This window comes from Sceloporus occidentalis, unplaced genomic scaffold (assembly GCF_023333645.1).
Source record: "Sceloporus occidentalis isolate IW3139 unplaced genomic scaffold, rSceOcc1.0.p SCAF_3, whole genome shotgun sequence".
Classification (NCBI taxonomy): domain Eukaryota; kingdom Metazoa; phylum Chordata; class Lepidosauria; order Squamata; family Phrynosomatidae; genus Sceloporus; species Sceloporus occidentalis.
Window position 1 is genome coordinate 157,891,967 of NW_028316983.1, and position 288,358 is coordinate 158,180,324.

Consider the following 288,358-nt stretch of genomic DNA (forward strand, 5'->3'; position numbering starts at 1 on the left):
AGCAGTAACAGAGAGTTGGGCAAGAGAAGAAAGGGAGAGATCAGGGACAGAACAACAAAGCTGTAAATCCTGAGTGTAAAGGTGATACTGGAACCAAACCAGTGGATAACAGAGACAAGAGGCATAAAACAAAAGATAAAGAGAAACTTTATACAGGACCTTGCAGATATTTTCACACATCCCCTCTGACTTTTCCACATTTTGTTGTGTTGCTACCTGGAACTGAAACAGTCAGCATTGTTATCACTTGGTAATAATGGTGGCAGGAAGGAGGTCAGGTATTGGAGAAATAGATTCTTCAGAGTGGGCAGATTTTAGCAGCAAACCTGTATGGCTCAGCATAGCATAGTAGGTCCCCCAACTTACTGAAAACCTCTGAAGTTCCCTGAACACTATTCGGTGCTTCATGATAAGAAGGGAGGATCAGAGAGGCATTTGGCTACCTCCTCATAGGCCAGTATTTCTCAGCCTCTGGTTCTCCAGATGTTTTTGACTTAATCTCCCAGATTCCCTCATCACTGACCATGCTGGCAAAGGCTTCTGGGTGCTGAAATCCAAAACAGCTGGAGGATCAAAGGTTTGAGAACCTCTGTCATAGGCAGACACAAAATGACTGTAACAGCACTGAGACGTCCAGGGGACCCAGGCAGATCGCAGCACTAAGCCATCATTTTGCATCTGGCTACAGGAACATTGCTAGACACCTGTGATCCTGCCTGCACCAAACAGCCATGTGTGTGTGGAGGGGTTTCAGAAGGTTTCAGCAAGTCTGGGGGAGGTGGCTTTGGGCACTGTGAAGGTAGGGAGGGAATACCAATCCCCACCGCACCCAAAAAAGGTCAACTGAACACATATGTGTGGATGTCCCCAAGAGATGCCAGCCACTGTTTGTCTTCCCTCCCAACAGCTGCATGGCCCTGCAAATAGCATAAAGCATCAGCAGGAATCCAACTCTTGTAGATCTCTATCAGCTTAGCAGCTAACCATCTCCTTGCTCAGCTGTCCACCCCAGAAATTTTACATATTCACCCTGAGACCAAGATCATTGTCTCAGCATAGCATAAATATCTGCAAGTGGAGTTATGGCTAGCCCTTGTTTCCTGCTTATGGTAACCGTAAGGTGAACCTTTCATGGGTGTTCTAGAGCTAAGAGTGTGTCACTCACTCAGGGTCACCCAGCAAAATTCCATAGCTGAGCAGAGAATTGAACCCAGGACTCAAGGGTCGTACTCCAACGTTCAAACCACCACACCACACTGGCTTTACCTAGCACTACACAATCCCTCTATTGAGTACCACCAGAATACAATATGTGAGAGATGGTAAATGTGCATACGTGCCACCTCCTTGTGTGATACTTTGCGCACAGAGGTGGCACACAATATGCAATGTGCATCGACACACTATCCAAAATAGTACATCTATAATGGTTCTGCATGTGAAATTCATCTCCCATCACCATGAACTGGATATATCCATTCCATGTTGTCCCCAAAAAATTATTTTGCATGCATAGCACAATATATGCTTGCATATATCACCCTCAGGATTTTGCCCTGTGGAATTTTTTTTCATAGTGGCCACAAAGATAACAAGGAATGCAGAGCCAGGGAATGAAGGCTAATTTTATGAAGTTACAAAGTGATAGTGCAGTAAATAATGCTGGGTGGGAAGTACTGAAGGCTCTCTCAGCAAAATGTCCTTCTTGGGCCCCCACTATCTATCCATCTGTCTCTCTGTCTTACATCTGTCTTTTGTTGTTGTTGTAGTTATACACCTTCAAGTCGAATCTGATATATGGCAACCCTATTCTAGAGTTTCTTGACAAGATTTATTCAGCACATATTTGACACTGCCTTCTTCTGAGGTTGAGAGAGTGTGACTTGCTGAAGGTCACCCAGTGGGTTTCAGTGGCTAAGTAGGGATTTGAACTGCAGTCTCCTGGTGTCCAACACTAAACCACTCCGCCACATTCACTTCCCCGTCTTTCATCAAAATATTTATATCCTGCTATTTGTTGTATGTCACTCAGGTGCAGACACAGCCCAAATATAATAATAATAATAATAATAATAATAATAATAATAATAATAATAAAGCTTTATTTGTCTACCGCTTTTCCGGTGATCAAAGCGGTTTACATCTTACATTACAAATATAGATCTACTTGGGACCTACAAGATGGTCAGAATCCTGTATCACAGTTATGAATGTGCAACTTGGGAGATTACCGCACTAGGGTAAAAGCGTTCCCCAATGCGTTCTCACGGGTGCGAGCCTGGAACGTGATGAGGGCCAGAATGCTAGTTTACCACACAGCGGAATGCCGCCGTTGCCGCCAGGCGTTCCAAATGTGTTCCCTATGTGTTCCAGGGAGGCCATTTCTGGGAACGGTTTTGAAACCTTTCCCAGAAATGGCCTCCCTGGAACACATTGGGAACACATTTGGAATGCCTGGCGGCGACGGCGGTGTTCCACTGTGTGGTAAACTAGCGTTCTGGCCCTCATCACGTTCCAGGCTCGCGCCCGTGAGAACGCATTGGGGAACGCTTTTACCCTAGTGTGGTAATCTCCTTGGAGTTATGCAGTCAGAAACTATGGAGGGTATCAGTCTAATTTCTCTGGGAAGGGAGTTCCAGGGGCAGGAGGCAGCTACTGAAAAGGCCCTCTCCCATGTTCCCACCAAGTCTAACTATGAGACAGAGAGAAGGGCCTTCCCAGCAGATCTCAAAGCATGGCTGGTTTATAAAAGATAATATGGTCCTTCAAATAACTTGGGCCTGAGCCATGTAGGGCTTGAAAGGTCATAACCAAGCACTTTGAATTGTGTCTGGAAACAGGCTGGGAGCCAGTGGAGCTGTTGCAACGAGGGAGCCGTGTAGCCAGCAGCCATTAATAATCTTTTGACCAGTGATAGTTTCCTAACACTCTTCAAAGGCAGCCCCACATAGACCACATTAACAGGAACCCAACCAAGATGTAACTAAGGCATGGGATACCATGGCCAGAACTGACATCTCAAGGAAAGGGTGTAACTGGAACACAAACTTTTACTGGGCAAATGCACTTTTAGCTACCACTGAAAACTGGGCTTCTGGGCTAACTAATCTGAAACATGGGCTTCCAGGCTGACCCTACTTAGCTTCCAAGAACAGATAGGATCTGGCTGAGACACTGTGGGAAATTGAAAATGATGGTCCAAGGTCACCAGCTAGTTTCCTGGTTCAGTAGTTCTCCAATTTCCCTGTCCAACAGTATAACCACTGGATCATATGGGTTGTCTCTTGAACACAGGACACTGTCATATACCAAGTCAGACTAATGCATATCTAAAGCAGAATTGTCTATTCTGAGTGTCTGCAGTTCTCTGGGGTGTCATCACCTGCCTCTTGAGCCTTTTCTGGGGAAACCTCAGGTATTAGTCTTGGAACCTGCCACATACAATGCATAGGAATAAGCTGATCAATGGTTTCTCTCTCAATGGAAAACAATATGCTAAGAACTGATGTGAGATCCTCATAGCCTTTCATCTGGGACCACAAAACAAAGAACTTTACTTCATGTGTGGAGAACTACCCACCAAAACTCTGAACACAGAAAGTTTACATTTTAGTTTCCCGACCAGAGTGTGCTGTCTAATTTTACTGTGCAGATGGTATCTTCTAAGGCATTGTCTGGAAGGGATTGCTGGCTGACTGAGCATCCTTCCATTTGCAGTTATGCAAAAATAGGACTGGCGGACAACCAAAGTGGTCTCTTTCTCTGTGTCTCTTTCTTACTGTCTCTCTCATGTGGCTGTAAATTAATGTTATGGATGGAAACTGACAGGAAACTCCTGCAAACCAGGGTTTTTGCTCAACATCTGGAGTCTAAACTTTGAATTCCCTCAACATGTATGGATAAAGCAGGTGAGGCATTCTCTCCCTTCTTAACATCCTCTCCTCATTACTGACTTCCTCCTGTCCAAGTTTTTGGATTTTACAAGAGAGATTTTCTTTACCCGTCAATTCTTCTGCGTTCATGAAAACAGCTGTTATTTCTCCAAAGGAACATTCAAGGGTTCTTCCCCCCCTTCTCCCCAAAAACCATCAGGCACTTTCCATTGTATAATTTGGTTGTTAACAAAATGCAAATGCTTCTTGCACATGCTTCTCTAGCAAAGGCTTTTAGACCTTAAACATTTAAACATGGCTTGATGTGAGAGAGGTGTAGATTTGACATAATTTTGCTAGAAAACATCTGAGACATCAGAGTAATGAAACTTGCTATCCAGCCTTGAACCTGCAAATTTACTAACCCTATTCGGGCATTCAATAATCCAGTTAAAATAATTGTGTGAGGAGGAGGAGAGAACATTTATCTTGCCCTCCTCTGTCAGCACTGTCCTCATACTGTGAGCATGACCATCTGAAGAGGAGAATGAAAGTACTGCACTTGCTCAGGAACTCTGGAAAATCAGTGCTCTGGTTTGTCTCAAGAGCCCCCTTGCAGAGGTGGGACTCACAGACTCTTCTGTGAAACGGGTATTATCTTTCCCCTATATAATCCTATATTATCATCACTTTTTAGACCCAGCTGTACTGCATGTGGCAATGGTAATCTCCAGCTGTTATGTCTGAACCCTGTCTGAGGGCTGCATCAGATGGCACTTCCCCTAAACAGGTCTCCATCCCTTACGTGTGGTGGAAAATACAATCCAACCACTAATGTTGAAGTAAGGTTCAATTGGCTGTCCACACAGCTTTTCACCAAAATTCTGCATGGCTGCAAAGTAATATAAATAACCACCAGTAGAATGACCTTTGGCTTGCTTCATACAGTTCAGAACACCAATGTAGTGCAATGTATCTAGGAGAAAGATCAGTGTGCATGAAAGCAATGTGCGATGCTCAAAGGCTCTAAAATGAAGGCGCAATGGTCCGATATGCAGAGTTCTGTTTCCACACTGTCAACCACTGTGGACCATACACAAAAGTCACATCACAAATGTAATGCAGTTTGACCTGTTTATGTCACTAACAGAATGCTGACCTCTGAATGGAGAATAAATACATATGTGCCATGATTTTCTTTGCCTCAGAAAGGAGAATGCCCCAATCTGCTTTTAATGTCTGTGGATTAGTAGAGACATGAAGGCCCAGTGGAATGGGGAGCAGGGAGAAAAAGGGAAAGGAATTGGAAAACAACTTTTCCCATCCTTCTTCCCTATGCCTCACCCCCCCACCCAAATAATTGGGAGGGTGGATGCAATATGGGATAATTTCTTACAGAATGATGAATAAAATATGCAAGGCAATATTTTCATATTTGTTGACCCAAATAGTTTCTAAAAGCTATTTTAGATGGAAAAAATATGTAAGACTATGTACAGTATCAGATCAATACAGTTCTTTGTCTTGGTTTCCTTTTCTCAGTTCATTTTATGGAAAGATCTGCTAGACATTACGGAAAACAAGAGACAAAATTTGGAGACAAAATAGTATTCACTGTTATACTGTACTAAAGTTGCTGTTTTATTCTGTTTTTATTTGTTTTGTGTGTCTGTGCATTTTGTCTGCATCTGAAACTGGAAAAAATAAAGAGGTTCCTTATAGTGTAGGTATTCCTTACAATTCAGGAACTTGTAGTTCCAATTGTAGCATAAATTACTTTATAAAAAAAAAAGTAAGTTCAGCTTGTAATTATATTCTGAATAAACTGTACAGAATTTTATGCTTGTAAAGTAATGACTTTGAGTCTGTAAGGGGGAGTTTTATTGCTCCCCCATTTTATGAATATATCTATCACCACCACCCCCCATAAATTTCCCAAAATAAAACATTTTCCCCCAGGGCTTGAACTTTTCCAGAAAGTTTATTTTCCTAACCTTTAGACAGACTGATAAAATCTTAAACCATCATAGGGTAAATATTGGCACTTTGAATTACCATAGCCTTAAAAAGAATCACTCTTTTGTTTGTTGTGACACTCTTTTAGGCCATTCCAATATTGGCCAGTGTTTCAGGGCATGTGATACAGTTAACACCATTCAGGTTGGGCAGATCTCAGAGTTAGTGGAGGTCACTTAAGATCCCCAAGTAGACTTCTTAGGTCTTTCCATCTTCATGGAAGATGAATTGGATTTCTTTATGCAGAAATAAAACTGGATGGCAGATCTTTCTTTGGTATGAAAAAGAAGCTATATAATCCCACTGTGTAATTGTACTTGTATTGTGCAACTCCCCCCCGAAGTGAAATGAGGCACAGTCCCATTCCATGGAAGATTGTAATTGCACAACTCCAATTGCAGTCGCACAACTCCGACACTCATTTATAGGAACATAGGGAACTGTCTTATAATGAGTCTACTAACATGGCATTGTTGACACTACCTGGAAGCAGCTGTCTAGGGATCTGGAAGACTAGAAGTTGTCCAATGTTTAAAACATGTCACTGGAGGACAGTGCTGAACATTAAGGTGCTTGCAAGAGCCCTACAGCTTCTCTTTCTCCTACCCTTCCATGTCTTGTACCAAAATACAGAAAGTGAGGCAAATCTGTAGCATTTCCCATCCCACCTCCACTGGGGAGGATTTGCAATGTGATGATGTTGTGTTGGTAATGAATTCATAGTATTTGTGCTTCACTTTTTGACTTTGCTGGATCTTGAAATGATCAACATGGGCATTTCCATGTTGTCAGAGTGGTGGGATGATCATTTATGTGTCCAGCTGCTTTCTTGTAGCAGTATATGTCGCAAGGATGTCATCTGCAGAGAGCTCTCAAGGATCTCTGGAGGTCTTTGCAGATGCGTTTTGCAGTGTGTCCAGCTACAGTAAAATAGCTGGATCATCTATATCAGCAATGTCCAAACTGTGGCCCTCCAGTTGTTTTGGACTTCAGCTCCCCAGAAACCTCAGCCACCTTGGTCAATGGTTTGGGATTCTGGGAGCTGAAGTCCAAAACACCTGGAGGGCCAGAGTTTGGACATCACTGATCTACATGGTCTCTAATAACATGGAAATCCCCAGGGAGTGGGGCAGATGGTTGCTTACAAATGAGGCCCAGATTCTAATCTAGATCAACTAATTTAAATATAAACATGGGGAAGGAGTACTGCACTACTTACAGAGTGAAGCAGGCTGGTGAGTTGTGATGATATAAGTCTGACTTATGTCTAATCTGAACTGCAGAAATTGTCATGGCTCAATGCTACGGAATGCAGGATCTCAGCTCAGGGTATTGCTGTCATAACAACTGCTGCGGCTATTGGGTACTATTGATACTATGCAAAAATAGTGTTATTTGGTTTGAAAGGTGGTTACACCAAAGCATGGATGGGGTGGGCTGACGTTCTTCCAAGTGCTCTCCTCACTACACCATTGACTTTGCCTCTTGGTCTAACTGGGTGACATCTGTGGTTTTTCCAAGCTGTTAAGGCCTTGGCTGTGTTGGTGGCATCAGGGAATGGCTTTGGATAACAAGCAATGACTGGAGCCGTTAGCATGCATATGTAAGTCATGCTACGCATGTGGGATGATCTATCCACCTTGGCACAGCAGATATATTCTGCTTGCAGTGGTGGAAGCAGAGTTGCACATGCAGCAGTATTGTGCACTGTGGTTTCACTTTGTGAATTGTGGATGTCAACTGCAGGTTGCAGTTGCACATTGTACAACGGCACCCAGTCACTGACATGTGTTGTACAATGTTTTTATTTTTCATTGGGGCTGCATACTGCTGGCATAGTATAGCTCTATATGCAGACATTTATGCTACATGGAGGGGATGATGGATTTCAGCCAATCTATGCTGTTGTTCCTAGGTCCTCCTTTTACAGTCACCAGCTCTGCAGCAGAAGCCAAAGGGAAGAACTCCTCTCACACACCCTTTGGGAGGACTCTGGCAAACCTCTTTGCAGATGTCATCATTTTATATCTGGTGAGGGGGACACAGCCACTCTACTATTATCCTGACAGCTCCCCAAGAGACATGATATGTCTGTGTAAGGGGCCTCACAGTAAGTACAGTAAGTTTTTTGGGGGGGTGGACTTTAGGTATTGAGGAGAAAGGGACTACCAAACTATATACAGGTAAGGGGAAATGTATGAGTGCCTATATTCCTAACAGGATGCCATCCATATAGTGTGTGATATTATTATTATTATTATTATTATTATTATTATTATTATTATTAACCTTTATTTATAAAGCACTGTAAATTTACACATATGTAAATATGTAACATACAATTTATTTTCCACACGTTCTCAGAAACCACAATGTTAATAATGTGACCAAGTTGAAATTGATTTCTGAGGCTTATTCTACAGACAGCCCTCTATGCCTATGGGTTTCACCATCCACAGCTTGAAGATATTAAAAAAAATACACACATTTCAAAAATCAAACTTTGATTTTGCCATTTTATATAAGGGATGCCATTTTAATACTTCACTGTATTTAATGGGACTTGAGCATCCATGCATTTGGTGTTCATTGAGGGTCCTGCCACCAAACCTCAGAAGATACCAGGGGCCACTGTACTTATTAGGCAGTGATCCAAGTTAATCTGACTCACTAGTACTCAGACTCAAACTGGCAAGATTCTGGATAAGCAAGAATAAACCAAAATCCCAATTTTTCATAGTGTGCTTTATTTTATTTTTCTCACAAAATTATCTGGAATGCTTAGTGGCAGCATGATTTATGACAATTTCAAAACAAAACAATGTACTTATTTTAATAAATGATAGTAAACAGGCAAACTATTTTTTAAAAATTACACACAGCATCCAAAACACTGAAATAAGACTCAGACCTGCGTATTACAATGCTGCTGTGTTAAATAAAATTCGAACAGAATAAAAAGAAGGCTGCAATCCATTCTATAGGTACAGTGTCCCCCTCCTACTGGGAATGGCAGCTTACGGCCTTCTCTATATTGGGCTGCAACTGCCATCAGCCTGAACCAGCAAAGCTAATAGTGCAGTTCAATGTGGAATGACCATACATGCTGTCCATTCCTGGGTCACTCATGGGGAATGGGAACTTCTTTGTGTGTGGCTTCCCTCTCTTTCCTTAGCCTTTTTCTCTGCACTAAGTAGCATTTATCCACAAAGCACAGGGAGGAAAGGTCAAATGGGAGTAGGGGAGACACATACAGAATGCCCATCTCCCCATGATGTTGCATTATGCATGCTCATGCATGGATGGCAAGGCAGGTGCACACAGGTTGTGCTCTGGTGGGGATGATGGCATTGCATATGAATCATGAATGGGGTCATGTCTATTACATTTCAGTTTTAAAAAACACCAGTAGACAGGTTTCCAGGGCTAAAAGAATGTGGCTGAAAGAGGTACATGAATGAAACTGCTTTAACTTCCATCAGATAAACAGATACTTTAAATTCAGTAAGTTAGCCAATGCTGGTCCCTGTATATCAGGAGTGTGGAAAGCCCAGCCTGCAGGCCACATGTAGGCCTCAGGGCCATTTTTGTGGCTCCCAAGGCCTGATGAACCACACTGCCTCATTTTCTACCTATGTGATGAATCCGTTATGTGGACTTGGAAAAGTTGCCATCAAGACAATGCTAAGCACTGCACAACTTGGACATGCCAATGAATACAGTGGCATCCAGGTAAGTGCATATAGCAAGAACAGGGAACATGAGTTGATGAACTTCTGCTTCCATGATTCCACTCACTGTTGGCAAGGCTAATAGGAACAGAAGTTGAAAAACATCTAGAGTTTCATAGGACCTGGTGTAAAGGGGTTGCTGCTTGAGCCTTTATTTCCAGCTACAAAAGATTGGCTTATTTCATAAGGAAGCTGTCAGGGGAATAATGATGGAAATTGTAAAGAACAATGCAGGATGAAAGTGCTGAACAGATGATTTGGAATAGTAAAGTTTGTGTTTTCCAAGTCCTTCTTTTTTCATCCTAAACCACATTTGTTGACCTGGGGGAGGGGGAGGAGAAAACACTGTCAAGTCATGGTGAAAAAGCTAAGGAGGAGAGCAGCTTCAAGCTTTTATATACATTCATGCCTTCTAAATATGTTTTCTATGGATATTAGCAATATCAACTGTCCTTATAGTGAGTGCAGTCACAATACTGTACAATTCTGCAGCAAAGAAGAAAGTGGAGGACAGACCATCACTGATGGGTCTCTTTAAAACTCAAACTATCAAAAGCCATCTGGATCTCTGGCATACAGTTGTTTAAGACACTGAGAAACCCAGTAGACACAACCCAAGAAAGCATCCATTGGCAGCATCTCCCTAACTGCCTATATTATGAGTACTTCAAATGACGTTCAAAGCAGCTTTGAAAAATATTGGAATTGAGTGGTAACAACAAAATAAACTTTGTTCAAATAATCTTGGTTGTGTAGCAGCACAGGCATTTTACAATTCTTTTTATTATTTTTTTTAAAGTTTCACTGTAAACCTTTTGTTAAAAATGTACAATTCTTTAGTGAGATTATCTGAGGTCCACAATCCACGATAGACAATTTGCAATTTATCATTTGGAAATTGAAGACAGTGTGAAATGTAGGGCTTGAACCCACTTCCATGTTTTCTTATGACTCTATTATTCTTTATCCAAAAGTTGAATCTCGCAACCTTCTGTGCTGAGATGGGGGCAGAAAAGAAAACAGTGTCACACAGAGGAGGGAGAAGAAGACAGCAACATCATATTGCTCTTCTCCTTATGTGTTAGAGCTACTTTACTTTGTTTCTGCCATTCTATTTGAAACAGCTCCTACAATCAGGTTGCCTGTTTTGTTTGTTAGTTCAAAATCTGAGTTGTGCAAGGAAAAAGGCCTTTCCTGGACTACAGCTCCCAAAATCTCCCAGCCAGCATGTGAATTGGCCATGGACCTAGAGAGGCATTTCAAAGAGTAACATTTCTAAGCATTGTTCAAAAGAACCAAGTCTGTCGTTGGCTTTTATTTCATTTATTTCCAAGATTTATATCCTGCCTTTCTCCCGCAGTGGGCTTCCCCATGTGGCTCATATCAGTCTTATCCCAGATACTAGAGCTACCTGAAGGAATACAGCAGTTCAGGGTAAAAATAGAGAAGAGTGAGCTTGTCCCTGCAGCTCACATCCCTGTCTCACCTATGCCCTGCCGTGACACTTTTGAACAGATGTAGTACATGGTACAGTACTGAATATTGCCAAATCATTCTTGTCCATTCTCTTGGAACTCCAGGACAGCATCCTAGGATACGTTTGCATGAGAGACTGAATTAAACAAGATGCCTGGTGATTTCTTGCTGACCATCATGACTTGTGTGTATGTATCATATTACCCAAATGCCAACCTAAAGAGAGAAATTTAAAGACAAGATGGTTTACAATTAGATTGCCTGCTTGGTTATATGCATTTGGGGAGTCTGAAGCCCACTGAGTTCAGAGTATGGAAAGTTTTCTTTTTTTAAACACATCTCAGAGAATCCCTTGGCTAACATGGCCAGTGGATATGTGCCTGTGGGAGGTGTAGCCCAAAAGGCAATTTCCCAAGCTTTAATTAAGTTATGCTGAACTCAGCACCAAACCAGGCTGAGTGTCATTAAGTAATGAGTAACTAAATGACGATGAGAAATTAAATGACAAGCAGAGATGTGAATCATAGCTTGATAAGGCCATTGGCACTCAACAAAGATGCCAATCACTGAGAGCTGGAGCTTCTGTGATGTACAGAAGGTTCTTTGTGCAATGCAAAAGTACACCCTTTAAGGCATTACCTGTACAAGCCTTCTTAATTGAACCCATAGTAGAGAGTTGGAAAAGTAACACATTGGCTGAGATCCTCCATCAGGAGACGTCCATATATCACACAACTGAATATCAGTAGGCATGTCTCCCAATGCTAGCCTCCCTCCCAAAGCTCACCGCCATTTCCTTGTTACATGAGAGCAGTTGATGAGCTGGACAAAGAGCAACAGGCGTCTGCAAAAATTGTGGGAGGACGCTGCTGTTCCTCTGGGTACAGAAAAATAGTTGAATTCCTTCTCATGCATCCCACCACTCTCTGAAAACACAGAAATTGCTCTTCTGTAGGGGCCACACTGCTTATAAGATGTGTTTTTTTAGGGGTGGTGTGGGGTGGTCATTTTACAATGACCAAAAAATTAAGCTGTGATGCTATAAATCTGACTTACACCATCATAATTCACCAATAGAATGTCAGCTATTGTTACTACACATATTCATTCTCCAGACAATTCAGTAGATGTTAGGCTTATTTAAATGCAGCTGACTCTTGTAGGAGTTGGGATGTGCCTAGATTTTTGAGCTTGCTCTGTGCATAGCTGTATAATTTTCAGATGTGAAAAGAAACTTTTTAGCTTTAGGAAAGCTAAATATTAAACTCATTGACATTGAAACAGACATTGCTTAGCATCTAGAAACCTCAGTTAAAATAGGGAGTGAATATATATTTCTTTCTGGTGTGAAATGTTAAGAGCTTCACTTCATGGACATTCCTGAAATGTTGGACCCAAGTGTTATAACTGTAAAGTGGCTACAGCAATTCTTGAGATGCATAAAACACAATGAACATAATCCACTGGCAAATTCTCCTGCATATGTGCCAATGAAACACACGCTGAACAAGAGCAGCCTCCTGATGGATTCTGCCTATATCTATCTATATATCTATTTTTATATATCCAGCTTTGAAAACATGATATAAACCACAGCCTTAGCTATGAATATATTACATTCCCTGGGGCCTTTCTTTGCATATAATGTCACAAAATAAGATATTCCACTTAAGAGCTGTTGAACCCACATTTCTGCAGGGTTTTTTTTTTTGCTACATCATCTTAAGTACATGTCTGTTATAACTTCAGTCCAGACTTTTGACGTTTAATCACTAAATCAATATTATTCCATAAATTCTATTTCTTTACAGTTTTATAAACAAAGTAATGAAAACTCATTTGAGAGAAAACACTTTTACAAAGAATAAGAAGGATATTCATAGATGTTAAGCACATCTACTGCATCTAAATCAGACCTTTGTTTCTTCTGGACTTGTATCCCTTCCATAAATTTACAAAGCTGCTGCTTTAATCACATTGCTCCTAAACTCACTGGCTGGGAGCCATAGAAGAGAGTGTGAGTTGGCATTTTTCATCTGCTGAGATTTTTTCTGGATCCCCCTCCCCCCCCTCACTGCAGCTTCTATCCCAAAAATTCCCAAAAACTAGTAATTGAGGCTGGAGCTAGCGGAGAGTGTCCAGTGCACAGTCCTATTTAATGTCAAAGGGCAAATGCTAGAAGCAAAATGTGGAAAAGCTCTCAGCATGTGCAAAAGTACCAGCTGTCCACATGGGCTTCTTTCAGCACATATATGCTCTACTGAATCAATGGGCCACTATGGTTGTTATTAACTGGGCTAATGGGCCATTGGACTCAACCTCACAATAATCTTCACAGAAGTGATGGTCATCTTTGAATACATGATTGGAAGAAATAACCCATTTTTTGCTTTAGGAGCTAAATCTCCCTCAAGTGGTTTAAATGAATGCATAGCTAACTTGAATGTTAGCAATGAAAAAAATCCACTGCATCCTAAGGGATGAACATTTGCAGATAGGGGATACTTTTGAGCAATGTGACCTTATGCCTCCAGGTGGGGCTCCATCCCTGCCACTGTCACTGCTGCCCCACTTGTTTGTCCTCACCCTTTGAGCCCAGTTTTTACCATAGCCCAGAAGGTTAGGACAAGGGAAATGACGCTGATATAATTTCTCCTTATTGTTTCTTACATAGTTGGGAGGGCAGGTGAACGTGCAATAACAGCAAGGAGGAACAGCAGGGCTAGGGGGCAAGAGTGGAAGTTCCCAGTGGGCCTCCACAGGGATGTGAACCTTGGCAGGTGCCCAACAGTGGAGATATTGGGTACAGGTTCTGCCCTTAAGCAACCTCTCCTCCTATTCCAGATTAGGATCACATAACAACAATATGTATTATCAGAACAGCTGTCTTAAGTATGTTGTGTTTATCTTATTGAGAGTGATTTCTGAGTAAGAACACCCTACTCCCCTGCCATTCCAAGGTTTCCATGCAAATGACAATATGCACCTCAGCGAGCCAGGTGTTTGTGAGTCTCCCCAGACTGAGGCACTGGATGGCTTCTTTATCTTCTTTCCTTTTGAAGATGCCCTTATGCAAGAACCAGGATGAAGTATTTCTGAGGACTATAAAGCTCCAATTGTGTGTATTATGTGTCCTCAAGTCAACAGTCGGCTTATGGTGAATTTTATAGGGTTTTCTTAGGCAAGGTATACTCAGAAGTGGTTTTGCCAGTTTCTTCTTCTGAAATATTCAAGTAGGGTGGGAGAATTTAAAGTTGGCATTTATTCCGATGCAGAGGGAAAGTCATAGCTAATCTCTCTCAGCTGATCAGTCTTTTCTTGCCAAATGAATCTCAAATCTTTCTTTTGACTCCGAGACATTATTAAGAAAGCAAAGCAAATTGCTTTCAAGGCTCCCCGAGAAATATCCAGCATCTAAAGCTGGGATCAGTGGTGGATAAAATTATGCTGGGGCTCCTAGGTGGCAGATCTTGCGAGGCAGGCACAGGCACTTATGGTTTCCTGATGGTTGTTGTTACCATACAAAGTTATGGTAGAAGAATACATTGTAGCAGCCATGTCTTGCAATGCCTAGTTACTTCATGCCAGGCATTTAGTTTGAGGATACACAAAATGGCTCCCTCCCAATGAGGACCTAGTCTGGTGTATGATGGCACACCATAGCTTAAAACAAGATGATTCACAGGTTGTAGAAACCCTTATTTCCGGCTGTGGTCCTGTTGGGGAGCCTTCTAAAATACAGTTATTGGCATGGTGGGGAGAGGGGATGGGCACTTGCTATATAGACTATTACTGGCCTGATGTCCCATCAGCTTCTCATATAGGTTAGGTACCATGTTGAATCATAATATCCTAAAGGTTGCAGTTGCTTGAATTTCATGCTTGCTGCGTTTCAGGTTACCCCTTCCACGGGCAGAGTTAATAAACAATCTGGAAAATCCACATTGGGGTTAGCAGCTCATTAATTGTCTTTTGTAAGAATAAGATGCATATGTTTGGGTGCGGCCCGTTCTGAAATCTACTGTGATAAAATAAGTTTGTTGAATATAATATTTGCCAGGATGCTGAAGATCTTTGGAGTCTCCTCAAAAGTTCATTACAATAATGTTACTATGGATGTACAGTTTGCAGAATTTCAGGAAAATAGCAGGTTAAATGTAAAATATCTTTAATAAATAATTCTTCTGCATTGTAAAAAATAAATGAATATTCCCTTTGGCAGTAATAGCTGATTTAATATTTAAAGAGAAAGATACTTGGCTCATAAAATAATAAAATAATAGCATTATGCTACAAGGGCGGCGGAGGGGGGGGGGGAGATTACCAGATATTATTTTCCTCTCCCAGCTCCCCATTTTTCAGTTCCTTAAAAAAAGAGAGAGACTTAGAGACTTTTTCGCCAGTTCATCACAAGCTGGTAGAAGTCACTTATGCCCCAGATAAGCTCCAAGAGTGATGCATGCACCCACAACCGCCAGGCTCAGGATCGTCTTCAGAGGCAGCCATGAAAAATCGAACAAAGGCCTCATGTTGTCGCTGTAGAGCTCCACAAAGGCATCCTGAGGTGGGAAAAGAAAAAGTCAGAGAGAAGATCAGAAACAGAGAACAGACCATGTTAAAAGCATTAACCATACTGCGTCATCCCACAGTATCTCTACTGGATGCCTTGCCAATGGACTTGCCAACCCTCAAAATCACAATACTATTCTTCCCAATCCATTGGAATCATCTTCAGGCAAAATTCCAGACTACTAGACCAGGATGATTCTAATAGGTTGTGAGGGATAGTATTGTGATCTCCCTAAATCAAAGATGTGGAACTTTTGGTCTTCAAAATGGTCTGGATGGCAACTCCCTTCATCTCTTATCAATGGCTATACTGGCTGAGGCTTCTGGGAACTGAAGGCTAAAATATTTGAAGGAGCAACGTTTCCTCACTCCTAGTAGTACCCCCCTCTCCTCATTTGCTTCCTGGACTTTCAATCATCGCATGTGAAAGCTCTCTATGGAATATATTACACCCCTAATGATGGCCTTTGCCAGTCCTTCACTTTCCCAAATTACTCTTTTTCCTGGTGTTATCCTGGGCTGCCAAAGTTGTCTGGACTGCCTTACCAGTCACGTTTTCTCCCAGAAGAACCATTCTGTTTTTGTTGTAATTACTGAGATGCCAAGACCTGAATTATCTCCACTCAGTGCTTGTCAAAGGTGAAGTTCACGTCAAAAGACTGAAGTCAGTAACTGTGGCTGCAGCTGCACTGCAGAAATAATGCAGTTTGACATGGCTTTATCAGCCGTGGCTCAGTGCTATGGACTCCTGGGATTTGTAGTTTGTTGTGGCACCAAAGCTCCCTGACAAAGAAGGCTAAACAAATCTACAAATGCCAGGATTCCATAGTACCGAGTCATGGCAGTTAAAGCGATGTCAAACTGCATTATTTCTGCAGTGAAGGTTAGGGCTCCACCTGCCAACAGTTTAGCTTCCTATAAACCCAAGAGCCTTGCAAATAACTGTTGCAAGAGTTTGGAGCCTCAGTGGCAAGGTAATCAACATGAAGGATGACAGTGGTTAGGGGAAAATTTTCATCTTTATTTTGACTAGTGGTTCTTGTCACTAGTCACAACAAACACTTGAAGCTTCTAGAAAAACCCCAACCACCCTGTCAAACTACTCTCTCTATCTAGTAATATCATACGTAGAAAATTAATACACAGCAGACATCAATTGACTGATTCTTAATGCAGTCATTATTCCTATTGGCATGTTTAACAACTGACACAAGATGGCGCATCATGCTTCTTACACTATGGAGTTCAAATCTTGTAGAGCTAGACACTTCCACCGAGAAGCAGGACAAACTCCACAAAAAAAAAAACCCCAAAGCTAAGTTGTCTGGTTTATATCCTGCTGCTTGAATTTCTATCTTTTTCACACAAACAAGGAACGAAATGTCCTTGTCCTAAAGATGGCTTTTAAAACAAAATGCACACATTAATCAGAATCCTATCAGCTTAAACCCTGGTAATCAGAACTAGGTGCACCTTGAAAAAACGTAACCTTTTGCTTAATTGGGACATCTATTCTAACCTAATTCATTAATGTTTCCATTAATAATGCTCTAAACTCAAATGCACAAATCAGGGATTGGTGTGTATTAACTGGAAAAGAGAGTAAGAACAGGTAAATTCTCAGAGAACAGGTGAACGTCCACACCATGAAACAGAACAGGTAATCTAAAAGTCAATTAATTAGTTACAGCAACATGAATAAAATGAAAATTTAAAAGATTATATAAAAAAGATAAAACATAAAAAATTTATGAAGGGCAAACACATTTTTAAAATATCTCTTCCTCTCTCCTAGTGTTACTCTGGAGACGGCCCCTGTGTTGCATTGGGTTTATCACGCAGAGCTTGGAACGTTTACTTTTGTGTAATGACGCTATTCCTCAGCCAGCATCACTTTTGGTCACCGGGATTCTGAAAGTTGTAGTTCAAAAGATGTTGCCTTTCTAGGTTCTTTTGTTGTGGTAGGTACAAAGATTTGTATAGCACAAATGTAGTGTACAAGATATATCTTGTAGAACTCCATTACCTTTGCTACAGGCTTTCTTTTTCCCTTGATATTTTCAGTTAGTGCTTTGCTCTGGGTGGGAAGTGGAAAAGCTTAATTAAAAAAGGGAAAGCAGAATAGCTAATGGCAAAGCCAAAGGAAAATAATACTGCACTGCTAATAACAGCAAATTAAAAACACAGAGGAAATGGAAGTGGCGGCTGATGTACACAGATGCCTACAACCACACAAGTCAGTGAGCCAGTGCCATTTTAGCCAGCTTTTAGCCAGCCCCAACCATATTAATTTCACAGGTAGCTGGTTGGTCATGCCGAGCATGAAGGTGTGCAGGGCTGAAGATGGACTGAAGTTACCATGATGACAATATTAAACGTCTAAGTTATAGCAAAGGATAAGAAACATCAGCAGAAAATGCACAGCAGGAAATCCCTCTTCTTATTGACAACAATAACATCAATGTCTACCTTATGGCTGCTGCCCCATACATTCTAAGTAACTATTTTATGGGTCCCTTCTTTCCTCTTTGGTGCTTTCTCAAACATCCTGATTAGACTTATTTCCGAAGCTTGTTTGAACAGCCTGTCACTATTTGTTTAAGTTTGAAACCCGATTTAAACAAACACCCAGACCTATTTCATGTAATAAACCAACAGAGAGCTGGAAGAGAGGAGGGGAAGGTGCAAAAAACCCAAGACATGAACTCCAATGCGGAGAGCTTGGAAAAGTTAATTTTTTGGGCTATAACTTCCAGTCACCCCCCTCCAGCAAGCAAAGCCTTTGGAAAGGTAGGGTTGAAGATCAGCCATATCCAAGTTTTTGGCCTAAAGTTTCTTGGTACCCACAATGAACCAAAACCTAAGGTCCTTGGCCTTCAGTAGGGAAAAAAATGAGAAATCTAGCGAAAGTTCTGGGAAATGGGTATTCAATTGAAGCATAAACTGGATGCAAATGAGGGGTTTTGTATTTTGGAGCTCAGATCCCACTTCTGCTTTGAAATCAGTTTCTTGGACAAGTTTTTAAACTCTTAGCCTTAGCAATTTGACTTCTATGAAATGCGTGTTTTTGTGACTGTTCATGTCCCTCACAGCAGTCAGGGCAGCCATTTTTGGAGCACGCATAACATTCTTCCAGAATTTCAAATGTCTTCTCGGTTGGTGACCCCTAGAAAATATTTAACAGTAATGGGCCCAGATCCTATATGTTTGACTCTAGAGTAAGAGTTTCACATGCTGTACTATGCTTTGGTTCTTGTCTCACCACCCTGAGGACTCGCTGTTGCTCTATGACAGCCTCTCTATGTCTATATTGTTGTTAGAGTGGGGGGGGGGGGGAACCAGAGAAGGGTCTAGCTGTGGGGATATTGTCTGCCAAGATCTACAGGGATCCTCTGGAAGTATCAGCAGATAATATTGTTGGTCTGCTTCTCCAATCCGCCTCCACTGTCTTCTACCACTGTGCAACGGCTACCACAGCGCAATGGTGAATCCTGGCAGCAGGCATTTGGGCATTACAGAGGGAGGAAGAGAATACCAACATCCCCAATGACATAACAACAACAACAATAACATAAGCATAAAATGGACTTAGCTTGAATTTGTCACTAGCAGGATGCTTGTTCATACTCTACATAAATTTTCACAAGTAGTTGTGAATCTCCCTTTACAACCTTACTGAATTTCTCAAGTTCAAAACAATACAATTTCTTCAACTGATTTTACAGTTTTCAGCATGGTTCATAACACAGTAGCATAGCTGTCACAGGTAATTGACCAAGTGGCCTGTCTTCACTGAGAAGTACGAAACACAAGTTCAATTGCATGCTTGGCTACCACCAGGCTGCTGAAAATGATTGAATTGCCAGACTCTGAAGGTGACACTCTTTTGAAGCCATGCAAACTCTCATACAGAATTCTCAAAAGTAAAGTACTTACAAACACAACCATGCTCCATATGTGTGAAATAAAAAATAAAACTCATCTTTAGACAAGCAGTGATGCACTGTTTTGCAAGAACAATATTTGATACTTTTGTTAGTAAGAGATAACATTGCCTGACTCCAGGTGACAGTCAGGACCAGTCCTGGTCATACCAAAAAGGAAAGGTGAGGAAATAAACAGGCACAAACTATTGTCAATTACCTGTTCCAATCATATAAGAATATACGAACGTGCTTTATATAACGTGAGATCATCCATCTGTTTATCTCCTGATGTTGCATTAACTAAAACATATCTGACACAAGTGTGCCATATCAAATTAAGTCTGGTCCATAAAAGAGATGAGCACCACATTTTCCTATGAAGAGCTACCCAGAAGGTCTACTTCTGAGAAAAGCTTACAGCCTTAGATATTTTGTACAGGATTTATAAGTCTCCTTATAAATTACTGTGTAATTATTACTTCCAGTAGAAGTGAGCTTTGACAGCCAAAGTGGATTGTCAGATGTACATGGCAATCAGCCAACTCAGCTGTGATGAAAATGGCAGTCCACTCTGTCTATTGGTTTTATACACCCTGTAAGTTAATCATGCTCCAAACACCACTACCACTGTGCTCACAACTGTTGTGTGCCTTTAAGTTCTTTCTGAATTATGGTGACCCTAAGATGACCCTATCACAGTGGCTGGCAATATTTGTTCAGAGAGGTTTTACCATCACCTTTCTCTGAGAGTAAGAAAGTGTGACTTGTGGGTTTCCATGGCTGAGTGGGGATTGAATATTGGTCTCCTGGAGCCCTAGTTCAACACTAAGAGTGGATCTCTAAATATACAGTGGGCCCTTGGTATCCACTGTGGTTTGATTCCAGGACTCCCAGTGGATTCCAAAATCCATGGATGCTCAAGTCACATTAAACACAATGGAAGGAAAATGGTGTCTCTTATATAAAACTGCAAAATCAAGATTTGCTTTTTGGAATATATATATATATATATATTTATTTATTTATTTATTTATTTATTTATTTGAAAACTTTCAAGCTGTAGTTGCATTTAAAAAAAAAGAATCCATGGATATGGAGGGCTGTACCTACCAGGCATTACTAGGCATCCCTGTAAATGGGATGCTTACCACAATTGCTGTTCCTGGATTGCTTCCATGTGTGTGCATTTTAGGGTTCCAAACAGTCTTGGATGAACATGGGAAGAAACATATGAGGTGAAGGTTCTACACTGAAAGGGTGGGGGCAGGGGGGAGGATTTTGCACACAAGATCCTAATTCTCAGTGATTTCAGTATGGTTTAGTTTGAAATAAGTGTGCCCTGGATCGAGGTGTTATGCAGGTAGGGGACATCTATTTGGAACCAATTCAAATGTGGTATCTCTAGCCAAAAAGAGATTGTGGCCTGGAAGGTGGCGGTTCATTGGGATAGAACTGCAGTGGCTTTTATGATTTGCTCCATCCTCATTGTCATTGGTGGTGGGCATGATCCTCTTCCTTCTCACTTTATCCTCAGAGGCAGTCCAGGCTGAGAGAGGGACTGGCCCAAGGTCATTCACTGAGGCTTCATGACTAAGTGTAGAGTAGAACCTAGATCTCCCAAGTCCATGAGCATAGCTCCTAGTTTGTGAAGACCAAACAGTCTTTACTGGGTGCAGTTAAATGGCATGCTATGGATCTGTGCTGCCTATGAAACATGCGCTGGAGGAGCTTGGCAGGGAGTCAATTTCCTCGGTGCTCCACTTTGCATTTATGAGTTGAGTGGGTGGTGGTCAGGGTGTACACCCAGAGGAAGTTGACTTCCTTTTTTTCTATTTCTTTTTTTCTTCTACCTAAATCAAACAGCTGGTGAGGAAGTGATTTTATTTCCCTCATTATCATTGGTCCAACAGGATATCCTCTTTAGTTGCACTGTGCTGAATGAAAAACTGGCAAGGCTTCCAAAGTTTGGCAGAGCACAAGTGCTTGCCTTGCAGCTCCCTTCTTGCTTGCCCTGTCTATGACTCACAAGTAAATAATGCTAACGCCAGCTTTGGGAAGAAGCTATAAAACACAAACTCACATGTCTCACATGGGTGACATGTTTCAGCACACATTAATCAGACAGGACTAGTGATTATGACATCATGTGCATTTTGTGTGACATCATGCATGTTCTGTGCAATATCATATGCTTAGCCTATGATTGAAAAGCAAGACAATCCCCCTCAAGCTCTTATAATGAATCCATGCAAAAGCCTGGTTCTTGGCTGTTTTTATTGTGGTCCTTTAAATGTAGCTGTATGTTTTATGCCGACTGTGTTATTGCTTTTTCATTGTTTTATTATTCAGAGTGGTATTTTTAAATGGCTTGTAAACCACCATTAAGAACCCTGAGGGCTGGAGACTGGTGCACAGAAAGTATCACTAGGAAAGTGCCTTCCACCTGATTCATCATTCCAACACAATGTTCAGAGTTTGAGACAATAACTTTTCTGGATTACAGTTTTGAGCATCTCCCAGTCAATATGGACATCGGCCACATTGGCTGAGGTATATGGAGAGCTGTAGTCCCCAAAACATCACTTTCCCAAACTACCCCACTTTGGCTATGAGTGGTTCCCCTAGGACTTCAGAAGAGGTCTTTCTCAGCACAGCTATGGTACTCTGTAAACCTTTTAACTGACGATGCAGGGAGTAAACATGCAGAACATGTGCTCAGTCATTCAGCTAGAGTTGCTACATTCTGGAAGTCAAAATAAATAACATGAACAAATTTCTTCATGTGCCTCCTTCCAACTATAACTGGGTTCCAAACTCAATTTTGCATGCAGTTGCAGAGAGAAAACTAGTCCACTTGGTTGTTCCTTTGAAATCCTATTAAAATGTCATCCTGAAAATGTCATGCATGTATTGTGAATCCAACAAGTTGCTTAACAACAAGGAAAATAACTTACAACATGTGATATACATATATATTGAATGCAAATTTCTGCCTTGGTCTTTATATAAATTAGGAAAGTGTATGACCAACACTGTATGAGGCAAGCACACAAAGATGTCTTAGGATTCTAACATTTAAGAAGAAACACCTGGGCTAGATCTTCATTAAAAGGAATGTGGAAACTTTGAAGAATATGTGATGTCTATGTATTTCTCTAAATATGCAACATCTACCATTTAATTGCAGAAAACAGCCTTTATGGTTACCTATCTGCCTATGGATATGTGCCTCTCCTCTTTAAAGGTTTTTTTTTTTAAGTTACAGCTCCACAGAATGTAACAGATCTCCCTTTTCTCAGCATGTGCTTTATAGCCCAGATGTTGAACTGGTAACCCTACTGTTCATACACATTACTGTGATATAGATCAGAGAACAAGGCCTCTGTTTTTGTTCTATAACATATTGCCAAAACATCAAAGCAAGAAGCATTTCTAGTTTCTGTTTTCTACAGCATTTGGACACAACTTATCTTTTTAATGTAATATTTGTCCTTAGGTTTGAAAAACCTTAAAATTTTTGTTTATTTGTTTTATCTACACATTCAGAATGCAAAACATGGCACATGCCTCCTGGACTGCACAACTGGGTTGCATATAGTAGAAGGCATGTTGTTCTGAGTCCATAGGACAGTGGTTCTCAACCTGTGGGTTGCACCACCTTTGGGGGCCAAACAACCCTTTCACAGGGGTTGCCTAAGACTATTGGAAAACACATGGTTTCTGATAGTCTTAGGAACCAAGACACCACATTTTTATGGTTGGGGGTCACCACAACATGAGGAACTGTATTAAAGGGTCGCAGCATTAGGAAGGTTGAGAACCACTGTCATAGGAGTTGGCAAGTGGAACGTGGAAACTCCCCCCCCCCCCCTTCAATAAGCCATTCTTGAGCTTTTCAACCCATTACTGCTTCTGAGTGTCCATCACTGGGGTCCAAAAAAGCCAACCACCTGACAGTCATTTTTCTACAGCTGCATCTACAATGCAGAATTAATTAAGTTTGACACCACTTTAACTACCATGGCTCAGTGCTCTAGAATTATCAGATTTGTCGTTTTGTGATATATTTAGCCTCTTCTGTCAAAGAGCTCTGGTGCCACAACAAACTACAAATCCTAGGATTCCATAGGATGAAGCCATGACGGTTAAAGCAGTGTCAAATTGTGATGTGGCAGCAGCCTCAGTTTCCCTTGTCTGCAAGATGGATCATAACACCAGACTAGTACTTTCTAGTTAAGTTACAAGTATGACTCAGAGCTTGGAAAAGTCGTTTGTTTTTACTACAATTCCTAGAATCCTGTAGCCAGCATGACAAAATTTCCAAGTTCAGAGACAGATGTGTTCCAAGTTTGGAAACACATTTTAAAAAGCTATATAAATGCTAAATACTGCTTCAGGGTTTTTTTCCTTCTTCTGTCCACTTACCTCAAGGGTGTAGCCAGAATTATAGCAGTTTGACACCACTTTAACTGTCATGACAGAATCTGGGGATTTGTAATTTGGTGAGGTATTTATTCTAATCTGACAGAGTGCTCTGGTGCCTTGTTTGTTGTTGTTAACTGATTGCGATTCCTGGTGACACGGTGGATAAGACATCTCCAAGACCTCCTGTCCTTCGTTGCTCTACTCAGACCTGTGATCTCCCTAAATTGAGTCTATCCATCTAGCATGTGGTCTTCCTCTCTTTCTACTTCCCTCCACCTTTTCTAGCATTATCATCTTTTCTAGTGAGTCACATCTTCTCACAATATGTCCAAAGTACAACAGCCTCTGTTTGATCATCTTGGCTTCCAGGGAGATTTCTGGCTTGACCTGTTCAAGGATCCATTTGTTTGTCTTTTTGGCTGTCCACAGCAACCTCAGCACTCTTCTCCAGCACCACATCTCAAATTAATTGATTTTCTTCCTACCTGCCTTCTTCACTGTCCAGCTCTTGCATCCATACATGCTAATGGGGAATACAATGGCTAGGACAATGCTGACTTTAAAGCTCACTTGTATATCTTTATTCTTTAGGATCTTTGGCTGCAGTCTCCTTCCTGATCAAGGTTTGATCCAACCAAACTACAAACCCCAGAATTCTACAGGATAGAGTCATGGCAGTTAAAGCAGTGTCAAACTGCTTTAATCCTGTACTCTGGATACATCCCTGGTCTTTATGAGTCCACCATCTGAGATATCTATGAGGAAGAACCTGGTGAGATAGAGAAACACCCCTGTCCTTAGGCTGTGCTTCAAGAGGGAACTCCTGCTGCCCCTGTTCCTTAGAAGGCATGCTAGATCAATTCTACTGTAGTTAGATGAGACTGGAAAGAAACTTCTTTCAATGAGTGAAGAGACTGAGAGTCTTCCCTCTGATTAAGAGAGCGGTTTTTCATTGTATGACAGTCTGAGAATCTCTCCTCCAGTCTGATGCTTGCTAAGCTAGGCCTGCCTGGGAAACGTTACAGCAATTAGTCTTGGCGTCTCTGACTTAATTCACTTACACACTGTTTTGCAATATCCAAAAGACAGCTCCTGTGAGAGTTGCTGTTTTTTTTTCCTTCCATTCTTAGAAAAGCCACCTCTCAAAATAAATAAATAAATGAGATTATACAAGTGACACCAGAGTAGCAGCTGCAGTGGGATTATGAAATCAGCAGTTAATTATGGTTGTTTGAGGATGAAAATCCATTTTGGTGGGATCACTGCTAAGGTTTAGAAACAACAACAGCAAAGCAATACACACAACCACACACACAGAATGAAGGCCACATCATTACAGCTCTTAATCTTGCAAGTGGATCACAGAAAGATAATAACTTCCAGCAGCAATTCCACTTGTTTCCAGGTGTGAAATGGCAGGTCCAATGTGAGAATCTTGCTTGCACTGTGCTGAGCAAACATGAACCAATTGCACCCCTTACATGTCACAGCTGCTGGTGCCTATTATTTTTAAGCTATCATAAAAAGAGTCAATTCTCAAAGCAATTTGAGAAATAGGAACTGAAAGTAGCTATTAAGTCAAATGTCCCAAAAGCAGATTGGGTTGGTTGTGGCTACCAGCAGGTTGCTATTAAAGAAGAGGGATATATTCATTAAACAAATTATGAGTTGGTTGGAGATCAATGGCTGCAACTGCAGATCCATTAATAATTGAGAGGAAAAGAGAGAGAAAATGCAAGTCACTTCCACAGGGACAAGGAGCATGCAATACTTTCTGAAATATACTATTCAAAACAAGATACAAGTATACCTCAGTGAATGAGGTTGATATGTTCCTGGGTATTACTTCAGTCATAGCTTTTCCTGTGTCCTAAGTCCTTGAGCAAAGAAAAGAGGACTAGCTAACAAGAGCTGTCTGCTCCTATCTACTTGCTCCTCAGCACTGCCTTCTCCACCTTTCCTAATGGAAGACAGAGATATGAGTAACCCAAAGTAAAACGATTTTTCCCTTTCCTTCCCCACAGAAGAAAGGAATCTGTGTGCGTACTGAGTAGACAAAAGCACTCTGAGGCTGAATAGAGAGTTCAGAAAGTTTCACTCTATGTAATCAGGATTAAATCAGGTTTCTGGGGGCTTGCCTACACTGGCTGCTTAATCTGGGGATCTCTGGATCAACCGGAGTGGCAGCTATATGCACTGGGCCAAATCTGGTGTGATGGCATGTCGTTGTCCACAGATGCCAGCCAGGCTGACATTACATTAGTTCCACTGGCTCATCCCGTGTTTCTAGAGCCACTGTTCTCACTTTGCAAACAGGATCTCCATGGTAAACCTGTCTGGTGTACTGTCGCTTCTGCTGAGGTCAGAATGGGATGTGTGTGATGAATGAAGGGGGGGGGGGTAGAGATTACATGGCTGTAATCTCCAGAAGGTGTCCAGCCAGGGATCTCACCGCCACCATCCCTGTCTGTGACATCTCTAGGAGGCATCCAACCATGCAATCTTGCTCTGTAATCCTCCTGGAAATGTCACAGCCAGTGATCTAGGAGAGCGGGTTCATGCCAACCCCTCCCCATTGATCACACAGGCACCCATTTTGACCTCAGCAGAAGCATGGTGCCCCAGTCAGGGAGCTGCTTGGCTAGTGAGGAAGTGGGGTTGATGGCTTTGAAGGTGATCCATTCCCTTCCTGTGCTCCTCAGTGCTGGTTAAGGGGAATGGTGTGGCTCCTGGCATATAGACAACTCGATCATCCAAATTGGACCAGATCCAACTGTTCACACAGGCAAAAGAATTGGAGGCACTCCAGGGTTTCCTGGAAAACCCAAGGTTTTCCCTGCCTTTGCTTACTTTGGATAAAAGTTGGGTTAAGGGCTGAAAAGCATGGATCCTGTCTGGAAGTAGATGCACATCCTGAAGATTACTGGCACTTTGGGGTAAGTGTGGCTTCGGGATAAGTGTGGCATTTTTCATGGTGTAGACAACCCCTGGCTATGATATCTTGGAGCATTCTTCTCCAGGCATATCTTAGAGAATTGAAAAGTTATAGAAGCAGATTACATTTTTTAAAAAACCCTTAGAACCAACAATCAGCTAGGGAAACATAACAAAAATCCTTGATGTCCCCTAACTAAAAGAGTCCCTTGCCACTTGCAAAAAAGTAGACCTTTTGTTCTCAGATTTTGCCATGGTTAAAGAAGGGGGAATCTGACCCTTTGGAGACCAGTCTCCACCAAGCTTCCTCATGAGGATAGTTAGCATCTCAATTGGAGAGCATGAAAGAACAAACTGATAGCCCAGTGAGAACAAAGGCAGTAAAACTTTTATATCCCTGATATGAAGTTCCCTGATATAAAGTTCCAGATGTTTTAGTATTTTTCTACCCATACAGAGTTTGATTGGCAAAGGATAGCTCCCCTAAACTTATGTAACTCTATACCATCTTAAGTGGTAAATTAACCCCTTGTTAGCTGAATTTAGCTTGGTTCTTAGCCACTAGATACTGTATGAGTGTATTATCACAAAGAAAATTTGGTATCAGAGGTAGAAATAACACGGAAAGGACAGTGATAGATTCCTACACCACAAAAAAGAAGAGCAGCAACTCAACATTCAGGTCAAGTAAGCCTTCCATAAGTAAACACACATTTTGAAACTTCTAGAGACCACATTCAAAAATGTGTCTTCCATATGATTTTCATTTTAGTGGCCAAACATCTAGATCTATGCTTATTTAAAATGCTGACAGCAGCTGATGAAGCTGGCTTATCTGCTTCCCACTTCTCTGTTCTGCTGACCACATGCTCAGTAAGGGATTCTAGAGGCAGCTGCTGTTTGCCTTTCCAGTTGTAGAGAGGAACACAAAGCTACAAAAGGATCAGATGGAATAAAATCCTAATCTTTCTCAGCTCAGGTTTTTGTATTGCACTGTTTACTGTAGACACATTCCTGCAATTTGACACTGGAAGTCTGTTTCTCTAGCCCTCCTTCACCAATTTTCCAATGCTCATGTTGCTAAAAAAATTTCAGCTATACAGAGAACGAAGAGGAAAGTGTACTGGGCAGGTGGGAAAAGACTTTGTAAAAAGGAGTTTCTTTATCATAGGCTTTGTTAAACAAAGTATGCCTGTATAGATTGTTTAAAAAAAAACATTTTTCAATGAGAACATCACACTCTTCAAATACTTGACCTTTTGCACTTACATAAACTGGTTGAGGTTATAAGATAATGTTTCCAAGTACCTCTAGCAGTGAAGCAGATGATACCAAATTAGGAGGGGTAGCTAATACCCTAGAGGGCAGGTTCAGAATTCAAAATGACCTTAACAGATTAGAAAGCTGGCCCCAAACTAACAAAATGAATTTCAACAAGGAGAAATGTAAGGAATTATACATAGGCTGGAAAAAAAATGAAATGCACAGATATAGGATGAGTGACAGCTGGCTTGGCAACAGTAGATATAAAAGAGATCTAAGAGTCTTAGTAGACCACAAACAGAACATGAGTTAACAGTGTGATGCAGCAGCTAAAAAAAGCCATTGAGATTCTAGGCTGCATCAATGGGAGTATAGTGTCTAGGGAAGTAACAATACCACTCTATTCTGCTTTGGTCAAACTTCACTTAGAATACTGTGCCCAATTTTGGGCAACACAGTTCAAGAAGGATATTGACAATTTGGAACATATCTAGAGGAGTGCGACAAAAATGGTAAAAGGTCTGGAAACCATGTCCTATGAATAGCGGCTTAGGGAGCTGGGTATGTTTAGCCTGGAGAAGAGAGGGTCAAGAGGTGAAATGATGGCCATGTTTAAATATTTGAAGGCAGATCACATGGAAGAAGAAGCAAGTTTATTTTCTGCTGCCCCGGAGACTAGGCCATGGAACAATGGATTCAAACTACAGGGAAAAAATTCCAGCTGAATATTAGGAAGACCTTCTTGATGGTAAGAGCTGTTTGACATTGGAACATGCTGCCTCTGAGTGTGGTGGAGTCTCTTTCTTTGGAGGTTTTTAAACAGAGGCTGGATGGCCATCTGTCAGGAGTGCTTTGATAGTGTCTTCCTGCATGGCAGGGAATTGGATTGGATGGCCCCTCTGAGCTCTTCCAACTCTATGATTCTATGATTCTATGCAGTAATTATTGGCTAATATCAATAATTTGATATTTGCATTAAAAATATAAGTGTCATCCCTATAAAATTAATTGAGAATTTTTGACTGATGGAAACACAATGACATTTTGAAGAGACAACAATGAAAAGGGGTAATAGATGATTTTGAATCTATAGCAGGAACATTAGATTCCTAATGGGAACTTGCTGAAATTGGTCTCCGAGGAAGCAGTAATAATACTGAGAGAATGGACTGGAACAAGTCTGAGCAGGCTGTCCTATCAGCTGAGCAGCATGAAACCTCAGTCATGCATTCCCTGCCTCTAGCTTTTCAACACTGCTCCAACAAAATAATTCTCCCTTTCCTTTAATACCTAGATTCAGAGTTGTCCTGTGGCACAAGTGCCATCAGCCCACCCTCACATCCTTGAGCAGTAAACTAGCTTTATGACTAGCCTTGAATTCATTTCCACATCTGGTCCAGGACATCCTGTATCTTCTCTATTGTCATCCCCTCAATTTATGCCTCCTCCTCAAAAACCTCCCATCCAACATAAGTACATATGAAAACACAGATAGGCAATGCAAACCTAAATCAAAGATGTCTTGACTGTAGGGGGTTAGCATTAGGTAGAACCTTTGAACTTATGTCAGATGAATTGTCTTTATGCCAGCATAACCCCCTTCTGTTGTTGATCTCAGAGGTCAGCTGGCAGAGGGATGAGCCAACACAAATGTTCTGCTGCTGGCTGAGATTAGCTGGCAGAAGAGCCAAAAAAGGGGCAGAACACAGGAAATGCAAAGTATCTCTCTCTTAGCCAAGGGATACAGCCACTATGTTGGCATAAAATTAGTCAGGGCAAGGACAGTCCAAAGTAATTTCAAATATTCCTGGCCCACACAGAGTTTGGCTTCAACACCATTTTAATTGAATCTGGCTGCATCCACAGGAACTGGAATACTGTGAGAGAAGCCCAGAATATTCTGACTCTGAAATTGCCCCCAATTCTCCCCATTACTTGGGTTCCCTGGAGCAATGCTGGATGGCTGTTCAAAGGGAAAGTCCCGTTGTGCCACCTGCTGATGCAGGCTGCTTCCTCCAAGGCTGAAAATGAGGTGCTCAGCTTCAATCACATGGCTGGCCACCTTGTTCTGACCTCAGAGGGAGAGACTCATGCCAGCACCAGGCAGCACAATGTGACACACGTGTGAACGGCCACCCAGCATCACTTTGGAGGGCTCTGGAATTTCCAGGAAGATCTGGAGCAAAAGGCAAGGTTTAAAAATCCATTTTAAGGGTGGTATAATGCAGCTTCAATCCTGAACTGGCTGTACATAGTCAGGACACTTAGCACCAGAATCAGGGATTGGGCCCTGCATTGTTTAGATTGAATGCTGTTAGGATGGGGAGAGGACATGTTATTTGGTTCATGCAGACATGGCCCTAGCATCAGCCCAGCTGCCCCCTCCCATTTTGGTGCATTAAGTCCTCTTGATTCTCAGATCAAGGATAATTTCACAAGCTCCATTCCCCTCCTCCCCACATAGACTCCTCTGATACATTAACAGACAAGATGCTTGTGATAAAAGTATATAAGGATTCCATTTTCCTTGAACAAATTATCATTTCCCTACATCTACAGAGTACAAAATGACAAAAAATGGTGCCTCAGTGATGCACCTCATGTGCTAGGAACAAGATGCACACATGCATTGATTTGAGGAAAGAAGCTGAACCATGGAGAGAAATACAAATCTACCAGTGCAAAATATTGTGTTTTCTTTAATGAGCCATCTCCAAAGAGGTGGGTGGGTGGGTGGGGGACAAGATACAGTGATTTTTACCAGAATATAGGGATTACTTTATGGCTGCAATAAATGACACATAAACTGCTGCAATTCTTTTTCACTGGAAAGTCCATAGGAATTCCCAAATGGCTCCCAGGGAGAATTGCTAGGATGAGAAACAAAAAGTTCAACTAATGAAGAAATCTGATGGCCAGATGTAGACAGAACAGCCATGGAGATTCTGTAGTTCCACACCCACCTGCAAAAGGAACATGTCTCGGCTTTGGGTTCTACTATGGGAATACACCAAGATGAAATTAGTCCTTGTCCATTTTTGTCTGTCCGCTTTTGTCCCACAGTTGGTTTGGTAAATCAGCCAGAATTGCCATGTGATATTTAATCTTCTAAGATCTGTGGTTTATTAAAATTGTTGATACTTTTGATAGCACACGAGCTACTTTTTTGTTCTAGGCTGATCAGGACAGGAGCAAGCACAGCCTGAAATGCCTAAAAAAGCAAGAAGTACAAAAAAGGAAGGAAGGAAGGAAGGAAATTAGGAAGGAAAGAAAATCGGAAGTGGATGGATATCTACTTCTGTTTAAAAAAGAAAGCTATTGCCTTCCAGTCAAATAGAGCAGGTGTGTGTGTGTATGTGTGATATTCCTGGCATCTTCCAGGAGACGATTCACTCACTTCCCTGCCCCTGAAAAGGTGGATCTTGAGCAGTCCGGACAGACTGTAGGCCACAAAAACAAGGCTGGTGGTACACACAGAGCTCAGGTCCACCCCTTGCCTAGTTTAAACTCTGGTTACTGCTTTCAGATCCTAGCTTGTTCTGAAATATCACCAGGGTCTAATGTTATGTCTGAGCCAGAGCAACGTATGGAAATGTTACATCAGACCCAAACATATTCTAGACCAGGCAGCATATGATGAACAGAAACATTGCTGATTTCTTAGCTATTTCTTTAAATGTTTTATATCCTAGGGCTTGTCTCCATGATTTAAATACTCCTCATTCTATTAAAACAGACTGTGATCCAACCACATCTGATATGGAGGAATTCAGGCTTTGTTGGGGTGGGGGCAAAAAACTCCATAAATTCAGCTGAAAAAGGACTTGAGGTTTTCACCAAAGTATCCGTAAGGATGTGTATTATCAAACATGTGGTTGTCTGTTCACTTTGCATGGATTTGCAGGGCTGTGCATTTTTGACAGAGGAAGGGCAAATAGATGTAAATTTGTCAGGAAAGTGAAGATAATTAAGCGTTGATGTGAATGTGGTAAAATCCATAGCAATTCATGCTTACTAACATGTAGACTAGCCCCTAGTTTTAGCGTCTTTGCCTCCTTCCTTACTTCAGAACTGTTCTAGTGAAACAGCTATGAGCAAGTATTTGGAAATCCCTGATTAATGCCTCACCTTAGCAATTATGAAGAATGTGTCAGGTAGTCTTTAAATATCCATTATCATCTCGTTTCAGCATTCTTTGCCTTCTGCACTGTGGGATAAGACCACTGACCTACTTCAGAGGGCTGTTGTAAGGACTGTGCAAAATGTGTGTGGACTGCTCTTAGCACTCTACAGAGCTATATACATGCTCATTATTAATATATTCCCCCTCTTTCCATAGCTCCTTCCTGCTACACTGGGAGAATAAGTTCTAATGCTTAATTATTTAACATCTGGCCTATATCTCAGTTCTATCAGCTTTAAGAGGCCAAATACATTTTTAATCTTTCACCCTTAATAACATCCCTACCAAGGAAGGTTATTGATGCAACTTCAGCTGAAAGCAAACCTTTTCATTCACTACATTTCCCAACAGTGTGGGCACTGACAGAGCCCTTGAGTGAAGAAGCCTGAATAGTTAGAATACCAAATTAGTATCCCATTTGTACACCAAAGTGTCCAATTAATTCTGTTTAGATTAATGCATGCACAACCTTGTGGAGGATGGCTTCTTGTATCTGCTATATCCACAGAGGTCTTTTCTGTGAAAGACACTTCTGTTATTTAATTCATTGACTAATTTTAAAGTGGCAAGTTCTGCTACCGAAGTATGGCCCTTCTCCTAAGGAACCATGAAAGAACAACTACTCAGTCTGCAGCTTGTATTCATACTAGGATATTAGTTGTATTGTTAAATGCTTTTTATTTTCATGTGCCTTTATTTATTCCTTTATTTTGCCTTCAATATACCAGATGCAACATAGAGCCTGACATTTGTGGAGCAGGAGTCATTTGCCTTGCCCCTGGGAAGCCTCTAGATGTCACGATTCATGATTAACCAGAAATGAGTAATGGATGTTGATTGCACAGAGAGAAAGAGGGAAAGGAAGAGAGGGAAATCTTTCCTGACCTATTTTGCTGTTCTGGATTATGATTTCCTAGCTCCAGGAAAGGGCATAAACAGGGAGAGAAGACTCTGACTCACTAATATAGATGCAAAAGAATAGCAAGACAGGTGTGTTTAATTATTAAACCCAAACCAATGGACCTAAAAGCATTTGTGGAAAATATGTGCTAGAACAGAGGAGCAAATTCTGCCCTTTCATACAGGCTACACTAGGCTCATCCTTGCCTTTCCTTCTGCTTTACCCACTATTAAAATTTATATTGTAAGCTCCTCGAAGCATGGCACTGACTCTCCCTCTCCCCTAACAGCATTCATAAAATGCAGTATTATGCCCACTATGTAAATTTGGGCCAGTCGTTCTCTCTCAGCCTGTCCTTCCTCGCAGTCTACTTCTGAAGATAAAAATGGGGAAAAGGGCAGTGATATGAATCCCTTTCAGCTCACTGGAGGAAAAGCAGGACATAAATGCTTAATTAGGTATCATCTCCCAAACTGACTGTTCAACTATATCTTAATAGCCAGCAGTCACATGAGATGACAGAGGTCTGCTTTGCTGGCAACTGTGGTGCAGCAAGATTATATTTTCAGCCCCCTCCCACCAGCAATCTGTAGTGTGACAATCAGAAGTAGGATCAATGTCATCATTTCTCATCATACTGCAGATCACTAGTGGCTGGAAATGTTATCCTGGTGCACCTTGACTGCCAGCACAACAGACATCCATTGCTTGGTGTGACCTCTGGCTGTTAAGGTAGGTTGGAGGTGCATTGGTGATTATAACAATAGTACCATGATCATAGACATGAACAGTGATGTAATCCAAGTCTCTAACCCTGTCTTCAAGTCTCAAGTCGAGTAGCAAGTCTCTGCGAGGTACTTTCACATCAAGTCTCAAATCAAATCTCAAGTCTGGGAGCCAACTTTTAATAGAAAAAGGAAGTTGGGGTGGAGATGGATTTCAATAACTAGAAAATCAAGAAGACATGCTCAATGTTTTGGGGGGAATTCTCAGAGGGGAACAGCAAATGTGCTAGAGGTGGAACGATCCTTCTAAAGCTTCAGAAATCTCCAATGTACAGTGCGGCAGGCTACAGAGTAGACCTCAAACCCCATCTCAAGCCCATTGACTAACACATTTGCTGTTTCTGAATGCAGTTAGACCAGCAAGTCAGTAGCTAAAAAATAAAATAAAAGTTTCATATAAAAATATACTGTACAAGTCACAGTCAAGTCAAGTCAGTGCATCATTTATTTTCAAGTTCAGTCCAAGTCAAGTCTGAGTCAACTGATACAAGTCTACATTACTGGACATTAATATCAAATAGTTAAGAATGCATAAGTCTAGTTCAACAGGATGCCACATATATATATATATATATATATATATATATGTGTGTGTGTGTGTGTGTGTGTGTGTGTGTGTGTGTGTGTGTGTATATATATATATATATATATATATATATATAGTTAATAAATATAAACATGTGCAATAACAAAAGAAATACTCTGAGACCACTTCTATCCCATAAGAAAATAGTAAAATCGCAGGATAAACACAGAAAACAAGAAGTTTCAATTTGTTATTCAAATACTCCCCTCTCTTTTATTTGCATCTGAATTTGTAGTCCATTGGTTATGATAGTTACACTTATTCAGATGGATGCTTTCAAAGATGAGTAAGACTGATTTGCAATTCTGAGCTATGAGGCTCAGGAACAATAGACACTGTTCCTCTATTTGCTCACTTGTCTTTTGTACAATAAAGTCTTCAGAACTATTTTTCTTTTGACCAGTACTCTAACAATCCAGTTGCAGAGATCGGAAAGCACATTTCTGACTGTGTTTGGACTAGAACTACTTTTCCCAGCTGCAAGAATCCCCCAACCAGCATGGCCATCTACTTAGGTTTTCAACTAACTGTAGTTTGTTGTTTTATCTGAACTAGAACAAACTGTGGGTAATTTTTACTATTGTTTGTCTAAACAAGTCAGCTTCAAGGTTTAGCTTCTGACCTTGGCTTAGTTAAATAAATTACAATTAAAACTAAGCACAGATTCCAGTTTATAGAAAACAGCTACACTTCAGCTTCACAGGTATGAAAAAAAAAGACACTTGGGATTAGTTTAATATACATAACCTAATCATGAAACCTTAACAAGATCTGAACCAAGCTATTGTGGATTGCTTGCTGGACACATTCAAGTATGTATCAGAATGTGCATCTGATTGCCAATGCAACTACCTATACTTCTTCCAATGGAGCAGAAATTAGATCATTTGTGCACTTTAATCAAGAGAAGCTTTATAGTCCAAGGAATGTTAAAGAGGAGCATTGAACAAAATATTTGCTGACCATACAATCGGTAGGACCTCCCTTTTGCGACTTTGAACTACAGGTTGAAAATTGCATATTTATAATTCTCTCTGTAGGATGGCAGGGCAAAGGGATATGGCCTTGCATTGTCCCTAGCATGATTGTTTTTGGCATGAGTGGAGTTTGTTGACGGTTTCCTTTTAAAAAAGGGGGAACCATCCATATGTGTAATCCTACACCTGCCATTTTCAGTACAAGAAATCCATTATGTTGATATCTGACTGTGTTTTAGTTCTTAGTGGTTACCTGCTTCAGATAGTTCCCAAGCACTTTTTTCAGGCATAAGGTGATCTTTCCCTCCAATCATTCCCTGATCAGATCATCATGAGTATGAAACTGGTTTCATAAACAGGAAAGAGTATCCAGTCTTCTAATCACCACTTGATGCATAGCTTGAGGGAGCCAAATGTTGCAAATGACCCATAGAAATGACCTAAGACTAATGTACAGAATGAGCTATTGAACAGATTTTACATGTTTTGGGATGCTGTAAAATTTTTCATATGTGCCAAAATATAGCTTTAAATATTCGTTTTGCCCCAAAATATACATCTAACTTTGTATTTAAACAGCACTAAAATACATTTGGAGATAATCTATTTAAAATCACACATTAATGGAGAAACATAAGAGAATTATGAGAAAAACTAAGAGCTTGGAAATGTTACTTTTTTGGTCTGTCAGAATTTTTCAGCCAGCATGGCCAGGGTGAAATTTGGCTGATGAATTCTGAGAGTTATAGCCAAAGAAGTTACTCTTCCAATCTCTGGTGAAAATATATGAAAATGACAAAATAGATTTTCCCCATCTTTACTAGGGAAGTAAGCGTTCCCCACTGCACTGCAGGTTGGACTGGAACTGAGCACAGATAAGAAGAGTTAGGAGCATGTTCTATGCATGGATGAATCCCATCAGAGGACAGAGACCTAGGGAGCCAAAGCTATTTTTGCCAGTTAAGGGGTTCTGGCTGATTGCCATCCTTACAAAGCTGCAACACCAATTACTATCTTGAAGTTTGGGTAGGCTGGGTCTGCATATAGCAAGACAGGAGCTTAAGTGTGCACAATACTGACAAATCAGGTTAGACTAACAAATGAGCCTATATATAATATTATTTAAACCTGTCACTGTGATCTTGCAGCTGATTTTGATTGTCTCGGCAAAAGAACATGTTATAATTCACCTCATTTGTCTACCTTCTACTGTGACTAGAAGATTAATACTAGATAGCAGATCAAAAAGAGGGCAAGACATGTAAAACATGAATAGCATATAAACTACCTGCTTCAGATAGAAATAGATATATAGCAGTGCATATCAACACAGTGTCAGACATGGTTTCGGCACTACATGAACAAACACAACTTTATAATTTAAAGCTATGCATCAAGATTATTTCATGCACTAAGAGTTCAGTCCTCACTGATGGTGCCTTCTGCATGTTTACTTAGAAGCAAGTCCTACTGTATTCAATAAGGCTTGCAACCTAAGTGCTTCAAAGTCTACCCAGGTAATTCTTTTATATTTTAATACCTAACAAATTTTCACATCTGACAAACCTTGTTCTTCACTGTATAAATAATGTGCATGTATAATTTATGAAGGTGACTAATCCACTGCACCTAAATGCCACTAATGTCTATTATACACTATATGCCATTTAAACACAAATCCAAAAGCAATTATACAAAAGCAAGAGCAGCCTGATGGATGAATGGACACAGATGTAGATCCCAAATTGATATTGTGTCCCATCCAGAAATAAAGAGGTGAGACACAAGTGATGGGGTAAACCAGGCCCACATTTATTTGATGCTTCCTCATAAACCTAAAGGTTGGCCTCCTTGGTGTGGAATTCATCTCTGGCACGATCTCGCCTCCCCAACTGAATGGGGTGAGCACTCAGGCCCTGTTGTCAATCTGTAAAGGTATGATGTGGCCTTGGCCAGCTGATCATTTGCTAGCCAAGATCCTCCTGGACCAGTCTCTTCCAAAATCTCATGATTTAGAATGGGGACTGTTCCAGGCCTATCCCAAAGGTTATTCCTTTTCAGTACATTTGATTAATGGTTGCCATAAGACAGAAACAACTTGAAGTCACACAACAACAACAACAACCACCCCAACCCCTACCCAACTCTAGATGCAAGTCAAACTCCTCCTTTTCAACTAAGGTAAGAGAGCCAGTATGCAAAATGGTTTGAGTGTTGGACTACGACTCTAGAGACCAGAGTTCAATTCCCCACTTGGCCATGAAACCCATTGAGTGACCTTGGGCAAGTCACATGCTCTCAGCCTCAGGGGATGGCAAACCTCCTCTGAACAAACCTTCGCTGAACAAATCTTGCCAAAATAACCCCAGGATAAGTTCACCTTAGGGTCACCATAAGTAGCAAACCCAATGGATGCCTACTGCACACAACCTCACTCCCCAACTTCTGCATTACCCAACCAATGTGACCAAATCACCCCAGCCATACTTCTCAGGGCCCCATGGTCTGTAATGCACGGTAGGCAAAATTTTTCCTGCCACCTTTTCAAAAACATTCCAATAATAATAATAACAACAACAACAACAACAACTAGTAATTATTATTTTGTTTTTTGCCAGCCTCTCCCCACTGATCAAGGTGGGGCACAAAAATTAAAAGACAAACAATATCAAAAAGACATCAGTTAAAACGCACATCAATTTAAAAGGACAAACAAGATGTACACATATGAAAACAATCCACATTTAAAATTCATCATTTAAAATTCAAAGTTTTAAAATCATCTGGAAAAGCCTGCTGGGAGAGACTGGTCTTTACTGCTCTTTTAAATTTGGACAGTGTATTCAGTTGTCGAATCTCATTCCACAGTTTAGGGGTGGCTGAAGCAAAAAGTCCTTAGACTGACAGTTACCAACCTAGTCCTGGCTGACTGGAGTAATCGTACATGGTGGATTATATGGAAGGAGGCAGCCCTGTAGGTAACCTGAATGATGTGGGCCAAAGATGATGTGAGCTAAAATCTCCTACCTGGCACAGCATCTTAGAGTAAGAAAGTGGCTCAAGGATGAATAGCAAAGGCAGAATGTACTTTTTTGCCCTTTTAGCTCTGTCCTCAGTGTCTGCAGTATTATGATGCTAAGCTTTGCCACACTTTCCTCCTCCTGTGGGGAGTGCATATCTGCTTGACTGCCACAGATCATGTCAGTGTTAGAATAATTAGTGCACTGAGTCAACTCAGAGGTCACAAAAATGTGAAAGGTTTGAGACTTCCAGACATTTTTGTTAAAAGAATTTTTAAAATCACACAAGATTTTACAAAATACAGATTAGGTATGTGTGTGTAGAAAGGGATGGGCAGAATCTCCCATGTCACATCTGCATTGGCCTTCAAAAAACGGTATCCACTGAGGTTTGGTTCTGGGACCTCCTATGGATACCAAAATCCATAGATGCTCAAGCCCCATTAAATACTATGTCGTAGTAAAATGGTGTTATATAAAATTATAAAATCAAGGTTTGCTTTTTGGAATTTATATTTTTAAAAAATATATTTTCATACTGTGGATGGTTGAATTTGTGGCTAAAGAATCTGTGGACAGGGAGAGCCAACTGTATTCCACATTTTAATATAACACTGGTCACCACTGGAAAGAGAATTTGGGGCGACGATGATGATGTCTGTTATATATTTATTTAATTTATATCCATTTCCCTCAGCATAGGAAACAGCTTACACTGCAGGTTAAAACAAAATATATAGCACAGAAAGAAAGAAAAAAAACCTGTCAAATAAATAGTCCTACAAAAAAAAAAACCCAAAACCATATAAAAAAGGTTTTAATAAATTAAAACATAGTAATTAAGACAGAAGTATAGCACCCTCATGAAAAGAACCTTCTGCAACAACCAGTTAACAGTCCAAAGCCTATCTAAATAAAAAGTATTTGTCTGCCAGTGGAAATAGAAGAGAGAGGAGCCAAACCTACATCTTACAGCCTGGGAGCAAGCACTGAGAAGGCCCTCTTCCATGTCCTCATCAAACACGCCTGTGACAGTGGTGGGATCCAGAGAAAGCCCTCCCCTGAGGATCTTAAAACTTGGACAAGCTCATGTAGGGAGATAGCATCTTTCAGATAGTCTGGACTCAAGCTATGCAGACTTAATTTGATCCAGCAAAGCAATTCTAACATTTCCTATGCTCATTGTAAATGACATTGTACAATGCCAAGTTTGCTCTTTGCAGTCAGATACCAACATTCCATTCAATTAACTAATGTGATTCACATTTCAGAAGGACAGAAAACTATTTATGACCTCAGATGGACAGCAATACAATGGAAGCACTTCAGAATGCTAATTAGACAAGGAATAACAGAGAATACCTTAAAAGGAAAAAGAAAAACGATCTGCCTTGCAGCATTGTTCTATACAATTTACAACAAAAGATGCACTTGTTCTGCCAAGACTTTCTCTTTGTTCAGCATTAATCATGACAGCAAAATGCAAAACATTACTTTCATTCTTTGGAGCTAATTAACCATTCCTAAAGAGAATTATATTACTGTCTGCAATACATGCACCTGTAGATGCAGAAAACAAAAATCCATGGGCAATAAATTCAAATTAAATTATGGAGACTAGAGGATGATGCCACCCCTTAAAAGGTAACTGTTTCCGAAATATTCTCTATAAAAACTACAGGGAAGCAAAAAAATCATCATGGTTTCCTAAAGCACAACTGGATAATATTAGGAAAGACACTTTATTAGTTTTAATCTGGTGCCTACAAAATATTATGTTAGTTTGTCCAGTGCCACAGAGATGAGTCTCCTGATATTTTGAAGTGTAACCCCCATTCCATAAATTATGCATGCAGAAGCTGGCAAGGCTTGTCATCCACAGTATTTGGACGGATTCCGCTTTAGAGCATAGCTGTACCACAGACCCAGACTCGTTTAGCAAGCATTTTCTTTCCATATCTGGGAATTTCACAAATTCTGGGAACTGTTCTGTCTGTAGTTAGAGAAACATAGTTCTCAGGATCCCTTCTTGCCTTCATTTGTATATGTGTTTAATTCTTTTGTTTGTGAACCAAAAATATATTGCAAAATTCAGAGACACAGGAGAGGATAACTGTGTTCCAATCTGTAGCAGTCTGGGAGGCACGAATTGTGTTGGTTTGCTTCAAAATGTAGATTGAACAAAATCCTCATGTATCCCTACTGGCAATGAAATTTTAAAAGGAGCTGGGCAAGGTAAAAAAGCACCAACAATACTGGCTCCTGCCACCTTCATTTCCTAGACTTTGGTCTAATCTGCATTGCAGAAATAATGTGGTTTGACACCGCTTTAACTACCATGGCTTCATGTTATGCAGTCCTAGGATTTGTAGTTTGCTTACTTGACAGAGAAGACTGGATATCTCACAAGACTACAAATCCCAGAATTCCATAGCATGGAGCCATGGGCAATAAAGCTGTGTCAAACTGCTCCATTCCATGTATCATTGGGATTTGTAGTTTGCTATGACACCAGAACTCTCTGACAAAGGCTAAATAGCTTGCAATATTATTCCATAGCATTGAGTCATGACAGTTAAAATAGTGTTAAACTGCATTATTTTTGCAGTGCAGATTACTGTTTGTACTCATCTATACATCAAAAAATGTAAGCCCCAAAATGGGTTCCAAAATCCTAGGTAAATATGGGGTCAATACGGTAATACTTCTCCGTGGTCCTTATTGTATCCCTATTGCTTGAGACTTTTCTTTTCCAGCAAACTTTTTGAAATTGATTTTAACAAAAATGGCTTTTAAGTGCTGTACTGTTTTTAGTCTTTTTTATAGTAAGCTTTTAAATTACTTTTGTTTCCATTGTTATTTAATACTGTTTTAATCTTGATTTTGTATATTTCTAACTCTATGCGTTTTATTATTCTGGCTTTTTGTAAGCTGCCTTGAGTATCAGCTTGGGGGAAAGGTGGGATATAAATAAAGTGATGGGTAGATGATGAATTGCAGTGCAATTTTAAGAGGAGCTCAGGAAAGTAAATCACCAGTAGGATCACCACAGATGAACACAAAGAAAACCCAAGACAGATGGGCCACATTTCAATGGTAGGACAAATGCTATACAGATATAATGCCCCAGATGAAATCATCAGTATCTCCAGTTAATAGAACCAAGTAACAGATGTTGGGGAAGATCCTCCACCAGTCAGAATAGGCAATACTAGAATAGATGGGCATGTAGCCTGCCCTGCAATAAGGCAGCTTCTTAGGTCCAAAGAGCTATTTAACCATTTCTTCTACAGCACTGTGAGCACCTAGACAAGCCCTGGCAGAGGTCTTTTTAAAAAGTACATAAATGCTCACGATAATTTGCTCTGTATCTTGACTTATACAAAGGAGCAAGAGCCAAAGGAGAGTGAGGCAAGAGCTCTGAGAGCATCTACTGTCAGGTTAAGTTCTGTTGGTTTACATAGACAGCTGTAACCCCTGGTTATACTTTGGATGGGTTTTCTTTTAAAATGTTGTAGATGGAAGTAACCTATACCACCTTGTGTGATGCCTCCCACCTGGTGCATTCCAAGATGCAGCTTTCCTTTCAGCTATCAAAATGGTTACAGCATGCATTTGTGCATGTCTTGCCTGTTCTTGTACATTGGGGGAAGATGTAGTAGTAACCTGATGCTGAGGGCAGAAGCTTCCCTGAGATCACAAAGAAAACATCTCTACAATGGATCAACTGCTGAGGAGATGAAGCTGCTTCTATGACTCCTTCAGCTGTAGTTGCACACCTGGGGAGAAAGTGAGGAAAAAGAAGTAGCTTCTGTTCCTTGGGGTGTAAGTATGCTGGCAGAGACTTGTTCTCCTTCAGCATGCTCATCGAATTTTGGTCATTGGCTGATGGGCTTACTGGGTGAGGAATGGGCTGGGTTTTGAACCTTGAATCCTTGGCTATGCCATGGACCAGATAGGAAGACATGCTGTGGGTATAGGTCATTTATGGCTCCAGTGGCCTACCTCTGAGGTAAGCTATGTGTCAGGAAGCCCCCATTTCAAGTTTCACATCAATCCAAAGACTTTCAAAGTGGCATTAGGTCAAACTCAGAAAAGCTACTTTTTTGTACTACAATTTCAACAATACTCCAGCCAGTACCATGTTGAGTGAGTTAAGATTCTGGGGTTTGTAGTCTAAAAGCTAGTTTCTCTAAGGTGGAGCCTCAAATACACATTGTTGCTCTTTGCTCTCAAGTCTACTTCAACTTATGGAGACCCTATGAATGAGAGACTTCCAAGAGCCCCTGTTATCAGCTGCCTTGCTCAAGTCTTGCAAACTCAAGGTCATGGCCTCCTTGTTTGAATGAATCTACCTTGATTGAGCATAACAGACAATTGTTAAATGAACTACTACTCTCAGTCTGAAAAACTACTTGCCCCATGGGGACAATAATAAGATGAAGCAAAATAGCAGTGGAACTCATAGAACTGTTGTCAGGATTACAGAGATAATACTTGTGAAGTGCTTTGATTCCTCAAAAATGCCATACTAATGCTTAATATCTCTTTAGCCTCTATAAAACCAGTGTGTGTTGGGGGGTGGGTGGGTTCATTTAGCAAATAAGTTGCTCTTTAGCACCAAGATGATGCAGTATTTTGGTTCATAGGAGAAAGAGATGCAAGATGTATCTGTTTAACCTGGATTTATGATTTGGGTCAGGAACTAGGGCAAGTGTTTTTTGAGTAAACAGGGGGTGGTAACCGGCAGCAACTGGCTGACAAGAAGCATGGGTTGTTCTTGTTTTGTTTTGATACACATGTCCAGATGGATGTGTTCTTAATTTAGTAAAACACCATTTCCAATATGAGAAGACAATGTATTTTAAACCTGACCAGTTTCATGGGGTTCTTTTTACTGAAACTGTCCGCCCGTTATTCAAAATAAAAATAAATTAAACTCATATCATAAAGGATATGATCCAGCCAAAGTTAAGTACTAAGTTAAATACAAAGCATTAAGTTCTACTGATCTAAAAAAGTAGGCATAAATGCTGGCACACCTCCTGTGGCAAACAAAAAGATCTGATAGAGGTTAACATTGGCTGGCTCATGCTTGTACTGTTTTCAACAGATGTATTAATCTCCAAAATTGAAGGTGATGTGCTCATGAAAATATATCTCAGGAATGGAACCTAATGCAGCAGTGCTTCTGTTCAGGGTTTGATTAGCAGATAATAATGCTTATCACAAGGATGTCTAAAAATTTAATAAATCCCCAAACCAACCTTCATTTGCTGCTAAAAGAACAGGTTTGTCAGTGGGTGGGTTTTGTTCTTGAGACCTCTCCCTAACTTGAGTTTCAGCTTGAAATCTAGGACCTTCCTGTTACCTCAAAAAATCAATCTTTTTAATGCATCTTATTATTTGGAGGTTTTTTTGGGGGGGATACTGTTTGGTAGTACAGCCAGAGCAAGATAGTAAACTCGAGTCTTTGAAAAAGGGAATTTCCAGTCACTGATATTAGCAGCTACCCCTTCATTACCTTCCTTTCTAGTTTCAAGATGAGTTTATTTTAAAAGGCTGATTTGTCATTAAAAAAAACAAAACAGCATTGAACTAATTTGCAAATGGCCACAATCTGGCCTAGGGGATTCCCATGTCTGCACACAAGGATATTTTTATGAAAAAAATGCACACCCAACTTTGCCACAAGAAACCATTTTAGCTCTCAATTCTTGGTGCTTCCTTGCTCACTCACTCTTTCAGTATATTCAGCATGTTTGAACTGATCTACATTACCTGACCCATATTAACTCAGTGGGGGGGGGGGGGAGTATGAATCAAGGCATGGTTCAACAAGGCCTCTGAGTATTGAAGGGGGATGATTCAGTGGAGAGAAAAACAGCTGGGTTTTTTTGGGCAAAGGCAGAGAGGTTTTATTATTTTAGAATTTACTGCTGCTGGACAGTGAGTCATATTCTCGCACTGATGCAAAATGTCTGAGACAGTGATCTGCCAGGAAAGTTACAATAACATGCTTCAGAGCTGCCTTGATAGTCATCCTGGTATTATTAAGCAATTATGAGTTTTGTTCTTTTACACTGCAGCTTTACTGAAGTCACAGGGAGATTGACACTTCTGGAATTGTTCTTAAAGGCTATTTTTGCCAGAGAGGAAGAAGGATCTGGGTGCTATTTTGGTCACTTCCGTGAAATTTTTGGCTTGCATTACACTGGCAACCTGCATCAGACTATAGTGTTTTATGAAGACATTACAGTTGTGGAGACACTGCAGGCACATTGCCATTTGGGTGAATGAAATAATGACAACAACAACATCATCCCACCTTTCCCCCCAAATTGGGACTCAAAACAGCTTTGAAGTTCTAACATTCTCAGGAACTATACATTAAAGCTCTAGTGGGTGGGTTTATACCCATCTCAAGTCCTGGGGCAGCAAGTGAATCACTTGCTGTTAACAGCAGAGGTTTTACAATAGTTCCTCCCCCAAGAGCCATCCATATGCTGGACTATATTCCCAGTTCAGCACCAGGAGAGCTCCTGTACAAGCTGGAACAGTCAATGGAGGAGCAGTCATAAAACTGAGGTTGGTCCCACAACAACAGATCTACCAGCTGCCCCTGTTGGTGTATATCACTGTTTATGGCAGCAAATGTATACCAGTATGAATGACAAAATTACTTCACTAAACACCACTAGACATGCCCCTATGAGCCCTGATGGATATCCAAGCACCTGCATAGAGACATGTAAGGTTGTATAAGAGATATCCACATTTTTATGCCTTGTGAAAAATTCTATTGCAATATATGTACGTGTGGCAAATGTGAATGTTGTAGAAAACGGAAAAGAGGGTTTACCATTTTAATGTAAACACAACTTTATACCCTCCCAATTGATTGAAAATCCTCTCCTTAAGCTTTCCTGTTAATAGAAAAGAAGGCAAAGTATGTCTAAGGAGAAACATGATAGAGCTTTCTAAAATTATGAATGGCACAGGAAAAACTGAAAGAATGAGATGTTTTTCTGTCTCCCTCTTTCGTAACACAAGAACTCAGGGCACACCCTGAAATTGATTGACACTAGATTTAAAGAGTCACCATGATATAGTGGTTTGACTGCTGGACTAGGTTTTGGGAGACAAGAGTTGAAATCCATACTTGGCCATAGAGTGAGCCCCCTTGGCATTCTCTCAGCCTCAGAGGAAGGCAATGGTAAACCTTGTCTGAACAAATCTTGCCAAAAAAACACCAGTGAGAGGGTTGCCTTGTTGTTAATTGCTGTCAAGTTAACTTCAACATATGGTGACTCCATGAATGAGAGACCTCCAAGTCACTCTATCATCAACAGCCCTGCTCAGGTCTTGCAAACTCAGGGCTGTGGCTTCTTTGGCTCAGCCTATCCATCTGTACATGGTCTTCCTTTTTTCCTACTTCCTTCTGCTTTACCAACCATCATTGCTTTTTTCTTCCCAACACTCTGCTATTTATCTGTGTAATGACAGCATGGCCAGTAGTTATGAATTGTGGGGAATCTTGTTCAAAACATATTCAATCCAACACATTTGCAAAATGGGGGTGGGGGCTTAGGACTAGGGACTGCTGTAGAGTCTTCTTTGTGGTTGCTCCCATCAAACAGATGCTACCACCTGGGACCTTCTTCGCAGGGAAGGCTAGGTTGAACCCCATTCTTCTTTGCCATCTACCAATATGAGTCAGGTAATGTAGATCAGTTACCGGCAGGCAAAGCCTTCTATACTCAAGTAGGCTTTGGGGAAATAAGTGACTGCTAAGAACAGGGAAATTCACAAGAGGAAATGGAGGCATGTCCCAAGATATTGAAAAGATGGTCTTCTATTAGCTAAAAGCTTGGGCTTTTTAAGTAATGAAAGGCCATCTTTTCCTTTTGTGGATAATCATATTGCAAGATGCCTAAAGTGCCAGTTTGGGGAGAAGGGCAGAGTATAAATCAAATGAATGGATAGTGAGATAGAGATAGCAAGAGGAATAGCTAGAGAGAAAAAGAGAGATAATGCAGAACAAGATAGACTAATGATTCGACTTGACATAAGATACCTTTCCGTGCTCCTATGAGATAGGTTCCAATGATGCAGCAACAGTGATGATTTTATACTAAGCAGACTGACGTAAGGGCAAGAATCTGATGAACTTTAGAGAAAAGTTTCAGCCATAAACCTAAGCAAGGCCATGTCCTTGGGAACCTTTGTTTGCACTTCTTCACCCTATTCTGTGAGAAGAGGCCCCTTTGGAACTTCTGATCCCCATAACAAAGTGGTTTTTAATGTGTTGTTCTGAAAGTTCAGCTCTATCATCATCCCCTCCACCCCAGAACACTGAAAGCATAAAAGATACATTGAATCATACACATTGTTCTTTGTCTCATTTGCATTGGGTGAAAACCCTGCATGAGCCCAGTTTAGTAAGTGAGTACCACACTGATATTTCCCCAGGCAATACATGCTTTCTAAATGTGGCTTCTGTGCTTCTCTAAAGCAAAAACATGTCCCCTCCTGTCCTGCTAAATCATCCATGGTTTGATTTTTTTGCTTTTATAAACATATGGGCTCACACACATAAGAAGGAAGGAAGGAAGGAAGGAAGGAAGGAAGGAAGGAAGGAAGGAAGGAAGGGAGGGGGGATGAGGAGTGTGTATTTGTGTGTGTGTGTGGGTGGCAGGGGGGGGGGAAGAGCTTGAAAAAACTACTTTTTTGGACCACAACTCCCAAAAGACCCACAACCAGGGGAAGCATTCTGGGAGTTGTCATACAAAAACATAATATTAATAAGGGCTGAGAAAAGCTGATTGTCTTTCCCACATTTTTTCTTTCTTTCACCAGCAGAAAATATCATAAGATAACAAGCGATGAAAGCATTAATCTAACATTAATGTGCATGAGGGAACAGCTGTTGTATCCTTTTAACATATTTTTGCAGACTATCTTCAACATATTGCTGATGCATCCAATGACCTTTCCATCTGTACAACTACGGGTCAAGACAAACCACCAGTTCCCATGAGATAATAATCTCATGGGATAATAATCTGCATATAGCTACCTGTTAAACAATATGACTGAACCTGTTCAGGCAATTTTACCCAACATATGCACCCTCCTGTGAGGGGACAGAATCCTTTCTGGCACTTGGCAGGATGATGCACAACAGGCACCCACAATGGTGTCTTGCATTTCCGACTTATGGTGAACCTAAAACAAACCCACCATTTAGGTGTTTTGCTGGCAATTTATCTATCTACACACACACACACACACACACACACACACACACACTCTTCTTCTCCTAGTTTTCATTTCTATGGCCAATCTAGCTGCTGGGATGGCAAAGAAGAAGGACCCCATCAACACTACATTTGAGCCTGTGACTAGCAGTTGAAGGAGCAGAATCTTAGTTGAGGGTCTTTCACATGACACAGTTATAGTGCTATGATTTCATTTTAATTGTTATGGCAACATCCTATGGAGTCCTGGGAAGGGACTAAAGCTCTTTGGCTTAAAATTCTACATACTCTTCCCTAAATGACAAATCCCAGAATTTCATAGGGTGGAACCCTGGCAGTTGAAGTGGGATTGTTGTGTTATAATTGTGTGGAGTGAAGGGGAATCTTGTGGTTCATTAACACCCAGAAATACACAGAGCCTGGAAAAGTGACTTTTTTGACAACAGCTGCATGAATTAGTCATGTTGGCTGGGGGATTCTGGGAGCTGCAATCCACAAAAGGAATATTTTCCATATACTAAAATGCCATTCACAGCTGCTCTCTTAGAATCTGTCACTGTTTTTTCAGGGACAGCACCTAACTCTGGGGATCTCTGAAGCACACAATCGTATGATCACTGTGGAAGAAGCAGAGGCATACTCAGAAGTGTTAAAGGCACGTCTGTGACCAGTACACATTTCACTCATCCACTGCAGTCAGCCAGGATTATTTTTTCCTTTCAGAAGAACAGGCATGAGGCTGTTTTGCGGTTCATTTTTCTCATAAACCCAGAACATAATGAGTGCTAGGGGAAAACAAAGAAATGAAACCCTCATGCTTTGTATATACATGCCATTCAGAATAGATCCTAAAGCCAAAGGGATTTTAGTGCAGGAGAAGGTGGCCAGCCACATGTACTGTACACTTTCAAACACGAGTATTTTTGGATTGCTGAAGACTGGCTTTGCTTGCTTTGGGAAGTGTTAATAGGCAGAATTCAGACAGAGCAAAGCAGTTTTCAGCCAACATGATGCTATGTACCAAAGGGAAAGGAAACAGCAGTCAGGCACAACTCCATTATGCCTAGATATGATGCCAGCTGAAAGGCCTACATCCCCAGGTACCAGCTGCCACTGGTGAGGCTACTGGGAAGAGAGGAAGCAGTATCTTCATCATTCTGCTTTGGCTCAACTATATTACCTGCTGAATTACTGCTTGTTATGCAAATCTGAAAAGCTTTGGAGAACAGAAACTCCAGACTTTTTAAACTAGGGGTAGGCAACACAACATATGGTCATGGCAAGTAGCTGTCAGGAGCTGCATCCTGCATCTTGCCTGCCAGGGATTTAGTGCAAATAGAGACCTGTGAGTTGCAGTCAGAGTTAATGTATCTTGGTATACTGAAGTGATGGGATGAGATATGAAGTGAGGTGTTTATCACAAGGGCTTGTTGATCACATTCCTTTGTGTTGAAATAACAGAGAGAAGGGAGTTCTGCATGGCTGGAGACTACCAAGGTCATTTCTCAGGAAAGAAATGAGGATGGGGGTGGTATGGGAATGTGAGGGGAACAAGGTTGTTTTGCTTTTATAACGAATGAGAAAACAGCCCATAAATTATTTGAAATTGTGTGTGGTTTATTTAGGCTTTGTTAACACTTGCTGTTTAGGTCTGACAAGAAACATCTCTGGTGTAGGCCTATAGTTACTGAATAAAGATTTTCTGAGTTTTACTGTTGAAGCCTGGAATTTCTGAACTAATGGAGTCACTGGACTTGACAGTGGCTTTTCTGTCCTTTTTTTTTGGGGGGGGGGGAAGGGGGGAGCAAGGAATTGGTCCTATGGTGCCAATATCCAAATGGGGATGGCTTTTCTGTTAAAGGACTCTCTGTGCCACCAGACGTCCCTTGTACAATTTTATTGTAAGTAAGGTGGATAGGAAGCATGCACATTGTTTTAAGTGCAAAACAAGTGAGGGGGCTCACTACCCAACATAATGGCTAATTTGATGGTGGTTTAAAAAATCCAGTGATTTCAGGAGATACTATGACCTCTGGAAATTGCGCACCCCAAATCTGAATCACATCTAAAAGTCAGTACCATTCAGATTCCAGATTTTTTCCAACATGACAGCATTTCAGTAGCAATACTATGGTGAACAATGTAAGAGGAGAGACATGGCAGAAAGGATCAGCACTACACAAATAAATAGCAGTGTTGGGAAGTTATTTTTAAAAAGCAATTTGTTATATATTTGTTATATAACAATTTGTTAGATATAGCTCATTGATTCCAACAGAAGATTACTGTTGACCTAGACTGGAAACATTGCAAATGGATTGTATGTTAAATAATTTGGAATAGAGATGGGTAATTGCAAACAAAGTCAGATTCAAAGTCTAAGTCCTCCTGTGGGCTGCAGTTTCTCAAAACGGATTGAAACTTAGCCATAAATCTGATGTGGAAGTGACCGGAAGTCATTTCCACTATATTTTTCCAGGCCTTTCCACACCATACTGTCATCTCGGCCTCAGAGGGAGCGATCAGGCAGACCCAGCAAGATCAGGGTCTGCCTGAAGGAAGAGGCCCCTCCCTCCTTAACTGTCATCTTGGCCTCAGAGGGAGCGATCAGGCAGACCCAGCAACATCAGGGACTGCCTGAAGGACGAGACTTCTCCCTCCTTTAAGTGTCACCTTACAATTTTTACTGTACACCGCTATGATCATTGCGGAATAGCGGTCTATAAATAAAACTTATTATTATTATTATTATTATTATTATTATTATTATTATTATTATTCAGTTATAGCACTATGGGGATTATCATATGGGAGGCTTACTGTGCTTAAATTGTTGGCAAAATGCTCCAGAAATGCAAAGGTGTGATAGCTGGTCACAATTCTGAAGCATCACTGAAGTGTCCCCTCGACTCTCCCATTGACAAAATGTTCGTGGAGCAGCCATTTCTTCAATAATGGAACTTCCATTATGAAGAAATGGCTGCTCCATGAATGCTTTGTCGATGGGAGAGTTGAGGGGACGCTTCAGTGATGCTTCAGAATTGTGACCAGCTATCACACTTTCACACTTCTGGAGCGTTTTGCCGGTGATTTAAGCACGGTAAACCTCCATGTGATAATCCTCTATGATTCCATGTTAATTGCCACGGTTGCACTCTATGGAATCTTGGAGTTTGTAGTTTTTTCAGTACTAGAGGAGCTCTCTGGCTGACAGTTCTAAACATCTCTCCCTAAAATCACAGTACTCCACAGGATGGAGCCGTGCCAGTTAAAGTGGAATCATAGCACTACAACTGTGTGTTTGGGAGGCCTTCAGCAACACCAACGGATTTCTTAAGGCAAAGTCTTTTGCTCTTCCACTCAAAATGGATGCAAGGTTCAGGAAAAGAGATTCCACCTCAACATTAGGAGGAACTTCCTGACAGTAAGGGCTGTTCGACAGTGGAACACGCTGCCTTGGAGTGTAGTGGAGTCTCCTTCCTTGGAGGTCTTTAAACAGAGGCTGGATGCTTTGATTGAGAGTTCCTGCATGACAGGGGGTTGGACTGGATGGCCCTTGTGGTCTCTTGCAACTCTATTATTCTATGATTCTATAATTCTAAGGCTCCACACCTCACAAAAAATTGTGCATGGAGGCTTTTTTACAATGTTTGGGGAACCCCCCACCTTTGGCTCTTTTACTCCTAGGAGAGTAGGAAGCAAATGAACTGGTTCACCTAAAGTTTCAAGAAAAGGCTTTTCCTAGGCATAAAGGTCATAAACATGGTGAATGTCCCCTTCCATACATGCCTCAAGGAGCACGGAGGGCATTTTAGTTAACATTTTGAAATATAAAATTCTGAGAGAGACAGGAGGAGTTTGGCAGATCTCCAAGGTTTTATAGGGGGACAGTGGAGGCCCCTGACCCTTGTGGTCAGCGATCCATGTTTTATAGAAAAGCCATATGAAGGGGATAGCCACTCAAGCTACACCATTAGCTGTCTATTTATTATTAACACACTCTGAAATAGGCTGCATCTGCACTGTAGAATTAATGCAGTCTGACACTGCTTTAACTGCCATGGCTCAGTGCTATGGAACTGTGCCATTTGAAGTTTTCTGTGATATTTAGCCTCCTCTGTCAGAGAACTCTAGTGCAACAACAAACTACAAATATGAGTATTCCACAGGATGGAACCATGATAGTTAAAGAGATGACAAACCGCAATCATTCTGAAATGTGGCAGCAGCTTTAGACATCACTTTACTCTCAGACCAGTAGTAACTCTCTTTGTTTTATTGGCTCAGAATTGACAGCCTGGAAGGAGTGGCCAGAGGCCACTCTGGCTGTGATTGGGCTGGGACTGGGGCAACCACATGCCCCACTCGCAAAGTAAACCACTCGCATTGTTCCAGACTGGAGCCAACAGGAGTCAGATTTAATCCGCTCCTTTTTGATAGCACCAGAGCAGCTTCTGGCTGCTTTGGGGTCATGTGTCGTTTGAACATCACACCCCCAAAATAGCTGGAAGCTGCCTTATTTGGCCCATACATTTTGGGCCATTCTAATTCTTCTTGTTGTGTACCTTCCAGTTTTTTCTAACTTACAGCAGCACTAAGGCAACCCTATAATGGGGTTTTCTCGGCAAGATTTATTTAGAGGAGTTTTGTCATTCCCTTCCTCTGAGGCTGAGAGATTGTGATTTGCCCATGGCCACCCAACTGAGTTGGGATTCAAACCCTGCTCTCCAGTGTCACAGTCCAATGTTCAAACTACTATACAACACCACACTAGGTGTAATTATAAGGGACCAAGACTGAATACAGTTTATCTTCTGACAGGTTTGGAAGTGGAATGGGAGGTATTCTCCCATCTCCTGTATGTGTCTTGCAAATTTGCTCCAGAGAGCTGGGAAACCATATGACATATGTAGGGTTGCGAAGTGGAAGGGAAGGCGGTGGGGTGGGGTGGGTGCCATTAGTAGTTAGCTATTGGTGTGACACTGGATTTAGGCAATGATGTTTCAAACTGTAGTGCAGCTTCATGTTAATTTTTAGTCATCTTGGATATTGGGTATCAGGCAGAAGAGCTGCATATAAATATTTTAAACAAAGCAAAAGCAAACAAAAATTCTTACATTTCTTGTTTTCTATGATATAAAATACCTAGCATTTATGCAACACATTTTCTACACATGGATGAATCAACTATCTTCATAGTAGGCCACAATATTATAATATTACTGATATGGTGAATGGGAAGCATTGCCTAAGGGCACACCATAGCTGCCATGACACTTTACATTTGAGGTTTTAAAAAAAGATTAAACCAAAACCAAACACAAGTTAACCTTCAGTAGTAAGTATGGATTTGTATCCTACAAGCTACCTACAAAGTTTGTAGGAATGAGAAGCAAAGACAATTGTGAGTATATATAGTATATTGTTTTGTAGAAGGGGAAATCCATTCCCACAAGAATGGGAATGAGACAACATTTTATTGGACCCACATGTGGGTTAGCTACTTAAAATGCTACATTATGTCGGAGGGAGGAAGTGCCATTGTTAACAATATTCGATCCAGTCAGCTGGACTCAATAAAAGAAATTAAAGCAAAACCTCAACCTAAGCAATGTTTTTTAATTGAATCAAATCCTTAAACATGAAAAGAATTCTTTCCAAGTAGTTCATAATGCAGACAAAGTATTCTGAAGACATCCCATTAATCCAGTAAAGCTAGGACTTAGCTACCCACTATGAAGCTAACAAGCACACAACTCTTTCTTGACTAATATTTTACTCCCTGCAATGATTAGCTATGATAAATATAGATGCGGTACAAATGACTATGGATTCCTAGTGCAGTATGACAATGTGCATATGAAACCTAACACAGGTGGGCTGTATCATTCACTTCAACCCAAGAATGTATTTTTTGTCCAAAGGGGAATGGAGACGGAGCTGCCTCATCACCGAAATGAATGGGGAAGCCTTTGCAGAGGGGTAGAGCTCCATATGCGCATCTTAATCATTGCTCTAAACAAACTGAGACTCTTTGACTGTGACCACTGATGCTGGGAACCATCCCCCCCATGTGTCAGCAGTCACTACCATATTTGTGTCCCTTGGGTACAACTCTTTCTTTCTGGAAACTGGAAACATATTGTGGACCAGCAGCTGATGGCTAACAGATTTACACTGCTTCATAGACCAATACTGAGCAGCACTGACTTAGAGTAGAAGTAGCTTTGTTTCTAATTCAAAAAATGAGTATTGGAGAGGGATCTATTTGTTCTTATTAAAATCCAAACAGCTTGTTGATAGACCTGTACTAAACCATAGGTACCGAGGAAGCTATCCTATATACAGGCTCAAAATATTGTCCATCAAACCCAGCATTTATCTACCTTCACTGTCAGTAGTTCTCAGTCATAGCTTCCACATCTCTTGGTACTTTTGACAACTATAACTAGAGAGGCCAGGGATTGATCCTGGAGGCCTTCATCAGAAAAGGACCCAGCACTCCTTGTTGAAAATTTACAGTTTTTAAGATAGAAGCAGGTGATGGGATCATGACAGCCTGGAAAATTAAAGAAGATGAGCACATCCAAAGATAGATGATACTAGAAACCTTGGAGAACCACTGTCGTGACTCCCTGGGCATGAAAACAAATGACCCTGGGCCAATAGTACTTTGTGCTATTGTCCTCTGCATCCTGGATTACATGAAGACAGTGGTGAAAAAGGTGTATACCCACCTGGTTTGGTCTATATTTACAGACTAAATTTTCCTAGAGTCAGTGTGATGTACTGGTTTGAGTGTTGGATTACAACTCTGGAGACCAGAGTTCAAGTTCCCACTTGGCCATGGAAACTCACTAGGGAGATTATCAGACGGGGGGAAAAGCCAGGAGTAAATAGCATACTCCCAGAAAAGTTGTGCGATTCCGCTGAGGAAATTCAGACACATCACACTTATCTCTGACTTAACCCATGAAGGTTCAGGAATGCTCCAGCAACAAACCATTCATGGGGAAGTCTTGGGAATGGTTTGTTGCGGAAGCATTCCTGGATCTTCATGGAGTCCTGGATGAGCACAATGTCATCTGAAAATCTTCAGCACAATCACATGACTTTGCTAGGAGTATGCCTTTTTCTTCCCTGATGCCCCCCCCCCCCCCGATAATTTCCAATGTGACCTTGGACAAGTCATACATTTTGCCAACCTCAGAGGAAGGCAAAGGCCACCCCGCTCTAAGCAAATCTTGCCAAGAAAATCCCATGGCAGGTTCACTTTAGGGTTGTCATAAGTCAGAAATGAAGTTAAGGCACCCAACCATATTTGTCACATTGTAATCATCTCACTGACATAATGGAAAAGGGTTTCTCTTGGCAAGCAAAACAGATTTGAGTCCTCTAACAGAAATGAAAGAGAATTCAATCAAGGTGGCAGGAGGTTGAAATACCTTGCTGACATTTTTACCATACTGTAGGATCCATTCACTTCCTGTATGCTTGTGGTGTGAATGAAAGAGATTCACTGCTGAATAAACAGATAAAGTTGAGATTGCAGGAACCGATCAATAAATTTACACAGGGAGTAATATGAATACCTAGCAACCTCTGCCTATGTCAGTGTCAGAGAGATGAATGAATTAGGAAGGGAGAGGGAGATAAATGTTTGTATTTTAAAATGGCAGGTTAACTTCCTGCTTTAATATAGTTCCTAGTATAGCAGAGTGTTAAGGAGAATAAACTGTGAGCCAGGAAGTCTGTGGGGTTTTAAAATCTGAACTCAGCTGTGAATTCACTTGATGGCTTTAAGGAAATAACTATAGCATTTTTCATACACTGGCAAAAATACTGTGAATGAGTATCTGTGGGTATAGGGAATGCAATGGAAACTCTTCTCTCAGTCTACATGACTGTTGTGGTCCATGTTCAAACTGTGTACATATATCATACTTGCCTGCATTTCACAGATGAAAACCAGGATGTAGCTAAGCAGCGTCACGGAATGGCCAAGATTACTAAAGTTATAAATAAGGAAGAACACACATACAAAGAGAGGCAGCAGCAGTTTGCTTTTGTCTGAGGCTACTGGGATGAACAAGATTCCTCCTCTCCGATCCCCTCTGTTGAGTGAGTGCAAACTACTTTTGCATTTTTGAAGGTAAGATGAAGACAAAGCAGCTGTGCAGTTGGGAGCTCTGGTAACCGCACAACATGGCCCTGATCTGTCCTTTCCATGGTGCAAAAAAGAGCCGCAGAAAGTGTCTCCTTTTTGTGCCAGAGGTGCGCTGTGACAGCATGCACTGTGTTGTGGATCATGTGTCATTATGCTGCCATGGGGGCAGAGTCGGGGTGTGTGCCGTGTGGATGCCATGCCCCAACTTCACCCCCAGCCCGCCTTAATGGCCAGTCTGCACAGGCCCAAAGTGGGAAAAGAAGAGAGAAAGTGGGATGTTTTAAAAACAACTAAAAAGTAGGGTGACAAATGATTAAGGGGGACTATTCTACCAAATTTGAATAGTTGGAGAGTATATATATATATGCTCTGTTCCATGGCTTTTGCAAGCTCTTCTCTCAGCCTACAGGCATTCACATGACATCTATGGTGCTGGTCTAAGGGAAAACGGTTTGTCTACACACTGACATGTGCTTTCTCTCTCTAATAACCCAGAAATCACCTACATTGGATCAGTTAGAGTGATATAATTTAAAGATAGCCCCCTACAGCAGGGCTGTCCAAGGGAAGATAAAAGAGAGCGACACAAATTGGCCATGTTCTCTACTCAGAGAAAAGATTAAAGAGAATGGCCACCTATTATCAATAACAGTAATCATGAATATGGCCCTCTTTTGATCAACCAACCAATGTGCCCTCCCCATTAAACAGAGTCACACTAACAATGAATGGGATCTTTATACCTGTCAGCAGAGGGGAAACTAGGACACCATTTGGTTATAAACCAACCTTTGAGGAAAGAGCTAGTTATGTTACCAGGCCTGTGTTGAATTGCCTTCTCTGTTTTATTTCAAATAGCAGCTGAACAGTTTAAAATAATAGAAGAAGGCCTGCTTTTAGCAGAAACTGGAAATTAGACTCTACCTGAACGTTCTGTATCCTTTGCTTGGCTTCATTTGTCTGTTTTTCTTAGCAAATCTAAACAAGCTTTTCCTGTTCCTCTTGTTTGTGTATAGAAAACAGAAAATCTTTTTTAAAAAACCATGGGTCATGGAAGAAAATACCTATGAGTTAAGTCTTTTAAAATTTTGAACACATGAAAGAAGGCAAAACAGATACATATCTGTGCCTTTTAAGAAAAAGGCTTTCTGTATTCATTATATGGTTATCTATACTGAAGTGCAATATAGTTGTGCTGGTTGCAAAGAAACACTCTGCAATGATTGGCTTAAGTACTATAATTACAGGATTGTGCAGCAGGCCAACAAAGGATCCTTTGGGTATATCCACACTGCAGAAATAGAGTAGTTTGATACCACTTTAACTGCCTTGACTCTATTCTACAGAATCTTGGGATTTGTAGTTTGGTGAGGACCAGAGCTCTCTGACAGACTGGGCTGACTACCTCACCAAATTACAAATCCCAGGATTCCACAGGATAGAGCCATGACATTTAAAAGCGGTATCAAACTGCTTTATTTCTGCAGTGTGGAAAAACATATGACGGTTGTCACTCACTGAGTTCCTCATATCTTGAAGAAGGCCAGCACAAAAAAAGACTATGTAAGGGAAGAAGGGCTTCTTGGAAAGGAGCAGGGAGGTGCCTTACAAAACAAAGGATTGATGCTTGCAAAGTTTGGGTATGTGTGATAAAGGCCTAGAAAGGAAGCCTGGAACTTGGAGCAAGAGGAGAAGGTTAGCTGGAGGAGCCAGAGATGCATACCCCTCAACTCTCCAGACTTGGCAGTCACAGTCCAAATTCATCCTCTGTTGTCCAATTTTTAATTTGCTTTAAAAATATCCCACTTTCTCTGTCCTCTCCCCACTTTTTATCCTCAGCTTACCTTAGTCACTCCAAACTGAGTTCAAAGTAAAAAAGAGGTTTGCACTCAATGTAGCAGAGATGAGAGGTGAAAACCTCCTAGTACACTTGGGCAAAAGCAAACTGCTGCAGTCACTCCTAGCTTGTGTGTTGCTCCTCGTTCATCACTTTTGCCATCTTGACCACACTTTCTTATGTTGCTTGGCTATATGTGTCCTAGGTTTGATCTATTAAATGTTGGAGGGTATGGAGCTGGGAAAGCAAAGTGTGAGGCAGACAGGCAGGAAAATGAGGAGGAATATGACATGGAACTGCAGGAAAACTAAAATTCATATATCAATCAGAAATAATAAGGCAATTTTTTTGTTAACAGGTCTCTAGTCTGTCTTAAATTATGGCTTGACTCGAGAATGGCATTACATTTGGACACATTTACATAGGGCACTCATATACCTTGGACGTATTTACTTTTTCACTCAACTGGAGAGGTAGAAGATAGCCAGAGGCTACCATGTCCTACTTTTGTGCAGCATATCCTTTATATCCAAATACTAATTGCAGCAAATCTACCTGATTGCAGTATACCAGAGAAAAAGTGTAATGATCTACAAGGAGCACTATTTAGGAAAAGGGTATCTAGAAGGTTTGTTATAAGAAACCAGAGTAGAAGCTAGGAGTCCTTGTAGTGGGAGAAAGGTGGGATATACATGAATAAAACAACAAAAACAACAAGATGGAGGACACTGATACAGTTCTACAAAAATTACTGTTTTCTTCCTTATAAGGAAGGTACAACTCCAACAAGACACTACATAGTTAAGCAATGGGATGGATCCAGATTAAGGCTGCAATTCTATACTGTACATCTTTTCTGATAGATTGCACTACATATTAGTTGCCCGTAGGTTCCTTTGATGCTAACTCAAAATGTTGCAGGTTGCATCTTCCTTATATAGAATTTTGAAATTTGAAATATTCCAAAAACCAAAGCTTTTTTCGTGGGTAGCTTGCATAGTGACACCTTTGCTTTCTGATGGTTATATGTACACAAACTTCATTTTATAAGCAGAATTATTAAAAATATTCTACAGTTGGCCCTCCATATTCACAGATTCTTTATCCATGGATTCAACCAGCCATGGCTTAAAAATATATATAAAGTTCAAAAAGCAAACCTTGATTCTGCCATTTTATATACATTTATACAAAATTTTACTATGCCATTGTATTTAATGAGACTTGAACATCCTCAAATTTTGGTATCCATCTTAGGTTCTGGAATCAAGCCCCAGTGGATACCAAGGGCCCAATGTATAAAATTAGTTCCAGGCTATGTGTATAGGAAGTATATGAAACATGAATAAATTTTATGTTTAGACTTGAGTCTCAACTCCAAAATATGTCATTATGTACATATATGCAAATATAGGTATTCCAAAATCCAAAATAAATAAATAATTCAAAATCCAAAACACTTCTGGTCAAAAGAATTTCGGATAAGGAGAACTCAGCCTGTATTGTTCTTTGTAGAAAAACTGTGTACTGCTTTTGTACTTTGTTGTTTTATGCCTTCAAGTCATTTCCAACCTATGATGACGCTAAGGTGACCCTATCATAGGATTTTCTGAGGCTCAGAGTGTGTGACTTGTCCAAAGTCAACCAGTAGGTTCCCATGGCTGAGTGGTTATTTGAATCATGGACTGTACTTTATACTTAAAATTTCTTAACAAAAAATATTTGTCATCACTAACTTATGTACCACTCATTTCAATGGCAACTGACAGCAGCACAATCCTATACACATTTGCATAGAGTTTAATACAAGTAGGAATAAACAAATCTGCCTGGTTTGCTTTCTATAGCATCTGCGTTTTATAACCCTGTGTGTGTGTCATCCTTTTTTTATGTCAGTTTGTATTTTTTAAAGTTCACACAAAAATTATGCATTTTCACATTTATTATTCTCTCCATTAAAATGTATACATGTTTTGTATACAATTTCTCCTAATATACACATTTTGCAGACACTTTTCCTGAATATATACTGTACTTATTTTTAATGTCCCCTAATCTATGCATATCTGTTTGTATTGTATCCTTATATACACATTTTTGTGTATCGTGATTGGAGAAAGGTACTGCAAAATTTTGAGAAGTGTAAAAGCTTAAGAGTAATATTGTTTCAATTCAAATATTGGTCCAAGAAGTATAAATTAATTCAGGAAGTGTAAATTCATCAAGTTATAAACCAGACAAATTTCATCCCACAAAATTCAATGTACTCTCAAGTAAGTATGTTTAACCTTTGTCTGATCCCTCCCAAATTATACAGTGCGCCCTTGCCTTATATGGGGGATCTATTCCAGACACCCCCCCCCCACATAAGGCAAATTCCGCATATGTTTGATCCCCATTGAAAACAATGGGACTTGTGCACGCGGCATGGCACACCATTTCCTCTTCCGTCTCGTGGTTTTCAGCATAAACTGAAAGCTGTGTATGATGCGGGTGCACTATAATTCCAAGATAATAGTTACCCTTATACTTCTGGTTGTATCATAAACAGAAAACTCTATTTTGGTATCACTAGCATCCAAATATTCAAAACCCAAGAGTAAATTTCTATTCTCCTAATCAGCTTTTATATATCTGTTATACAAAATGTTTCCTTTATTTGTCTTCTGATTTTAACATTTTAGCTTACACTTGGGCCATGTTTTCAAATCTTTTCTTGGCAAACATAAGGTAAAGGTACTTTAAAAAAGAGAGAAATTTGATAGTCTCACTCAATTACATAACTCCAGGAATTGAGGCTTAAGGAACAGCATTAAGCACCATGGGACTCAGGTTAAAATGCACACTCTGGCAAACACTCCTTTTTGTTGGCAAATTACTTCAAAGGATTTCAGCTCTACCTGTGGCTACCATGAGACTGCCTTTGAACAACTGTACTGCCAAGTTTCATAACAACACCATTCACAGAAAAACTCAGGACTAAACTGAAAAGGAGTATGATGGAACCTCAGTGACCTCGTGCAGAGCAGAAAATGGACTGTCAACACAGGTTAGGATACAACCATATGAGATCCCAGGCTTGTGACTTTTAGTAAACAGGTGTCATAGCAACCCAGTCAGAAGGTTTTAACTGTTTCATATGGCAATAATACATCTGTTTTATTTGAGAGTGACCACTTGTTCTGAGATTTGCTTAACTACCTATTTGTCATTCAGGGAACTAGAACTGTGAGTCTCTTAAAATATTCCTGTTATTACACTGCATCACTAGTAAGTGACTCGGTAAATATCACTTTATGAAACATAAATGCTTATCACGAAAGGAGGGTTAAATATTTTTTGACAAACATGAGGTCTTTTTTGACATGTGTTGAACTGCGTAACCTCCGCCCCATGTAAGCCTAGAAGTTCTAAACCCTGACCAAGTATACTCTCCAATATTTTATCAATTAAAATCAGGATATGTGAGGTCAAACAACATCAGATGGCAAAATACTTAGCCAACAACATGATACTCAGGTGTACTGAAATGCACACCCAAATTGGAGGAAAAAAAAGACTTAGGTGGTCTAATAGACACATTCAAATATCTGAAGAACTTTCACCTGGCAGATGAAGCTTGTTTTTCACTGTTACAGAAGATACAACTTGAATTCAGAGGTGTCACTAGGTGGGTTTGGGAATGTGGATCACACCAAATGTCACCCCAGAGGAGGGTGCCACCCAGTGAGGTGGTACACACAGAGGAACTGGCACGGTTCCTGGGTGAGTGAGAAAGGGCATTGTCTCCCTTTCCTGCTCACCCAGCAGCTGCAGTGGCCCCTAAATGGATCCTCTGGTAGCTGCAGCACTGATGCCCTCATTAGTGGTGGCTACTGGGGTATGTGTGCCTTCACAGTCCAATGCAGCTGCTTGACTCTGAAGGTCTTGGGGGGGGGGGGATGCATTCAGGGTCTGGCATGGTTGCTCAGAGAATAGCCACACCAGACCATGAATGGGTGCTCTCAGCAGTGGTCTGGGCGGATAGACAGCCCGGGGGGGGGGGGGGACGGACGACAATGAGGCAGTCCACACCAAACACACCAGGTGACACCAACCTCAGCATCTGAATTACAACAAACATTCCAACTAAATATCAGGACCAAGTTCCAGATGGTAAGAGCTATTCAGCAGTGGAACAGACTACCTAAAAGTGTGGTAAGCTCTCCTAAGTTGGTCATTTTAAAGAGGTTTGATGGCCATTTGGCAGGGATACTTAGCTATGGATTCCTGCATTCTCTCAGGTAAGATGGCTCTTTGGGGACTCTTCCAACTCTACAATTCCAAGATTTTATTATTCATGATCTGTATACATTTAGTACACGAGTCAAGTATTGGAAGGCATTCAGGAGGATTTAAAGTGGCTTTTAGTGAGGTCTTCTGTATCTCTGCTCAATATTTTGTACACATTTAGACCACCTTCCTCTGTTCCTTTATCTGTCTCAGTTTCTGTGTCAGTACATATTTGAAAAATACCTTTGTAATAGACTTTTTGCCAAAATTCTTTGTTTATCTCAGAAGTAGATTATGAAAACTGTTTCCTCTCAAGACTATGAAGGGGTGTTGGGAAATATAAAATATTGAATATAAAATATAAAATTCTGAAACAGAGACAACACAGAGGCCTGAAAGGTAGCAATATAAAGAAGCTATTAAAAGGCAATTGCAACAGAAAAGATTAAAAATATCTGTCATTTGTTTTAAATGGGGAAGACCAATATTAATCATAATAGCAAATCTTGGAATCAGTTAAGCATTCTGATTTTATATATTTGCCAAAAGCATTTGGCTAAGATTACAGTTGACTATCTCCACAATAAATAACAATGCTGTTATTGAATTAGGATTGTGATTTTATATATACATTATATGTTATTTTTATTACTTATAGTTCTGACTTATAGTCTTGATAATAAACTTGATAGCTTCTCATTTCAAAACTTTGGTTGTTTCAAATTATGTGTGTATCTTTCTAAGTGTGTGTTTTATGGTTTATACAATGCCTTGGGTTCCTGGTGATATGGACAGGTGGTTTATATTTGTTATTGAAACAAATAAAACACACTAATTTAATGAGTGAGAGGGGAGAAAGATGGCTAAACAGACAGGCCAATCACTAATACACTGGGCCACCCAATGCCTACTCAGAGTTCACGCTGGGTTATGTTTGGGTATTATTATCTAGCATATTCTGAACACCACTCCCAGTACATAACAAACATCATGGGAAGTATCTTCATCATGTGCTTTCTGAAAAGCTGCCTAAGTCAGGGCTGTTCTAATAGACTAAAGATTTTCATACTGCATACTGAAGATTTTCCAGGTTGTATAGGATAACCTGCAGGATAGCAGAGCTCAGGGGAAATTTCATGCACAGAGATGTATGTGGAAACTATTTCCTGTCTTCGTTGCCTACATGAAAACATAAATGGTGGGATCTGAGAAAACTTGTACGTTGTCTTGGGGTGTTGCTGCAGGTTTGACTTTAAAGCTGTTTTCTACAGCTAGCCTCAGGCTTGGTTCCATAGCTGTTTTCATACAAATAATGAACAAACACAGGTCATATTTGCAACGTATATTTGAAAAAAGATGTATGGACAGAATAAAACAATTGTACTGTACTGAACTTGTCATTTGTCTTCTTGGAGTATGAAGGTTTAAATGATGGGTGTTGTGTTGCCATTTACAGGAAGTTCTGTATTTCAACCAATGGATTATGTTGCTATTCTGATCAGAGGATAATTTCATTCAATGCTACACTTCAATTCAACCTTTAATAAAAATATTTTAGTACTTAGCTGAAAGCAAAGGATGATGTGTGAAGGCATCTTTTGTTCAAGAGACCGGGCTAATGCAATTATATATTTCCAACAGTTTCCCAATGTGGTTCACCAGAACTTGGAATGTGTATTTAAATGGTCCCAAAGGAAAGAGTGAAATTTTCATGGTACATTAATTCCACTTTGGGAGGGAGAGGGTGCTGAAATATCTGAAGGGGAAGAAGTGAACTGGTGTTTGTGTATGGGGCAAGATAATTTTTTTCAAAGAAAAAACCCCCTACATGTGTATTTGTATGGAATATTAATAATTCAAAATTTAAAAAACCGCAGTGTGAAGTAGAACAGTCCAGAAGCAGCTTTATCTCATGTTTGGTTATTAGGCTAGGCCCCTGACAGAGAAATCTAATGTAGAAAGTAAGGTTTTGCAAAGGTTGTGGTATCCTAATGTACCATCTGACCTATTAGGTGCTGGACCTCTAGGTAAAGATAATCATAAGCGAGCAGCCAAATCCCACAAAAACACATCTTATTATTTTTCTGTGGAAATCACACCTGGATCTTATAGGTCTGTTTTCAGAAATATAGACATGACACTTTATAAAATTAACCATATGCCAAGGTTGACCTTTCTGCCTATGCATATGTGACAAATGACAAACAGGGCAGAAAAACAAAAGTGAGAGGCAAAGAAAACTTTACAAAGAAAAAAGAAAACATAGCTGAAAGCTCAATGTGGAAACATTCTTTTACATACATTTCTGAGAAATGTATGTTTTACTGTTTTCTTTTCCTTACAATAAAAAGGCACAGATGGATATACACTGTACAGATTTTAATTTTGCTTGAGCCTTAGTAAAATGTTGGGGCTCTGTTAATTTTTTTCTTTTCTTTGTATGATATTACTGGGTTCTTTTACCTTGAAACAAGAGAATTATATATTCCATTTTGATTAGTTTCCCTAGACCATTAACTTAGACAGGCTTAATATAGTGAAATCAAAGTTCTCCAGTACCTAATTAGATACAGGTGAAAACATGGTGCATTACAGGAACGTAGAGGAAACCATTTTGGGGTGGCCTACAAAGAGAAGGCACATGTATACACTTGCATAAAGAGGTGTTTACATTAGAAGTTCCAAGACCAGTAAAAATATTAGAGCTAACTTAATTTGGAGCTGAAGGAGTCAAACTCTGAACTTGCAGACCAAGACCTTTAAAGTTAGATTGGCAAGATGGTTTCCATAAGCAAATTTGTCACTCCATTCCAAATGATCTTCATTATGGCCTGTACATAATGATTTTATTGCATTAAGCATCAGACTAAGCAACTAGAAGATAAATAGGTAAGAGTTCTGAATACAGTTCTCCAGGACCATGATCAAGCCACCACAGAAAACTTTCTACAGCTACAGTGATATCCATATTACAAATACAGTGCACCCTCCCTTTACGCAGGGATCCGCTCCGGATCCCTCCACGTAAGGGGAAATCAGCATATGCCGAAGCCCCATAGGAACTAATGGGGCTCGCACCCGTGGTGCGTGGTGGTGCAGCGCCATGCACGCACCATGGTTCTTCCAGGGCACCCCATTAGTTCTTCCAGGGCGCATGGCGGGCTCTTCTGATGAGGCTTTCAGTGCATGCTGAAAGCTGCGTATGGCGCGCCCACATAAAACACGGGCGCGCTATATAAACAGGCACTTAACTCTCCTACTGAAGTCAGAGAGACTTGACATCTGGCTAGTTCATGACTGTACTGTAACCCTCTTTACATGTTAGTCATCTTGTGCAAGTGGGATCACACTCCTGACCTAGTGTAGAGATGATTACATGTTATATGGCCACCTACTACAAGGAAGAAAACTACAAATGAGCAGCTGCTCATGCAAAAGTTTATTATCGGCTGACAAATGCACAAATGTGAACATTTTTTTAGGCATTGCCAGGCAGCGTATCTCTCCCAGCAGTTTCATGTAGATGTTAAACAGCACAGGGAACAGCACAGGACCCTATGGGAACTGATAGGGTCAGGGTGTCTAACTGGAGTCCTCCAGCACCATCTTCTGAGTTCCCCCCGCCAAGAAAAACCAGAACCACTGCATAACAGTGCCCCTGAGTCCCATTCCTGAGATGAGGCCCAGAAGAATACCATGGTTAATGGTACAAAAGCTGCCAAGAAGTGCAGTAGAACCAATAGGGCCACACTCCCCACTGTCCAGGTCCCTGTGAAGGTCATCCACCAAGGTGATCAAAGCTGTCTCCATCCCATAACTAGAGTTGAGGGCATATGGATAATCTATCTCATCCAGAAACCCCTGGTGCTGGGAGGCCACCACACACTCTAGAAGCTTACCCAAGAATGGAATATTAGAGAGTGGCTGATAATTATTCAGACTGGTGGGATCCAAGGGGGGCTTTTTAGTAATGGTCTCAACACAGCCTCCTTTCAGCAAGATGATAACCTCCCTGGTTGCAGTAAGGCATTCACCAATCCCCTTACCTGATGGGCCAGTCCCCCTCCAGCAGGGCAAGGGTCCAGCACACATGTGGTGGCTTTCATCTCTCCAAGGATCCTGTCCACATCCTCAGGTTACACAAATGGAGACGTATCGAATAATACAGAACAAGCAGGCATCAGGATTACATCCATACATTCATGCCTTATGGCCTTTCATCTTTACTACTATTTACAAGTTTGACAGTATATATTTTTCTTATATCAACATGCATTTAACATGTTTAGATCTTTTTAATATTTGTGTCTTTAAAAAAGTTTGATCACATATCCCTTTCTTTTGTTGTATTTTTGGTGCTCAGAAAGACCAAGGTTTTTTTTTTTTTTTTGGGGGGGGGGGAAGGTGACACAACACCATCACTATAATGGTAGACATTCCCATTTCCTGAAGGGAGAGAATGTCTTTGTGCCCTAAAGCCTTTCAGCATGTACAGAGTGTATTTTCTTCAACTTGTTGTTAAACTCTAGCAATTCTCAGAACATCTTGGATTAATGGGGGAAAGGTTTCCACCACTTCAGCATTTTGCAGTTACAGACAGACAAACCTGAGCTCAAACCTCATTCCTGCTCTACTCTCAACTTAAACACGCATTTGTTAAGTGTTGCAGTGAGTCTGGGTAGGCATGAAATAGCTGCCGTAGCAAATTCATATCCAGCCTGTAACTGTAAGTAGCTCCTAAAGCCCTTCCGTTGCTAGATTGTTAGAATACAGAAACAATGCCACTGTTGAGACATATGTTATCAGTTTCTGCCTCAGACGTTTTCCTTTTCTGTTTCTTTCTTTCTTTTTCTTTTAAGAGCAGGAAGCCTCAATAGATGTGGCTGGATGATTTACTTCTTAGAACATAAATATACACCACTTGATTTAATTCTTCGAATGTTGATACGCACCACTACCGGTGTTCTCGGAGTTCAGAGTATTTCACTGAACAAATAATAATAATATAACACAAGACACATTTTCCTTGGAAATGCTTGAGTTTATAGTCATTAGTGCATTTTCCTTAGGAAATGCATCTAACAGAGATCAAGAGACAGTCAGATATACATACATTTACTGATCTGGGCTGCACACAATATACCCCAGAGCACTCTAATTTATTTTAATACGATAGAACTCCTCTAAAGTAAATAGGTTGTGGTTTGCATTTTAGGGCACAGAACCATGAAGAACAGAGGGGAAGGACACCAACATGTTTCTAAAACTCCTAACCCACTCCCTAGTCCTTGGTAGGGGATTTTCAAGCGACCCTCGAACTTACAAAAACATGAGCAGAGCAGCCAATACTTTTTTAAAAAAACACTTCAATGGATCAGCTTGTGAAACCATTTAGCCTCCAACTATTTTATATGGAACAGCTGTAAAAGAACCCAACCTCCCACTATTTTGGAGGAGTCTAAAAGTGGATTCCAAATGGTCAAAGGAAGTGTGCATGTTAAAGGATCCAGGACACTAGATTAAGATGAAAAAATAAAGTTGGATTTATGAAAAGAAACCTATTTAGAATTCAATGGAAAGAGAACAACTCTAATTGTATCATGGGGGCTGGAGATAAAAACAGAAAGCACCCAATTTATTAAGTATTACTACTGTTGATGGAAGTTTTAAGTCCTCCAGATGTTAATGTGCCATCTTCTTTGGGTGTCAAGGTGTCCCTGATCACCTCCTTCTATTTAAATAATGTTTACTAGGCTAGTTGTAAGAGTCATAGACATGCTTCAAGAAGGAAGGTCTGCCTTCCAAGCAAAGAGCCCTGTAGACACAATCCTCTCTGTCTAGTTAGCAGAAGCTGATCTACTTCACTGTAGCCAAACCTGATTGGTTAATGTCAAATGAGGGCTTGGCCACCTTTTCTGCTTATGAGAATACTCCTGTTGAGGTCAACCCCGGGAATTTCAAAGAGACTGTCTTCACTTAGAGAGGTTCTAATCTAACTGGATATGAAGTAATCACTGGCTGAGTGCCATGCCTCTCCTTGACTCTTTATTCTGTGAGAACAGTAGTTGACTCCAGAAAGAAAGAAAGGATGGACAAAGGATAATATTCTGCTGTAATGAAAGTTTGAGATCTTCTTGACCAAATAACATCTTTGGTAAGGTAAGGTGGAAAGCTTGTGCATTTTGCCATTCATGCCATTATCCAACATTTTCTTCCTCCTTTAAAAAACTTGTAATACTCTGTAAAATCCCGCTGTCTAGAAATTTCCATGTTCTTGGGAGTTCTCTCCCCCCCCCCATATTCTATTCTCCAATAATACTTTTTTAGATGCTGCCAAGGTCCCACCCCATTCAGTATTGGTGCTCTTCATTATTCTAAGATGAATTGATGCAGGTGCCACTGGAACTGGGAAAATATTGAATGGTAGGAATTAAAAAGTTTGCATAGGTTTGGGGCTTTAGAAAAGCCAAAAAATAAAATAAAATAAAATAAAAATTTGGCTACTATACATGCTCACACATACTTTGAGGTGTAAAATTTAATGTTTTTTTAAAAGTTGAAACAACTTTAAACTCTTTTGCTTATTTGCAAAAAAGTACTCCTGTAAGAAAAAAAAAGCTGCATGTAATCTATTTCAGAGAGCATTGTAAGCAAACATTCCAAAAACATGTTTAACCACAGGAACTGAATGGGGAAAGGAGCCATTTTTAATGGACAAATTAAAAGAAAACTAATAATACAAGGATATCAGTTTTCTCTAATGATATGTTTTTGTGGGGGAGAGAATAATAATGCTGGTGCTCTAAACTGGAACCTGAGACCGTATATCCCATGCCATTATGTCATATGAGCAAATGTCATGGTGGAAGCCAAAAGCCAGCACCATGAAATTTCAGATGACTATGAGTGCCTGCCATTGGGCTGGAGACAAACGGGAAACCTATGTAAAATATAATTAATGGTTGTTGGTTGTTGTTTTTAATAGAGAGAGACTGTGTGCTACTTGCATTACAATTTCCTTATACCAGGCCTACACAATGCGTGTCCTCCCATGCCTAATGTAGTCTATTATTCATATGTTGTCTGTCAACTGATTGCCAACACTTTAGTTTTGTAATTCCAAATCCCCCCTAAAAGAGCAAGCGGGGAAAAGATATTAAGCTTCTGCAGAGCCACCATGAGAACCAATGTGGTGCAGTGGTTTGAGCATTTGACTATGACTCTGGAGACCAGGGTTCGAATCCCCACTTGGCCATAGAAACCCAGTGTGTGACCATAGGGGAGTCATACACTCTCTGCCTCAGAGAATGGCAGTGGCAAACCCCTATGAAGAAATTTGCCAAGAAAACCTCATGTTAGGTTCACCATAGAGTTGCCATTAAGTTGGAAATGACTTGAAGGTACACAAAAACAACAACACAGTACCATGTGGTACTGTGGATCACAAGTGGTACAGGCTCATCCTACTCAGAAAACAGGAGAGGGACTGGTTGAGTAGTGAACATGTCAGGCAAACATGAATGGCAGAGTGGCATTTTGAAGAAGCAAACAGCTGCATTGAGAGTAAAACAGTTATAATGAACAGAGAAATGGATTTGAGATTGTGAGCCCTGAGATGGCTTAATGTCTATTACTGGCCAAAGGTAAAGCTGCTATTTTTATTGGGTAAGACAGAGAGATCTTTCTTGAGAGATTACGGCAGGTTACAAACCGCCACTAACAACGCACTCAGTGCGTGTTAGGGTTAGGAAGAGTTGCCCCTTCCTAACCTGCCCTGGCCCCAACACACGCAGAGCGCGTCGTAAATGGCGGCGCCCATCCACATGTGCGCCGCCATTTTGATGTCTTGGATGCTGTGCGTCCAGACGTGTCGTGGCGGAAGTGACGCCGCGAGGGCGCGCTCTGCCCCTCGCAGCGCCACTTCCGCGTTTCGAAAAGGAGCGCCATTTTGGCGCTCCTTTTTCACTGCGCGGGGAAGCCTCGCGGTCTGGCCGCTGGGGCTTCCCTACGCAGCGAATGGCGGCGGCGGGAAAACGGCCCCTTGTGCTGCTTTTCAGTTTTCCCTCTGCAAACAGTAGGAACAAGTGGAGAACCATGCAAATATAGTTTCATCCCCAAATGATAAACGAAGCTCAAAAATAATGAAGAACCTAAATAAATCATTCCTGACAATTCACTGTCTGCATTCATTGTAACGCCTCCCTTGCACACAAACTCAAATGGTGAATGAACCTATTACAGACTACTGACCTTTTAAATATTCTTACAATTTAAGGTTTGGCAGTCCTACATCCAAACATCTTTCAGCTTAAGGTTAAATTTGTCAGATCTGAATCTACTCTTTGTAATTCTGTACTGCTGCCATGGGACTAATGCATCACACTATGGCAATTCATCCATATACATGCACATTAGATAAAGAATTTTCCTCACTAGAAACAAACAAAAATATTCTGGCACTACAGATCTGTTTCTTTTAAATGTCAAAACATGTAAGCATAACAACATACACACCCTTTTCTTTCCTAACTTCTTACCTAGACTTTAACTTCCAAAAGAGTCATTTAATTTTAGCAACAACTGATTTGGTAGCATAAAACAAAGTCTACTGATTTCTGTCTTAGTAAAATGACATATATTTGTGAAGATGAATAAGGGATTTTTAAAAAAAAGTATTTCACTTGCTCTGTGGATTTAAATCAGTCAGTTTATTTTTCCAAGCAAATGGTGTATGAGCACAAGTAAAATTCTTGTGTAATATCCCTGCAAAGCACAATGTGATGTGCAGCTCATTTCTGCTATGAACAGACAACTAAATGACCCACTTACTGGAAATAGAACAAGGCAATAGCAGGTATACAGATTTTTGCTGACTTAATAAATGAAGGGGATTTATTATATTTTATTTTGCACCATAAACACATGGCGTTCATGCTCCCAAGCGAAAAGCTTGTCTGAGGGCCCCATTTACAGACCCAGAAAGACAAGTTAATCCCTTATCCTTGCTGCCAGTTTTAGCCACGCTTGCGTTTTTCTTGGCATGTGCTCAAATGTAGTGTTGGTGTCATGTGCTTAAATGTTGCTTCAGTCAATATAATTTCTGTCCAGGTCACCTGCAGTGTGAATTGAGGGACTGTTTGGCCTTATTACCACCAAACAGTTATTTTAAACCGAAATCCTCACAGCTGACAAGCTGGCAGAAAAAAGGCCTTTGGCTTAGATATACAGCAGGAAGAGAACATATTCTTAGAAAAGCATCCTTTTCTGTAACTGATAAACCACAACAGTTCCTGCATTCAGATTACTGTGCACATTAAACCAAAAGAATTGGGTTTGTATATTGTGAAGGGTCTGAAATCACACTCCCCCATCTTCTCTTCCAGTCTCAGTCTCCAAAAGGACATTAAGAAGACTTATGTCCAGAATTAAACTCTTAAGCCCCCATCCTCTTCCTGAGGCATTAATTATTCCAATAATGTGCAATTTAAGTCCTTTAAAGCCTCTGTCATTTGTCATCACAATCATTATGGTTTGCTTAACAGAAATACTATGAAGCTCAACTGCAGCACCAAAGGGAGAGATATTCTCTGTGCAGAATGATCTACAGCAAGATTTAGATGCCTGCTGGCACTCCAGGGGAGCAACAGGAATATCATGCAAACACAGGATTTCTCTCATTTGTTGCAAAGCTAGGGCTTCATGGGGATATATGCACCCATCTGGCACTACAGTGAAAGAAATGGCACTAAATTACATAGATGTGTGCTGTGTTAAGGGCTTGTGTGTGTATATATGTGCCTATGTGTACCTAATTGTGTAATTTAAAGTTCAAGACTTCACTATAGCCCTTATTTTAACAGTAATGGCTGAAAATTGGCTCAGTTTTGATGCTATAGATAAGTTATTTTGATGTTCTATATCCAGTAGTCATTTCAATATTTCTTTGGCTTTGTTCATAGCTAATTTTAATAGCTGTCGAAGTGAAAAACTAATTATATTTAACCTCTGATTAACAGTTTTCAGCCAAGTTTAGTGAGTGAAGTAAGCAGTGGGTTCTCAGATAGACCTGCATTGGGACCTTAATTTATGTATATATTATCTGAAGTTAGGGATATAGTAGCTAGCTCTGCAGAAGATGTAAAATGATGGTGAACAGCTAAGTAGTCCGCAAAGTATGTGAAAACCATCTCTTCAAAATGGATGAATAAGCAGTTACAGGCAAGTAACTCCAATCTATATGCAAACTGTGGTTAAAAGAATCTATGTGGGAAATATCAGGTTTAGTTCCTGGCATTTCCTCTTAAAATGGATCAATAATATCTGATGTGAGAAACTATGTCTCCCTGAGACAAGAGAGCTGTTGTCAGCTCCTCTTCATCTTGGAGAGAAGTGACCAGTGGGGTGCCACAGGGTTCTGTCCTCGGCCCAGTCCTATTCAACCTCTTTATAAATCACTTGGATGATGGAATAGAGGGCATGCTTATAAAATCTGCAGGTGACACCAAATTAGAGGTAGTAGCTAATATCCCTGAGGACAGGATCAAAATTCAAAACGATCTTAATAGATTAGAAAGCTTGGCAAAAATTAAACAAAATGAATTGTAACATGGAGAAATGTAAGGTACTACACTTAGGGAGAAAAATATAATGCACAAATATAGGATGGGGGACGCCTAGCTTGACAATAGTACATATGAAAGGGATCTAGGAGTCTTGGTAGATCACAGGTTGAACATGAATCAACAATGTGGTGCTGCAGTTAAAAAGGGCAATGCAATTCTAGGCTTCATCAATAGGAGTGTAGTGTCTAGATCAAGGGAAGTAATAGTACCACTGTAATCTGCTTTGGTCAGACTTTACCTGGAATATTGTGAACAACAGTTCAAGAAGAATGTGGACAAGCTGAAGCGTGTCTAGAGGAGGGTGACCAAAATGATGAAGGGTCTAGAAACCCTATGAGGAGTGATTTAGGGAGCTGAGTATGTTTAGTCTGGAGAAGTTTAACATGTGATATGATAGCCCTGTTTAAATAATTGAATGGGATATCATATTGAGGAGGGAGCTAGCTTGTTTTCTACTTCCCCAGAGATTAGGACAAAGAACAGTGGATGCAAACTACAGGAAAAGAGATTCCACCTCAACATTAAGAAGAATGTCCTCCTGACAGTAAGAGCTTTTGAATAGTGGAACACACTCCCTCAGAGTGTTGTGGTGTCTCCTTCTTTGGAGGTTTTTAAACAGAGACTGGATTTCCATCTGTTGGGGTGTGTGTGCTTTGATTGTATATTCCTGCATGGCAGGGGTTGGACTGGGTGACCTTTGGGCTATCTTCCAGCTCTATGATTCTATGATCCTAACCTGTTTGATGAGAAGCACCACTATAGATTGCTAGGCAATCCATTCAGTCTTGCAAGCTCCAAATTGTGCAGCTTGTTCTCAGCAATTTGTTCTCTTCAGTTTATTTTAGTTTTGATCAATGTATACACAGCTTTTCCCAAAAACTCTGAGACAACTTTTGCAAACCAAGTAAAGCTCATAATGCTTCCTGTAAAGCAGCTCAATAGTCACTGAAAGGGCTCCAGCCAAAGCATGCACTGAAGATTTGATATGAAACTTCCCATAGATTTGATCTTTTTGAGACGAAGCCTGTTTGAGATACTAGCTTTCAAACTGCCAGGGGGAGGAAGCTGGAAAAGAGGAGTAATTTCACCTCCATCCCAGTAATTTCGTTGAAGATGAACCTTTAGACAGATATAATATAGCAAATAAATAAATAGAGATGTGACTTGGATCAGGGCTGCTGGATGTTGAAAGAAACATTCCAGCTTCTTGCAATCATTATTCATAGTCTCTTATTTGGATTAGTACTCCCCCCCCCTTTTTAAAAACTGTTCCACTTTGCACTGGAAGAATACATGCTTTAGAACTGTTCATGATGGATTCACCCCCCCTTTTTTTTTTCTGGCTTAAACAGTGAATGGCTGAGCTCCGAGTCTGAATAAACAGTGTGGGAGGTGACTGTTCTGTGAGGCCCATGTAAAGGATGCAATCATTCTTCTTACTTAGTCTGTTCAGTATTAAATCATGTGAAACTAGCCCAATTACTACATGCAACATTCATTCCACCAATGGAGGGCTAACATACCATTGCTTCCAAAACGAACAGGGAAAATACATATTCGGTAACAAATTCCCCCGGCTGCTGGTGTTTAATTGTGTATAAAGTTCATTGACTTGCTGGTTGCTGTCAGATGATCTTGCTAAAGCCTGCGAGAAACATCCCAGGAATGCAGTGATGTGGGCAGAAACAAAGTGAGTTCATGCCACAGACTGCTTTAAATGAAACAAAAATCACCAAGCCACCCAGAGGAGGGGACTCACCAAAGAGAGAGACCTGGGATAAGCACTAGCTTAACCTCACCTCAGTGCTCCAGAAGCCATTATTATAAATCAAATTCTTTTTTTTTAAACAAACAAACACCCAAGTAGCCTTTTAGGGAATCTACAGAAAGAAATTTGGCTTGTATGTGAGCTCCAATTAAAAAGAGAGAGAGGGACCAGAAGAAAGAAGGAAAAAGGAGGCTACAAAGACTCTTTGCTCACTGGGTAACTTAGCTAGGAAGTCTCTGTTACAAATCTAATCTCAGCTATGAATTCAGCTCAATGGCCTTAAGCAAGCCAGCATTCTCTAACAATCCTTCCTCCATCTGTAATACAGGGATCTTGTCCAATAACTTCCTGTACCTCTGCCAATCTGTCTGCCACCATTTCTTACTGGCTTTTGCTGCTGGTAGGTATAGCTGCGATCCAGACACGTTCCAAGAAGCCTGCACTTTGGTCACTATGGAAGTGTGTATGGTGTAAAGAGGAATTCTTCCCCCACCTTAGGCCTTCATTACCATTTTAACTGTTTCTTGGAATTTCTTTTCAGGAATGTCCTGAAACCTTGCTGGTAAGAGGACTTGCTTTGCAAGCAAGAAGTTCAATGTCCAGTTCCTAGTATTTCCAGTTTAAAAAAAAACAGTCATGTTGCAGTTGTGATGAGAAGGACTTCTACCTGAGAGGTGTACAGAGCTGGTGCTGTAAGAATACTGTGTTTCCCCAAAAATAAGACACTGTCTTATATTTATTTTTCTTCAAGAAGACACAATATGGCTTATTTTCAGGGGATGTCTTATTTTTATTAAGTATGGTAAAACAATCTACATTTATTCAAATATAGTAAAGTCTTCTTCTTCTGAACATCGTCATAACTCTCCAAACCCGGATTTCCATCCTGAATTTCTTGCGACTCCATTTCCTTTAGAACCATTGGTCCCAATCTTTCCACCCCTTTCCCACCTCCTTCCATTTTGCGACGGGCCTATCACCATGTTTTATTTTCAGGATATTGTGCAAATATATAAATATATACGCCCAAAATAGATGGCGTGGAAGCACCATCCTTGGGCCAAAGCTAAGGCTGGGGAGCACGCATCAACCGCACACTCTCCAGCCCCAGTTCGTATGCACAGCGCCATTTTGAAGGCGCGCCATCCATACAAAGCGTGGGATGATGATGTTATGCACACACCACCTCCACACAGACCGGCACGTGTGTGATGCCACTACAATGCTGCAGGGCACTTGGGGCGTCCTTTCAGTGTCGTGGGAAGGAGCTCCAAAACGGAGCTCATTTTGCGCAGGCGCAGCCTCTACATGGCTGTGCCAGTGATGCAAAGGAGAAAGGGGCCAGGTGGCCCCTTTCTCCTCTTTGCCGCACCTGTTGGGGTTTCCAGGGACATGAAGCCCCGTGGACACCTCGTTCCAGGCCATGGAGAAGCAGCATTTTGCCACTTCTCCATAGCCTGGGAAAGTGCCGGGTTGGGGCCTCTGGGCTTGCCTTGCTGCGGACCGCGCCTTTTCTGTGGTCTGTACTGCGTCATAGTGCGCAAATGCTTAGAAGTCCTGCTAAGGCTTATTTGATGGGTATGTCTTATTTTCGGGGAAAGAGGGTAGTTTCTGGAGTGCGCCTTTTAACTGACAGGAAAAACTTGTAAATGCCTCCCAGTCACATTGCTTTTCTACTACTGATTCAGGTGTGACAAATTCCTCCTGCTGTAGTTCATATGCATGGGCATGATCCTGCTCCCTGCCCCCTCTCCTCCTTGCTATTCCCAAGGAGGCTACTTTTCTATTTCCCTCAATTTTTCTTTTTTAAAAAAACTTAATAAATTGAAATTGAAAATAAATAAATAAATAAATAAATAAATAAATAAATAAATAACAGTCCGAAAAGCATGCTGGGAAGCACATAGAGCAGCAAGGTGAGGTTATAAAGGCCAGTGTGCAGAGTAAAGGCCAGAGTAGCGTGAATACTGTAGAATTAGTATATGTAGATTGTAAAGATTTAGATAGTATAAGAATTAGAATATAGAATGTATAAAATTTGGAATGTATGTATGCTAGTGAATGCATATATATTTAGCAAACTTAATAAAAATAAAATAAAATAAAGGCCAGGGTGCAAAAGACAAAGCCCAGGACTATAGTAGGACCATGGCACTTCTGTAGAGCGGTATGAAAATGACTGTCCCAAAACCAGTATGTTTGCATTTCCTACACTAACATGATTGTGGAGCCTTATGGGTCATTCACGCTCAGTTTTTTTGTAGCAGAACAATGTGAATAACCTCACTCACACTTTCTGGGTTATTCACACTATGGAACGTCATTGATTCACATATCTCCAAGTTTGGAGAAGGAGCCGGCAGCTGAGATGGTGTGGCGGTACCCGCACTGTTGGACCTGGGCTTGTCTTCTGTGGTCTGGGGAGGGGGAGACACCGTTTTTCTCCTGGGAAGCCCCCAGAAGCCAGCCTGGAGCAATAGAGCCAGAGTTGACAATGTGAATGTATTCAAAACCTGTTCAAGGTATGCAGAGTTTAATCTGGGTCTATATGCATTGTTTATTCACTCTGTCAGCAATGCAAATCTTTTTTAAAAACTTGGGGAAACATCCCATATTGATTATCCTGGATTAAGTGGGGTCTCCCCAAACTTAATTGGGTGCATTTGGGATGTGTGTAAACAACAGATTTAACCCGGATTCATCCTGGATTATTTTCACAGTGTGAATAACTCCTTAGCAGCCTGGTGTGATAAAATCCTCAGAGTCTCCCACCGGACAGTGAAAATTTGGGGAGGTGTCATCCAAAGAAATGATATTTCAAAGCTGTGCTCTAACACACAGCACAAATCTAGGAATAAGACCAATACATGACCAATTTTTTTTTTTGGGGGGGGGTGTCTTCATTATTTAGCCATTTTACTTACATCAGGCTACCTCACCAGTGGAGGTGCTCTTTAATCAGTTCTTTTTTAAAGAAAGAAAAAAGTAGCAAAACACAGCAAGGTTAAACTATTTGGTCCCCTCTGCTGTTCTCTTTTCCAGCACAGAAATGTATATTAAAGGAACAAAACAGTAACAGAGCACCTTCCTATCAGGAAGGCCACTGGTTCACCCATTATGCTCAGAATGGACATCGTGCTGCTATTTTTTAGTCTGGCTTTCAGGACTATCTGACAAAGACTAACACACAATCTGAGTGATCATCTGGATAAAGACACAAGTGAGTCCCTTTGCTGCTCATTTTGATAGTTCATTTTGGTGATCAGAGTAGACTTGGATTATAACTTCAACCATCTGGAATATAATCTTCTTCACAGACAGATAAAACCTGATCATTGCCATATTAAATTCTAAATTCTGGTATATCTCAGTATTAAATTATAAAACCTTGTCTCAAAAGAATATCCGTTTTTTAAAAACCTAGAATATTAAACAGTATCAGGGAAAATGTGCTCTAGTTTCTTTTCTTTTTTTTAAAAAAACTGATCTACTTAGGGCAGACTACAACCATGTCCTTAATCCTCTTTCTGCAATAATTTTTAGCATATTACATTGTCCAAACACTGCTGAAAATTCATTTTGCTTTATATTTCCCCATGCTACAACTATTGGGCTTGTAATGGACATATGGAACAAGAAAGACTGAAAATAAAGTCTGTAAACTGCTCTTTCTCTTCTTCTCCCACCCCTCAGTTCAACAGCCCTAAAAAATCAATCAGTTCCAAAGCCCTTCCACAGCTGGATTCACACTAGAAAACTATGTACGGAGTTCCAAAAGCTTGCAAAGCTTGCAAAACCCAACAAGTAAACAGTTATCTTAAAATAAAAAAGTTGCCAGATAGAAGACTTCTTACCAGTATACTTTTTGATATGCAAAATTAAAACATGGAAATATTTATGCAACATAAACCTCAATTTTAAACACAGCAAGAAGTTACCATTGTAATAATTATATGGAAATATGTACCATTGATGTAAGTGAAACATATTTTCCACATGTGTCTGATGAAGAAGGCAGTTGCATACGAGTGCTTTAACAATAATAAACCAACAAGGTCATAATACAAAGTTAGACATACTGAAATCGATGGACTTTGGCATTATGTCTGTCTTTATGGAACCATGAATTCAATCACAGACTTTTTTTTTTTACTTCATTTCTACATGGAATTTTAGAATTGTATTACTTAAACTAACATTTCTACATGTATTCTAAGTCTCTAGTTTACTCTTTTTTAGTAATTATATGTTCCCATTCCCCACCCTAACAATAATTTTTCATTCTTTTTACAGTCTCACAGTCTTCTATAAGCATGCACAGTTTGAGGGAACATGGATTTCCCAGAAATAGCTGTTCATTGGACTACTATGGAAAATCTTTTTAAATGGCTGTGTTATTCACATGACTTCCTAGCCAATGTCTGCAGTCAGGCCAGATTAACAGGAAATCATAATATGGGTGAAATAATGTTCTGGAAATTCACACTTAAGACAAAAAAAAAAGGGGGGGGGGGCTACCTGAAAAAATGTCACCATAGATGTATGTAACACAATGGAACAAGTTAAAGCAATATAAATTAACGAAGTAGATGTATGTCTGGGCATTACACTCGTCCCTTCACATTTGCTGGGGTTAGGGGCACAGGGCCACCGTGAATGTGAAAAAACTGCAAATGTGTCACAAAAACCCTATGGGGCAAAGGGGAGGCTTTGCCAAAGGGGAGGCTTGAAGCCAACCTTGAGAGAGCTGGGTTGGGGGCACAGCAACCGCAAGCTGTGGCCCCAATTTGTCTTTTTTCTGAGCCAGCAAAAAACAGCTTTTCCCTCCCTGCTGCAGCTTTATGGTGTGCATGTAGCATGTAAATGCTGCGCTGCTGGAGTACCATGAAGCCTCCCCATGTGTAGGCAGCCCAGTGGCTTTTGGGCACCTTTGAGATGTATGCCACACCCACAAGCCACCGGGAAGCCAGGGTTTTGAGCCAGTCTGTTTCAGCTCTATGTTTTTACCTGAGAACACCTCTCTAGGAATCTCTAGGTCCTCCAGTGCAACTCTGTGGTCAACATCTGCCAGACATTGACCATCAAATTGTGCTGTAGGAGATACAAATGTCTAGTGGAGTGGTCTCTCTAAGAATCTCTAGGTCCTTCAGTGCGATGTTTGGTTAAAGCTGACCACAGAGTTGTGCTGCAGGACCTAGATATTCCTAGAGAGAACATATTAATAAAATCCGTGAATAATCAAATCTGCAAAAGTCAAAGCCGCAAATGTGGAGGGTAAGAGTACTTCTTTTAACATAAAATTTGGTACCAGAGGCAGAAACAACATGGAAAGAATAAGGATAGGTTTTGTTGTTGTTTGTTGTGTGCCTTCCAAGTAATTTCTGATTTATGGCACACTTACAGGCCCAACTCAGTTAAAAAAGCCTCTGACAGTGAAGTCACATTTCTAGTCCGGATGTGTTCCAATAAAAAAACCATAATATAAATTAAATATAGTTTATCCTAGCCAGATATAATGACAAACCATAGTCATGGTATACTAATGGGCCCATATAAAAAGACAGTTATATCTCCCTCTGCTATGTGTTTGGTAAGGTTCAGTTCAATCTGGCATGGCTCTGGTTTTGTTGATTCTCTTTGTGTAGATTGCAGCATGTGGTAGTCTGCATAAGCTGTTGTGCTCTGCTTTGCTCGTATGCTTTCATTTGTTGTTTTTATTATTATTATTATTAATAATAATAATAACTTTATTACGGCCATTTGGCCAGCACATTTTATTAATAATGAAAAATTTTGTTTTGTTTAGATCTACAGCTCATCCAGAATAGGAATTATATACAAGACTTTCACTAACACCAAGGGAAATGGATATGTCTAACACTTTACAAATGAATCTTCAAAGCTACCTTCATTGTGTAGACATGCAAGACGCACAGATACACACACATAAACAGGCCACATCCACATGGAGGAAAAGAAACGTTCTTACACTGTTCAGTATGTGCAATCAATTTGTTCACCTGTTTAGATGATGCACTGGACCAAAATGGGCAAAACACAGGTCTAATCTGTACTCTGGGATTACTCTCTGGAATAAAAAGAGTCCACATTTGCTCCAAATCAGGACAGATATGCCAGAGAATCCTCTGAGTGTGTGGTTTGCACACCAATGCGGGGACCGGGGGGGGGGGGGGAAGAGTGTCAGAGGGTAGGCAGAACAGGTCAAGAAGGCGTGCCCTAGTCCAGATGAGCCATTAACCTCTTCTCACCAGAAAACTTCAACTCCCACCACAGCACTTTCACTATTAAGTTTGTGTTCCTCCAGCACCATTCCTTTTGCAAACAAACAAATTGATTGTACAAGTGCACATTAGCACAACAAAATGATCAGTACAGCCCAGTGATGCTCAATAGGATGGCAATTGCCCCCACAAGCTTTGGGATAAGAGGAAAAGGGCTCAAGAGCATGCGGACAGTGCTGCTGGTTGTGCGGACAGGTTGTCTTTCTCATGGATTCAGAAGCCCTGATGGTAAGCCAGGTTTTCCCATCAGTGCGGACGCAGCCAGAGTTACCTTTTTTTACTTTTGCAATATTTTACTAGCAGCAATCCAAGCCTTAAAGTAGTCTGGGACTGTAGTTTTAAAATATTAAATTAACTACCTTCTTATCCTGAACGAAGGATGATGGACAATTAATTCTTTCTCTCTCTCTCTCTCTCTCTCTCTCTCTCTCTCTCTCTCTCTCTCTGTGTGTGTGTATTTTAAAAAACAACCTATTGTTAATGTTGTGGAAACACTGTATACATTCAGAGTACATGATCCAAAGTAGTGCCATTCCCTTCAAGGACCATATTCATAAAAACCGAGGATCTGATGGATAAATAAAAAATAAGGATGCTTGACAAAACTTAATGTTTGTCCCCAAACACAAGCCACAATTAATATGTGGAAAATGGCAACTATATTTAAGAGGGTGAGGATTAAAGAATGTATAGCTCATTGGATAAGATTTGTCTGGCTTTTTAATCCATTTTCCAATTCGGCATAAAACGAATGTGATTAACCCTACATAATCCTTAAACATGAAACGTTCCTTTCCATTTTAAAGCAATACATTTTCTCTAGCTTGCATTACACATACATACACCTCTCAGGATCGGTGACAAATATAAAATTACAGCTTCCAAAGGGAAAAGAAACAATTAGATATTTGGAGTCATAAAGGGAGTTAAAGGAGACAGCAGGGCCAGAAGACAGAATGATTAAACTGAAAGCTTTCCTCTGTATATTTGCACCAAAGATTAAAAGTGCTTAATCTTTCTGTACTGGTGCAGTGGAAAGAATGATAAGGGAGGCCTAGACAAGACTGGAAAATCTTAGTGATTTTTTTCCTTCTCAAAGAAACTGGTCAAAAAAGTAGTACTGTATTACACTTGTTACTTTCTGATATAAACACTAGGGCCAGGGATCCACAAATGCTTGCTTGGCTTATGAGTGGGTCATTATTTGTTCTCTCTACTGGCCCTCTCCTCTCTTTTGAATCCGATGGCATTTTCAGGACAGGGAGAGAGGGACTTGGGAGAAAAGCCATTGGAATCGCTTTTCTGCAGCCCAGAAGGGACTTCTGCTGCTTGAAAGATACATTGGGAGTGGGAGCACTCAGGTAATGTTGGTGACAGGTGTGTTTGCCAAAAGGTTGAATATACTCATGTCTAGCTAGCTGGTAAGTGGATCTGTGATACTTGATTAGGACTTAAATATGGAAATGCTTTCTTCTAAAGTCATTCTTTACTTTGGGGTACATAGCTCTATTTTCTCCCTGTACCCTTAGGGGGAGAAAACCATACAATATTTCAAAGAACTGTTTAAAGCCAGCTAAATCGCTTCCAGCTGACCAGAAGATCTTTTTTTCCTTCCACCTGAACAGCATGCCCTGCTAAACTTCTACTATATGTCACAAGCTTTTTGAAACTCCCTGATGTATTATACTCTTGTTATGAGCTGCCTTAAGTCATTGTTGTGGCAAGAAGAGGGAATTCAAATCAAATAAATAATATCATACATAAAAAATATGTGATATCTCTATAAGCAATACAGGTGGCCCTCTTTATCCACTGATTTTTTGTACATGGATTCAAGCATCCACTGCTTGAAAATATTTTTAAAAAGTATAAATTTCAAGTATCAAACCTTGATTTTTCCATACTATTTTGCTATGCTATTGTATTTAACGAGACTTGAGCATACACATATTTTGTTATTCATGGGGGTTCCTGGAACCAAACCCCAGCAGGATAACAAGGGTCCACTGTACAAACAAGTACCACATAGTGTAGGCATCCAACAGATAACTAGCAAGAATTTGAACTGCTAGAATTTGAGGGGTTGGGGAAGGAGCACTGGGGAGCAGACCAGCTGTTGACCTCTTCCCACTGGGAACTTCCAACTCACACAGCACTTTCACTTTCCAGTTTGTGAGGTTACTCTAGTGCCATTCCTTTCACACATATGCAGACTGATTGCACAAACACACATTAGCACAATGATGCCATCAGTAGAGTGTACTGAACCAAATTGATTGCAGAAGTACATATCTGCAAGACAATGCACGTGGACAGTGCTGTCCTTATCAGCCCATTGTGGATGCCAATTGTGTGGATTGTTCGTCTTTCCCCACGGATATCCCGCGGATTCCAACAATAAACCAGCTTTTTTTCATCCATGCAGACACTGCCAAAGTGAATCACTGCTAAAGCAAATCACCACAACAGGGTAGTAAATGGGGGAAAAACAATAAAGTGTTTATTTCTATGTATCTTGAGTTTCTCCAACTCTCCCAAATAGTATCAGCTTTTATAGTTTTTCTATCCCATCTTTTTTTCTTTTCACACAAGAATGATTCAGATGGAAAAGATAGAAAAGCTGCATAGTACATTTTGATTGGTAATGCTAGGAAGTGTCGACTTGGAAGTACATCTCAGAGGTTATAGTTTGGATCCAAAGCTGCCATGAATGGCATTCCCAGTTGGGGTTTATGTCTGTGTGACAAGTATCAAGTATCCTGCTTACGCTTATCCCACCCCAAAAAATATCTGTTTGGGAAGACTTTAGCATTGAGGAGATGGGTGTTGCAGGGAGAATCTTATTTCCCACTACTTATGAGATTCTTCATTGGATGCTTTCAAACTAGTAGTCATAGTAGTCTCTTGCAGCCTAAGAAGGAGGAAGGGAGGGAGTGGAGGAGGAAGGGAAAAGAATGCAGTAGCATCTTTAAGACTAATTGGTTTTTATTTTAACATGAGCTTTTGTGGCTATAAACCCACTTCTTCAGATGCAGTACCGAGTGAATGCCTGTCCCTTCTATGAATGGACGGGGTTCTTCCATGCATGGAACAGAAACTCTAGATCCAAAGCAGTACATAAGAAAGCTGAATAGCATGCTACCACTACATTATTTCATATACAGTCCATTTGTTATTGCAGGTTTTCAAAACACAGAGATACAAAAAAATATTCTTACTGCACTGTGCATAGGAATGAAATAGCACACATATTTGTGGTTAACCAAAAAAAAAATTTGTCTGGACTTATATAATATTGTCTGGACTTTAAAATGTGTAGCTATTGAAACATTACTTCTTTTATGCATTTCAGTAGTTTCTTACTTCTTTGTTCCTGGGTGTTCAGATATAGTCATTTATGTAAACATTTACCCACCACCCAGCATTCAAATATACTACACTGTCTAATAAATTTAATCTAAGTTGCAACATGTATTTGACCGTTTAGATTTCAACAGCCTAACCTTCCTTTTCTGTCTCACAAGAATATTCCCTTCCTTCCTCTATACCATATATAGAACAAGAAAGACTGACTTCTGCTTGGATGTATTTGAGCATCTCCACCAAGTTTTGCTCAGTAAAACACTTAAAAACATTTTCTAATGGTTAAATCCAGAAATTGGAAAATCTTTGGAATGCAAGCAACAGTTACATGACTATCATAACCAAGTGTGTGTATGTATCCATTACCTTCCCAGCATCACCACACCAATGTGCGATTGCAATTTATACATTCTTTTCTTCCCACTTGGAGAGTACTCTGCAGCCAAATACACACACACACACACACTACACTTTTCTTCTAGGAAGTCTAAAAGCCATGGCCAAAGTGTAGAAGGTCACTGAGAGACAGTGAAGTTGCCCAAGACAACTACTGAACTTCATAACTGAAAATGGTTACCCATGTCCTGGAACATCAATCAATGGCTCAGGTCCTCTTTCCTCATGTTCACAGAATGAGGTTTTATTACCTTCCCCTAACCCCCTGAATGCTCTCAGCAACTTGTTCCTGGTGACTGGAAGACCCTTGAGAATGGTATGAGATATGATGCAGGCAGCTGCATATGGAAGGACCAGTCAATGGAAATTCCCCTCATCTCCTGCTTTGAATGCAGGAACAACATAGAAGCTATTCCGTACAAATAAACACTCAGAAAGAGGAGACAGAGCTGGTAAGAACATGGAAGGTTGTGTTTGGTGCCTTCTACTTTTCATTCTCTTTCATACAGTTGTTCTCCGTGGTGCCTGTGCAACCACTATCCATCTGAACTCAAAACCTCCCTGATTATAGTGCAGTGAGAAAGAAGGCTGAGTTTCACTTCTTCTATTATCTCCAAGACCTGCAGTGGGAAAGTTAATGGACCAATGAGACCTGTGCTGTGCACAAGAAACTACAAAAGCCTTACTCTTTCCAGCACTGGAATTATTCAGATACATCGGACAGAATCCCCATCATTCCAATAAAGTATGCGGGTGATGGTACTTGTAGTCAATGCTTCTGGACGGTGTCAAGTAAAGGAAGGCTGAAGAAGGGATATATAACAGCCTAAAGCAAGATTTAAGTTCAAACTCCATGGATGCAAGAGAACTCAGTCAGATTTGATCTGCACACCTTCAAATGTCATCTTCAAATAGGGACAATATCTTTGAGTAAGAATAGCCTTGGGTTGGCACTAGTGAACCCTTGTTATCTGCTGGGGTTTATTCCAGGACACCCCCCTCCAGTGGATACTAAAATCTGTGGATACTCAAGTCCCATTGAATACAATGGCATAGTTAAATAGTGTCATGATATAAAATTGCAAAATCAAGGTTTGATTTTTGGAATGTATATCTCTATCCCATTTGAAATATAATGTGTATTTAAGATGGTTTGAGGCAGAAACAGACAATAAAAGAGAGCACAGATCAAACTTTGTAATTAGGATGCTGCCTGCAAATATCTGTGGTTTCCCATTTTCACTGTGAAAAATCTCACAGTCATTCTAGCAGATAGGTATTCTAATTGGACAGCAGAGTTGAGCATCTTATCATTGAATCTGTGGGAAAAAAGAGAAGCATAAAAACTACAGCACAATTAAGCTAGCTGCCAATAAGTGTACCCATGCCCAGTACAATAGATATTGAGATCCAGTTTGTATTGCTTAAAGAAACATGCTTTTGAATATGTAATTAGTTCACCTGAGGGTAATAACTATGTAGTAATGATCTGAATTATAAAAATTCAATGTTTGCTCATGCAGACAAATGCTAAACATTTTATAACAATATGGCAGAAATAAAGGAACACTTCTACAAACTTGCTCCAGAAGTGGAAGTAATTCATTAAAAAATGTTTACAGTATTTTAATAAATTGCTACTATTAAATTGGATAACTCAAGACAAAATTCAGTTCATTCAATACTGCTTGATCTTGAGAATTTCTTAAAACTATGGATTAATTCCCAAGCTTGTGAATCACTGAGAAAATACAACTGAAGAGTATCACATTTCTTAGTTAATTATAATGGGCTGATAGCAGATCCACCAGCGTTGCCCACATTCTTCTATTTAATACACAACCCTGCTTCTCTTTCTTTGTACAGCTTTATTTCTTTGTGCCATTCCATGGCTCTCATCTTGTTAACATTCTCAAAGTGCATCTGTAATACAGGCCCAAACCACTTTTAAACTCCTTAAACAGTCTTAACCTCCCCTAAGAAACTCTGGGAATTGCAGCTTTGTGTAGCTGCTGTGAGTTCTCAACATTATCATAGGGCTGTAATTCCCAGGTTCTTCAGGTGGTGTTGGTGGGAAAATCACAACTGTTTTAAAGTCGTTTAAGTTTGTAGTGTAGAATTTCCTCAGTCCCAGTGCAGCTAAGTGTTTGTATTAATCAAGAACATGTGGGGACATTTTATTTAAACTCGAGTTCTCGTAAAAGAGGTTTAAGCGGACTATATAGCCCGAATTTGAGAACTACTGGCTGTGTCACAGAATTTCATCACTAACCATAGATTCAACTGAATTTTATTCTATGAGATTATAGCTACACTTAAGTTATCAGTATGCAAGGAAGAAAGTAACAGGGGCCAACTGTTTTAAGAACTACAATGTTATTTCCATATTCCACAACTGCTTGAAGATCATGTTAAGCTTAATTTGAAAAGGACACTCACAAATTGTTAAGACAGAGACACTTTCACAATTAATCAGTGAAATTAATTGAGATCCCTAAAGACTGTTTATAAACACCCCAAATGTCCCCTACTACACACAATTTATGATCAAAATCTTTTTGTTGGCCACTAAATTGACATATTTTGTAATGGCTGGTTTATTTCAAGTGCTTTTGAAAGTAGTTCTGAGTTAATTTCATTCTCAAACTCCCAAATCTTTGAGAATACAGCATAGTACCAGTGACAAGTCTAGTCTATGGGAACTGATTTAGGGGTCAGGCTATGGAATTGTTAGCATCCTTTTCTATCTCCTTCTGTCTCTTCAAATCTGGCTTTATCATTTCACAGCATTATCAACGATCAGGATTAAAATGGAAAAAGGTGTGTTCATATAGACTTCCTTTGTGATCCCAGTGTTTTCAGTGTGTAAGCAACTCCATACTTTGCATGACAATTGTACTAGCTGTGGAGTTGTTGTTGTGTGCCTTCAGGTTGTTTTTGACTTATGGCGACCAAGCATAAGACAATATTGTGGGATCTTGGTAACTGCTGGGGTTTTGTTTCAGGATCCAGTCCCCACCAGATACCAAAATCCATGGGTGATCAAGTCACATTATATACAATGGTGTAGTAAAATGGTATCCTCTATAGAAAATGACAAAATTAAGGTTTGCTTTTTGGATTTTTTTTTTTTTGGGGGGGGGGGGATATTTTCAAGCCATGGATGATGGAATCTATGGATGCAGTATCCGTGGACATGGAGGACCAACTGTCATTATTAAAGAGACTTCTATAGTTCAGGGAAGTATAGTTCATTAAGTTATGAATGTTTCCCTGAAATTTGTATAGGGCTGTTGTTCATTTTTCTTTTTTATTTGTTTCTTTTATTACTATTTTATTGGTTTGTTTTCATGTTTGCATTATAATTCTGTATTTTATTATTCCTGGCCAGCTTAAGCACTATTATTAGTGAACAACCAGATGATAATTCTATTAAATCTCAGACATCTGGGAAACCGGACCTTTACAGCATTTACAGCATTGTGAACATGCCATCAGCAGCTCTGAATGGCAGATATTTAAGAATTCTTATGGCACAGAGAGCAAGTCAACTGAAGATGTGCTTCATTATCTTCTGTTTTGCCCATTGCAATTCCTCTGAGACAAACAAGGCAGAAAGTTCAGCATACAGCATTATGATATTTTTTATGAGGGATGATTATAAAAGTGTTTCATACAACATAGCCCTTTTTGCTACTGCAAAAATTAAGAGTGGGAAGAGCTTTCTAAAAGACCTCTGACATCCTTGGGCTTGTCTAAACTCTGTTGTGCTGGAAAGGCTGGATTTTAAAACCAAGTTTGTGCTAGAAAGGCTGGATTGTATACATAAAGTGGCATCACTTTAAAGTGTTGAAGCTTCATCCTATGAAATCTTGGGATTTGGTACTTTAACAAGGTCTTAAGCCTTCTCTTCCAAAGACTTCTGGTGCCTCACCAAACTACAAATCTCAGGATTTTGTAGAATGGAGTGATGGTAGTTAGTTAGTGGTATCAAACTACATATTATTTCTACAGTGTGGATACGCTCATAGATGAAAATTATGCACATATATTTATATTTGTATTATGATTGAATCCAAATATAATTATATTAATCTATTTATATTATATTTAAATTACAGAACGAACTTCACACCAGTGGTTTTCCCGCACCGTCTGACACCCAATGTGAGAGAGCGGGACTTCCAGGGGGTGGGACCTCTGGTGCCAAGACTTCCAGCATGGTTTCTGGAGTGGGGTGTCACCAGTACAGACCACATTCCCCCAATGATGCTACTGCTTCACACCTCTATTGTAAGAGAACCTAGCTGCTCTGTGGTCAATTGGTTCCATTGTTAGACAGTGTGGGGGTGAAAGCTACTCTCTTCTTCAAAAAGGCTGGACAGCCTCCAAAGAAAATGCTCTGAATTTCCTGCATTGAGCAGTGCCCACTAATTCTATGATGCTATTGAGAAATCACGGTCACAGATTTCAATGTCAGTAAATAAATAAATAAACAAATAAATAAGTCTGATAACCGACTGAAGTATCAGTTGCATTACTATGTCAACTAATATAGTGCCATAGCAGATGACATTGCAGATGACACTTAATTAGGATGGTTAAATTCAAAATCACCTTAACAAATTAGAATAGTGGGCCAACAAAATGAATTTCAACAAGGAGAAATCTAGGATACTACACCTGGGCAATAAAAATGAAAAGCACAAATGTAGGATGGGTGACATCTGCCTTGAAGGCAGTAAATGCAAAATGGATCTAGGAATCTTAGTGGACCACAGGCTGAACATGAATCAGCAATGTGATACAGCAACTAAGAAAGCCAATGTGATTCTAGGAGTCTATAGTGTTTAGATCAAATGACATAGTCAGACTTTATGTGGAATAATGTGTCCAGATCTGTGCACCTCGATTCAAGAAAAATGTGGACAAACTGGAACATGTCTAGAGGAGGGTGATCAAAATGGTGAAGGGTCTTGAAACTATGCCCTATGAGGAGTGCCTTAGGGAGCTAGAGAATAGAAAGTTAAGAGGTGACATGATAGTTTAAATATTTGCAAGGATGTCACATAGCAGCAAGCTTGTTTTCAGCTGTTCCAGAGACTAAGCCACAGAACAATGGATGTAAGATACATGAAAAGAAATTGCATCTAAAGATTAAGAAAAACTTCCTTATGATAACAGCCATTTGACAATGGAATACACTGCCTTGGAGAGTGGTGGAGTCTCCTTCTTTACTGGTTTTTAAACAGAGGCTGGATGGCCATCTGTCAGGAATGCTTTGTGTCTTCCTGCATGGCAGGGATTGGACTGGATGGCCCTTGCGGTCTCTTCCAACTCTAGGATTCTATATTTCTGAGATAAATAAACAACAACAAAAGTCATTTTGGAGTTTCAGGAAACATATGATTTATACATAAATGATCACAGGGTTCTAACTTGATCTAAATAAGCCAAAAGACTGCATCCTATGAATCTATAAAAACAACAGATTTATGGAATACATTTCCTCCTCCACATTTGCTAGGGTTAGGGGCACAAGGGCCCCTGTGAAAGTGAAAAAACTGCAAATAAATAGACAGTACTTTTTTAACCTGAGAGAACACCTCTCTAGGTCTCCAGCAGAAATCTGTGGTCAACATCTGCCAGAATTTGACCATAGAATCATGTTGCAGGACCAACAAATGCCTAGAGAAGTGTTTTCTCAAGGAATCTTTAGGTCCTCCAGTGCAACTCTATGGTCAACTTCCAGCAGAATTTCTCTGGGGGACCTAGAGATTCCTGGGGAGAGAGCATATTAATCATATCCACAAGTAATGAAATCTGCAAAGTCAAAGCTGCAAATGTGGAGGGATGAGTGTACTTTGTTTTTAAAAATGTCTTCATTGAATACTGGGGGGAGGAATTATGAAAGCTCTAACAGATGTTCTTTTTAATTTTATATTTGGCTGTTGTATTTTTTAATAGTAAATAACTTTTATGCTCTTTAATTGATTTCAATGGAAGGGGTCATGAGGATACACTTACAACTCTCCTATTTAAATCGATGGTCTTTTGTACTCAAGGTTTAAAATTAAATTCTATTTTTCTTCATTGCTCTCCCCTCAAACAATATGCTGGCACAAGTAGGGCATTTTTGCCACTGCAACAACTGAAAACTAGACTGCTCCAAGTGTTTTTGCTATTTCATATTGCAGGCTTTCAAAGACCTTTTGCCTTTTAGTACCCTCAAATCTGTTATGTGTAAAAAAAAATATAAAACTATTTCTCCCACACTATAATTTTGTATGGTGCTAAAGTCAAGCCACATGAAAGCCCCAAGAAATCCTACATATGTGAATCCAAGTTTAACCAAAGCAGGGGAAAGAGCTCATATTTTTATGATGTGAACTTTATTGGAACATTCCCTTCATGTCCCTACATTCAGAAGACAGTCTGGATTCAGTTACAGCTGTGCTGACTACCCACACATCTGCTTTCTTATTGTTAGAATTACCTTTATCTACTACATACCTTTTAAAATATAAATGTATATATTAAAAATCACCTTTAGATACATGATGCTAGAGATCAAATGCCTGAGCTTCAGATTTTCAAGCAAAGATACATGATGAGATGTGTCAGTTATGCTTTGAAGCTGTTTTAGGGTTTCTCCTCATCTGATTTAGTTTGAAAACTAACAGCATCATGCAATTACTCCCCACCCTACCCTCATCTTCCACATAGGGCAGTATGCAAGGATTTATATTAGTCCTTGGCATAATCATAATCTATATATGAAGTGTTGCTGGGGACAATATTTAATACGTTGTACCCTGCAAAAAATTATATTCCTATATTGCTATGTGGTTGGCTGTCCATCTACACAGATATACAAATATGCCTATATGTCTGCAAGTCATTTTCTACTTAAACATAGCAAGGCACAGTATAAGTTCCCTAGCAACATTGTTACAAACATCCAAATAAAACTCCATTCTGCAAGGTTCAAATTTACTGCATAAGCTGTTTTGCAGGCTACACAATGGAAAGCAGCAGATACCCAAACCTAAAAGGCACTGAACTGCTTACAGTGCAGAGCTAGCACCTAAAGCTTTAAAGGATGACACTGACAATGTTGACAATACCTAGGCTTTCTGCACACAAACTGATAATGTCAGTGTGGTATAATTGCTAGAGGATGGGGCCTAAAAGAAGCTGAGTAGATATATTTGAATTTAACAATGGGAGAATACCACCAATTTTTATGAAAGCAATGGTCAGACATAGGATATTTCCATCACAGTTATAGATCTATCCAGAGGAAGGAGTGGCAGACAGATAGGTAGTGGTTTGCTGGGGAATTTTTGGCCAGAGAGTTGTCAAGATGCTCCGGTTTTTCTCCTCCCCCAATCCATATACCCTCAGTTTCAAATGGGGAGATACTTCACCTATGTCATCTTCAGGCTAACATACAATGGACTCAATCCTGGGGCTTTTCTGTGGGGGCAAATGGCTTTGGATCCTGTGGCACATTATTTGTGTTGGAATAATTTCACAAACCCCATGTTGCTAGGAAGCTGTCTTATGCTGAGTCAGAACAGTACTCTATCTAGCTCAGTGTAACCTACTCTAAGCAGAAGGAGCTCAAGAAGTTGGTATGTAGTTGTAGACTTAAGGAGCACTGGTGGCACAGTGGTTAAATGCTAGTACTATAGCCACAACATTGTGAGTGCAAACCCAGGGCTCCAAGGTTGACTCAACCTTCCATCCTTTTGTACCCAGTTTGTTGGGGGCAATTGTCTTACAGACTGTAAACTGCTAAGAGAATGCTGAGGCAGCATTCACACTGGAGAAATAACCCAATTTGGCACTGCTTTAACTCTATCTGGCTCAAGGCTATGGAATTCTGGGAGATGGAGTTTGTTGTGGGGTCCAGATAGAGTTAAAGCAGTGCCAAACTGGTTTATTTCTCCAGTGTGGATGCAGCCTGAGCTCACTATGAACCGGTATAGAAATGTAAATGCTATTGCTATTGCCAGTGAGACCTTCTGTAGTCACAGCCTAGAATCCACCATGTTATGAACAGTGAAGGGTACAATATGAACAAACGTAAGCACATTTAAGATCCATTAGTGTCAACAGAAAAATTAAGCACACACCTAGGTTCAGTGGAGTTACTGAAGCATCCTGTTGTATGTGCCTCAGACTAAAAAGGATTGCAGTGTTCTTTGTAAACCTGCCATAAAATCTGTTTTTACCAGTCACCTTTCCTGATTTGTCTGTAAATAACTGGTGAATTAGATTTAGCATTTGTCCTTATTTTACTCATTATAAAAAATGCAACCAGCTCTGTACCAGATGCAGAACGTACATTTTTATGTGTTGCTATAGTGCTTGGATCTGATTCCCTCTCTTTTATTCTAAATCATCATATTTCCATGGAAAGATACTATGATCCAGTGTTATGGAATTCCTCCCACACTTCCTTCCTTCAGCCAGCAGTAGCAAGAGGGAACAAGTTGTACGCAACTGTAAACCACTTCTTCAATATGATTTGTTTCAGCTTTCAGTTTTGGCCTCCCTGCCCTCCTTTTGCCTCTCTGCCTTTTAAGATGATGTTCTTTCTGCCTGGAACTCAAATTTGTCTCAATCTCAGTGTGGTATGTCACTTCCATTTCCTCTTTTAAGCCTCTCTCAAGCCTTGTTTATTTAGCAAAATCTTTTTTCTAAATCTTGCTATCCTAAAATCACTTGCAACTTCACTGTCCCAGAAATCTCCCTTGCCTCATGCAAAGTTAACTTTGTGGATTGCTGTTTACTTGGCCACTATTAACTCCCCTGTCCCACCAGATGTCCATATAACATTAATGTCAGCACTTTCAGGAAGGACTCTTGTCATCTCTATGTTCTGTGCTGTTCTATTATCAATAAAAGCTGCACACAGCAAAAAGCAGCACTGCATAGGCAAAATAGGAAGATTTGCTCTGAAGTCTGATTACACCAGATTTTAAAAACGTTCTTCAAAATTCACAAAATACAAATTTAAACTATCAAAAAAATTAAGACCAGTTAAAAACATAAACCATAAAAAACAACCACACATAGAAACTGGAGCGTGTCCAAAGGAGGGTGACTCAACTGGTGAAAGGTCTTGAAACCATGAGGAACACCTTAGGGAGCTGGGGATGTTTAGCTTGGAGAAGAGAAGGTTAAGAGGTGATATGATAGCCCTGTTTAAATATTTGAAGAGATGTCATGTTGAGGAGGGAGCAAGCTTGTTTTCTGCTGCTCCAGAGAACACGACCCGGAATGATGCATGCAAGCTACAGGAAAAGAGATTCCACCTCAACATTAGGCTGTTTGACAGTGGAACACACTTCCTTGGAGTGTAGTGGAGTCTCCTTCCTTGGAGGTCTTTAAACAGAGGCTGGATGGGCATCTGTCAGGTATGCTTTGACTGAGAGTTCCTGCATGGCAGGGGGCTGGACTGGATGGCCCTTGTGGTCTCTTCCAACTCTTATGATTCTAAAGCTCAGCACATTACAGAAGACCCTTCCCACCTAAACAATCAGTTCTCAAAGGCCTGTTGAAACAAAAAGGTTTTCATCTGTAGGCAGAAAGACAATGGGCTGAACACCAGTCTAACCTCTCTAGGAAAGGAGGTCCAGGGTCTAGGGGAAGCCTCTGAGAAGGCCCTCTCCTAAGTTTCCACCTGTGGGGTTATGGTATGACAAAGAGAATGGCCTCCCTGATAGATTCCAAAATACAGGCAGAAACGGAGCCGAATAAGGCTTTATAGATAAAAAACAGCACTTTGAATTGTGCCTTGAAACAGGTTGGCTGCTAGTGGAGCTGTTATAACAAGGGGGTTATTTGCTCCCTGTAGCCGCCCCAGTTAGCAGTCTGGCTGCAGTTCTATTATACCACCACTCTTTGTTGGTAATTTAGAAAGGACAACTTGTGCACAGTGGTACCACTGAGGTTGGTGTCACCCAATGCAGGGCAGACAGTTGTCTTGCCTTCCCCCTGGTCTCCTGCCCACCCAGATCATTGGATGAGGGCAAACATGAAGCTTCAGCCAGACAAGACAGAGGTGCTCCTGGTCAACTGAAAGACAGATCCATGCAATCTAAATGGGGCTGTCTTTGAAAAGTGCTCAGAAACTTCAGTTGGCCCAAAGAGCTGCAGCTAGGTTGTTAACTGGAGCTGGCTACAGAGAGGATACAACTACCTTGCTGCAACAGCTTCACTGGTTGCTGGTCTATTTCCGGGCACAATTCAGAGTGTTGGTTCTGACCTATAAAGCCCTATATAACTTTGGTCCAGGTTATTTGAATGAACATATCTCCTCTTATGAGCCCACTAGAACACTGAGATCATCTGGGGAGGCCCTCCTCTCTGTCCCACCACCTTCCCCTTGGTACAGCTGCTCCCAAGCTCTGGAACTTCCTCCCTAGAGAGGCCAGGCTGGCTCTATCCCTGCTTTCTTTTTGGCAGCAAATAAAAAAAATGCCACCAGGCTTTTGCACACTGACATGGGTGCTGTATATGGTTATATATGATTTTTTTTAAAAAAAAATAATGTAATGTTTTTAATTTTTTTAATTTTTTAATTGTTTTTTTAAACTTTGTACTTTTCATGTTTCATACTGTTTTAATTTAGACTGTTTTAAATTTTGTAGCTGCCTTGTGTCCCTATACTGGGAGGAAGGTGGGATATAAATAAATACGATGATGATGATGATGATGATGATGATGATGATGATGATGATGATGATGATGATGATGATATTTGGCACTACCAATAGAATTTGCCCATCTGGAAAGATGTCTGAGAAGCACTCCCACTTAGTCATGTCAGGCTTCTCCATAAAGCTGATGGTGGACAGACAACCTTCTCAGATGCACAGCTGAAGCTCCCCTCAGAAAAATCAAGTGCAGTGCAGGTGATTGGATGGATGGATGTTGCCAGGGCAGGAAAACTGAAGCTACACAGTGTGATATATATTAACAATAATTCTTCTGCACTAGGCAGGACAATAGCATTACAGTTCTGAGAACAAATGAGAGATAAAACTAACTAATGCAATGGCTTAGTATAAGAATGATCAGCACTCTCCAGACTTTAAATGAATGACAACACGGAGCGCAAAATGACTAGGAAGAAAGCACCCTAAAAATTAGTACAGCTGCTGTTGTAAAATTACTTTGCACACTGCATTTAGTCCACAAGATACCAGTTTGCCATCCCCATGCTTGGTAATATGTTTTCAAAGGATAAATCAATGACAAAACCCTAGGCAGCTCCAAGCACAGACATCCCTTTTTTTTTTCAAATAAATTTTCCACTTGTCTTATCTGGAAGCAACCTGAGGCAATGTGTTTCTTTTAATGAACAACTTAAAATCTTACATTGGTTTACATGTCGTCCTGCTGAGATCATCTCTAAACACCAGCCCAATGGAAGCTGGAAATGATCAAGAGGGAGCGGAGTATTCCATTAGTGCTCTTACACAGTTGCAGACTGCTTCTGCAGCATCAGGCTTTGGCCACTGCTGAAAACAGATAACAGGCTAGACAGTCTTGCATTTTTACCACTTTACCATCTGATCTTTTACTTTTTCAAACAGAAGTAAGTCCTGCTGAGTTAAATGGAAATGAAAATGTTAACTACTTCCTAATAAGAATGCTTAGGATTCCAACCTAAAGTTTACTGCTTTTAAGCATATCTATGCCATTCTGTCAGGGCAAAAAGCCTTCTCAAGGTAGTTCAGATGCACGCAACCTCACCACCTTAAGACTTTTAAAACATAAAAGATAAAAAATTAAAACCATAGCATTTTTAAAGTGACAGTTAAAACTGCAGCCTGTGCTTAACAATTTTCTATATGAAACTCAGAAAAGAGCAGGCATTTCCACACAGTTCTAAGAACAATAAATGTTATTATGGTATTTACCACCATGTTGACTTCAACTTCTGGAAACCTATCCCTGGTTAGTACTGGATGAGAAACCACCATGGAATACCAGGTGCTGGAGGTTATGTTTCAGAGGAAGGAACTGGCAAAACCACCTTCCTTGCCTGAGAAAAGCGTATGAAATTCATGGTGTCGCTGTAAGTCCACAGATAACTTGAAGGAGCATGCGCGCATGCACACACACATGCATGCACGTACATGCACATGAATGACAGCCCATAAACCTCCAAGACCACTGTCATCAACAGTCCTGCTTAGTTATTTCAAGTTCAGGGTGATGGCTTCTTTTACTGAGTCAATCCATCTATAATTGAACTATTTCAGATATTAATTTGAGTACAAAAACCAGGGTTCAGAGTTAGATGCCAGAAGATGTTTCTGAAATTGCCCTGTCACCATCTAAAGGTTAATTTGCTTAATGACAGTTTGATGGTCCTGGTCAATGACTGCTTCAACTTCAACTGATTTTAAGTTGAACTTCTATTTCATATATTTATTTTGTACTTAGAAAATGATACTATCATAGAGTTGAAGATGGTGAATGTGAGGTCCCAAGCTGGTCACCATAACATGTTACATGATACCAGGGCATTGTTCATGAACTTAATTTACTCTGGATGACATCATAATATATCTAAATTTGATTTGTCCAGGAATGCCAGTTTTATTTTTAAAATGTCCATAGGAGGTGGGTGAAAACAGATGGGAAGAGCTACTAGGGACAGCATGGAAAAGGCTTGTAAGGCATTAGCTGCTTGAATATTACTTTTAATTGTTGACCTGCAAACTGGGAACAGGGAGCCTAATCCTAGTACAGACTAGAATGTTAAATTTAGGATACAACTAGGATGCAAAACAGCTAACAGTTTTTCTGCAATAGCATGTGAAACCCTTTAAATGTGGTCTGTAAACACTAGGCATCATTACTGACTACAAGAGGCTTGCAGAAATGCATGTTGCTATTCAGACCAGAATTCATCATGTGAGTTTCTTCCAGCTGACAGAGTGCTAAGGCTAAGAGAATAAAAGGAAAATGTCATAAAACATTAATTTTACATATTAGAACAGCAAGTAATTATATCTTTAACCACTTGATCTTCAGTTTTGACTGCTCTAAGCCAACTTCATTCCTCTGTGATTATTGCCAGAAAAGATAAATTTGGCATCCTTTTCATGTCTGCGTACAAAACCCTGTACTATAATCTGTCAGCTAGTCAAGTTATTAGTAGATAACTGCATTTTTTCTCTTGCAGTCAAACAATATTCCCACTGAGCTACTGTTCCCAAACGTAAAAAACTGTTCTCATTTTGTACGAAATAAATTACTTAAGTCTGCTTGGTCTATTAGGACAAAATTTACACACCCAGAACTAAACATTTATCCTGAAAATACAAAATGACTTTCCATTCTGACAGTGCATAATTCAAAGTAGTTCACATGAAATCTGCAGAACTATTCTTGGACAAAGATCTTTCTGCAATTGTTTCTCACCCACCTGTCTCACAATGCATTAGAAACAGATGGTGGCCTCATCCAGGTTATTGCCTTTGAATGAAGAATACTTCCCATTTATATACAGATCCATCAAGCCCAGCATCCAGGAACCAACCAGAGCTTTGAAAGTCACCTTTTTGGACTTCAACTCCCGGAAATCTCCAAACTGCATGTCTGCTGGCTATTCTAGTTGGAGGATGCAAGGAGCTGGAGTCCCTAAAGTTAACCCTTCCAAGCTGTGTCACCAGCAGAGGTCAGTTTCATACTACCAGGAAGCTCACAGGCAGGATATGAATATTGTTTGTGTCCCAATAGCTAGTATTCAAAAGCATCCTCCTGCCCAAGTTTGTCTCTGCTGTAATGTTTCTATAATGTTCCTTGAAGCATCTGGTTCGGGACAGACTTAATGCTCAACACTGCTTAAAACAGCAGGCAAGATTCTTTACTCTCAACTAAATGTGCTCATAAGTAGGCACTTTAGGCTGATGTCTGAATGTTACATCTCACCACAAGCATTTCTATTACTGGCAAGTGACCTAGCTTGTCTTATTTAGTGGTAAGCCAACGAATAACTCTTGCAGATAGATTTCTTCACACGCTACTAGAAATGGCTAGCTGATGCATTTACCCACAAGTTAAAACCATAGCTTTGGAAGAGCTTTTGATTACATACTGGCATAAGATTCTGGTAGTTGTAATTCAAAAAGATAATTTTTCTATGCTCTTGCTAAAACAGCATGCTATGATGGCTGCCCTTTGCATATTCTTGCCCTATACAAGTGGACTATAAACACATATGGAAGATCTAGAAAATGAAGACTCTTTATTACTTCTTATAAAATTTACTAATTTATGGATCACTGGTCCAAAACACACTGCAGAAATAATCCAGTTTGAGACCACTTTAACTGCCCTGGCTCAGTGCTAGGGAATCCTGGAAAGTGTAGTTTATTGTGGCACCAGACAGATTTAGCCTGACAGACAAGGCTAAATCTCTTACAGTCCCCAGAATTCCCTAGCACTGAGCCAGGGCAGTTAAAGAGGTCTCAAACTGGGTTATTTCTGCAGTGTGTTTCAGACCACTGCCATGAGATGTGGTATCCAATGGCTCAGGTGACTATTAAAAAAGGATTAGACAAATTCCTATCTGGCAGACAGGTTTCATCAGCAACTTGTAGCTATGAAAATGAAAAGGGAACTCTGGATTCCAGGTGCTGGGTACAAAACAACAAGGGACAGCTATCAGCACCATCTTTGGAAACTTCTACAGGCAGCTGGCCTGGAAATAGAACACTGGGCGGGATGAGCTTAGCAAAGAATATCTTGGAAAAAGTAGATACAAAAGGGAAAAGAATTAAACTGAACACTGGTGATAATGCTGTATACACATTCGACCCAGAGGGGAAAGATACCAACCACACCTCGAGTTACATCAATGTTCAGGAATCAAAACCATGTCTCAAACTGGACATATAAAGCAAGCCCTCTGGTTTTGGCATGCATTGGTTTTGGTATGCATATGACAGTAGCAGCAGCAATTTTAACTAGCTTAACTGATACATTCTTCCACCACAACTTGTATCTAGTTGTGACCATACAAAAGTTAATCTTTGCTTTTCAAGAAATATAATCCCCAGGAGTCTCTAGACAGATAAAAAAGTAATCATGACTCTTTGAGCCACATATCAATTTTCAGTGCAGACATGTCAGATGTTATTTTTGATTACTCTAAGTGTTAACAAATAATGCTTTGGATGCTAAACTAATACATATAATGAAGTGGATAGCAGTCTATGAACGGTTAATGCCAAATAAAACTTGTTAAGTCTTCAAGGTGCCACTACTTGTTGCTGTTCCAGCGTTAGTGGCTATCCCTTCTCCTTCCCTGTTTCACAGGAAATTTCCCATTGCCTTCTTCAGCTTCTATGAGGAGGGCTGCAATCTTGTCAGGGATCATACCTGTGCTGGTGACCTCCCTTGTTGATTACTTTAATCTGCTCTTTATGGAAGAAATGGTAGAGAGAGAAAGAGAGAGATTGTCCAGTCCTTAACACCTACTGGGCCCTAAGAACCAATATATCATAGCATGCTCACACTGCTGTGTATGGGTAGAGGTCAAACAGCAAGCACTGATATTAATAGATCTATGTGGCCAAGGTCCACATACCCAACAGAATATAATGTTCAATATAAGCCTGGCTGGTTCTCCAGACCCCTCTCTTGCCTTGGAAAAGAAGGAGACAGTGGCCAGTGTGCATTGCCCTGCCCTTCCATCGCCTCAGTTTGCTTGAGCTGTTTGAGGCTTTGGAAGGGAGATGTGTGCACGCAGAAGGCCCCCCCCCCCCCATTATTAGTGGATTTTCAGATTCGTGAGGGTCTTCCACCCCTAACCCCTATGAATGCAGAGGAATAACTGTATTTTGAGGCATCACTTGTAAACTATCTTATATCATGGTTTTCAAAGATGTATAAAAGAATATGCCCTGATGAACATGCTGATGATCCTATGCTCCTATACAACTAGGACTGGAGCGTGGCTTTAGCGTGGCTTCTGGACTCTTAGGACGCATGCATCATTTAAACAGCATACCTCCAAAGTGACCTGAAGCAGCTTTATTTTTGCCTGTCTGTTTGGGCTCATAGTTAACTGAAGCCCATACACTTATTTGAAAGTTCAGCCCCTCTAAAATTCTTTGGAACCTCTTCACCATTAATGTGTATAGAGTCCCTCTCCAGCTCTGTGATCAGCTCCTGCATCTCCTTTCAGCTAGTCTATATTTGGTTGATAAAAACATGAAGTTGCAGTGTGCGATTGTAGGGAGCCGTCTGCAATCACAATCATTCCTTAAAGAGGGGATTATCACTCACAGCTCCAGAAGACAATGCTTCCCATATGCAGCATAATATTGTACCAGCTGTTTTATACCAAATAGCTACAAATTAGGTTTCCTTTTAGTTTTTTTCATAAGGTAGCAAGATCTCATCTCACTCATAAATAATCAAACAAGAGACTCTTAGAGTACAAGTATGATGCTTTAATTTATATCATCTGCCTGCAGATACATCATAAAAAGGAAGAAGGGAGAGAGAGAGAGAGAAAAAGGAACATGGAACATGTGCTGGTTTTTCCCAACCCAAATTCCGGGGTGGGGGAGCACAAATCTCCTTTAACCCAGTTCTTTGGGAACAAGGGTTTTCAGTATGTCTTTTCGAAGAACCAGTCTTTTTCCCCCAGAAACCAATGGAAACTTGCTGTCAATTCAGTTCGGAGCACAGGAAAAGCGGGGTTAATGTGCAGGAGGCAGATCAAGCCCACCCCTTTGCTCTCTCCCTGCCAGCCAAAGCCAAAGCCACAGCCAGGGAGGGGCTTCTCCTGGGAACATCATTAGATGGTGTACTTATTTAAAAGAATAAAATTTGACAGCTTATGCACATCTTTGCTATTGCATGGCTGCAGTAGACAGCACCTTTAAATACATCATTGGTATGACAAAGGTGTGCAGGATTTGCTTGAAATTTTTTTAAAAACCCTATCAATGGGACTGGGGGTTAGGGGTCATTTTTTCCACTTTCCCAAGTAATAAACCCACAAGAGACTCTGCTCCCAAGTTGGTGCAAACTAAAGCTCTTGCACACATATTATATTGCATTTATATCCCACATTTCTTGGCTGAGAGAGTGTGACCCCCCAAGGCGAACCTAGCCTAGGGTTTCTTGCTAAGGGTTGTTCTGAGGGGTTTGCCATTGCCATACTATGAGTCTAATTTGGGGGGGGGGTCACCCAAACAGTGTGATGTAGATTCACATCATTTGATTAACAGTTTAAAAATACCCTGAGAACAAACAAAATTCAGCTCAATTTTAAATTGATACAAATGGTAATGTGAACTTCAACAGAGTTAAATTACCATGGAGAGATCCGATCACAGTAAATGTAGTGGGAACTTTGATTCAGTATTACATCATCAAATCTTCCCTGATCTACTCGGCCCAAAAATACTAGTGTGAACGAGCCCTGAGAAACATGTTTTGGGATTATTTCAATATGAGCAAAGAAAAAGAAACACCATGAATTTTCCAAACTAATGAATATGACCCAGTCCCTGAAAGTCAGAAATTCTGAGGATGAAACAACTAGCACACAAGATACCCAGATGCAGGGCACAACTCTTATTGCTAGATTTGTCAGGTCAACAGCACCTCATTCCCTGAGATTTTAGGAACAAAAGCTGAGGTGGCTGCTTCTTGTGGGTGGCTTCTAGTGATAGAAGTGATGCAAACAGTGGTTGGAATTACCTCCGGGCCAAATGACTGTAGAAATGGGCATGTTTAAACCTAGCTGACAGGGCAACATAGGACAGAAGAGGTGCATTATTTTTTTAAGGACAACTGTCAGTAAAATGCACCCAGCAGTAGCAATATTTGCTGACATTCCTGTTAGGGCTTTTCCCACATATCTTCATCTATACCATGCACAAGGAATTATTCTAGGCCTTAGGCTGCTACTGTGGTTTGTGGAAAGCTCAGCACATGCCCAAAGAATTTCCCCCAGGCCCTGCATCACTACTGGCAGAGCTTGTGTAATAAGGAGGCTCATGGAGTGGGAGTTGGTAGGGCTGTGAGTCTGCTCCTAATTATAGCCTGAGCCTTAAGGGATCTATCCAAGGTTCTGACCTTTGTCTCCCAAATAAATTCAGCACCTTGGATAGCTCATTTGAAGTCTGGATTAATTCTGAGTTGATCCACTGGCATAGAAGCCACCAGCCACAACTGGGTGAACCGTAACACTGGCCATGACTTGCTTCAAACGGCACAATTGACCTAAATATGCATACCCCCCAGCCTTCTCCACAATTCACTGTCCTTGCTCCTAGCTTTTGGGTGCATCAGTGTGGTATATGTGCAACACATATGGAAAACATTTCTATGCTGAGCCAAGTGAGCCCATAACCAATCAGGAATGGGTGGAGATGGGTGCCCAGTCACATTCACATACAAAAATCCAGGCTTTCTCCTCTTCCAGTGCTACTTGCCCTGCTATTTGTTCCTGCAACAAGAGAACCGGGATAGCACAACAGTTCTTAGGTTTCAGCGAGTGCCCTAAAATCTGGCAGCTCTAGTCATGGCAAGGTTGCCAGGGTTCTCAAGTTCCATGGATGAAACTGGAACACAATGACACACGTAACTGTGGATAATGACTTTACTAATACTTTCTGATTGGTTCAGGCACTCAGAACTAATATCTTTCTTCTATGGCGGGCATGGAAGTGATTTACAAGATTATTTGAATGAGGTGGTTCTGGTTCCAGGAGTAGATTTCTCCCTGGATTTTCACCTAGTGAACCAGAAAAGGGAGAAACCCAGTAAGTCAATGTGACCTGGAATTACCCAGAAACTTGCATCCTTGCTTTCCTTATTAGCCTCCACTGCTTTCCTCTTTAATTTGTAAAGAGCTTGACCAGTAAACGTTCTGCAACATAATGCAATTATTTCAGTACAAACTATAAATATTTTCAGGCATGACATCAGTGCTACATGGTTTCCAGTTGCGTTTATATCTTTTTAATTAGGATGGGGCCTTTGAAATTCTTACTTGGCAAGCAAATTTAGCCTCTTGCAGTATACTCCTCTTTTTCTACAGCACACATTTTCTTTATTTGTTATTTATTGTCCCTGAAAATTGGCCTCATCTTTTGTCAGAAGATCTGATTATCATGGAAAAAGGAAATAAAATATCTAAAAAAAACCCATTATGGAATTTATTTCACATCTCTGAGTCAGAAAGGCAGTGAAAATAACCAGAAGGATGAGATAAGTGGTAATTCTAATCTGAGTGATAAAAAAAACCATTTAAACCTTTAGTGAAGATGATACTCTGAGCTGGAATTATTTATGACCACTTATGGTAGAGCTTGTGCATAATGCTAATTATAAAATAAAACAAAAATGTTACTTAAAAGCATCTCTGTAACTCTGTAATGCTGAGCTCAGTTCTCAGGGAAGCTAGAGGCAAAGCACTACTGAGTTCCACAGGAATAACAACATGGACAGATCCTTGTATTCACAATGCCATGTGGGAACCACTTCTCTGTGGCTTCCTCTTGGACTTCTTTGATAATATTAGTATACAGGAAATCCATTATAGAGGCAATGATGTGGCTTTTTCCTATGCAAACTACTAAAAATAATTAATGAGTCAACATGAACACTGCAAACCTGAATTTGCTTAGCTACTATACTCTCCTGACTAATTGCACCTGGCATTCCACAGATTTAGAACTTGAAAAGTTACTTTTTTGGCCATGCTGGATAAGGGATTTTGAGAGTTGGTCAAAGAAGTAACTTTTCTAAACTCTGCATGGAACTTCTACACAAGCCCTGATGGGAATGATTGGTGAATGCAATGGGAGGTGGGGGAGGACCTTGTGACAAAAAAAGTATGGGTACTTTCCAAGGCGACTAAGAAATATACACATTGCCATCAAGGTTTAGTGAGAAATTGTGTAAAATATCGGAAATGGCAAGAAAACGAGGAAAAGCCCTACACTGTGAAAATGTGCTATAAGCCTACCAAGTTATACCAGGGGAAACCCCATGAGAAATGCTAGTCTGCAAATGACAAACATTAGTCTGTATATTTTGAGTGCTCCTTTTGTGGTCACAGTGTATTATCAGTCCAGTGAAACACTGAAATAACCCCAAGCATCTGAAAACATGAAAAGATGTTAATTAAAGTGAAAGTAGATTGCCGAGAAAGGAGAAAGCCATTGCAGAAAAAGAATGCAACCCTTTTTATAACTCAAGAAAGAAAAAAGAAAAGAAGGGGAGGAAGAAAGGGAGGAAACACATAGGAGATAAATGTAGGTTAGGATATACATTAATATAAGCTGACCATATATCCAAAGGTACATTTTGTTAAAGTGGATGTTTATAAAATACCCAATATGCATGGCTAAACTGAACTGAATTAAATGATGGATCATGACTGTTTATGTTTCCAACCTCAGAATGTAAATCTTTCAGCCACAGTAAAGGCACGCAGAGTACATACAACCACAGCAACCAACAGACAGAGGCCAAATTGCAGTGATATGAGTTTAGAAGAGTTATGCTTCTACAAATATAAAGGGGTTTTCTGATACAAAATTAATATTCTGTAAATAGTTCAAACAATTGCACACACACCCATGTTGCAAGGAAGCATTATCTGTATTGTTTCATCAATATTTAACTGAAGCAGACAAAAAGATGCAATGATGTCCAGTATACTTGAAACACCAGTTTGATGAATCAAACCATTTCAGAGCTAAACAGATTTTAGGTATTGGGCAATCTTCCACTGGTTGATTTCCACAGGACAACCTAATTTTTCATTTCTGTATATTCTATCTTTATTGACTTTAAACTAATATTTTCCAACCAACATTTACAAACTACACTTCCTGGTTTCAGATTCTGGTATTTATTACAATAATATCTCTGTACTGGGAACAGGGCAGATGGGGCTGTTGCCTCTTACATGATGAATACCGGGGCAAGTTCTAAATCTATTTCTATTACATGAAATGAGGCTTGTTTATTTCTAGTGAGCCTAAGATACATCATATTATTATAAGGCAGGGTGGGGAAACAGCAACAAATGACATCTCCATCTTGCCAACCCACCACAAGCTTGATGACGTGTCAAGGAGGTGGCCACACCCTGACACTACTAGATCCCCAGTGCTTCAACTGGTGCTTCAGCTTGATTCCCACTTCACCTTTAACTCATCAACATCCATGAACACTTTGAATCCAAGCCCAAATCCCAAACAATTTGAAAATAAATCTCAGTTATGAGAGTGCAGTATTAGCAAGCTGGTTTGTTCTTATGATAAAGACTAGGCATCAGTCTAACTGAGATCTATTAAAGTGGACTACTGGACCAGCCTCCTTTTCAGCAGGGAGAGTTATTTTAGCAGTTGTTGAATTCAACCCTGCGTGGAAAAAGCAAACCATTAATTTCAGTGAGCTATTAAAAACCTTTCAGCATCTCTTGGAAAGGCTTTGTATACTATGAGGAATGACTTAGGGAGCTGGGGTTGTTTAGCCTGGAGAAGAGAAAGTTAAGAGGTGATATGATAGCCCTGTTTAAATACTTGAAGGGGTGTCATACTGAGGAGGGGACAAGCTTATTTTCTGCTGCTCCAGAAAACAGGACACGGAACAATGGATGCAAGCTCCAGGAAAAGAGATTCCACCTCAACATTAGGAGGAATTTCCTGACATTAAGGGCTGTTCGACAGTGGAACACACTCCCTCGGAGTGTAGTGGAGTCTCCCTCCTTGGAGGTTTTTAAGCAGAAGCTGAATGGCCATCTGTCGGGTATGCTTTGATTAAGAGTTCCTGCATGGCAAAAGGGGGTTGGATTGGATGGCCCTTGTGGTCTCTTCCAACTCTATGATTCTATGATTACAGCTATGATAGGGTTCCCAAAACATGGGGAATGGTTCTAGCTTGCAGTGCAGTGGTGATGTTTTGGCTCCATCGTCTTCAGCATCAGCACCTCCTGTCCCTGTATCAGAAGCCTATATGGCTTTTGCAGGCAGGAAAACTGGCTAATGTGGTGTCACAGGGATGGAGCCCAGATACTGCTGAAAGTAAGGGTTCACTCTGGTCCATTACTGAAGTATTTAAGGCAGGATGCTCCACCCTTCATCAGTCCACTTGAGAACTCCCTCTCCACCCACTCTCTCTTTACTTCTTGTGTGTAAAGTATTAGAGTTTTACTCTGTAATCTATCAGTTGGGCAGTTTTAGTATGGGACCTGGATCCAGTTGGGAAAAACAGGGGCCTGTATGCCTACCAGACAGGTTGAGAGGAGTTTTTATGGAACCTTGTGGGTATGAGAACATGGATCATGCCTAGCTTAGGGGCAAGTGATTACACACCACTCTCCAGTGGCAGAAGAATCATACAGTGGCACCTACCGAAGTGGATTCCCTCATCTATCATTCTGGTCAACCAGCAGATGGGTTGGATCATATGGTTTAGATTAGCCAGAGGGTGGGTTGTCTAATACTTGGATCTGGGGACCATTTTCTTACCAGCGTACGTAGTCTACATGCTTGTGTGGAACCTAGCTTGTTCATGAGTCCAAAATTCAGATCATATACAGTAATTATCAATGTCAATCTATGCTGTCTGGTGTTATTGACAAACATATATACCTGCAGCACACATTAACAACTCTTCGAGGATCTCTCTCTTTCTATAGTCTAGGAAGTAGGCAGAAAATATTTTCTAGGAGACCACAAAGAAAAAAAAATAAGAGAGTTAGGGGGTATGTTGGAAACTTTGGTTTGAAGTAGTAGCCAAATTACATGCAATGCATGAAATGCAATCTAAGAGATTTTAATAGTTCCCCCAAAATAAGATGACGGAATCTGCTGAAGGGATAAGCAGATGAGTAGCAATGTTTAAACCTTTTATTCTGGGGATAAATAAGAGGGATTACATCATTTAGACTGTCTGATATAGTGTCTAAATTTTACACAAATAAGTATAGAATAGTACATCAAATGACAGTGATTAATTTGGTTGGAAGTAATAGGCCACCTATTGTTACTTTTAGACATCACATATGGACTGAAACAGAATTCATAAATGCTTTTGCAAATCCTTTTAAAAGTATTATTTAAAAATTCATTATGATCAGTGTAGTACATATCCCTTCATTTTGTCTCTCTCTTTTTTATTGGAGAAATCCCATCAGTAATAAATGAGTGTATCACTAGAGTTTGGCAAAGTTCTTGGGGCTACAGTTCCTAAAAACCACTAGCCAACATGGCTGGTGACCATGCCACCTAGAGAATTCTATGAACTATAGTCCAAAGAAGTAATATTTTTCAAAGATTTTTGCATTACTGTAGCATGTTCATTTCTAGTCACTGAACAGAGTATAAGCATAAAATAGCACAGAAGGCTTAGAATTACAGAGGGAAACTCAGAAACCAAGCCTGCTGCCACACTGCAGGTCTAATGCAGTTTGTTGGTGCTTTAACTACCATGTCTCAATGCTGTGGAATTCTGAGATTTATAGTTTGTTCTGGCACCAGAGCTCTCTGACAGAGAAAGTTAAGTATCTTACAAACCTACAAATCCCAAAATTCCTCATCCCTGAGCTATGGTAGTTAAAACTGAATTAAACCTGCAGTGTAGATGCACCCCAAGATGGTACAATACACTGCACAATCCCTACCTCTTTGAGGCTCTGGGTAGTTTGTACTGAATAGATATTCAACTAAAATTGAACTCTGGTACAGTTTAAGTAGGGCAGTTCTCAAGCCTGATGACTGCCCTGAACAAAGTTCTTCAGCTTTTCAAGTTGAACCTAACAGGCAGAAGACAATGTAGCTGGCTCCCAATTCTACAAAGACCAAGGTTACAACAACATCAGTGATTTCCAATGAACACAGTGGTAGGTAATCCCACTATTACTGTCCTAAAAACAGGAATCCACATCATCATTTAATAAATAAGTGTTGCAATAAACCAGGGGTCGGCAACCTCCGGCCCGTGGGCCGGATGCGGCCCGCGGAGGCCTGCCGCCTGGCTGCTATTGCTGCCGCCGCCGCCGCCCGTCACGGCTTTTCGCCGCTCTGGGCGCCGCCATTTTGGGCAAAAAAATGGCGGCGCCCATAGCCCCAGAGGCCGCTATGGGCGCCGCCATTTTTTCGCCCAAAATGGTGGCGAGAGGTCGCGCGAGACTTTGCCACCCAAAATGGTGGCGCCCAGAGCGGCGAAAAGCCGCGATGGGCAGCCGCGGCGGCAGCAGCGGCGGCAGTCCTTTAGGAGGCCCACTGCTGTCCCTGGGGCCCTCCAGCAGGGCTCCGAGGGCGGCAGGGGGCCTCTAGGAGGCCCGCTGCCGTCCCTGGGGCCCTCCAGGAGGGCTCCGAGAGCAGCAGGGGGCCTCTGGGGGCCCCTCTGCCATCCCTGGGGCCCTCCAGCAGGGCTCCGAGGGCGGCAGGGGGCCTCTGGGGGGCCCGCTGCCGTCCCTGGGGCCCTCCAGGAGGGCTCCGAGGGCGGCAGGGGGCCTCTGGGGGGCCCGCTGCAGTCCCTGGGGCCCTCCAGCAGGGCGGCAGGGGGCCTCTGGGGGGCCCGCTGCCGTCCCTGGGGCCCTCCAGCAGGGCTCCGAGTGCGGCAGGGGGCCTCTGGGGGGCCCGCTGCCGTCCCTGGGGCCCTCCAGCAGGGCTCCGAGGGCGGCAGGGGGCCTCTGGGGGGCCCGCTGCCGTCCCTGGGGCCCTCCAGGAGGGCTCCGAGGGCGGCAGGGGGCCTCTGGGGGGCCCGCTGCAGTCCCTGGGGCCCTCCAGCAGGGCTCCGAGGGCGGCAGGGGGCCTCTGGGGGCCCCGCTGCCGTCCCTGGGGCCCTCCAGGAGGGCTCCGAGTGCGGCAGGGGGCCTCTGGGGGGCCCGCTGCCGTCCCTGGGGCCCTCCAGCAGGGCTCCGAGGGCGGCAGGGGGCCTCTGGGGGGCCCGCTGCCGTCCCTGGGGCCCTCCAGCAGGGCTCCGAGGGCGGCAGGGGGCCTCTGGGGGCCCCGCTGCCGTCCCTGGGGCCCTCCAGCAGGGCTCCGAGGGCGGCAGGGGGCCTCTGGGGGCCCCGCTGCCGTCCCTGGGGCCCTCCAGCAGGGCTCCGAGGGCGGCAGGGGGCCTCTGGGGGGGCCGCTGCCGTCCCTGGGGCCCTCCAGCAGGGCTCCGAGGGCGGCAGGGGGCCTCTGGGGGGCCCGCTGCCGTCCCTGGGGCCCTCCAGCAGGGCTCCGAGGGCGGCAGGGGGCCTCTGGGGGACCCTTTGCAGTCCCTGGGGCCCTCCAGGAGGGCTCCGAGGGCGGCAGGGGGCCTCTGGGGGACCCTTTGCAGTCCCTGGGGCCCTCCAGCAGGGCTCCGAGGGCGGCAGGGGGCCTCTGGGGGGCCTGCTGCCATCCCTGGGGCCCTCCAGTAGGGCTCCGAGGGCGGCAGAGGGCCTCTGGGAGGCCCGGTGCCGTCGCTGGGGCCCTCCAGGAGGGCTCCGACGGCGGCAGGGGGCCTCTGGGAGGCCCGGTGCCGTCGCTGGGGCCCTCCAGGGGGCCCTCCAGCGCTGGCGGCCCCCACCAGCTTTTTTGCCGATCTTTGATGGGGCCTGGGGCCCCGTTAGCGGCCAGCAAAGATGGGGAGCCCTGGCCCCCGGAGGGTGGAAGCTCCGCCCCGGCATGCGGCCCCGCCCCGGAGGGTGGAAGCTCCACCCCCGGCACGTGGCCCAGCCCCGTAGGGTGGAAGCTCCACCCCCCGCATGTGGCCCTGCCCCAGAGGGTTGAAGCTCCACCCCCGGCTTCGGCCCCCCAGTCGCCTGAGGGACACCAACCCGGCCCCCGGCTCAAAAAGGTTGCCTACCCCTGCAATAAACATTCAGAGCAGGTCTTGCCCTTGCAATATTGCATCTAAATGCTGGCAGAAAAAATTCCATGTTTGAATGCTCCCCCAGGATAAGAAGGTAAGTGGTGCATTTAAAAACCTGACAAAACACACACAGAGAGCAAGTTCTAAGCAAGTTCTTCCTGACTTGCTATTTTTGTAAATACACTATTGGTTTTTATATGCACAGTGAGGTTTCTTTTCCAGGAAATTCGGAATTGGAAAAATGTCCCATACCCTAAATAAGCGTAATCAGATTTAGAACATTTATTTGACTTACGCTTACTAAACAAAACTTTCTAATGTCCCAACAACCCATATGTATTTGAAATTTAATATCTGACTATGGAAAAGGAAAAAAGAACATTTTATGTGGTTTAAATGTTATTTTCAAATAAACCTAATGCTTATGTGGAAATTATTTTTATTAGAATATTTGTCTTTAAATCGTCCAAACATTTACTTCCTTACATTACTTGTTTTAATTGAAGGAGAAAGAACACAGCAAATACTAGTGTTATAAAATCCTCTTTTCCTTGGGACTGTAGCTGCCAACAGCCCCCAGCCTGGACTGCCAATGGTACAGAATGCTAGTTTTTGCAATCCAACATCTTCTTTTAGGAGGGGGCGATCACATGTTGCCTACCCCAGTTCTAGATGGATGAGCAATTTAACCTTCCATTTCCCAGAATGAGATGGTACAGCGTAACAAAAGCTGAAGTCATATGCTTATTATATGATATCATATGATAATCATATGCTTTCAGTTGGAAAACTATAAAATACAGAGGTCAAGGCTGTACTATGGTAGTCCACCAGGAGTCCCAATCTGATCAGTTTCCCTGGCACTTTATATGCAAAATCACTCTTACAAAAGGACATTTAATCCAGACAGTGATGTGCAAACCTGGGCGTCTTGGCTCATTGTGGACCATTAGTTCTTAACCTCTGGCCCACCTTATGTTTTGAATTTCTCAGGAGCCTCAGGCAGCATGGCAATGGTCAGAGATTCAAGGAGCTTAAGTCTGAAGCATCTGGGAGGCTAAATGTTGAGAACCACTATCTCATGTGACCAAGTCTGCTTCCTACCCTTCCTTTGGAAAAGCATACATATTTGTTTTCTCAGCATCCATTTACTGAAAGGGCTTCAAGGTGAACACAGATGTCACACTGAAAGAGTGACAGTTACAGAAGGTTTGCTACTCACAATGTTTAACCTAGCTTGCAGATAGTTATAGATATCAGGCAAGATGAACACTGATTCAGTCATCAGTTTTGATTCTCTTGTTCTCCCAATTCAGGTAGGGTGACCACCTGAAATCAGAGACCCTTGCCCAAGAGCTGCCAGGTGAGTTGGGTGTGCCTACTGGGAGAGGGCCTACTTGGCAGGAGCATGACTGTTTTAGTTTGGGCTAACTGTGTTTTTTAAAATCTGTTTTAAAACAGTAGCTTTAAAAGCTTTAAATGTTCATCTTAAGCTACCAGAAAGACTTTAGTTATCAGGAGACTAAATGTGACAAATAAGTAAAAACAGGGTACTGTTGGTCCTCCTTATCCACAGATTCAAGCATCTACAGCTTGAAAATATTTAAAAATATATAAATTCAAAAAAGCAAACCTTGATTTTGCCATTTTATATAAGGGACACCATTTTACTGTCCCACTGTATTTAATGGGACTTGAGCATCTAAAGATTTTGATATCCATGGGGGCCCTGGAACCAAACCCCAACAGATACTAAGGGCCCACTGTATTTTTTAAAGCACATAGTAGTCATTCATCTTTTGCCCCTTTAATGGCAACATTTTAAAAAGAGGCAAAATTCTTCTAGTACAGTGGTATAATGGTTTGAGCACTGGACTGTGACTTTGGAGATCTGAGTTTGAGTTTCTGCTTGGCCATGAAAACCCACTGGCTGACCTTAGGCATGTCACATTCTCTTAGCTTCAGAGAAAGGCAAAGATAAACCTCCTTTCAACTTCCTGCCCCCTTAATAGAATCACCTTAGGGTTGTCAAAGTCAGAAACAAACTTGACAGTGGAGTGTCATAGCCAAGTGGTAACATAGGAATTGATCAACTGGTTACCTTCCACAGATGTCTTCCCCATGCTTCAAAATGACAAGACTAGTTTTTCAGAGCTTCTGTTTCAAGAAGAAAAGGTATATGGGCAGAATGGAAAGAAGATGTATATCAAATGCCTTGTACACAACTCTTCTGGCTTGTACTAACCAAGACAGGCAGGGGGGACTAAGCCACCACAATTCAAAAAGGATTTTGACAAGCTCCAGCATGTCCAGAGGAGGATGCCCAAAATGGTGAAGGGTTTGGAAAACATGCCCTATGAGGAAAGACGCAGGGAGCTGGATATGTTTAGCCTGGAGAAGAGAAAGTTAAGAGGTGATATTTGAAGGGATGTTACACTAAGGCTGAAGAAAGCTTGTTTTCTGCTGTTCCAGAGAATAGGACCCAGAGCAGTGGATTGAAACTACAGGAGAAGAGATTCCACCTCAACATTAGAAAGAACTTCCTAACAGTAAGAGCTGTTAAACCCTGAAAAAACTTCCTTAGAGTGTGGTGAAGTCTCCTTCCTTGGAGGTTTTTAAACAGGCTGGATGGCCATTTGTTGGGGGTACTTTGATTCTGTGTTCCTGCATGGCAGGGGGTTGGACTGGAGAGCCCTTGAGATCTCTTCCAACTCTATCATACTATGCTTCTATATTTCTAATCCACCATCCATACTAACATCCAGCAATGGTGGCAAGAGGAAATTGCTGTATCAAGTCCAGGGCTAACCTAGCTGAAAAATCTGGATTGGATTCACCCATGAGAATAGAGTATCCCTGGGCTCCAGCACAGTGAAATCTGCTACCCATGTAACTCTGTTTAGGGCCATTCTAAATGTTAATTATCAATGTATCAGCTGCCATAATGTATCAGAATTCCACCCTATCAGTAGTGATCCTCTGTGGTCAAGGAGCATCCACTTTGACTCCCATTGTGGAGAAAGGTGGGTCAGCCATGACCATTTTGGGTTGGAATTAAAACATATTTCCACACCAGAGCCATTGGTTTGAAAATATTAGATCCCTATTCAACATCACTTAAATCAGTGCTTCTCAATTATTTTCTGTCATGCCCCCCGCAGGAAGAAGAAAATATTTCGCGCCCCCCTTTACGGATCTAGAAATCCAATATGACAGTATTTGCCGAGGTCAAACGAGCCCCCCTTTACGGAGCCTCGCACCCCCCCTGGGGGGCGCACCCCACTATTTAAAAAGTACTGACTTAAATGTTCTTTTAAAAAAAGAACCATCACAATGTGTTCCTTCCTCAGCAGTTTCAGTGCAGAACAAACCATGCACTTTATCACTCAAGATCTCACTGGCAACCCTCAGGTAAGAAATTTCAAGTGTAAATTCCCAGAGGGATTTACTTGGATATCTAGCAAAAGATTCTGACTCCAGTGTCTTCTTACCAACAAGTTTGGCATATACATTAAACCAGAAGGGCAGGGAAGACAGAGGGAAGGAATCTGTCACTGAGTTCGATTATTAAATTATTTCAATTTTTAAAGTAATGTAAGGAAAGTATACTTAAGCAGTTTCATATGTAAACAACAAAAAGCAGTTCATCTGGGAGAGATTCATACTCTGTGCACAGAACAATATGTAGTTCTTATTGTTTTGTACTTCCCAGTTTAGAATTTATCCAATTAAATATCTATTGTGCGATGGGCCTGGCATGAGGGATTCCATTTACAGGAAATATTTCTGAGATCACAAACACTTCAGGCTAAATGCAAACATTGGAGCAGATGGTAACTGATTCAGTAGGACTATGCCTTGGGGTTCTAGAAGGGGGGAAGTCTTGGAAAATGAACTCTTGCTGACAAAATAACCTTATTATAAGGGTGAAACATACAGCTTCATCCAGGAAGCAGATAGGGACTCAGTTATGCAACAACGTATAACATAGTCCTGTTAACTAGTTTTTGCAAAGAATGCAAAGACTAGCAGTGGAGGTTCATTGTTGCTATGTGCCTTCAAGTCGTTTCCATCTTATGGCAACCCTAAGGCAAACCTATCATCAAATTTTCTTGGAATTTCTTTAGAGGGGGTTTGCCATTGCTATCCTCTGAGGCTGAGACTTGCCCAAGATCATCCAGTGGATTTCCATGGCCGAGCTGGAATTTGAAACCTGGTACCCCAGTGACCTAGTCCAACACTTAAACCACAACACCAGTCTGGCTCTCTTAGCAGAGAAGGTACAGTTACCTATATGAAAGACTGGCCAACACTCCATTACAATGCAGAAGGAAGTCTTGTTAATTTAGGCAGAACTCAATGTAAAAGAGGCTTCTGGGTCTTTTTTTCTGAGGGTAACTTTGCATGTCACTTAGATGCACTGTAGTTAGAAGGTAAATTGTGCTTCATGCTTTTTATAGCTAGCTTATCAGCTCTAAAAAGGACACTGCAAGGGTAAGATGCACAAGATCAGGATGTGATGTAGACACAAACTGCACATGTTACTGGTTGAAGTTCCTTTTCTAATATTGCACCCAGTAATATGCTTCCAGCAAACAATCTGAGGTGGCAATCCTAAAGAATCATTTGGGGATGGGAAGAAACTGAGAATAAAACCTCTAATTATGGTAGACTTTGTCTTTCCAGGCATAAGGCTTTGATCAGTTTATTTTTAATACACTGGGTATGAACCCTGTGTATTTAACCTTGTTAAAGCTGAATTAGGATTACCATCTCTTTTTTATTTTCTGACATACTTATTGACGTATGTATGCCAAGCACATACAACACAACAGTCTCAGTACTGAAAATAACTGAATGCTTTGAATTTGGCTAGCACAGGTGCTGGAAAATGTTTTTATTTGGCTTTAAAGTATTTACCAAAATTGCCAATTTTGTCATATTCAAGATAGAAATAATTCATTTTAAAAAATATGATGGAAGTGAAAATGAAACTGATTGTTCACCTCTCAACCAGAGATTTAGGTCTAATCTGCACTGCAGAAATCATACAGTTTGACACCACTTTAACTGCCATAGCTCAGTGCTATGGAATCCTGAAAGTTTAAGTTTGTTGTGGCACCAGAACTCTTCCACAGAGGCAGCTAAATATCTCACAAAACAACAAATCCCAGGATTCTTTAGCACTGACCCATGGCAGTTAAACCGGTATCAAACTGTATTATTTCTGCAGCACAGATTAGACTCAAGTCCCATTAAATATGTGTTGCTGATCACTCATTCACTTTACCTGCTCCATATTTCAATACAAAGTATACAAATATCTCACATGAGCACCCTTAACTTGTTAAAGTATGCCCCAACAGAAGAGAGTTTTGGACCATCTGAGGTCAGTCACTACAAATAACAGTAGTAACAAAAACAAACAAGGCACTATAATAGACAGGGCTGGTGTTAGGAAGCTGCCAGGGAAGTGGACTGATGTAATGACACAGTAATTTTGAACTGATTTCCCAACATTTTATTTTATATTTTAAGCCTTTTTCTTTTTCTTCTTTTTTCACCCTTGGATCTTACAGATGTCAGGAGGCATTTTGCCTTGGAAATGAACTATGATTTTGTCCAGTGCATAGAAGGCTCTGTTCAAGTACATTTACAAAATCAGATGGCGACCCTATGGCACGAGTGGCAGAAGTGGCACTCAGAGCCCTCTGTGGGCACACACACCATCACCTCAGCACAGAGTTTGCCTGAGTTTGTTACTAGAAAGTCAGAGGGACATGGCACTTTGCGATAAATAAGTGGGTTTTGGGTTGCAGTTTGGGCACTCAGTCTCTAAAATGTTTGCCATCACTGGGTATCAGATCAAGTTCATTCTGCAGAATCAGTGAAGTCAAGATCTGCTAAAACACCATTTTCTATCCAACTGGGCACAAACCAATTATCTGCTTAAGGAACTGTCCAAAACAACAACAAAAACAAAACACTTCTGTTGTGCTTATCATATCTGTAGTCCACCTTTCCCCAAGGAATTCAACTGAGAGTTTACAGGGTTATTTCATTTTCCCCTCACAAGAATTCTGTGAGGTGGATAATACAGAGGAACATTCATTTGTGTAAAAGCATCCAGGAACTTGCCGTGTTTTGAACCCTGGGTTGCTTCCACTTCAGCCCTATTCTCTGGAATTGCTATCCACAATGAACAATTTTAGCAAAATCATCCACATGATGTTTTTGCCAAATTGCTGTCACGCAGTGTTTTCTGTGTTGTCTTCCCATCTGTTTTCAGACATGATTCTTGTTGTGCTGTGTTCTCTCTCTTTTTCTCTGCAGCAACAACCTGGTTGCTTTTAGATCTTTTATAAGGAGATGTTCCTTTAAATAAAAAAGCATCTTGCTTGAGTGTTCAGTCTGTTTTATTGTTTTTTGGGTCAACACAGCTGGTGGCGTAGTGCTTATTGTGGTTAGTGTGCTGAATTGAAGCATGGATGATCCAGGTTCTAGTCGCCACTGAGCCATGCAACTCACCCAGACAATCTTGGGAAAGTCTTTCTATCACTCAATCTGAACACCTCATAAGGTTGTTGTTGGGATAAAATGGGGTGGAGGAGAGCCTAGAACTCAGTGAAAAGGTGGGGCTTCATTACCGATAACAAACTAGCTTAACTAAAGTGTTGCCATATTGGAAAGAAATGAAGAAAATTAAAAAATAGGAACAATACCCACCCATCCCACCTCACCAAGAACTAAGAACTGACTAAATTATCTCCAGCACCAGTGAACAAGGAAATAATAAAAGAGTTGAATCTGAAAACAGGAAGCTTTTAATTCCCACTGGAAAGAATTTTTGCTATATGGAACTTCTGAACAGACATAGGAAGATCCTGGCCATGGGAAAGCTAGTTAATATAATGCTATGTTAAATGACGCATGGAACTTCTGTTTCAATTCTACTTCCAATGAACTGTGGAAAAGCAAAGCCTCAACAGCACTAAGCCATATTGCTTTTCCACATGGGGTGCTTCCAAATGGACAGATTCTACAGCTATCAATCTACTAAGCTTTCTTTCCCTCCTTTGTAAATTTTATTTTTGTGCGTGTGTTAAGATGGAAAGAGAAATGGGAAACATATGAGGGCAACTAATGAAAGGCCACATCACCTGGACATTTCAACCTTTGAATGAGGCATGATAATTATAAGATCAAAAAGGCTTATCTGAAAGTACCCATGTTTTTCTTCAGCCACCCACCTTTTAGACCAGTTGATATCACACTTATCACCACAAATGGGTTTCCACTGTATGAAAGTGGTGTGTGTGTGTGTGTGTGTGTGTGTTTTAATGTGACAGCAAAATAAATCCATGAAATTGTCTACACTGGAAGTTTGCTGATTATAATATTTATGTCCTAGCCTATAATTAGTCATCTCAGCACAGCATACAGTACAATCAAATGAAACAGGCTGAACAATTTAAAATGTAAAACAGTAAAAGATTAATATATTACAGGCTCTGAAATATATTAAACTATCTTACCATTAGAACAAATCTGCAATAATTAAAACCATGTGTACTGTATAAGCTAGATAAAAGGACTCAAAACTCTAAAATAGAAAATCACATTTAATACAAAGCCATGTTTTAACCTGCTATTGAAATGAAGCCAATATAGCATCAATCAGATATCTAAGGGGAGGGCATTCCACAATCAGAGTAGCACCACAGAAAAGACCCTTTCCCATGTTTTCACACACATATAGTGGCATCACTGGTGGCATAGGAAGAAGGCCCCCTCTAGCAAACCTCAGTTCTTGAGCAGTAATATGGAGGTAATATCAACATATTCAGTGTGTGAGCATCTTTTATTATGTAACTACATTCATGTTCACTCAGAAAGAAGAAATACAGGGTGTCTGAAAATTATCTTTACAATTTTTATTGGATGTGGAATTGAAATGGTCAAGATAATTTCTGGACAACCTTAACTCCATCTAATGGAGATGTCTTCAAATATGCATAGGATTGCAGCCTAAATAATAATAAATAAATAAAACTTTTATTTATATACCGCACTTCCATTGATCAGGGCGGTGAACAACATAATGAAAACAATACATACATTAGAACAAGTTAAAAACAATATAAAAAACCCCGGTCAGCCATCCGGTCAGCCTAAGAAATATGTGTGTTTTTGTAGCCATATCTTGTAAACAGTAGACTGTCCAACGTTTTTAGACTCCACCACCTATTAGTCCCCTGACATCACCACCAATAATAAGGGATGATGGGGTTTCCAGAAACACATTCACCACCTTTGATCTAATATGCAGCCTTCTAATCGTTGATGGAATACAATTTTCAGTACTGCCTATGCTGTCTAGGGCTGCTGGGAGTTGCAGTTCAACATCTAGAGGGCTAGATTATTCTCACCCTGATCTAACGCAAAGAAATAGTTTCTACTGAATTAAAGATGCACATTATAATGTATGCAAATTACATCTCTCAGGAATATGTATTCCTCTAAATAAGAGATGGGCTACTGAAAAGAGATAGGGTGGGTCATGCTATCCGCCACAGAATTGCTCCCAGCACAACTGGAAATAATGTAACCACTTATGGATGCTTGTTTGGCTGAAAAACAGACTTTTCTTCTTTTTGTTTGTTTTGTTTTGGGGGTTGGGAAAAGTGAAGGGCGAGGAGAACCACACCTTCATAAAGGTAATTCATGGTTGAAAATCCTAAATGGGAGCTAACAGAGGGTTTAGGGGCCACTGGATTGGGGTCTGGGGCTGCATATTATTCCCATGTTTTTAATAATACATAATCCGTGTGTGTGTGCACCTTCAAATCGCCTGTTGACTTATGCTGACCCCATAAATTTCATATAGTTTTCATTGGGTTTTGTCAGTTCTTTCCTCTGAAATGTAGCCTACAACACCTGGTATTCATTGATGGTGCCTCATTCAAACACTAACTAGAACAGACTCTGTTTAGCTTCCAAGATCAGGTGGGATCTGGTGCCTCTAGGGTATGTGGACCACATAATCTATAGTACATTTCCGTTTGAAAGGTACTGTAAGCTATATTTCAAAGGAGGGCAATCGCAAATCATCTCTGAGTAAAGACAGCCTTCTATGTCCACAGATTTTTTTATCCATGGATTCAAGCATCCATTGCTTGAAAATATTTTTAAAAATATATACATTCCAAAAGGCAAATCGTGATTTTGCCATTTTATTATAAGGGACACCATTTTACTATACAATGTGACTTGACCATCCATGGATTTTAGTGTCCATAAGGGGTCCTGGAACCAAACCCTAGAGGATACCAAGGGCCGTATATTCTTTACTTAAGAAAACCCTATGAAATTTTGGGGTTGCCCCTTTGACAAGCCACTTGAAGGCACTTATTTGTACATAAGCTCAACAGAGCTCACTTCCTAGTAAGCATGCTTAGGATGCTGGTCTTCTTTTATTTGCTTGGATGATAAATTACTTACAACCTAGCAAGAATCAACTTTATCTTGAAAACTGATTAAAAAAAATACTTGTCTTCTGCAAAAGAGGAGCAATTAGTGATTTTGTTGGCTACTAATCGACAAATGTAGCTGATACTGATATTGCCTGGGGAAAAGCTAATACACAATCTTTGACAAAAAGGCAAACTTTCCCAGATCCTCCAGACCCAGTGTCTGTGCTGCACAAACATACAAATACTGTTTAAACTCTTCTGCATTTCTGCTGAAGGTTTCCATTCTGGGGCTGAAGAAAACTGGGTCAATTCATTCCCTTCCCAGCCCCAAATTATGGCAACTATCACAGGAGAGCAAGATTATTTGAAACATCCATTGTGTTTTCTCCTTCTGATATACCCTTTTCATGTGCTGCCTGTTCCAGCCTAGTCGTATGATTACTCAATACCCCCTGATAAGGAGGGATATTATCCAACAGTTTTCAGAATATGAGCCACTTGTTCCATCCACCCTCATCAAGTGTGAGCTGGTTATATAATTAGGAGTTCTGTTAATGACAGGCAAAACAGTCTAGCAAACATCCTATCAAATAAGTCGTATCACTATAATAATAGCCACAATTAAGACTGTTGTGTACACATTGTAGTTTTGATACATCAAAAGGGGGTTGTCATAGTTTGGTCTATTTCCACATTTTTTGTTAGACTGCATGAGGAGAACAAAGGGATCAACTTCCTAATATAAACTCAGCAAAAGCTTTTCTTGCTATATATATTTCAGGATGACTCCCATAAAGGATACATGAATTTAGAAGGGGAAGAGAATAGCTAGAGCCAATGTGGTGCAGTTCTAGTACTCTGCAAGGCCAGGTTTCAGATCCCCACTCAGCCATGGAAACTCAATGGGTGACTTTGGACAAGTCACTGTATTTCAATCTTGCCAAGAAAGCCCCATTATAGGCTCACCATAAGTCAAGAAAAATTTGAAGGCACAGAACAACAATAATAGTGGAACAGCAGTTGTTCTAAAAATTGTCAGGCTGAATATTATTCAAAAGATACCTCAGATCTAGTAAGAATGATGGTCCTGATGTCTGGCTGGTTCTGGTAGTTGTACCGTAGTCCAAAAACAAAATAACTTTTCCAGGACCTGGTAAGAATACACACACAGTTCCTTGGATATGTCCCCTATTCAGTTCAGCTATTTTAACCACTATGACTAACACTGGCTAAGTTGAGAGGCAGCAACGACAAAATGGTCTAAGACAAAAGGATAAAAGAAGCATGGACCTATATAGATTCTGAAGCCAGGAGGGCAAACAAAAGAAAATAAAAAAAATAGATTCAAGACACAGAGTTGAAAAGGGCAATGTCTTGGCTGTAACAAGCTGCAGTTATAAAAACCAGCCAAGAAGAATATGAAAAATAAAAATAAACTGACCCCTCAGCTCCTTGCCGTTCACCCTCTACTCCAGTTTGTCATCCTTTCTTTTCCAGCTTTCCAAAACCAAACAGAATTATTCAAATAGATGTCAACAGTAATCAACAGCATGTGACACAGCATAGTGCAGTGCTTTGAAGGTTGGACAACAACTCTCGATTCCCTGCTCAACCATGGAAACCCACTTGGGCAAGTCATACATTCTCAGCCCCAGAAAACCCCATGATAGGTTTATCTTAGGGTCACCATAAATTGAGAATTATTTGAAGGCACAATCAACAATATAAAAACTGACAAACATAGTGGAATGAAGACACAATGAAATTAGTGTCCCAGTGACTCCACCTTTCTCCATCATATGTAAATCAAGCTATTGTCCAAAGACTTTTCTCTCTACTTAAAGCCAGGTAAAGCTTCCCATCAAACAGCAGTTCCTGGTTCAGATGTAACATGAAATCATAGTGTGTTGAAGATTAAGTACAATCTATCCAAATCTGTCAAGATTAATAACCGTGTATACAAGTTTTTAACACTTTTTTCTTATTAAAGTTTTATATAGAACAGTAGGTTATCCTCTACCCTTTCTCTCCCTTCTGAAGACAACATTTCATTGGAATTTATCCTGGGAATATCCTGGAAAAATTGCATAATTACACAAAATGATTTCACATGTCGTCGTACAAAACCTGCCATTAAAGTGGTCACAAAGGAGCATTAACGTGCATCTTTTTACTTTTGGGATTTCAATGACAATGCATTTCTGATTATCACTTTATTTATGCAATTGTGTGTGATAATCGTTTGCACAATTACTCGCCATTTTTGCTTTACTTGCAGGATGCTTTAAATGCACTTTAGGCTCTCTTTAATGCTGAAATTAGCCTCAGTGTGATAACTCCTATGTTTAAAATACAACCAGATAGTAACAAGCAAAAAACAAACAAAAACGGAAACAATCAGTTTCTAAAGGTGCTCATAATGAAAGCTTCTAAAGCAATGGTGGGCCATCATCAGAATTTAAATAAGATACATATGTTATAAATTTACAGTGCTCTATAAATAAAGCTTAATAATAACAACAACAACAACAACAATAATAATAATAATAAATGGATCCCATGTGGCCTCAAAAGTATCGTCAGCTACTTTGCCCCTAGCAAGGTGAAGTTTAAATATCAATTTCTCCAGTAGTTCAAGGAATAAAATTATCAAGCTGCCAACATGTGGATAAATCTTGCAGATTCTTTCCAATCTGAACCTCGCAAGCTCTTCTAACCATGTTTTGAAGTTGGCTTGTACCAGTCAACCATAATTAACACTATCCACAGCGACATGATAACAGGTTAAACAAGGACCAATTTCTTCCAACATTTTCCTTGTAATTTGTTGAGGAAGGGGAGGGGGTTGAGCAACCTCAAGCCCTAGGGCCGCATGTGGCCCTCAATATATTTCATGTGGCCCTCAGCATAATTTCAAAAGCCATCTGTTAGCTCTTCAGTTCCAGCTTCTGGCAAGAACAATCTATCATTTTCTCAGCTGTCTACTGGGCAGGGAAGAGAGATGGACATCTAGAAGAAAGGGATGGGACAAAAGATGAGGACTGACAGAGAACAGGGAGGGAGGCAAAAAGCAAGAGGCCCTGCACACTTTTTGTATCTTGCTTCATCTACCAATGGTTTCAGTCCTAACCATCTCTGTCATAGTGGCTCTCAACAGATGAAGGAATATGGCCCCCCACAGAGGAGAGGTCAAGTTCAAATGCTACTGTCTACCCAGCACCACCACATGTCTGCTCATAAGTAAGTGGCACTTTGTTTTGTTTTTACTGAACAAGTTTTATCAGCTTTCGCCTACATTTAAGCAAACAGAATTGCATCTACAACATTCTTCAATGGGACAAAGAGCATGCCATGTGCTCTCAAGAGAGGAATTTCAGTAACAAATCTTTACGCTGAATGTGTGTGTGTGTGTGTGTGTGTGTGTGTGTGTGTGTGTGTGTGTGTGTGTTTTTAAAGCACTTATGGGTCAGACCGCAAAGGAAAAGAGCTCTTTTATCCTTGTCATTTCTGAATCCATGAAAAATACACAACTGAGAAGGTTGTGTAGCCTATGCTTTCTCTTCTCCCATTCCCTCTGGCTAAGGCAAATGTAAAAGAGCACATCACCTGCAGTTCCAACGCAAGCAAGCTACAGTCATAATGGCAACTTCAACTCCCATTTTAAGCAAGGAGTAAGTCTTAACAACTATTTCTGTACCCAAAGCTATTTTCCATTTAAGCAGAGGAAGAAAACAACCTAATTGTTTCTTTGAAGGCCACTCATCCTTTTTCCTGCATAAAATGAATATGACACCTACTCATGACTCAATTGTTACCAACACAATGTAACTGTCAAAATTCAAGCTGGCTTGTTAGTTGACAGCAATGTTTAAAGAAATGCTTTTGATTTCCCCTAGGGTTTGTTGTTGTTATTTTGGCATGTATGTATGCCTTTTCCATATCTACTGGAAAGTATCAACAGATGTGAAATATTTTACAACAGGTTTCTTACAAGAGCAACTAGAGGGCACACATTCTAGTTCCACACATAATAAACTTCAAATTTTAAAGGAAACACATTGCAGACTGCAAGCACTTTTATGGCAGCAATAGCCCCATCTGCACAGGCCAGAATACTCCAGGAGAAGCCCAAAGTATCCTGGCCTCAGAGCTCCCCCAACCTCCTCTCATTAACAGAGGGACCTCCATTCCGATGCCAGGTGGCTGTCTGCATGTGTGTCCTGCTGTGCCGCCTAGTGGTGCTGCCAGCACAGTAATTCACTCACTTCTGAGGTCAGAACAAGCATACAGCATCAGTTACATGGCTGGGTGCCTCATTCTGACCTCAGAATGAATAACTCTTGGCAGCAATGGTGGTGCTGGGTGGCATACAATTTAAACAGTTGCCCAGTGTCAGAATGGAAAGATTCAGATTTTCTGGGAAGATCCAGAGGAAACATGGAGTTTCTTTAGTCTGTATTAAGAGGAGTATACCCTGGGAATATTCTTTCAGTTCATTCAATTCATTTGAGATATGGTGCTGGAGAACAGTTCTGAGGATCCCGTGGCCAGTCAAAAAGAGAAGCAAATGGGTCCTAAAGTAGATCGAGCCCAAAATCCACCATGATTAAGTTGAGGCTGTCATACTTTGGTCAGGTCATGAGAAAGAATGACTCATTGGAAAACACAATAATGCTAAGAAAGGTGGGAGAATGTAGAAAGAGAGGAAGGCCACATGCTAGATGGATGGACTCTATTAGGGAGGCCATGGGTATGGGTTTGCGGAAACTAAACAGAGTAGTGGAGGATAGGGAAGCAGTCTCATCCACAGGGTTACCATGGGTTGAAATCAACTCAAGGGAAGTTAACAACAACAACACACTGGGTTTGGTGCTGAACAAGCTGGATGTTGTCCCATCTATTCATGCCAGACTCAGGGTTTGGGCCATGCATTGTCTGGACTCAGTGCCAAGACGATGGGTGAAGGCTTGTTTATTTAGCCTGTGCAGGCAGGGACAATCTGAATTACAAGCCATTTCTTCACTTTAGTGAATTGCCAACTCTCTGACTACTTGAACCATTCTCAGTTCAGTTACTCTGTTCTGCTGGGCTGCTGTTCTTCCAGGTGGGGAAGGCAGAAAAACGAAAGACAGGCAATAAGAGCAGGGGATGGCAACTGCTCTTTGTTCTGTTTACTGGCAAAGTTTCCTAATGGGTTCTTGTTGGACACAGGATTCCTACAAATCAGCAACAACATCTTCATAAAGCCAAGTTACCACCTTAAAATTCACAGGCATCATTCCAGTTCCTATTTAGGCACAAGATGTTCTTCCCAGCTTCAAGGCAGCAAAGACTTGTTTTCTTTAGTAGTAGCACTCTGAGATCCACTAATGCATCACTGTGATGGTGGTTGGTCAAAGTGGAATAAAAGTTTTTACAGCAGTGCAATTTGTTTTATACATGGAGAGACAGAAGAGGAGCAGTTGTCTACTTCAGCACAGTTAATCACTGCACTGAGTGTCTGTAAGCATAGATCTTAATATATGGGCCTAAAATACAGTAATTTGCCTTCAATAAACAACTTTTTAATATTTAATTTTACATGGATTTTGTTGCCATCAGTACTAAGAGAGTCAGTGTGGTGTAGTGGTTTGGGCGTTAGATGACAACTCTAGAGACCAGGGTTTGAATCCCTGGAAGCCCACTGAATAACTTTGAGTAAGTCACACTCTCTCAGCCTAAGAGGAAGGCAAAAACAAACCCCCTCTGAACAAATCTTATCAGAAATCCCTGTGATGGGATCACTTTACAGCTGTTAAGGTTGGAAAGGACTTCAAAGCACACACAACAACAAGAAGAACAACAACACCAGACTCAGCTAAGTACACTTAGCAGGGTCTCTTCTTGTCATTAATTTCCATTAGTCTGTCTCATTCTGTAATTTATCTCTTAATTCACCAATTTATCGAACTACCTCATCGAGCTCACAAAATAAAATGTTGCCTATGAAAGGTTTTACAACATTTAAGACATCTTAATGCTACATTGCGAGAGCAGAAAAAGAATGGGTGAGAATACAAGGAAGTTTTGTTTAAGCTTAGCACCCTTGCCATATTAACTTTTAGTTTAAATAAATATTCTCTTAACCCAAATTAAGTACTTTTTAATCTCCTTTATTTCAGTGGGAAAGTTTTAAGCACATGCTTCACATTCCCACCAAAATAAAGAAGACTTTAAAAGTGATTGACTTGGCTGGATTGTGCCCAAATAAAAGCTTTCTGGTAGAATATAGCACACACATTTTTATTGATGAAATCAGTATAAACGCTGTATTTTGCTTCAATATATGTTTGGAAGATGATATTTCTACTAGCTATACTCCCCCCCCCGCCACACATCTCTTTATATTTTCTTCTGCTTTGGGTGACTTATAACACCTGCCCCCCAATTAAGACTATAGTCTTTATTCATGAGAGGGTAACACATACACACACACACACAATAAGTTTTATTAGATAAAATGGCCACTTAAACTGTAGTTCTTGGAGTATGTGTCTGTTACCTGACATAGTTATTCAGAACAAAACCAAACAAATATACTCAGAGTTCCTTACCTGTTTTTGTGGGTCTGTTCCTTTCAGAAAAATACAAAAAAAGGTCAGAAACTGGCACTGAAGATTGCATTTACCAGCATGTATTTAAATGATAAAGAAGATGGTGCAGCCATTCTTAAAAGCAAAGCATTCCAGTTTTAGATTCATTTCTGAGAACATCTTAATTACAGTGTTGGCTCTATGTCTGACAAAATATCCTCCAATCTGAGTTGTTGCTTCAATCTCGGCAGGCACCTTACATGGCCATTTAAAGATTTTCACAAAGTAGCCCACCACTGAAGGGCAATTTGGGACATTTAAATGGTAAGTCTCTAGACCAAGCTTACCAGATTTAATGGGAAATGGGGGAGACCAATAATGATACAGTTTGGGTCCTTACCAGTTTCCCAGGATGTGACATGAATCCTGTCTAATTAGGTTGTGAACCATTAGAGTTTGCTCAGAAAAATAGTTGAATTGCTGAAGTTATTTATGTTTACCAGAAAAAGAAGTGAACATGAAAAAAGACAATAAATGATTGGAAGAAAGCATTCCTCTAATATTTTTGTTTAGCTGTGGCACAGAAGAGATAAATCATTACAAAATATGTATGCAATGCAATCACATTCAAATATTTAGGTACATTTATTTCATATAGAAGCATACATTTAACACTATACATCTGTATACATCTACTGAGATGCCCAATAAGCACCCTGGATGAGTGGGATCTCAATTTCACTGGGCTTCATATATATATATATACTGTGCTGTAGGCAAAGGAAGTCCACCTGTCAGCTAGACTTTCAGGCAAACTATTAATAAATCTTTAGTTAGCACATGTCAGATATTTGCAATTGCACCCTTTTGTCATGAAGCAGGATTGCAATCCTACACAGTTTTACCTGGGAATAAATCCCAGAGAACTTGATGAGGGGTACCTCTGAGAAGTCATGTAATTGCACTGTAAATTACATCAATGCAATCTGCACATAATGCTTGATCATGAATCCTGACAGGTGCATAAAACCCCAGCTGCCTAAAAATACAATGGCTTTGTATTAGGAAAAGTGAAACAGGTAACAGCTATGTGTTGTACCAGGACACCAGCATGACCCATTATTAGCTTAGTCTCTTCTTATATCTGGTACTCCTTTTTCCTCACAAGACTTAGGGAGGCAAATGTAGACATTTCTTATCTGTTACAATACTAATATCTTGCCTTATATTTAAATATCACAGTTTGGCATTCAATAAAACCAACTTAACCATTTTTAATAAAAAATAAATGAATAAAAATAATGTAAACAAACTAAACATGTATTATTGGAGAGCCAGCATGGTGGAGTGGTTTGAGAATTGGATTATGACTCTTGAGACCAGAGTTCGAATCTCTGCTTGGCTACTGAAACCTACTGGGTGATCTTGGTCAAGTCACATTCTGCCAGCCTCTGAGGAGGGCAAACTCCTTCTGAACATTAGTGCCAAGAAAAGCCCATGAGAGGTTTACCTTAAGGTAGGCATAAATCAGAAATAACTTGAAGGTACACAACAACAATAAACATTTGTCACATTGTAATAATCCTACTGACATAATGGAAAGCAGTTTCTGTTGGCAAGCAAAACAGATTGAGTCCTCTTACAGAATTCAAAGAGAATTCAATCAAGGTGGCAGAAAGTTTTTAATACTAATGGGTTTTTTTTCCATACAGTAGGATCCATTTGATTGCTGTACACTTGCGGTGAGAATGAAAGAGAGTCACTGCTGAACAAACAGACAAAGTTTGAGATTGCAGGAACTGATCAATACATTTACACAGGGAGTAATGTGAATACCTAGCAACCTCTGCCTATGCCAGTGTCAGAGAGATGAATGAATTAGGAGGGGAGAAGGAGAGAAATGGTTGTATTTTAAAATGGCAGGTTAACATCCTGCCTTTAATTTAGTTCCTAATATAACAAAGTGCTAAGGAGAATAAACTGTGTGTCAGGAAGTTGGTGGGGTTTTTAAAACCTGAACTCAGCCATGAATTCACTTGGTGGCTTTAAAGAAACGTCTATAGCATTTTTCATTCTGTTTCATAACAACAAAAGTGTATTAGACTATTTAGCAAGTTATGACAGTTTCAAGCCAATTAAAACAGTTTATGACAATTTAAAAACATCTACTTGCTCAGATTTGTATGGTATGAGTTATGCTCTAAAAGTTGTAAAAATAAGCCATGCTTTTACTTGGTGCAGGAACTGTGTGCCAACTGGGCCTCTAAAAAGAAGGGGTTCAACACTCAGGGCACCACAACACAGACGGCCCTCTCCCACATCCTCCCAGAGTCTACTGTCCCACTGGTGGACCCAAAGGCCCTGCCAGCATGGTCCAATTTACTCTGGGAGCAGCCCAGAATATCTTGGCCCCAGAGCTGCCCTAACTTGCCTGTTATCAAGGCCCCCCCTCATTCTGATACCAATCAGCTGTTCACATGTGTGTCCTGCTCTGCCACTCATCACAGCAGCTGTCGCAGCACACTGCATACTCTTAGATCAGAATGAGGTGCCCAATCTCAGCCACATGGCTGGACACTTCATTCTTATCTCAGGACTTTTTAACACAGTGACCTATGTGCTTCCATCCTGAAAATGGTTAAAGTGTTGGCATCCCGGAAAAGCAAGCAAATTTGCTAATGCTTATCACACACAGAGCACAACAACAGGTTAAAAGCACATTTCCTGGCAAGAAAGTGGGTAGAAAGCGAATTTGGGTTTCAGACAGATGAAGACAAATCCCGTTGATAGCTTGGAAATAACTTTTTTGCGCATGCTCCAAACTGTCATTACCACAAATGCATACACACACATGCTCCAGAGAGGGAAGGGAAACCAGGGAGGAAAATACTCTTTGCCCCAGAAGCTGTTTCAGAGGAAGGCAGGCTGAGGTTTCCCTTTGCAAACTCCCATAAAACCACACACACACACACACACACACACACACGAGAGAAAGAGGACGGGGCTGGTCCATAAACCTACCTGATTTCAATGAGGGCTGAAACTCTCAGATGCCCTCCTTTTCCAGGACATATCCTCCATTTCTCCCTCCTCTAAGGGAGGAATTCCAAAACATCCTGTCTCTGCCTTTTCCCACCAGCTATTCCCTTAATTACAGGCTGCAGCAGAGGGAGACCAGCCACGCGAGGGAAAGAGGTGTGCTTGTTGTGTGTGTGTCCGTTTAAGAACAAGGCTGCCTCCCTCTCCTCGCCACAGCAAAGGAACCATGGGAAATCTGGGAACAGGGAGAATCCAACACATGGTTTTCAGACTGCTACAAATATTTGAAGAGAGTGAATTTGTGAATGAACTGGAAATGAAAACATGATATTTTTGCGAAAATGCTTATCTCTTGATTCACCTCACTTTGTTTGGTTTGTAACCAATTTGTGCACAGCATAGTCTGAAAAGCAATTGCAAAATTGTACCTAATGCCCTGGATGACCCTGTGACCAGTTGAACCTTCCAATTTTCCCCATTGATAAGGTCTTCAGAGTGTGCAACATGCAACAGCAGCAGCTATGCTAGGTAGTGGAGCAGGACACATTTTAGACAGCTGCCTGGTGTTGGAATGGAGGGCTCTGGATCTTTTCACTCCATTATAAGAGGGGTGTACCAAAGTTTTTGTGCTGAATGGGCTGGACATTGTCTGGTCTGTTTGTGCCAGACTTGGGGATTGGGCCCTCCATTGTCCAGACTCCCTGCTAAGAGGACAGGGACAGGCCAGTTTATTTGGCCGATGCAGATAAGGTCAAAGCAAATTGTAAGCGTTAATCAGCAGAACATTTATCCACAAGACTAGATACAAGTTTATTGTTTTTGTCAGAATACATTTAAAAATATAGAGCTGACTGGTTTTACACTCTATCAGTTTCAGAGTTTGAAGTTTTAATTTTCAAAATAACTGGAAGAGAATTCCAATGTAATGAAATTTAGCTGAAGCACAATGCATACACACACACACACACTCACACACACACACACACAAAATTAGTATTGCAAAACAGTTTTTAAAAATTACTTATCAGAATTCCCTTGTGGTTCAACTGCTGATGGCCCCTAGCATTTTGGTGTGTCTATAAGCACACTACACACAGCTTTCCAGATTCAGCTTACTATCAAAATAATAAATCAGTCCTGACAACATTCATGTTTAAAAAGAATCCATATTCTCTGTCCCCAAAAGAAAATGAAGGGTTTTTTAATAGGAGAAAAGCAAAAGGCATTAGGTATATTTGCCAGATAAATACTCATCATTTTATGAAAAACTCAGGAAAGCAGTAAATGTCTGAAATTGCCATTTCATTTATTCAACTAACAATATTCCTTTTGTCATTACCAAAATGTCAGATCAAAGTACCAGTCAACACTACTTAATTTTTAAAAAAAATCAAATTAAATGTACAAGGACTCTGACGGATATCTCATATGCATTAAGATACCATTTATCAAATGTCTTCCTTTAAAAAGTGTCATCTCCTTAAGTAAAGCTCTATAGGGCATCCTAGCATCCAACTCAATATAGCGAAGGTCTCTCAGTAAAGCTGCCATGGGTACTGAGTGAAACATGGCATGGAAAGACAAAGAGTTTCCTGTAAACATTGGCAAGAACAGAGTATAAAATGTGCTCTTTGGTGTAAGATATTCCAGAGACACAAGGAGTTTCTCCCTCCTCTATCCGTCTTTAGCACATTAAAATATTCAATGCTAAGAGGAAAAGTAGATCTCTTGTTTAGCCAGTTGTTCCTCCACCCACTTCTTTAATTCATTCACTAACAGTAAAACCAAAAAGGAAATTTCAAAGTAGTGCAGGGGGCGGGAGGGAGCAATACACTTTACTCAACATCCCAGGCTGGAAAATAGTTGTCTTCATTGGCACAAACATGAACTTCGAGGTCCAGATTAAAAGTTCCATGAGTAAAAGTCAATCCTACGAAGTTCCAAAATGCAGCTCTGTACCTTCTGAAGGCACGTTTCAGCACTGCTGTTGTGGAGCCTGTCTTTAAATGCATTCGCATGTGCGGCTACCACTACAAAAAAGTGCACAATGTTCTACTACAACAAGGCTGTTGTTGGGCTGCAACTCTTATCAGTCCTAGCCAGTACTGTTAGCCAGCAAAGCATAGTGGTTGAGTGTCGGACTCTGGAGACCAGGGTTCAATTCCCAGCTTGGCCATGGAACTCACTGGGTTGGCAAGTCACCTGCTCTCAGTCTCAGGGGAAGGCAATGGCAAACCTCCTCTGAATAACTCTTGCCAACAAAACCCCAGGATAGGGATGCTTTAGGGTCGCCATAAGTCAGAGCCCAGTGGACAGAGCCCACTGTTGCCATAAGTCAGAAACAACTTGATGGCACAACAACAACAATGCAATGGGCAAAAATATTTTAAAATGATGCCCCGCAGCAATGTTTTAGGACAAAATAGTAAGTGTTACTTGTTTCATAACCGAAAGCAATGACTTTATTCACATTTTTTTAAAGTGACAACATTGTCAATATTTTTACTCACAAATTATCTATAGAGCAGTGCTTCTCAGGGTAAATAATTTGGGGGGCTGGCAACCCCCCCCCCTTAAAATGCCAGGGACTGGTGCCATATTTGTGCTCCAGCTAAAAATGTTTCTTTCTTTCCTAGAAACTCTCCAGGGACTAGCAGCTGATGGCTTGTGGACTGACACTAATCCATGGATCACCACTCTGAGTACAGTGGGCCCTTGCTGTTCACTGGACTTTGGATCTAGGACTCCTGTGGACACCAAAATCTGTGGATGCTCAAGTCCCATTAAATACAATGGCATAGTAAAACAGTGTCCCTTATATCAAATGGCAAAATCAAGGCTTGGGTTTTGGAATTTATATCTTTAAAAAATATTTTTAAACTGTGGATGCTTGAATCCATGGATAAAAAAATCTGTGGACATGGTGGGCTGACTGCAGTACTGGTATACAAACCATTTTATTATTTATAACATGGTGCTTCCAAGGTCTCCCATGTGTCCAGAAACATTTTCTTAGCTCTTATGTGCTCACAGAGGGACCTGAACAGATTTTCTATAGAGACTGTGTGACTGTTCTGCAGAGAATTCACTGAAGAGTTTCTGACAGGAGAGGGATCTGAGGGAAGAAAATAAGACTGAAGCTGGAATCGCATAGCAATGACTCTAAAGGTAAGCATCATTGAACTCAATGGGATTTTTTTTCCTAAGTAGATATGCACACAATTACCCCATCAGGAAACAAAAGTGACAGTGAATAAAAAGAGCCTAGCTGGGGAGAAAAGTGTTCATTCCATAGTAGCCCCACAGCCAGAGAACAAAACAAATTGAGGTGTACTACTCCTATTCAGCACAGTCAGGCATGAGTAACCAAGATGGGTCAGATAAATTTTAACTCCTCACCTGTGGACAACTATTTCATTGGCTTCCATTCAGTATTTTTAAAATTTTGTTTAGAGACTTAGGTTGCTGAGATACTGCAGAAGTAATGCTGTTTGACAATGTTTTAACTGTCATGGCTCCCTCCTGGGATTTGTAGTTTGTGGCACGAGAGCTCTCTGACAGAGATGGCTAAATATCTCACAAAACTACAAATCCTAGAAATCCATAGCATTTAGCCATGGGAGTTAAAGCTTTGTCAAACTGTATTAATTCTGCGGTGCAGATGCAGCCTTATAATACCTTATAGTGAATCTTGTTCGTGCTTCCCTCATCCTCCTGCCTCACTCCTTATTAAAACATTCCTTATATTTTCCTGTATTGTTTACTTGGCCACTGTATCCCCCGCACACACACACTCTTTCAAAAACGGGGGGCTGGTGGTACAGCATGCTCTTTAAGTCTGCCATTCTATTACCTCATTCCCCCTAAATGTAATGTAGTTTGAATCCATATCCCTTAGTCTCTTGCACAGCAAGGAGGTGACGTCTCTCATGGGGGAAAAATGCATTGAGTAGGAGATTTATTACATCCTTTTCAAAACAAGTGTGATTCAAACTCTTTTTTAAAAAACTGGATAACTTACAGATCATTAATGTGAGATATGAAATCAAGATGTATATTAAATGAATAGTTTAATATGAACAACTTATTCCTCAAAGAGCATTAACATCTCATATAACAACAGACAACAAGCACCGCAAACAATCTTTTGGAATTACATTTTATTTTAATCCATAACCATGATTTGCTAGTATAAATCTCCTCTCCTCCAGCTACCAAGTGCCATGGAAGAGGCCAGGATTGGGAAGAGATAAGGCAGACCCCCATCCTTCATCATGCTTAGACTCAGAACCAACTGACAGCAGAACTTTGGTTGTAAAATTACAATTTTTATTGCCTTTAATTGCTTTGGGAGCCAACTCAGGGCCAAGATTAAAAGAGAATAAGATATCTCAGCAAATATTCAACTATGTTTTAACTGAGCCATAATTTGCAGCTGGCCAACCCTCCTCCCCCAAAAGCAACAACTTTAAAACTTACAAAAAATGTTACCACCACAAAGGATTAAACTCTTGTGGAAGTTCAGTGATTGGAGGTTCAAATGGATGAGGGAAATTTGAATGATTAGCACACACTCAAATTGTATTTAGACAGAAAAATAATTAGGAAAATAATCTCATCTTTTGAATAGAGGTGTTCTGCTACCCTAAAATCCTCCCTGAAATTGTTATCTTTAAGTATCCTTGGCTAGAACTTGCTGGTTCATTCACCTCAAAACTGGAGTATATCTAGTGAACTTACTACAATATACCAATTATAATAGTATAAAAGGTTCACTAATGCCAAAAATAAAATACTCTGTTTCTTCTCCTATATTATTTTTGTTACACTTAGCACAGAGGCTATAGTAACATTTGCCGTTACTGTTTTAATACTGGTATTTCTGAGGTCTTGTACTAATAATATAATATATATTGTAATCCAAAATAAGTTTAATAGTTGTAGCCCAATTTCCCTCTGCTGATCTGACCATTTGCTGCTGGCATATACACTTGTCTCCCCATATTTGCTGGGGTTAGGGGCACAGGACCTCCATGAATGTGGAAAAATCGCAAATAACAAAAACACTACGTTTTTACCTGGGAGAACATCTCTCTAGGAATCTCAGTGTGATTTTGGTTAAGGTTGACCATAGAGTTGCGCTGGAGGACCTAGATATTCGTACAGAGAACATTAATAAAATCCATAAATAATCAAAGCCGCAAAAGTCAAAGCCGTAAATATGGAGGGATAAGTGTATTTCCTTTTGTTCCTAGTTAATTAATTCACTTCTTATACATCCACACTACGCACTTACAGTACTTTCATTCCACTTTGACTGCACTACCCTAGATGAACTCTAGGATTTGTAGTCTAATATAAAGACTCAGAATTCACTCCTGTGAATTACAGCATTAGAGATCTCCAGTAGAGAATTCTAACTATCCCACAAAACTACAAATCTCAGGATTCCACAAGATGGAGCTGGGACAATTAAAGTAGTATGAAATTGTTATAATTGTGTAGCACAGATACAGCCTCAACATGCTGAATTCAGGTGAAATTCTCTGCAGGAGTTTTCCTTCCTAGCCCTTTCGCCACTGGTGCCAAAAAAAATAGTTCATGTTCATTCTATTGTCATTTACTCATTCTGATTCCAATTGGTTGTTTATGTGTGGGAGGATCAGGGCTAAAGAGGCACACAAGATGACACTTGGCAGTAATTGTAATTGAATTTTAACTCCAATACTTCCATTAACAGCTCAGTCTGTAACATGACCCACTGTTGCAAATCCAATAAAATAAATGTATTCTTGGAAAACTGGATTCTAATTTGGCCTCTAATGTTAGAACAACAAACACATCCATGATTGGGAAAGACAACTCAAATTAGCGTTTTAGTTCAGGCTTTCTGAACTGAATTTAACCTGAATTCCATCTCAGCAATATACAAAAAGGAACAATAAATTATGTGGCTTGTTTGTTTTTAAATCCTGTTGAAACTGACTGGAAGGGATATATCACTTGGCTTTTCATTAAGATCAAATTAATTCACTGTTTGAAAGGCCTAATCCAGAATCCCTTGGAGATTAGGGAAAGGTTCACATTGATTTAGCAGACTCTGAACTAAGCTACCAAGAACTAACTAAACTGAAAATAATACTCTCATTTTCCATCATGGTACAAACGAATGCTGTCTCTTTTAAATTCATTTAAATGGAAAAGTAGCCCATTTTTGCAAAGTTACTGCCTGTAGCAAAAACCTTCAGAGCAATTCTGTTTGTGTATATGCTTCTTCCTTCTCTATAAATGTTTTGTTGTTGCATGCTGTCCAATCATTCCTGATTTAACCCTAAAGCGACCCTATCGTGAGATTTTTTTTTGCAAGATTTGTCCAAAGGAGGTTGCCATTGGTTTTCCCTGAGGCTGAGAGTATGTGACTTGCCCAAGGTGACCAAGTGGATTTCATGGCCAAGCCGGGAAATGAACCCTGGTCTCCAGAGTCATGGTCCCAACATTCATACTACTACGCCATGCTGGCTCTCACCTATAAATGATTACAGCCTTTATTTAAAATACCCACAAAACTCATTCAGGACTTTACTGAATGTGTGTGTGTGCCTTCAAGTAACCTCTTGACATATGGTGATTTCATGAATTTAATAGGGTTTTCTTAGGCAAGGACTACTCAGAGGTGTTTTTGCTTGGATGCTAAGTAGAGTCAATTCTGGTTAGTACTTGAATGGGAGACTGCCAAATATACCAGGCACTGTCAACTGTATTTCAGAGGAAGGAATTGTTTTTACTGAATAGTCTCTAATTTTGCGTGTCTAGCAATTGCCTGCAAGAAAATCATAGAATCATAGAGTTGGAAGAGACCACAAGGGCCATCCAGTCCAACCCCATTTTGCCATGCAGGAACTGTCAATCAAAGCATCCCTGACAGATGGCCATCCAGCCTCTGTTTAAAGACCTCTAAGAAAGGAGACTCCATTACACTCCAAGGAAGTGTGTTCCACTGTCGAACAGCCCTTACTGTCAGGAAGTTCCTCTTAATGTTGATGTGGAATCTCTTTTCCTGGAGCTTGCATCCATTGCTCTGGGTCCTAGTCTCTGGAGCAGCAGAAAACAAGCTTGCTCCCTCCTCAATATGACATCCCTTCAAGTATTTAAACAGGGCTATCATATCACCTCTTAACCTTCTTTTCTCCAGGCTAAACATGCCCAACTCACTAAGTCGTTCCTCATAGGGCATGGTTTCCAGACCCTTCACCATTATAGTTGCCCTCCTTTGAACGAGCTCCAGTTTCTCAGTGTCCTTTTTGAATTGTGGTACCCAAAAGTGGATGCAATATTCCAGGTGGGGGCTGACCAGAGCAGAATAGAGTGGCACTATTACTTCCCTTGATCTAGACAATATGTAATGGATCCAGATTTCTGTATTTGTGACAATTTGTCAAAAGGAGGCAGAATGGAACATTCGGGATACAAACCCAACAAAAGTATGTGTACCTACATCGGGGGTAGGAACTATGTGGCCTTCAGATGTTGCCAAATGGTAACTCCCAGTACTGACTAGGCTGCAAAGGGTTGGTGGGAGTTGCTTCAACACCTGGAGGACTATGTGAACCCTACTCCTGATCTATTTAAGTGCAACATTTATCCACTTATGTAAGCAAAATCTTCAGTATGACAAGATCAACAGCAGAGCTGTTGTATTTCTATCCTTTCCCCTTTGCTGTTGCTCTCTGGACATGGACATGCATGGGGACACACACAACCACATATACACATAGATCATACTTTTTAACCAGTTTTAACAGACATTTCCTTGCCTTAGAGAACCCTGGACAAATAGAATCCTATGAGGAGAGAGGGGCCACATACATTTAGTAAAACAAAATTCAGACCTCTCACAAAATTACAATTCCCAGGTTTCTTTCAGATTCTTCAGCCCAGGGGAAACTAGATCTCTATTTCTAGCCTGGCTGTTGTAAGTTGTGATTTATCAGCTTGGAAAATATTTATTGTTGCCCCAACAACAAAACATTCAGGGTCTGCTAGCAACACTCTGCTCAACATGTCTCCAGACTGTAGGACTCTCAGGGTGCTGTACACTTTCACAAAATAAAAGATACAGTTTTTTAAAAAAAAAATCTGTATAAAACACTACAGTCACAAGAAAAGCAGCAGTAAATATCAATGAAGGCCAGTAGAACCAGAAAGGTTGACATTAAAACAACTATTAAAATATTCTGAGGCATTATAAACCAGAGTTGAGCATACACAGAGAGAACAATAAGCTACCATTTCTCTAAAACCAGAAATGATTTTGGGTCATTTTCAGTAATTATATTTAATGTTTCAAGGTGTGTGGGGGTGAGGGAGGTGGGGAGAAATCAAACAAATACATGCTCTCTAGAGGTTTGAAACGGGGGAGCAAAATATATTTTAAATTAAGTCCAATGGTGGGAGGGCAAAGGATGCACAGGACCCTTCCCCCCCAAACTACATGGCCTGCAGGAGACACAATTCCCACTGACATGTTCTGAGCAAGCAGAATGTCAAATGAAGGCATTTTTAAGACAAACTAAAGTGCCAAAGCAGTTGCCAAGAGAGCTTCTCAGGGAAATTCGTAGACCTCCTGTGCTTTCACACTACTTTGTCTAGCTTCTTTCTTTAAAAAAAAAAAAAAAAAACTGTTAGGGAGAAAAAGACTGAAGAGTTGCATGGTGTATTTTAACTGGTAATGGTAGAAGCAGTCCATCTGGAAGCATGGTAACTGGAACTCTGAGAAGTACCCATCACATGTATAGCTCAGTGCAGCAAGGTGTGGATCATTATGGGCAAGCAGGCTATTTACATCCAGGAGGGGGTTGCAAGTGGCACATTATAATCATAGAATCATAGAGTTGGAAGAGACCACAAGGGCCATCCAGTCCAACCCCCTGCCATGTAGTAAATCTCAATCAAAGCATCCCTGACAGATGGCCATCCAGCCTCTGTTTAAAGACCTCCAGGTCTTTATAACCACCAATCTTATCTGGTAAAAAGCACTGTGGACCATTGGCTTTGCTTCCAATGATGATGCTAGATTTATCAAGAACTCCAAGCTGTGACCCTGATTAGAGGGAGTAGAAATACAAACTTTCAGACAAACTAGAAGGACCTCTATCTTACCTGTACTGAGCTTCAAGATACTGACCATCATCCAGCCAATTAGATACCAAAAAGAGTTGTGTCATTAGTATAGCAATAACACCTGAACTCAACAATCTCATGGGGGGGGGGGGGAGGGGATAAAATGGAAGAGCCAGCATAGTGTAGTAGTTTGAATGATGGACTATGACCCTAGAGATCAGGTTTCAATTCCCCACTCAGTCATGGAAACCCACTGGCTGACTATGGGCAAGTCACACCCTCTCAGCACCAGGAAAACCCATGATAGGTTCACCATAAGTCAGGAACAACTTGAAGGCACACAACAACAACATCAGATAAGATGGAAGCCAGTGGGCCCATATAGCATAAGTACTATGGAACCATGTATTTTCTCCCAGCTACGTTGTTTTTTTGTATTACAGATCCCTCAATTTTCCAGCCAACATACATAATGGAATTTGGAAAGCAGCAGTCCAAACTTTCCCAAGCTTGGCTTCCAAGCACTGCCTTCTGTGATCAACCATCATACTAATTATTGAAATACAACATCCTGATTCAGACACCCAGATAATGGTATAAAAAGCTTTCAAAACTTCCATGAGAAACGGCAGGGTTACCATAGAGTAACAAAGGCAAAATTAGACCAGAAACTAGGGTTATATGAATCCAGATAATTTATTTCATTCTAATTATGGAAAGCACTCCCTCAGGCACTTTGCCCCAATAGGAGGTTTTTTTTTTTTTCACCAGTGAGTATTTATGGCAACTTCAGGATCCAAGTAATTGTTTCTTTTAAGACAGTTGGGAAATTTATCATCTCTTAAGGCTTCCTATTGCTAGGTGTAATAAGTCAAAGGTTGGGCAAATAAGTGATCAAGAGTTACAAAATAGTATGTTTTAGATATCTGTAATGACATGTGTTCATGTCCTTGAATTGATTAATAGCTCCCTTAAAAGACTATACTGTCAGTCCCTTGGTGTATGCAAAAATAACACAGAGCAAATCTTTGGTCCACAAGAAACATTCCTTTAAACATTTCTCTACTCTCCGTTTCAAAACAAGCATTTATATAAGAATACTTTTCCCCTGCATTTCTTCCATGCTTAGATCTATGTGTATGCAACTACATCCATACACCCACAAGTTAAATTTTGCAATTTATAGGAGCTGTATGAGTTTAGCTGGCACTGGTTTTTGGAATGACTTCTTCCTGGCAGTTTATTATTTGGTTTAAATACAACAGTTGAGCTTTGTTTAACCCATGTTAGTTTTTGAAAGCCAAAGTTCTGGATGTAATCTAATACCTTTGGAAAGAATGGGAGTGCTCAACCATCTTATGGATGAGACACTGATGATCTCACAATTTCAGTTAAGTTCTCTGGACCATATCCTAGTAGCAGGGAACCCTCTGGTTGGTTTAGACTCAATATATCCAGTTTCACTCCCAAAACTCCCTATTAGCAGTAGTTGTATTCAAGAAAGCTCAGATGGGCACAACACTTTGGAATCTGCTGGCATAAGACATTAGAAATCAATCTATTTAAAGCTGTGCTGGTTCAGAGGAAACACTTCAGAAACAAGAGAACAAAATATTCTTGGACATGTACAAAATTATTTTTTAAAAAAAGCAATGCATTTTTACCATAACTGAGACATTTAATCAATGATTAGATTAGAAGAAGAAAGTATTTAAGTGACTAAAACAAACCAAACAGCCTAACAATAAGTGACTAAAACAAAACAAACATGGTCAGCCAGTGGGTTTCCATGACTGAGTGATTACAATCATAATTGTAATCGCCATCATCATTAACCAAGTGCATATAAATACTGCAAACTACAAGTTTTATGTTTTGTCAGAGGTATTGTCTTTTCTTTCACACAACGGAGAAATCCTTCTTCTAGGATGACACACTCCTATGATGTGTGTGTATTACCTTCAAGTCACCCACCAACTTATGGTGATCCCATTAATTTCATATGGATTTCTTAGGCAAAGAATCTTCACAGCTGGCTTTGCCATTGCCTTCCTCTGAAAAATATACCCTACAACACATACTATTCCTTGGTGGTCTCTCATATTTAAGTACAGTGGGACCTCGGTATCTGCAGACGGCAAACCGGTGTTGTGGCCAATGGCAGCATGTACACGTGGCCGTGCCGCCATTAGGGACAGCCTCCATTGTCCTCAATGGCGTTGCGTGTATGTGGCCATGCCACCATTAGGGATGACAGAACTTCACCTGAATGGCAGGCTAAGGGCAGTGAGGAAAGAAGGCCACCCTCAAGCCAGCTACCCAGTCTCGCTTGTCCAACCAGAAGGTCCAGGGGAGCAAAGCAGGATCCCGGTGCTGTCCTCAGGCTCCAACATGCCGCAGAGCCTCTGGAGGCTAAACTCGGCCTCAACGCCTGCCTCCTCCTACTCTGGGGCCAGGTGGGGGTCCTCTCAGGCAGGCCCGGCTGCCTCTCCAAGGGGCTAAGTGCCAAGCCCTCCGCATCCTTCCTTCAGCCCAGCTGGCTGAGTCAGCACCACCCTGGCCAGCCAAAACCTGCCTCACTACTCCCATCACCAGCAGGTGTCAGGGGCCTCCTAATGGTGGTGCAGCCATGTGCATGCACCTTCATTGGGGACAGCAGGACTTGAGCATCCGCAGATTTTGGTTTCCACGAGGGAGTCCAGAACAGATCCCCTGCAGATACCAAGGTCCCACTGTACTAACCAGGGCTGACCTACTTAGCTTCCAAGATCAAACAGGATTTGGTGTCTTTAGGGCAGTAGTTCTCAGACAATGGGGAAGGTTCACTGGGGTCCCAGGAGACTTGTTCTGGGGGAACAAACCTTGGAAATTGTCCTCCTCCTCCCCCCAACTTTTTGTGTCTAAAATTTACACATGCTTTAAATACTGAATTTACTTAAACAAAGCTGTTCTGATGGAACAATATTATTTCCTTTATAAATGTTTAAATATGAATTATACATGAATGTGCAAATGAAAATACACACGCTAAATAAACAAAATATTTTTTATTCATATGTTAGATTGAGTGCAATGGGGGCATGATATCCACATATAGATGTGAAGGAGGATCCCATGGGTAAAAAGGCTGAGTACCACTGCTTTAGGTTATTAAGGCCCTATGCCATAATCAGAAATCCATATATTAACTAACTGAAACTTAGACATTTGATTGATACACATGCTTAATTTGTATTTCTCATTTTAGGACTACTGTGCTTCCTTTTGATAATAACAAGAGGAATACTGTCAACACAAGGTTGTCATTTTTTTTTAACTTTTAGGCCAAGTGATTTGCAGTTCAGCATTCAGTTCATAGCTGAGCATAGCATAGACACAACAATATCAAGTGATATCAGGAGAATGCAGCAGAAGTACTGTCATATCCAGACTCCCACTGATTCCTGAAAACCAAAGTAGAAAGGGTTCTCCACTGATTCTGTGTTTTACTGAATTTCTCCATCATTGTTTATAAAAAGAAATTAGCGATATAAGCCTGAACTGATGGATCTGACCAAAACATCTGGAGGACCAAAGTTTGGGAATCACTGATCTAGTGGCTCCACAGATGCTTGTGCTATTAGGGGCTGTCTCACATCCACAGATGTTCCTGTGGTTATATCAGGGATTCTACTATAATAGCCCCTTCCATACTGGAAGATGGGTACCTCCATGAAATCCTAAGCACCTGAAGAAAGCAACATCAACTGTTAATTGTAACAACAGTCTCTGTAAGAAAAGAGATGTAATTCCTTTCATTACTGAACACATTAATAATTTTAGCTATTTTCTCCCTACTCTGAGAAATACAGGCTTTTTTGTGTGCAAAATTCACACCTTTTTTGCAGAAAACAGCATCTGCAAAATAATATTATTTTCTATATAGAAAATTCTGTTCTTGGGGACTTATTCTGCGTAAAATTCACAGGTGGGACTTTTTGCACAGAAAATAGCATTTTCTATATAGGAAACAGCATTTGTGCTGTTTTCTGCACAAGAAGTGTGAGGGTTGCTTGGGAAAACTGCAAAGATTCTCATCAGTCCAGGATTCTCATCATCAGAGTTTCCCAAAACTTGAGAAACATATATTTTTTAACATTCTTAAAAAATATCTTCAAATATCAAAGATTCCTGCTGTCCTGCAAGTGAGAACCGGGGAACTTTCATGGTCCCTTTGTATCCCCTTCACTAGTGAATATACAGGGGTCATAAATATGAGCCAGTCACGAATGTGTTACTCAGTTTGATGGCCAGAGATGGGCATCTCCTTTCAGATTGTGTGTGTATGCATTTCAGGAAGATACGGATCAAAGTTGTATCAGTTAAAACAGCGGGATGCACATTAAACAATGGCTGTAGAAGAAGCAGAGATCTTGCATTCCTTCTAAGAAATTATCAAATGAATCTCCAAGGAAAAAGCGTTCCACAGTTACACTAAAGTGTCACCAGCAACAAAAACTATGTTCTTTCCTGTTCATGCTTGGCAGGTTATTCAAGAGGTCATTCTTGCTCGGCTTTAAAGATATAATGGGACATAAAGAAAAAAGTAGGGGAAGGGAAAGAAAAAAGAAGCCTGTTGCAGTTTACAGAGTAAACATAAAACAACATTGGGAAAACACAAGACTATATAAATACAATCACATCAAGTAAAGCTACATAACAACTGAGAAAACCAAAATCAAGCCATATCCCACTAGTAAACCGGCAAACTATAAAGATTAAGTCATAAATGTCTACTTTAATTTTTTCCCCAAGCTATTGCCTTTTAAGCAGTTGATTTTTCCTTCCCAACTGATGAAATGTTGCATGTTAACTTGAAGACTTCCATATTCCTCTCCTGTTAAAGACACCAGGTAATCTATTTTATGACTCATTATCTCAAGCCAAGAGTGCAACAGCTGTCTATACTAAGCCTTTTAAAGACAGGAGTTAGGGAAATTTCAGGTATTCCATTTGCAGCAGGAACTGGCCCAGTCAGAATCATTGGCATTTCTGAATCAGCACTAAAATTAGAGCTTGGAAAAGTTACTTTTTGGAGCTATGACTCCCAGAATACATGCGGGCCTGTGCTGGATTTGGGGAGCAAGTTGCAGTTGATGCAGAATGGAATTGAAACACTGTTGATGTGAATTCTTTCTCCACAGGCCTTTGCTAAAAGAACTGCACTGCCTGCCAATAAGCTACCATGATAAGGTCTTACCACTAAAATATACAGTCCTGAACAATGCTACCTCTGGGAACACTTTGGCCTTTTACATCCTTGCCCAGTCACTGAGATCCTGAGAAGGAGCACTTTTGATACGGTCCTGCTTCAAGAGAAACAATTTTTACAAAACAGACCAAAGCTTGGGGAAATTCTATTTTTGGGTTGCAGCTTACAAAATGCCCCAGGCTGACTGGGTAATTTTGGGAGCTGTAGTGTGTGTGCATGCACACATGCGCACACGCAGCACTTTTCCAACCTCTACAAAAATGTAAACTGCAAACTGCTTGGTTGTGATTATACTGTGAGTCATGACCAGATTCTTATGTTTAGTTTAGAGGCTGAATAAAATGGCAGATATTGTCACAAATAATCTCTATACCGAATATTTCAGAAATTTTAATCATTGCTCTCTAGTGACTCAGTGACTCCTATGAGGGATGCTAGGTGTGTATCAACACTGTAGAAATAATGCAGTTTGACACCACTTTAAGTGCTATAGCTCCATCCTATAGAATTCTGGGATTGGTACTTTTACAAAGTCTTCAGCCTTCTCTGCCAAAGAGTGCTGGTGCTTCATAAAACTACAATTCCCAGGATTCTGTAGGATGGAGCTATGGCAGCTAAAGTGGTGCCAAATTGCATTATTTCTACTGTGTAGATGCACCACAGCACAGCATCCTCACTGACGTATGTCTTCCAGGAATCTTCCAGGGAAAGTCAACACTTCAGAAGCAGAAGAACGCAACATACATTTGGGTCAGTGCTTCAGGCATCATATTTTCAAGAGGGAATAAGAAGAATAACGAGCTATGAAGGAACTATACAAGATCCTGAAGTGTAAAGATAAATCATTAAATAGTACAGTTAGGCTTGTCCATGCCATCATACTTGCAATTTCTATGTATGGTTGTGAAAGCTGGACAATGAAGAAAGGTGTTAGGAAGAAAATCAACTCATTGAAATGTGGTGCTGGATAAGAGCTCTGTGAATACTATGGACTGTCAAAATAACAAATAAATGGGTCCTAGAGCAAGTCAAGCCTGAACTCTCCTTAGAACAGAGACTGAACTGAGACGGTCATACATTGGATACATCATGAGAAGGTAAGAGTCACTAGAAAAGACAGTCATACTTGGTAAGGAGGAAGGCAACAGAAAAAGAGGAAGATGATATTCCAAATGGATAGGCTCAATCAAGGAAGCCACAGCCCCGAATCTGCAAGAGTTGAGCAAAGCTGTGGAGATCTCTCATTCACAGCGTCACCATAAATTGAAGTTGATTTGATGGCAGTTAACAACAACAAAATTCATTATTGTTGCAAAATTTAAAATGTTTTGAGCATTTAACAATAACCTTTTGATCTGTATAGTTAATCTGTACATCTTTCTTTTAGTTTTGTAAGCTGCTTTGAGTCCCAGCACATGAAATGAATAAAAGGCAGAGAATAAGATGTCTAAATTGGGTCTGAATCCCACTTTTGTTTAGACAGTCTTAGTAGTTCAACAGCTCTTTTACAATCAAGATTTGGATCCTTAATAATGTAAGATGAACCTTGCTGGATCATATCAAGGTCACTATTTTGTTCCCACAGTGGCCAACCAGATGTCTATGGGAAGCCAAGGGAGGCACTAGTGTAACAGCATCCACATATCTGTGCACCCCAGCATATTGCCTCTGATACTAGAAACAATATAGTGCATATCATGACTAATAGCCTTATTCTTTGTGAATCTTTCTAATCCCCTTTTAAATTTGGTGACCATTGCTAAACAAAATAGGAATGAATTACTGAGTTTTATCTGTGCACTGTGGAAGAAAACATTCCCTTTCACCCGAATCTCTGATCGTTCAGCTTCACAAGATGTCTCCTGGTTCTAGTACTTTGACAGAGGAAGAAGAAAAAATATCTATACACTTTCCCCATCCTATGCTTAGTTGATTCAGTTTTTATCTAATTTAAACAACACCAAATGTTGAAACATTTCCTCACAAGGGTGAGGATTCAGTACCTTGAACATTTTAGTTATCCTTTTCAACACCTTCTCCAGTTCTATAATATCCATGCTCAGGTGTGGTGACCAGTTGTAGGCATCATCCTGTGTGGCCACACAAGAGATTTGTGTAAGAGCAGTAAGATATTGGCAATTCTCTTTTCGATTCTTAATTTAAGACCAATACGCAGCAGTTATGCACTTGGCCAGGATCTTCCTTGAGCTACCTAAAACAACCTAAAAGCTCTCTCTTAGTCCATCATTGCCCCCAATATCCCATCAGTTTATATGTGAAATTGGGATTTCTTATCTCAACTTGCATCATTTTATCCTTGCTTATGTTATCTCATTCGTAATTTTGATGCCCATTCCCACTCATTTTGGGAGAGCTTTCACAATCTGTTTTTATTTAAATTGTTCTAAATAATTTGGGCTGCAAAATAATTTGGACCTCATCCCCTTCCCCGCCACCACTCCCTTCTCCTTTTGTGTCCTGTCTTTTTAGATTGTAAGCCTGAGGGTGGGGAACCATCTAATTAAAAAGACTGTATGTACAGCGCTGTGTAAATTTACAGCGCTTTATAAATAAAAGTTAATAATAATAATAATAATAATAATAATAATAATAATCTGCACTGCAGAAATAATGTAGTTTGACCACACTTTAACTGTCATGGCTCTATCCTGTGGAATTCTGGGATTTATGGGTTGTTCTGGCACCAGAGCTCTCCAACAGAGAAAGCTAAGTATCTCACAAAGCTACAAATCCCAGAATTTCATAGCATTGATCCATGGGAGTTAAAGTGGTGTCAAACTGCATTATTCTGCAGTGCAGATACAGCCTTGGTATCACCAGTACACTTGGCTACTTTACTGCTAACTTTTAGCTCTTTCCCCAGCCCCCCTCAATTGCTGTACAAAGTTGTGCTGGGATGCAGGTATGAATGAAGGTGCTGCACAGTTTTATAACTGCTGCTGCTACTTTGGACTAAATGGCTTGACTGCTTCAGGATACCTTTTTCATATATAAGAAAGGCACTGTTTGCCAAGAAAAAGCAACATATAATGAAAACTCATGAGGCATGTAACAGCTTACTGGGACATGTTTCAAAAATCGTGTTGATGGTTAAAAATGTTTCGAGGGTTCCCCTCACAGTTTAATTTCCTGGCAGAATGTTAAAATTCACTTTCATCCTGAAATGTCCACAGAGCAGGCATCCTGTTGCAAATGATTTTATGGAAACACTGCGCTAGGATATGTGTATGTGTGTGGTGTTTCTGCCAGTTTTGTATCAATTAAACCAGGCAAAATGGAAATAATTTTGCTGGATAGGTGGGGATTACAAATGGTGCCTTTGTTTATGAAGCAAGGCAAAGTATAAAAATAGACGGAATATTGTGAACAACATGTCATTGGGACTCTCTGTACAGTGGAAAGAACATGTAAGGGTGTGTCTAAAGTAAGATCAATGACTGTTCAAGAAAAACAACCTTTTTTGGAGGTGAAACAACAACAAAAAAGTCCCCCAACTTTAAACAAATGACAGCTTACTTAAGTGGGTATTCCCCTGTAAAAAAAACATAAAGACAATTCAGTAAGTGACTCCATTTATGCTAATTATTCATTACTCTGCTCAGTTAAAGACAGATTGTTCTGTTGCATATTTATTCTTATTCTCATTTTCCATCCTGCAAGATGACAAATGAGATGATTTCTTTACTAGGTTCTCTGAGAGTAAAAATGCAAAGCACCAAAGCTTATGATTCATCACAACAACAACATCACTCATCATTTCAGTACATGTTAAGCTCACAGAAAATACCCATATGAAATATGGACCATCATGTCTACTTGTTTGGGAGACATTCACAAAAACTAGTTGTTCCATGAAATAAAAAAAGGAGACTAGGGCTACCACTTTAACTGCCATGGCTCAATGCTATGGAATTCTGGGAATGGTAGTTTGTGGTGGCACCAGAGCTCTCCAAAAGGCTAAATGTCTTACAAAACGACAGTTCCCAGAATTCCATGCCAATGAGCCATGGCAGTTAAAGTAGTGTCAAACTGGATTATTTCTACAGTGCAGATGCTGCCACAGTGCATTAAGAGAATTAAGAGACTTAGTATTTTCATAGAATGACCCTAAACCTTGATAAAGGTTGTTTGAATTATATTATTATTATTTTTTGCTCAAAGCCAGTTCTTGCATGATCAGGTTACACAAAGAAATGTGTGCATGTATATATACACACATTTGTACATATGCACACACATGGACTCACTAATATGTTTCACTTTGCTGTACAGTTTTTAAAACAAATTCTAAATACAATGTATTATTGACCTCAATTCATAACACAGTATTTGCCCTAGTTGCTACACATGGTACATGCGGCCTTCCTCCAAGCAGTGGTGTCACTAGGGGGTGCAGGGGGGTGTCCTGCACCAGGTGACACCCCAGAAGACGGATGACACCCTATTGTACCTTCCTTCTGCTGCACCCCTCCCTGCTTTGCTGTGGTGGCAGAGACCTCTTCATGAGGAGACTTCTGCCACCACAGCAAAGGACAGAGTCCAGCATACTTTTGCCCCCATGCCCCCCCAAGCATCCACCCACACACACACACACTGGGTGACACCAGGAATGGGGACACCACTCTTCACAAGCACAGCTCTTTGTACACTGGAGTACTGCTCCCAAGTGCAAACTAAACTGGCCCTAACAATGTGTTCCATTACTATTTCTAATAATAATATAATATGTAGTAAGTTGAATCCAGTCTTAGTAACCCTTATATTTGACCCACTGGAATCAATGGGCCAATGATGTATGGATCCATCCTATTGTGTTTTATAAATATGTAAGCTCTTCTTCTAAATACCAGAAGCTATGTTAAGCAATAAAAATGCATTATGTCCATTATCACTAACCACATAACAAAAAACAAAAAAACCAACCACACTTTTCCTGACATTTAAAAAACAGGACGGCCAAATTCTATAATGTAAAAATGTAATAATAATAGAGCAAGAGCAGCAGAACATAACTACAGTGGGTCCTTTGTATCCATTAGGGTTTGCTTTCAGAATCCCCTGTGGGTACCAAAATCCATGGATGCTCAAATCCCATTATATATAATGGTGTAGTAAAATGGTGCCCCTTATATAAAATGGCAAAATCAAGGTTTGCTTTTTGGATTTTTTTTTTAATATTTTCAAACCATGGATGGCTGAATCTATAGATAAAGAATCCGTACATATGGAGGGCCAACTTTAGAACTATCATTGAGAAAAATAGCCATGACTAATTAGTGAAAGGAGTGCAAAGACTACATTAAAACAAGTGTACCATCCCTTCTTATTGTGTGCCTTCAAATAATTTCCTACTTATAGAGACCCTAAGGCAAATCCTGTCACAAGGTTTTCTTAGATTTGTTCAAAAGGGATTTGTCTTTGCTTCCTTCTGAGGCTGAGAGAGTGTGACTTACTCCAAATAGTGTGATCAAGGTTCACACTCCCACTCTTTTCTCCCGTCAGTAAATCACAATTGCCAGCCTTCCCATGTGATAATCTCCTTCCCAGCATATTTGTCCCTTCAGTAAAGCGTCATGGCAATAATGGGATCTTCTGTTATTGCCAAATGGTGGCTCCATGATGCTTTACTGACGGGACAAGTGCACTGGTTGCAATTTACTGACAGGAGAAGGATGGGAGAAAACCGCAGGGGTGTAAACTCTGATTGCACTGTTTGGATGCTTTAACTTCAAATTAATCACAGGAGGAGGAAGAAAGCCTTTCGTGTGATAATCTCCAAAGTCGCCCAGTGAGTTTTCATGGCTGAGCGAGTATTTGAACCTTGTCTCCAGAGTTGTAGTCCAACCCTCAAACCACTATACAATACTGGGTCTCTATAGAACCACCTAGGAGAGCCTAATTCTGTTCTAGCAAATCCTTAGATCCTTATTGCAATATCAAATGAGAAATTGGGGGGGGGGGGGAGGGGGAGGGGATCTTTATTCAAGTGACCATTCCAGGCTGGGAACAACCCAGGATGGAACAGAAAATAACAAGTTCAGGGCAGAAATTCTGCAATCAGAAAGTGTTGTACTCAGTAATGTCCATCCATGAATAGAACTAACACCACTAGCGGAAAAGATTTCCTTTCACGTGTGTAAGCCTTGTAATTTGCACCCCATGTAAATTTGCTGTGGAACAGATTGGGGGAATACACAAAGACAAAGGAAGAAAAGGACAGCTCACTTCTTGGGTAGAAGTCTCCTCACATAAAGCTGGACTGAACACGCAATACTAAAGCCAGATGAAGACTTTATTTTTCATTAAGCATGTATCTTTGATTTCAGGGCTTCATATGCAATTATTAAACTCAGGTTTTACAATACTATTTAGATACTGAATGGATTTCTTTTAAAGAACCATTCTTATGAATCTTAAAGCCTTTGGCAACTGTTATACAACATTAAAAGCATGCATGCATATATCATCAGTGAGTACACCATTTAAACTTTTATATGGCATATAAATCCATAGAATTCTTTACTGAATTATAATTTTATTCATCCTTTACATAAAACAAAATTATGTAATGGTCTTATAAAATCTGTATGGCTACAAAACCTTAGACATTGATGGGGGGGAAATGAGAAAGTGTGTATGTGTGCATGTCCAGAGACCAAATCAAGTTATTTATTTCATAAAAATCTGGGTTGCCACAGGAATTTAGTTAACCTAAACTGGTACAGCCTTCTCATGGTGCAGTCTTCTCAATTTTCTAATATATTACTTGAGCTTGTGTGGGGAGCAAAGGATAACTTTAGTTTGAATGAAGCTCCATATCAAATTAATGGCCCACAGGGTAAGTTTAGCTTCCATGGAGGTTTTACATGGGAGTGAATATTTGGCTGGTATGAGGTACAGAAAGAGTCATTTCAAACATGCATCTCCTCCTGTAAGAAACATGACATGGTGAACTAAACTAGAGGTTCATAGATTTGGAAAGATCCCCAAAACCAGACTTTTCCCAGACATACCGTAGCTTAAGTTGGATTAATTTCTACCTTTTTAGATACAGTTCTAAAGCAGTTACTGTTGTTCAGTACCACATCCTGCAGGTCTTGCATTAGCAATGACAGGTATTCAAAATAATATACACCTGTACATTACCCACAGCAACTGGGCATTCAGTGTTGCGTAAATATCAGGATGCACCAAAGAATTGAGGAAGTATAGCATTATTATAATTATTATATTATCACATCATCATTTCCTCCTCCTCCTTTCAATTTTTATACCTCTTCCCCTAGGTAACATTCTCTCAAAATGGTGTACAAGAACAAGTGCCATTTTTCCCCTGTGCGGCTTCCACATAGGCTGGAAGCCGCGTGTGGTGCACCCGCATACAGCGTGGCACACTATAGTTAAAGAATTTCCATATCTAGGTTCAGACATTGACCAGAATGGAGACTGCAGTCAAGAAATAAGAAGAAGATTAGGAACGGGAAGGGCAGCTATGAAAGAACTGGAAAGGATATTGAAGAACAAAGACATACAACTGAGCACTAAAGTCGGAATCATTCAGGCCATTGTATTCCCAATTACCATGTACATATGTGAGAGCTGGACAGTGAAGGAAGCAAACAGAAAGAAAATCAACTCATTTGAAATGTCATGCTGGAGAAGAGTACTTAGGATACCATGGACAGCCAAGACGACAAACAAATGGGTTCTTGAACAGATCAGACCAGGGCTCTCCTTGGAAGCAAAGATAATTAAGTTGAGACTATCTTTGGCCACATAATGAGAAGGCATGGATCACTAGAAAAAAAAATTATGTTAGGAAAGGTAGAGGGTAGAAGAAGGAGGAAGACCACAAACCAGAAGGATCAAGGGTATTATGGGCAGGGGCTTGCAGGCTCTGGCCAAGGCAATGGAGAATAGGGATTCTTAGAGATGTCTCATCCACAGGGTCACCATGAGTTGGAACCAACTTGAGGGCAACTGACAACAACAGCAAATCTTCTACTGTAAATACGTGCTTTCCATTTTTTGTTCTGTTCCTAAAGTATTCTCCATCTGATCTTCACATGACTTTGAGATCTTCCTTGAGCATCATCTAGGTTTGAGCTAATTGACTAGATCACAAAAACTGTGTCATTGGACACAGACTAATCGTAAGCATCTAAATCATGATAATAAAATTTACATTAATTTAGGTCATCTAAAGAAGACTATGACTAGGGCTTTAATATTAAAGTCACACATACAAACATGAGGAAGTTTAAGTGACCTCATAAAAATTCCTCAAGAGTGAAAAATAATAAAGCTTCCCTCTCAAAATCTATGCATTTTAACACTGGGCCGGTACAGATTGGCCCTTTAAGACAACCTTGTAATGTACTAGGGTTGCCTCGGGGCGGCGCTTCCAGATGCCCCTCAACCCTAACACGTGATAAGGGCTCAAAATGGTGGCACCCTGCACATGGGCGCACTCTGGCGCATTTTTTATTCCACAGGGAAACAGCACGGTTTGGCTGCTGGGGCTTCCCTGCAGAGAGAAAAGAGGCACTGGCAGGGTGCTATTTTTAGGCATTCTGTACCATGCCATAATAATAAATGTGTAATGAAGGAACTGGTAAAACCATCCCTTGAGTATTCCTTGCCTAAAAAAACCCTATGAAATTTATGAGGTCACTATAAATTGACAGGTGACTTGAAGGTACACACAAGCACACAATGTATTCTAATATTTCTTTTTAAGCTCAGTGATAAATCCCAATATAGATAAAATTACTGTTTGGTATGGCATTTGCAAACATAATAATTCAGATTTCACAGACATTCATTTCAATTCATAAAAGTGATCAAATGATGTTACATTGACATTATTATTTTTTTCATTCCAGCAACTCAGAACTGTTGCTATCTTGGTTTAATGCAGATTGTAATCAGCATCATGTAAAAAGCTAGTACAGTATTTTCCTTGTGATGGACAGCAATCATCAGGAATTACAGAGCTCCACAGCTGATGATATTCCCTTCCAATATTTAATCACAGTTCTACTGACCATTGGTTATGAGAAAGAACCATGTTTTTTACATTACATATTGTATGAGATCCATGATCTGTCTAAGATGGAAAGCTCGGCCCATTGAAATTGCCCCTATCCAGGTTAGGGGCATCTTTACTTCTTCCGCTATGCAATATTTTCAGGGGATGGGGTCATCTGCTATGGGGGTGGAAGAGAGCAGGGATGTTCAGTTCAACAAGCCCTGTTGCACTCAACTAAATCTGAATCCAACCCTCAGTGTCCTGGGTTGCAGTTGCACCAATACTGACAGGTTTCTAAAAGACAGTCCACCTTTTATTATCTCATAGTAGTAGCATAAACCTCTAGTGTTGAATAATCTTCATTTCACAGTCTATTATACCAAAGCCTGTTGACTTCTAGAAGCTGCTGGACTTTAGCTCTCAGCCAGCATTGTCAACTATCAAGGATAACAGAAGCAATAGCAACAGCATGGCCACTGTTATCTAGACAGGTAACCTCTATATTGAATTAGTAGGATGTGCTTTGTGTGGGTTTCATTCAGAAGGTGGACCTGGTACATAATGCAGGTGGGGGTCTGCTGACAATGTTTCTCTTTGTTGAAAGTAGCTGGCAGTAAACTGTCACACCATGTTTTAGGTCCTGCTGTTAGAATATGAAATGATAAACAACTGCTAGGGGTTGCCTTACTCTTTGTATGTCTATCCAGACACTATGGTCTTGAAAAGGTGAGGTTTTGATGGCTCTGTACAGTCCTGGCTGGGGGAAAAGTTTTAACAGACCCTATGGGTAGAACGAGATCTAATTGGTGTAAGTTACAAGAGAGCAGATTTCTACTAAATAGTAGAAGGAACGTCTTGACCATGAGAGTAATTTGGCAATGGAACCAACTGTCCAGATAGGTGGTAGGGTCACCTTTGCTGGAGGGCAACAAGAGGCTGGACATCTACCTGCTGGGGATGCTTTAGCTGGAGATCCTGCATTGAGCAGCAGGTTAGACTTGATGGCCCATGATGTCCCTTTCCAACTCAGTTTTTCAATGTGGAAGTGTTTGCTAGGACTAAATATGTGTTCAGCTCATTTGTGCAACTAGTTTTCTCTCTGGATCACAAAACGCAATCATATACCATGAGGCTTGTTTTATTGAGTAGTTAATTACACTGAAAAAACTCAAGAATCACTGTTACATATTCATATTCTATTATTTAAAGTGTAAGTCCATCCACCATTTCAAAGGCTCAAAATAAATAAATAAATATGATTCTAATGTTTATTGGTATGATATTGTGCATGACTATTCCAAAGTAACTCCAACTGTTCCAAAGTAACTCCAACTCCAGTGGTTTGTATTTCCAGATACTAAGTTTGTATAGGACTGCAATCAAAATCAAAATATTCATAGGGACACACTTGCTTTAAAATAGGTGCTCCTGCATCCCAGTTAAGTCTAATAAGTAACTTGTAAAGCATGTTGTTTGAACAATAACAGTGAAGTTGGTTCCCTCCTCAAAGCTGTTTTCTTTGCTAGATTATGCAGGTGCTCAACACCAGAGGCACAATTTCCACTTGGCTCAACCTGTTGCAAAAAAATCTTGAAAAATGCAATTTCCAATTTAAAAATAAACCATTCTGCCATTAACAGTGGACATTTCTCATTAAGTAAATGTAGTGAAAAAAAGGGTACTTGCTGCAATATGTTGTTACAACAAAAAGTAGTCAATTAAGAGATTTAAAATATTTTCCTATTCAACCAATGTGTTAGCTGAATGTTTTACTTTGGTCACATTATTCAATTTGTCTGTAACTCAGTTTATTTTATTATACTATGGATGACTGACTAGCCTTGACTAGTTCTGAATCAGAGGCAAAAAACAAAACAAAACCCAACTACTCTAAAGATCTGGTGGCAGTAGTAGAATGTTCTCAAGAGAACACTTTGTTGGAAAGGTTCTTTATGGCATGTACATCTCCTTTGACAGTAATTTCACCACCTAAACTACATCCACAGAGAGGGCGGAAGGGAAAAATAAGCTTTGATCAGAACTGACTGTAAATAAGGGTTTTTTTAAGAGTGAATAGCTTGACTGGAATTGTTTCAAGCTGAATAGTTTGATCATCAACAATTTTGAATAGGGAGATTACTAACCATTTATTTTTAGGGTTGTCAGAATGACAAGCTTAAAAAAAATTCCCCTACAAAATTGCTGATTGGCTACTGAGGCAGAGACAGAGCTTGAAAGTAACTAGTTTCAAATAACTGATTTATTAAATTAATTCATTTCCCTAATAACTAGAGGCCAGAATTCTCTATTGTGGCTTACGTTATGTAACATTACAGTTAGCCCTGTAACAGAGGTGCTAAGAAATCCTGTTAGTGAATAGAGAGGATGCAAAGATGCTTAACATTACTTTACTAATTATTTTTTAAAGTAATTTTACAAACTCTGGTCACGGGATGAATGTTGGGACATGGCCATCACTGTTAAGTGGCCACTAAAAAAGTCTTCACGTTTTCTTACCAGCAAGTCTCAAGAGACAGCATATGAGACATAAGTGGCTGGATTAGGATCATTATACAGTTGGTGACTCACCCTGCTGAGGTTTCTTCTGGCTATATAGACCTATATTGGGCAGATGTCAGGAGCAGTGATACTTCATGGTGATGAACTTAGGCCACGAGACTGTTGGCCAGTGTATGTCAGGGTAGGTATAGGTTGACCATGGCAAAATATGAGAGATAAAACAGCTGTGAGCACCATGGTGTATCCTATACTCTCTGGACCTGGCAAGGCAGTTTTCTCTTCCTTCTCTGCCCTGACTCCCTCTCAAAGGTGACTTACACTGGCATAATGGAGCACTGCTCCAATGGAAGTCACCAAAAGAAGCCTGACCTTAGTCTTTGATACCAGGTACTACTCCTTCCAGTTATTGCTGACAATACTAGTCTAGATTAGGGGTGGAGAGCCTGTTGCTCTGCAAATGTTTTTTACAACTGTCATGGCACTATCCAACAGAGCTGATTGTGAGAGGTGACGAAGTTGCAGTCTCAAAAGCATCACCAGCTCTGGGCTAGAGCAAAGATCTCCAGCTTGGCATAACTCAATTTCTTATGTTCCTAAATAAATGACAAGATTTACCCAGCATTGCCTAGGTTAATGCTGGTGATTTTGCTTATGATTTAAATTAAATAAAAGTATGAGTGGCAGAACATACAATCCTTTAAACCTATTTCAAACCAACAAAATGTAAAATGGACCAAAAATAGCAATTGCCTGGGGCAAAAGCTAAGACATGATGATAGGTCCAGAACTCAGACAAACCAATTTCAGATATTAAACTTACCTAAATCTAAGAACAGACTTTGGTAAAAATGGTTTTTATTGTACTTTCTGGGGGAAATACAGAAATCTAAAGTGTCTGGGGATGCAGTACCCCCAAAATGGATACTGTAACCTTTGTTTTGGCACTGCTGAGTAACACACAAAGTTGTGTGGCTTTGTGTTCAAGCATTTATAACACTTGATGCCTCCACTCCACATATTGTATGAAAAACAAAGGGTAGGAACTGCCCTGAGAAATGATGTATGCTTGGTTGCCAATTCACTTAGCTCTCTGGTCACAGTTATGATATTTTACTGTTTGATAGCAGACCCCTAGAACCAGCATTTGCTGCATGAAGATAATAAGTGAAGCATTAAAAATTCTGTTTTCCAGTTGGTAGGATAAAAGGAGATGTGTGAAAGCTTCAGTATTAGTTCTCAAACATCAAAAGGAGGAGTTTGTTGCTCAAGTTTAATGTCTGGTTGTTGTATGAGGGGTTAAAATCATGGCTCAAAAACAAGTAGCAGACATCATGCTCCTGCCCCTAGCTGCATACTCTTTAAACCAAAGGTCTAACAGCCTCTGACCCTGTTGATATTATAAAATTGTGTACCTGAATGTAATAAATGCTTTCCGGTACAGCTGGCATCACAGCCAGTGTGGTGTAGTGGTTTGAGTGTTGGATTATGACTCTGGAGATCAGGGTTTGATTCCCCATTCGGCCATGGAAACCCACTGGGTGACCCTGGGCAAGTTGCACACTCTGAGCCCTCAGAAAAGCCTATGATAGGTTTACCTTAGGGTTTCAAAGAAGACCAGCCTGTTATTTATAGACTATAGGAAAGCATTTGATTGCATAGACCATGAGAAACTATGGGTTGCTCTTAAAGAAATCTGATAGTCTTGATGCATAAATTGTATTTAGCACAAGAGGCTACTGTTAGGACAGAATATGGAGAAACAGAATGGTCCCCAACTGGAGAGGGGGTCAGGCAAGGCTGCATTCTATCACCTTCTCTATTTGATGTGTATGCTGAGATCATCATATGAAAAGCAGGATTAGACAGAGTAGGGAGGTGTGAAAATGGAAGGAAGGGGCATCAACAATCTAAGATAGGAAGACAACACCATAATACTAGTAGAAAATATCAGAGATATGGAAATATTATTGAGTAAGATCAAGGCTGAAAGTGCAAAGGCAGTCTTACAGCTTAACATCAAGAAAACAAAAATTATGACCACAGGCAATCTACATTAATTTTAAAGTAGATAACAAAGAGACAGAAATAGTCCATGATTTTCCATACTTGGGCTCGGTCATCAATCAGAATGGAGAATGCAATCAAGAAATCAGAAGAAGACTAGGATTTGAAAGGACAGCTATGAAGGAATTAGAGAAGATCCTGAAGTGTAAAGATAAATCACTAAATATTGAAGTTAAAATTGTCCATGCCATAGTATTTCCCATTTTTGTATATGGTTATGAAAGCTGGACAGTTAAGAAAGCTGATAAGAAAAAAGTCAACAACTCATTAGAGATGTGGCACTGGAGAAGAGTTTTGAGAATACCGTGACTGCAATAAAGAAAATGGATGGGTCCAAGAGCAAATCAGGCCTGAACTTGCCCTGGAAGCAAAGACAACTAAACTGAGGTTGCCTCATAAGAAGAAATGACTCACTAGAAAATACTATCATGTTTGGTAAAGTTGAGGGCAATAGGAAAAGAAGAAGACCGCATGTCAGATGAATAGATTCAATCAGAGAAGCCACGACCGTGAATTTGCAGGAAATGAGCAGGGTAGTTGAGGACAGGGTGACTTGGAGGCATCTCATATATAGGGGTACCATAGGCCAAGGGTGACTTGAAGGCAGTTAATAACAACAACAAGAGTTGCCATAAATCGGAAATGATTTGAAGGTACACAACAATAACAGCAACATAGCTGGCATCAAGCTCAGAGCAACTGTTCTGTAAGGGCATGCATACCCAATTCTTACTGCAAACAAAACACTCTCTTCTCCAATGAGGAAGCTTCACTGTCTTACTAAATAAATCTGTTCAAACCCACTATTAGCCATGTGCGTTTCAAGCACTGGGATACATTCAGCATAAATTTGCAAACAAATGCACACAAGCACATAGAGAGAGCAAGACTGCATACAGTACTTTATTCCTTCAGAAAGAAAACAGTTTTAGCTATTCCTGGTGCAGTTCCCCTTTATTTATACCACTGTGTGGGAGCTGAAAGTTCATCTTACAAATTTAACATTCCATGGATCTCATCCAATGCCCACTGAGAACTGAAAAAGTTCCCATCAAGTTCAATAAACGGTGAATCACAGCTTGTGTGGAAAGGTACAATTAGATAACCTCACTAAACCTTTAAACTTGATGCACTCTGTCCCTAAAACAAATTCCAAACGTATCACGTAACAAAGACATCTTTATTTTCTTCAATCACTAAAATGCTTTCAACTGTGTCACACAGTTGCTGAACTTCAGGTAAAGGAATCAGACTATGAGTTTACTGACAAGATACAGAGAGAAACTAACTCCAAAGTCCCACAGAATATGTGTTTGTCTCTGCTCTCTGTTAAGGAGGAGATTATCTCGCTACAATCCAGATGGGAAAAAGAAAAAACAGGGAGAAACACTGGTGTTAACGGCTGTAATTTCTGGAGGGTTTATGGTACTCTGTGACCACTGACATTTTAGGAGAGTGGAACTGCGTCAGTGACTAGAAAGCACAACAGAAAGTTGGAGAGCAGATCAGGCAATCAGTCAACTGGAACAAAGGAGAACTACAGTTTAGTAAGAACAGAATAAAAGCATGTAAAAACAGGCCAAACATAAAGTCAGAGGATCAGTGCATGACTCCAGGAGGCATTTCTTCATTGGAGAATTTTCTCCCTTCCTTCCTTCCTTCCTTCCTTCCTTCCTTCCTTCCTTCCTTCCCTCCCTCCCAAACACGCACAACTTCAGGGAGCATGAGAATCGACTTCATTAAAAAATGTATGTTAAAAATCTACTTCTGTTTGATTACAATAAGCAAAAACATGTATGACTCACTTGTGCTGTTTAGAGCTCAGCATATAATATCATACTTTAGTGTTCCAGATTGACAGCATTATCTAAAAGAGCAAATATTTATCTCCATAATGGAAGTTTCCTATACAGGAGATTTCTAAAGATCTCACTCAGTACTAAACAAAAGTAAAGACTGAAGAGATTTTCAAAGAGCATCAGGGCAGAAAGGGGCAACCTAATACCTCCATACCTCCTCCATCATATAACCCCAGAAATCCTTGAGCAAGGCATTTTAGAAAGCTATATCTATATTGAGAACTTAGGCCCCATTCCCACTGGTCTATAAAGCGAATCAACAATTGGATTATAGGGACACCATTCCCATTTGAACTTGCGTTCGATCCTTGTTTAAGGAAAATCGTTCTCATTTGAATTTGCATTCTATCCTACTTTGATCGATTTCTCCAGCGAAAACCCGAATTAGTGGTGGATAACCCGGGTTATCCTGATATCTGGGTGCTCTCTTGGGTGTCTGAACATTGCAAATTGTTCCAGTGACCTCCAAACACGGTAAGCGCCTGACACACCCTGCCAACCCCCCCCCCATTCCACATAGATCGATGTGTGAGGAGATCCACTGCACACCCTTTTTATAACTATTCTTTCTTTTTTTCCCCTTCTTCTGTTTTTGCTGAGTGCCTAAGTGCCTCAGCGCTCCAGCATCTGGGTAGCAATCACAATGATGCCTAGCCGCCCAAGCACTCAGGCGCTCCAGTGATCCATTGACCACAAAAATCCCCCCAGAAAAACAGGTTTGAAAGATGCAAATGGGAACAAGGAACAAAAATAGCCCGCGTCAAAATGCATCGAAGCAATTGACGTCACTGTGATGTCTAATCACCTAAGCGCTTGATTGACAGCTTAAAAAAGGAAAAACCGGTTCCAGACAGGCAATGGGAACGGGAACAAAAAAGTCCGCGTCAAAATACAACGGAGAAATATCATTGGGAAGAAGAACATGGGTCAAAAAACACAGAGTCCGTTTGCTCCCTTTTGTAATGGGAACGATGGACGTGATTCGAATACGACTTGGGAACTCGCTCCGAGTCTGACTCGCAGCAAGATTCATCGCTTTATAGCCCTGTGGGAATGGGGCCTAAATTTTCAGTTCTGCATTAGACTGAATTGTGTGGATATTTATAGTAATAGAACCAGTTTGTTGTAATGGTTAGAGGATGGACTGGATGCAGGTTCAAGTCTCCACTCACCCATGAAATCCACTGAATGACCTAGGGCTCTTCTCAGCCTGGACATCACAGGGTAGTTATCATGACAGAGTTGGGAAGGGAAGCATGAAATGTATCACTGGAGAAAAGGTAGAATATGAAAGTAACTTAAAAAAAATATCTATAAACACAGCCATGCTGACTGTGCGATTCTGGATGCTGCAGTAAAAAAAGGAACATTGCCAAGCTCTGATTGCTAGCTGTAAGAGTCAATTGATCAGACATCATCCCATTTACATTTTATCTCCCCATTTCCCTGTTTCATGTGCTGTGAAAAGGACTTCTCTTAGTATAGATCGCCAGTGGCTTCTACCTGGAGCAAAACTGCACACAGGATAGAAAACAAATTGGAACCAAAATGGAAATTACAAGAAAAATGGTGGCTAGTGGAGAGGGGGAATCCCTAGATGCCTTCGGGAAGAAGCCTCCAAATGTTCTCTAGAAAGCTCAAAAGGTTTTTGTTTGCTTATGCAAGGCTTACCTGACCTTGTTAATTTTGAACAGAATGTATGCTGCAACATGTTGTACTGCTCTTCTTTTTTATAGTATAGCTATAGGAGCCTGTCCCTATTCTTTCCATTCTGTTAAAGGATTTTCCAGGAACACATCAATTTTGGTAACTGAGGTTCCCCTGCATTTCTGTGTTCTTTTTTAAGTTTAATTTGTCTTCTGCATACCTCTAACAACAACAAAAAGGAGTCACACACTGTGCTATAAAACACACACATTCTATGCACTGCTAACATGTAATCCATTCAGAATCTCCATACTTTAGATGACCAAGTATGCATCTTCAAAGGAAAACACATGCTTCACCCAAAGATCATATTCTGTAACTTCTGAAGTTAGAATCCTAACTGGCAGTTCTGCTTGCATAGCTACTGAAGGAAGCCATTTTCCAGAGTTGTAGGGAGTAGATGTCGGAAATCAAAAATCAATCGACGGCAAGGAGAACATTAACTGAATTTGGGGGAGCCTACATATTAATGCTCCCAAAAGGTTACTTTATCCATACAGTGGGCCCTTGGTATCCACTAGGATTTGATGGATGCTCAAGTCCCATTAAATACAATGGCATAGTCAAATGGTGTCCTTTATATAAAATGGCAAAATCAAGGTTTCCTTTTGAGAATATATATATATATTTACTGTTTTCAAGCTGTGAATGGTTGAATTCATGGGCAGAAAATTCATAGATATGGAAGGTCAATTATCTGAAGTTTCTACAGTGATTAATGTCCTGCTTCAAAATAAAGTGATATTTTAAATTGGCATGCCAATCATTTGTGTTCTGTTGTTTCTCCCTCTTCTGCCTGGTGGATAATAGCTTATTTGGGGAAAAGAAAAAGAAAACCAGTTCTTGCTGAGAAACGCATTTTCAAAGATTAGTGTTTTGGCATGCCAAGTACAACCATGCTTGATATGTTTTATTCAAAGGATGTGCCTTATTCTGAAACGCATAAGCCTTGCATCCCACAAAGAAAAGCTGAAAAGTTGAAGATTAGGGCTTAATTCAGATGGACATGTATATCATTTGATAAATATGCATCTTTGATAACTGGTAGCTAGCTGTGTGAAGAGACAAGGTTCTGTCTGTGGTGATTTCTCCTTTATTATCATCCTTCCATTGGCTCCCCCTCTCTTTCCATATTTGTTACAAACTTCTGTTGATGACTTATTTATTGGAGCTTCTTTCTCCTTACCTTCCCACTCATGCCCTCCATTCTGGTAGTCAAGGACTCTTGTCCCAGCCAAGGATTTTCATTGCTCCATCCCAGTTCCCCCCTTTTCACTTGCTGCCCCTCACACCTGGAACCTCCTTCCCCAGGAGCACAGTTCATCACCTCTTTAACTATCTTCAAAACTGAGTTAAAGACAACACTGTTTGGGGAAGAGTTCCCAGACATTACATGACTGTTATCTAATCTTCATTTTAATTTGTTGTCTGCTATATTTTCTTGCTTGAATGTTAAACTGTATTAATATGTATTAGTTTAATTATTTTCATAGAATGTACGCCATAGGCAGGTTTATTTTATCTATTTTAATTGATTGTATGTACAGCGCTGTGTAAATTTACAGCGCTTTATAAATAAAGCTTAATAATAATAATAATAATGGTGCAGTTCAATATTTGATGCTGTAGTGATGAACAAGGTGGATTTCAGCCCTGGGGCCCCCAAGAAATGATCAGCATCATTAGTCATAGCATCATTTTGTTGATTAAAGACAGGGAACACCATACTAGTAACCACACAGCCCTTACTCTGAGTAGCCATTATTGTCCATAATACTAAGAAATTAAGATTCTGGCTATTTCCAGTTCATATCCAGAAGCTAAATATTTGTATCAACCTTTACTGATTCCAAGTATGTGTAACATCTCTACAGAATTTACATCCTATTATAAGCTGAAAAGCTGTGCTGGAGCCACATGTATTTTGTCCTAAACTCTGCTGGAGCTGCCAGTATTGTTAATAGTCTACTACTTAAATAAACAAAGGTGCCACTTATATTATCAACAGGAGTTTGAAGAGCAGGTGCTGTGCTGGTCCAGAAGAAAATATGACAAGGATTTCCCCCCCCCTCTTTATACCTCAGGACAAAAATCACTAAGCACCAGATAGAGTTGATTTAACAAGAAATGTGATTGGGGCAATTTAAGTTTCTGCTGTCTCTGTTTTTAAATGATCTAAACTTTTTCCCCTTCTAAATATAATAGCACACATTCTCAGATCTTATATACACAAAGTGTGGATATAAGATTTAACTTTAGCACACAGATTCATAAGAAAATCCCCTGACTTTTTATGAAGGGAGGGGAGTCATAACCCAAGCAAGACTACCTTTATATAGCGGCAAATATACTCTTTCTCTCTGCCCCACTGTGTTTCTAGTTCTATTTTTGTCTTCAATGCCATTGTTTTATTATGGAGACGGACAGACAGGCATGTACCAGTACGAGCACATGCACGCACGTGCAGGCACATGCGCACAAGCACACACATCCAGCAAAGCAAATCACACCAATTGGGAATTGCTGGTCGAAGACAAGCAGCAAAACAATGAAAAGTTACAGTTAATAAAACAACACTTATACATACAGAGATGCTTCCTCTGGGCAAAATAGGATTAGGTTACAGTTTACAAGATGGGAAAAGGTAACATGACCTATCAACAGTAAAATCACTTACACTTTTCCCTTCCATCACCAACTTGTCTATGTTGAACTCAACTTTTCTTGGAACTAAACTAGAACTCTCTCACACACACAAACACACACCCACACACACAGAAGGTTATGTACTGTCCACAACATAGTCAAAGAAAACAGATCAGCCGATTTCTGAAATGGGCTTTAGTTCTTATTTTCCTTCCAAACAACTCCAAAGGATCTATTAAATAAGATATTTTAAAAAGAAATTAAAAACTTGTTTTATTTACTGTTATAAACACAACTTGCATACTCAGTTTCTTTGTAAAACTTTGGCCATCAATACAACCATCACCTGCTTAACATGGTTGTGCTCTGTTTAAAGGTGCAGAGACATAACTTCTCTTATCAAACTGGTATACAGTAAATAACATGCCAAATGTTTTATTCATTTTTTTTATTTGCTTTCTATCAAAGTAGACCAAAGATGTTAGAAACATCAGAAGTGCTATGAAGTATACTTACAAGGATGGGACATGCCATACACAGATGATTTCAGCCAAATAGAGTCTGAAGTGATACTAGGTTCAGAAAATCTACCTATCATTACTCTGTTTCACCCTCTACTTCAGATTTGTCCAAGAAACAGTCCACACATGACACGAATCAGCTGCTACATCACTACTTTTCCTTTCTCTTGTGCTTTAACTGTAACTTCATTTTATCAGCAAATTTCGCACAACCTATGAATGACATCAGCGATTAATGTCTGATTGAATCAAGATGGGAAGTCCTCACTGTAACTTGACACAGCCACCAGTTCAACGCAGCCATCAAAAGACCAGACCAATTTACAGCGACATCATTACCAGAAATACCTCACTTTTGATGTCTGCCTTAACCTCCCACCAGACATTCATCCAAAGTCTGTTAAATGTGCAGAAGTTAAGATATATAACCCCTTCCATTGGACCACTGGTAAGTAGGAAAGCATGATGTCTGTTGAAAGACATCAGTATTATGCAGATGCTATCTATAGTAAGTGGTTATCACATTTTGTTTGGAATAAGCAAAATGCCCTGAAACTACTGTACAAGCAGTGTTGCCAACAAGCCTTGAAGATATTCCCTGGAATGTTTTACCAAAATCCCAAATCCCTGGAATTCCCCAATATTTACCGGAATATTCAGTCAAAATCCCCAGAAAGAAATTAATTAAATTCCTCGGATTCTGGGGAATTCCCCAGAAATTGGGAACGATGTGTACAAGCGACAGCCACACTGGGAAACATTAGTCACACAAGCCTTTAGTGACACCAGTGCAAATGTATCAGCAAAGCATCATCGTGAGACAGTGAAAAAGACAAGACAATGGGCCACATACCCATCCTCCGTTGTCCTGGATCCAGTTGTGCAGGTGCCGGTTCAGGTACTCAGTCATCCACACAGCGATATTGTCCACAAGAGGCGACATCTCCCGACTGACACTCTCCACACAGAGCATGCCACCAAATTCAAAGAATGCCACAATCCTCCCCCAATTCACACCATCTCGGAACAACTCTTCCACCACGGCCACAAAGCGACTTCTGGCAGTGCTCGGGGTCAAGTGCAGCTGCCCTGACATCTGAGTAAAGTCCCTCCGATAGCGCCGTGAAAACTCGTCTCCAGCTTGGCGCAAAGTTGAGTGGACGACCTGTGGCACTGGGTATGGTTCATCCCCAGGGGCATTGGTACTCACAGGAGCAGAACCAGGCAACTCAGAAGAACGAGATGCCAGCCCTGCAGGGGCTGGGATGGTCCTAGAAGCAGCAGCAACAGCAGGCGACATGGTGGAAAGATTTTCCCCGTCTCCACTGGCAACCCAGTCATATCCTTTCTGCGACAGCTTGTAATGGATGTACCTCAGCACTATTTCCCTGCTATCGTAACCTCTTATCCCAGGATGAGCCATCATGGATAATGAGGAGTAAGGATGTGGGAGAAGGAGGAACCTAGAAGCATATGAAATGTCCCCCACCCACCCAGAAAATAAAGCAGCCAGTAGTAATAAGTATGGTTATATATAATCCAGTTGTTTTACTCCATGCAGTTCCATTGGTTGAGGTGTGGGGGAGTCCTCAGGGTCTCAAAGGTATTTCCGCCTTCCCAGTGTTTCCTCTTCAGTTTGTGATCCACAATGGAAACCAGATTTAAAATGCAGCCCACACTGTATTCCACATGTAAGGTTTATGAGAAAAATATTATTTTCAGAAATCTTCCTTCCTCTGTCTTGAAAGGCATCTAAAATAAGAAAAGCAGATAGTTGTTCAAAAAATCAGGTGCATTTTCTTATCTGCTGAGCTAGGCTATGCATGAAGAAGCAGCTGCATAACGCAAAACAACAACAACACACAAAACACAAAACCCTGCCATTCAAAATGATTTACTATAAGCAGAACAACCTCCAATGCAAATTCATGCAAAGCACGTTCAACTAAAAAACTCTCCACTGGTTTTCTTGTCCTTTTCCTTTACAAATAAAGTTACCCAAAGTATTATTCTCTCCACAACACACACACATTTGGAAAATACTTACTTGAATAAGAAACGTCATTTTCTGTGAAGTTTCCTTGATGGAAAAATGAAACAAAAATCAAACACTCTTGTCCTCTAAAACAGGATGCCCAGATGCTTCTTTGGTGACCCCAAACAAGAAACCAGGGCTGGGAAGGAGGCTTTCAGACACTCTTTTTGGACTGTTAGGATTTTTCCAAAATGTTTCCCAACAAGGCTCCTGTTTGAATGACATTTCCAAAGAAGTAAAAAAAAAAAAAAAACTCAAAAGAAAAAAAAAAGGAGGGGTAGAGGAAGGAAGAGAAGGAAAAAAGAAAGAAAAACCTACGAAGGGCATGAAGAGAAATGCATGGTTTGAAATCCAAGCTTTTTAATGAGAGCTGGGTTGCAGTGGAGCCTCTTCCCAAATCAGTGTGGTCTTTTGCTTCATTCAGAGCTGGAGCTCAATGATCTCCCATATATATATATATATATATATATACACACACACACACACACACACACACACACACATATATATATATATACACACAAACTGATTTTCCCAGATTGCTCAATTCCAGAGGAGGGGGGGCAATGCACACCAAAATAAAAGGCAGGGGAAAAACGAAGCAGTTTGGGGTCCTTTCCCCCCCCCCAAAAAAAGATCTCCCACCAGGCAAAGGAGGGGGGCCAATGGGATGTGCCTTAATTCCTCCTGACCTCCCCCTCCTTCTTCTTCTTCCTCCTCCTCCTCCTCTTCCCTCCAATGCCCTTACTACCCAGGTAGCCCTTGGGAAGCTTCCTCCTCTTCCTCCTCCTGGAGGAAGGCTGGATGTGTTGCTGTTGCAGAGTCCCACCAGGCTCTGTGTGGAAGCCACTCAATGCAGCAGCAGCAGCAAGCAGCTGCCCAAGGGGAGGAGGAGACTGGGGCAGGGCTCACCCTTCAGCCTCTGCAAATGGGGGCAGCCTGTCTCTTAGCCCCACCTCACGGTTCATTCAAGAAAAGGGGGGAATGAAGACACTCAGAGAAGGAGGGAGTGAAAGAGAGAGAAAAGGAAGCCTTCTTTTCCTTCAAGCCAGCCTTACTTCTCCTCCACCAGGACAAGTTGGGGGATTTTTTGCTTTTTTGGAGGGAGGGAGCTAGCTAGCTCAGCAGCTCTTCCTCCTGCTGCTGCTGCTGGGCTGGAGGCTGGGTGGTCCACAGTGGGAGGGTCTGGCTGGGCAAAGAGGAGGCAAAGCCCAGGGAACACACACACACACACAGTCTGCTTTCCCCTGGCTTGCTTGCTTCATTCATTTGGGCTGGAGGGCTCCGCTGGTAGGGAAGCTGCTGTGGGATTGGTCCACCACCAGGCAGAAGGAGGGAGGAGGGAGGGGGCTGCTTGGCAAAGGGAAATCATCAGCAGGGTCTCTTTCCTTTTATACACAGAGAAAGAAAGAAAGTGGGTTGCTTTTATGTGTGTACACACACACACACATACATATAGAGAGAGAAAGAAAAATAAAGAGGGGTTCTTTTATTTTATACATATATAAAGAGAAATAAGGAGGGTTTTATTATTATATATATATATATATATAGAGAGAGAGAGAGAGGAGGGTTTCTTTTATGCATATATATAGAAATAAAGAGGGTTTGTACATATATATATAGAGAGAAGGGGGGTTCTTTTATTTTATACACACATATAGAAATAAAGAGGGTTTCTTTTAATATATATATATATAGACAGAGAGTTTCTTTTATTTCATACATAACAATAGAAATAAAGAGGGTTTCTTTTACTGTATATATATATCTATAGAGAGAGAGAGGGAAATAAAGAGGATATTTTTATTTTATACATACAGAAATAGAGGTTTTTTATATTTTATACATAGAAATAAAGAGGGTTTATTTTATACATATAGAGAGAAATAGTGTTTCTTACATATATATATGTTGCTGTTTTATACACACACTTATACATATGTGTATATATATGTATTTGTGTTCTCTCTCTCTCTCTCTATACACATATATATATATATATATATACCTCCTCTGAACAAATCATGCCAAGAAACCCCATGCCAGAAGTGAACTGAAGGTACCCAACAACAATACACACAGAAATATATATATATATATATACACACACACACACACACACGCAGAGCAATATGAAGTAGGAACCAGGGTCGTTTGAACTGTTTCAAACCAATTCACAATCCGATTTAAAAGATAGTGGGAATGAGCCCATGGACTCTAGAGACCAGGGTTTGAATTCCTAGCTTGAGCATTTAAAATAAAACAAAACACTGGGTGTCCTCGGGCAAGTCACACTCTCTCAGCCTCAGAGGATGGGAATGGCAAACCCCCTCTGAAGAAACTTGCCAAGAAAAGCCAGCCATAGCTTCGCCTTAGGGTCACGATAAGTATTTTTTTCAATGACAGCAACACTTTGCAGGTACCACAAAAGAAAGAAAAGCCAGGATGTCGAAAGAGGAATATTACTTACAGAGAAAGGAAACCGAGGTGGCCACCCACTCGTGGAAGACCACCCAGTTGGGTCTTGCATGAACTAGGAAAGAAAAGCCAGGGTCCAGTGCTCTAACTGTGGGGCCCACCGATAGAAACCCACACACAACACCAGAAGCAATTTTGTTTTGCCCTGTTCAAAGTGTTAGGCAGTGATTCTTTGCGAATTATAGCTTCCTGTAGGAAACAGGCTGGAGATAGTCTCGGTCAGAAAAAAAGGAGACCCATTTTTCCCCTTACACAGAGCCCTGCCCTTTGAAACCTTGTAACTCCCTTTCCAGTTTGCAAACATTCACACCACCTGAAGCAGCTCCCATATCACCCCCACACCTGTGAGCACTTGCCAATGCAAACTTCTCATCTGCTCCTGAGGAGCCAGGCTAAGTACATCCTTGATGGATGTCACTTTGCCCCAAAAGACCACCTTCCCTCCCCTTTTTCCCCACTGCCATATAAAGCCAGGGCAAGCTGTGTGGGTTCCTCCCGCCACCCTTTTCACATTTAATAAAAATATACATTTTTTTTAAAGGTACAAATTCTCCAGAGGGGTGAGGCGTTGACACTTGTACTGTCCCAGCCTGTGTGCAAAGGAATTCCCACTTGTGGGGCCGACTGAAGAGATAGCAGTAGGGTGCCCTCTGGCTTCCAACTCTGGTGGCTGCCTCAGGCCTATTGCTCAGGTGCCTCCTCACACTGAGGCTGCATCCACACAGGAGAAATAACTCTGTTTGGCACTGCTTTAACTGCCCTGGCTCAAGGCTATGGAATTCTGGGAGGTGGAGTTTGTTGTGGGTCCAGAGTGGAGCAGAGCTCTGTTATATCTGGTACAACCTCTGTCTTCTATTTCTTCATGTAGCTTATCCTTGCGGCTATTATAATACAGAATAACAATTTACCATGTTTCTGTCCTAATTCCTCCCCTAGCATTCCCAATAAATATACTTTTGGATGCAGTTGAACATCCTTTTTAAAGATTTTCCCAATTTTATCCCCCCAATACTTGGTAGTTGTGTGCCTTCAAGTAGTTTCTGATTTATGGTGACCCTAAGGCAAACCTATCCTAGGGTTTGTCAAAATTTCTTCAGAGAAGGTCTGCCATTTCTATTCGTTAAAGGCTGAGAGAATGTGACTTGCCCAAGGTCACCCAGTGGGTTTCCATGGCCATTTGGGGATTCGAACCTGGTCTCCAGAGTCATAGTCTAATGCCCAAACCGCTACACCAGGCTGGCTTAGATAGTACATAGTAAAAATAGTAAAAGCCAGAGGACTTTTGCTTCGGATGCCCATAGACTGTGGAATAACCTGCCAGCAGAAAAGATTCGATAGCTCAATACACTGTTCAGATTTAAAATCAGATTTAAATTTTAGTCCAGATGATTTTTTGTGAATTCCGATGCTGAATTTTAAATGTGGACTGTTTTAAATTGTGTATGTCTTATTTGTCCTTTTAAACTCTGGCATGTTTTAATTAATGTATTTTAACTGATGTTGGTCCCATGTGCTCTCTGCTGCCTTTGTCTTTAACTCCACCTCTCTGCCCTATATCCTACCCAATGTGCCCTTCATTTTTGTGTGTTTGTGTATGTGTTTGGATTTTTAAATGCAATTCCAGCATTGTTCTAATGCAGTTTAACAATAAATAAATATATATTTTAAAAGAAAATAAAACAAAAAGAGAGAGAGACTATTTTGGAATTGAAAAGGGGAGGTGGGAGAGGAGGAGACATTGACCCCATGCAAGCACACAGTTCCAGAACTGCCACAGGGTAATTTACCACACTTGTGGACTATTGCAACACCTGTGCAATTGGGAGCTTATCAGTGGGTTTTCTCCATCATTGTCAAGGTGCAGGCTAGCTACAATTGGAAGACAAGACAGCAATGAAAGAGAGACAGAGAGAGAGACCATAGAGTTGCACTGGATAACCTGGAGATTCATAGAGAGGTGTTTTCTTAGGTAAAAATAATAGTGTTTGTTCATTTGTGGTTAGCCTTCATTCCTAACTCCAGCCAATGTCAAGGTGCAGGCTAACTACAATTGGAAGACAAGGCAGCAATGAGTGAGAGACAGTGTTGTGTGATAGGTATCACCAAAGGTACTATTACTGAACTTTATGTGTGATAAAGGACTTAGTGGCTTATTAGAGTCCTATTAGTCTAAGTATTCCTCTGGTTTCAACTGGTCATCATCTATGAAATAAATTTTTTTAAAGGCCATTATTCTCTATGTACATTTTTGGAAGAAACCCCAATGTTTCCTTCCAAATCTTTGTCTGCTCTACCTGGAGATACTGGAAACTGATCCAGAGACCTTCTGCTTCACCCCATGCTATGTTTATGCACAAGCTAAGGACTTTATCACACATGGATTTTAAACTGCTATAAAAGTTCAATTCCGATCGTAGTTAGCCTGCACCTTGACATTGGCTGGAGTCTAAACATATATTTACAAAAAGGATCCCCAAATAACACCACTTCTCAAATATTTCCGAACCAACACAGTTTTTAACAACCACAGCAATAAATCAGCCACATGTCTGATAAAATTCCATCAATTAAAAACCATGCAAATGCCAAGTGTGAAAGAGCTGTTAACTCATACCTGCAGAGGCTACATCTGCTTTCTTTAGCTGGGGTCAAAGGGAATGTACAAGCTTAAACAGAAATAGGCATTCCTGACCACTGCTGTGATTCAGCAAACAGGTGCTGGGTTCAAAACAGCCCTAAACTGCAAAGTTAACCTTTAAGATGGAGGGCTAGCCTCAAGCAGAACTGCTTCCACTTATTCTACCTACATTGTGCAAGCAGTTTTCTGATGTCATTCTACCTACATAGTGCAAGCAGTTCTCTGATATCTCCTGGGCTCATAATACATTGTGAAGACAGAGTGGAGGGGCGCATTCTGCAACATTTTTATAATGCATGAAGAAAATGCACACATTTCCAAAATGTACATAAACATTAGTAATGCCTCATTAAAAATGCATACAATGGGCACATTTAGAAAAACTACATACAGATCTGATGGGGTGCAGTCTAGCTCTGTCTGCACTAGACTGAAATAGGCTTGGCATGGGAAAATTAGAACCATAATGAGTTCAAGCTTGACAGCTAGCCTCCACACATCTGGAAACACCTTTAATAGGAGAGAAGTGTTGCCTCCCCCTACCCCCCATTAATTGTCTATGAAAAATTGGAGCCTCTGCTATGACTGCTTTTAAAACAAAAGAAAAATAGCACACATTTTATCAGGGAGAAAACAGCTATCAGTTGCCAGTGTAGCAAATCACTTAGAAAGTGTCAATGGCCCCATACAGACAGGCCAAAATAAAGCTGCTTTGAGTCACTTTGGAGGTATGCTGTTTACATGATGCATGCATCCTAAAAGTCCAGAAGCTATGACAAAGCCATGCTCCAGTCCTAAGGCACAAAAGAACAACCACCACCACTACCTTGGATGCACTGATGGAGAGAAATATGCAAGCCTCGGGTATAAATGTACAGTTGTATCCAACTCCATTTTGAAAGCCAGCATAATGTAGTGGTTTGAATGTTGGGTTATGACTCTAGAGCCCAGGATTGGAATCCTTGCTCAGCCATTAAAACCCACTAGGTGATATTGGGCAAGTCACACTCTCTCAGCCTCAGAGGAAGGCAAAGTCAAATCTGAATAAATCTTACCAATAAAACACTGTGATAAGTTCATCTTAGGGCAACCATAAGCCGGAAATGACTCGGAGGCACACAATAACAACAACAGTCCTGCTGCCAGCAGTATGTAATTATGTGTTTATACCTAAACTGTTTATGCTATCAGTGTTTCTGAGCAAGTGGATTGTAAGTCACAAGCATTCATGCTAAAATAAATAGGCTTAAATACTCCTTCTCCTTCCTTTCCTTTTAAAACACTGAAACAAATTAGTACTGATATCCTTTTGAAAAGGAAATGTAGATCACACATGCTTTTCTATGGAATCTTTTTACAGTAGTCTCTATTGATAAGAAATGTTTTTTCTCTATTGGCACCATATTAAATAGACTAAAATCCCTCCCAGCAATATTTGGACACAGAATTTTCCCTCTTTTTCTTCACTTTGGTTAGATACTGAAATTGTTGGTGGAAGACAGTTGTCTGGCTGAACTATGTTTTGATTAAGAAGTCCAGGTGTATAAACTGTGTAAGGTAGCTCCTAAAAAACTTTGGGGAAATGTGTGTATGCAGTTAAAAAGGTGTTAAAACACATTCTAATCCACCATCAATATGCACAGGGATCTTGTAGCACTTTTGAGACTGAAGGAAAAAAGTTGGTAACGAGCTTTTGTAAACTTGAGGAAGCAGGCTCAAGATTATGAAAGCTCATGCTACCAACTTCTTTTAGTTGATCTCCAACTTGGTCCCTTTGCATACAAGATCCCTTTGGATACTGATTTCCCAGACTAACACAGCTATCTATATCTTTGATTATCCAACGTGTAGATGAATGCAAAATAAAGGTGAAAAAAGCAAATAAAGTATCGGTATATACAAGAACTTTCCATTACTTGTCTCTGCCCTCCCTCAGAAACATTTAGATTTTAAGCTCAAAAATCTCGTAAAAGTTATGAAGAAACCAAGAACAAAATTTAAATGATATGAATGCAATAAATAGTGTTCGAGATGCTTGTAATACTTGAAAGAGTGAATGAAAAAGAATTGTGTCTTTTTTATTTTACGCTTCTTATTCAATTTTGAACAGAACTAATCCATCCCACCCCTCTTCTTTAGCTCATTTTGGTCTTGGAAACCTTTTCCTTACTACATGTTACCACCTAGTGGAGAGTTGTTAATTTTACACCTTTCTAGGCTGTGGATTTATATTCTGTTTACAATCAAGTGCAATGTATTTAGGGTATTCATTTATGCACACACACCCCATTGGAAATACAACATCAAAACCCCAAATATGCCCCCAGCAGAAAATGAATTTGTATAGGATTCACACTTCCTAATATATATGTATAAATACAATTTTTAAAAATACTATAATTTCTCACATCTCACAATATAGTAGGGAAGTGTGTGGTTGGTTCCCCTGTTTGATCAGTCACTTTATTTATATCCTGCCTTTCCCCCAAGAATGGGACTTATTTATTCTGTAAGGTAGCTTACAGAATAAAGATACTAGAAACGCGACACATAGCTAAGGAGAAGGGGAAAGAAGGGAGGGGGGAGAAAAAAAGAAGTGTAAGTAGAAAATATCAACTTTTCTGCACAGTATAAGTAAATGCATTATGTTGTCTCCAGTTCAGGTGGCTTAATTTATGGGATGGTGATTTGGATATGATGAAGAATAGCAACCAGGGATGGGGAGTGAGGTTGGTGGGAGATGTGCAGGGACTAAAGATGTGGGGGGACAATCCTGAAAATACTTAAGGAGATAGAGTAAAGAATGGGGAGTGCTTCAAGATTTGCTCTACCACCATTTCACACAGTCTGCCTCCCTCCAGAATGAAGAAATTAATAAATACACCACGATCCTAAGTAGGTCTACTCAGAAGCAAAATTCATTTGGTTTGCTCACACCAAATGCCGCCCACTAATCTGGCAGAAAAAGAAGCATCCTTTAATCAAGCCTAGACATTTCTGCTCAGAGCAAATTCCTATTGCTTTCAATCAGGCTTACTTGTAATTAAGTGAATGTGCCTAGTTACCACAGAGTAAGCCCCACTGAACTCGATGAAATTGTTTCTGAGTAGCCACCACTGGGTTATATCTTGAGAAATAGCATTAATGTAAATATCATTCATAGTTTGGAACATCTTGAAGCTGCCCTGGGGCTGCGGCTGGGCCGGGAAAGACGTCTCTTTCTCGGCCCAAATATTAATTACAAGGATCTTTATTGCTCCTATATGGGCCAGGTTCAAGGCAGATTGGGGCTATGGCGTGTGTTTGCCGCAGCCCCAATGCATCTTTGGCGAGGGTGGCTTCAAGCCACCCCTTCTTGTCAGTCTGTTCTGGCCCTATATTTCAGAAGAAGGAACTGCCAAAACCACCACTGAGTATTCCTTCCCTATGAAAGATATGGTGTCACCATAAGTCAACAGGCGACTTGAAGGGAAGCAAACACACACATACTTACTGCCTGATCCTGCCTACTAAATCAGAGAGATACCTGACCTGATTGGCCACTCAAGAGCCCTGGAGGTGAATCCTGTCACACTGAGTATTTCTACCTATGGTAGCTAAGCTACAATAATTAAGAGCCAGAAAGTGTAGGAACACCCTGATCTGCATCTCTCTTCCTTCCTGAATAAGGTGATTGGAGAGACAACGTACTGTTCATTCGTTCTGTTTCATTAAACTTTTCCCCTTGGCAAGCACACTCTGTAATTCCCAGAGCAAGAAATGCCATTGTTCAAGCTCTGCCAGACTGCAATTTAATATTAACTGATATCTCTCTGGTGAATCCAAGAGCATGTACTTCAAGTGTAGTTTCTATTGTCTCTCCTGTTTGGTAGCAGAGGTGTGGGTGGCACTGTGGCTTCACTAGGAAATGATAGTCCTCCATGTGTGTTATTAAGTGCATTATTTAATTCTATTCAACAGCTCATTAGAAGTTAGCCTGTGTATGTCCCATGCTTTTAGTCCTTGTGTTTTTCCACAGCAGGTGGAAATGTGCAGCAATGTTAGTTTCCTACCAACCTACTTTCCTAATGTTTTAATTTTGGTTAAAGACAATAATGATGAGATACAAGTGGGGGAAACAAGGGCCCTTATCACACAGAGGGTTTTGCAGCTCTGATCCAAAGCCACTGCGGGTCCAACCTTGCGAATTCATGTTAAACCATGATGTATTATCTCACGTGATTGCTTTCTATGGGGGGGTCATTCCAAAGCAGATCCACAGTCAATCCAAAGTGACTCCTGATTTTTGTGAATTCGGTAACAAGCGAATTCATAAAAATTGTTTCCAAGCTCACTTCAATTTCAATCCAAATTGGTCTGGTGTGGAATGCAACTTTGCTTCCATCCTGGTACACCCCCCAACCCTCTAAGGTCCCACATTTCCTATGATGCTGCACTGCAATTTTTCCCCATTTGCTTCTGGTGCTCCTTCAAGAATGGAGGGCACGTTTGGATGGAGCTGACAGGGATGAAGGGAAGGAAACAGGAGGCTGGGGGGAGAGATGGTAGCAACGGAGGGGGCCATCAGAGGCTGGGGGAGCAACAAACTCCAAGTCCTAGAATTCCATAGCCTCGAGCCAAGGACTCCACAACACATTCCAACTCCCAGAATTCCATAGCACTGAGCCAGGACAGTTAAAGTGGAGTCAAACTGGATTATAGTGCAGATGCAACCTAAGAGAAGGCAACTGTTACAAAGAGAAGGAGAGTGGATTGGATTCAGGGAGGTGGTACTTTAGGGAGCATAGCGAATAATTATAATTAAAAAACAAAAAAATGTTTTTAATAATAATAATTTATTTTTGTAATAATAATAATAATAATAAGTTATTAGTTTGCTGAGGCACCAGAGCTCTCTGGCAGAGAAGGCTCAAAGGTTATGAAGGGCTAAGGCAGAAAGTGCACCAAAAGGAACAGAGAGAGAAGCATGAATAAACAAGTATCAGACTTGTACCTTTAACTTGCACTTTTTCTGTTAAGAAAAAATTAAAATTTCAAATCTGGGGAGGGGAACCCAAGAGCGAAAGGCCTGGTTGGGGGTTTCATTGAAGCAGTGTTTGGGGTTAAGGAAATAGGGCAGAACAAAACCAAATTAGGCAAAGCAAAGGAGTAATACAATTGGGATCAAACCCAACTCTCTTCCTCCTTTCCATCATAAGCCAAGGAAGATGTTTTGGTCCTAAACTAGTGCCTGTCATCAGTAATGGACTGGATGAGTGAACACAGATTGAAACTTAATTCAGATAAAATGTGGTGTTCCTGGTCAGTCGAAGGACAGATTGGGGAATAGGGATTCTGCTTATGCTGGATGGAGTTACACTCCCCTTGAAGACATAGGATCACAGCCTGGGTATGATCCTGCATTAAACTCTGAACCTGGAAGTCCATGTTTTAGCAGTGTCCAGGAGTGCATTTGCATAGTTAGAGCTTGTGCACCAGCTGTACAGGTTCCTTGAGGTCACAGATCTGCTTATGCTGACACATGCCTTAGTTACACATAATTACATATAATTAAATATAATAATAAAATAATAATAATATCCCTAGTCAGATTATTGTAATGCACTCTACATAGGGCTGTCTTTAAAGAGATTTCAGAAACTTCAGCTGGTTCAAAGAGCTGCAGCCAGATTGCTAACTAGGGCTGGCTTCAGGGAATACAGTACAACAACCTTGTTGCAACAGCTGCACTCACTGTTGGCCCACTTCTGGGCATAATTCAAACTGCTGCTTTTGACCTATAAAGTTTATATGGCTTTTCTCTCAGTTATTTGAAGAACTGTATTCTCCTTTACAAAACAGCTTGTGCTTTGAGTTCTGCAGGTAGGCCCTTCTCTCTTTCTCACTACTCTCACAGGTAGATTTGCTGTAAATATGGGAGAGGGACTTCTCAGTGGCTGCCCCCAGGTTCTGGAACTCACTTCCCAGAGAAGTTAGACTGTCATCCTACTAATTTTTTCACAGACATGTACAGACTTTTCTGCTTAGACAGGCATCTGATGATTGACTGTTGTCCCACCAAATAATATACTGGCTCTTGCTAATTGTTGTGTTGGTGTGTTTGTGCAAAGACGAGAGAAGAAAGTCATTCCATAACCATTTTTGAAAACCAAGAAACCAGTCAGAAAACACTTCAGATATTTCCTAACAATGCTGCTCTGAAGTGAACAAAAAGGAACTGAAGACACTGAGGGTCACATGTATGGAGGATGGGAAGGTTTACCTTCTTTAGTCTTTAAACACAGCTTCCCCAGATTTTCATTCCAATAATTAAAGCCTGCCACCTCTTGCACATCCTAAGAAGCATTTCTATAAATCATGGAAACTGCCTGGAGTAACCTCAAGACAGACACATGCCAACAGACTTTTTTAGGCAAAGAAAAAGCACTGAATCACAGTAGAAGTGTTAAAAGGGAAAGACAATGCTTCTCTGCCCCAAATAGATCTTGCACTTTGTTGTTTACAGATACATTGTTGGCACGGCACAAGTGGAATCATTTTACTATTGTAATAAAAGGGAGTGGCTTTCTGCTAGCTTACACACTGAACTGAGTGGGCTGTTGCTATGAACCAAGCTCAAGTTTTACAAGTTGGTGTGGGTGTCTTTGAAATTACTTTTGTGGGTTTAAAAAGCTAGAGGGAAAACAATATTGCAGCAACAAGAAAAAGTGAATGGATTTAGATGAGAACAAATGAAATGTGAACAGGTAAACTGCAATAACAAAAGGTATCTGTAGTCCAAGTACTTGTCATTCCACGTTGTTTTGTGAGCCTGCCATTTTATATTTGCTTATAATGAATGAAAGCTTAGTTAAACTTAGTGTGCTCCTCTTTTGTATTGTCTTGTTTGTTATTGTAGTGCTATTATTTCACCATTACTATTGTAATTCATGACTTTAAATTTTCAATCTTAATTGGCTTCCATGAGAGCATTTATTGGAAATATAATTGCTGCACTGAGAACAGACAAAGAGGGAAAGTTGCAGGCTGCATCCGTGCTTCTGTTTCTGCATCCATATTATAGAAGTAATATTTGTTACATGGATTGTGAGCAACTATTTCTGGTTTTCCTTCCTGCCAGTCTAAGTAGTATCTCAGTCATCAGCACAGGGATTGGCACAACTGTCTTGTTTGATGGGCATGTGATAGCCCTGCCACTTACAAAAGCACTGGGAGGAAATCAGGAACTAAGTGTCATTGTTTTACTTTGGCACCAAATACCCAGATTAGCCTCTTTCAACTACAAAAGCCTGCAGCTCCTTCTGATTCTCCAATGACAGTTCAAAAATCTCAGCTGAAGTCTTACAAATAACTCTTTTAGGTTTGTCTCAATTTTGCTGTAAAGAGGCAACTGACCATTCATTATATCCACTTAGCATGTGCTCTCCCATCTTTGTAATGAGCTAGGAAGATCAAAGACAGTGGTCAAACACAAAAATAGTGGTTCACATGTCTCCAAGTATCTTGTCCATATCCTTTGGCAATGCAAACTGAAAGATAACCATTAGCACTGGACAAGAGAGTCCAAGTCAGAATGAATCCAAGCAATTTTGTCTCCAAGGTACTAAGTAATTATTTCACAGCACACAATCAATTGGTCTGAATTAGCTTCTTGCAAAGGTTGTAAAACAGATGTGAGAAACTCTGGAGGGAGTGGGGTGGTTTTGCACACTTGTGGGTCACATTGGCGTATCCGAGGTGGCCAGAAGTGATGTGACATCACTTCCAGTTTCAAAATTGACTGATCTTTGGGTATTTTTCTGCCTTTTTTACAACTTTGAGGTTACGTAGAGTGTTTGGAGTCTAAAACTGCAACATTTTGCATCGGTGACAACTCATTTGAGACCTGGGGTTTAGGGGCCACACTTTGGTGCCATAGGTGACAGATGTGACTCACAGCATACACTTTGCCTACTCTACTGGTGTAGAGTTTCCCTGGCCACTTGAAACAAATCCACTAAATATCTTTGTGCAGAGTCATAATGGCTTTGTATTTGTTTGTTGCTTTGTAGTACCATAGGTACCTAGGCCATTTTTTGTCAGACTCATTCTGCGTTTTCTGCCAATGTTGCTCTAGTGATCATCTCAGTAATTCATCATTGCTGCCTCTGTAGAAAATCAGTAGACTGGTTTTGCTCCACATGATGAGACACTCATGAATGATCATGTCCACAAAATTAAATTCAACATGGAGAAATGTAAGGTACTGCACTTAGGGCGGAAAAAATGAAATGCACAGATATAGGACAGGCGACACCTGGCTGAATGAAACTATGTGTGAAGGGGATCTAGGAGTCCAAGTAGATCACAAGTTGAACATGAGTCAACAGTGCGATGCAGCAGCTAAAAATGTTTAGCCTGGAGAAGAGAAGGTTAAGAGGTGATATGATAGTCCTGTTTAAATACTTAAAGGGATGTCATATTGAGGAGGGAGCTAGCTTGTTTTCTGCTGCTCCAGAAACTAGGACGTGGAGCAATGGATGCAAGCTACAGGAAAAGAGATTCCACCTCAATATTAGGAGGAACTTCCTGACAGTAAGGGCTGTTCAACGGTGGAACACACTCCTTCCTCGGAGATTTTACTGGAGTCTCCTTCCTTAGAGGTCTTTAAACAGAGGCTAGATGGCCATCTGTTGGGGATGCTTTGATTGAGATTTCCTGCATGGCAGGAGATTGGACTGGATGGCCCTTGTGGTCCCTTCCAACTCTACTTTTCTATGATTCTATGACCACTCCATTCCAGGAAATAATTCTGGGTTTTTCCTATTCCAGAGATCAACTAAGACTTTAAGAGAATCATTTGTCAAGGTGACAGGAAAATCTCTAAGAGCCATCAAGAAACCATGAGAATTCATTAGCTTCCTGAGACAGACAATCTTAGTTGGCCCTTCATCCATGGGGAGAACTCCCAGTGTCCATAAGTTGAAGCCTCAGTGGACAGTGATCTACATAACTTCAGAAAAGTCCTCTACTCCAAGATTATCTTCATCCATCCAACATGAAAAGTGACATTCGGAATAAGTGGGGCTAGATATCACATGTGACAACATCATGGTTGAATAATAATAATAATAATAATAATAATAATAATAAGTTTATTTTGGATTCTAAAATTCATGCTCAGCCAAATAAACAAACAAATAAAGAAAGAAGTTGAAGTTATTGTAACAATGCCTCCAAGATCATATAAATCAGGAAGAAAGACAGTCAAGGTGGGTAGCATGCCACAAAATCCAGCCATGCACTTTCAGAACCAGCAAATTGCAGGAGAGGGAATAGGGTCAGGAGAACAGCAGCATGATAAACCACTGTAACTCCACTTCTCCACCATCTTTTGTTGTACATAGAACCTTATACAGGACAGGAGAGCATGTTTAACATCACACCTCCCAAGTCTCTATGGTACAAACCAGGCTGAAGTCCTCATCTAGAATCAGATCCTAGATAGATGTCATTTTGTCATTCACTGACTTGGCATTTATCACCAGCATTTTCAGCCTAGAGGGCCTGTTCTTATGGCCAACCAAGCTATTTGACCTGAGGGGCATATGGGCACCCACCCTGTTGCTGTCTCCATTTTCATGCGGACACAACTTGATCTCCTCAGACTAGGGTGCCTTTTTGGTCCATTTGTGACTTGAGAACTTCAGTATAACCAGCATGGTACAGTAGTTTGAGTGTTCGATTAGGGAACCAGGGTTCAAATCCCCATTCAGTCATGGAATTGACTTTGGTTCCATGCTTTCTTAGGCTCAGACAAAGGGAATGTGAAACCTCCTGAGAATAAATCTTGCCAGGAAAGCTCCGTGAGAGGGTCACCAGAAGCTGGAGTCAACCTGAAGGCACATAGCAGCAAATATACCAACACTGTATAAACAATTATTAGTGGTTGGTAACTATAATATAAAATTGCTGAACTTTGCCCAGGGACAAGATTTGGGGCATGACACAACAGATAACACCTTGAACCAGATATGGAATCTACATTCACTGTAATCTATCTCTGTACACATCAGAGCAAATACGATAAAATTCATATGTTGATCATATCTTACTTTAGTAAACACATCATTAAAAATACTTCGACTGTATGTTGGAGAGTGTGTGGTCTTGCAGGGACATACTATCTCATGTGGTACACAGGTCCAGTGGTCCAGCAATTTTGACAGAAAACATAAACTGAAATTGGCGATGCTGCAAGCCAAACTGTTCATCTTGAACCCAGCTTTCACTTTAATAACTTTGTATGTGATGCTAAGGGTGGGAGTTTTGCACAAGAACTTCAGTTCTTATTGATTATTCACAGTGAGATAAAGAGATAGTGAAGAGATAAAAAGGAGGTTGCATTATGTTTTGATGTGTGTTACAAAAGAAGTCAAAGATAGCACAGGGAGAAAAGAAAGCCAGTGTAGTGGCATCCAAGTGGAGGTGACCTGTGGCTCAGAAGTGTGACCAAATGAAGCAAGATTTTTCTTGGTCCTTATCAAGAAATGGGGTTGAATCCTAAGAAAAAGAGAATCAGCACTGAAAAGTCAGTATTTCCCCATTTTTATTTAATAACCACTCCAGAGCACTACCCTTCAAAAGGTGTACACTGAAGTCTTACCGTAAATTCTTTCCCCACTGTCAAATGACATCTTATTTAAAGGCATCACCCAGAGTCAATTGTCAAAGTCCCTCAGATACAGTATGAGATAGGACAAATAAATAATAATAAAGGGGAGAAAAATTTCCTATTTAGCCCCAAAGCAATAAGCAAACCTACACTGTACTGAAGTTGGGAGGGCAGGCTGTACTGTAATGATCCCAAGAGGCACATAATAAAGTGTCCAGGGCTTAAATAGCCTACCACTTTGCTCCATCATATGCTGTGATTCAGTGCCCTACACTGCATGCAAAACCTCCTGGTCTCTGACCATGGAGGCCTTCAAAGAGTACCCTCCCCTGCAGCGTCTTTTGCTGCAGTGGTCTAAGTACATATTACATAAGTAAAATAATATTTATTTCTTACCTGCCTCTCCCTACAGATTGAGGCGGGGAACAACAATATTTAACAGATGAACAATATCAGTTAAAAAGGCATCAGTTAAAACATTCATCCATTTAAAAAGACAAACAAGATGTACTCATATTAAATCAATCTTCGTTTAAAATTCACAGTTTAAAAATTCATCTGGATAAGCCTGCCGAAAGAGACTGGTCTTTAATGCGTTTTTAAATTTGGGCAGCGTATTCAGCTGTCGAATCTCTTTGGGCAGGTCATTCCACAGTCTGGGGTGGCTGAAGAAACAGTCTAGTGGGGACTAAAAGAACAGAAAGGCAACAAGTTTGCTGTGACATGATTTCTTTTTATATGTTTTGCAAATCAGGAAAGAAATGGACAATGTCAGAATTCTGCTATGCATGGGCACTGGGGGAGGAACACATCTATTTCTTTGACCAGATGGACATTTCAATGATGAAACAGATGGCTCCCTGGTTTTTTTGTTGTTTCTGTTTACAAAAGCATATTTTGCATTTTTGTTTTACTCATTCATAAACACATTGTCATATTAATGTTTCAATACATATATTATTAAATGCATTCAGTTCAAGCTGCATTTTCCCATGCCTTCTTTATATTTTTCCTTTCTATTTTTTCCATTTTTTGGTATGTTCTCTTCACTCATCTGCCACACTTCAAAAACAATAACCAGGATTTTCACTCCACCTTTCTGCTTCAGCTTCCCAAATACTCTCTGCTGTCCTTATTGCTGCATCATTATTTCAGCAACAGAAAGGGGTGGGGAGGGGAGCCTGACTCTCGGAATGAATGACACTATAATCAGGTAATGCCATTCACAGTCCACAAAATCAAATTAATTCACTGGTATAAAGAAAGATAGAAAAGATCAGATACACCTGAGCAGACAGTTTTTGAAGAAAAAATGAAGACTAATTATAAGAACCATATGAAAACATTTTCATCAGTGGAGGACTCCCACATATTTGGAAGATGGCAAGGTTAGTGGCCCTACCTGAAGCAGAGGAATATAATACTTTCTCAATCAAGATCAAACAATTTTCAATGCAATTTTAGCACATTGCCTAAATTAATTCTTTACCTCCCAAGTTGATTCAGACCAGGCAAGGTTTATGCTGACAGACAATCAACACATGAGGTCTGTTGTGCTCTTAATATAGGGTGCTACAGCTCAACAAATAACTCTTAGCAATGTTATCTTCAGATCCCATCAGTGTTGGACTGCTAGAGTGACAATACATTTTTAAGCTAATGGGGAAAATGGCAGTGGACAATTCTTTTGTTAGCCATTAACAGATTGCATATGGGTTCAAAGCCAATAATCATCAGACACGGGACTGATTCACAACCCTTCAAGCTGAACTGAGGTATACCAACAATGATCTGCACCAATATTGGAACCACTGGTAGGCCATCACAGCATTATCTGAAATTAAAGGGGTAAAAATTGTTGGGAGGAAATATAAGATTATTTTTATGTGGACTATATTATTCATGTAGGATTTAGATAATAAGATTTCAGCCCTAATGGAGTTTTTTGAGTAAATTTCAAGCACATACAGGACTTATAACAAGTTGAAATATGTTGCACTTTTGTTGCCTGTTTTGTTGAATCATGTCCTGTATTGCTATGTATTTTATATGTATTATCCTACTAGAGAGGCAGGCTAACTTCAACAGGCCTCCCTGGAAGAAGTTTATCCATCCATTAAGAAGCCAAGCCCTCCCTCCAGTCCATCTGCCTTGGTGCAGGCTTCGGAGTTAGAGAAGAACTGCTGGCCCTCATTCCCCACCACCACTCCCTTCTCCTTTTGTGTCGTTTCTTTTTAGATTGTAAGCCTGTGGGCAGGGAACCATCCAATTAAAAAGATTGTATGTACAGCACTGTGTAAATTTACAGCGCTTTATAAATACAGCTTAATAATAATAATAATAATAATAATAATAATAATAATAATACAACAAAGGACCAGACTATTTCAATTTTTTCATATATGTTTAGGAATCTTGCTTACTTGTCAAGAACTGCTTTTACCCAGTAGTTCAAAGAACAAGTCTTCTGTATAGCAAACAGTTAACTTTATTCTAGAAAATACCAAAGTGTTAACAGAAAGACATCTCAAGTGAGAAGTGCCATTACCCACAAACATTGGCATAACCTTAGCAATACTCTGCCCATAAACTTCACAGGGTTTAGCTTAATATGTATAATAATCAAAACACATCAGCCCTCTTTTCTCACATCAGACCTGTTCCGCCCACCTTTCAGTGCCATACCAGTCTCCCCACCACTATCTGCTTCCCACTAGCAATTCTGGGAAAGTTACTCCTACACACACACAACCGCAAATTTCAGCTTCAAAATCCAAGCAACTCTTTGAATCAGCATGCCCCTACATTTTATTAGTACTACACCTTCCATCATTCTCCTTCAACTCTAACAATTATATGATCTTTTATAATTATTATAGTATTTTTTGTTGTTGTTAACTGCCTTCAAGTTGATCCTGACTCATGGAGACCCTGTGGATGAGACACCTCCAAGACTCTCTTTCCTCCACTGCTCTGCTTATGTTCTGTAAATTCATACCTATGACCTTCTTAATAGCTGCATCCATCTAGCATGATGTTTTCCTCTCTTTCTACATCCCTCCATCTTTCCTAGCATTATTGTTTTTTCCAGTGAGTCGTGCCTTCTCATGATGTGGCCAAAGTACGACAACCTCAACTTAATCATCTTGGCTTTCAGGGAAATTTCAGAATTGATCTGTTCTAGGACCCATTTGTTTGTTTGTTTTGACTGTCCACAGTATCCTCAGCACTCTTCTCCAGCACCACATCTCAAAAGAATTGGTTTTCTTCTTATCTGTATTCTTCACTGTCCACTTCTTGCATCCATACACAGTACTAGGGAAGACAATGGCTTGTATGATTCTGTCATGTTCAGTTGTATATCTTTACTCTTCAGGATCTTCTATAGTTCATTCATAGCTGCCCTTCCCATTCCCAGTCTTCTTCTGATTTCCTGATGCAGTCCCAGTTCTGATCTATGTTTGATTCTTGTACAAGAACTCTTTTACTATTTCTGTTTCCTCATTGTCTAGGTTGAATTTGTGTAGGTTCTCCATGGTCATTATTTTTTCCCTTTATACTCAGCATAAGAGGATACAAAGTGCCTTTGTACTTTCTTCTTTGATCTTTCTTAATAGTTGTTCCAGGTCTATGATGTTTTCTGTTAATAGTATTTTATTTTGAGTACTTATACCCTGCCCTTCAGCCCTAAAAGCTACCAGAGCAGTTTAACAACATAATTTAGACTGTTGCTATTCCTTCTTCCTATTTCAAGGTGCCCAGATATCATCCTTTTCCTGGACATATCCTATATTTCAACCTTCTGTCCAGGAGGAATTTCAAAATCTCCTTTCATGATCTATGCAGTTCGAGCATGATTAAGAAGCATGAATTTACATTTATTTATATGTGTGTTTTAGCTTTTATTTTGTAATGTAGTACATTTTTCTTGAATGTCTTATATTTTGCAGTGCTTGTCCTCCTTTGTAGTTATGGCATCTGGTCACCCTGTTCTATTTTCATCCCTCCTTCTTCTGTGTCTAGGCCTGTAATTTTTATTGCATACAGGTTGAATAGATATGGTGAGAGGATGAAGCCTTGCCTGACTTGTTTGCCAATTGGAAACCATTCTGTTTCTACATGTTCTGTTCTAAGTGTAGCATCTTGTCCTAAGTGCAGATTCCTCATTAGGAGTATCAGATGTGGTGGCACTCCCACGTTCCATAGCCTTTCATGATCTATGCAGTCAAAGGCCTTGCTATAGTCTATGAAGTACATGCTGATTTTCTATGAGAATTCCTTGGTGAACTCCATTAGCCATCATATGTTCACAATGTGGTCCATAGTGACTCTTCCTTTCTTGAACCCAGCATGCACCTCTGGGATTTCTCTCTCCATTTATGCTCAAAGTCTGTATTGCAGAATTATGAGCATAATTTTGCTTGCATGGGAGATACCCAATAAAACACATTTACCCACAACAGAAAATCCCAGATTCTGACATTGCTAAAGGACTCTCATAGCTTTAAAAAATGATAAACAGTTCATCAGTGGATCAAAAACAAGCTCAAAATATGGTGGAAGTTAAAATTGTCTTCATTAGGTGGGATTGTAGAAGTCAAAGCACACATTCTATCTAGAGTTCTCCTTCATTTTCAAATACAATAATCCCTTTTATACTGGGCCACCATAAATTTTAAAAAGTGACAAGTGGAATTGGAAAGATAAATTGCTTGGTGCAGCAGCAAAGAGAGGTTTAGCAATCCCAAAGTTGAATATGCACTATAGATTTTCCAACTACAGTTGTCCCTCCATATTCGCTAGGGTTAGGGGAACAAGACCCCCGTGAATATGGAAAAACCATAAATAACAAAAACACCATGTTTTTACCTGAAGGGCACCTTTCTAGGAATTTCTAGGTCCTCCAGTGCAACTCTGTGGTCAATGTCCAACAAACACTGACCATAGAATGGCACTGGAGTAGCTACAAATGGTCTTTCAGTGCAACTTTTAGTTAAAGTTGATCACAGAGTTGCACTGGAGGACCTAGACAGTCCTAGAGAGAACATATTAATGAAATCCGTGAATAATCAAATCCACAAATATCAAAGCTGCCCATATGGAGGGATGACTGTAAAGCAACTGAAGATGTGTCATGAGTGACAATGGACATTAGAGCAAGGTTATAGATTGCTACCAAAATGTAAGCGGCATCTGAGGAATACAAAAGCTTATGTTACCACTTCTTCTATATAGTTAGGTTCAAAGGTGCTACAAGCTTCCCTTGCATACTGATATTCCAGACGAATATGGCTGTGTCTCTGAATTCTCTTTAAAAAATTAACTTTGCAAACAAAATAAAAATTTGCAGGGTGGAAGGATGGGGACATATGTAGAGAAAGTGATCTACTTCAGAGGCATAACCCACTATCATATGAACAAGTTTTCACAAAATGTAGATTGCCAAAGCTCAAAATTTCTGTGATTGCAAATATTCAGCTTTGGAAATTATACCTTTAGAAACCAGGGAACCACAAGATAACTTATAAAACTTGAATCTTATTGTATATCTTCAAAAATATGAGAAGGCAAGTTTCAGAAATGATTAAGTAGCAGAATATGGATTAGGAAATTAGGAGCAAGGCCTGCTTGGGAAGTGGATCTTTCCATTGACATCATATATCAGCAATGGAATAGAATTTAGATTTTGGCTGTTTAAGGAAATTTAACATGGCCTGAAGAATACATGTTAAAGTTAGCACATAGATGGCACTTCGGCTTTACTCAATTGAACAGAGAATAGCTACTAAAACTGTTGGGAGGGATAGTGAGAGTACAGTGGTACCCCGGGATACGAATGCGCCGCCTTACGAAATTTCCGGGTTACGAAAAAAATCCTTTAAATTAATTGTTTCCGGGTTACGAAGGTTATTCCGGGTTACGAAACAAATTTTGGTGCTTTTCGGCGCGATTTCACACGAAATCGCGGCTTTCGCTATTAAAGCCTATGGGCTTTTCGGCTAGCGAAAGTTTTCCGGGTTACGAAAGTGGCGGCGGAACGAATTAATTTCGTAACCCGGGGTACCACTGTATTTGGTCTTTTAAACATATGTGGGCAACATATTCTTAAATTGTGAAAGTTTTAGTCTAAAGTAACTGCATCTCTAGGAAAAACCATAAATCAATACTTCCTCAGAGCGCTTTATGACAGTTATCAATCTTTTGGAAGAGAATAAAAATCAATTGCATAAGAAACTACTTTGGTTCTACTGGGTGCAGTGAGATTAGAAATCACTAGGTGTTGGAATCATAGTAGATTGTCCAAACTATCTAGACAGAGCACGGAATATAGCCACATTCAAGAAATTATCATTTCTACTTCAGAGTGATTAGAGGGGAAATAAAAAGACATGTTTAATGAAATTCGGATACTTAATATTTAGTCTGTCAACATGGATGCCAGACATTTGGATTTGTTGTCGGCCAGAATGGAATCTTGGAATGGTTTCTTTTGACAACGTAATTTGAAATTTTATTTAACATAATTTAAAAAACAAAAAGAAAAAAGTGACATGATTTCTAGAGTTTGACAGAAGAGGAGTTTGGAAAACACTGACAGTTTCAAGGGATAACTGGGTTGGTAGTTATTTGGCTCTGGATGTATTTATTCTTTGCTGTTGAAGAACGTATTCTGTACAATAAGTTAATAAACAAAACAAATTCATGGAGGGGGAGAAACTGAAAAGTTGAGGTTGGAAGTAACATGCTACTTTTGGGGTAAGAATTTGAGGGCAGAACCATTTTTTACAAAAGAAATGACTTGTTGTTTGGATGTCTTAAGCTCAGACCACAGCACCCATATAGCCTCAGAATTAAAAGGAAACCCTGTTTTCAGATGCAAGACAACATCTGATGGTTTTAGTTATTTTGTAGATGTTGTTACTGTCCTGGATTCTAAATGGCTTATTTCCTACTGGAAGCTAAACTGAGAATTGTTAGAGAAGCCTATGAGTAACATCAACGCAAGTTATGAGTCATAGGAAATCATTTTCATCTGTGCTGTCCCCACACTTTTTATCTCTCCACTTCATCTTGCATATCATATTCCTTCTAATAGTGAATTCAGTAGTCCCTGTGGCAGCCAGCAGGGCAGGAAAACAGGATCACCCGGACAAAGTAGTAGTGTTTTCCAGAGTCCTAGGGTTCCTGAAATATGCCTCACCCAAATTAGACTGAAATCAGGCTAAAAACCGCCATTCAGAAATGGCTCCTTGTAAGCCAACATGGAATTCTCTCACAGGAACAGAAAAAGTAATTTAAAGCTTCCTGACAGCAAAGAAAGAACTATCTTGCACTCAAAAGAAGAGGACAAAACAGTCACATACTTTGAGGTAGGGGCCTCATGTATATGATTACCCTGGTGGTACGAGGGCTGCATGTAGTTGCAAACATTCTTCTTGATATATCATCCTCCATTTAGCACCATGGTCTGAGGTGGAACAGAAAACCCATTTGGTTGAATAATTCAAGATTCTTCAATGTGAGGTCAGTAAATGTGTTTTGTCAGACATGCTTACAACAACCTTTCACACCTTTACATGAATCTAGAGCAATTTGCATACCCAGGGAGATGCTCCACCCAGCCATGTACCACTTTTAGCATGTTTGGGCAATGCAGTTTTGAGAGGGCTACTGTGTAATCACATTTTATACCCAAAATGGTAAGGGAGGGGAGACCTGGATTGGGAAGATAGCATAGGGCAGCAGTGGGTGACCACTGTAGGTTTAGGATTCAATTTTCTGTCCCTGAGACTATGCCAAAAACAGAAGTGGCAAGAAATATACTACAGGTTTTGTAAAGTTTTTAAAATGTTAAACAGTGCAGGGACTCCTGAAACATATTTGAAAAGATGAATTGTTAATCATGAATGACAGAAAAGTGTGGTCTGGACAGCCTGCAAGAGTCAAAAGCTGCAAAAACAGCCTTGGGGTGCAAATGGTCCCAAGGTTGCACTTTGCCGAACATGGGGAAAGGAACTTGCTTCCTTCCCTCAAGCATTTTTTTTTTTGCCATCAACCACCTCACAGAAACTAGATGAAACAAACAGCATCAAAGATGGGCATGAGGTAGAGTTAGCTCTGTGATCCATCTGCAGGCCACCCCAACCTATTCCTTTCAAACATAAATTAATGTAAAATGGGAGTCAAAACCTCCACTTTCAATCTTCAGGTTGTTTCAAAAAGAATAGCTATTTTTTTTAAGGGCAAGTCTTAAGATAAAAATTAATGTGAATAATTTATGCAGCATGGGCAGGAACAATCATTTGAGACACTTTAGAAGAAACCACAACAGAAATGAAACATAAACTTTTATTTTATTTGATGAAATTACAAAATATTAAAATTTATAATTCTGGCACAACACTTTGTAAAGCAACAAGCATAAGCGAGCTATGAGATTTTGCCATATTCACTGTTAACATTAAAAGTGCATAACATATTTCACAGTATACAATTTGCAGGCGAGTTATCCATTTCCTTCCTTTTTCTTCAGTTACTATTAAACCCAGTTGAGCTGAACATAAGCCCTAATGCTAAGTAACATAAGAATGTTTAATATTTAGAGTTAAAGAGCAAACCTGGAAATATGACAAGACATTTTTGTCCAACTGTGAAGAGACCGAGAGAGCAAAATCTGAGCACATTGGGAGAGTTAAACATGTTCTTTAAATGAATGTATAAGTGATTATTTTTTCTTTAAACTACTTGGTTGTTTGGCATTTGTGAACTGCCCCACAGAACCTAGAATTTGAGGTCTGAACTGAACATATGGTTAAGCAGCTTGAATGATGTTCTGCAGCACTTGACTAGTCTTGGTACACATTCACTAACTCTAGTGGTAGGAATTCAACATGGCCAATAAGGAAAATAAGTTCTAGTTCAAATGTTCCATTTAAAACAGTCCAATGAAAATACACAAAGCTGATTCTGTGTAAAATTCCACTGCATACCAAATTACTGAATCACAGCTGATAACTGGAATTAAAATGGAACGTGCAAGTTCAAGATTTTGGTCCTTCTGACACACCAGCACTACTCACCATGGACCCATTATTTCTTCATCTCTCTCTCTTCTAAGCAGCAAATTTTTCAGCACCTCAAAATATCAGATGGCCCAAATGCTGACATTTAGACAAAACTACCACATTCAACATTTGAAGAGCCAACACTTAAGTTTGTGTGAAAGAACAAAAAAAGTAAACATAGCCATTCAGTACTTAAGCAGTTGGTGATGCAACTGCATCAGTTTTAAGAACGGATAAATCTGTTTAGATCTGGAAGACTCAGTGGTAGAGTTGAATTAGAAGCAGTTGTCTCATTTTGGGCCCTACAAGAATTTCCTCTTCTCCCAAATCTCCACATACCCCATTATTTCTGGTAGTGGAAGACCTCTGGTTCTGGCAGAAAACACACTGGTTGCTGAGGCTCTTGTAAGAGAGATATCCTAGGCACTTTGATAATATGGTATAGCAGAAATGATTTCCAAACTGCCAACTGAATACTGGGTCTCCATGGCATCTATAACCAACAAGAACTTGGCAATACAATTCCCCAAAGACCACTGAGGGGTACTTTGCAAAACCAAATTCTACCTAGTTAATGAAACAGACCTCTTGGATTAAAACCCTGACACAATATTGACAGGCTTGCAAGCTGCTACTACCAGAAAGGAAATCTAAGCACTTCCTTGTGTTACATTTAATTCTAGCTGGCACCTGATTTCTTTACTTCAATCTCTGCTCTTTAAAACAATCTCTTTCTTTTACTGAACTGGCAGAGTTAAACATGAATTTAAACTACAAACAGCAAGCAAGTGAACCAAGCAGTTGCCACTTAGACTTCTTTTTTATTTAGTGGGGGAATTCTTGGTGAAATGGGGGGAACAAGATCTCAGCAAAGACTGGGTCATCCATCATTCCTTAAGATCTAAAACTGTTAAAAGCATACTTCATTGCCTCCATACCAAGAAATTGGGACCATATAGCAACAGTTCTACTACTGAGATTTCATATATATGTATATATATAATATAGTGCTTAATAGAATATGGGAAATACTTCATAAAACTTACTATGAAAGTTTCAGGAGTGGGAACATTAATCAAAACAGTCTAAATTCTGAAAATGCTGGTAAGAACTCAAAATTTATCTCCACGGGAATTTTTTATGAACAAATTAAAATGTTCATTCTCCAGCTTGATACTGTTCTCTCATACAGCACTATCACATCATTTTTCAAGAAGGGGCCTACTCATTCTCCAAGTACTCTAGCATCAAACCACATTCTTGTATTCAAATTTCCCAACTCACAAACCAGACTTTGGCTCAATTATGTGCATTATCCCAGAGGAGAAGCACTTTATTTTTTGGCTAGTTTTGCTGTTGTGACTAGATTTGCCTCATCTATTTGAATGTCTTCACACATAAGTGGCGAACCATATAAGTACATCAATACAGAACGCTTGGTTCATGTATGAATGCAGGAGAACTGTACCAAGTAAAAACAATGTATGTTTGAAACAGCCCCAGATTAAGAAGTGGATCACTGAATCAAACCTTTCACTACTATTAGTATTGTTCCATAATTACCATTGAATAGGCCACTCTGAAGCTCTGCTTTTACAAAAAGGCAATAGTCTGTGTTTTACTTCAAATCACAGAAAAGAAAGGAAAAATGCAGTCTTCTTCATTAGCCCTTTCACAAAGTCTTTTTATAAATTTTTCATTTGTTTCCTTCTTTCACCACTGAAGATCACCACTTCTTCCATCCAGAGTATATTTAAATGAGGCATATTCAGGCCACAGATACAGTTCCATTTAGCAGCAAACTGTCAACCTTTATAAAAAGAATTCACTTCAGAGTCATTCTGCTTCAGTCCGTCTTTTCAGATTTTTCTTTTTGTAGCATGCAACGGCGAACTATGCTATCAAAACTTGCAATAAAATATAAACCAATGAAGCGAAAAAATCCCATAAAAATAACCTGCAAATGGGAAGACAGGAAATAAATTTATTCAACATACTTTTAGCTAGTCATCCCTTACCAATGCATTTTCCCATCTATTAAATGTCAGCTACTTGAAGGGACATATTTGACTATTCAAATATGGATGCAAGAGAGCTAGCCCAAGTGAACACAAAACATAATGGTGATGTGGAGTTTATTGTATAATAAGAATAAGATGATCTAAAGGTCCAAAACACACTGCAGAAATAATCTAGTTTGAGACTGCTTTAACTGCCCTAGCTCAATGTTTGGGAATTCTGGACACTGTATATTTGTGAAATATTTACCTTCTCTTTCAAGAGACCTCTGGTGTCACAATAGGCTACAATGCCCAGGATTCCCTAGCACTGAGCCAGCATAGTTAAAGCAGTCTCAAACTGGACTATTTCTGTAGTGTGTTTTGGACCACTGTCTTGCATTTTTAAGTATAACTTCTAAACATTTTGTAAAGTATGTCCAGGGACAGCTGTGTTGCCCATGAAGCAAAATACAATAACATCCAAAATCTGTAAAACAGTGATACCTTTACTGGGGCAACCAAAATGCACAATATAAAATTCCACTGGCTTTTTCAGCAGGCAAAGGAGTTAAAAATCATACAGGAGAAAAGAAAAAAATATGACGATATTAGTCAAAAGAAGTATCATTTTGTCTTGCTAATGGAATTTAATATTTATGGCATTTAAGAATCCCCCATTAACCACATGGCTAGGAGGAGAGGCCCGCCTGCACGAATAGCCTTCCATACCATCTCAACTGACGACAACATCCACAACATTTTGACAAAATGCAGGCCTATGCCTAACATTGTCAATTTTTCTTTCTTCTGTATAATTTTTAACATCTTTGCCTTATGAAGAAGCCAGTGGAGCTTGGATAACTTGCAAGATGTATATTGTGCATTTTGGTTGGCCCCATAAAGGTATCACTGTTTTGTGGATTTTGGGTGTTACTGTACTTGCAAAGTATGTGTAACTAGTGAACAATAGCAATATATTCAAGATAATAGATCAGCATACATAATATAGAAATTATAAAATCTGGAAACAAGAGCTATGGAAAGTAACAAAACCTTGAAGATAGCTCAAGAACTGACAGGTGGGAAGTGTAACCTGACTACCACTGCTATATTATGTGGCTGTTAGAGAACCTTATAGACTATTTGGGCTGCGGAATCAACAGCCACTGATTCATACTGAAGGAAATTCCCACATAGAATGTTATAGTAATCTAGATGAGCATTTACAAGTATGCATCACACTGGGGAAGTAATTCTTAGGAAATTAATGTAGGCTTATCAGTAAAAGCTGGTGACAGGTAATCTGGTAACAAATAATCTCCATGGACAACGATGGGTCTTGAACCAACCACAGACTGCATAACTGTTCCTTCAGAAGGAGTACAACCCCATCTAGAACAGGCAAAGTCCCCAAATCTCAGACACCAGAAACCATATGTGCACGTCTTTTTAGGTTTCAATTTCAATTGCTTAGCTCTTACTCAGCCCACTACTGCCTCCAGTCATTAGTTCAATACAATGCACAACTTCCTCTGACTCACGCAACAGAGATAAAGCTTAATGTCACCATTATACTGATACACTATGCCCTAAATCTACAAAATGATCCACTGGAACATCATTTTGTGTGTGTGTGTGTATAGTACTGAAGTGAAACAATGTCCTATAGTGTAACTGCCAAGGTGCCAATATAGTCAATGCTATTTTCTATGACCCATGCCCTGCAAGTTTGAGTAAAACCACTGTAAAAAAGAGTGTCTCTTAACACACATGGTGGAAGCCTGGACAGGAGTGTGGTCATAATATGAAATACCAGTAATACCCAATAATGTTGGAAAGAACCTGAAAGCCATTTAGTTTAATAGTTTTTCATTTGGGACTGACTGTTCACCTGTTAGCTTTCGCATAACACTCTTCCAAAAGCAGCAGTGAATACACTGTTTTGCTATTTAGGGTGAGCAACATTATGCAAGTAACATATTCTCATTTATTGTAAGCCATACTTGACTATTATTTTAATAGAAAAGTAGTCTACACTAGTACTCCTCAGAATGGTTGTCCAGACTGGTGTTGGTCCACAATCATTCTCATGGCTCAATATAACATTTTGAGCAATATCAATAACAGGCAATTAAGTACAGCGTGCCTGTGTCATACGCGGGTGCGCCTTACACGGCTTGAGCATACGCGCTCAAGCTGTGGGGCACGCGCAGGGCGGCGCGTACCATTCAATTGAATGGGCACACGCGCCCATTGCGCCCCGCCCAAGCCCCATTGTTTACAATGGGGCTTGAGCATAGGCGGAATTCGCCTTACGCGGCGGGATCCGGAACGGATCCCCGCGTAAGGCGAGGACCCACTGTAACACAAAAATAATGCTTTTCAAAGTTACAGTCATTAAATAGGTCAAATTAAGGTTTATTCCAAGATTTACAGCATATAGTAAGTTTTGCTCTCCATAGATGGAATATGTCATTATGGCTCTTTAATTTAACAGCTGCTAGCATTTTAAGCAAAAAACCAAGACAGGATTTTTAATTACGCAGATCCAATAATAATGAATGCCCCACTTAATCCCAACAGGTACTGTAAATCAGACAGTCTGACTTTTCTTTCTTACCGCCTCTAGAGCTTCACCAATAGAAGAGACAGGTGACATTCCACCGGTCAGTACTGCCAACATGTGACCATCTGCACCAACAGAGCTGAAAAATTTTCCTTGCTGGGTGGAGTAGAAGAAAATATCAGTAGTTTGCCAACTACTCAATCATAGGACTGAATAGTAGTACCCTGCATGACATTTCTATGTTGGTCAGCACATGTAACATCACACAGCACACACAGATGCAACCACATACAAAGACTGAGTTGCCATGGATAATAGAAACACTTTTACCACCTGACTTGCCAGGTTACTTGAAGATGTGGTCTGAGTTACACATGCACTAGTTTCATCCTGACTGGATTATTACAGTATCCTTTATGTGCAGCTGCTTTTATAAACATCTCTGTAACCAGAATATGTACAAAATGTGGCCAACAATATATAAACCATACTGGCTCACTATTTACTTCCAAGTTCAGTTTGAAGCACTACTATTAACCTTCAAAATGGCCTACGAGTTCTTGCTCTTTAGATTGGATGTTTGACTCGCAATTACTGTAGACTGGACCCTCTTTAGTGGTGCTTCCATTTTGGAATTCAGATTCCCCCTTTCTCATTTTTAGATGGCTCTTTAATCTTTTTTATTTCACCATGCACATTATTTGATTTCTTCTGTTTAAAAAATAAAAACATTATTTTATACAATTCTTATTTGAATTTAATGGGGGTATATGAGCACAGCCCATGGGCAGTTAGGAACTGAGGCAGGGAAACAGCATTTTCCAATGCCTTGTTCCACTGGCATTACTAGGGGGGGTGCAGCCACGCCAGGTAACATCCTAAGTGGGGGGTGACACCACTGCTCCTGAAACACTTACCTTTTGGCAGAAACAGGCTTTGGAATTCACCTGCTTCCCTTTAAAATGCTTTAAGAGATGGTGGTTGTGGGGTAAAGCTCAGTGGGAAAAGAAAGGAGAGGCCCCAAAGTTTTTTAAAATTAAAAGTTCAAATTTCAAAATTTTAAATTTATTTTTTTCAAAAAATGATTTTTAAAAAAATATTCTTTTAAAATTTTCTTTAAAATAATCACATTTTAATCAAATCATATGCACAACCTACATGTATTTACATATACATTCACTATGTATATGTAAATACATTTAGGTTGTGCATGATATTGTAATTTGAAGGTATAATTTTAATTTTTCTACATGTCTATATCACAACTATCAACATGACGTTCAGTGGTATTTGGAAATTATGATTTATAAGTAACTAGTGCAAAAAAGCATTACTAAGCATTCTGTATGGTGTGAAATGGGAGGAAGTCAATGTGTGTGTGCTGCCATGAGTTACCGCATTGGGTGACACCAACCCTAGGGATGCCACTGCCCTGTTGGCTTACACAAGCAAGGCAAAAAGTGCAGAGTGCATATAAGCTGTGGTTGACAAGTTGCTTTCTTCTTCCCATTGATTCTGATAGAAGAGAAATAAAACTACATTGGTTCCAGCAGTGGCATGATACTCCCCCCAAATTCTGTGGAACATGTCAGAGGACTTTAAATTGTGGGATGCTCTTGCAATGTCTTCTTTTTTGTCCTCTCTGGTGTTGCAAAATTACCAACGTGGACGTTTCTGTAGCCTTGTGAATCAGCTTTACGAGTTCGTATCTTCCTGTTTAAGGGCACACCAGTTCTCATCATGCTCAGATTCAAAAAGTTCCTATGGTCCCTGGGATGTCCACCATAAACCTCAACATTACAATTCTGTCCTGAAATGTTTCAAGAAATGAAATGATGCCTTCATAAAAAGCAGGATAAAAAAATGAAATAAACTGGTGGTAGAAAAGACTGTTTTTATAACAATGTGAAATGAAATTTTTGTTGAATTGAACTATTTATTCAAAGTGAACTATTTACATAATTGTATGTTGTAGATAAATTGAACTATTTAAATACAGATGACACTAAGGCTATTCTAGTTCTAGTTTTTATGGAGAAAGCACATGCATTGTTGTTGATTTTAAATGATTCAACTTGCTTCCACTAATTGAGCAGACCACCCAATTTCCACCAAGAAAAACACTTTATACAGTATTTTACTTACAATGGCATCTTTAACAATAATTCTGGCAACGTGATCAGGCTGGCAGATAGATGATGCTTCTGAAATAAGCTTCGTCTCTAAAAGCTTGAATACAAGTACAAATGTTACACAGATATAAAACCAAAAAGAAATTCCCAAGTACAGCCCCAAAGTTCAACAGGTTGGCTGAACATATAACTGTTAGCCAACATGTGATCACCACCTGAACCTTTTTTTTCCAAAGTAGTATCTATATTTCAAGACCAGGTTCAGAGAGTTATTCTAAGTATTTTATAGCAGTGATCAAGTATTTTTATGTCACCATTAGATTGCAACTGGGTTTTGGTGAGCATACTGTACAAAGATTTTGTACAAGAATATAGTAGAAACAAAAATCAATAAAGCTCTTTAGTTTCTGAAATCTTGTGGATCAGCTCTATAGTTTTTGCTAGTCGTGATCAGAAACAGAATAGATTTTCCCCCTTAGATTCAACAGACACACCTCTTGACTATTGTGTTTCTAGCAGTTTAGAGATATTATCCATATCACAGTCCGGATCACAGTCAACATCTTAATTCTTTTCTTATTGGGAGAGTCAGGAAGTTGGGATAGAAAATTAAGTACATAAATACAGAGTCAGTGTGGCGTAAAGATTTGAGTGTTGGACTATGGCTGTGGAACACAGGGTTTGATTCCCAGCTTGGCCATGAAACCCAGTAACCTTGGACACATCACACTCTCTCAGCCTCAGAGAAAGGCAATGGCAAACCTCATCTGAAGAAATCTTGCCAAGAAACCCCCATGATAGGTTCACCTTAGGGTCACCAGCCACAAACAACTCGAGGGCACACAACAATAACATAGTGCACTTGGCTTAAATTTTAATGCCCATATAATAATCTAGTTAACTGCAACTGCAACACATAAATGTACAGATGATGTGGGAATCATGCAGTCTTCTGGAGGATGTCAGACTAGAACTCTCAGCAACCCCAGCTGGTATAGCCAATGGTGAACAACAACAGAAGTTGGAATTAATTAGCACCTGGAAGGCTGCCCAATTCCCACCCCTAATGTAAAAAACTTCCACAGGCTGACCTTTGCCTTACCTTCTCCTGCATGGACACAAGCAGCACTAGTAGTTATTACAGTGAATCCAGGGACTCATGAGCCTTTCTATCCACTCCCACCCCACTTATTTGTGGTCTCATACTGGAACTCAATACAGTTGAATTGTACTACACAATAAATTCAGTTTGGGGACTACAACAAAATTTTATAAAACTGCAACAAGTGTACACAATATATAAAAGATTGTCCTTTCCAAACCTGTATAGTAAGGCATCATCAATTATTGTGGCACATACTGTAAGATGTACATGAGAATAATCTAAAATGTGTACAGCAATCGGAATGCAAAAGTTTAAGATTTCTGCAAAACCAACAGCTTTGCTATTTCTAGTTTCAACATTATATGGGTATGGATATATGCATGTTATAGTACAAAACAATTTTCTTTTTGAGTTGTTCACATGACTGGAAAAACCAAACCTGTGTCTGTTACAAGTATATCTAAAATAAGATTATGCATGTATGATTTTGTTTTATAACTGGAAATCTAATTAAATCTCTTCATAAACTCTGTATCGTTTTCTTTGACACCTGAAATGAGTTCATGTTTTATGGTGATAGAAGAGATGTGGAAACCTAATTTTTTAAAAAATAGAAAAAAAAATCTGGAACTCCATCCCCACCCCTCCAAAATTGGACAAAATTAATTATGGAATATTTTCTTTTAGAATGAATTAAAGTTTTAAAAAGAGGTATTCATGTATTTATTCATGCAAAATTATTTCTAAAAACTATGTAATTGGAAGGCTTTTACGTAAGACCTCATATAACGGGGTGGAGAAAGCACAGGGCCCACCTTTGTAACTCCAGCCCCCCCCCCCCCCCCCCAAATTTCCTAATCTATTTTTTGGCATTATTTTTGGCCAATTTACTCTGGAAACTTCACCAAAATTCCCCAAAACATGCAAAAAGATGTGTTAGCACCCTATGGCCCATGCAATCATTCCCCAATAGCCCTCTTGGCAAAAACAGTAACCATCAGGGACATTACACCACCATTTGGGATGTGGTATAACTGCAGGAAGTGTTACTGCATGCAGTCAGGGAGGTTGTGGCCTGGCTGAGAGAAACTGGCCTCTGAACCCCAGGGCAGGTGCCCACTAAAACATATAATATCAGATCATCACAATTCTTGGTCTTCATTTCCTTTCCACAATTCTTTTTATGGCACTAACTGCTTTATATCTCTTTGACACAATGGCCAACTAAAAGAAGCAAAATGAGAAATTGTACTTACTGTGATTGTTTGTTCTGGAATGGCAGGGGGAGCAATCCACCATGCATGGGTTTTACTCTGCATGCCAACCCGATAAGGCAGGAGTCCAAATTCTTTTTCCATTTTATCCATTAGAATTCCCTTTCTCCATCAGTTTCCTTATCTAGCCCTGCTTAATCCTACTTGCCCTTTCCATTTCCTGAGTTTTGATTATGTCTTCATACTATCCTCGCTCCCCCTCCCACTGTCCTACATTCACTGTCATATCCCTGTCCGGTATTCCTTCTTCATCACTTCTCTAACTCCTTTCCTAATAATAAAGGCTGTGGATTTCTCCCCCTTCACAGTAAGTATCACCTCTCATCCTCGGGATGGCAGCTGGAACAATCCACCATGTATAGGATCTATCCAAGCCGCCAATATTGGGTGAGATACTCAGCTATTTTGGAACCACTACCTGCAACACTCTCCTTCCAAATGAAGCTTGTGCTGACCTGTACTAGTCTAATTTATAATGTTTTATTAAAGTAGAGGGTTCACTTCATTCTGCTGCGTCACACACATCTTGCAAAGGTGTTGACACAGCATACGCTGAACTCATAGCCACTAACCTGGGTGAATACAGCTACACATTCCTAGGTTGTGGCTTCCCTTCCAAATCATAACATAACATAACATAACATAACATAACATAAAGTTCTGGGATTGAATGAGACAAGTATTGCTTCCAAATGTGTGAACTGACTTGTTCTTTTGATATAAATTCTTACAGTTCTCCTCACATCTAAGGAATGCCATTTCATTTCTTCTGGATGACCTGGCCTTGGAAAAACATTGACCCTGCACTAGCTTCAATTCTAAGTAATTTATATTGTGTCCTTTATCTTTCATACTCTACCATCATTGTGTCGAGAGATGTTTGCGGTTAGCACCACATCCTTCTAAGCTTGCATCTGATGTTATATGCATTCAATTTTGAAACATCAAAGGTACCCCCTTGTCCAGATTCCTGTCTAGCAGCCACCATCTTAACTCCTTTTTTCAAGCAAAATGGTACTGATTACACAGTACAGTTTTCTCCCAGTAGCTTTCTAATACAGAAGCAACAGTTTTTGCAAAGATCTGGAGTGGAACCTTCCCCACGGCACAATTTGTATCAATACTAATATTCTCATTAATGTGGCCAGCATAATTAAATTTGCTATTTTCACTGATGTCAGATGTGCTATCTCTTGCTTTAACTTTCCTTTCCTTTCCTGTAATAGTCTTATAAGACCCCTTTCAATATCTATCAAGGCTCCCAAATATACTAAATTCTTGGTTGGTGTTAATGGGCTTTTCTTGTAATGTATTAGGAACCCATAACGTTCCAGAGTTTCATCAGTCAATTCTAGGTCTGTCAACATTGCCTCCTTTGATTTTGCTTTCTGCACTGTATCATCTAGGCATGGATATAACTTAACCCTTTTCTGTCTCAGGAATGCTATCAATGATATCAACACCTTCATGAACACTCTTGGTGCCAATGCTAGGCCAAAAGGCAATGCTTTGATTTTATAATTATGTACTTAGTACTCTAATCTGAGATACCTTCTGTCTGCCTTTGCCATGGGAACATGGAGATAAACTTCCTTTAAATCTACAGAAACCATCAGATCCTTCTTCCTCAAACTGTCCTTTCTTTTTAGATTGTAAACCCGAGGGCAGGGAACTGTCTTAATAACTATCTGTAAGCTGCTCCGAGAGCCTTTAAGGCTGAAGAACAGGGTATAAATAAATAGTTTGAAGCGTCTTCATCATGAATCTCATGTACCTTAAATAAACACTGAGGTACCTGAGATTCAAAACCAGATAATAAGTGCCATTGCTTTTGGGCACAGTAAAGAGAATAAAGCCCAGAATGTCTGATCCACTGGAAACCCCTCTATTGCCCCTATGTCCAACAGGTACTGAATCTCCTTCCTTGCTATTTATCGCTTGTCTAAATCTCTCGCTACCAGAGAGCAAAGATATCTACTGTTCGTTTTTTTGTCAAATATTATTTTGTAATCTCATGTTACTGATTTACCCACTGGTCTGTCATTATCTCTGACCATAAACTGCCTGAACTGCAGCAATCTTCCCCCTAATGGATAAGTCCTCAAGTCAACACTGGGTTCTTCCCCTTTTTGAGGAAGAACCTCCACCTCTTGCCTGAACTGGAAGTTCTGCTTCCCATAACTTGTCCTTTGTACTACTGCTGTCTTTGCTTCCAGAACTCTTGTCTGTCTAGCCATTCCTCTTCCTCCATGAAAGGAATTATAGCTGTCAAATCCACTCCTGTACAAGCGTCTATACAAATGTTTCTTCTGCAGTGTTGGCATATCTTGGTTTTTCTCCTTATTTTCTATCAAAACTTTATCCAAGGTAGCCTCGGCAAATAGCAGCTCTCCCTTAAAGGGAATGAATGTCAATTTATTTCTAGACCTTTTGTCTGCTTCCCAATGATGCAACAACAATGAATGTCTACTGAAACTGCATTAATGCTTCTGGCTGCAAATGCAGTGGAGTTGTGACTCGCATCTGCAACATACTGCAGAATTCTCTTCAATCGGTCCAATTCCACACTCACCTCCTATGATTCTTCTAGATCCTGAATCCATAGCACTGCAGCCTGAAAAAACATTGATGTGGCTACTGATGCTTTTACTGCCGGCACCAAAGCCTTGTGCACTTTTCTTGCTCATCTCTTGTCCATGTCTTTTAAAGTTGCATCACCTTCACATGGAACAATAGCACCTGAAATCAAAGGTGCTATTGGGCCATAATGAGTGGACCTTTAAAAGATCCATATTTGTTTTCTCAAAAGAATATAGCTTCTGACAATACCCTAAATTCCTTTTAGTATTTAAAGATGTTCTTCATTCTGTTTCAATTAATTCCTTAGACTTCTCAGGCATAGGTATTTCCTCATAGAATCACAGAATCGTAGGGCCATCCAGTCCAACCCCCTGCCATGTAGGAACTCTCAATCAAAGCATCCCCGACAGATAGCCATCAAGCCTGTTTAAAGACCTCCAAAGAAGGAAACTCCACCACACTTCGAGGGAGTGTGTTCCATAGTCGAACAGCTCTTACTGTCAGGAAGTTCCTCCTAATGTTGGGGTGGAATCTCTTATCCTGTAGCTTGCATCTGGGTCCTGTTCTCTGGAGCAGCAGAAAACAAGCTCCCTCCTCACTATGACATCCCTTCAAATATTTAAACAGGACTATCATATCGCCTCTTACCCTTCTCTTCTCCAGGCTAAACATCGCCAACTCCATGTCATTTCTCATAGGGCATGGTTTCCAGACCCTTCACCATTTTAGTCACCCTCCATTGGACACGCTTTAGGATACCTGTTTTCTTATTACTGAAGCTATTGTACCATCCTTATCTATTGTGTCTTTTGACTGGCTATTATCTACTTCATTCCTCAAACCTAACATCTGTAATACCATCTTTAACAAAACTTTTGAATATTTCACTTTGAAACAGCCTGTCTGCCTTAATATCATTTCCCTCTTCTTCATCTGAGAAATTATATTCTGATTTATAATCTTGCTCCTCTACTACTTCACTCCCCCATTCCTCCTATATATCTGGTTCTTCTATATATCTTTGTTTTCTTGTACTCTTCCTTGGTTTTCCATCATCTACCCTGTCATTCTCATCTTCTTGCTTCTGACTATTTCTATGTATATCCTTCTCCTGTGTATCACTACTTCTCAACTGGTTTTGATTATAAACAATTCCAGTTTGTTATAATTCATTAGGCTTTGATGTTAATTCATTAATTTCATTTATGAAATTCAATTATTTTCATTTAAGTTGATGTTTGAATAAATCCAATTTATTTCCCTTTATATATCATTTATTAATTTATGCATATTATTATTTGCAAATGTAGTTATTTCCTTGCTCACTGCTTCTCTAATCAAGGCTTTGAAATCTGGCATCATTGCATATGTCTTGCTGCTTCTTGCTGCATTTCCTTTATTTTTTCTATTTTCTCCCTTGCTTCCTCATTACTATATATAGGTGACTGCCTCTGCATGTTAATTTCTAGCTGTCCCCCACTCACATTTGTCAGTTCTGAAAACAATGTGTGTAAAGAAGCCGCAAATTCCTGTGTTTTATATTTATCCATTCCACCATCTGCAGCATGTTGAGCAAACTCTCACTCCATGTCTGCCTTGACGCTGTTTGTGTGTATTAATTCATGTGCTGCTGCTCTTACAGTTTGTCTTTCACTGCCTCCTGCCTCCACCACACTTCAACGCCAGGGGTTCGATGTGTCGTATCTCAACTCCACCCACAGCCTCTCTCCCTGAGCACTGCAAATGATAGTCGGGGCTGTTGCTTGTCAAACCGGCATGAAAATGGCAGACAACATTGTACTCTACAGACTCACTGGGCAGTGGTCATTTGGGTTTTACATTTTAAAATGTTCTCTTTTCATCCTTCCACCTCCGGTTTTAGCCATACTAGGTTTACCTTGTCTTTCATTCCTTTTCTTAGTTTATTGTCAGAACTTCTTCCTTTCTTTCTTCCTCCAGTCTTTTCTCCATTTCTCCTCCCTATTTCTGACTACTATTGTAATTCACCTGAGAAGCGCTTTCTCACATCAGGTTGGCAGGGCATAAAAATAAAAACTGGCAGAGAAGGAGGGAGTTCTAACAGATAAAATGGAAAAATAATTTAGACTTCTGCCTTGTTGGGTTGGCAACTGGGTAATACCCATATGTGATGGATTGCCCCACCTGCCATACCAAGAATGATTTTTTTGTTTTGTTTTGTTACTGTTGATAGTATCTTCCATCTTTATTATTTTTGCATGATCCTACTAGAATCACAAACCTAAAATTCCTTTACAGATCAAGAATAAACTGTACTTTTAAAATTGTATCCATAATAATAATGATGATGGTGATGATGATGTCTTATCCACCTCTTCCCAAGGCTGGAGGTGGAGTACAACAAAGATTAAAATACAACATATAATTAAACACATAAAACAATTTAAACACATAGGTTAAAAACACATGCAACATTAAAATAACTACTATACATTAAAATAATCAAACAAAAAAAACGGAACATTAAAACAACCACTTTACATTAAAATCATCCAGACATAATTTTAAAATATACCAATTTAAAATTCATAGTTTAAAACCAACTGGGTAGATCTGTCGGAAGAGGTACTTTTAAAATAGATTTAATACTGTTTTAAATTCAGACAGCATACTTAGCAGTTGAATCTCTCCCTGCAGGTCATTTCACAGTCTAGGGGCGGCTGGTGAAAAGGTCCTCTGGGTGACAGTTGCCAGTCTAGTTCTGGCTAGTTGAAGTAAATGTTCCCCAAAGGACTTGAATGTACAGGGCAAATTATGTAGGAGGTGATCCCAAAGGTAACCTGGACCCAAACGATGTAGAGCTTCAAAGGTAATAACTAAAACTTTCTACTTTGACTGGAAACTAACAACTAGTGGAGTGGTTGTAATATTGGTGTGATATGATCAATGCTGGATGTACCTGTGATCTATATGGCTGTCATATTTTGAAATAACTGAAACTTCCTCAACTTGATACAAAGGTAACCCAATGTACAGCACATTTCAGAAATCCAACCTTGAGGTTACCAGTGGATGAACTACCATCTTTAAGTCTTCCAATTGTAGGAAGGGGTGTGGCTAGCACATCCGTCAAAGCTGATAACAAGCATTCCTGGCCCCTGCATCTATTTTTTTTTTCCCCCCCTTTGGCGAAGGGCTGGCGTTCCTTCCTTAGAAGGGACAGGAATCTATTTGCTCGCCAGTTTGTTATGGTTTGAGCTGGGTTTTTATAATTTGGGGTAATTTTTGGATTAGTTAGTGTTATTAGGAATGACAACTTCTGCTGTCTTCCTTTGTTGCTGCGGGGTTTTATTGTTATTATTAGATTTTGTCGGTTGTGGGGTGGGAATGGGATATGGGAGGCCAACTGTGGTGGCGGATGCATTTGTAATGGGAGCCCCAATTGAGGTTGTGCGGGGTAAGGGGAGGTATGGCGGTAGGACTGTGGATAGGTGTTTAGACGGAAGGGGAGATCGATGTGTGATACCTATCTCTCCTTCCTTCCACTTTCCTAACCAAAGAGGCCTGAGGGTCAGCCCAGTCGTACCACAAACCCTGTTTCTGCTCCTATGCAACGCCAGGTCTATAAAAAATAAGACCCACATCGTTTATGATCTTTTGCAAGATAAAAACTGTGACCTGGCGTGCATCACTGAGACCTGGCTGGGGCCTGAGAGTGAGGCAGTGTGGGCCCAGGCCCTTCCAGCCGGGTACTCAGTTAAGGACCAGATCAGGTTAGGTGGGCGGGGGGGGGGGGGGGGGGCGGTGTTGCCTTGGTCCATAAAAACACTCTTTCCTTAACCAGGATCCCAATCCGGAAAACAGATCACATCGAATGTATTTACCTGTCCCTGAAGGCCAGAGACAGTCTGGGGATTCTGTTGGTCTACCGGCCACCCCGTGCGCTAACAGATTCCCTGGCCGAGCTGACACAGCTGGTCTCGGAACTGGTGTTGGAGTCCCCTAGGCTTCTTGTCCTGGGGGACCTCAACATCCCTTTCGAGGCCAGTGATATTCCAACAGGTGCGGCTCGGGAGTTCATGACTACTATGGCAGCCATGGGCCTGTCTCAATTAGTCTCAGGGCCAACTCATTGTGCCGGTAATACTCTTGATGTGATCTTCAGTACGGACATGGAGGCTCCGTGGGTAGAGATCTCTAATGTCTCTCCCTTGCCATGGACGGATCATTTCCTGGTTGAGGCTAGAATCAAGGCTCCTACCATTAACCCTCCCGGGGGTGGCGGACCTATTAGGATGGTCCACCCTCGAAGGCTGATGGAACCCATAAGGTTCCAAGAAGCCCTAGAGGGATATACGACTGGCTCTGACGGCGATTCTGTTGATGCCCTAGTCGACATCTGGGATACTAATCTCTCTAGGGCTATACACAGCATCGCTCCCAAGCGTCCTTTCCGGCCTGCTTCCAATAAACAACCCTGGTACACGGAAGATCTCAGGGTAAGGAAGCGGGTCGCGCAACGACTAGAGCACAAATGGCGAAGACATCAGCGCTTGTCTGACAGGACACTCCTTCGCTCTCATTTAAGAGCTTATGGAGTGGCAATACGTGCAGCAAAGAACTCCTTCTATGCTGCACGTATTGCGTCCGCAGAGTCACGTCCGGCAGAGCTGTTCAGGGTTGTGAGGGAGCTAATTCGACTCCCTCCCACCCTGAGCCCTATCTTGGAGCCATCTAAAGCCTGCTGCGACGATTTTAACAACTTCTTTGCGGATAAAATCTCTCGGGTAAGGGCTGATCTCGACGCCAGTTTTTGTGCAGATCCTATAGGAGAGGTGTCCGAAGCGTCCGTGGTCCCTGTTATACTGGATCACTTTGAGTTTGTTAGTACCGATGAAGTGGACAAGATCCTCCGAAGTGTTAGGAGGACGACTTGCTCTCTTGATCCCTGTCCCTCATGGTTGGCAGCTCAGGGGGGAGATGTGGTGCGACTAATGTTGCACCACATAATTAATACATCTCTAAGTGAGGGCCAGTTTCCATCTAAATTAAAATCAGCAGTGGTTAAACCCCTGCTAAAGAAGCCCTCCTTAGACCCCCTGCTTCGTAATAATTATAGACCAATCTCGCTGCTACCTTTCTTAGGGAAGGTGATCGAGAGAGCAGTCGCCTTCCAGCTTCAGTCGATCTTGGACGACACCGATTTTCTGGACCCATTTCAAACTGGCTTCCGGGCGGGCTATGGAGTTGAGACTGCCATGGTCGCCTTAGTTGATGATCTCCGTCTGGGCATGGACAGGGGGAGCGTGTCCCTGTTAGTGCTTTTGGACATCTCAGCGGCCTTCGATACCATTGACCATGGTATCCTTCTGGGACGCCTGAGGGAGTTGGGAATTGGGGGCACTGCTTTGCAGTGGTTCCGTTCCTACCTCTCGGGCAGATCCCAGATGGTGGAGCTGGGGGACTGTCGCTCCGATAGGAGGGCCCTGACATCTGGTGTCCCTCAGGGAGCGATCTTGTCCCCTATGCTATTCAACATTTACATGAAGCCGCTGGGAGAGATCATCCGGAGACATGGGGCGCGGTGTTATCAGTACGCTGATGACACCCAGATAATTTTCTCTATGTCTCCGACTGATGCAGTAACTAAGGTTGGCATCTCTCCTCTAGATGCCTGCTTGGCGTCAGTAATGGGCTGGATGAGGGAGAACAAACTCAGTGTGAATCCAGGGAAAACGGAAGTACTGGTGATAGGCTCCCCGGTTCCTGGTGGTGAGATTTGTCACCCGGCCCTGAACAGGGTCACGCTCCCCCTTAAGGACTCGGTGCGCAGCTTGGGAGTACTCCTTGATTCGTCGCTCCAGCTGACTTCTCAGGTGGATGCGACGGTCAGGAGTGCCTGTTATCAGCTTCGGCTGATACGCCAGCTGCGTCCCTACCTGGACCGAAAGGACCTAGAATCTGTTGTACATGCTTTGGTAACCTCTCGATTGGATTTCTGCAATGCGCTCTACATGGGGCAACCCTTGTACCAAACTCGGAAGCTGCAATTAGTGCAGAATATGGCAGCCAGATTGGTCGCTGGTAGCTCCAGGTCGGACCATATAACACCTATTTTAAAAGATCTTCACTGGCTGCCTATTCGCTTCCGGGCTCAATACAAGGTGTTGGTTTTGACCTATAAAGCCCTAAATGGCTTGGGCCCAGGGTACTTGGAGGACCGCCTCTCCCCACACAATCCACCCCGCACACTCAGAACATCTGGGACCAAATTGTTGGAGGTCCCTAGGTCTAATCTGACTCGGACCTCACAGAGGGCTTTTACCACTGCTGCCCCTGTACTTTGGAATAAGCTCCCTGCAGAGCTTCGCTCCGCCGCCTCGCTAGATGTTTTTAAAAAACAGCTGAAAACATATCTATTCCGGCTGGCCTTCCCACCTTAAATTGTTTGTCTGTTTCTCCTGCCCCTTTTTTTCTCTCTGACCCTGGATTGATGATTGTTTTTGCATTTTTCTATTGCCCCTGATATATGTATTTTTTACTTATCGTTTCCTGTTCCTGTCTTTGTAATTAATGGTTTTAATTGCTGATTGAATTTTACCTGTATTGTAATGTTTTTTATAACTTTGTAAGCCGCCCTGATCATTTCTTGGAAGGGCGGGGTAGAAATAAAATTTATTATTATTATTATTTATTATCTGACCTGACATAGGGAGAGACAGATCCAGGACCACTCCCAAGCTGCAAACACAGTCTTTCAAAGGGAGTGTAATCCCATCCAGAACTGGCTGACACACCTCCAAGTCAACATTAGGACTTTGATAGTAAGCACCTCTGTCCTGGCTGGATTCAGTTTTAATTTGTTTTTATTCATCCAAATGATGACAATATTACATTTTTTCAATTTTTCTGAAAACTTCAGGTTTTCCCCTCCAGAAGAAAACAAGAAAAAGAAAAAAAACTATTTTAATCCTAGGGTATCAAAAATTTCAGAAACTTTCCAAGTGCACGTGGCAGCAGAAATAGAGCACGAGATATTCCACAGTGGGGTCTGAACTTTCTCTTACATACATACTTCTTAATTTTGTGGAGACCCTAAGGTGAACCTATTACAGGGTTTTCTTGGCAAGATTTGTTCAGAGAGTTTGCCTTTGCCTTCCTCTGAGGCTGAAAGTCACCCAATGGGTTTCCATGGCTGAGCAGGGATTTAAACCATGGCTGCCAAAGACATAGCACTACACTCAAACCACTACACTGCTGGCTGTCTTTATTCCTTAAGTACTCAAGGAGCAACAACCTGTTTGAAGATCTCAATAGAAGGCATTTTGCAATTTTTATTATTGCAGGAGTGTTAAATGAGCAATAAAAACCAGGTATCAGGAATGCTCAAGGTAGTGCATTACTGATTAGTTCTACAAGGACTAGACAGTTTTGTGCAATACGTTATCAAAATAAAATCAGTTTGCACTTGAGCAAATCATTCTTCAAAATAAGGACTCTGCAGTTCTGTTCCAACCACCCACACTTGCTTACATTAAATTGCCATTTAAAAGCATAACAATATAAACAATACTGTTTATTCCAACAATTGGATTAACAGACAAGAGACCAAAGTTCAGATGCCTAATCAGCCAGAACACTCTATGAATTTTCATTTTATCTTATTTGTCAAGTTTTGCATGAAGACATAATATCTTCAAACTCATTCTCACTCATGAGTAAAAATCAAAGATATTCTGAGCAAAGAAACAGATCTCTCAACAGAATATTTGATTTAAGATGAAAAAGTTACCTTGGTCTGACTTTCTTCTGCATAGCCAGGTGTGTCTGTATCTGGGGGATAGGCGACTGTTATGTAGATATTATAGGGCTTTACCTGTTTTTGTAGAGAAAAATACTGAGTACATTTAAATATATTGAGTTTTGCCATGACCAGTTTACTAGCGGTGGAGAAAAGTGTAAAATATTGGCATGCATGCACAGGTATATTAGTATTCTAGCTGCCCAGATGAATGATGTTCAAAAACAGATTGCTCAATATGTCATGTGTGATATTATGTCTCATTTTGATGCAGGATACAAATGTCCCCATCAAATGGAACAATACTAAAATAGTATACTCACATGGCTTTTGAACCATAAGAATCTCTCCTACAGAACATTTTACTTCTTACTATGACATGTAAAATAGTTTAGTCCATGCCTGGCAACAGGATGGAATGCAGCCCATAGTTTCAACTAGCTATGGCTTTCTTCCTTTTCTGTATTCATTTAATACACAGAATTCTTAAGCCAAAGAGATAAACTACAATTTTATACACCTATATCCTAGCAAAAGTAACCCACATTTCTCTATATAATGGTAACATCAATGCTATGCAAATTATCTGGATCAGGGGTAGGCAACTGCATCAGGTCTAGGGGCCAATTTTCTGCCACAGCAATTGCCAAAAATGCCAACAAAGAAAAATGGAAAGGGACAGAAATTCACTTCTGTTTGAAAAACAGTGTTGTTAACTATTAACTCCCTGAGTCAACCATGACTAATGGCAACTCTGTGAACGAGGCATTCCCAAGACCCCTCTGTCATCAACTGCTCTCTCTACTCAGGTCCTGTATATTCAGGCCTACAGCCTCCCTGATTGAGTGTATCTGGAGTGTGATCTTCCTCTCTTTCTGCTACCTTCTGCCTTCCCTAGCATTAGTCTTTTCTAGTGAGCCATGCCTTCTCATGCCGCAGCCAAAGGACAACAGTCTCAGTTTCGTCATCTTGTCTTCCACTGAGAATTCAGGCTTGATCTGTTCCAGAACCCATTTGTTTGCCTTTTGGGCAGTTCATGGTATTCTCAGCACTCTTCTCCAACACCACATTTCAAATGAATTAGTTTTCTTTCTGTCTGCTTTCTTCACTGTGCAGCTCTCACATCACACAAGACAATATTTACTACCTTTTGCTCTGGCTTATAAGAATAAAACATTTCCAGAATCAGAAGACACTTTGTCCTTCAACTTTTATATTAGAGAAATGTCACAAAATTTAACACCATTTTCAAAAAATACAATACATGCAATTAAGAAACAAATAATACCTCCATTTGCAAAGCTTCAGCTAATCCTCGAAGAGCAAACTTTGTTGCAGAATATGCTGAGTAGCCAAACAACCCAACTTGACCAGCTTGGGATGACACAAACACAACCCTTCCCATCCTTCGTTCCTTCATGGTGGTGATTACTGCATGAGTTGGATAAACACTGCCCAGATAGTTGACAGCCATCAATTGCTTTCAATAAACATATAATTCAGAGTCAATGAATTTCATAAGCATTCATCATGTCTCAATAATTCATGCACACATTTAAGTAGGTGTGGTATTCACATTTGAAGCTTCAATGATATTAAGCCACATCACTGAAGGTACAGTTCAGTGCAATACACTCACTCCAAACATTGAGTAAATGGCTAAATGTTATAAATGCTTATATGTTGCAAAATCTGGGCTGCACCCATCAATATGCTGTAGTGCATTCATGTGGGTAGCCTCTTGGGTAGTGTGCAGTCAGGTCCCTTCTGCTGCGAGCACTAGTTTGAATCCTTGTGGAACTGCTGCTAGTAGGGTGACACAGGCTGTACTTTTGATTGGGAAGAAAACAGTTCACTCTTCAGCATTTCCAAGTAGCAGAGTGGAAAGTCCCAAGGTAAAACCCTGCAGAGCCACTACCAACAAGCATAAAAATGCTGAGCTACCTGGACCAATGATTTCAGACCGTGTAAGTCAGGTTCTTATATTCACTCACACAGTTACAAACAGTAAATAGAAGAACTGACCTGCAGCAACACCGCCCCAGTTATGAATTCCAAACTAATTAGGGATAGTGGACTATTAATAACCCATAGCTGCAAGGTTTCACCTTCTAAAGCAGCACCAGTATTGAAATGACCCTATCCAACTCACACAGATTCACTCTGGAAAAATATTATCAAGGTTTTGGGATCAGTTTCAGCACAGAATTTGGAAAGGTTTATTTATTTATTTAAAACAGAACTGAACATAAAACTAGCAACCCACAACCCCAGAACTCCCCAACTAGTACAGCCAGGTACCTCTATATAAATTGTCTACAATGTTCACTTTAGAACGTGCATCATCACTACAGGCATTCAAAGGAATGGTTAAGTCTAGTAACAACTTTGTATAGAATTTCATCACAAAGTAATCCTTTTTTATTTGTGGCCAGCTGCAGACTATCAAAATGTTTCTGAGAAGGTACTGTATTGTTCTCAGAGGCCTGCGAGCTCCATCAGGCCTGGCCTAAAGTAAGGGATGAGCCCTCCCTCTGCCATCTACGTCATCAGAGGGAGAGTGAGGCCTGCCAGCTCCACCGGGCCTGGCCTGAACTAAGAAGAAGAGCCCTCCCTCCAGTCTATCTGCCTTGGCCCAGGCCTCAGAGGGAGAGAAGAACTGCTGGACCTGATCCCCTTCCCCACCACCATTCCCTTCTCCTTTTGTGTCATGTCTTTTTAGATTGTAAGCCGCTCTGATAGCCTTTAGGGCTGAAGGGCGGGGTAGAAGTACTCTAATAAATAAAATACAAACACAGCTTGACTTTTAAAATACACAGTACAGGATGTTTTCCAGATAATTGCTATCTTAGTCTAGTGTTGCCCATTTGGGAAATTTTGATTAAATTCAAATTCAAACGACATTAAGTAGAATATAACATGCATAGACTGGTATAGCTTTCTTTAGTTTCAATAAGGATTATGAGGTATTCCCACACATGTATTACTCAATGGAAGTTACACAGCAATAGTGCTTGGCAAGCAGTATAGATGAATACAAGAGACACTTATATTTTTGTTTTTCTTCAGATCACAGAAGTCTTTGTCTTTAACAACAATAACTTAATACATGAGAAATAACTATTAAGAATAGTTATTGCATAGGTAGAAAACATTCAGCTGTGTGTATTGCACTGCTGTTTTTAACTTACAACATAATACGAATGTACAGTATCAGTAATTACTGGTAAAATGGATTATACTTTTTTGACAGTGAGAGCTAACTTTTAGTATCTCTGATTAGTCAAATGTAAATTTGTCTGATGCTGCTGTATTCATTTTTCAAATACATCCAGACATAAAAAGTTGGGAATAATATACCTCAAACCTACTGGCATCAAGATCTTCAAATTTTCCATTAACTGATGTTCCAGCACAGTTTACAAGCATGTCAACTGGACCCAACTTCTCTTGAGCCTGAAAAGAAAAACTATTTAGTGAGTTCAATAAAACAAAACAAAACACTGCTGCCCACAAATTATATGAACCCTACTTTCACCAAAACATTTCTGTGATAAGAGTGTACCATATAAAACAAGGAGTTATGTAAAAGCTAGCAATTTCCTTACTTGCTTTAGAATTTTTGCCACATGCGCACAGTCTTTGGAAATATCAACAGAAATAAAGTGCACAACCTATGTTAAGGGGGAAAAAAGAAAGCATTAGAACACTGTACTATTTTTTTGATTCAGTGAGTACTACGTCAACCATTTTAGCTAACATTTTTGCAGAAAAGGTAAGGACATCCTGACCTCAATGCACACGTTGCAAGAGCTTTGCTTTCTCGGTCTTACAGTGAAAGAAGGGTACATTGTTACTTTTATTTAGATTAAAAAAACTTTGGAAGCTGATTCCTTTAGTGTTACTATGAACTCAAGTTCCAAAACAAGAATGAGCATAAAGGTGAGGAAAGAGCAAGATATTTACAATCATGCTTGCAAACACTGTCTGCGCTCACTGCTTGCAAAATTTAGTATGCATGGTTTCACTTATCTACATCTGAAAATGTTCTCTCTCTAGGCATTTCTGGATCCTCCAGTGTGGTTCTATGGTATGCTGGGCTGGAAGGTGTTTGTCTCATTGAAAACAGTGGGGTTTCCCTATTATCCATGGCTTCAGATATCCATAGGGGTCTATGGAATGTAACCACTTTGGATACAGGGCTAATACTGTACTGCCATTTGGGACACATTGCGATGACACTGATTATCTAGACTCATTTCAGACTGGCTTCAACTAAAATATGGGGTAAAAACTATTCCCATCACCTTGGCAGATATCCTAAATTGGATTCTGGATGGGAAAATACTATGAGCTTTTCTGGACTTCTTAGAAGCTTCTGAAACTATCAGCCATGGTATCTTTATCAACTATTTGACAGAGCTTGGCCTGATAGTACTGTATTTTGTCTCCTGTATTATTAAGTATCTACACAAGCGGTGAGCAACTGCCATGGGTTGTGGAATGCACTGGCCTCCCTGGGGTCTTTTTTTTTTAAATCATTTTTCTAAACTAAAAGGATTCACCATGTGCTCCCAGGGGCAATGAGAACTAATTTTGCCCTGTTGTTTTTTTCCTACTTCCTGGTAGGGGGGAAAAAGAAGCCCTCTTGGCTTAAAACAGTCGAGGGAGGCCAAAAACATGGTGAAATTGCCTGCATGCTCCTTACAGGTTTTGCTGTTGCTGCTGGTTAAAATATTGGTTTTAAGCTTTAAAGCCATATACAGCTTGAAACATGTCTCTCCAAGGTACCACCTATCTGAAGCTCTCAAAATATTTGATAGCACTGTCTTTTTAGTGTCATTTAACAGTTCCTAATCCTGAAAATGCTAAACGAAAAACCAACTAACAACAATATTAAAATAACATTATTAATGGCTATGTTCCCTTGGCTATACTTGCAAGAATTAGCTATACTTTGTCTGAAGTATATGAAGATGCAGAAGTCTTCATATCTAGAAGACAATTTGTTTCTTTTTATCTGTCTATAGTCTTATATCAAGTTTTTTTTCCACCTTCCCCCCTTTTTATGAATGCCTATTCAGTTTCACCAACATTTTGATGTACTACCAATGCACACATCTACACAGTTGGTAGGTTTCTGTATACTGAGATGCTGCAGTAAAACAAGAACAATACATCATATGGCTAAGAATACTTTGGTAATTATATGTCATTAAACATTTAGGGGAACATTCAGTAACCATTTTGCGTATAACTATCCTAAGTGAAGATATGGTTATTTGGCTGCCATAGTTAATCTGAGTTCTGGATTATTCTTTAACAAAGAAGCTTCAGATTATCCATAAAATTATTTCATGCAATTTACCATAAACTGAAGTCACACAAACATTTCTTTTTTCTATTTCATACCTAGATTAATTCAAATACTACTGTGCCTTCTGAATGTGAAAATATTTGCAAAAAGGCATATCAGTTTTGTTACAAATGTGGCAAAAGCAATCATACCTGTTTATCATTAACTGAGAACTTCTCAATTTCTCTCTTTGCCTCTGATAGTCGATTCTAGAATTGAAGAACACAATTTCGTAAATCATTCCTCAAAAAGAAACTTAAGATGAATAAAATTAATATTACCTTTAAATCATTTTAAAAGTAATTAAAATTACCATACAGTGTCTTATAATCCGCCCCGCACTCTTAGAATATCAGGGAAGGAACTACTGGAATACACGAAAACCAGACTAGTTACAACTTCCCTTAAAGCTTTCACAACTGCAGCCCCTGAACTATGGAACAGCTTGCCAAGAGATCCACCTTATTACTACACTGGAAGCCTTTAGGAAGGCACTTAAGACAGATCTCTACTGGCTGGCCTATCCATCTGATCTGCTAGGATTGATCATAAAGAACACCTCCACTTCCGATTTAAGAGCATGGGAACAGAAGACAATTTGGATATTTTAATGATTGGTAGCAGTATTGCTGACTGTTTTACTATTTGTATTTTTAGATAACATTGTATTTGCATTTTGTATTGTTGAATTTTTTTGCTGTAAATCTGCCTTAATCTGCAGGGAGAGGTGGGAAATATAAATAAAATATTATTATTATTATTATTATTATTATTATTATTATTATTATTTTCAGGTGCTTAGAGATGAAAACTCTTGAACATGAAGGTTATGACTTGAGATTTGGGTAGCAAGTTAATCTTTGGTATAATAAAGGTAAAGATCATGCAGAAATTTAAGATCATTGTATGAGAAAGGTTCTTTTATGACTTCCATATAAATATAAGCAGTGATTTTTTCCCTAAGATAACATTAGCCACCTCACCATAGGAAGCCTTTTTAAAGAAAGAATGGGTTAAAAAAATAGCTGTTGTAATTTGAGAAAATGAATTCTATTTAGACGATGAACATGTCCTTTAAAAAGTGTATAAATGGCTATTGAAACTAGAGACAAGTTAACCTGTATATGACAATAGGCCCAAAATTTTGGGCATAATGTACAAATGAGATATGGTTCGGTTGAAAGATATAAAATTTACTTTGTGTAGTAATTTAAAAGGAAACCTGTACAAATGATGTATATGACACAAAATATGTTGTCAAAAACTTAACCAGAATTGGCTCTATAGTGCCATAGTGAAGCACTATTGTTATTTTTTTAAAAAAGGTATTTTTTGAAGAAAAAAAACTAGTCATAAATGACAAATAAATGGTGTAACAATCGAGCAGGGAAATAGCTTTAAATATCTAAGAGTAGTCTTTCAGGCATCAAGAGCATGGAAACTCCAGGCAGAACTGGCAATCAAAAGTGCACATAAGAATATGATAGCTCTGTAGAGCTTTTTCTACACCAGGAGGATAATACATACTTGCAGCCATACAAGTTTTTGAAGCCAAAGTCATTTCAGTCTTACGATATGGAGCCCAAAACTGTACTTACAATAAGTTTGAGATATTACAAACAAAATTTCTGAGAAGTATATTTTCAGGGCCATGTTGTGTTTTAAATGTAGCAATGCGCCTTGAGGCACGCCTGACCACCATCAAAGCATGAGCTTGGATTCTGATAATTAACTTCTGGCTTAAATTTATGTTTATTCCATGTGGGTTGGCTCCACTGGTTTTATCAGACAATTACTCCTCCTCCTGGAAATTGATGATAAACAGCATCTTGTGTATGTGTGGATTTTCTCAGATAACCCTAGTACAAATGGGCTGTGAAAGGGCAAAATCAGTCTTTATGCAGTGTACCTGGGATATAGAATTACAGAACTACATGGATAAATTTAGGAATATCCCAGTTTTAGGAAGTTTGGAAGTGACTTTTGCTAGGCCAACCTATTTGGCTAAGCTAACAGCACCCAAACTTAGGGCAGCCATCACTGCAGTCCGTTTTAGTGTCTTCCCTTCTGCTGTTTTGGAAGGAAAATATATGAAGCTCCCTTATAAGAATCAGACATGGTTATGTTCTGAGACTTCAGTCGACTCACTTGTGCACATCATATTGTACTGCCCATTCTACGAAGGTGTGCACTACTCTTTAATTTACCCAATTTTACAAAAATTCCCAGGAAGAGCAGCTGATCATTACTTGACATTACTGCTTGAGGATGTAGACTCTCAAACAACTGAGATCATGGCTTGATTCTGTGCAGCCGTCATTGTTACACGCAGACAAATTACCCTAGGACCAGACTTATTGTTAAATGTTGAAAGTGGGATGCTAGAAGATAAGAGGGCTCCCTTGTTCATCTGTGGTGGACTTGTAAGAAGGCAAAAAGTTCCTGGTCCAAGATTTACTGTATGTGTTAATCCAAAATATTAAAGGTGAATTTTGTAATGCCATGAGAAATGTTTCCGTTGGGCATTATGAATAAAGAATTGGACAGTAAACATGAATTACACCTTTACTACATGACGGCAGGAGTAAGACTGTTTGTAGACTGAAGCACTGATGAAGAAAGAATTGCTGAGGTAGCCTGAGGTGATACGATGAAAAGTGATTAATCACTCATTTAAGCTCCATTGCTTTCAGTAGGTCCTAGCCACAGCTCACTAGTACACTGGAGTTAAAGATTATAACTATATAGGTAAGTAGTATTTTTTTACTTATAATTTTTACAAAAAAAAACTCTCTTCAAGCACAACACAATTGTTAAATAAATGAGAAATTTACCTCATTTCTTGCAATTAATGTTATAAAAGCACCTTGTTTAAAACATTCAATAGCAATGCTTTTTCCAATGCCACTGGAGCCTCCAGTTACCTTTTAAGAAAAGAAAACAGTATTTCAATTAAGTCTGTAAAGCTAATTATATGGCAATATAAATCTTTTATTAGTCAGAACAGTCAAATTCGGGACCAGCTCACACAAACATTTCCCCATGATTAGCAATGTAAAATTTCTAGAAATTTTGACAGCATGCACCTTCCCCCCACCCCCTAAAAAAAAACATTTTCCAAAAATCGGGGTGGGGTGGGGAATAACATTAGAATTTTACAAATTGAAAAGAACTTTGTTACTTTAGAACATGAGATGTAGTATATGCACAATGAATTATACAATCTAGTTTGTCATTAAAGTTAACACGTTCAGTATATTAAAAGCATAGTTCACTCAGACAGTAGTTACCAACTGAATTCCCTTTATTTTATTTTTTTACATTTTTTGTTACAAATGGAGCTACAAGGTCCTGAACTGTGAGGAACTTTTGATTTTTCAGTTAATATAAAACATATTAGAAATTCATTTTCTGAAAATGAAACCAGAAGTGTTGTGAATTTCTTTCAATGTGTGCCATAATGCAAAATAGCATAAATTTATAAAACTCTATGTCCCTCCTGTGTACACACACACACACACACACACACACAAAGCTCATGGTGCCAGTTTATTTCTTTCAGTTAGTTTCAAAGGTGCTACACAATCTCTCTATATACTTTTTCTAAGTTTGAATATGGGTGAGGGTGGGATGCAAATATTGTATTTGGCTTTATGTTAAGCTTTATAAACCTGAAAGAACAGGTTGCATGCAGTATTTATTATTGCAAATTAAGATTTATGGCTTCGCCAACAGGTCAATGTGGAAACCTACTTCTGTTTCTTGAAGAAAAGACATATATCCTCTGTTATGATGAAGTCTAGCTTTTGGAAAGTTACTTTGGCTCACGTCTCTCTGAAGAAGTAACCAACATGACAGATTACTTTTGAAATTGCCCTCTAATCTAGAATCTGTTAAAACATAAGTGAGACTTTATGTGTGTATGCACACACATCTGACTGCAGGTTAAGATGGTTTTTGTTCAAGTCAAGAGGACAAAAGCTCCCATGAGCATCTAAAAACATGCTTATGGGAGAAAATGTTAATAGTTCTTTTGATCCTACACTTGGTTTCAAAGAAAGCTACTTTCTTAAATGGTTTTAAATGTGCATGAGGGGAGCAAAAGAGTTCAAGGAGTTCATAATGGACCCTTTATAAGTAAATGAACATAATTTTGTAATGCTAGAGACATGTAAACTGCACGGTGCAAGGTTCTGAAGCATGTATCTTATTAGTATTTTATAAATCCTCTAGTTGAGCACCAATAAGTTTTAACTGTTTTAAAAACCAATTTACAAGAATGGTGCCTTACTGTTTTTCAATCAATATAGCCAGGAAGAAAAATTCCAAAAGTAAGATAATTTATAGCTAATCTAAAGTGCTAAATGGTGTGTGACTGCCCTCTCCAAGAGTTCCATAAATCGGGCAAATTACATTTTAGCCACAAAAAGAAGAATTATGTAAATAATTTCTTTTCAGTTCAAAGTAATCAAGTATACCTGAAATACAAATATCTATCTATTGTAAATAAGCATATTTCAATATACATATTTATCCATATTCCGATGGATGCAATACACAGAAGAGTTATATAAAAGAGATGACAACATGGAGGACACATGGAATGAAGAGCCATATAAAGATGAACCCCAAATTTTAAAAACTGAGGTGGAAGCGGCAATAAAGGAAATGCCAAAAAACAAGACTCCAGGAACTGATGATATTCCAACAGAACTGTTGCAATCCACATCGACAGAGTCAACTCTAGTGCTAACCAACATATGTCAACAGAGATGGAAAATAAAATGATGACCAACTGATTGGAAGTGATCAATATGCATCCCCATCCACAAAAAATGAGACACAAGAGACTGCAGCAACTATAGAACCATAGCACTGATCTCTCATGCAAGCAAAATCATACTCAAAATTGTGCACCATAGACACCAACCATACATGGAGAGAGAAATCCCAGAGGTCCAAGCAGGGTTCAGGAAAGGAAGAGGCACCAGCGATCCCATTGCAAATATACAATGGCTAATGGAGCGTAGTAGGGAGTTCCAAAAGAAAATCAGCATGTGTTTTATAGATTATAGCAAAGCCTTTGACTGCATAAATCATGAAAGGCTATGGAACGCCCTTAAAGATACGGGAGTGCCAACACATCTGGTAATCTTGATGAGGAATCTGTACTCAGGACAAGAGGCTACAGTCAGGACAGAAGAAGGAGAAACAGAATGGTTCCCAATTGGCAAAGGAGTCAGACAAGGCTGCATCCTATCACCATACCTATTCAACATATATGCAGAACATATTGTAAGGAAAGCAGGCTTGAACATGGAAGGAGGAGTGAAAATAGGAAGAAATATCAACCATCTGAGATATGCTGATGACACCAGAATACTAGCAGAGAACCTCACAGACCTGGAACAACTAATAAGGAAGATCAAAGAAGAAAGTGCATAGGCAGGTTTATTGCTGAACATAAAAAAAATGACCACAGAGAACGTACACACATTCAAACTAGACAATGAGGAAATAGAAATAGTAAAAGATTTCTCATATCTGGGATCAAAGATTGATTGGAACGGGGGCTGCAGCCAGGAAATCATAAGAAGATTAAGGGGGGGGGGGGCAGCTATGAAAGAACTAGAAAAAATCCTAAAATGCAAAGACATACAACTGAGCACAAAAGTGAGAATCATACAGGCCATTGTATTCCCTGTCACCATGTATGGATGTGAGAGCTGGACAGTCAAGAAAGAATATAGGACGAAAATTGGCTCATTTGAGAAGTGGTGCTGGAGAAGAGTGCTGAGGATCCCATGGACTGCCAAAAGGACAAACTAGAGCAGATCAAGCCAGAAATATCCCCAGAAGCCAATATGACAAGACTTAGACTGTTATACTTTGGACACATCATGAGAAGGAATGAATCATCAAAAAAGACAATAATGTTAGGAAATGTGGAGGGAAGTGGAAAGAGAGAAAGGCCACATGATAGATAATTGGGCTTAATTACCATGTACAGTATATGAGTTTGTAGGAGCTGGGCAGAGCAGTAGAGGACGGGGGGGGGGGGGGCTGGAGATGTCTCATCCATAAGGTCGCCATGGGTCGAAATCGCCTCAAAGGCAGTTAACAACAACAACAACTATTCCAAAGGTAAGCAGACAACCAGAGTTGTCATCATATGTGGAAATAAAAACTTGTTACACACCCTCTTTCTGATCAGGCATCTTACTATGAAAGTGCACTTAAGTGTTATATACTTATAAGCATGCTATCTCATTTAACTCCAAGCTAGTCAAGCATATTTGCAAAAACAAATACAAACACTGGGGCTAGTATGTGTAATATTGCACATCTCAGTGCTGTAATGTTTTTTTAAAGTCTCTAGTACATTAGTGCCACTGGGTGCATCAAACAATAGAGTTTTAATTTTTTTTATTATCTTGAGATCTCTTTTACTAAAACATATACAGTGTGCCTGCGCCATAAGCGGATGCATTTTACGCAGCTTCCAGCTTATGCGGAAGCCACATGGGGAGAACAATGGCGTCCGAGCGCCCTTGTGGCACGCATGCCGCACTGCCACATGCACACGCCCCATTACTTCCTATGGGGCTTGAGCATAGGCGGATTTTCCCTTATGCGGGAGGATCCGGAACGGATCCCGCGCGTAAGGGGAGGGCCCACTGTAACTGTTATTCTGAATAAAGGCAGCCTACTGCAGATCCACCTTCTGTAACTGTCTCACAGAGGAGAAAAGCGAACACAAAACCAGGCCACCAAATGTCTCATAAACTTTTAAACATTTTATACTCAACTTTGAATCAGAACCGGAAAGTATTACGCCTGGACTATTGGATGAATTAGTTGAATTTTGGAAGTGATGTGAAAGAAACAATGGATTCCCCAAACATGAAGCAGCATGAAACATTCAAATCAGTTTCAGTTTTAAAAACAAACTATTCATAGGTAGTATTAAAGTATCTCAGGCCTGGGGACTTTACATTCTACATCACTGTCTTCCCAGAGTCTACATAAGCCAATCTGCCTTTTAAAAGAATCTTATTAGATTTGCTAGGTATTTACTCTTTTATTTTCAGTTGCCTTGGAAGCCCCCCAATTTTGGCAAAATATATATGTTTAAAACAAATAATTATCCATACTATTATAATTTTATAGCACAATATAACAAAAGGGGAACATTCTTCCAAATACCAGAAATTCAGCAGTAGAGCAGTTCTGGCACAGCATATTTGAAGAATGATATAAATCATTAAAAAGATTTGATGCACAACACAACACAAAAATTTCTACCTGCATGACTCAAGTTGTTCCTTGAGAGCCTAGTCTGAATGCATACTGAAAAACCTTGCTGCCTACAGAAGGAACGAACAGTATGTCTTCTCAACTTTAAAGACAAAATGCCATACTTGGAAAATTCTGCTGTTACTCTTAGCATCTCTTATAGAGAAGTAAAAATTTTATTTTATTACACATACATATTACAAAACAAACATCTTAAAAACATACATAAAATACAATTCATACATTCATTTTTAATCTTCCAGTCTTCCACATATAAATAAACATGACTTCCTTCAGTCATAATCTTCCGTTTCATTTATTTATTTCTTCTGCTTATCATATTCAACAACATATCCAATATTTCTTTAATAGTTGTCCTTCCTTCCTTCCTCTGTTTCCCATCTTTTTTTTTTTGCAATGTAGTTTTCCATTTATTAACTGCTACTGTTTCTTGGTTATTTAACCAATCAGGTCTTCTTCTTCTTCTTCTTTTAGTACTTTCTGATTATTAATTTATATGTTTGGCCATTTCCCCTTAATAAAGTCATACGATTTTTCCCATTCTTTTGTATCTATAGTTTCCTTGTCCTTTGATTCTTGGCATTTATTTATATTTTCTGATAAACATTTTGAAATTATGTCATTTCCCATCATTTCTAATAATTTAATTATCCATTCACCTATTTGGATTTCTTTCCTTAATTTCCAATTCCTGGCATAAACCAGTCTGGCAGCTGCCAGCATATAAAAAATCAATTTACCATACCTTTTTTCTCTCTCCTCCTCCTATCATATTCAATAATAATATTTCCGGATGGACAGAGTTTTAAATCTACACCTAATATTTCTTTAATACCATTATGAATCATATTCCAAAATGTCTTAGCTTGGGGACATTCCCACCATAAGTGAAAAAAAGTTCCTTTTTTTTTTTCCAACAAAAATTTTGTCCCTTGCCATAAATCTTACACAGCTTATCCGGAGAAAGATGCCATCTGTATATCATTTTATAATAATTTTCTTTTATGTCTTGGCTCCTTAAAAATTCTGAAATTTTGAAGTGGGTAGGGGGGAGTGTGATGCAATAGGTTTAAAAACAGCAGAACAATTACAAATACTTGTATAATTACTTTCTGGTGAGTCATATCTGTTATGTCCAAAACAGATATAAGTAACAATTACCTAGAAACACAAACAAAGATAATTGCATTTCTTATTTAATGACACTAAACAATATGGACAATTCAAGTGTCACACGGAAGCCTCTGTAAGGTATTATTCAAAAGTAGCTAACAATAATATTTATGATCAACACAACATGCTTCAAGTATTCAAAGCACTTCTCATCTCAATATGTTTACCTCAGTGATGACATAACTGCTAAGATTATTGTCATGCCAGAGACTACAGAATTAAGGTTTGCTCTAGTAAAGGTCAGACTGAAGTCAGCTCTAGGATTTAAACTATGTAGGTAATAAATATCACACTTGCTATTTTGAAATAGTAACTATGCAATTTGTTTTTTTAACCAACTTTCATGGGATCCGCACATTTTAGCTTCCCTCCCCTTCAGCCTATAGTAGCCTTGATAATAACCAGGACCAATATAATATTTTAACTCCCAATACAATGTGATAATCCTTCCATGCACTAGGCTTCTACAGTAAAACTTCAAAGGTATCAAACATGAACAACTCAACAATCAGATACATTTGGGATTTTCCATTCTGAAATGTCAAAGCTCCTTGTACGTATTCTCTGACCTTAGAAATTCATAGCTTTAATGTACCGTGACATCAAAACACTTTTAAAGAAATTTAAAATACTGCCAGCTATTCAGCATGTGAGGATGTCACAGAATCACCATTACATTGAAGAGCTAGCAGCTGCAACGGCATTTGTTTAAAATTTTGTGCCAAGTGCTAGAGTCTCTGCCTATGTTGATTCTTTTTAAATAGGCTTCATCCCCTCTAACATTTCATATACAGAGAGATATAGATAGATAGATAGATTATATTGCCACAACACTCGTTTTGCAAGGAAACAGCACTGAGCTACAGGTATTAGTCCTTCTGAGCCTGAAATTGCTATCAGGGATGGACAAGTGAAAAGTAGAAGTTCAAAAAGAAAAGTACCAATTTCTTAACCATAACAGGTTAATGGTTGAAAGAATACATGCATTCACTCTTAAGCAGAAAACCTGGGTCTAGAAAAAACAGGAATGCAGGACCTTGATACTAAAGGTGCAAAATTACTATTTGGTATGTGTATGGGAATGTAACAAAATGTTTTAAGATCAGTCTGATCTGTATTTTAAACTACAGATAAATTTAAGTAAATTCCACTCCACGGAAAGACTCTGCTTTCAAGATTCCTGAATGTAAGGGCTTTCAGCATGAAGTATTTCAAGACTCCAGCAGGCAGTGAATAGAAAGAAAATAAGACTTGTCCCTCCTCATTCACAGACTTAAAATCCACGGTTTTGGTCCTTCAGCAAGTAAGGAGGGACAAAATGGCGTGCGGGGGAGTGTGACACCATTATAGCCAATGGGGCCTGAATATCCGCAATATTTCCAATTCGCAGGGTGTGTTCCAGAACAGATCTCCCACAACTTGAGAGGAATGAGTGTACACCGAATAGCTATCAAGTGACCAAACAGAACTGTGAGTTGCTTCTTTGCTTCTACCAGTTCCTTTATTATCGTTAGAAAAACAAATGATCTAGCACAAAGTGAGATACCTGAAAAACATTGCTAGAATCAGATACACACTCTTCTGTTGTAGTTTTCTCCCTGGATATGGTGAAGTGGTATACTGCTTTAGAAACCTTAGGACCCTAGCCTTCCCTAACCTGGAGCTCTTCAGCTGGTTAGGCTACAACTCCAACCATCGCCAACTGGCACAATTGGAAGGCACCATACCAGGGAATGCTGTCCTAAACCATGAGTTTTCAACACTGCTATCATATGTATTCCTATTTTAGTGGAACAATGGGTCAAATAGTGAGCCACTACCTTGAACTGAAGGAAAAAATGCAGTCAGGGGCTCAACTGCACTCTGATGCAGAATTATGTTTGTAATGAGGCCATCCTTATTTAAAGAAGACATTCCAGTTAGTTTCCATTACATCTACTTTGGCAATTATGGTGCGCATGTTACTAGTGCATATGTAGGAAGATTAAATAGTTTTAGGGATAAATTTAGCCCATTACAAAGGACACAATGGAATAATCTTTATTAAAGAGAGTAAGAAGAAACATCAACAAAAGAACAGGACAGGAGGCATAAGTAACGTAGGCTATGAATCCTTCTGAGGGAAAGATCTACCTTATTCATGTATTATTGCTATGTTTGTTCTCTGTCCCAACTTATAATTAATATGAATACTGAATGGTTTACTTCCTCGTCAACGGCTATCTCAAATGACCAAATAATTAGAAATAGTTCCCTTTGATTTGAAGCAGTTGGAGAATTGAGGCAAAAAGCTTAAATTTGCATTAGAGCATGCACTTACTCCAACAGCTAGAATCTCTACACACTGGAGGAGCTGGTATACAATTCTTCCCACCCAAAGTATAGTATCATTTATCCAAATGGAAGTACTGTATGACTAATGCAAATGCTCCTCCTCAAAAATGGGAGGATGGGAAGAAAAAACACATCAAACATATTTTTATGTGTATGTGACTCTATCCAGAGTCACTACATCACATAGGCTTTTAAACATATGATGAAACTCTACCAAGCAGGTATTCCCCATAAAAACTCCCTTGGGCCCCATTTAACTGGAAAGGGAGAAAATAAAAACGTAGAGTTGCATCCTTGAACAAGCGTACAATAAGATCATGGCAAGTGCCATGGTAAACTGGCTTGAATACACGTCTGCTACATATTATAAACTCTCTATTCCAGGGGTAGGCAAATTAATGCTCTTCATATATTTTAGATAAAAAGAACCAAGGGTTAAAAATTGGAAGTCTGCCTAGCTGTAGTCCAAAATGCCATGAGTACAACCTGCTGCATGAGTCTTTTAACAGTGGGGAGACACACTGACAGATCTGTAAGTTATACATATAACTGATGCTACATTTTTCCATGGAAATTTTCCACATCACAGCTATCTAGCTCTACATTTATCCATTACTAGCCTGGCTCATTGCATTGCAATCTATCATGTTAGATGGGCCAAATATAGTATATGAACGTCTGTAAGTTTACTCTTCTAAGCACTGAGAAACTCTAGCACAGTGGACTCTTGCTTTATGAGGGGGATCCGTTCTGGACCCACTGTGCAAAGCAAATTCTGTGCATGCTCAAGTCCCAGTTAGATTAACGGGGCACGCTCCCGTGCATGGCATGCACTCCCATGTGTGGCGCAGCACATGCGCCACAGGTGCCCACCATTCATCTGAATGGGGCCTCCCATATGTGTGACCTCAAGCCCGCATGTGGGAAGCCCATGTATGGAGCAGGTCGACTGTACTCAGCTGCCCATGGGAGAACTGAAAGTAGTATATGATAACCTTTTCCTGTGCACAATATGATCGGTTTCCGGTTGTGTCTGGACACTCACATCCATTCTTTAGTGAAATTGAACATTAAACCAGTTCTACTGAGTCAGATTGTTCTCATCTTGAAATGGAACTGATAATCTCAGCAAAAGAAAGTTAAACTGTTGAGATATGCTATATATATCTTTGAGTTGTTGTGTATCTTCCAGTCATTTCTGACTTAGACAAACCCTAAGGCCATGGCAAGATTTGTCCAGAGAAGGGTTTACCCATCCCTTCCTGAGGCTGAGAGGACTTGCCCAAGGTCCCCCAGTGGGTTTCCACAGCTGAGCAGCAATTTGAACACTGGTCTCCCAAGTTGTAGTCAAGCACTCAAACACTACATTGAGCTGGCTTTTTTCTCTTTGGGTACATGTTCTAAATATAAATAAACAAACAAAGTAGTCTTTCATGTGTAATTGTTTTGGTTAAACAAAAGGGCAGTACACATTACTCTCTTTACACAATTAGAAATATTCAAATCAAAGAATTGCCACATAAGGTTTTGAATGTGTCCGAATGTTTAATTGAAGCAAGCCAAGTCAGATAACATGACTTAGAGCACTGGAAACCTTTCCACTTTTTCTAGAAAGCCCGCATCACCGCTTATGTCATTAGCACATCCTTCTACATATTTCTGTCCCATTACGAGCAGCTGATGATAACTAAGCACAGCACTTCTTGCAGGGTTCCTGAAGGGAACCCCAGTCAAAGCTGTTGAGCAAACTGTGCTGTTAAATCTATAGGGTTTTATGACTTCTTGTTTCAGAATGTGCACCTTCCTATTAGAAAAGAACTTACTAAGCAGCTTATCACTATTTTAGCTCTCTTCTATCTCAGAGAGAAATAGGAACATGTAGAAGGGGAACCATAAGAAACAACATTCAGAAGAAGGTTAAATGAGAAAAGAACACCTTTCTAAAATCCTCTCCTTTAGCCCATTCCAATTATCCCTTACAAGAAACACAAAACACTCCAAGTCTGGATTTTCCCCTTCTCTACACCAAATATTTCCCCAGTTTATTGATGCACTAATAGCTACCGAAGGAAGACAGCCAAGGATGCAGCTGCACTGAAGAGGGGAAGCAGTCTGACACCACTTGTGCCTCTACAATGTAGAAATAATGCCAACAGACACCAGCCTAACTGCCTAGGCTCCATCCTACACAATCCTGGGATTTGTAGTTTGGAGAGGCACCGGCACTCTTTGGCAGAGAAGGCTAAAGACCTTGTTGTTGTTGTTGTCGTCGTGCGCCTTCAAGCCATTTCTGATTCATGCTGACTCCCAGGCCAACCTATCACGGGGTTTCCTTGATTCCTTCAGAGGTCGCTTGCCATGGCCATTGCCATCCTCTGAGGCTGAGAGAGTGTGACTCCCCCAAGGTCACCCGGTGGGTTTCATGGCTGAGTGGGGAACCGAACCCTGGTCTCCAGAGTCGCAGTCCAACACCCAAACCATCACACTTCTCTCTAAAAACCTTATAAATTGCAGTGGTCCCCAAAACTGTGCTCTTCAAGGGATTGTTGGACTTCATCTCCCAGAATCCCAAACTATTGGCTAAGATGGCTAAGGGCTTCTGGGAGCTGAAGTCCAAAACATCTCTTAAAGGGCACAGTTCCTGGACCACCTCGAGAAGAAGGACGCTGACAGCATGAGCTCTCCTAGCCTTCCTCCTCCGATGCTTTTGACTGAAGAGGAAGGAGGCTGAAGCCTAGGAAAGCTCATGCTGCCAAATTTCCTTTCTTTCAGTCAGTCTCAAAGGTGCTTAGCCAGCGGCCCCCAAACTGTGCTCTTTAATTTTGGACTCCATCTCCCAGAATCCCATGCCATTGGCCAACATGGCTGAGGGCTTCTGGGAGCTGTAGTCCAAAATATCTCTGGTGCCACAACAGACTACCGTTCGCAGAATGCCACTGCGTGGGACCCTGGCGCTCAAAAGCCTAGCCCAAACCCGCCATAACCTCACCACGACGTGGGCGCCGGACAAGGCGAGGGGCTTGGGGCTGCTGAGCGGCGCCACGATGCAGAGGAGGAGCAGGAAGGCCACGATGAGGGCGGCCCCGGTGGCCACTACCAGCAGCACCGCCCCTGGCATCTCAGCGAGCGGCGACGGAAGCGAGAGAAGAGAGAGAGAGAAAAGGAGGCACGTCCGCTCTCCTCGGCGTCCTGCCTCGACTGACTACTAGGTCAACCCTTCGCAAGGCGCATCCTTGCTGTCCCTTGGCAGCAGAGCGAAAGACAGCGCGGGGGCGGGGAAAGGAGCCGGCTCTGTAACGCCATTGGCCAGCCGCGGCCGAGCGAGAGACGTGATTGGTCCTCTGCGTTTGGAAAGGGCGAATAGGAACGCAGATCGGTGACGTCTTGTCGCGGCGGTTGGTTGATTGGCGGCTGAGGGGCGGTTAGGGCGCGCGCTCGGAGGTGGCGCAGTTATTGTTTGGGATTCAAGCTTTTCTCTCTCAGTTTCCCGCTCTTGTTGTCTGAGCAGGGAACAGTGGCAAAAGGGGTTTCCTTTGCCTATAAGCCAACCACAGCCCCTTATCCGCCCAGGGCGCTCCCTTAAAGCCCCTTAATGTTATAATAATGGTACATTTCTATTTATATCCCGCCTCTTCCCGTAGGATCGAGGCGGCTTACAATCACAATAAAATACAATAATACAATAATAAATCCAATACACAAATAATAATTATAATTATAATAATTATATCCCACCTCTTCCCATGAGATTGAGGCGCCTTACAGTTGCAGTAAAATACAATACAATAATACAACGATACAAATAATAATACAATAATAAATCAATACACAAATAATACTAATACTAATAATTCTACTAATAAATTTTATTTATATCCTGCCTCTTCCCGTAAGATTGAGGCAAATTACAATCGCAATAAAATGCAATACAATAATACAATAATAAATCCAATACACAACAACAACAACAATAAATATAATAGTAATAAATCCAATACACTAATAATAATAATAATAATAAATTTTATATATATCCCGCCTCTTACCGTAGGATTGAGGCGGCTTACAATCGCAATACAATACAATATAATTTTTAAACTCCAATACACAAAACACAATACAACTCTGATAAATACATACAATATAAATAAGCCCCTCCCCTCCTCTCTTACATATATAAACATGATTTCTAATATAACAATAATAAAATATAAGTGTTCCTTTGAAAGAAATCATGCGCAGCACAATTTAAATTCCCTCGCCTTGGGCCAGTCATGCATTCTCTCAGCCTCAGGGGAAGGCGATGGCGAACCTTCTCTGGACAACCTTGCCAAGAAAAACCTTTCCTTAGCGTCACTATAACTAAGGCTGTGTCCACACTGGAGAAATAACCTGGTTTGGCACCGCTTTAACTCTTTTCTGGCTCAAGGGTATGGTCTTCTAGAATTCCATAGCCTTGAGCCAGGGCAGTTAAAGTGGTGCCAGACTGGGTCATTTCTCCAGTGTGGATGCAGCCTAAGTCGGGGACGACTTGAAGCCACACAACAACCATACTCCTAAAAGCATGTTTATTATTCCCACTCCCTAAAAGTAATTAAACGTCTGTTTTCATCTGCAGTCCCTCTCAAAATGGGGGAGAGGGAAGGACAGAATATCATTTAGTGTCATCATTTTGAGGGGAACTGCAGAAGCATGTGTTTGCTTTTGTGATCCAAAACACACTGCAGAAATAATCCAGTTCAGGACCGCTTATAACTGTCCTGGGCTCAGTGCTAGGGAATCCTGAGAATTGTAGTTTATTGTGGCACCTGAGCTCTCTCTGACAGAGAAGGCTCAATGTCTCACAAACGCTACAGTTCCCAGGATTCCTTAGTATTGAACAAGGGCAGTTAAAGTGGTCTCAGACTCGATTATTTCTGCAGTGTGTTTTGGGACACTCAGGGCCCGAACAGACAGGCCAAAATAAAGCTGCTTCTGGTCACTTCGGAGGTATGCTGTTTAAATGGCACACACATCTTAAGAAGCCAGAAGCTGCACCAAAGGTGCACTCTAGTTCTTAGGACTGGAGCGTGGCTTTAGCATGGCCTCTTAGGACGCATGCATCATTTAAACAGCGTACATCCAAAGTGACCCGAAGCAGCTTTATTTTGGCCTGTCTGTTCAGGCCTTCAGTCTCTTAAACCCATTTCCTCAGCTGCAAAAATACATTCATTTTATTCTGAAGCGAACAAAATGGGTAACACTTCCTTTAAATAAATATGTAACAAATAAATAAATAACACATGTGATGAACCTCATCTGTTGACATTGTGAAAACAACAACAACAAAGGACTGGGGATCAAGGGATGTAGTTTATCACACTAGGGAACTGCCAAAGTGAAATAACACAAAGTTAACCCAAACACAAAGCAGGGAAAAGGGGCAGCTTTTTTACTTTCTGGTTGTTCCAAAAGTAAAAAAAACCTCCTGTTTTTCTCTGCTTTGCATTTGAATTAACTTTGCATTATTTCACTTTAACAGTGATGTCTGATAAACTTTGCGCATTTGCAGGGGGGGGGGGGGTTGGTTTAAATCTAGTTTAACTTCCGTTTTCCAGTGAGATCTCCCTAGTGTGATAAACAGAAAGCCCATGCCACCAGCTTCTTTCTTTCAGTTAGTCTCAAAAGTGCTACAAGATCTCTTGGCAAAATTTCTTTTTATCTAATAGTTAAATAGCCTGCTGTTTAGGATTGCCAGAGTAAAATTTGGAGACGGTTCCTTTAATGGTTGCTTAGAAGAGAGAATTTCAGCATTTCAGAATTTCGGCTGTTTGTCACACAACAAGCAACATCTGCTGAAATCTAGGCAGCACTCCCTCACAAAACAACCATGTGTCTGGAGATCTCAAAAGCATAACCCAACTCTGGCTGCCCTAGGAATAAAAAATTACATCAGTGTTGATTTTGGAAGACAGAAGTTAACATGCCCTTAACAGACCTGTCAAAAATTGTATTTTTCCTGTCAGGCCAAAGGATCCCCATATGGACTCTACATTCTCCATGCACATGGCACACATAATATATTCTCTGAAGATGCCAGCCACACCTGCTGGCAAAACGTCAGGAATAAACTCTTCTGGAACATGGCCTCATAGCCCGAAAAGCCCACACAAAACTACACAATATATTCTTTTGGAATCTCAGTTTCCCCATAAATCTCATGCAGTCACCCTAAGCCAATCGCAGCCTCTCAACATTGCTTATCCCAAAGGATTGTTGTGAGTGCATAAAAATCATGTGTGGAAGGAAAGAAATCATGTGCAACCCACTTAGCGCCATGAGCAAGGTGTAGAAAAAATTCCATTGTGTCACTGGAATCACTGCTTCAGAATGTCTTACTCAGGGTGAAATCCTTTACAAATTTACTTAGCAAATCTTGCTGACCTCAGCGAAACATAGAGTACTTTTAAGTAAGCATGCATAGGATTTAACTGCTAATGTGCTCCACATACTGGCAATCAGAATCATTTGCTGTCCATCCCTGGCAGAAAGGAATATTATCAGGAAGGAATATTATTCTATTACCCCGAGGGGTGCAGTTGCAACTCCTCACCCCACAGGAGGTGGAGGGCCCAGCCGGCTATCACCCTTCTTCTGTGGTGTCACCCAGTGCAGGCCGTACCCCTGCACCCCATAGCGATGCCACTGGTGCTCAGTTATATGTTTTTGTTTTCTAGGATCTTGTCTAGTTCTTTCATAGCTGCCCTTCCCTTTCCTAATCTTATTTCTTGGCTGCAGTCTGATCAATGCTTGATCCTAGGTATGGGAATTCTTTAACTATTTTGATTTCCTCATCGCCTAGGTTGAATTTACATATTACCTCTGTAATACATCTTTATGTTTGGCATTAAGCCTGCCTTTGCACTTTCATCTTTAACCTTCTCTATTAACTGTTCCAAGTCTGTGCTGTTTTCCGCCAATACGATAGTGTCATCTGCATATCTTAAGTTCTTGATGTTCCCTATCTTCACTCCTCCTTCTTCTGAGTCTAACCCTGCTTTTCTTATGATGTTTTGACATATAGATTGAAGCAATAGGGCAATAGAATGCAGCCTTACTTGACCCCTTTGCCTATTGGTAATTGCTCTGTTTCTCCAGATTCAGTTGTGACAGTGGCCTCTTGTCCTTGGTTCAGATTTCTCATCAGGACTATCAAATGTGGTGGCACACCTATGTCTTGGTTGCATCCGCACTACAGAAATAATTTAGTTTGACTCCACTTTAACTGCCATGGCTCAGAACTATGAAATTCTGGGAACAATAGTTTTGGGAGATATTTAGCCTTCTCTGACAGAGAGCTCTGGTGGCACAACAAACTATATGTCCCAGGATTCCACAGGTTGGAGCCATGGCAGTTAAAGTGGTGTCACATAAGTTAATGTTAAAGTGGTATTATTTCTGCAGTGTGGTCTCTAGTGTCTCTTCCTTTCCTGAACCCCGCTTCGACCTCTGGGATTTCTTTTCCTATGTATGATTGAAGTCTATGCTGCAGAATTTTGAGCATAATTTTAGTTGCCTGGGAGATTAGTGCTATGGTCCTATAGTTGCTGCAGTCCTTTGTGTCTCCTTTCTTGTGGATTGGGATATATATTGATCATTTCCATCTGTTGGCCACCACTTCATTTTCCATATTTGTTGTCATATTTTGGTTAACACACACACAAAAAATGTGCTTACCAATTTAGAATAGACTGTTATGGAAGTTTTTCTTTCAAACTGATGAAACTTTTCCCATTGATAAAGACTTTAGGGACCAAAACACGCTTGGGCTACTATCATTTCGTCATTTATGATTATGTTGCCCAACTTGTTTATCACCTTTTCAGGATTACTCATCTTATTTACTGCTTCCATTAAGGTTCAATCTAGATAGTTACGTTTACATTAAAAGCGATGTTTCTGTGTATAAACTGAGTTTTCCAGAGATTAGGTAAATTACTTTTTGGGATAAAACAAAATTCACCAAAAAAGTGATACCTTTGTTGTATAACCAAAATGCACAAAACATACCAGCTTTTGAAGCTCCACTGGCTTCATCATCAGGCGAAGGAGGTTTTAAAAATCATGCAGAAGAAAGGTGACTATGTTGGGGTCACCACATTTTGTATCAGAAGTTGTTTCTGTTGTAGTTCAGTTGGTATGGCAGGATCTCAATATAAGCAAAAGCCACTCCTTTTTTTAGAGCTTTACATGGTTTTGGGGTGTAGCTACCCTCAGGAAGCATGGTCACTGGAACGTCTGGTCTAACCCCACCACCTTCCTAGGCTCAAGCCCTAGGATAAGTTCTCTCACTCATTTACTTCTTGTATTAGTCCAACAAAGTATGTAACCCTTTAAGGTAAGGGTGGAGGGAACCCAGAGGCTGAATTCAATTTCACAGAAGTTTGTCTTTTGGGAGGAGTACATTCCAGTTAGCAAAAGGATGGGTGCAACACCGTCGAACCAACAAATACCATCCTATTTTAGTCCAGAGTTCTTACTGTCTGTAACCAAGCCCTTAAGGAGAGGTATTTCAACCTTTCAGAATGGGGAAAAACCTGTACAAAAGGTTGAAGTACAGTTTTTGAAATAAAGGTGGTTCCTCCTTTAAGCAGAGAACAGCATCCGCTATAAAGATCCTTACACAAGGCTGCTGTTTGGCTACATTTGGAAAACGGCACATAGTTCTGCTTTTGCTACCTTGAAAATCACATACTAGAACAAGTTGCTTTGTTGGACTGCAGCTTCCATCACCCCTCGCTTAGCTATGCTAACTAGAGTTGATGAGAACCTGAACTGAAGCCACATTTTAAAATTGTCTGCTGTCAAAGAGGGGTTTCCTTGGACAGCATATTCCAAGCCACACAAATAATCCTGGCACTCTGAAGTATATTGGTTTCATGCTTCATGTCTCAAGTCCACCTCATTCCTGTAAATCCTGTGACAGCTGAGCCTTGGTGCAGTACAGAGAGTTGCCAATCTTTCTCTTCCCACAGATCCACCTTCCAAGAATCTCAGAGAGACTGACAGTTAAACCAGTTTAACTGGAGGGCCTGGGAAATGGGATGGATTTAGAATGGACTACATATGGCAAGAAGTGAGCCAGCATGGTGAGCGATTTGAACATTGGACTATGACTCTAGAGACCAGGGTTCGAATACCAGCTTGGCCATGTAAACCCACTGGGTCACCTGGGGCAAGTCACACTCTCTTTAAGCCTCAGAGCATGGCAACAGAAATCCCCTTTTGAAGAAACTTGCCAAGAAAAGTCTGATAGGTTCACCTTAAGAGTCACCATAAGTCATATGATTTGAAGGCACACAACAACAAACAACAACAATGCTGCCAGACAAAGCTGCAAGTTTGAACAGTGGAATTATGAAGTGGCAGCTTAACTCTTTTACCTGCTGATCTCTTTTGCTCAGAATGATTGACTAACCCTTTTTCTATCCATGGGTGGGCTTTGGAGGATGTGAAACTTTTTATCAGTGATTTGTACTTATTTACCAAAAATACTGGAGAAAAGTGCTTAGCAAAGATCTTTACTACTACCATTTTTTAAAATGTTTTCTGAGCTCAACCTCCCCCCCCCCCCCAATATATTACAATTTTCTATCTGTATACCATTGGATACTATTGCTCTGTATGTAAGCTACTGGATGTTTAGTTTCTGTTTAATAGTTCATGTCTTCAATCTGGTTTTAATTTTATGATGGTTTAATGGCTTTTTGGGAGCCAGTATATTGTAGATTGAGTGTTGGACTAGGACTCTGAAGATCAGCGTTTGAATCTTTGCTTGGCCACAGAAGCCCACTGGGTGATCTTGGGTTAAGTCACACTGTCTCAGCCTCTGAGAAAGTGAATGGCTAACTGCGTCTGAACAAATGCCAAGAAAACCCCATGATAGGTTTGTCTTGGGGTCACCATAAGTTGGAAACAACTTGAAGGCACACTACAACAGCAATAGTTTTTTTCTCTTAATGTGCTGTGAATTTTAACTACTGTACTCCTTCGGCCTGTGAGGGAGTGAACAAGCAGGCCCAGCTCCACCAGGGCTAGCCTGAAGAATAAGAGTCCTCCCTCCAGTCTATCTGCCTTGGTCCAGGCCTCAGAGGGAGAGAATAATCACTGGACCTCATCCCCTTTTCTACCACCATTCCCTTCTCTTTTTGAGTCGTGTCTTTTAAATTGTAAGCCTGAGGGCAGGGAACCGTCTAATTAAAAATAATAATTGTAAGCCGCTCTGATAGGGCTGAAGGGTGGGGTATAAATACCATAAATAATAAAATAAATAATAATAATAAACTTGTACAGGAGTATATACAGTTATGTTTGTTTAACTGTTGTAAGCTGCCTTGAGTCCCAAGTGGGGGAAATGTGGGATATAAATTATACTTATCATTGTAATTGTCATCATTTTGGAACTATAGTGCACTGTCATCTGAATAGTCAAATTTATTTAAAAGCCTGGCAATCTAACAGCAGCAAAATTATTTTTTCACCTTTTATGAAAAAAAAAAGATTATTACTGTTACATGTTACTTTATGAACCCTCACTTCGGTAATACAAGGCTAAAATGCTAGACATTGCTGATATGTGTTCCCCAGTAATTATTCAAATAAATGGAATTAGAATACCAGATTTATTTATTTTATTCTGGATTTTAAGTAATTACAGATGAGCTTTGATTGGTGACCTTCAGCCTTAATGGTATAAGTGCCAAATGTTTAAGAGTGCATACATCACATCAGTACTATAAAGGTGAAGCTCTGTTTGTCTCAGTCAAGTCTGAAGCCATCTCTCTGGATTGTACATTTTTGAAAGCAGGTGTAATGTAATAAGCACCAAAAGCAAATTGTAAGATTTTAGTTGGGGAAAATGCTGGGTGTACACAATGCATAAACAGGACAGTTATTAATGCACTGAAAATATGCTGAATAAGTAAACATGAAACACTGCATCAAAGAGTAAAATGTAGTTACAAGAATGTGTTTTGCAAAACAAAAACCCTCTTTACACTTGGTCTGAGAATACCATTTGAATTGTCCTCTGGAACAAAATATTCCAGATATTTAAAAATTATAGAAAACATATTGACAACATAAAGTATACTTGATGCCCAAAGAGGGGGGGAAAGGTCTAGAAACATAAGCTAGTGCTGTATTGCAATTTTTTACTTCATTCAGAGACCAAATTTCATTCAGTCCTGATTCTGGAAATAATACAAAATCTGTACATAAAATGAAAACCAAAGCCTATGAGGTGACTATACAGTACTTTACATGGGCTTTTGTAACAAACAATGCACCTACAATGTATTGTCCTTTAACAGAAATGCAGTGTGTTACAATGATACTCAAGTGATCATTTGTTTATACCCAGGGCAAACTTACAAGGCACAAATTCAGTGCTGTCACTGGCCACATTCAGACATCATGCTAAACTACAATTTAGTGTGATGAAAACAAGCTGTAATGTGTCTCTGCCATGTATGTTCTCTCCTTCTCTAATGTGGCTAAGAGTCAGAAGCTGCCACTTTCCCCACTAACAACAAATTGGCCTATCACACAAACATAAGCTCTGCTTTCTTTCAATTATGTTTTGTTTGAACAAAGCAAATTAATCTATGGTTGAAACTGGCTTATTTTGACAAATCAAAGTTAAGAGCAACCATCACTTGTGAGACTTGGAGTTATGACAAGTTGGCTAACATAAACTAAAGCAAGAGCTTTTGAACAGGTCAATACACCTGCAGGGAAGAAGGAAAGACTGGGGCCTTCTGCAACTTGTTCTCATTACATTAAGATAAGGTTTAGTATAATGGTTGTACCAGGCCACTGTAGTTACATTCAGGCACTTTTCTAAGATGCATGATTCTTAGCAAAGGCCTTGTGAGAGGGACCTGTGCTACTCTTACAGTGTGTTTAAAGTAGTGTCAGCTTGTTTGCAAAATATTTAGTTATTAGACTAAATCAAATAGATGTTCTAGTAAATCTTGAATAAGAACACCTTCCCTTGGCACCTCAAAGACATTTGGTACTTGGTCTCAAAGCTTCTTCAAAAATAAGCTAAGTTTCAGGATTAACTTCTCTTTCTTCAACACATAGCTGGCTAAAATTCAGGTTGAAGGCTTGCCCAGAGTCTTATTAGAATATATTCAATGTTTTAAACTCAGAGAGAGAATAAAGGTGGATAAAGTATAAAGAGAAACCCTCTTCCACAATATATACATTCAGAATCTGTTCTCTGGCAGTGCACAGTATCAGGTGTCTATTGATGAGCTATTTAAAACAATGCTTTTTGCTTTTAAGGCAATGTCTAAATTCAACACAATAGGAAAAAAAGGTACATGTTGAATATTCTACTAAATAAGTACTGGCCTTTATTGAAGCACCAAATACTTCCTTTTAGTACCCAACCTTTACTTTGATGTACTTCAACTCTCATTTACCTACAAGTATAACCAAATTCCACTGTGCAATTCCAAAAGAAGCAATTATTTTGCAGACAAACCAACAGTGAAAATACCTGGCAATCAAATAATTTTTTGCACTCTTTTAAGTTTTCTATAGAGGTTTATGAATATTTATAAACTAGAACTAATATATATTACCTAAAATCTAAACTCAAAAAACCTGCAATTATACCTGAAGGAGTTGCCAAATTTTTAAATTTTCCCCACATTTTCCTTCTTTACCACAAGGTCCTAGTGTCATGCTCTCAGGAGGAGACATTTAATAGAGATTTCTGGAAAGTGATATACAAAAGCTCAAGGGTCCTTGAAAATGGCTCTTCAGTTCACATGGAAAAACAGGAAGGAGCAATTCATTTATTGGCAACAGAGAGGCAAGAATCCCAAAGAAATAAAATTGAGGGTCACAGCAGTCTTTAGATTAGCCTTCCTGTCCAAAATCTTCTGTAAATTTCTTTAGTTTTTCCAGATCCTGTTCATTCACAGTGGGCTTTGTGCTGGCTAATGACCTCAACATATCAGCCTGTAACATAAGTGGAGAAAACATGGTCAAGAGGTGTACATTTCTTTGTGTATTTACAAGTAATAAAAAAAAGACAGCATCTGATCTACAATTTCATAGTGGATTTACAGAACTGGGAAAAAACGTATGAAGGAGAAACCATTACAATATCCCATATTATTTGTTTGATCATTTGTTTCTCAAGTAACTATGAAATCAAAAGTTTCAAGTAGATCAATAAATACAGTAAACAGCTGCTCACCTTTTTCTTTTGTACTTAGGACTTGGTGCACGACCACAAAGGGGGACACAAGCTCTGCCTCTGGTTTTCTCAACAGCACTATTTTGCATTCTTTAGGGTTGAAACTGGCTTATTTTGACAAACCACAGTAAGAGTAACCATCACTTGTGAGACTTGGAGGTTATGACTAGTTGGCTAACATAAACTAATTGGCCTTATTTCATTAAAACTAGCTATTTATGTTAATGTGAGTTATAACTTAGCACATATACCAATATAGGCTTGAATTACTGGTCATATCTGAGTCAAAGGTTAAAATAAAATCCTGAATCAGTCCTGTGAACTGCATGACCAGGTTCCATTTACTTGCTGTCAGTGTCCCAGATTCTGTGAAAGAAGCTCATGACAGAAGCCATTACTCTGAAACCAACACAGGTTTTAGAGGTTCCAGTTTAGAGCGGGTGTTCCCAACTTTTTTAACTTGCAGAGCCCTAAGGGCTCCACGGAGTACAGGTTGGGAACCTCTGATTTAGACTATAGCATTAAACTAGATCATTATATTCCCTAGAGTCAGCATCTAAGGGGGAGAGCAGGCAAGCTTTTTCTCTGGACATTATAGTTGAGAAAACAATCTGAATTTACTGAATAGTAAATCAAACCAGAGTTATGACATCTTAGCCTTCACTTCAAATACGGACTTTATTATAAATACATTTAAGACTGCATTATTTTTTAATTTTTTTATCCCTGGACTGCCAGTGACTTATTTCTAAGAAGCAGTCACCCATAGTATGACATTATTCAGCTATTCTTAAAAGTGAAAAGTCTATTCCTGTGTTACTCTACCGAAGAATTAAAACATTTGGTAATTTTGCTCCCTGCTCTTTGGTAATATTAAAAGGTACAGCCAAATAATGACTGAAAACGGGAGATGTGTAAGAAATGGAAAAGGTGAGAAATCACCAAAGAGGAATTCAAACAAATAGCTAGCATAAATAGAGGTAAAGTCAGAAAAGCTAAAGCGCAGAATGAGCTCAGGCTTGCTATAAAGGTTAAGAACAATAAAAAGGACTTTTTTGGGTATGTCCATAGCAAAAGGAAGAAGGAGGAAATAGTACGGCCATTGCATGGAGAAGATGGATAAATGCTAACAAGGGACAGAGAAAAGGCAGAACTACTCAACACCTTCTTTGCCTCAGTCTTCTCACACAAGGAAAAGGATGTTCAAACAGGAAAATGGAGCAGAGGACCCAATAGGGGATACGCAGCATAGAATAAGTAAAGGAATATTTGGTTAATCTAAATAAATTTAAGTCTCCGGGACCACATGAACTGAGGGTATTGAAATAACTGGCAAATGTAATCTCAGAGCCATTGACAATAATCTTTGAGAACTCCTGAAGAACAGGAGAAGTCCCAGCAGACTGGAGGAAGGCAAACGTCCCCATCTTCAAAAAAGGGGAAAAAAGGGGATCCCAACAATTATCACCCAGTTGGTCTGACATCAATACCAGGAAAGATTCTAGAGCAGAAAATTAAAAGAGAGTCTGTGAACATTTAGAAGTGAATGCCACAATCACAAAAAGGCAACATGGGTTTCAGAGAAACAAGTCATGCAAACTAATCTGATCTCTTCTGAGTCCATTATTCTTCAATACTCATCTGTCTTCCTCCTCCATCCTGTGTTCATTCTCTTTTACTCTCTGATTGATGTACTGTAGGTAGATTTACTATACCTCTTCTCCCCACTTGAATATTTGTCACATAATTGCTCACAACTCAAAAGTCCTAAGATGACACTATCTAAGCATGTACTTGCTGCTGCTGCTGTTGCTGTGAGCCTTTTTGTTCTATTAGCACACAAAAAAGGAGGATGCTGTCCCTGTCCCCTATAAACCAGTTATATTACTCTGATTGTGAGAAGCAAGATGAGTATCAGTAGGAGCAGTTCTGATACACTTGGAAGTTCACCATGCAACTGGGATCCCGTTCCTGAATCAGAGTTCCCATAGAGAGCATCCAATCATACAGGAAACTGTATTGGCATTGTAGAAGGAAAGGACTAGCCTCCTCTTTTCTTTGCATGCTGACTGAACAGGCTTAGAAAATGACAGCATAGGGATCAAGACACTCAGTAATATCATTCTGAGCTTTTGGGGCAGAACATAACAACAATACAAATATTCTCTCCTAGTCTATACTATGTCTTTTCATTCTTAACTGACTGTAATAAATCCTGATCAGGTTTCTGAGCTTAGGAGGCTCTGAGAAAGGCCAATTCCAAGCATCTAGGTCAGTTAAAATCCATACAAAGCATACACTTATAAACTACTTTTAAAGCATGTAAACAAATAACATGTAATTAGGAAATCATTAGTTTCTAAGGCTGACTAATGCACGCATGATAAAACTGCTGTAAAACATATTCCACAAAACTACGTCATCTGTAGTTAAAAACAACCCCACACAGCTGAAAGCATATCCAAAATACATTATAAATGCCATTTATGCTTAGTCCATGAGATGTATTGAGGTTGTTTTTCTTGACTATCTAAGCTAAGAAACTTTTTTTTCCTTTTCAGATCCACACATAGTTAAAAATTGTATTTGATGGAACTGAAGATCCCTCCTTCTTCTCATCTCTGGATGTGAACAATTGTATAATTTCAAGTGTTACTTTCAATGTTTTAGCAAGGCACCCTGGAGCAGGTTTAACCTCCAAGGTTTTATACCCCTTTCTGGCAGGAATGAGAGTTAATTCAAATTAGTGAATTAGAAAGAATAGATGGTGCCACATAAATGTCTCAGAATAAATTGATAATTACTCCTTCTTTCTTGTTTCATTACAATAAAAACTAAATGAAAGGACAGAATTCACCATCAACATTTCTTGCTTGCTGGCTGGCAGCTCCTTCATCATATTCCAAAGCAAGGCAAAATCCCAAAGTCTACATTTTAGTAGGTTGCCTAAACAAATGCTGTCACCTCCAAACCAACTCATTCTTACCTCTTGCCCAAGTCTTATTTTCATGTAGCTGACTTCTCCATTAGTCAGTTGGCCTTGAAGTTTATGTTGTTTATGTGGGACTGAGAAGAGAGCAACCCATATACTTGCTAGTCAAGTACATGCAGCAGCAAGGACTTTGATCTACTCTTTAAAAAAACAGTTTAATAAAATGGTGGCAACACAGACTACAAAGAATTAACAAGCAGACAGGATGATAAATGGAAAACGCCTGTGAGCTTCCTGTTGGCATCTTGTTGGCTACTGTGTAAACAGAATGTTGGACCAGATAGGCTTTTTGTCTGATTAAGTACAGTGGGCCTTTGGTATCTGCTGGGATTTGGTTCCACGACCGTCCGTTGATACTAAAATCTGTGGTCAGTCAACTCCCATTAAATTGAGTAGGGAGCAAGCTTGTTTTCTGCTGGTCCAGAGAACAGGACCCGGAACAATGGATGCAAGCTACAGGAAAAGAGATTCCACCTCAACATTAGGAGGAACTTCCTGACAGTAAGGGCTGTTCGACAGTGGAACAAACTCCCTTGGAGTGTAATGGAGTCTCCTTCTTTGGAGGTCTTTAAGCAGAGGCTGGATGGCCATCTGTCAGGGATGCTTTGATTGAGAGTTCCTGCATGGCAGGGGGTTGGACTGGATGGCCCCTGTGGTCTCTGCCAACTCTACGATTCTATGATTCTAAATACAAAGGCAGAGTAAAATGGAGCCCCTTATATAAAATGGTAAAATCAAGGTTTGCTTTTTGGAATTTAGAGTTTTTAAAAATTATTTTTAAGTCAATAATGACATGAGCTGTGAAATTCCCACCCATTCTCAATTATAGGTACTGAAAAGGAAATAGATTCTTGCATAATTCTTTTACTAGTTATATTTAACACAATCTATGCTGGCATACCTCAGTTAACAAACCCTCTGACAAACAAATACCTCTTTACAAAATAACATGGTTCAAATTAGAATACTTTTATTTAAATAAATCCAGTACTTAACATGTGTAAATTTTATACATACTGTCTCACACGCAGCACATGCACATACACCACTGCTCTCAAATATGTACACGGTTTCATTTTTTCTTTCACGCACTCACACAAACTCTTTCCCCTTCTCTTCTCCTCCAGGACAGAAAAATTTTGGAGGGGGAGGAGGAGAAGAGATCAGGGCTTCAAAGTCTGGTGCTCCCCTTCAGCAACTCTCACATCCCCCCGAGGATCCTGCCCCCCCAGTTTGAAAACCATTGATCTAGTCCACTCTTCTGCCAATGCAAGAATCCACAGCTAAAACATCCCTGAAAGGGGGCCATCTAATCTGTTTCAAAATCTCCAGTGAAGCAGTCTCTCACTTCTAAGATAGTCTATTCCACTGTCAAGCAGCTCTTACCACCATTAAGTTCTTACCAAAACTGGAGTACTGTTTCTTGTAATTTGAGTCAACTGTATTGGTTCCTTTCATTATGAAAAGCAGGAAAAAACAAGCCCACTCTATGTTCCAAGTGACAACCTTTCAGGTAAAGGTGGCTACCATATCACTTCTCAACTTTAGTTTCACCAGCCTATTCTACCCAGCTACCTCAATCATTCCTCATAGGGCACAATTCCCTGGCCTTTTACCACACTGGTTGCCATACTCAGGACATGTTCTAGCTTCTCAGTATCCTTCTTAAAATGTAGTGCCCAAAACTGAACACAAGTGAGGTCTAATCAAAGCAGAATACAGTGATACTATTACTGTCCTTGACAAAATTAGCAGACATGATACAGAACAGAATTTTATTGGATTTTCTGTTGTTGCACCAGGCTTCTGACTAATATTCAACTTACATTCTACTAAGACTCCTTGATCCTTCTCACATATACTGCTGTCAATCCTGGTATCTCCCTCATGGCTTAGTTATCCAATTTGCCAGAGTCAATTTGAATCCCAATTCTATTTTGTGAGATATTCATCCCAATTTGGTGTCATCTGCCAATCTGATGATCATCCTCTCTGTTCCTTCTATCATTCAAGTCATCCATAAATATATTGAATAAAGCTAGATCCAGAACAGAACCCCATCTCCTCCCCACTTGTCACTTCTCTCTGTGATGATTAGGAACAACTGGTGAGCATTCTTTGGGACTGGTCTGTCAACTAGTGACAAATCCATTGTCCACCCCCCCCCCACCCCATTTTACCAGTCTTTCTTGCAGTATCATGGGGTCCCTGTCAAAAGCCTTACTGAAATCAAGCCTCAAAAAAAAGAGACAGAGAGAAATAAGTTCAGCGTGGCATATCATTCTTAATAATCACAACATTCCCTATGCATTCATTCTGATTTCTTTCAATGCCTCCCACTTTTCTTTTTCACTGGCACTGTTGTAATCCTGATTTCAATTTTATGAAACCCATCATGAACTTCTTTCTTTTTTGACACAGTAGACCCTCATCACTGATGAGGGTTGGGGTGCAGGATCTTTGCAGAAGTGGGAAAACTCTGAATATTTAACAATTCCCCCCCCCCCCCCCAAATATGCATGCTACAGGCTATGCTACTGCAAAATCTCCAAGCTGCCTCTACTGAACTTCCAGTCTCCAGCCTCCCCCCTCCCCCCCATGTCTCCTAGGAAGATGGCACTGCTGTAGAAATCTCCTGCAGTGTTGCCCTTCTTCTCTTTGAGGAAAAAGAAGAGAAGAAAGATGATATAGGAGATTTTTTTTGCAGCATTTGTATGATTCGCAGAGACCATGAAGAAGAAATGTACTTGCTATTGCTACTGTATTTGGCCACAAGCTCTTACTCAGTATTCCTTTAAGCTTAATGAAGTTCATTGAAATAGGCTTTTTAACCATCTTGAGTACATGCAATAGAGCAGGGGTAGGCAACCTTTTTGAGCCGGGGGCCGGGTTGCTGTCCCTCAGACAACTGGAGGGCCGAAGCAAAAAAAAATAAATTATTAAATAATTTTTTAAAAATTTAATTAAATAAATAAACCGGGACAAATGTAGGACAAAATTTTCAAATTGTGTACACTTTTTTTTAAAAAGTGGAGGACACGTGAAAAAATTTGCTGATTTTTAAAAAAATGTTAATGTAAATGCATGTTTCTGAGGCTTCTATAGACAATTGCCCCTGCACACGAGAGGCCAAAGGCCCCGGCGGCAATCGGCAGCAGGACCAGGCTGGGGCCGGTCCCAAGGCCTCGCTGGGCTGCATCCGGCCCGCGGGCCACAGGTTGCCTACCCCTGCAATAGAGTCATCAGTGGTTAGCTGGGGGAATAATGCAAGTGGAAAATAATGTATGCTTGAAGCACTCAAAGAGACACACTCTGCAAGAGGAGGGAGCATCAAGGGGAAGAGCTGGTTCCCATGAAGGACTGAATCAACATCAAGGATGATTGTACTGACTGCATGTCTGCTTCTCCACTGATATTCAGGCTGGATTGTGTCTGAGGTCTTGAACGCTGAAGACAGTTGCTGGTTCCAGACACATGGAGACTCTCAGAACAGCTAAGTGATTATGGAATAAGCTGCCCTCAGGGTGGATTTTACCCGAAGACAGGGAAAAATGCATGACTGGTAGCTAGAATAAGAGTTGCTTTTTGCTGCCCAGAAAATATTCCAACCTAACATAGCACCTATTTCACTGGGAGCTCTCCAATTAATGTTAGCACCTGGCTGGCTGAGCAATATGAGAACTTCCACCCTGATGCTTTCTGATATGACTAATAAGCCATCTCCAATGTGGCAGGAGACTGGGGGGAAGAAGGAGAGCAGAGAAGCAAAAAGGAGACAACAGAAAGGGTATTTTTGCCAAGTGAGATGCCATACAATAGGAAATGAAAAAGACAGTAACAAAAGCTTTAAAACAAGTTTAGCATAAAGAGGAAAGGAGCTGCCAAGTCCAGAAAACATGACAGTTCAGAGAAATGGCTCTGTCTTGCTCAAAGGTAGGGACACAATGGAGGATGAACCAAGACTAATGAATTAATAGAGTAAATTGATAGCCATATGAACCCAGACTTCTTGGGAAGGAGAACTTAAAAAGCCATCCCTTCACAGACCTTATTCTGACTAGTGAATGACCAACAACTTTATTATGAACTGTTAAAAGCTAAGAGGTCCAATAAATGTTTGATTTAAATGAATTTCTCTTAACAAAGAGAGGATTGCATTTTTTTTTGCTCACATAGTCATTTTTTTTTCTGACAATCTTTCTTTGTTGGATAACATTTGTTGCAGTGTTGTGCAACCTAATGTCAAGTGTCTTTATTTGGAATTAGTCTCCTTAGGTTCAGTGGGGTTCACTCCCAGATGACTGTGTGTAGGATTCCAGTCCTAGACAGAATTGCACAACTAGTTCCATAAGACCAAGAAGATCTTGATCTAATGTCTGTTTTCTATACAAAGGGATCTTGTAGCACCTTTGAAACTCAGGAGCAAAGCAGACCATCCTGACAGAGCGGTGTCCTGCTGTCCCTTTCAGCGCCAGATTGGGGCCGGTTGGACAACGCGACACCAGTGTGGGGGCGGTGTTAGGGCATGTGTCGTCCAAATGCCATGCCCCACACCGGCACTTCAAGCCGGTCTGTACAGCCCCTAACTGAAAAAAAGAAGCTGGTAGCATGAACCTTTGCAGACTTCAGCCTACTTCCTCAGATGCACCCCTTTGTCTACTACTTTTCAGACTAACATGGCTACATCTTTGAATTCTACCAGCCATTTTATATGCCACATTGCAAAAGTGCTTTTGAAATTAAAGATTACTTCAGAAACCTGGTTAATATGGAATAGAATCTGTTCAAAGTGCAGGGAAGCTAAAGGTTCTTTGGGCATACCCACTCTTCTTGGTATGAGAAATGATCCTCAGACATACTGTAGGCAAGTATATTTTTTGAATGCAGACTGCCTTGGTTTAACATAAGCTGGTTAACCGTGATAGAAGTTGTGAAAGTGACACTGGTATTTAAATAAAATACATAGCAAAATGGAAAAATAAATATGATTGGATAGTGTCAGTACCTAAACTGATTCTGGACAATGTTGCTCAACAAAAGATTTGGAAACAGAGTTACAACACCATATATTTGGAAACTTTGGGCCCGTTACAGACCGCCCAAAAGGGGCGGTCTCGGGCTGCTGCCAGTTGCAGTGCGGAGGAGTCGCAGCAGCCAAACCGCGCGACTCCTCCGCACTGCAAAGAAGGAGTGCAAAAATCACGCTCCTTCTGGCAACCCGGAAGAGACGCCCCAAGTGCCAAAGTGCGCACTCGCGGTGTCACTTCCGGGCTGCAACGTGCGGACGCAGAACGTCCGCTACGTCAAAATGGCGGCGGCCGTGTGGAACGGCCACCGCCATTTGTTATGGACTCTGGCCTTAACAGGGTAATGGGGCGTCTGGAAGAGACGCCCCTTTTTCAAAATGGGACATCCTAAGGACGTCCTTTATGGCGGTCTGTAACCCGCCATAGTTGAATTTAAATAGGAAAACCAAAAAATTTATATGTAGGTAATAAACTAAAACCATGTACTAAGCGAGAAAGAGTGGAACATTTGCAATTGTTTTATAAACAGAAATGAGGAATTATGTCCTTCCTTTTCACACTGTAGTTCAAGGCGCTGGTAGAGCACATGCATCAACAAGAGCACTTCTCAGACTACCTGATATGGAGAAATGGCAGTTTTTTCCCTAATGTGCCAGTTAATGGCGTCAAATTTCTGCCCATAGTTTTCTGGAAGTTCTCAGTAGAATGGCAACAAATGGCTCATAGACAAGCATCAGTCCATGGACTACCACTAATCTACAGAATAAGGATTCTGGGCAATCACCCCCAGTTAGAACAGGCCATCCTGAGCTAGATAACTTAACTTATTATAAAGAATGTTTCTATATCTTTATGTTCCAAATTGTATGCATCAGTACTGCAGCTTTTACTGTTCATATGAAGATGTTTTAAGGCAGATCTGAATGCAAGAATAAACATACACAATTCTTGATTTGCATATAAGAGAAGACATATGAGGACAAGTCTTCTAAGGCAGCAAAACATGGTAGGGAAGGGCACAATCTGAGTGGGAAGAAATGGTGCAGTTAAAGAGAGACATCTCTCTTGAGCAAGTGTACTTTGCAATGCACCATGCCATTGTTATAATCCATGCAGATTTATCAGGCATATAATCTTCTGTAAATTAGGGCACAGATTTAATTATGAATACATATTCTTTATCCTGACACGGACACAACAGTCTGAATTGAAAACATTCAAAGGAAAACAAGGACTAACCATACAAACAACAGGCTCCAGCAATTTATCCCCTGGAACATCCATCCACGTCATTTCAATGGCATAGGGTTCTCCTGGAGAGCATGGAGTAAAGAGATCTACTAAGACATTCGGATCAGACAGTGATGGTCCTTTAACCTGTGACAGAAAAGAAATTCAAGGTACAGTCAATCAAAGGATTTATAAAAATTATATGTGTGTCTCGGGTGTCAAAAAACAGGAAACAAATTATAATTACATTAAATTATATATTTGCAGCAAAGATTGAAATGTTGGTACTTGCCACGAGAAGTCATTCTTGGATGCGATCCACAACAAATGGGTTATTCCCCACACATCAGCTGGATAGGCAGAATCCTAAATTCTTTTCAGTTATCTCTATTCACTTCTCTCCCCTGCTCGTCAGTTTTATTCTATAACCTTGCCTAAACCAATATCACACAACCAATTTAGCTCAACACTTCAATTCTTCTTCTTCTTCTTCTTCTTCTTCTTCTTCTTCTTCTTCTTCTTCTTATTATTATTATTATTATTATTATTATTATTATTAATTTCATAATCACTCACTGGATAGGGGTGGATTGCTCCTTCTACCATCCAAGAATGACTCATCACAACAAGTACCAACGCTTCATTCTCTGGATGGGTTAGGAAGAGTGATCCACAACCAACAGGAGATACTGAAACTCAACTACTGGGTGGTATACCTACTATCTTAACTATCTAACTGACTGCAACACCATGTGTCCAAAAGACGTCTGTTCCAATTTATACTTATCAGTCTTATAATGTTCAATGAACGCAGAGAGTTTCTTCCCCCTGCTGCACTGCAGACTTCATGTAGAGATGCCAATAAGGCATAAGCAGTGATTGTAGCCATAGAGCAGGTAGAATGAGCCCATATCTGCTATGGCCTGGGCGTTTTTACATAATCATAGCATAAGAATATGCAAGCCTTCAGCCAGCTCACAATCATATACTTAGACACCCTATTTCCTAATGTCTTTGGATTAAAATACATCCTGCATCAATATATCTGAAATCTGCTGTTCTTCTTATATATGTCATCACTGCCATTTTAACATCTAAACAAAAAATTGGCAAATATATATATCTTGAATGGCCCTTTGTTTACTGAACACTTTGGCAAAAAAATTGGATCTAAAGTTAAAATTATCCTGATTAAATTTGCACAAATTATGATTTATAGACAATGCTGCCAATTCAGAAACGTCTTGCTGAAGTGATCAATACCAAAAATATAACATTAAAAGTAAGCATCTGCAACCCTCTTGAGGATGAGTAGACAAATGACATACTTCTGGAAACAAAACAGTGGAAAAAGCAGCCACTTGTCCTTTCAAAGTATTTGGTCTTAGTCTTTCACTATCTCATTTTGAAGGAAATAAGCACATCACTAACATTTATCTCATTTAGATTTATACCCCAAGAAACAGACCAACTTCTAAAAGATTTCCAAGTTACACCATCTATTCTGAGTAGAATCACTTCTCAATGCCAAAATGTTGATTCAAGATGTCCCTTTCAATATCCAAGCAGTTAATCGCAACCATCTCATATTCTGATGCAGTATTGGTCCCTGATGTAACATGTCTGGTCTTTGTGGCAGTATCCATGGTTCCCCGACTAACAGCTGCAACAGAGCAGGAAACCAAGGTCGTCTTGGTCAATAGGGAGCTATTAACAGCAGCTCTGCCTTTTCTAGTCCTACTTTTGTTAAGACCTTCTGAATTATTGGGAGAGATGGAAATGTGTAATGCACCCCCTGAGGCCAAGGCACTGACAGTGCATCGTGCTGCTCTCCTCTTTTGTTTCCATCTATTGAATAATACCTTTTTAACTTGAAATTCTCTCCAGAGATGAATAAATCTACCTGGAAGGGCCCATAAAAAGCCTCTAACTGCTGAAAAAATTCCCTGTTCAAGGTCCATTCTCCATTGTCTGCTCAAATAATCTGGCTGCACATTCAAGGAACCTTTGAGATACACCACTGTCAATGACTTTACTGATTTTTTCACCCACCAGAATATCTTGTTCGATTCTCAGATCAAGGGCAGTGATCATACCCCCCCCCCCCCCCCAATTCACAAAGTAAGCTTTTATGGTTAAATTGTCCATGCACACTTGCACAAGCTTTCCTTTTCTACTGTGTGCAAAAACCTAATAGAACCGACCATATTCAATGCCAGATAACTTGTATTTCAAGTAGACACAAGTCCATTCTCCTTGTACTCAATGTCCCTCACAATGCACCCCCCACATTCTTAAGAGGCTTGCATCCATAGTTACTGTGACCTCTAGGTGAATTACAAACAACTGTCCTGTGTTCAAGTGTCTGTTTTGCAACCACCATCTCACCTCTCTCTTCATAGACTGTGGTAGAGTGACCTTATGGTTTTTCTTCCTCACTATATCCATCTGATGTTGCACGAGGAACTGCCATAGCTTGTGAGTATGAAATCAAGCCCATAAAATCAACTGGATAGTAGATATCAACAATCCCTGGACCTTTGCTAGAAACATTATATCTGCTTTTCTCATCTTCAATAATTGATCTGAAGATGCCAGCTGAAGATGCCAGATTCAGGTGAAACACCAGGAATAAATTCTTCCAGAACGCAGCCACATAGCCCCCCCCCCCCAAAAAAAAAAAAAAAACCCACTATGGATGCCAGGCTTGAAAGCCTTCAACTTCAACTTGATTTAATTCTTTCTTTATTTTTTATCTTCCTTTCTTGTGATAAAAACAGGCATCCCTTCTGGGAATCTATTACTGCATGTAAGTGATTTGGGGATGCAGTTGGCTCTAAGTGACTTTTCTTGAAGTTTATTACAAACCATTGCCTCTATAAAAAATTTAATGTCTTGTCCTCCCTGTCCTTAACCTTTTCCTTGCTTCCTGCTTTCACCAAGATATAATCCAAATATGGATGCAATTGCACTCCTTCCTTCCTGAGATGAGCAATTAGTGGAACCAATACCTTGGTGAAGACCCTGGGAGCTGAGGACAGACCAAACAGAAGCGCCCTGAATTGAAAAAAGCTCTCTTTGAACTGAAAATGAAGATATTTTCTTAAACTAAGGAGCCACTGGTACATGCAAATATACCTCCTTCAAATCAATCAAACCCATTCAGTCATTCATTCGAATATTTTCTCTGACTGTAATTATTCCATCTTGAACTTTTGATATTTTACAAGAATTTTAAATCTAATACAGGACGGTAAATTCCACTGTTCTTTATTACTATGAACAAGATGGAACACACATCTTTGATTTCAAGATAACTATTCTATGGGCCTAATTTGCAGGAGATGATCTATGTGCTTCTGAACAATCTCCTGTTTCTCTGGTTTTGATAATGGTGAGGGGAGATATTTGTTGGAGAACAAATTTGGTATCCCTGAGTGACTACTTGAATCACCCAGCAATCTGAAGTTATCTCCTGCCAAAACCATCTGAAACGCAGTAACCTTCCCCCCACATGAATGTCTCTTATACCAGTATTATCTTCTGTTGCTAGCAGATGGAGCTTCTTTGCTGCTGGAATCCTCTTTTAAACTGGTTTTCCCCCCCATCCAATGAAACCTGCCCCCATTGAATTCATTCTACTATAGTTTCTTCCTCCCTGAAAGTAAGAATAATTACTTTGAAATTGTTTTCTTATCACTTTTCTTTCTGTGCATCATAGGCATAACTTGTTTCTTATCTTTATTTTCAATCAACACCTTCTTTAATGCCTTTTCCCCAAATACCAACTCTTCTTTAAATGGCATGCCAAGTTATTTCTAGACTTTTTATCCACATCCGTGTCATAGCCAGCCAAGAGCAGCTCTCGGAGGAGGAGCCTCCTCCAGAGCAAGAGCTAATTGAGGCTACACCAGGTGCTAATCCTGCTCTGCCAGGTCCCAGCTGTGATCCCCCAGCCCCAGAGGAGGAGGCTCAACTAGGTCCTAGTGCTAGTGAGATGCCTCCTGTGGTGCAACAGCCTAGTGGTGACTCTAGGAAGGAATCATGCCTGAATGTGCCTACCTATAAACAAAGAAAGGCTGAGAGTGCTTGCAGGCGCAGATCCAGGAGAATTGCAGAGAGGCAATTAGCAAACCAGCCTCAGGTGGCAAGGGAGAGTTTTCCCTTACTTAAGGTGCAGAGAGGCATCAACTCAGTGTCAGAGTTTATTGCATGATCCTTTGGTGTGATTGCTGCCGGCACTGGCTCCTTGTATATTGACTCCTTGTTGTCTTGACCTTGGAATGGACTGGACCCTTGTTATCTTCTGGCTGCTTTGGCCCTGGACTGATTTGACTACTCTGACTTCTGGTATCCTGACTTCGGCTTGGCTTTCAGATTGCTCTCTAACGCTGACTCTTTGCAAGGTCTGTGGTCTGCTTCCACTTGCTGTGCTAAGCCATTCTTATCGGCATAGTGTGGGTGTGCTGGCCACAGTCTAGGACACCCAGTGGCAAAATCAGTGATTGATGTACCACTGTTGTTGCCATTATACTCCTTGCCAGAAAATGCCAATGAGTTGTGACTTAAATCAGCAACATACTGTAGATCAATCTGAATGGCTTCATGAGTCTTCTTTAATGCTGACTCTGCCCTTTGCTCATCCACTTCCTTCAGAACTGTGTCTCCCTCTTTAGGAACTACTGCTCCTGAGATATAAGGGCTATGACTGGCCCACCCACCAAAGGCACTTTGAGAGACTCTGTCTTTTTTCCAAATAAATAAAGCTTTTGAAAATAACTCAACAATCTCTTAGTTGTAAAAGTAATTTCTCATTCTAAGTCTACGACCCCTAGAATATATCTGGTAATGAAATCTCCATTAATTTTGGTAAAGGCCTCCTTAAAATTGCTGCTATCCTTTGATCATAATCTACAACTTCCTTATCACTGTGACCACCAATCTGACTGTATTCCATTCCTAACATTTGGAGCACTCTTTTTATTAAGCTCCTGAAATGTTTTACCATGAAAAGCCTATCGGTATTATTTTCAGAATTTAAATCTTCCTCTGTGGAATCTACCTCCTCACTACCATCGTGAGACTGTTGTGACATCGCTGCCTAATGAAATCCATCCTCCACCTCTGACTCATAATCAGAAATAGTATTTAAATGTTTCGTCCTTTTTGTATATTTCTTCTCTTTTATCGTATCTTCTACATGTTCCGTTGCTGTCTTGCTTTGCTGTGTTGTAACACCTGAACTAGCAGTTCCTTTATTACTAACTTGCTTTTTCTCCTTCAGTTGATTCTGTGTACTATTTTCCCTTTTATCTGAATTCATCATGCATAAATTAACTGGTTCAATCAAATTATTTAAATTCATTTGTAATATATAATTCATCAACTGATAATTCATTGCAGACAATGTTACGGTCTGGCCATTGATTTTCACTTGTAATTCATTGTGTGGTTTCAAAATTATATTAATCCTCTTATTTACTGCCTCTTTAATCATTGATTGTATATTGGCCTGGCTAATGTGCTGTTCTCCATCTCAGCACTCACACTGTACCAACATGGAGGCCCAGACACTGTTTGTGCTGTCTGTGGTCCTCCTGTCATCATACTGTTTAAACATGTCAGCAAAGGAGGCTGCACTTCCAAGACTTCTATTCCATTCCTCCAAACTCTCAGAAGTGTCACTAAAGTGCTGAGACTGCACAGAAGCAGTTTCCAAACCACCAATCAGGGCATCCTGTTTGTCCACCATAGCTTCATTCCCTACCTTGGAACCTCCGTTCCCAAGATGGCAAATTGAAGTGGCTATTGTACACTAATCTGCCTCCATGATATGGGCTCGTGCTACAGTTTTAGAAAGTACCTCATATTTTGTTGAATTACCAACTCCTTTTTTCTGTTTTACATCCCCCACAGCTGTTTTTTTTCTAACTTCGACTTGAGTTTTTTCATTTTCAGTGGAGATAAGGAAGCCAGACCACATTCTGCCTCATTCTCATTTGACATAAATATTTGTTTCAATACCAAGTTGTCTTTCTCTCCAGAGCCACACTGGGCAGCAGATATCTGGTTATGTTTTTCTTTGAATGTACTCATGGCATGCTGGGAGGTAGTCAGTTAGTTCACTTCCATTGCTGCCTCTGCCGCAACCTGTTTTTACTTTTTATCTAGAACTGCTGCTGCGGTTTCCTTTCCCATCTCCTCTTCTCTTATTTTTCTCTTTTTTGAATTAGCCACCATTTTACCTATTGTTCCACATCTTAATTAACTTTGTCTAGGGAAAAACATGTCCAGCTGGCAAGGCAGGAAATAAAAAACTGATGAGCAGGTGAGGAGAGTAAATGGATATATCTGAAAAGAATCTAGAAACCTTGAACATGAGGAATAACCCGTTGGTTGTGGAGTGCTTCTCCTAACCCAGCCGGAGAATGTTGTTGTTGTGTGCCTTCAAGGGATTCCTGACTTATGGAAACCCCAAGACAATTCTATCACGGGGTTTTCTTAGAAGAATTTGTTCAGAGGGAGTTTGCCATTGCCATTGAGGTTGAGCATGTGTGATCTGCCCAAAGTTACCCAGTATGCACATATAAAAAAAATTAAATCAGCAGTATGCACATATAAAAAAAATTAAATCAGTACTGTGAGATCAAGTAATAACTCCACATTGTCAGATAGTGAACTTTTTGAAAATCAAAAACATAGTTCTCCATCCAACCCAAGCACCTCAGTTCATGCCATTAGGGATGGAAACAATATTTGAAGAATGGGAGAGTGGGAAAACAAAAAGGTGGTTTCTCAAATGTCAGGAAACACTGAAAGCACCAGACCTGACAAGAAGCTGCTGGTCCTACTATTGCACCAAGATGTAGGGATGATTATGATTTTAAAAAATCATATGTCTGAGATCCTCTATTGAGATGCAGTATAAATATCTACCAGGTGGAGCTACTCTAGTTTCCCCACCCACCCCTAGAGACTCAGTCTTCTTTCCCTCCCCTGGACATGGCCATGTAGCAGCCAAGACAGAGTAAGGGGGAAGATGAGGACCATTGAGCTATTTATTTCTTTATTTCATTTTATACCATCTTTCTCCCAGAAAGGGATGGCAGCTCACAAATAAAAACATTCTTTAAAACATTACAATAAAAGCTTTAAAAACAATTAAAAACATCAAATAAAAACAGTATAAAATTACATGTATTAAAAAACCCCTCAAACCATAACTACTACACACAACCTATATAAAATGTTCTAATAATCGAACACATGATAGCAACATCATCTGCTGGAACCTCCATAAGGTTCTGGAGGATCCTGCATTGTTGTGCATCTGACTATCAAAATGTGGTCATGCAATCCTCAGCTGCCCCCACTAGATTTCCTTTGGGGGGTGCCACAGGAAAACAGTGAGCCTCTGTGGGCTTTGGTCAATGCTCAAGTGAGAAGTGAATTCTTCCCTCTGCAACTACAACCAAAAGATACATGTAGTTGTAAGTTGGACTTGATCTTTTGAAAGTCATTAACCAGGATGCCAGTCATATATTTTAAATATTTGGCCCAGTTGCTAACACCTAAGAGGTGGTATGAGACTTGGCCTTTCTCTTAGAACTGCATCTCCTGCCATAGCCAAGCCTGCCTGCCTTTTCTTTCTTACCACTTGTAAGGTTTAGTTAATTTGTCAATAACATGTAATACCTTTGCCTCCACATACCCCTTAGGGGCACCCATGAGAATGCAAAAATTGCCCACATGATGCACTCTCCCTCTTCTATAACAACGCTGATCAAGATTTTGCGGTTAAGGTGCCAAAAGCCAAAGCAGATGGTACAGTCTGATGGGGTGAAGAGAAATCCCTGCTCTCAGTGAACACTAACATCCTGTCAAAAGTTTTTTGATTGGCCCCTCTTGAGAGAGAGAGAGACAGAGAGAGAAACAGAGAGAAGGAGGGAGAATGGGTCCATTTACTCACTTTTTTAAAGTGTGTGGCTGATTGAACTTTCCTAACTGGCTGCATTAGGGCATCTCGTACTATTACACTGATATCCGCACCCGAGTAGCCATCAGTTCTTTTTCCAAGTTCTCGATAATCTGATTCGGTCAAGGTGTTTTTAGTAGTCCCGAGATGAAGTTTAAACATTGCAGCTCTTGCATGATCTTCAGGTAAAGGAATGTAAATACGCTTCTCAAACCTCATTTGAAAGAGAGAAATAATTCATTTTCTCCCCCATAAAAACAGAACAACATTCTTTCTCATGACTTCAGCACTTCTGGAAATTTTAAATCTTTACTGTATGTGAAAGCTTTAAGATAGTCAAAAGGAACAGTATCTAATGTTTTGTGTTATACAATATTACAGTATTTCATGCACCAATAAAAATGTAACATCTTAACATGACTGTCTACCCTCTCCACCAATATAACTAGCTTTCCAACACATACAGTGGTACCTCGGGTTACGAATTTAATTCGTTCCGCGGCGCCGTTCGTAACCCGATAAATTTCGCAACCCGAAAAGGCGCTGGAAAGCCGCTAGCCGCCGCTAGCCGCTAGCCGCGATTTGAATTTCGCGCCGAAACGCGCCGAAAGGAATTTCGTAACCCGAAAATCCTTTCGTTACCCGGAACAGTTTTTTTCAATTTAACGTTTTCGTACCCCGGAAATTTCGTAACGCGAGCAATTCGTATCCCGGGGTACCACTGTATAGCAGAATAGCCATAAAATAATTGTCCAATCAAGTAAAATCAGTGGTCATTTGGATGTAAAGCTCCTGGTTTGATAAAGCATACACTGGGCCTGAGTACTGGGCCTACGCGTGCTGGTTTCGGTGCACTGATTCTGGTCTCTTTAGATCAGACTTCCTCATTATATCTGAAACACAGAATAGTGTTTTACTATCTGTTTTCTAACTACAATTATAGAGAAGTGGGGATTGCTTGTTCCCATCCTAGCTTCATAAACCACTCTTTATCAAGTCACGAATGTTACATCTGAACTGGGTGTAACCTAGAAAGCAATTTTGGTGACTTGATTAACCTTGGGTTTTTGTAACAAAATAAAATAACAGGTCACTCACTGATCCTACAACCATTTAATTAAAGCTTTAGTTATAGGATCAGAATGAAACAAACATCTCAGCTTTTAATTGGGGGTTAGGGATTTATGTTTAATCAATGTTAATGTGATATTTTACAATTGTTACCACCTTGATCCTTCGGGGAGAGGCAGGCTATAAATAAATATTATTATTATAATATTATTAAAAACAGGTAATATTAGGCAGCCCAACTCTATAGAACTGTGCAGTTACAGTCAACAGTTTGATCTGTCAAAGGTGAATAAATGATTTCTATGGCTGTAAAGTGGAATAAAATTTTCCACTCATTTCCACTAAAAATGTAACATTACCCTTGGGTTACTGATACATATAGTGCTCGCTGATGCTGCTAAGCATATTCTTGGATCAAAGGGCACTTGCTGGGACCAACAAACATGATACTTTGCCAGTGAAAATGTACTAGCAGTGGACAAGTAGCCCTGCAATCATGAGTGCTCTAAAAGCAGAGGACTAGTATTTGGGATAAAACTATAGGAGAGCACCAAAAGAGTTATGTTACGTATTACCTTCTTCTGATGGCAGAATCTAGAACCCAAGGTATGTTTGTAGCTCCCAGTACCAAAATCCCTTCATTGTCTGTTCCAACGCCTAATGAGAACAGGTAAATCTAATCAGTAACAATTACACAACTTCTGAACCATAAGCAATATGGAAAAATAACCCAACATTAATACCATTAAACTTTTCATCTCCCCAGATTACCTAGGGTAGGCTGATGCAAGCTAGGCCACAATATTATGTAAGTATTATTTAACATTATGCAAGTCAAAATATCAATTATTTAAACAAATTATGCCAGGAAGCCAATAAACCTACCTTGCATCTGGACTAGAAACTCTGTTTTAATGCGCCGAGCTGCCTCACTTTCATTTTCACTTCTGGACCCACACAGAGAATCTATTTCATCAATGAAAATAATTGAAGGCTTGTTTTCTCTAGCAAGCTGGAAGAGATTTTTCACTAACCTGTGAAAAAAATTAAATTACATATTAGAAAGCAACATATAGCAGCATGACATTGCACTGCATCTTTTCCAAAATTCATTGTTATTAATAAAGTTCATTTTTACAGCTTTTCCATCTCTGATCAGATACCAATATCCCTAAATCATAGTTTTTATTTCCTTCATAGAAGAACATAGAAGAAATATCCTAGCTGCTTCATAAGAATTGACACAATTCATTACAGGTTCTTGGGCATCACTACATTGGTCAGAACTATTAACGCACCATGCAATAATTAGCATTTTATAAATCTAGGCAAAACAGATATGAAACTTAATTTTTTCTATAGCTGCATTTCACAATAACATGAAAAGTACTGGTCATAGGGACGTGGTGACTTGGCGGTTTAGACACTAACTCTGCTGATTGCAAGGTTGGCAGTTCAAGCCCAAGTACTGCGTAATGGGATGAGCTCCTGTCCCTAGTCCCAGCTTCTGCCAGTTTAGTAGTTCGAAAGCATGTAAAAGCGCAAGTAGATAAATAGTTACTGTGAAGACACACCCAACTAAAGGTGGTGGCAGGTTTGGGTGTGCAACGCCGGTACCCTGGTGAGATCAAACTCTTTTACCCAAAAAGGCTCTGAAGCTGAATGTAAAGTTCAAAAAGGGGGAAGTTTAATTTAAAGGACAAAAATAAAGAGTTTTCTCCTCCCCAGCTCTAGATAAAAGACACTTTACAGTTTCAGCAATGTTCCAGATGTCATCTTTCTGGGTCTGATGTTGGTTTGCTCTCCTCACTCAATGGAGCTGGTGCAGGGTCTTTCAGCTCCTGAATTCCTTTACTCACTTGCTGTTGGTAACTAATTTGGCTAAATTGGTAACTAAAATGGCTAACATGTAAGAAATGCCCTTTCCGGCTGTCTGGGCCTGTTTGCCACCAAAAGACAACTCTCTGCCTGCTCACAGCAAAGACTGCTCCGAACTAAAAGCTTCCAGCTACAACAGAGCATGCTGGGAAAGGGCAAACCAAACCTGGAAATAATGCAGGGGAATCCTACAGCTCCTCCCATAAACTAATACAATGACTTTTCTACACTAAAATAATCTATGGCCTGAACCAATGTGAAAGAAAATGCAGCGGGAGATTCAATCAGTCCTGGCAGGACATCACAGTTACCACTTTGCTGGGAAGATAATAGCTTTCTATGCATCCATGATGGCCTCAGCTCTATGATTCTATTACAATGCTGGCTCTTCAGCTTAGTAACGGAGATGAGCACTGCCCTCTACAGTTGGACACAACTTGACTATATTGCCAAAAGGGAAACCTTTACCTTTTTATTGGTCATACTTCACAAAGCAGACACCACAGATCTATTCTAGGTAGTCCTAAAATCGCATTTAGCCCTATGTCTCACACCTACACCAGTATAGTGTAGAGCAAAATAGAGCAAAAGCTGCTACTGCTATTACCAAGCCACAGTCTGATGCAGCTGGTCCTGAATAACAACTGTGTTAAAGACATCTATTTAGCCAAGTTGGGACTTCCTACAAAATTACAACTCCTCAGATAAATCTCTCTTTCCAAAGGCTCTAATTTACTTCACCACTCCTGAACATCTTCAGCCGCCTCCTTCAGACAGAACAAGTAGTTTTCCAAATAGGATGCAATGAATGATTGGATGATCTTTATTTTTAGTTGTGAAAATGCTGAATTTTCCATCTCATAAACAGGTGATGAATAGCTGGGCTAGCCTGCTGTAGCAAAACGAAAGCCAGCCAATATAGACTTATATAGAGACAATATATAGACAATATAGAGCTGTTGTGCATCTTGGTAATTTGATAAAGAAAAAGCATATATTATAATAATTCACCACTAAAATTCACAAGAGTAACTGGCAGTGTAACCACACTGCAGAATTAAAGCAGTTTGACACCACTTTAACTGCCTGACTCTGTCCTACAGAATCATGGGATTTGTAGTCTGGTGAGTTATTCAGCCTGGCCAGAGAGCTCTGGTGCCTCAGCAAACTACAAATCCCAGGATTCTGTAGGACAGAGTCAGGGCAGTTAAAGTAGTGTCAAACTGCTTTAATTCTTCAGTGTGGCTAGGCCATGGGTCTCCAGAAAAGTCTTGGGCTTTTTATATTGAGTCAACACATGTTTGCAAGGTCTGCATGATTTAAGATCTAAGAAATTCACACCCAACACACTTGAAAGTATCTGTGATCTGAAGCATTACTACTTACTTCTCGCTCTCCCCTAACCATTTTGATACAAGGTCAGAAGAAGATACAGAGAAAAATGTAGAATTGTTAGCTTCTGTTGCAACAGCTTTTGCCAAGTAGGATTTTCCCGTCCCTGGGGGTCCAAACAGAAGAATTCCTCTCCAGGGTGTTCTTTTACCTAACAGAAAGATTAAAAAAATAAAAAAGTACTACTCATGGAATTGCCTTCTCAGTTTCACACTGAATGTGGTATACAAAAAAAATCTGCGGGTAATCAGAACTTATAATAATAATAAATTTTTATTTACGATATGTTTCCCCGCTTTTCCCATTGGATCGAAGTGGGGTTACAGACTATTAAAACCATACAAAGACTCTTATAAAAATATAAAATAAATACCAGCAATACAAGCTTCTATTAATACACAGTCGTACAACATACATATCCAGGGTAAGGCAGAGAATCAATAGCAACAAGCGTGTAAATCTTATTCATCAGGGGTAAAGCTTGACAAAAGAGAACGGTCTTAAGTCTCTTTTTAAATGTTTCCAGGGGGGTCATAAGACAGAGCTCCTCAGGAAGACTGTTCCAGATCCGCGGGGCTGCTATCGAAAAGCCATCTGGGATGTGGAGACATATTTGGACGATGGAGTTTCCAACAGATTCTTCCCAGATGTTCTGAGTGTGCGGGGCGGATCATATGGGGAGATGCGGTCCCTCAAGTAACTCGGGCCCAAGCCATGTAGGGCTTTATAGGTAATAACCAACACCTTGTATTGTGCTCAGAAGCGAATACCACACTTAAAAAACCTCGAAACTTCCAACAAGTATGTTTTTGGAAACATCTCCAAGAAAACAAAACAACATAACCTCTCAGCACAATACTAGAAGAAAGCAAAGAAGATTATGCTTGCAGATTGGGATGAATGAAATGTGTTTGATTTTGTATTATAACAAGAAAAGTGGATTGGCTGTAGAAAAGCATTTTAGAGAAGTTTTTATTTGTTTGGTTTTCTACTTTGAATTTCTTCACGTTGGAGGGTGGGAAGTCAATTTTAATAATATTATTGTATGTTAGTATTAGTTTAGTTTATGTAATTGTTGGGTTTAGTACATTGGAGTGAAGGGGAGGGGAATTATATTTGTAGATAAATTAGGGAATTAAGATTATTTATTGATAATTGCTTCTTTTGGTGTTGTGTGAAGCTTCTTTTCGTTTCTGTTATTGTTATTGTTGTATTTTTAATGTATGCTATGTTTTAAGCTTAAATTTTATTTTAATAATACTGGATTCCTGCTACCAGCTACTCACAAAGAACTTGATATATTTCATTTATTTAAAGTACTGCACCAAAAAATCTATTTGCAAGTCCAATTCTGATGACTGTTTTTACATATATGCTGGAAAACATATGTTGCTAAAGTAGAGCACCCAGGGCTGCCTACAAAGCACCCAATTTCCATGCAGACATACTTCATGTGTGGCCTTACACTGGGTGCTTGAGCAACATCTTTGGCGTACAGTGCCATCTACCAGTTAAGTGTGGCATGAGATACTCTAAACAGTGTTAACCATGTTTTGGTAACTTCTAGAGTGGACTACTATCATGTATATTATATGCAGTAGAGTAGTCTCTTTGAAGGCTACTTGGAAACTACAAGTGCTCTGAAATATAGTTATTAGATTATATTCTTAAACTTCACTGCTTGCATTTGCATTTGACATAAGCCAGATGCTGGTTTTAATCTTCACAGATCTATACAACTGGATCCTATGGCCTGAATCCAATTGTTAGTTACAACCACAGTAAACACATTGAACCAATGAAACCTAAATAACTGCTTTCTAAATTCCCATTGATTTAATGGGTCACCTCTACTAGAGCCTAGAAATAAGATTTAGGCCTATGTATTTAAAGGGATTGCACATTCCCTCATGAACCTGTCTGAATGCTAAGATCTTCCTCTATGTTCATTTTCTGTCTCTGATGTTAGGCAAGTTGTGACTGAGAAGATGACCTTCTGGTGGTGCTTGCTTTTCTGCACAATGTTTATCTGCATTAACCCAAACACTGACAGCTATGTGATATTTACATCTTTACACTTGTATTTACACAACAGCCATCAACAATTTCCCTCACTATCTGACATAAGCAGCTTCTACAATTTCATGCCATCATTTGCTTTGCTGGCCCCATTTCTCTCTTAGTTCCCTTTCAAAGCAAACTTTTGTTCCACATGTCAGAACATTAATAGAATTCTGGTGTGTCCAGGGTTCCACCTCATTTCCCAAGCTAACAACAGTTCAAAGCTAACAATATGCACATGTGAAATGAAACAACCAGATCAGGCAAGACTTGCATAACTACCGAAAAACATGTGAACGTTCTGGAGACAGTTTTAAAGCTTCCAAAATACACGATTCCCTCCACCACCTTTCACCAGATTCCACCTTGCTTACAATTACCATTTTGGTGGTCAAACATATAGATCTTTGTTTTTTATGCTTGGAGTAGCTGGAGAAGCAGGTTATCTGCTTTCCTCTCTCTCTCTGTTCATGCATGCTTCCTAAGTGATCCTCAGGGCTGCTGTTTTTTACCTGGCCTGTGGTAGGCAGGCACAATCATCTACAGTAGAATTGCTAAGTAAGAATTACATTTCCTCCTAGCTCAAGCTTTATTGTATTGTTTGCTCCAGGCATGTTGTTGCAAACCAACACAAAAAGTGTGTCTCTTCAGCTGTTCAGCATCATTCCAATGTTAATGCCGCTAACATTCCAGCTAGTAAGAAGATGAAAAGGAAAAGTGGACGGAGCTTAGTGTTCATAAAAGAATTTTGTAAAAAAAGCATTTCTTTCTCAGAAGCTTTATTACTGTATTTGAATTATGTCTGTATTTAGTACTTATGGGATAAGTACATATTCTGCTGAAAAACTTTAGAAGCTCTTAAATCCATGGCCCATAACCCAAATATTTCAGGATTTTAAAACATTAAAAAAAGAAAAACTAAGCCAGTCATTATTGCCAAGTGATTTATACTTAATTGGTTTTACCTGTGAAAAGATGAGGAAACTTAATAGGCAATATTACTGCTTCTTTAAGTGCTTCTTTTGCTCCTTCTAGACCAGCAACATCATTCCACTTGACATTTGGTCGTTCCATAACAATGGCACCTATTAAACAAAATACTATTATTTTAAACATTTCTTTCTCCAGTTTCAAAGAAGAACATTTAAACATCAACATTAAATCAGAATCCCATTAATTTACAAACTAGCATTCACTTCAGACTGATTAATCTCAAGGCTACAGTTTGGGTAGTCATTCAGAGTTTATCATACAGATTTGTCTGTGAGCCACAGTGCTTTAAAAAAAAAGAATGCTTACACTTATACTAATTCTGTTTGTCTTACTGGCAAGTATTTAGTGAGAACCAATCAGATATTGGTTCCATACTATTTCATTTAACGGGCCACAATATATCAAAGTACCCAAGTAACCTCTCCATCAACAGTGGCTATAAGCATGATTTTGGTTTGGTGCTTTCAATGCTTTCAAAGAAGTCTCTCTCATGGTTTTTGGATGTTCTTTAGGGTGGACAGCCACAAAGACTTTGGTCATGCAGACAGCACTATGGCCTAGTTTTTCGACATGACAACAAAGAGAGGGAATATCAGTAGATAAAATAATGATCAAACAATAAACAAAGCAAGGATGCATTTTCCCCTTCCTCTTTGAAAGCATTAGACCTTAGTGACAATGCTAAATATCCAAATCTTAACATGGCATTTGGTCATCATCTTGCTCACTATGATCCCTTACTGGCAGGGGTTAAGTAATAAGAGAAAATAAAACTGCCAGAAAATCACTAGATAGCAAGAAAAGTGGCAGCAAAGAGCTAAGAACAAACCAAAAGGTATGTATATATAAATAAATAAAGCCATATTTAGGTGCGTTCTTCAAGTCAGGAGCACCTAATGATCCTTAATGTTAATGTCTACTCCATTATCAGACTATTATCATGTCTTGATAGAACTGCTTTGTTCCAGACATTAAGAGCATGATGTAAAGCTACCTTGGAGTTGATTCTGCAGCTTCTTTTTCTCAGGATCATCTGATTCTCCTTCTCCATCACTATCATTTCTAGTTTGGGTATAAACAGAAGTACACAGGTGAAACAGAAACTGGCCTTCTCAGTCGACAGTGAAAATGATGTGTTTCTTAAAAGACATCCTTCCCTCAAAAGACATCTTAAGAAATATGTGCATGTCAAAAAACTACCTTAAAGCAAGATTAATAGAAAAGTAGTATTTCAGTAATGGAAATTAGATTTAGTAAACATAATTTCAAAGCAACAAGTTAATCAGAGCCTAGCCCATGCTGATTTTTCATTAATACTTCCAGGGGGAAAAAAGTAGTAATACAATTCCATGAAGCAGCATTTTGACCAATCAAGAAATATACAGGACACATGCCAGCACACAACAGAAGAGTTTTACCTGGCACCTTCAATTTTCAATATACTGAAGAAAGCAAGTCCCCACAGATTTTACCTGTACATTTGACCCTTGACATTCATGGGGGTTAGGGGCTCAAGGCCCCACATGAAAGTCAAAATTTGTCAATAAAGCAAGGGACAAGAGCAGTGAGCTCTCAGAGAGTCCCCCATCTCCTTTCTGAAGCCTCAAATAACTCTAGCAAACTCTCTGAGGCACTGGAAGGGCAGGGGAGCAGACATTCGCAGCTCCTTCCTTCACTTCCAAGGCTTCAGGGAGATCCAGGGAGCTCTCTGAAGCCTTGGAACAGCAAGAAGGAGGGCACGTTTGCTTTCCCCAAACCCCTTCCCAAGGCAAGAGAGCTGTCTTTCCCCAGGCACCTCCCTGTCCTGGAAAAGGGTGAGGGACTATTTTCCCCTTCCTAAAGCAGAGAGCTGCTTGGGGAAAGAGAAAGCTCTCCGTCCAGGAAAGGGGTGGGATTGGCACATGCACCCTTCCCGGCTTCTCCCTCCTGGGCTTTTTTCCCTCCCCGGGGGGAAAAACTGAGGAGGAAGGAGGAAGAGGAGTGCATGTGCAGCGGCCTTGACCTCATGAATAATTGAAACCGCAAGTGTCAAAGCCACAAATATCGAGGGACGACTGTACTTGTTTTTCAATAAGCATGCTTTTGGTTACAGCCTCCAAATTTCTTAATACAAGGAAGAACCTAAAAGCTTAATACATTAGAAATTATGTTCTAGGTGAACCTTTCTATCAATATTAGGTTTGGGCTTGCCTGCCCTCCACACACAAAAGAAAGTAAAAACGTGAGGTGGACAGCACAGCATTCATCTAAAGCCAATGGATTAGATCCAGACTTAGTCATACGTACTTACAATAGAACTACTGAAATTGCTAAATTAAATAATATTACTCTAAGTATGATTAAATGTGGATTTAACCCCCAGTATTGTTTTCCACTGTTCTATCACTTTATTTCTACCCTGCCTTTCCCCCAAAGCAGATAATCGGGATCGTTTGTTTTGTTCCTAGGACTAATGAGTGCTACGAAATGTATACCATGTCCAAACAAAAGTTACGGACCTACTTGTTTATTATGCTTTTCTTGCCCCCCTCAATATGAGAAGGAAATGAAAACATATCACACAGACAAAATCCCAGAATGCCATATCTGGATAGGCCCAGTAACTGTGTAAAAGGAAACCATGTGAAACTGTAATGTAATTGGACCAGTCAGTAAAACAATTACACACAAAAACACACAAATGATCTTGAATAAATTTACAGAAGCAACACTAAAACTGTGTTTATAAAATGTGAAACTATACATGCCATAGATAATATTATTTTTCATGCAACGTTCTATCACTTCTAGAATTTCTAGATGTGTCAGAATAAGTAGTCAACATACCCCTTTTCATCAGCTGGACCAGATTCTTTCACTGGTTTGGGGGCAGCTTTCTCTTTCTTTTTCAGATATTCTTTCAGCTTTTCAGCTCTGTCCAGATACTCAGTACACTTTGCTCTGATGCTCTGCTTTGCTTTATCACCCTGTGCTTCATCTATGAACAATAAAGTATTCTGTTTCACCACACAGGTCAAGTTTAGATAGTGTACTTTTTTATCTACCAACTCCCCATTAATTACAACTGTTTATAATGTTATGATTGAATACTACTCATAGAATCATAGAGTTGGAAGAGGCCACAGGGGCCATCCAGTCTATTCTGTTGATTTCCCAACTGAGAAAATGTAACACCTGAATAATTTTACAATGTATTCTTATTCATCATGGCAGCAAAGTAAAATTAAGATGTTTTCTTATTTTTTCTTCCAATTAAGAAGGTAATAATAATTAAGATGGTACGTATTAAGATGATAATAATACTAATGTGACAATTATTAAGCATTAATCAAGCAAACAAGGTTGTTTCCAAAACCGCAAAAAGAAAATAAACAGGTTAGTAAGGTTTAATAAAATGTACTTAGAGTAACTCAAAATAAAATTATTGTAGAAATCATGGCTTAAATTGGGATAGGCAACCTGATGGTCTTGAATAGGAGTTGTAGTCCAAAATATGTGCAGGGTACCTGGTTTCCTACACTATTTTAAATAATACTTGATTACTCCATTTGGGTGTTGGGATAAAACTGATGTTCTATTGCAAGACATTTAGCACAGAAGAGAACAAGCTGAAACCTGTAAAAAAAGTTTTCAAGGTCTGTACATTTGGGAAAGAATTGGCACCAAGCTCAGCTCTAATTAACAGTGACGGAGAAAATTAGTAAGATTTCACAACAAAGAGTGCCAGGCAATTTCCTAGAAATATAAGGAGAGTCCCTCTCTAGGGTGATTGGCAGACTTTATGTTTGATGGCCCCATGGCTGTTTGCTTCTGCTGCAAAATCTGTGCCAGTACCATGGATCAATGGCAGACACGACCCTGAGCAATGTGTACTGCCACTGAACCTTGCTCTTTTCAAACTCCTACCATTATTTTTGACCCTTTCCCCTTCTTTCCCAGAATGGGCACCAAAGGGCCTTCCAACTTCCTGGAAGACACTCTTGAGCAGCACTTTGAGGGCAAGCATCACCAAGAGTGGCTGCCAGTGTATTCTACAAGACACCTGTATAGCAAATCTCAGAGAGCTTGGTATCTCTTACCGTCCATGTGCTGTGATTCTGAGAAGTGTTCCTAATAAACTAATGAAAGGGGTTCACCTTTCTAATATAATGTGCATAAAGAAAGCATTCACTCTGATAGAGAGAAATGGAACTGTTTGGAAAGAGAAACATAATGGAAGCAAATAAAGATGCTTCTCACCCCTGAAAGCTTGAACATAATCACCAGGTGAGTGGCTGGGTATGCAGTTAAGAGCAGTTCTAGCCCTCTACTGAACATTAGTTGAGGCCAAAACATTGTTGTGTGGATCCTGGTAATCAGATTATTAATTAAACGTTTCATTTCTTCTTAACTGTGCTTGAGAATACTTTTAGAATATTTTCCTTATCTCTTGCCTCTTCCACTGTTGCTCATCAGTTTAATTTGTGTCCTGCCTGCAAATTTTCCTCCTGTTCTAACTGCTAGTCTTAGAGCTGATTTGGAAGGGCCTTCTCCCAAATGGGGCTAAATATCACTAAGATAACTACAGAATGTAATTTGGGAACTAAAGATATAGCATAAAGGAATTTGAAGGCTTGTTTAAACAAACCCCAAACACTTATACTTAGCCTATTAATTCTTACATTTGACAACATGAAGAAAATACTGTACAGCATGTTGATACAAGCGGAGGGCTTCCTCAAAGTTCCCTGCTTTATCTTCTTGTGCTGCCTTACTAGCAAGGTCTATTGCTTTCTGTAAACAAGAAACATGATTAAGATTAAATATATTAGGTGAGTAGTGTCTGAACAGCATTTCCAGTATATGAAAGCAGGAAAATAATAAACTTGCATATATGCTGAAATGACATCTTCCATTTAAAATTGTCTGAGGCAGTATACCATTGACCAGGAAACATTTCATTTTTCAAAATCACTGGAAATAAATCAAGTTTCAGTTTCTAACTTGACATACATAGCACCAGACATAGAGAGTGTGAATGGCACGTAGACACAACCATGAAGAAAGGTGTGTAGAGGAAGCAGCTTGTAAGAAACAACACTGACACACACCCCTCATTCTGCATTTTAATGGAAATCGACAGCCACAAGATGAGTTTTGCCAGAACAAGAATGAAAACCCCCTTTATCTTTTATGTGTTCCTAAACACCCAATGAAGAAAAAGGCTTGGATCATCTCATAACTGAACATAAAGCACTTTCAGAGAAGACTTTCTTATCCCCTATTCCTGCTTGCAACCAAATCTTTGTCCCCTCCATCTCTCCAGAGGCTCCATGGGAAATCCCCCTGAACAACCTGGGACAGAGGGCAAGGTGCTGCAGAGGAGAAAGGAATTGCCCCAAATCAGGCAGAGGCTCCTTTGGTTGCCCTGCTGTGATATGTACCACACAGTAATGTAAAGGACAATGGTGCACTGTGGAAATGGCTATTTCAATCTCAGTACATAAATAAAATATACGTGTCTAAAATTCCTAATATTAATTAATACAGATCTTTATAAAACCTTACAATGTAGCATTCACACAGATTCAAATACACACATCCTATCTGCAGACTAACAATCTAAACATTATGTTCAAAAAGAGCTAATCTCTCCTTACACAATCACAGCATAAAGTTCACAGAATGCATAACACAAGGCCTTCCACAAAGTGCCATGCTGTTGCCTCATCATGCTATGGAGATTACCCTTAGTTCTCAAAGGCTATGTCAGCGGAGTATTGAAATGTGTGATTCCCTCACCACCAATTTCTAGCAGAGGGACTCCAGAGTTGCAACAACTCTAGCTCAATGGAAGAACATTTACTTGGCATCCCAGCTTCAGTCCTGTTAGAAATGAAAAAGACTTCTTCCTTAAATTCTTTGAGAGATGCTGCCAGTTAGAGATGCTGAATTAAATGAGGCAATGGTCTGGCTTTTGTATAAGGCAACCCTCTGTTTCATCATCAGAAATAACTGCTCCAGCCGATCATACAAAAAAGATAAGCATGGTTTCACCAGAGCAACAATTGAAACAGACTTGGGCTAGCATCCTGTTGGTTAGTCATAAGCAAAGTAGGTCCAATCAATCAACTGTTGAATGCCGAGTCCACATTTTATTATTCTTAAAGTGTATGTATATAACATTATCCACATTGATTTAAAGTGTTACTCTAATCAACATTAACAACATGGTTTAGATGTCTCTGTGTGTTCAAAGGCCTTTACAAGTTCTCACTGAACATGTTCTGGTGGAGAGGAAAGTCCAAGTATTTCAGCAACCTGTTAGATCCAAACACCTGTCAAGAGGAATTGCTTCCAGGAAATTTACAGGCCAGGCATGAAAGATTCAGTCTCCTTCTGCTTTCTGCTCCCACCATCTGAAGAATGTCTCTGATCATGGGTTTGTCTAGATCTCTCTTGATACTCCGATCACTCCCTGAACAAGATAGTCTATGGGGATGTACAGACAGGCCCAAAGGGGCGGCATGTAGTCGCCCCTTTTTATACCCAGATCGAGGCCGTGGCAACCACATGTCGTGGCCCTAATTTGGCATTTCCAGAGCGCAGTAGCTGTGGCTTTAATGCACTCCTTCAGCACTGCATCATGCGGACGCAGTGCCGTGATGTGTAGACGCTAAGCCCCGACTTGGCCCCAAGGCTGGCCCAAACCAGCGGTCTGCACAGGGCCTATGAGAAGCAAAGAAATCATATAGTACTTTTGGGACTAACTAAGTGAAAGATGTAGCATAAACTTTCATAGACTTGGCCTATTTCCTGAGATACAATAAAATAAATAAAAATAAAATTTTTATTTCTATCCCACTTTTTGCTAGGCAAAGTAAGTAAGACGTAAAATTAGTCGATGAAAGCTTATGTTACAACATCTTTCACAGTTAGTCTCAAAGGTGCTGTAAAATCTCTTTGCATATTGCTATTCCAGACTAACATGGCTATCTATGAGAGCTCATTTCCGATCCATTTTGGAGGTGCCCTTGTTGGGGAAGGCTAGCCTCATGTGTGGAATTATTATTTTAATATTATTATTATATGAACCAGTATGAAATTCCATAACTGAGCTATGGCACCAGAAGTACACCAGCCAATATTTACAAGTTGACTAAGTTGCTATTCTGTGCACTGAGTGGTATTTAAGTTTTCTAGGAAGCTCGTATTAACACCACCACCTTATCACCATCACCATCCCCACTACCCAATTTTTTTACTTTTAGGGTTGTGTAACGATATGCTTGACAGTCCGCAGAAAATGTATAGTTGGATGATCATCTGTAATCCTTAGATATCATCCTTTTAAACAGCCTTATTCTTATTGTAAGTCTTGAGAGCTGGTGTGGTGTAGTCATGTGAGCATTGGATTCAAACTCTGGAGACTAGGGTTTGAATCCCCACTTAACCAGTCACACTCAGTCTCAGAGGAAGGCAAAGGAGAGCCCATTCTGAACAGATCTTGCTGACAAACTATGTGATAGGTTTTCCTTAGGGTCAACCATAAATTGGAAATGACTTGAAGATATACAACAACAAGAAGTCCAGCTTGGTCAAGTCATACACTCTCAGCCCCAGAAAACCCTGTGATAAGACACACTGTTAGACAGAAATGACTTGAAGGCAAACAACAACAACAACAACAACAAAATTTTGTCCTTATTACTTCCATGTTATTTGTGCCTTCGGTACCAAATTTTCTGTTAAAAGAAGTAACACTCCAGAAATAAATTTGCTTCATTTAAGTAGCTATACCTGTATTGTTTTAACTTTTTACACTAAGTTACATAAATCTTTGTGGGTAGCCCTGATTCTCTCAGCCCCAGGGGAATGGATGAGTCAGAAATGACCTGAAGGCACATCACACACACTTGGATAATAATCTGTATGTAGAGAGATCTTGTGGCACCTCTGAGACTAACTGAAAGAAAGAAGTTGGCAGCATGAGCTTTCATAGACTTCAGTCTACTTCCTCAGATGCATTTGGTGGAATGGTAAGCCAGGGACTGAAACTATATACGCTCTTGGTGTATGAGAATATCAGTTCAAATTCAAAACCCTATGGGTATAGAAATGAAGTAACAAGTCCAGTTTTAACGACGGCCATTTGTGAACAAAGACATAGTCACTGGATATGGAAATGAGATGGTAAGACCAGTTTGGCCTTGGAAACTATCCTGTAAGTGGGGAGAACAGATCAGCAACAGAATAGTCAGTAATGGATTGAACAGGTATAACGGCTTCCTGGCTCACTACATACACTTCAACACTATCTGACCCCATCCTCTGTGTGTGTGTTGTGTGTATCCTATATCCATCTGTCCTCTTCACCTACAGACTAGTTTCCAAAGCCAAACTGGTCTTGCCACCTCTTTTCCATACCCAACGGCTATGTCTTTGTCCACAAAAAGAAACTGAAAACATTCAGGGGTAGCTGCGTTGGCCATTTAATAGTGATTTTAGATCGTAAGCCTGAGGGCAGGGAAATGTCTGATAAGTCACTCCAATAGCCTTTTGGCTGAAGAGCAGGGTATAAATACTCTAAATAAATATTGGCCAACCGAAATGAACAATATACTCGTTGCCAGCTTTTGCTTCTTCTCCTGTTTGGTTTGTTAACATCTTGCCTGATGAAGAACCCCACAGAGCTTTGAAGCTTGCAATAAATATATCGTGTATTTCGCTTGGCCGATAAAAGGTATCGCCGATGGATTTTTGTTTGCAATCATTAAAACTGGACTTGCTACAAAGGATTCTGAATTTGAATCGACATTCTCAAATACCTATGGCATATATATATGTGTGTGTGTGTCCCTGGCTTCAACGCCACTAAATGCATCTGAGGAAGTAGAGCCTTCCCTCCATGGCATGTGACATCATCCGGCCTCAGAGGGAGTGAAAAGGCAGGGCCAGCTCCATCAGGGTTATCCAGAGAAAGAAGAAGGGCCCTCCCTCCGGTCCATCTGCCTTGCTCCAGGCCTCAGAGGGAGAGAGGAACCACCGGATTCGATCCCCTTCCTCACCATCCCCTTCTCCTTTTGTGTCATGCCTTTTTAGATTGTAAGCCTGAAGGGAGGGAACCGTCTAATTCAAAATAATAATGATTGTAAGCCGCCCTGAGAGCCCTTAGGGCTGAAGGGCGGGGCACGAATACCGTAAGCAAATAAGTAAAACCTGAGGAAGTAGACTGAAGTCTATGAAAGCGCATGCTGCCAACTTCCTTAGTTGGAGCTACTACAAGACCTCCTTATGTATCTACTACAAAGGTGCTACTACAAGACCTCCTTATGTATCTACTACAAAGGTGCTACTACAAGACCTCCTTATGTATCTACTACAAAGGTGCTACTACAAGACCTCCTTATGTATCTACTACAAAGGTGCTACTACAAGACCTCCTTATGTATCTACTACAAAGGTGCTACTACAAGACCTCCTTATGTATCTACTACAAAGATGCTACTACAAGACTTCCTTATGTACCTACTACAAAGGTGCTACTACAAGACCTCCTTAAGTACCTACTACAAAGATGCTACTACAAGACTTCCTTATGTACCTACTACAAAGGTGCTACTACAAGACCTCTCTACGTATGACTCTGGAGACCAGAGTTCGAATCCATGACACCCACTGGGTGACCTTGGTGCATAGAGAAATCTTGTAGCAGCACCTTTGTGACTAGCTGAAGGAGAGACAGACATTGGCAGCGTGAGCTTTCCTGGACTTCGGCCTACTTCCTCAGGTGCATGGGAATGAAAGGGACCAAAACAACCAAACAAACAGAAACCCCTGACTCTGAACCCTTGCCAAGAAAATACAGTAGTTCTCAAGCTTTGGGCCTCCTCTTCCTCCTCCAGATGTTTTGGACTCCAATTCCCAGAATTCCCAGCCAGAGTGTTCCTTGTTCAGGAATCCTGGGAGCTGAAGTCTCAGAGAAACAACACGGAGTCCCGGGTGAGTGTGTCCCAGGCAGGCTCCTTCTCCTCAAGCCAGGCCTCTCCCTCTTTCCCTCCTTCCTTCCTTCCCTGCCTCACCTGCAAGTTGGACGTGGCCGCCATGATGGGCGGAGTTGCGGGGGGGCGACGGAAGCCGAAAAGGGACTCTCTTGGGAGTCCTCCCTTTGAAACCCTCTGAGGTCCCTCCGCTGAAGGAGAGGCCAAAACAAACAGATGGGTTCTTATTAAAAAACAACTTCCTCAACCCAGTCCCACCGCCGGCCGAGAGACGGATGCCAAACTGCGCTTCCGCTTCCGCTTTCGTGACGTCACGTACCGCACCCGGGGGGCTGAGAAGCCCGAACCGGAAGAAAGGGGATAAGGGCGGAAGAAGGGAGAAGCGCGGCTACTCACGGCGCATGCGCGCTCAACTTCCGGGTTGGTTCTTCTTCCCTACTCTGGTCTCCTACTCAGTGGTTTTTAAAGGGAAAGGATGAGAAAGTGGAGCAGCTGCATCCGATTCCACACTGTGGGAATAATGCAGTTTTGGCACAGCTTTAACTGCCCTGGCTCCATCCTACAGAACTCTGGCGTCTCTCTTTGGAAAAGATTTATTTTTATTTTTAATTGCAATTTGTTTGTTTTCTAAATTGTTATTGTGAGCCGCCTTGGGTCCCTTCGGGGAGAAAGGCGGAGTACAAAATAAATAAATAAATAAATAAAGGCTAAAGAACTTGTGAAACTGAACTCCAGGACTCCCTAGGATGGGGCTTCAGCACTTAAAGCGGTGTAAAACTGCATTATTTCTACAGTGCAGATGCAAAGACTTTGAATCAAACACTGAACAGAAGGGAGATTGTGACCAAGAAATAAGATAAAGGCTAAGAATGGGAAGGGCAGCTATGAAAGAATTGGTCAAGGTCCTAAAGCACAAACATAAACAACTGAGTACTGAAGTTTGAATCGTCCAAGCTGTTGTGTTCGCTATCATGATTTACGGATTCTAAAGAATAACCATAATAATAATAATAATAATAATATTATTTATGTGCCACCTCTCCACCAGGATCAAGGTGGCTTACAAAGCAAATCCCAGAAATATTCCCTCCCTCCCTGCCTTAAACATATAAATCCCCACATAAAAATAATACAACTGAGCACTAAAGTTAGAATCTTACGAGACATTGTTGTCCATATTACATATTATAGTCTATATTTCATATTATATTCCATATGAAGCAGATAGAAAAATCAACTCATTTGAGATGTGGTGCTGGAGAAGAATACTGAGGATATTGTGGAGTGCCAAAAAGACAAACAAATGGGTCCTTGAACATTTGTTGCTGTTTAGTTTGCCCTCAAGTTGATCCTGACTCATGGCTTCCCTGTGGATGAGGCATCCCCAAGCTCTCCTATCCTTCACTGCTTTGCTCAGGTCCTGCACTTTCATGCCTGTGACCTCCCTGATTGAGTCCAGGCACTGGGCATGCAGTCTTCCTCTCCTCCTTCCACCTTTCCTAGCATTCTTATCTTTTCTACCCTGTTTCCCCGAAAACAAGACATACCCATAAAATAAGACATAGCAGGATTTCTAAGCATTTGTGCAATATAACCCATACCCCGAAAAATAGTGATAGGCCCCACACATAACGGAAGGGAGTGGAAAGAGTGGGGCCAATGGTCCTAAAGGAAAATGGAGTCACAAGAAATTCAGGATTATATTCTGGGTTTGGAGAGTAATGACGATGTTCCAGAAGAAGATGACAACTATATTTGAATAAATGTAGACTGCTGTACCATACTTAATAATAATAAATAAGCCATACTGTGTCTTCTTGAGGAAAAACAAATATAAGACAGTGTCTTATTTTCAGGGCAACATGGTAGTGATTCATGCCTTCTCATTGTGTGGTCAAAGTACAAGAACCTGGATTTGGTAATCTTGGGTTCTAGGGAGAGTTTATGCTTGATCTATTCAAGGACACATTTGTTGGTCTTTTTGGCTGTCTCTGGTACCCTTGGCACTCTTCTCCAGCACCACATCTCATATGAATTGATTTTCTTTCTGTCTGCTTCCGTCACTGTCCAGCTCTCACATCCATTTACATGGTGAATATATCAAGCCTGAAATACCCCTAGAAGTCAAGATTATTAAATTGAGGCTGTCATACTTTGGCCACATCATGTGAAAGCATTAGAAAAGACAATAATGCTAGGAATGGTAGAAAGCAGTAGAAAGAGAGAAAGACAACATGCAAGATGGATGGACTCAATCGGAGGGGAATGCATCAATAGAAGTATAGTGTCTAGATCAAGGGAAGTAATAAAGTCACTCTATTCTGCACTGGTCAGGCCCCAGCTGGAATATTGTGTCCAGTTCTGGGCTCCACAATTCAAAAAGGATGTGGAGAAACTGGAGCGTCTCCAAAGGAAGGTGTCTAAAATGGTGAAAGGTCTGGAAACCAAGCCCTATGAGGAACAACTTAGGGAGCTGAGCTTGTTTAGCCTGGAGAAGAGAAGATTAGGAGGTGATATGATAGACCTGTTTAAATATTTGAAGGGATGTCACATTGAGGATGGAGCAAGCTTGTTTTCTGCTACTCCAGGAACTAGGACATGGAGCAATGGATTCAAACTACAGGGGAAAAATTCCACTTCAACATTAGGAAAAATGTAATAAGTTAAAACAAAGTTAATAAGGCTAAGTTAATATAACCCTTAGAGTGTAGTGGAGTCTCCTTCTTTGGAGGCTGGATGACTATCTGTCGAGGATGCTTTGCTTGTGAGTTGCTGCATGGCAGGGGGTTGGACTGGATAGTCCTGGCCTTGTGGCCTTTTCCAACTCTATGATTCAATGATTCTATATAGGGTTGCCATAACCCGCCTGGGGGAGGGACAAACCCGATTTTTGGCCAGTTGGCACAGTCCCGCCCTGGTTTTGTTCCTTGCCCAGGTTTATCCCGGGTTGAGCTGGTTGCCGCTGCCTCCGCTGCAACAACCGCAGCCGCTCTGCAGCCGCCACCGCCATTGCTGTTGCGGCTGCTGCTGCGGCCTTTCCACTGCCTGCTGTGCTTTGCCCTGGCCCTGCGTGCTCTTGCAGGAGCTCCTGCCCTTCAGGCTGGCTGGCCAATGGCTGGACAGCCCTCCCCTGCTGCAGGCGCCTGTGACTGTTAGCAGGGGGTGGGGCTGTTCCAGCTCCACTCTCCCCTTTGGCCAGCCAGCCTCAAGAGGAGGAGTGTCTCCTCTTTGGTCCCTCGCGCGAGCCGAGGGCAGGAAAGAGCTTTGCCGGCAAGCTATTTCTCTTCCTTTTCTTTTTCTTCCCCTATTTTTTCTTCTCTTCTTCTTCTTTTTCTTCCTCTTTCCCCTCCTCCTCCTCTTCCTCCTCTTTGTTTTCTTCCCCTCCTTCTCTTCTTTCTCCTCCCCCTACTCTTCTTCTTTTTCTCCCCCTTTTTTATTTTCTTCCTCTCTTCCTCCTTCTCCTCTTCTTTTTATATTTTTCCCTATTCTTCTTTCTCCTCCTTTTCTTCTTTCTCCTTCCCTTTCCTTTTTCTCCTCCTCTCCCCTTTCTCCTCGGCTGCTGTTTGGGGGACGTTGTCTCCCAGGCCCCAGGGAGGCCTTGGACAAGGTTTTAAGATGTAGGACCTTTTTTTTAATTTCCTGGCAAGGAAATTAAAAAAAAAAAGTCCTACATTTTAAAACCATGTCCTACATTTTTCCCGGTTTGGAGGCCCTCAGGGATGGCAACCCTAATTCTATAGGAAGGAGTTTACAAGACCTGAGCAGAGCAATGGAGGACAGGGTGTCTTGGAAGTGTATCACTCACAGGGTCACCAAGAGTCGAGGTCAGTTTGAGGTCAGTTAACAACAAGAGGTACCTTTAGATGTGGAGGAAGTGAATAAAACAAGATGTTGTCCTCAATTGTGCTAAGGCAGTTGAAGAGAAATTTACTCATCGGAAAAGAATGAGTTTCTTCACACAAATCAGACAGTTCACCACAGTCACAAAAAGGACCACCACCTTCTTCTCTCTATACTAGTTCTCTGCAAAATGTCATCATTTCCTGTTTCTGATCTTGTATATTTGTACTCTGCTTTTCCTGGAGTGAGCACAAAGTTGTAAGCATAGATCTCCTCCCCACACCCCACTTTATTTTTACAACAGGCCTGTGAGTAGAACTGTTTTTGTATCTTCAAGTCATTTCTGACTTATGGGGACCCTAAGACAAACCAATCATGGGGTATTCTTGGCAAGATTTGCTCACAAGCACTTTCCCTTGCCTTCTTTTGAGGCTTAGAGAGTGTGACTTGTCCAAGGTCAACCAGTGAATTTCCATGGCTGACTGGTGATTTAATCTCTGGACTCCAGAGTCAACCCTTAAGCCACTACACCATACTGGCTTATGAATCAATCAGGCAAAGTTAATAAGGCTAAGTTAATATATCCCGCCAATGGCATACAATCTAAAGAGGTACTTGCTCTTAGCCAGTGCAAATCTTTCCTTCATATCTTAATTATTACATGTGTTTTGGGAAGGTGCTAAAGGGAGATCTTTTCTCATGTTTATCGCTAACTTCCAGCCTGAAGGTCTTTTGTTTGGATTCATACACTTATACAATGAAACAAATCGCATGTGCATTTATCGTGCAATAAATCCTATTAAAGAAAGTAGAAATTAAGAATAAGTATTATTTATTACAGGCTCAGAGAAAGGCAAAGGCAAATCCCCCCTGAGCAAATCTTGCCCAGAAAACCCTGGAACAGGTTTGCCTTAGAGTTGCTATAAGTTGGAAATGACTTGGAGGCACACAACAAGATATTTTGTCTATAACCTAAATTTAATATGTAACATGTTTGTTTGTTTTCAGTTTTTATAGATTTCCATATAATAATATCAGGGCAAAAATAGTTTATAATTAACTAACTGTAAAAAATATAAATAGAACAGGAGATTCACCAATATTAAACAAGTTAAAACAAGTCAGACTAACAGCGATGTCCTCCGACCGCATGTCCTTTCAGGAGCCCTTTGAAAGTGATGTGATCTACTTTCCATATTCGTGAGCACAGAACTGTACAGCCTAAAAGGCTGTTAGAGAGAGGAGATGTAATTTGATTTAACATGTTTCTTAATGGGATGATTCTACTAGATGTTTTGCTGGCAAAGTTGCAATATTTGGTCCTACGTCAAACAGCATTTGACGCAGGATCCAGTCTTGTTATGTCAGAATCAATCACCACAGTTGATTGGACCTCGTCCTTTTACTGCCTCACAAATATACAGGCAAGATGCTGTGTTAGCACACCCTGTATACCCCATGATCTCTAGGCAGCATGTTTTTGAGAGACTGATGACCTTTCAAGATCACTAGGTCAGGTTTCCAGGAGAAGACAAGCATAACCCAATGCACATGCACATCCATGTAATAAGACAATCTTTATAATGTTTAGACAATAAATGTAAGGTAAAAATGTAAAATAAAAAGACAATCTTTATAATTTAAACAATACGACAATAAATGGGTGTACCAAGTGCTCTTTTCTTCCCCCAAGTCATCTCCATTTCCTCCTACATCTTGAGACAAAGGATCTTTGTCTCTCCCTGTATAATCCGCGCCGCACTTCCGGGAAAAATCTGTTGGAAGTACATCCAACCAAACTGGTTTCAACTTCTCAAAGAACCTTTAATTCAGTGGCTCCTAAACTATGGAACATCCTGCCAGAAGAGATCCGTGTTATTACCTCCTTGGAGGGTTTCAAGAGGGCAGTTAAGACGGATCTCTTCCGGCAAGCCTATCCACCCAGTCTTCTGTAAAGACATCATTCACTCTTCTATTCAGGATCAGAATATTATATCTTATAATTGTTTGACTGTACTGTTTTTAACTGTTTTAATGCTTGAAAATTATATGTTTTATTCTTGTATCTTATTGTTATTTTTGGGTTGTAATCCTGCCTCGATCCACCTGGGAGAGGCGGGAAAATATAAATAAATTTTGGGGTTTTGGGGCTATGCGGCTATATTCTGAGAGAAAGTGATTTACATGTTAATCTCTGTGTTGATCAGTTGTTGAATGGCAAGGCCTCAGGGTGTCCATTTAATTAATGATCCATGGTCTGTTGGGAAATCCCCCTGACCCTGGGAGGTTTTCATTTGCACTTGCTGGGTCTTGATTTTGCACAGTACAGCACAGTATTTTGGTGTAGGGCCAACATGACAACCCGAATATTTTTCATGAACCATTTGTAAGTCACCTTGGATGCCTTCACTGAATTGAGACACGGAGTTATTAAGTAAGGGTTCGTATAATAATGAAGTGCCGGTCCCTTTTAGGTTAGTAAGGCCCCACCTCTGTCAGCTAAATACTAATTTGGAATTGCCTTCTTTTTATGATTTCACAGGTAATTTTGCCTTGTTTTACTGCGTTATGTTTTTTAAATGTTCAGATGTTTGTAATCGTATTGTAATCAGCTATCATATACTGGCCTATTACCACAATAAAACATTTACTTACTTACTAGGATAGACATAAATAAAATAATTATTTCACGGTGTGGTGGTTTCAGGGTTGGACTAGGATGCTGGTGGCCAGAATTCAAATCCAGCTTGGCCATGGAAACCCACTGGGTTCCTCTCAGCCTCAGAAGATGGCTGTGCCAAACCCAGTCTGAACAAATCTTGCCAAGAAAACCCCATGATACCTTTGCCTTAGGGTTGCCATAAGTCAGAAACACTTTGAAGGCACACAACAACAATAACAAACAAGGTGACACATAAATAAAATAATTATTTCGGTAGGCATGTGTGTAGAAACCACTGTTTCTGAACTCTCCAGGTGCCCGTTCCCAGGAGAAGTAAACCTAAGCTTGCAGCTGAGCCGCACCATCCTAATACTTCGATGCCAGTCCCAGCCAGTTGAAGGCAAGCACGCCTGCAGAGTGGGAAGTCAGCCCTGCTTTCTCTACATGCTTTTTGAGTGCCATAGTGGTTTGAGTGTTGGCCTATGACTCTGGAGACCAGGGTTCAGTTCCCCCCTTGGCCTTGGATGCAGTGGGTGACCTTGAACAAGTCACACTCTCTCAGCCTCAGCGGAGGGCCATGGCAAACCTATTCTGAACAAATCTCATAGAAGCATAGAGCTGGAAGAGACCTCAAGGGCCATTATTACATCTAGTCCAACCCCCTGCCATGCAGGAAGACATGAACAAAGCACTCCCGACTGATGGCCATCCAACCTCTGGTTAACAAGGCTGTTAGAAAAAAAGATTATTAACACTACCGATGATGCGGATCTTTTTAAAAAACTCGGGGGTTATTCACACTGTGAAAATAATCCAGAGGAATCTGAGTTGAATCTCCATTGTTCACTCGCATCCTGAACACACTAGATTAAGTTGGGCTGGGGCTACCAAAACCCCCACTTTATCCAGATAATCAATATTGGGTTTCCCTCTGAGTTTTTTTCCTAAATGTGTGAATAACTGATGCAAACGGACCTGAACAGACCTGGGATGAAACTCTGCATCACTGTTTGGTGGATTGTTTGAATTTACTACCCCTGTGAGTCATATGGATGGAGATCTTGTGGCACCGTTTGAGACTGACTGAAAGAAAGCAGTTGGCAGCATGAGCTTTCCCAGGCTTTCCTTTGGATGCATTTGGTGGAGTGGAAAACCAGGGATAGGCCTATACAGCGCCGCGTGGGGGAAAGCGATGGCGTGCGTGCTCATGCCATGTGCACCGCACCACACCGTGAGCTCACGCCCCATTATTTTCAATGGGGCTTCAGCACACACACTTTTTCTCTTACTCAGGGGTCTGGAACAGATCCCCCACGTAAGGGAAGGACCCCTAATAATAATAACAACAACAACTGGAACTCCATTTTAACAGACCAGTCTGTTTCTGTATCGGAAAGGGTGTAAAACAAAGACGAAAACTAGTAAATAAACATGTCCTTTAAAAGTCTTCACTTTGTGTTTTTGGCAATGAATGACTGTGCTCATAAAAATTAAAAATTTGGTACATCAGCAGTAGTAGTTCATTAGACCCATCAGTGCAGGTGTGGCAGATCGGATGTCTATATCAGGCCTGCACAACATACGGCCCCTAAGGGTCCTATAGGCCGGCCCTTTTTGGCCATGCAGGAATACTTAGGATCTGAGAGCTGGAAGTCACTACTAAGGGCCATATAGGCCAACCCTCTTTGGCTGTGCAGGAATACATAGGATCCGACAGCTGGAAGTTACTACTAAGGGTTATATAGGCCATCCCTCTTTGGCTGTGTAGGAATACATAGGATCCTAGAGCTGAAAGTTACTACTAAGGGTGATATAAGCCAACCCTCTTCATCCATGCAGGAATACAGATAATTCAAGACAGTGGGAAGGGAAAAGATTACCTGGGATAATTGGAGAGTTTGCAATGGAAGGAAGCTGAGGATGAAGGGGAAAAGGGAAAGAGAAACTGGTACATTATTAAAAACAGCTGAGAAATTGGGAGGTCAGAAGGTCTGAAGAAAAAACAAAGCAAAGTGCATGAACACACAAATTACTATTTAACATAACTATTTTTTATTATAAAATAACCATACTAGAACTGTCTTTCGCCATCCTTTTTGGACTCTCTGCTGCTGGTTTTGCCTCTTTGGCCTGCTCTGGGCTCATCAACGGGAGCTGGTTCATCATCATTCTCCCATTCTCTGCTGCAGATGGCTGGCAGGCAGACAGAAGGAAGGGAGGGAGGAAGGAAGGAAGGAAGGAAGGGGGAAAGGAGATTTCCCCCTGAGACTGGAGCTGCCTCCTGGACAGAGAGGAGGATGGCAGCAGCAGAAGGGCCATGCCAGTCTCATGCACCAGCAGAGACCCATCATCATCCTCTGCCTCTGGCTCCTAGAGTCTAGTTCTGGATTATTGGTAGCCCTCCTCTTTCATAGGAAGAGAGGGAGGGAGAGGGGAAGGGGAAAGGGGGAAGAAGGGAAGGAAGGAGGGGAAGGGGAAGGAGTGAAGGAAGGAGGGGAAGGGGCAAGGAGGGAAGGAAGGAGGGGAAGGAAGGAAGGAAGCAAGGAAGGAAGGAAGGAAGGAAAGAAAAACGGAAGGAGGGAATAAAAAGGAAGGAAGAAGGAAGGAAGGAAGGAAGGAAGGGGGAAGGAAGTGAGTAAAGAAGGAGAAAAGAAAGGAGAGAGGGAGGGAGGGAGAGAGGGAGGGAGTAAAAACGCAGGAAAGGAGGGAGGGAGGTAGAAAGGAAGGAAAGAAGGGACTAGAACTACTTTTTGGATGGTATAGATAGCTATTTTATACTAAATTAAATTCTAAGACGCAATTAAGAGTATTGGTTGAATATTAAACCTAATTGTTGTTCAGTCCTTCCGAAATGGTAATCCTTAAAGGAAGCGTTTTGTAACTGGGTCCAGCTAAGCCAAGAAATATAGGTAAGATATGAAGATCTGATTGATCAAAAAGGCAAACGGCATATGCTAGCCAACGTCCTGGTTTGTTTGTTTGTTTATAATATCTCTGTTTAATATATTTGAGTCTTTTTTGTATCTCCTCATTCTCTTCCAAATCAATTTGTTTCTTAATTGTTTTAATTTTTAAGACCCCCAAATGTATTTACTTAATATTATCTCAGATGATAAATTAGAACAAAAATATGGGAAACTAATATTTTATATGATTTCAGCAGGCAGAATGGTTTACACTCAGAAATGGAAAATGAAGACAATATCTAATGTAAAGGACTGGTTGATAAAATTGTATGATGTTATAGAAACGGATGAATTAAGACATTTATTAAAGAAGAATTCAATGAATACGTCTGAAAAGCAATGGGAGCCTTGATAAAAATTTTAAAAATAGAATGAGGAAAAGACTTTACTTTTGGACTGGAGTGATAAAAATATTGTAAAATAATTAGTATACTTTAAAGCAACCACAAATAGATGGACTTTACAATCATGTATGCGATTGCAGATACTTCTTGAAAATGGAGTATGTTTACTTTTAGATTGTAAGTAATATATTTCACTGTTAATAATGTCTGGAGACCTCATTTAATACTAGAAGGCAGGAGATCTCAAGTAAAAAGAAGGAAAAGTTGAGATGGTTTAGACATATAATTACATTTCTCTGTGGTTTGTTATGAAAGAAAATGAATTGTATGTGCGTGTTTAAATTTTATATATTATATCCAAAAATTTAATAATGAATATATTTTAAAAAAAGAAATAAAGGAAGAAGATGATGAAGGAGAAGAGGAAAGAGGAGGAAGGAAAGCAAGAGGAGGAAGAAGAGGAAGGAAGATGAAGGAGAGAAAAGAGGAGAAAAGAGGAAAGAGGAGGAAGGAGATGAAGGGAAGGAAAGAGGGAGAGGAAAGAGGGAGAGGAAAGAGGAAAAGGAAAGAGGGAGAGGAAAGAGGGAGAGGAAAGAGGGAGAGGAAGGAGGAGGAAGGGGTGGAAGGAAGGAAGGAAAGAAGAGAGAACTATATCCCCCGGCAGCCCCTGCCCACCATGCCCTTCCATCCTGCCACTGCTGGTCAGTTGGCTGGGCTCCCTTAAGCGCCAGCCAAATGACCAGCAGAGGCAGGATGGAAGGGCATAGTGGGCAGGGGCTGCTGGGAGATATAGTTCTCTCTTCCTTCCTTCCTTCCACCCCTTCCTCCTCTTCATTACATCCTTCTTTGGTTAAGCTGAGGTTTGAATCCAGCCAGAGCTCAAATCAGCCTGTCCTCTGCTCTCTTCTGTGCCCCTGGTGGAGTTGAGTGAACAAGGAAAGCCTTGCTCCTGGCTTGGCTGATGGTCTTCCTGAGGGCTGGAGGAATGACCTTTAAAGCTTCCCAATCCTGCCATGCCCTCCTGCTGCTGCCTGGCCTCTGCTCCCGTATGTGCCGCTGGTGAATTTTGGGGAAGAGGGAAACCTTGCTTCTGGCTTGGCTGCTGGTCATCCTGAGGGCTGGAGGAGTGACCTTTAAAGCTTCCCAATTCTGCCATGCCCTCCTGCTGCTGCCTGGCCTCTGCTCCCGTATGTGCCGCTGGTGAATTTTGGGGAAGAGGGAAACCTTGCTTCTGGCTTGGCTGATGGTCTTCCTGAGGGCTGGAGGAGTGACCTTTAAAGCTTCCCAATTCTGCCATGCCCTCCTGCTGCTGCCTGGTCTCTGCTGCCTTCTGGATTATTGGGAGCCCTCCTCTTTCATGGGAAGGGAGGGATCGAAAGGGGAAGGGGAAGAAGGGAAGGAAGGAGGGGAAGGGGAAGAAAGGAAGGAAAGAGGGGAAGGGGAAGAAAGGAAGGAAAGAGAGGAAGGGGGAAGGAGTGAAGGAAGGAAAGAGGGGAAGTGGGAAGGAGGGAGGGAAAGGGATGTAGGAAAGGAAGGAAAGAAAAAAGAGGGAATGACGGAAGGAAGGAAGGAAGGAAGGAAGGACAGAGGGAATGAAAGAAATAAAGGAAAACAGAAGGAGGGAATGAAAAGGAAGGAAGGAAGAAGGAAATAAAGAAAGAAGGATGGAAGGCATGAAAGAATGAAAGAAAACAGAGAAGGGAGGGAGGAAGTGATGAAAGGAAAGAAGAAAGAAAGGGATGGCAGGGAGGGAGGGAGGGAGGAAGGAAGGAACGAAGGAAGGGAAAAAGAAAGAAGGAATGAACAAAATAAAGAAAGGAAAGAGGGAAGGGAGGGAGGAATAAGGGAAAGAGAGAGTAAAGGAAGCAAAGAAGGAAGAGAAGGGAAGGAGGTGCGAGGGAGGGAGGGAGGAAGAAGAAAAGAAGTAGAAAGGAAGGAAAGAGGAAAGAAAGAGGGAGGGAGGGAGGGAGGGAGGGAGGGAGGGAGGGAGGGACAAAAGGAAGTGAGGTATGTAAAGAGAGAGGGAGCAGAAAGGGAGGAAGTAGAAAAAAGAAAAGAAGGAAAGAGGGAAGGTAGAAAGAAAGGGAAGGGAGGGAGGAAAGAAGAGAGGAGGAAAGGGAGGGAGGAAGCAAAGAAAAAAAAAGAAAAGACAGGGAGGAAAGGAAGGAAGGAAGGAAGGAGGAAGGAAGGAAGGAAGGAAGGAAAGGGGTAAAGAAAGGAGTAAAGAAGGAGAAAAGAAAGGAGAGAGGGTGGGAGTAAAAAAGAGGAAAGAGGAGGAAGGAGATGAATGGAAGGAAAGAGGGAGAGGAAAGTGGGATAGGAAAGAGGGATAGGAAAGCGGGAGAGGAAAGAGGGAGAGGAAAGAGGAAGAGGAAAGAGGAAGAGGAAAGAGGGAGAGGAAAGAGGGAGAGGAAAGAGGAGGAAGGGGTGGAAGGAAGGAAGGAAAGAAGAGAGAACTATATCCCCCGGCAGCCCCTGCCCACCATGCCCTTCCATACTGCCACTGCTGGTCAGTTGGCTGGTGCTTAGGGGAGCCCAGCCAACTGACCAGCAGTGGCAGGATGGAAGGGCATAGTGGGCAGCGGCTGCTGGGAGATATAGTTCTCTCTTCCTTCCTTCCTTCCACCTCTTCCTCCTCTTCGTTACTTCCTTCTTTGGTTAAGCCTAGGTTTGAATCCAGTCAGAGCTCAGAGCACCCGGCTGGACACTGAGAGTTGAAGCCTCAGAGTTCAATCCAGACCTGGGTTTAGGTGCTAGTGCTCCCCTCGTCTACCCCATTGGTGCAATGCTGCTTCCCGTCATTTGAACCCGGCAAAGGCAGCTTGACCTGGATGGCACATTTTAAGCCTGGGTGGTACCGGAGGGATTGTCCTGCCCCAAATGGAGAAATGTCCACACCCAACGTCCGAGTGCCACAGCTTGGAAAAGCATAATGGCATACTTCTCCTGCCACAGCCTCCTGCTGCTGCCTGGCCTCTGCTGCCTTCTCTGCCCCTGGTGGAGTTGGGGGAAGAGGGAAGGCTTGCTTCTGGCTTGGTGCTGGTCTTCCTAAGGTCTGGAGGAGTGGCCTTTGAAGCTTCCCAGTCCCGTCACGCCCTCCTCCTGCTGCCTGGCCTCTGCTGCCTTCTCTGCCCCTGGTGGAGTTGGGGGAAGAGAGAAGGCTTGCTTCTGGCTTGGCTGCTGGTCTTCTTGACGGCTGGAAGAGTGGCTTTTGAAGCTAACCACTGCTGCCATTCCCTCCTGCTGCTGCCTGTCCTCTTCTGTCTTCTGTGCCCCTGGTAGAGTTAGGGGAAGAGGGAAGGCTTGCTTCTGGCTTGGCTCCTGGTATTCCTGAGGGCTTGAGGAGTGGCTTTTGAAGCTTACCACTGCTGCCACGCCCTCCTGCTGCTTCCTGTCCTCTGCTGCCTTCTGTGCCCCTGGTGGAATTGGGGGAAGAGGGAAGGCTTTTTTCTGACTTGGCTGATGGTCTTCCTGTGGGCTGGCAGAGTGGCTTTTAAAGCTTACCACTCCTGCCACACCCTCCTGCTTCTGTGTGGCCTCTGCTGCCTTCTTTGCCTCTGGTGGATTTTGGGGAAGAGGGAAGGCTTGCTTCTGGCTTGGTTGCTGGTCCTCCTGAGGGCTGGAAGAGTGGCTTTTAAAGCTTACCACTGCTGCCATTCCCTCCTGCTGCTGCCTGTCTTCTGCTGCCTTCTGTGCCCCTGCTGGAGTTGAGGGAAGTGGGAAGGCTTGCTTCTGGCTTGGCTCCTGGTCTTCCTGAGGGCTTGAGGAGTGGTTTTTGAAGCTTACCACTGCTGCCATGCCCTCCTGCTTCTGCCTCGCCTCTGCTGCCTTCTTTGCCTCTGGTGGAGTTGGGGGAAGAGGGAA

General features: G+C 40.4%; 3 protein-coding genes across 6 annotated transcripts; all 3 read right to left on the reverse strand.

Annotated features, from left to right (window-relative positions):
• Positions 1–8,638: 8,638 nt before the first annotated feature.
• Positions 8,639–166,570, reverse strand: LOC149316976 (apoptosis regulator Bcl-2-like). Of its 3 annotated transcripts, none has more exons than XR_016280555.1 (4): positions 166,386–166,570; positions 165,192–166,090; positions 14,082–15,654; positions 8,639–10,615 (listed from the first exon to the last, which is right to left on the reverse strand). XR_016280555.1 is itself a non-coding variant. In XM_089516615.1 (3 exons), exons 2-3 carry the CDS (start codon positions 165,762–165,764, stop codon positions 15,520–15,522), a joined length of 708 nt encoding a protein of 235 aa, XP_089372741.1. In that variant the 5' UTR covers positions 165,765–166,090; positions 166,386–166,570; the 3' UTR covers positions 8,639–15,519. The 3 variants fall into 3 exon arrangements, 1 of the variants encoding a protein (XP_089372741.1); XR_016280554.1 differs by having other exon boundaries at positions 8,639–11,311; XM_089516615.1 differs by having other exon boundaries at positions 8,639–15,654.
• A 23,911-nt stretch (positions 166,571–190,481) lies between these two features.
• On the reverse strand, positions 190,482–230,081 carry LOC149316977 (3-ketodihydrosphingosine reductase-like). Of its 2 annotated transcripts, XM_089516616.1 has the most exons (10): positions 229,818–230,081; positions 218,839–218,928; positions 216,157–216,213; positions 214,257–214,322; positions 214,009–214,104; positions 211,937–212,128; positions 210,640–210,723; positions 197,923–198,006; positions 195,832–195,933; positions 190,482–193,168 (listed from the first exon to the last, which is right to left on the reverse strand). In XM_089516616.1, the coding sequence occupies exons 1-10, from the start codon at positions 229,944–229,946 to the stop codon at positions 193,058–193,060; spliced, it is 1,011 nt and encodes a 336-aa protein (XP_089372742.1). In that variant the 5' UTR covers positions 229,947–230,081; the 3' UTR covers positions 190,482–193,057. The 2 variants fall into 2 exon arrangements, with proteins under 2 accessions (XP_089372742.1, XP_089372743.1); XM_089516617.1 differs by lacking the exons at positions 190,482–193,168; positions 195,832–195,933 and adding an exon at positions 197,036–197,587.
• A 7,394-nt stretch (positions 230,082–237,475) lies between these two features.
• On the reverse strand, positions 237,476–274,989 carry VPS4B (vacuolar protein sorting 4 homolog B). Its single transcript, XM_089516619.1, has 11 exons — positions 274,764–274,989; positions 269,364–269,475; positions 267,529–267,679; positions 265,697–265,764; positions 264,675–264,794; positions 261,643–261,799; positions 259,264–259,412; positions 258,954–259,035; positions 257,302–257,521; positions 249,342–249,479; positions 237,476–239,842 (listed from the first exon to the last, which is right to left on the reverse strand). Exons 1-11 carry the CDS (start codon positions 274,785–274,787, stop codon positions 239,741–239,743), a joined length of 1,323 nt encoding a protein of 440 aa, XP_089372745.1. The 5' UTR covers positions 274,788–274,989; the 3' UTR covers positions 237,476–239,740.
• Between the last annotated feature and the right edge of the window lie 13,369 nt (positions 274,990–288,358).

Coding starts and splice junctions, on each gene's coding strand:
- LOC149316976 (XM_089516615.1), bottom strand. CDS start 165,764: ATGATGGCTCATCCTGGGATAAGAGGTTACGATAGCAGGGAAATAGTG. Junction 15,655..165,191: donor TCCAGGACAACGGAGGATGG/GTATGTGGCCCA, acceptor TTCCCACCTCAG/GATGCCTTTGTGGAGCTCTA.
- LOC149316977 (XM_089516616.1), bottom strand. CDS start 229,946: ATGCCAGGGGCGGTGCTGCTGGTAGTGGCCACCGGGGCCGCCCTCATC. Junction 214,105..214,256: donor TGGCAAAAATTCTAAAGCAA/GTAAGGAAATTG, acceptor TTTTCTTTTCAG/GCTCAAGAGAAGTTGGGTCC. Junction 210,724..211,936: donor CTGAAGCTTTGCAAATGGAG/GTATTATTTGTT, acceptor CTACAAAAACAG/GTAAAGCCCTATAATATCTA.
- VPS4B (XM_089516619.1), bottom strand. CDS start 274,787: ATGGCGGCCACGTCCAACTTGCAG. Junction 259,036..259,263: donor GTTTCTAGTCCAGATGCAAG/GTAGGTTTATTG, acceptor TGTTCTCATTAG/GCGTTGGAACAGACAATGAA. Junction 257,522..258,953: donor GATTCTGCCATCAGAAGAAG/GTAATACGTAAC, acceptor CTTTCAAATGAG/GTTTGAGAAGCGTATTTACA.